The sequence below is a fragment of the Oncorhynchus clarkii genome, chromosome 33, assembly GCF_045791955.1.
Source record: "Oncorhynchus clarkii lewisi isolate Uvic-CL-2024 chromosome 33, UVic_Ocla_1.0, whole genome shotgun sequence".
Taxonomy (NCBI): Eukaryota; Metazoa; Chordata; class Actinopteri; order Salmoniformes; family Salmonidae; genus Oncorhynchus; species Oncorhynchus clarkii.
In genome coordinates, this window is record NC_092179.1 from 1,978,358 (window position 1) to 2,266,715 (window position 288,358).

General features: G+C 43.2%; 5 protein-coding genes and 1 pseudogene across 12 annotated transcripts; 3 read left to right on the top strand and 3 right to left on the bottom strand.

Annotated features, from left to right (window-relative positions):
• Window positions 1-11,136: 11,136 nt before the first annotated feature.
• On the bottom strand, window positions 11,137-66,650 carry LOC139393059 (segment polarity protein dishevelled homolog DVL-3-like). 2 transcript variants are annotated; one of them, XM_071141396.1, is made up of 15 exons: window positions 66,167-66,650; window positions 40,731-40,800; window positions 38,361-38,476; window positions 37,453-37,592; window positions 28,072-28,216; window positions 25,997-26,090; window positions 25,812-25,881; window positions 24,612-24,751; window positions 22,755-22,831; window positions 22,241-22,308; window positions 21,889-22,038; window positions 21,221-21,352; window positions 20,933-21,100; window positions 19,974-20,189; window positions 11,137-12,363 (listed from the first exon to the last, which is right to left on the bottom strand). In XM_071141396.1, exons 1-15 carry the CDS (start codon window positions 66,325-66,327, stop codon window positions 11,936-11,938), a joined length of 2,175 nt encoding a protein of 724 aa, XP_070997497.1. In that variant the 5' UTR covers window positions 66,328-66,650; the 3' UTR covers window positions 11,137-11,935. The 2 variants fall into 2 exon arrangements, with proteins under 2 accessions (XP_070997497.1, XP_070997498.1); XM_071141397.1 differs by having other exon boundaries at window positions 11,803-12,363; window positions 21,961-22,038; window positions 66,167-66,501.
• Window positions 66,651-96,724: 30,074 nt separating this feature from the next.
• LOC139392903 (large ribosomal subunit protein eL33) lies at window positions 96,725-101,267 on the bottom strand. Its single transcript, XM_071141228.1, has 5 exons — window positions 101,238-101,267; window positions 100,702-100,741; window positions 100,240-100,392; window positions 97,756-97,900; window positions 96,725-96,791 (listed from the first exon to the last, which is right to left on the bottom strand). The coding sequence occupies exons 2-5, from the start codon at window positions 100,710-100,712 to the stop codon at window positions 96,768-96,770; spliced, it is 333 nt and encodes a 110-aa protein (XP_070997329.1). The 5' UTR covers window positions 100,713-100,741; window positions 101,238-101,267; the 3' UTR covers window positions 96,725-96,767.
• A 419-nt stretch (window positions 101,268-101,686) lies between these two features.
• LOC139393306 (IQ motif containing G) lies at window positions 101,687-117,994 on the top strand. Of its 2 annotated transcripts, none has more exons than XM_071141836.1 (9): window positions 101,687-101,884; window positions 102,032-102,234; window positions 102,550-102,678; window positions 113,068-113,149; window positions 113,406-113,567; window positions 114,424-114,498; window positions 115,892-116,023; window positions 117,374-117,475; window positions 117,636-117,994. In XM_071141836.1, exons 1-9 carry the CDS (start codon window positions 101,756-101,758, stop codon window positions 117,735-117,737), a joined length of 1,116 nt encoding a protein of 371 aa, XP_070997937.1. In that variant the 5' UTR covers window positions 101,687-101,755; the 3' UTR covers window positions 117,738-117,994. The 2 variants fall into 2 exon arrangements, with proteins under 2 accessions (XP_070997937.1, XP_070997938.1); XM_071141837.1 differs by having other exon boundaries at window positions 114,430-114,498.
• Window positions 117,995-120,542: 2,548 nt separating this feature from the next.
• LOC139393304 (DISP complex protein LRCH3-like) lies at window positions 120,543-202,138 on the bottom strand. Of its 6 annotated transcripts, XM_071141830.1 has the most exons (22): window positions 201,863-202,138; window positions 178,085-178,229; window positions 173,992-174,118; window positions 173,706-173,811; window positions 172,132-172,268; window positions 171,835-171,944; window positions 170,217-170,310; window positions 158,806-158,926; window positions 157,633-157,775; window positions 155,445-155,521; window positions 147,138-147,177; window positions 146,732-146,890; window positions 146,383-146,430; window positions 141,869-141,922; window positions 140,290-140,370; window positions 137,299-137,352; window positions 135,264-135,300; window positions 134,860-134,973; window positions 132,868-132,968; window positions 132,443-132,580; window positions 132,032-132,109; window positions 123,880-124,239 (listed from the first exon to the last, which is right to left on the bottom strand). In XM_071141830.1, exons 1-22 carry the CDS (start codon window positions 202,104-202,106, stop codon window positions 124,099-124,101), a joined length of 2,349 nt encoding a protein of 782 aa, XP_070997931.1. In that variant the 5' UTR covers window positions 202,107-202,138; the 3' UTR covers window positions 123,880-124,098. The 6 variants fall into 6 exon arrangements, with proteins under 6 accessions (XP_070997932.1, XP_070997933.1, XP_070997931.1 ...); XM_071141831.1 differs by lacking the exon at window positions 140,290-140,370 and having other exon boundaries at window positions 120,543-124,239; XM_071141832.1 differs by lacking the exons at window positions 137,299-137,352; window positions 140,290-140,370 and having other exon boundaries at window positions 122,611-124,239.
• A 5,650-nt stretch (window positions 202,139-207,788) lies between these two features.
• Window positions 207,789-234,324, top strand: LOC139393217 (ATP-binding cassette sub-family F member 3-like). Its single transcript, XM_071141660.1, is given in 22 exon segments — window positions 207,789-207,801; window positions 207,804-207,893; window positions 221,475-221,622; window positions 221,776-221,852; window positions 222,328-222,383; window positions 222,512-222,609; window positions 223,745-223,867; window positions 224,407-224,673; window positions 224,821-224,901; window positions 225,555-225,614; window positions 225,695-225,751; window positions 225,999-226,021; window positions 227,111-227,166; window positions 227,802-228,002; window positions 228,310-228,386; window positions 228,643-228,687; window positions 228,772-228,904; window positions 229,277-229,365; window positions 229,475-229,566; window positions 230,166-230,298; window positions 233,012-233,099; window positions 233,271-234,324. Coding segments are annotated over 22 exon segments (2,166 nt in total). The 3' UTR covers window positions 233,430-234,324.
• Window positions 234,325-269,228: 34,904 nt separating this feature from the next.
• On the top strand, window positions 269,229-277,791 carry LOC139392535 (toll-like receptor 13; annotated as a pseudogene).
• The last annotated feature ends 10,567 nt before the right edge of the window (window positions 277,792-288,358 follow it).

The window sequence follows — 288,358 nt, forward strand, 5'->3', positions numbered from 1 at the left end:
ACCTACCATTTGACATCAAGAAGAGAACAGGCTCACAGCTAGCCATATGCGAAGTCAAAATATGCACGCCTGATGGTGGCGGCAGTGCACTACAACCACTGTTTATCGACATGCCTGTTTGGCCAAAATGTGAAAAGATGACCGCTTTATGAGGATGCAGCGGGCAGACTGGGTCAGGGAAACCCCTGGGCTTCAGACATCTGTGGGGCACACTTTGTACCAAACAATTATGATGGCTACCAACAGTGGAAGAGTGGATTCACCATAAGGCTGAGGCTAAAAACCGGTTCTTTGCCCACAGTCAATGTATGCTCCAAGTCCACTGACACCATCAGTGTTCCCAGCTAACAATTCTAGGGAAAGAGAACATTTTTGTGATGTTAGCCTAATGTTTGAGTGTCCAGTTTTCCATTATTTAGGGGAAGATTCTACACTATCAAATAAGTTAATGTCAAGCAGAACTGAAGTAAAACGTGGTTACAATGTTAATAATAATAATACATGGGACTTATATAGTGCTTTTCAAGGACCCAAAGTTGCTTTACAATTGTAGAAATAAATGGGTAAAAATGTATATACAACATTAATGTTCTAGACGCATTTTATGGGACGTTGCCAGGAACATTCATGTGAGAGTTAGGAGAATATTCAATCAACGTTCCACCAAACATACATAGAACATGCTTGCCATGTTCTCATAATATACACTAATGTTCTAGACACATTTCATGGGACGCTGTTAGAATATTAATGTCTCCAGTTTTCTGAGGGTTAGGAGAATATTCCATCAACATCACACCTAACATTCACAGAACATGGTTGCCATGTTCTCACAATATAATATTCTAGACACGTTTCATGGGAAGTTGCAAGACCATTCCTGTGTCCAGTTTTCTGAGGGTATGTCACGGCTGTCGTAAGAACGGGACCAAGGAGCAGCGGTTGAGTTCCACACAAGTTATTTCAAAGTGAAACTTAAACAAAATATATCCAACAACGAGACAATATCCCACAAACACAGGTGGGAGAAATACCTACTTAAATATGATCCCCAATTAGTGACAACGATTACCAGCTGCCTTGGGAATCATTGGCAATCATACAAAACACCAACATAGAAAATATAAACTAGAACACAACATAGAAATTATAAACTAGAATACCCCCTAGTCACGATCTGAACCTACTACACCATAGAGAAACAAGGGCTCTCTCTGGTCAGGGCATGACAGGGTAGGCATAGCAGTGGGAAGTAAGGGTGCTGAGAATACTTATTTATTTAAAAACATTAATATCTACAGTGGAGCGAAAAAGTATTTAGTCAGCCACCAATTGTGCAAGTTCTCCCACTTAAAAAGATGAGAGAGGCCTGTAATTTTCATCATAGGTACACTTCAACTATGACAGACAAAATGAGAGAAAAAATCCAGAAAATCACACACTCCAGGACCTTGAAATGCTTCTTACGAAGCCACTCCTTCGTTGCCCGGGCGGTGTGTTTGGGATCATTGTCATGCTGAAAGACCCAGCCACGTTTCATCTTCAATGCCCTTGCTGATGGAAGTATGTTTTCACTCAAAATCTCACGATACATGGCCCCATTCATTCTTTCCTTTACACGAATCAGTCATCCTGGTCCCTTTGCAGAAAAACAGCCCCAAAGCATGATGTTTCCACCCCCATGCTTCACAGTAGGTATGGTGTTATTTGGATGCAACTCAGCATTCTTTGTCCTCCAAACACGACGAGTTGAGTTTTTACCAAAAAGTTATATTTTGGTTTCATCTGACCATATGACATTCTCCAATCTTCTTCTGGATCATCCAAATGCTCTCTAGCAAACTTCAGACGGGCCTGGACATGTACTGGCTTAAGCAGGGGAACACGTCTAGCACTGCAGGATATGAGTCCCTGGCGGCATAGTGTGTTATTGATGGTAGGCTTTGTTACTTTGGTCCCAGCTCTCTGCAGGTCATTCACTAGGTCCCCCCGTGTGGTTCTGGGATTTTTGCTCACCGTTCTTGTGATCATTTTGACCCCACGGGGTGAGATCTTGCGTGGAGCCCCAGATCGAGGGAGATTATCGGTGGTCTTGTATGTCTTCCATTTCCTAATAATTGCTCCCACAGTTGATTTCTTCAAACCAAGCTGCTTACCTTTTGCAGATTCAGTCTTCCCAGCCTGGTGCAGGTCTACAATTTTGTTTCTGGTGTCCTTTGACAGCTCTTTGGTCTTGGCCATAGTGGAGTTTGGAGTGTGACTGTTTGAGGTTGTGGACAGGTGTCTTTTATACTGATAACAAGTTCAAACAGGTGCCATTAATACAGGTAACGAGTGGAGGACAGAGGAGTCTCTTAAAGAAGAAGTTACAGGTCTGTGAGAGCCAGAAATCTTGCTTGTTTGTAGGTGACCAAATACTTATTTTCCACCATAATTTGCAAAAAAATTCATTAAAAATCCTACAATGTGATTTTCTGGATTTTCTTTCCTAATTTTGTCTGTCATAGTTGAAGTGTAACTATGATGAAAATTACAGACCTCTCTCATCTTTTAAGTGGGAGAACTTGCACAATTGGTGGCTGACTAAATACTTTTTTGCCCCACTGTACACATGAGAAACCACAGCTAATGAAGTCACTGAAACCCTTAACAAAGAGTTGCAGTCTGTTTTGGAATGGGTGGCCAGTAATAAACTGGTCCTGAACATCTCTAAAACTAAGAGCATTGTATTTGGTACAAATCATTCCCTAAGTTCTAGACCTCCACTGAATCTGGTAATTAATGGTGTGGCTGTTGAACAAGTTGAGGAGACTACATTACTTAGCGTTACCTTAGATTGTAAACTGTCATGGTCAAAACATATAGAATCAATGGTTGTAAATATGGGGAGAGGTCTGTCCGTAATAAAGAGATGCTCTACTTTTTTGACACTACCTTCCAAAGTCCTGCAGGCTCAATTTTTTTCTTATCTTGATTATTGTCCAGTCGTGTGTTCGAGTGCTGCAAGGAAAGACCGAGTTAAGCTGCAGCTGTTCCAGAACAGAACGGGACGTCTTGCTCTTCATTGTAATCGGAGGGCTGATATAAATACTATGTATTCCAGTCCCTCTTGGTTAAGAGTTGAGAATAAAAAACATTAATGTGTTGAAAATTCCAAATTGGTTGCATAGTCACTTACCCCACCAGGATCTTTACACAGTCCCCAAATCCAGAACGAATTCAAGAAAGCGTACAGTATTATATAGAGCCATTATTGCATGGAACTCCGTTTCCATCTCATATTGCTCAAAGTGAACAGCAAACCTGGTTTTTAAAAAACAGATAAAGCAACACCTCACTCCACAACGACTCTCCCCCAGTTGACCTAGATAGTTTGTGTGTATGTATTGATATGTAGGTTACATGTGCCTTTTGTATTTATTTTTATTTATTTATGTAGTTCTATCCTTGAGCTGTTGTCTATTAATGTTCTGTATTATGTCATGTTTCATGTTTTGTGTGGACCCCAGGAAGAGTAGCTTCTGCTTTTGCAACAGCTAATGGGGATCCAAATAAAATACTAAATACAAATAAAATAATAAAGTACCAAAAATGGCAACCTCGTTCTCTGTATGTTTGGTGGGATGTCGCCGGAATATTCTCACAGAAAACTGGACAAATGAATGTTCTTGCAATGTTCCCATGAAGCATATCTATAACATGGTAATCAGGTGTGGGTAAGTTATTTTTGACATTAAGGAAATGATCTCTTAAAAACAGTCCTTGCACATCACAGGAACATTCCTACTAAAACGTTGGTTAATGACCTAATGAGACGCTTAAGGGATGTTGTGGGAACGTTTGTTGCTAGCTGGGTTACTACAGCAGGACTGTAGGCAGCTTTGGTGATGGAGGTGAATCGGGTAGTAAGTAGGTACTGAAGTGCCCAAAGAGATAGTTTTGTCATGTTGTGTTGGTAGCAGACAATCATAAAGAAAGATAGCCAGCTATCTAAGTGCACCAGGCCATGTAAAACAAACTGGCTCACTCGGATCTAGCATGGTGTTTTGGAAAGGAATAAGCTAGCTAGAAATTAAGCTGCAACAACCCCAAGATGTAGGGGAGAGCCATGATGAAAGTAACATGGGCGAAAGTAACACATACATAACACACTCAGATAACACATAAGCTAGAATGACGTAGTGAACGAAAAGATGGAGTAGATGGTATGGGCTTGCAGGAGATGTGGTAAAATGTTTTCAAGGTGAAGGAAGCATGGAGAGGTCAGAGATAGCCAGACTTGTAAAATGGGCTAAGGAAAAGATGGAGTAGAAGGTAGGGGCTGGCAGGAGATGTGGTAAATGTTTTCAAGGTGAAGGAAGCATGGAGAGGTCCGAGATAGCCAGACATGTGAAATGGGCTAAGGAAAAGATGGAGTAGAACAGGGGTGTCAAAGTCAAATGGACGGAGGGCCAAATAAAAAAATCAGCTACAAGACGAGGGCCGGACTGTTCGAATGTTCATTGAAAAATTTTTAAATGACGCATATAGTCTAGTGAACCTAATTGAACCTACTGAAAACCTAACAAATATATTACAATATGATCAGATAAATAAAGCAATATTTTCTTATGGCTCTGTCAGTAATCTTTAATTTTCAACAGACACAAAAGACAAATTTCCTTTATATAAATATCCCCATAACATGAACATTAAATGAAAGAAACCGGTATTCAAGGCACCATCAGTAGACTATATTTTCTATTTTAGCAAAAGTGGGCTAAATTTACTTCAAAGAAAAAACAATAATAGCAATTTTCTATCATCCACTCAACTGAAATATTTTTAAAATATAATTGGATTGAAATACAAAAAAATAAAGTGCAAAAATCTATTAATCAAAAACAACACTTTGTTTAAGGAGAAGTAACATGCAGTGAAAACAAATATTAAATTTTAACTTTTAAACTTGAACTGAGTAAAAACTCTAAATATGTGATTGCACAGTAATGTTCACTTGTTTGAGGTTGAGGGTGATACTTGGTGGTGTCCCATCTTTTCCACAAGTTCATCAATGTTCGGGGTAAGGCTCTGAGCTGAAGAAATCCTCAGAATTGAGTGGAGGTGTTCAGCAGTAAGTCGACTTCTGTGTGATGTTTTGTTCAGGTTCATCAAAGAAAACAGTTGTTCACACAGGTATGTGCTGCCAAACATAGACAACGTTTGAGCAGCCTGGATGCGCAGCTGGGGCATTGTGCCGGGGAGGAAACGGGCGAACTCCGCAGCACCCACTGCCGCATATTTTGCCCTCAGTGCATCATTGCATTGGAGGTCAATCAACTCCATTTGGAGGTTTGGTGGTGAGCTTTCCACGTCAACAGCAAATGGGTTACCGAGCAGTTCCAACCTGCTTTTTTGTGCTTCAAAGTCAGCAAATCGGCGTCGAAAGTCAGCGGCAAGCATACCTATTTTATCAGCCAACTGTGTGCTCGGGAACGCACTGGTAGAGAGCTTCTCTTTCATGGTCTGGCAGCTGGGAAAGTGGCTCAAATTTTCTTTCCGCATCTGCGTCTCCCACAGAGTCAGTTTGGTTTTAAATGCCTTCACTGTACTGTACATATCAGAGATGACACGATCCCGACCCTGCAGCTGCAAGTTTATTGCATTCAGATGACTCGTAATGTCACACAGAAAAGCCATTTCACACAGAAACATTTCGTCTCGGAGTTGTGTTGTGTCTTTCCCTTTGCTGTCCAAGAACAGACAAATCTCCTCACGAAGCTCGAAACATCTTTGAAGCACCTTTCCCTGGCTTAGCCATCGCACCTCTGTGTGATAAGGCAAATCACCATGCTCCGTTTCTAACTCCGTCAGAAATGCCTTGAACTGGCGGTGATTCAAACCTTTGGCTCTGATAAAGTTAACTGTGCGCGTGATGATGCTCATTACATGCTCCATTTTCAAGGCTTTACCGCACAACGCTTCCTGGTGTATGATACAATGATAAGCTGTCAGCTCACCTGTCGCGTTTTCCTCTTGCATCTTTTCCCGTATCTTCGCCACCAGTCCGCTCCTGTGTCCACACATCGCAGGTGCTCCGTCGGTTGTCAAACCCACGAGTTTTTCCCAAGGCAGCTCCATCTCATTTACACATCTTGACACCTCTTCATACAAATCATGCCCCGTAGTTGTGCCATGCATAGGACGTAAAGCCAAAAACTCCTCTGTCACGCTTAGGTTGGAGTCCACTCCGCGGATGAAAATTGACAACTGGGCAATGTCAGAAATGTCGGTGCTCTCATCCACAGCCAAGGAATATGCAATAAAATCTTTTCCCTTTTTCACAAGCTGCTCTTTTAGATTGATGGACAACTGGTCTACTCTCTCGGCAATGGTGTTTCTGCTCAGACTCACATTTAAAAAGAGTTGCCTTTTTTCTGGGCAAACTTCGTCACAAACTTTAATCATGCAGTTTTTGATGAAATCCCCCTCCGTAAATGGCCGGGCTGATTTAGCGATCTCTTCTGCCAAAATAAAACTGGCCTTGACAGTTGCGTCCGCGTGTGTGTCCGCGTGTTTCGTTTCATAATGTCGTCTCAGATTATACTCTTTCAGTACCGCCACACTTTCTCCACACAGAAGACACACAGGTTTTCCAGCTACCTTCGTGAACATATACTCCGACTCCCACCTTGTTTGAAACCCCCGGTTCTCAGTATCCACCTTCCGTTTTGCCATTTTTGATGGGTATCTGAAAGTTAATTTTACTGTGATGCTGACGACTGCTGTGCCAATAAATATTGAAATGAAGCAGCCTACTGCTCGGTGCGTCACCTTTGCATTGTGGGAAATGTAGTATTGGTGCGTGTAAAAGATCTGCGGGCTGCCGGCTTGCTGCGGGCCGGTTCTAATAATAAATCAAGATCATCCCAGGGGCCGTAAAAAACCTTCTTGCGGGCCGGATGTGGCCCGCGGGCCTTGACTCTGACATATGTGGAGTAGAAGGTAGGGGCTGGCAGGAGATGTGGTAAATGTTTTCAAGGTGAAGAAAGCATGGAGAGGTCCGAGATAGCCAGACATGTGAAATGGGCGAAGGAAAATATGGAGTAGAAGGTAGGGGCTGGCAGGAGATGTGGTAAATGTTTTCAAGGTGAAGGAAGCATGGAGAGGTCCGAGATAGCCAGACATGTGAAATGGGCTAAGGAACAGAAGTTGGGCTTTGGAGAAACGACATCAGTGCGTGCTCTGGAAGCAATGCAGCAGATGAAGTGTGGCAGGAGCGTGGTGAACTGATAGATGATATTATGGACAGCGAGGAAGGAGAAGAGCTGTGTGTAGTGGGAAGATGTGTGTTGAGGAAGAATGGCGTCAAACATAAATAAGAATCTGGACCAGTAGGAGTGACTTTTTTGGAGAAAGTGGACCCTTAACTTTTGGCGGATCCATTTGTGGTTTCAAGGTGGGTGAGAAAGTGGTTGGGGGCAGTTGAATCAGTGAAGGTAACCTTTAGTGTACTTGTGGTATTTGTTTGTGTTTCTTCTGACAATAGGGAGCAGGCACTCCATGTCACACAACTTGGGTCAAGATCTGTTTCTTGCTCTTAGGAGGAGGGCACCATTGAAAGGAGGAATTTCTGGGGTAGCGTTGTGTGGAGCAATTGAAGTTGAAAATTCTTGCCGTTTGTGACGCCCACCGTTTGGTGCGATGCAGACCCGGTGGGTAGCGAGTCATTGTCAGCCCTTTTGAGTTTTGAGTCATGTTAGGATATATCAGTTATCCTGTTAGAGCTTTGGTACAGAATCCACTACACTGTTTCAGGTGCAACATTTATGGTCATGTTGCATTAGTGTGTAGGAGGGAGATTCCAAGATGTGGGAAGCGTGCAGGAGGGCCTGGGACAGAGGATTGTGTAGTTTCGGTGGATACAGTTGTGTGTGTCAACTGTATGGGTACTCATGTTGCTAGGGATTAGAAGTGTCCGGTGTGAGAGAGGCAGGTTGATGTGGCTAGAGTCAGAATAGTGCAGAGGGTGTCATGCTGAGGCAGTGAAGAAAGTGGAGGTGGATGGGTCAAGGGTGAGGAATCCTGAGATGATCCCAGTGAGTAGTAGATTTGTGCCAGCACAGAGGGATAGGGCAACGAGTGAGTTATGCTTCATCTTAGCGTTCATAGCAATGGTTATCAACTGTACTGCACAAATAGAACGTAAATCCCAGCAAATAGATTTAGTTGTGGCGGCAGCAGAGATGTATTTGGGTGTACGAGATTTGACTTCAGAAGAGTTATAGGGTGAGTTGAGTGACGGTGTCCCGTCCTCCCAGACCGTTGGCATGGGCCAGGAGCAGATAGGGTCAAGCTAGTAGAATGGGGTAGTGTGTTTTTAATGAGTGTAGGTTCCAGCTGCAGAGAAGTACTGTACCTGAGTGTATGAGATTTTACTGCAGAAGAGTTAATGGGGCGGTGATATTATTTGTATGAAATAGTGATAAATAGGTGTAGGGTTAATTGTTGGTGCAAGTTTTTCTTTTTAGGAACAGGACAGGCCTACCTAGTACAGTAGGTGGCGGTGTACCCAATCCCAAAGAAGAAGAAGAAGACATAAGTTGTGTTCGAATACCCATACTAACATACTGTGTACTACATACTTAATGAGTATATACTACATACTATATACTATTAGTTCATTTTAGTATACTGTAAATGAACAGTATGCTTTCAGTTGAGCGTACTAGCTCTTCGCATGTCTACCGGAAGTTGATGCTGTTGCTATGCAACCTCTTGCTAGCTAGTTAGCATAACACATTACTAGTTAGACATTTTACGACTTTGGGTGTGATCTTAAATACAATCTGGAGTGCCAGAGAGCATTGTCAGATTGTCCGTTTGTAAATTCAGAGTGTTTCGCAATGTCCATTGAGAATGCACAATGACTATACCATATAGCTAAGCTAAGAATGACGGGAATAATCAAGTCAATAAACATTGTGTAGTTAGTTAGCCTATAGTCCATATACTGGCAATTTGATGTATAAGTAGCCAACTAACATTAGGTAGCTAACTAACAACATACCGGTACATACTACTGTAATGATATGCTATACGGTTCGTAAGGACAGCGTAGCTAACAAATTGTCAGCCAATATAACGTGTAAGGTAACTTATTTGAAAAGTTATTACTTTATTACATTGCTCAACATTTTCTTAACATTTGTCATAGTTAGTTAATGCAATGAATCTGTAGCTGCTCTCATTGTACTCCGACTGCATATTTTCCACCATTTTCTTCAAATCTGGAAACGATGTGAAGCCACGCCCATTTTCTGAAGAATTGCATTACAGGCCCTAAAGTATGGGAATAGTGTCCATGTCCCGCCCTGGCCTTATTATTCTTTGTTTTCTTTATTATTTTGGTTAGTTCAGGGTGTGACATGGGTGATGTATGTGTTTTTCCCCCTGTCTAGGGGTTTTGTATGTCTATGGGTGTTTACTAGTCTAGGTGTTATGTATGTCTATGGTTGCCTAGATTGGTTCTCAATTAGAGGCAGCTGTTTATCGTTGTCTCTGATTGGGAACCATATTTAGTCAGCCATATTCCTAGGGTATTTCATGGGTTATTGTCTATGGTTAGTTGCCTGTGTCTGCACTTGTTTATATACAGTGCCTTGCGAAAGTATTCGGCCCCCTTGAACTTTGCGACCTTTTGCCACATTTCAGGCTTCAAACATAAAGATATAAAACTGTATTTTTTTGTGAAGAATCAACAACAAGTGGGACACAATCATGAAGTGGAACGACATTTATTGGATATTTCAAACTTTTTTAACAAATCAAAAACTGAAAAATTGGGCGTAGTTTGATGCATATGTTATATAAATCCAACATATGCACCACACAGAATGCACTGCGACTGCCTTGGCAATGCAATGCTGCAAGGCCAACTCATAATGTACTTCTGGTGGACCAAAATGCAAAGACAGTGATGGTGTGACCTAGGTGTTATATTTTGACACGAGGCATTAGTTCTATTTTTGAAGCGTGACGTGCTGCTAGTCCCGTCTCTCCCATCTCCTCATTGGTTTTTAGTTGCATATACCCACGTGGGTGATTGAAAGATGAACTGAGATCCACACTCCAGTCCAGTTGGTGGTGGTATGCACCTTAAAGTTTCGCCATATAAAGTCCACAGAAGAAGAAGACTGAAGGAGGAGTGATCAAGATTAAAAAAAAAATTATAATAATAATTACTAGAAACTAACTAGGATTCCCCTTTCATCTGTGGATTACTTGAGAACACATGATTTTGTGACTCAAAATGGGTCAAAATTCTACAAAGATCCAGGAAAAAGGACATTGTATATTTCAGTTAAAATAACCCAATGTTTATATCTCAGGACAAATTAGCTAGCAACAGAAGGCTAGCTAGCTAAATGGCCATCAACTTTTCATGTATTTCGACCTGTCCCCAAATTAATATAGTTTGGTCAGAGTTTGTTTTGATATTTCAACCTGCGTGTCCTGATCGCATCTGGTGTGGCGGGACAAAATGATGGCGCACGCATGCACCCGTACGATGGCGCACGCATGCGCGTGCCTGGTCTAGTCAGCATGTAAGAATAGGGCTCGAAATGGATGTTGATGATGAAAAAGACAATAACATATCGCAATATACCAAGAGAGATATGGAGAAAGAGATGGAAAGAGATTGGGGCAACATGCTTCTCAAATTTCCTTTACTAAAATGCTGGATGTCACAAAATGCCCCTGTGTCATGCAGGGTTGGGGTGATGGGGTCAAGTCAGGAAGTAAATTGAAATTCCCATTCCCATTTTTTTCCTCAGAGGAGCTTTGATTTCAGTTTACTTTCAGAATTGAAAAGGAATTGACTCCAACCCTGGTGTCGTGTAATATATTGGTGCAAGGTTCAGCTCGTATACTCTTCATCTTCCAGTATTAATTGCACTGATTGGTTAGAGCGTTATCTGAGATTATGATCACAATTAACATGACTGCTACTGAGTGTAAAGCAATGATAAGTAATTTACTCCCTCTTAATACCTTTTCATCTATGCTCTCTAACCTTCTCCATCTCTCTCCCTGTCTACATATAACTTTTGTGGAGAAACTCAACATAGAAAGATACAAAAATACCTGAGACAGTTTCATTTTCTATGTTTTATTTCGGACGTTAATTTGAGTCAGCTCAGAGAACACTCAGAAAGAGTAACACCAACATCCTTAACACATTCATGGGACCTGGGACATGTTCATTAGGCACCAAATGGAAGAAAATAGACAAACAGGGAGGGACTACCTTAACCTATTTCTCCAATAAGAAAGGCAAATGTTTGTTTTCTGTTGCTAAATGTTTTTTAACCGTTGCATGCCCTAATGAACACAACCCTGTCCACAGTATAAAATTAGGAATTATAATACCATTTTTTCAGAATAGTAATTTAATAGGATCTCTATGGTCCACAGTCTCTCTCTATCGCTCTCTCTCTTTCTGAGCCTTCTCCCATCTAGTATGGACTGTGTTGATTTTTAAAGAGGGTTTGCAATGGAGGGTCCACAGAGATTTGAACACAGTTGAATGGGACACATGTAGAGGAAAAATTCAATTCCAACAACATATTCACTCACTCATATACACACACAGGCACACACACTCAAACTGATGTGGAAAAAAACATATGAACAAAATTGTCTATTTAATGGGCATCAAGAGGAGAGAGAGCTGCATCCACACCGATTTTCTTCACTGAAGAAAGTGCAGGCGCCACAACACTGGCGACAGACAGACAGAAGGAGAGCTATGCAGTTACAACCATATCCCTCTCAGCACCACCGGTCTTTCTCTTAGCCTCTACCTCCTTTCCTCCTACTCCACCACCTCCTTCCTCTCCGTACCAGGACGTCCAGAACACCTGCAGTGAGGATCAGCCCTCTGGATAACACATCACATGACATCAACGAAGAACTCACTGGGGTTGCCCATGGCCATGCGGAATGATTGTCGTGAGGCGGTGAGTTCAGGGGGCACGGAGGCTAGGTCTCGGCCTGGGGGCAACCCAGGGGGGGCCGTGATGGGGAGGGAGGGCGGCGGCTGGGCTGGCAGGCCGGGGGGTCCGTACACCAGGCTACCGCTGTGGGAATGGGTGCTGTGGACACTGTGGGCCAAGCTGATCAGGCTGTGCATGCTGTGCTCGTTAGGGGGCACCGCCACTGAGCGATCACTGGGGGCATTTTCCTTCCTCAGCTCTGATTCGCTGCCACTCCCTGTGTGGCCTGTGGACTTGGACTCGCCACCACCAGCACCACCGCCTGCCCCCCCAGCAGCCTCTTCCTTCTTACTGCCACTGCAGTTGGACCCGCTGCTACGACTCTCTGCAAAGGAGAGAGAGAAAGGTTGAGAGTTAAAGGTGTATAGTCTACACAGAGTATTAAGGTGTGTACCCTGCATTCGGAAAGTATTCAGACCTGGTAACTTTTTCTTCATCAATGTACACACAGTACCCCATAATGACAAAGCGAAAAACGTTTTTTAGAAATGTTTGCAAATTAAAAAAACAGAAATACCTTATTTACATAAGTATTCAGACCCTTTGCTATGAGACTCGATATTGAGCTCAGATGCATCCGCTTTCCATTGATCGATATTGAGCTCAGATGCATCCTTTTTCCATTGATCATACTTGAGATGTTTCTACAACTTGGAGTCCACCTGTGGTAAATTCAATTGATTGGACATGATTTGGAATGGCCAAACTGAGCAGTCGGGGGCGAAGGGCCTTGGTCAGGGAGGTGACCAAGAAACCAGTGGTCACTGACAGAGCTCCAGAGTTCCTCTGTGGAGATGGAAGGACAACCATCTCTGCAGTACTTCACCATTCAGGCCTTTATGGTAGAGTGGCCAGCCGGAAGCAACTCCTCAGCAAAAGTGATTAATCGGATGACTGTTATTTATTTGATCAACTAACTATGTTTAATTGTTATCTGATTAAATTAATCATGTAACAATTTATTCCTTATGAGTTTGGGGCACCACGGGAAAAGTTGTTTAATGAGTTACTATCTCCTGACTTAAACTCTAAAGATATCTGTATATCTCTTACATCAATAACAGTCACTTATTAATCATTATTACCTCATATCAGTCTCATTTTGAACGTAGCATAGTCCTTGATATCTGCAAGAACCCTAACCTTATTGATGAATCAGCAATACACAAATGATTTATTTACTAACTAACTCAATAATAACACAGAATACATAAACACACACACGGTATCGGTTATTGATTACTAACGTAATACAATGAAAACAGGTCCCTAGTGGACTAACAAAAGCATGGTCGTTTGGTTATAAAAGATGGAGGGATGGAAAGAGAGAGACAAAGAGAGTCAACAATCGTTGTTACATTTGGAAGCTACGCTCACGGAAATACGAATACTTAGCACCCTAACCACCGCTCATTCGGATTAGAAATGCAATATATATATGGGTCCTATGGTGAAGTTGTTGAGGGATGTAAGACTCTGGTTTATCCACTAGAGGTCACAATGTCCTTTGTAGAGCTTATCTGGTAGTGGAGTGTTTTTTAGACAGATACATCAGATGTACCAATGGTTGTCATAGAGCCGTGGTTCCCAAACTTTTTATAGTCCCGTACCCCAAACATTCAACTTCCAGCTGCGTACCCCCTCTAGCACCAGGGTCAGCCACACACACAGTTTATTGCCATCAGTGTAAGCCTGCCACACACACTGTATACAATACAGTTATTAAACATAAGAATGAGTGTGATTTTTTGTCACAACCCGGCTCATGGGAAGTGAAAAAGAGCTCTTATAGGACCAGGGCACAAATAATATTAATAATATAATAATAATAATAATAATGAATAATTTTGCTCTTTATTTAACCATCTTATGTATAAAATCTTATTTGTTCATCGAAAATTATGAATAACTCACCACAGGTTATGAGAAGGGTGTGCTTAATAGGATGCACATAACTCTGTAATGTTGGGTTGTATTGGAGAGAGTCTGTCTTGAATCATTTCCCACACACAGTCTGTGCCTGTATTTAATTTTCATGCTAGTGAGGGCCGAGAATCCACTCTCACATAGGTACGTGGATGCAAAGTGCATCAGTGTCTTAACAGCGCGATTTGTCAAGGCAAAGATACTCTGAGCACAGCCCTATCCAAATATCTAGCAGTGGCTTCTGTACTTCTTAAGGCTAGGTAGCAGTATTTTGACGTCCGGATGAAAAGCACGCCCAAAGTAAACTGCCTGTTACTCAGGCCCAGAAGCTAGGATATGGGATATAATTGGTAGATTTGGATTGAAAACACTCTAAAGTTTCTAAAACTGTTAAGATAATGTGTGAGTATAACATAACTGATTTGGCAGGCGAAACCCCGAGGACAAACCAGCCAGGGAAAATGAAATTTGAGGTCATAGGATTTCCCAATTGTTTTCTATGGGAAGCCCTATTTATGAGGAACCGGTTGCAGTTCCTTTGGCTTCCACTAGATGTCAACAATCTTTAGAAATTGGTCAATGTTTTTCTTTTGAGAAATGAAGAAGTAGTGCTATTCATTCCATGTGTCACTCTGAAGGTCCCTACTATTTTGGTTCGCGTGAACAGGAATTGGAAACAGATTATCCCGTCTTAAATTGTATTGATTATTTACATTTTAGGATACCTGAGGTTGGATTAGGAACGTTGTTTGAAATGTTTGGACCAAGTTTACAGGTAACTTATTAGATAATTTGTAGTCATGTTGGGCGAGTTGGAACCAGTGTATTTCTGAATCAAACACTCCAAATAAATGGACATTTTGGGAATATAAAGAAGGAATTTATCGAACAAAACAACCATTCATTGAGTCAACGAGACATTTGGGATTGCAAAAAGATCTTCAAAGGTAAGGCATTTATTATATCGTTATTTCTGACTATTGTGTCGCAATTCAACCTGCCTGGTTGAAAAAGCCTTTTTGAAATCTAACACAGCGGCTGGATTAACAAGAAGTTAAGCTTTATTTTGATGTATTACACAGATATTTTCGTGAATGTTGAATATTAATATTCTTGTTGTTTGAATTTGGTGCTCTGCAATTTCACTGGATGTTGTCAAATCGATCCCGCTAAAGGGATTGGCGCGTGAAGGGATCACTAAGAGGTTTTAACAAAGTTAACCATTTTCACTGTAGTGTCCAAAACGTCTTTCAAGCTGTCTGGCATTCCCTTGGCAGCAAGACCCTCTCGGTGGATGCTGCAGTGTACCCAAGTGGCATCGGGAGCAACTGCTTGTAAGCGCGTTACCACTCTACCATGTCTCCCTGTCATGGCGTTTGCGCCATCAGTACAGAAAACAACACATCTTGACCACTAAAGTCCATTTGATGTCACAAAGCTGCCCAGTACTTTAAAAATATCCTCTCATGTTGTCCTAGTTTCCAGTGGTTCGCAGAAGTGGATGTCTTTCTTAATTGACCCCCCATAAACCTAACGGACATTTACCAGGAGCTGTGCCAGGCCCGCCCTGTCTGTTGACTCATCCAGCTGTAATGCATATAATTCACTGGCTTGTATGTGAAGCAGTAATTTACATTTACATACAGTGCCTTGCGAAAGTATTCGGCCCCCTTGAACTTTGCGACCTTTTGCCACATTTCAGGCTTCAAACATAAAGATATAAAACTGTATTTTTTTGTGAAGAATCAACAACAAGTGGGACACAATCATGAAGTGGAATGACATTTATTGGATATTTCAAACTTTTTTAACAAATCAAAAACTGAAAAATTGGGCGTGCAAATTATTCAGCCCCTTTACTTTCAGTGCAGCAAACTCTCTCCAGAAGTTCAGTGAGGATCTCTGAATGATCCAATGTTGACCTAAATGACTAATGATGATAAATACAATCCACCTGTGTGTAATCAAGTCTCCGTATAAATGCACCTGCACTGTGATAGTCTCAGAGGTCCGTTAAAAGCGCAGAGAGCATCATGAAGAACAAGGAACACACCAAGCAGGTCCGAGATACTGTTGTGAAGAAGTTTAAAACCTGTTGAGGACATGGCAGATTTACGCCCCCTTTGGAGAAATTGGGTACCCCTAGAAAACTGAAAAAAAAATTGTAAAAAATTGCTAATATATGCATATAATAATTATTATTGGATAGAAAACACTCTAAAGCTTCTAAAACCGTTGGAATTATGTCTGTAAGTATAGCAGAACTCACAGGGCATGCATTCTTCCAAACTAGTTTTGTGGTCATGAAAGTTGGAGCAACTTTGACGTCATCGCCCCCACCCTTCCCAGCCACTTATGGATCTGGGGACACTTTCCATCTCTTCCACTAGATGTCCTCATTCTGTAGAGCGTCTAATCGTTCAAATCGCGCGAGAATTGACCCTATGGGAGTGATTTGAGTAAGTGCCGCGAGAAAAAACCTGTGCGTTAGGGCGCGAATTGGTCACAGCCATTCCTTTGTTCCAGCACTCCTGGGAAGAGCAAACGATGCCCGGTTGAATTGAAATTTGTTTTGTGTGTTAAAAACATCATAAAGCTTGCTTCTGCACTTAGTTTGACCTGTTTAGTCGACATATAATATGTAATTTTGAAGTTTTGATGCGCAATTTTTCCGGACCAGAGGACATTTTGGGTGCATTTCAGCTGATGTTATTAGCAGTAGCCCATACAAAGACGCAAGACTTGAAACCAAACGATGTATTGGGTAAGTATGAACCCTTCCAGAACATTCTGAACGAAGACCATCGAAGGTAAGGGAATATTTATGCTTAAATCTGTGTTTCTGTTGACTCCAACATTACGGAGAAATGTAGCTTATATCTGAGCGCCGTCTCAGCATATTGAATAGTGTGCGATTTCTGTAACGTTAAAAAGAAATGTAACAGAGCGGTTGCATAAAGAAGCAGTGTATCTTTCTAAAGCCGGATTTGGATACAAAAAGATTTCCCAAGCTTTAAACATCCCAAGGAGGATAATATTGAAATGGAAGGAGTATCAGACCACTGCAAATCTACCAAGACCTGGTCGTCCCTCTAAACTTTCAGCTCATACAAGGAGAAGACTGATCAGAGATGCAGCCAAGAGGCCCATGATCACTCTGGATGAACTGCAGAGATCTACAGCTGAGGTGGGAGACTCTGTCCATAGGACAACAATCAGTCGTATATTGCACAAATCTGGCCTTTATGGAAGAGTGGCAAGAAGAAAGCCATTTCTTAAAGATATCCATAAAAAGTGTTGTTTAAAGTTTGCCACAAGCCACCTGGGAGACACACCAAACATGTGGAAGAAGGTGCTCTGGTCAGATGAAACTAAAAATTGAACTTTTTGGCAACAATGCAAAACGTTATGTTTGGCGTAAAAGCAACACAGCTGAACACACCATCCCCACTGTCAAACATGGTGGTGGCAGCATCATGGTTTGGGCCTGCTTTTCTTCAGCAGGGACAGGGGAGATGGTTAAAATTGATGGGAAGATGGATGGAGCCAAATACAGGACCATTCTGGAAGAAAACCTGATGGAGTCTGCAAAAGACCTGAGACTGGGACGGAGATTTGGCTTCCAACAAGACAATGATCCAAAACATAAAGCAAAATCTACAATGGAATGGTTCAAAAATAAACATATCCAGGTGTTAGAATGGCCAAGTCAAAGTCCAGACCTGAATCCAATCGAGAATCTGTGGAAAGAACTGAAAACTGCTGTTCACAAATGCTCTCCATCCAACCTCACTGAGCTCGAGCTGTTTTGCAAGGAGGAATGGGAAAAAATGTCAGTCTCTCGATGTGCAAAACTGATAGAGACATACCCCAAGCGACTTACAGCTGTAATCGCAGCAAAAGGTGGCGCTACAAAGTATTAACTTAAGGGGGCTGAATAATTTTGCACGCCCAATTTTTCAGTTTTTGATTTGTTAAAAAAGTTTGAAATATCCAATAAATGTCGTTCCACTTCATGATTGTGTCCCACTTGTTGTTGATTCTTCACAAAAAAATACAGTTTTATATCTTTATGTTTGAAGCCTGAAATGTGGCAAAAGGTCGCAAAGTTCAAGGGGGCCGAATACTTTCGCAAGGCACTGTATATTTAAGATATTGACATATATGTAATTCATTAACAGGGGTCTGACTTTATAGTAAGTACAGCATCCTATGATACAAGGCATTTATGTAATAAATTACAATGGGTCTGACTCCAAGGAATGAGTGTTACACTGAGGCCTGTACTCTGGAGCGGGATCGATTTGGAGGTGGAGGGTCCGTCATGGTCTGGGGCGGTGTGTCACAGCATCATCGGACTGAGCTTGTCGTCATTGCAGGCAATCTCAACGCTGTGCGTTACAGGGAAGGCATCCTCTTCCCTCATGTGGTACCCTTCCTGCAGGCTCATCCTGACATGAACTCCCAGCATGATAATGCCACCAGCCATACTGCTCGTTTTGTGCGTGATTTCCTGTAAGACAGGAATGTCAGTGTTCTGCCATGGCCAGTGAAGAGAACGGATCTCAATCCCATTGAGCACGTCTGGGACCTGTTGGATCGGAGGGTGAGGGTTAGGGCCATTCCCCTTAGAAATGTCCGGGAAATGGCAGGTGTCTTGGTGGAAGAGTGGGGTAACATCTCACAGCAAGAACTGGCAAATCTGGTGCACTGCAGTACTTAATGCAGCTGGTGGCCACACCAGATACTGACTGTTACTTTTGATTTTCAGCCCCCTCCCCCTTTGTTCAGGGAAACATTCCATTCCTGTTAGTCACATGTCAGTGGAACTTGTTCAGTTTATGTCTCAGTTGCTGAATCTTGTTATGTTCATACAAATAATGTATGGACTAACATCCCACGTTTTCTGGCCTGTAGAGTTTAAACCATTTGTCATGTTCAGCCCGTGCTGTACATTGGCTGGTCCCGTAGTGGTCTCAAGGTTTATTATTCAGGTTCAGGTTCCCGACAACTATACACACCATCATAAAAAAAAGTAGATCTGTAACAAAGAGGTTTCAGTCTGCCCATACTGGAGAGTTTCTGCAAACTATTTATGACTGGCTGTTAAGTCATAAAACCGGCCCAACAACTGCCTCTCTCCTAACCTGTGGGAGAGAGGGGGGTCTGACAATCTGTCAGCCACTGCCAGGTGATCTGGCACCTTTGATCATCACCAAGGAAAGAGAGTCATGAAACCGCTTGGAGTTTGCCAAAAGGCCCCTAAAGACTCTCAGACCAGGAAACCTGGCACAATCCTTACGGTGAAGCATGGTGGTGGCAGCATCATGCTGTGGGAATGTTTTTCAGCGGAAGGGATTGAGGGAAAGAAACTGAGCAAAGTACAGAGATATCCTTGATGAAAACCTGCTTAGGACCTCAGACTGGGGTGAAGGTGAACCTTCTAGTAGGACAACGACCCTAAGTACACAGCCAAGAAAACGCACCAGTGGCTTCCGGACAAGTCTCTGAATATCCTTGAGTGGCCTAGCCAGAGCATAGACTTGAACCCGATCGAACATCTCTGGAGAGACCTGAAAATAGCTGTGCAGCAAGCTCACCATCCAACCTGACAGAGCTTGAGAGGATCTGCAGAGAAAAATGGGGGAAACTCCCAAATACAGGTGTGCCAAGCTTGTAGCGTCCAATCCAAAAAGACTCGAGGCTGTAATCACTGCCAAAGGTGCTTCTACAATGTACAGAGTAAAGGGTCTGAAAACGTATGTAAATGTGATGTTTCCGTTTTTCTATTTTTTGTATTATACATTTGCAAAGAATTTGAGAAACCTCTTTTTCTTTGTACTTATGGGGTCCTTATTGTGTGTAGATTGATGAGGAAAAACAATGAATCCATTTTAGAATAAGGCTGTAATGTAACAAAATGTGGAAAAAGTCAGTCCAGTCATTTGGTTTGCCTTTCTGTGTGTGTCTCTCTGTTAGTTTGCGTGTATGTGTAGCGGAGCATCTCACCTTCGCTGTGCTGGCTGCCTGCACTCCCCCCCCTTCCAGGTTGGCTTTGGGGAGGCTCGTGCAGAGGGTGTGGGTTGTAGGGCTGTGGGATGGGGTACTGGTAAGGGAAGGCCAGGGGCCAGGGGGCAGCCCCAGGGCGGGGCAGGGGAGCAAGGGTGTCTTGGTCGGACGCCCCACTCGACCAATCGTGGTCTCCCAGTGAGAGGTTAGCCATATCTGAGAGAGAGGAGAGGAGAGAAAATGGGAGGAGGGGAAGGGAGAGAGTGGAGGAGAAGGGGAAGGAGTGGAAAGGGACAAACGTGTTAAAGAAGAAAGAGTAAAGGAGAGGTGAAGAGTCATAAAGCAAGCTTTCTTGTGGAAGACAAAGAGATAATAAGACTCATTGCCACAGAGGTCTCCGAATATGGAGAGGTGAAGAGTCATAAAGAAAGCTTTCTTGTGGAAGACAAAGGGATAATAAGACTCATTGCCACAGAGGTCTCCGAATATGGAGAGGTGAAGAGTCATAAAGAAAGCTTTCTTGTGGAAGACAAAGAGATAATAAGACTCATTGCCACAGAGGTCTCCGAAGATGGAGAGGTGAAGAGTCATAAAGAAAGCTATCTTGTGGAAGACAAAGAGATAATAAGACTCATTGCCACAGAGGTCTCCGAAGATGGAGAGGTGAAGAGTCATAAAGAAAGCTATCTTGTGGAAGACAAAGAGATAATAAGACTCATTGCCACAGAGGTCTCCGAATATGGAGAGGTGAAGAGTCATAAAGAAAGCTATCTTGTGGAAGACAAAGAGAAAATAAGACTCATTGCCACAGAGGTCTCCGAAGATGGAGAGGTGAAGAGTCATAAAGAAAGCTATCTTGTGGAAGAGATAATAAGACTCACTGCCACAGAGGTATCTGAAGATGGCGAGGTGAAGAGTCATAAAGAAAGCTATCTTGTGGAAGAGATAATAAGACTCACTGCCACAGAGGTCTCCGAAGATGTAGTAGCACTGCTCAGAGAAGGTGATCTTGTTGACGGTGTGCCGGATGTAGCCGGCCTTCAGCAGGTTGCTGGCGTACTTCCTGGCCTCACGGCGGTCAGTGAAGCCCTCTATGTGATGGTAGAGCCAGTCCACCACGTCCGAGCCTGGGACAGAGACAGACAGATGGAGAGGGTGAGAGAGACCTTAACAATAGTCCCTATGAAAGCGAGACAATACAGACAGAAGAGCGAGTGAAGAGAGCAAAGTAAAGAGAGAAAGAATACCTATGAAGGCGGAGGGGATTGTGATCTTGAGCCACATCCTGTCTCGCACCTCCAGGCCAGACTCTGGATTGGCCATCGCTTTGGCAATTGCTGCCATGTCGCTGTGAATGGATAAATGAAAGTCATCGAGCCCTGGGAGGGAAAGAAGGAAAGAGCAACAGTCAGATAGCTGCAGCAGTGAAACAACCCAGCAGGCAAAACTGTAAAAAACTGGTTGAAATGACATCCTAACAACATTATTTCAACCAGTTTCTGGTTGTAATAATAATTTCACCCAGTCTTGCCCACTGGGAAACACCAAGGGAGCCATTCATTCATTCATTCAGCAGCAAGCGGGAAATGAAGTAAGCAGAAGTGACAGTCGTGCAACAACCCACTAGGGAAAATGTATTGACAAGATGGCAGGATTGACTTTTCTGTCATCAGGGTCAAGTTATACGGACTAAAATAGGACACATTTTTCTACACGTCTTTTTAGAGACCAGAAAAATACGTGTTTGCCTGGTTGTAATCTGGGACGTTGCTTCGACCAGAATACAAACCCAAATTATGTTATTTTCTATCAGATGTCTTGATGTCGTCACAACCAGATTTCGACCACAAACGTTTGTCATTGGGTTGTCCCATGCCAACTTTTGCCCGCTGGGGATGGTGGAGGGGTGACTTACGCTCAGTCTCAGGGATGGAGCTTGTGATGGAGGAGCTGGTGGAGGTGATGGTGGTCAAAGAAGGGCTCATACCATACACTGGGTACGCCCCCGTCATTGCTGCGGTGTGGGACACCCAGGCAGCAGGGTCTATGGGACGGATCGGCTCACCTACACAGAGAAAGAGTTGTTTTGTCTCTGTGGAACATGGTAAAACACATTTACATCGATTTCCCCCCCCCCCATAAAAGCAAATGAAATGTCAAATCTTAGAGGTGACATTTGATCCTCCCAAGAGGAAAATATATCCATCTGAGGAAGTTTTTACGAAGTCATTACGTCTAATTACATGATGCTGTGTGTGAGTACTCACTTCTCGGCAGTGTGAAGCATCCTCGAGGGTTAGGATCCCAGCACTTAGCCACAGTCAGAGTAATAGGGCTGTCAACAATTACACACAGCAAACACTCAGTTTACACACAGTTTATACACACACAAACCAGCAGCAATGTGTGATACTCAGCACGTATCAGTGTGTAGGTTTCAGTGTGTGTGAGACTGCTCCTTACCCTGGCTTATGCACAATCTCCCTCAGTACTCTTACTGCATCATCACTGTGTGATACTCAGCACGTATCAGTGTGTAGGTATCAGTGTGTAGGTTTCAGTGTGTGTGAGACTGCTCCTTACCCTGGTTTATGCACAATCTCCCTCAGTACTCTTACTGCATCATCACTGTGTGATACTCAGTAGGTTTCAGTGTGAGAGAGACTGCTCCTTACCCTGGCTTATTCACAATCTCCCTCAGTACTCTTACTGCATCATCACTGTGTGATACTCAGTAGGTTTCAGTGTGTAGGCTTCAGTGTGTGAGAGACTGCTCCTTACCCTGGTTTATGGACAATCTCCCTCAGGACTCTGACTGCATCATCATTGCTCATGTTTTCAAAGTTAATGTCGTTCACCTGGAGAAGAGGGGATGAGAGATGGGGTGATGTAGAAAAGGGAGAGAAAGAAACCAGGAAATCCTACCAACCAAGTCCAATTAAAGACCCCAAAACCATTCCTCTTATTCTCACTTTCTTTGCCACTTAAAAATACTTTAAAGCACGACTTAAGTCATTTTTTGGGGTATCTGTATTTCACTATTTATATTTTTAGAACATTTTACTTTTTACTCCATACATTTTCCCTGACACCCAAAAGTACCCAAAATATTTTGAATTCTTAGCAGGACAGGAAAATGGTACAATTCACACACTTATCAAGAGAACATCCCTCAAAATCCCTACTGCCACTGATCTGGCGGACTCACTTAATTTGTAAATTATGTCTGAGTTCTGGAGTGTGCCTCAGAAATTACAGCCCAAATAAATGCTTCACAGAGTTCAAGCAACAGACACATCTCAACATCAATTGTTCAGAGGAGACTGCGTGAATCAGGCCTTCATGATCAAATTGCTGCAAAGAAACCACTACTAAAGGACACCAATAAGAAGAAGAGACTTGGGGGCTACTGAGTGGCGCAGTGGTCTAAGACCCATGGGGTGGTGCACAATTGGCCCAGCGTCATCTGGGTTAGGAGAGGGTTTGGCTGACAGTGATGTCCTTGTCCCATCGTGTACTTGCGACTCCTGTGGCTGGCTGGGCGCAGATGCACGCTGAAACGGTCACCAGGTGCACGGTGTTTCCTCCGACACATTGGTGCGGCTGGCTTCCGGATTAAGTGGCCATCATGTCAAGATGCAGTGCAGCTTGGTTGGGTTGTGTTTCGGAGGATGCACAGCTCTCGACCTTCGCCTCTCCATACGGGAGTTGCAGCAATGAGACAAGACTGTAACTACCAATTGGATACCACGAAATTGGGGAGAAAAAGGGGTAAAAGTTAAAAAAAGACAACAAAAAAAGAATAAGACTTGCGTGGGCCAAGAAACACGAGCAATAGACATTAGACCGGTGGAAATGTTTCCTTTGGTCTGGAGTCCAAATTGGAGATTTTTTGTTCCAACCGCCGTGTCTTTGTGAGATGCGGTGTGGGTGAACGGACGATCTCTGCATGTGTATTTCCCACCATAAAGCATGGAGGAGGAGGTGTTATGGTGTGATGGTGCTTTGCTGTTGACACTGTCTGTGATTTATTTAGAATTCAAGGCACACTTAACCAGCATGGCTACCACAGCATTCTGCAGAAATACGCCATCCCATCTGGTTTGGGCTTATTGGGACTATCATTTGTTTTTCAACAGGACAATGAGTGATAACGTGCTGCATCAGATGACCTGGCTCCACAATCCCCCGAGCTCAAGCAAATTGAGATGGTTTGGGATGAGTCGGACCGCAGAGTGAAGGAAAAGCAGCCAACATGTGTTCGGCATATGTAGGAACTCCTTCAAGACTGTTGGAAAATCATTCCAGGTGAAGCTGGTTGAGAGAATGCCAAGAGTGTGCAAAGCTGTCAACAAGACAAAGGGTGGCAATTTGAAGAATATCAAATATAAAATATATTTGGATTTGTTTAACACTTTTTTGGTAACTACATGATTCCATATGTTATTTAAATATAATTTCAGCAATTACATTAACTTTTGATACTTATGTATATTGAAATCAAATACTTTTAGTATTTTACATGATCACTTTCAATTTTAAGTAAGTCATTTTCTATTAAGGTATCTATACTTTTACTCAAGTATGACAATTGGGTACTTTTTCCACCACTGTTAAACACAAACGCTCAACAAACACCTGCAACAGCATGTCTCCAGGCTCGATGCGTCCGTCGGCGGCCACCGCCCCTCCCTTCATGATAGAGCCAATGTAGATTCCTCCATCTCCTTTCTCGTTACTCTGACCCACAATACTGATGCCCAGGAAGTTATACTTCTCTGCATGAAGGGAGGGAGGAGGAGGAGAGGAGGAAGGAAGAGTAATGACAAGAGAAAGAAAGCGTGTTGAACAAAACAAAGGATATCTTCCCTACAGATGTAAACCAATAGCCAGAGTGAAGGATACATATGAATCCCTCTGAAAGGGGAGTCTTTGGCCTCTGATGTAAACCAATAGCCAAAGTGAAGGATACATATGAATCCCTCTTTGAAAAGGGAGTCTTTGGCCTCTGATGTAAACCAATAGCCAGAGTGAAGGATACATATGAATCCCTCTTTGAAAAGGGAGTCTTTGGCCTCTGATGTAAACCAATAGCCAGAGTGAAGGATACATATGAATCCCTCTTTGAAAAGGGAGTCTTTGGCCTCTGATGTAAACCAATAGCCAGAGTGAAGGATACATATGAATCCCTCTTTGAAAAGGGAGTCTTTGGCCTCTGATGTAAACCAATAGCCAGAGTGAAGGATACATATGAATCCCTCTTTGAAAAGGGAGTCTTTGGCCTCTGATGTAAACCAATAGCCAGAGTGAAGGATACATATGAATCCCTCTTTGAAAAGGGAGTCTTTGGCCTCTGATGTAAACCAATAGCCAGAGTGAAGGATACATATGAATGAATACCTCTTTGAAAAGGGAGTCTTTGGCCTCTGGGCTCGTATACACAAAGCGTCTCAGAGAAGTTCCGATCTACTGGTTGAATCAACATTGTTTCCACATCATTTCAACCCCAAAAAACAATGTGATAGCGTTGAAGCAAAGGGGGAAACTAACTGGATTTGCAAAAAGTCATCAACGTAAGGGCATTTCATATTTTTTTCACCAAACTTTTAACCTAAATCCAATGGCATGGTGAAATGTTTTGTTGATTTCAGGTGGAATTCACGTTAGTTGACAACTCAACCAAATGTAAATCCAAATTAGACGTTGAACTGACTTCTGTGCCCAGTGGGTGGTCTCTGAATCTTGAAGTCAATCCATAAATCACCAATGATATATAAAATATCATATAGACGTAAAGTTATATACATTACACAGATATAGATGAACAGTACTACTCACCCATATTTAAAGTGACAGTGATGATGTTCAGTGACATGGTGGAATCTGTGACGCTGCTGAAAGAGGACGACTGGACAGGAGGAGAGGGAGGAGTAGAGGAATGACTGAAAGAGATAGAGGTGAGGACATGCACAAGGACCACTGAACACAAAGCAAACTGGCATCTGTGTGTGTGTGTGTCTTACCCTCTCCATCCGTGGCGCTTTGGGTTTCCGCCGCCGCCGCCGATGTCGTCTCATGAGCCTCGACGAAGTGCTCTGCTCCGTGGAGCCACTGAACCTGCGGGTGATGACATCTCAGCGGTGATACAACTCACTGTGGTGTCATGACACACAATGCACACTCATCTGCCAGTGGTTGATTGGCCACATGTGACTCCATCCATTTGAGCCAATCTTAGACGTGGCCATTGAGCTCAAAGGGAAAAGCAACAGTCTTTTGTATGGCTTTTCTAGAGCATATGATTTGTGGGCACTTGAATAAGAGTAGATAGCGATCACGTAGAGTGTATACATCAAATGGATTATGTCATGTTTTCATGTGATAGGACACCTTTTTAGTTGTCTTGGGTAAATGTACACACTACATGACCAAAGTATTCGGCCACATGCTCATCAAACATCTCATTCCAAAAATCATGGCCATTAATATGGAGTTGGTCCCCCCTTTGCTGCTATAAACAGCCTCCACTCTTCTAAGAAGGCTTTCCACTAGAAGTTGGAACATTGTTGCGGGGACTTTCTTCCATTCAGCCACAAGAGCTTTAGTGAGGTCAGGCACTGATGTTGGGCGATTAGGCCTGGCTCGCAGTCGGTGTTCGCATTTCATCCCAAAGTTGTTAGGTGGGGTTGAGGTGCAGGCGAGTCAAGTTCTTCCACACCGATCTCGACAAACCATTTCTGTACGGACCTCGCTTTATGCACAGGGCCATTGTCATGCTGAAACAGGAAAGGGCTTTCCACAAATTGTGACCACAAAGTTGAAAGCACAGAATCGTCTAGAATGTCAGTGTACGCTGTAGTGTTAATATTTCCCTTCACTGGAACTAAGGGGCCTAGCCCAAACCATTATTTATCATCCACCAAACTTTACAGTTGGCAATATGCATTGAGGCAGGTAGTGTTCTCCTGGTATCCGCCAAACCCAGATTCATCCGTCGGACTGCCAGATGGTGAAGCGCCACTCATCACTCCAGAGAACGTGTTTCTACTGCTCCAAAGGCGGCGAGCTTTACACCACTCCAGTCGATGCTTGGCATTGCACATGGTGATCCCAATGAACCCATTTCATGAAGCTCCCAATGAAAACCATTTCATGAAGCTCCCGATAAACAGTTATTGTGCTGACGTTGCTTTCAGAGGCAGTTTGGAATTCGGTAGTGAGTGTTGCAACCGAGGACAGACGATTTATTTACACGCTACGCGCTTCAGCACTCGCTGGTCCTGTTCTGTGAGATTGTGTGGCCTACCAATTCACGGCTGAACCGTTGTTGCTCCTAGACGTTTCCATTTCACAATAACAGCACCTACATTTGACCGGGGCAGCTCTAGCAAGGCAGAAATTTGACGAGCTGACTAGTTGGAAAGGTGGCATCCTATGACGGTGCCACGTTGAAAGTCACTGAGCTCTTCAGTAAGGCCATTCTACTGCCAATGTTTGTCTATGGAGATCACATGGCTGTGTGCTCGATTTTATACCTGTCAGCAATGGGTGTGGCTGAAATAGACAAATCCCCTAATTTGAAGGGGTGTCCACATACTTGTATATACAGTGTACGTGAGTGTGAGTGTAATTAGTCCTAACCCGTCAAGGCCTATTACAACCAACACTGGCAGCAATGAATGAGGTGATCTCTTCGTATTTAAGGGATGTTCCACTCAAATTACAACTTAACCCGATTTTTCCATTTATCATACTGGCTGTAGTTGTTTTGGGATATTTAGTCCCCTCACTGAGATAATTAAAAGCCATTTTTCTGTTGATCCGTGTGTGTGTGTGTGTGTGTGTGTGTGTGTGTGCGCGTTTGTTTGTTTGTTTGTTTGTTTGTTTGTTTGTTTGTTTGTTTGTTTGTTTGTTTGTTTGTTTGTTTGTTTGTTTGTTTGTTTGTGTGTGTGTGTGTGTGTGTGTGTGTGTGTGTGTGTGTGTGTGTGTGTGTGTGTGTGTGTGTGTGTGTGTGTGTGTGTGTGTGTGTGTGCGCGCGTTTGATTGTGTGTGTGTGTGTGTGTGTGTGTGTGTGTGTGTGTGTGTGTGTGGTGCTCACCGACTAGATGCATCATCGTCTTCAGAGTTGAAAAAGCTTGTTGTCTCCAGCTCAGAACTCATCAGCGTGGATGAGCTCTCGTACCCCGCCAGCTCCGGTCGCCGCGTCTCCCGCTCTGGACGCGTGTGACCATTCAGCCTGCCACCTGAGGAGGACGCCAGGCAAGCGGAAGAGAGGAAAAGTCAACCGAATAGTGTTCAGTAGAAACAAATCGGAAGAACAGAGACATGGGAAGGGAATACCTGAATGCAAATTTTCATTTTCAAAACACCATTTTTTTGTAAGCAAAATGTTTTGCTATGGTATGCTCTAATAAGAGTATGAATACTAATCATTATGAATACTACTACCTTTTCATACTATGTGCCAACCCAACCGAACTGTGCTGGTTCCGATATTTTCTTTTCAGCACGGTTCAACTACGGTCTAACCAGGCAATCTCAGTATAGCTTGGCTTCGCTTGGCCCAGCTAGGTTTAGAATATACAGTGCATTCAGAAAGTATTCAGACCTCTTGACTTTTTTCACATTTTGTTACATTGCAGCCTTATTCTAAAATGGATTAAAAAAAACAAATTTTTTCTCATCAATCGACACACAATACCCCATAATGACAAAGCGAAAACAGGTTTTTAGAAATTCCTTATTTACATAATTATTCAGACCCTTTGCTATGAGACTCGAAATTGAGCTGCGGTGCATCCTGTTTCCATTGATCATCCTTGAGATGTTTCAACAACTTGATTGGAGTCCACCTGGAGAAAATTCAATTGTTCGGACATGATTTGGAAAGGTACACACCTGTCTATATAAGGTCCCACAGTTAACAATGCATGTCAGAGCAAAAACCAAGCCATGAGGTCAAATTAATTGTCCGTAGAGCTCAGAGACAGGATTGTGTTGATGCACAGATCTGGGGAAGGGTACCAAAACATTTCTGGAGCATTGAAGGTCCCCAAGAACACAGCAGCCTCCATCTTTCTTAAATTGAAGAGGTTTGGAACCACCAAGACTCTTCTTAGAGCTGGCCGTCCGGCCAAACTGAGCAATCAGGGAAGAAGGGCCTTGGTCAGGGAGGTGACCAAGAACCCGATGGTCACTCTGACAGAGCTCCAGGGTTCCTCTGTGGAGATGGGAGAACCTTCCAAAAGGACAACCATCTCTGCAGCACTCCACCAATCAGGCCTTTATGGTAGTGGCCAGATGGAAGCCACTCCTCAGTAAAATGCACATGAGAGCCCAAATTGAGTTTGCCAAAAGGCACCTAAAGGACACACAGACCATGAGAAACAAGATGATCTGGTGTGATGAAACCAAGATTGAACTCTTTGGTCTGAATGCCAAGCATCACGTCTGGAGGAAACCTGGCACCATCCCTACGTTGAAGCATGGTGGTGGCAGCATCATGCTGTGGGGATGTTTGTCAGCGGCAGGGACTGGGAGACTTGTCAGAATCGAGGGAAAGATGAACGGAGCAAAGTACAGTGAGATCCTTCATGAAACACTGCTCTAGAACGCTCAAGACCTGGCGTGAAGGTTCACCATCCAACAGGACAACGACAGGTGTGCCAAGCTTGTAGCATCATACCCAAGAAGACTCGAGGCTGTAATCGCTGCCAAAGGTGCTTCAACAAAGTACTGAGTAAAGGGTCTGAATACTTATGTAAATGTGATATTTCAGTGTTTTATTTGAATGCATTTGCAAACATTTCTAAAAACCTGTTTTTGCTTTGTCATTAAGGGGTATTGTGTGTTAATTGATGAGGGAAAAAAACAATTGAATTCATTTTAGCTGTAACGTAACAAAAGGTGGAAAGGGTCAAGGGGTCTGAATACTTTCCCACTGTAGTGTACATATTTTTTATTCCTAACATCCTCTCTCTTCGACTCCTTCTCAGTGTCAGAGAGAATGATACAGGGCATTGGAGGAGAAGACCCCCCCCCTGACATTTTGATAAGGAATCAAGGTGATTTTGAGGTTCACCCATTGACTCTTTGGGGTTGGGTGGACTGGACCGTCGGCATCAAATGAACACACATGGGCACCCATGATTCAAACCCTGCCATTAGGCACAGATCTAGGATCAGGTTACTCCCCCTACGTCCTTTAAGGGAGAATGCAAAAAATGACTAGATCAGCATCCATGGGCAACTTCCTCCTATTCCTCCAATAATGGCTAAATGTGGTTATCACTGCATTATATGTTATGACTCCTATGCAGTTAGTCAATTTATATATCATTAACTTCATAATACAAAACAAAGTAAGGTGTGAATCAATTGAATTCTTAATGACATCTCTATGGACCCACCTTGGTGGTTCAAAGGTAATACATGTATGCATTTCGGGGTACATCGAGACAGAATAGGCAGTATTGGGATGCACTCTTGTCACATGGTACCCTACATGTTAACGACACCACATTTCACACAGAACAAGGCACTCACTGGGCAAGTTTCTTTTGCCATATAGTCATCCCAGCAGCCTATTTTCAAGATGGCCGCCATTAACTTCAATGGGGAGGAACTGTATTGATTTTGCATGACCATAACTGAATAAGTAATTGGTGTAATAAGACAGAAAATGTCTTCAAATATTTGTTACAATGAGGGTAACACAAAATCGGCCCAGGTATGTAACTTTCTAGCAAAATATTACCAGAATAGTAGTAAAAATCTGCCAAAAAAGCAGTCTGAATTGCAGAATTTTGCAGCCATTTCAAATATTTGACATTAAAACACTTAGAAAATGTTTTAGAAGCATTCACTGATGTCTATTTATAAAAATTATATATGATTCTATAAATTGTGTTAACATCAAGAAATGCGATGTGAAACCTGCCCAGTACATGGCACCCTGTAGCGCCGGAGAGGCGGGAGACTCCGGCAGCGCTGGAGAGGAGGAAGGCTCTGGACGGATGGGCCGGAGAGACAGCCTGGTACGGGGAGCTGCCACCGGAGGGCTGGGGTGTGGAGGTGGTGACGGATAGACCGGGCCGTGCAGGCGCACTGGAGCTCTTGAGCACCGAGCCTGCCCAACCTTACCCGGTTGAATGGTCCCGGTCGCCCTGCCAGTGCGGCGAGGTGGAATAGCCCGCACTGGGCTATGCAGGCGAACCGGGGACACCGTGCGCAAGGCTGGTGCCATGTAAGCCGGCCCAAGGAGACGCACTGGAGACCAGATGCGTAGAGCCGGCTTCATGGCACTTGGCTCGATGCCCACTCTAGCCCGGCCGATACGCGGAGCTGGAATGTACCGCACCGGGCTGTGCACCCGCACTGGGGACACCGTGCGCTCCACAGCATAACACGGTGCCTGCCCGGTCTCTCTAGCCCCCCGGTAACCACAGGAAGTTGGCTCAGGTCTCCTACCTGGCGTAGCCATACTCCCTGTTAGCCCCCCCCCAAGAAATTTTTGGGGCTGACTCCCGGGCTTCCATCCACGACGCCGCGCTGCCTCCTCATACCAGCGCCTCTCCGCTTTCGCCGCCTCCCGTTCTTCCTTGGGGCGGCGATATTCTCCTGGCTGAGCCCAAGGTCCTTTACCGTCTAATTCGTCCTCCCATGTCCATAACTCCTCGCGCTGCTCCTGCTGCTGCTTTCTCCTTTGCCCATTACCACACCGCTTGGTCCTGTTGTGGTGGGTGATTCTGTAACGATTCTCTTCTTGTGAAGTAGAGGCGGACCAAAGCGCAGCGTGGTGGTTGTTCATTGTATTTATTGACGACACTATACATGAACAAACTAACGAAAAAAAACAAGAAACGTGAGAACTCAAAACCTAATACAGCCTATCTGGTGAACACTACACAAAGACAGGAACAATCACCCACAAACAAACAGTGAAACCCAGGCTACCTAAGTATGATTCTCAAAACCATACTAGGCCGAAAACATAGAACTGCCCCAAAACATAGAAAAACAAACATCCCAGCAAAGAGGTACAGGTAACCCATTTTTGCAAAATGCCTTCATAATGAGTGCACCAAACTTTACATGAAGCTGGGAAATGTCTAAACAATGATGCCTAGCTATTGGTTATTTATTCATTGGGTACACATTTTCCAATATGGCCATCAACAGGCTCTATTGGTTTTAATTGGATTGGTCTGACATGGAATACTCCCTAATGATAATACCAAAAATATTATAGTTATGGAGATAATGCAACCAATTTAGCCAGGTTTGCAAAATACTGTATATAATCTTTGTAAAATTACGATCATACTTTTCCCCCAAAATATGCCAAAAACACTATTCATATAACTGTTTATGATCAGTATTTGGATCTCTTATTTCTATATTTTATTTTCAAACAATTAAAAATTTATCTATAATATTCCTAAAGGGATCTTTCACTCATTTGAAGTGATTTTAATGAGAGACAATATTGAATCCATATACACTAGATTCCAACATAACATTCTAACAAACTGCCTTACGATGAGGGCATCAACTTACATAGCTGGTAAAGTATTAAAGCCTTCGGTTTACAACCTTTATAGATTGTGTCTAGTTACACTATTTATTTTTTTTTTTAAGCAATAAGGCCCGAAGTGGTGTGGTATATAGCCAATATACCATAGCTAAGGGCTGTTCTTACGCACAACGCAATGCGGAGCGCCTGGAAACAGCCCTTAGCTTTGGTATATTGGCAATATACCACAAACCCCCAAGGTGCATTATTGCTATTAGAAATGGATTACCAACTTAAATAGAGCAGTAAAAATAAATGTCTTGTCATACCCGTGGTATACGGTCTGATATACCACGGCTGTCAGACAATCAGCATTCAGGGCTCGAACCAACCAGTTTTAGGTTGGTTTAGGCAATCACTGAACTGATCAATTACAAAGATTATGGATATACTGACAAGATTCATGTCTCTCCGCTGTAACAATGGGAGTCGTTGTCCACAAAGCGGCATGGCGGTCTGTCTAGCTCCCGCTTATCCTTTCTTTGGATTGGTGGATACATCTCATCAGGGGTGCAACTTTCACTGGGGACGGGGAGGTGCCCACAACATTCTGAATTTGCATTTTTTTGTCCCTGCAGTTTTATCATCGGAATATGATGCAAAACAAGGCAACGGTTTGCTTTAGGACCATGCCCCCGAGTGGATGCCCCCGAGTGGTCGAGTAGGCTGTTTGAAGTGTTTATCTGACTGGATTAAAACTAAAATGCCCCTCCCCCCACCACACACTTCTTAAACAAAAGTTGCGCCTCTGCATCTCATTATTGTAATCCTTTTTAAAATATTCGATGAGGGTTGTTGACGTCAACCACCTGTATTCAATGGAGAGAGATGCTTTGCTACTCGCCTCAGGCCATGAATATGCCTAGCCATCTCGAGACAACTCCAATATGAAATGTTTTTTTTCTCAAAGTTGCCGGGATGTCATGTGTCCTACTTATATCAGGGCACTCGTGTCAACTTAAGCATCACAAAACTTCCATTTGATCAAATAAACATCACATAGCAAATAAGCCATTCATTTTTACCTCCACACAAAAACTCCTTGAAAGAAACACCAAATGCTGGAGGGAGACAGATTTTCTATCGAGTTTGGGCCTCTTCCTCTTCCTCTCTGTCAATTAGCTCAGCTGGTCAGGTGTAGTGCCTAGTTGGAACAAAATGCAGCAGTACCTGTGGTACTCCAGGAACAGAGTTGCTTAACATTGGTATAGGGCCTACTGAATTGTATTGGTTAGTGGCTGCTGAGGGTTGTCGAGGGCATCAGCAATAGCTCAATTGCTAAAATATTGGATTTTTTCTAATCACCAATTGCATAATTTCAATAAAATGGGACTGAGTCACTGGCTTACTGGTGTTCTTCCATGCCGTCCATAGGAGGGGTGCGTCACTTGAGTGGGTTGAGTCACTGACGTGATCTTCCTGTCCGGGTTGGCGCCCCCCCCCTTGGGTTGTGCCGTGGTGGAGATCTTTGTGGGCTATACTCAGCCTTGTCTCAGGATGGTAAGTTGGTGATTGAAGATATCCCTATAGTGGTGTGGGGGCTATGCTTTGGCAAAGTGGGTGGGGTTATTTCCTGCCTGTTTGTCCCTGTCCGGGGGTATCGTCGGACGGGGCCAGACTGTCTCCCGACCCCTCCTGTCTCAGCCTCCAGTATTTATGCTGCAGTAGTTTATGTGTCGGGGGGCTAGGGTCAGTTTGTTATATCTGGAGTACTTCTCTTGTCCTATCCGGTGTCCTGTGTGAATTTAAGTATGCGTTCTCTAATTCTCTCTTTCTCTCTTTCTTTCTCTCTCTCGGAGGACCTGAGCCCTAGGACATGCCTCAGGACTACCTGACATGATGACTCCGTGCTGTCCCCACTCCACCTGGCCATGCTACTGCTCCAGTTTCAACCCTGACCTGTTCACCGGACGTGCTACCTGTTCCAGACCTGTTGTTTTCAACTCTCTAGAGACAGCCGGAGCGGTAGAGATACTGACATTTCCTCCTGAGGTGCTGACCTGTTGCACCCTCGACAACCACTGTGATTATTCATATTTGACCCTGCTGGTCATCTATGAACATTTGAACATCTTGGCCATGTTCTGTTATCTCCACCCGGCACAGCAAGAAGAGGACTGGCCACCTGTCACGGGTGAGCGCTACTGGAGGAGAAGTCAGGTGCAGGAGAGCAGAGAGTTGTGAACAGGCGCACACTTTATTTAGACAGGAGCAAACAGCAGACGGATGCTACTGCGTCAAAACCTCCAGCAAAAATGGCAAATGTGCAAAGCGCGAAAACAGTCACAAAAGCTATAGTTTACCAAATAAACATACTTCGTGAAATAAACACGAAACATGGAAACCCAGCCTGGCGCAACACATAAAACACGTAACACAAAACAATTCCACACAAAGACATGGGGGGGGGGACAGAAGAATATACAGCAATGTAATTAAGGAATGTAAACCAGGTATGTAGGGAACAAGACAAAACAAATGGAACAATGATAAATGGAGTGGCGATGGCTAGAAGGCCGGTGACGCCGAACGTGGAAGTCGTGACACCACCCCTCATAGCCTGGTTCCTCTCTTGGTTTATTCCTAGGTTCTGGCCTTTCTAGGGAGTTTTTCCTAGCCACCGTGCTTCTACACCTGCATTGCTTGCTGTTTGGGGTTTTAGGCTGGGTTTCTGTACAGCACTTTGTGACTTCAGCTGATGTAAGAAGGGCTTTATAAATACATTTGATTGATTTGTAGGTCATTCTCCCTGACCTCCATAACAGGTAGATTTATTACATTATTTCAATAAAGAGTGGGAGCATGCTTTTGGTGTCTTATGGTAGGTACCCTGTAGGTTTTCTACGGTCTGAGAGAAGAACCAGGGAGAAAATACGACTCTTTCAGATCTTGAAAGGAACGAAGCCCTTGCAGGTTGAAAATATCCTTAAAAATAGACCAATGAGCAAATGTAAAGGACATAGAGGCCAGATAAAATAAAATTGTTATTCCAAATAGGAGATAACTCGTGAAAATTACAGGTTTTGCCCAGATAATTATTGACTTGGAAACAAACCGTCAATAAATATTTTCCCCCAGTAGATCCCATAAAAAGATTAGGCAGTTTTTGCTTTATCCCAGAAGGAAGGTCCTGAATTCTAATTGAGTGGGACTTGCCCTCCTCTATTATTTCCCAGTACGACCAATATCCCGAAAACAAATACAGTTGAAGTCGGAAGTTTACATCCACTTAGGTTGGAGTCATTAAAACTTGTATATCAACCACTCCACAAATTTCTTGTTAACAAACTATAGTTTTAGCAAGTTGGTTAGGACATCTACTTTGTGCATGACACAAGTAATTCTTCCAACAATTGTTTACAGACAGATCATTTCACTTATAATTCACTGTATCACAATTCCAGTGGGTCAGAAGTTTACATACACTAAGTTGACTGTGCCTTTAAAACAGCTTGGAAAATTCCAGACAATGATGTCATGGCTTTAGAAGCTTCTGATTGACATAATTTGAGTCAATTGAAGGTGCACCTGTGGATGTATTTGAAGGCCTACCTTCAAACTCAGTGCCTCTTTGCTTGACATCATGGGAAAATCAAAAGAAATCAGCCAAGACCTCAGAAAAAACATTGTAGTCTGGTCTATCTTTGGGAGCAATTTCCAAATGCCTTAAGATACCACGTTCATCTGTACAAACAATAGTGCGCAGGTATAAACACCGTGGTACCACGCTGCTGCCATACCGCTCAGGAAGGAGACGCGTTCTGTCTCCTAGAGATTAATGTACTTTGGTGCAAAAAGTGAAAATCAATCCCAGAACAACAGCAAAGAACCATATGAAGATGCTGGAGGAAACAGGTACAAAGGTATCTATATCCACAGTAAAACAAGTCCTATATCGACATAACCTGAAAGGCCACTCAGCAAGAAGAAGCCACTGCTCCAAAACCACCATAAAAAAGCCAGACTACGGTTTGCAACTGCACATGGGGACAAAGATCGTACTTTTTGGAGAAATGCCTCCTGGTCTGATGAAACAAAAATAGAACTGTTTGGCCATAATGACCGTTGTTATGTTTGGAGGAAAAAGGGGGAGGCCTGCAAGCCGAAGAACACCATCCCAACTGTGAAGCACGGGGGTGGCAGGATCATGTTGTGGGGGTGCTTTGCTGCAGGAGGGACTAGTGCACTTCACAAAATAGATGGCATCATTGGGCAGGAAAATGATGTTGATATATTGAAGAAACATCTCAAGACATCAGTCTGGAAGTTAAAGCTTGGTCGCAAATGAGTCTTCCAAATGGACAATGACGCCAAGCATACTTCCAAAGTTGTGGACAAGCCCTGACCTCAATTCGACAGAAAATTTGTGGGGAGATCTGAAGAAGCCTGTGCGAGCAAGGAGGCCTACAACTCTGACTCAGTTACACCAGTCCTGCCAGGAGGAATAGGCCAAAATTCACCCAACTTATTGTGGGAAGCTTTTGGAAGGCTACCCATAACGTTTGACCCAAGTTAAACAATTTAAAGACAATTCTACCAAATACTAATTGAGTGTATGTAAACTTCTGACCCACTGGGAATGTGATGAAAGAAATAAAAGCTGAAATAAATCATTCTCTCGACTATTATTCTGACATTTCACATTCTCTAAATAAAGTGGTGATCCTAACTGACCTAAGACAGGGAATTTTTACTAGGATTAAATGTCAACAACAAGATATATAAAAGGTGTTAAAAACATAGAAAGCGGTTATCATATATCAATTTGATCAGGGGCTTGTGGGGAACAATTTAATACCATCAAACCTTTGCCACACCAAATTGGACACATGTTTCTGCTGGCCCATGGACTATAAGTGGGATAGGCTGTGACATGAAGGCAGATGGACAGACACTAAGACTTACCATGGTCATGAGTGTCTTTCTCTTTCCTTCGTGGCCTCTCCCTCTCCCTGCCCCGGTCTCTCTCCCGCTCCCTCTCTCTCTCTAGCAACACGACTGACTCAGTCTCTGTCTCGTTGTCCTGAATGCCGGCAGCGTTCGCACTGATGGGCAGGTTAAATAAAAGGGGGAGTAAAAGAGACGAAAGAGAAAGAAAATAAATGAATTCAAAGAGATAATTATATTTATTTTCCCTTCTCCTACACACAACTGTCTGACAGACACACAAAGGCAAGTCTTTGTTGCAGACCCATGCCGTTTAAGTGTCAAGTGCTGCTATCAGAATGTCAGTATGTTTTAGTGTCAGCCTCACCAGAGAGGAGCTAGCTACAAAGAGAACGTGAGCGCCTGTCTGTCTGTAACTGCTGCATGCATGTGCACACCATGTATGTGTGGTTATGTACATGCATACACGGACACACACGCGCATATGTGTGTATTATGCATGAGGATGAGCATATGGGTGTGTACATTTGAGCGCTGCAGTGGGCAAAATGGCATTAACCAGTTCTGACCAGCAGAGGGAAAGGGGTGTTCTCTCTGTGTGTGTGTGTGTGTGTGTGTATATTGTGGGTGTCTGATTAAGACCTTCCCAGCTGGCTGATTTAATATTGACCCCAAGCTCCCAGGGGGTAGGCAGAGAGAGACACAGACATACAGATAATATATATGATTTCAATAAAATACAAAAAATCACACACAGAGACACAGAAACACACACACACACACAGTATTTAGCTCTACACCTCACCATAGCTAAGTCAAGGCCACTTCCACACCACACGAGAGGGAGGGGGGGGGGGGGGGGGGTTAGGTTAGATGGTCAACTAGAGTCACACGCATACACAGACACACACTTTGCAGATACTGACTGAAAAGAGGGGGGTCTTGAGTCTCCGATGCCACCGGTCCTCTCCAAAGGGGGTGGGAGCTCTGCCTGACTATCTGCACACACAGAACCCCCATCGGAACAATCTGCTGACACCAACTGGGGGAGAGAGAGAGAGAATGACAGAGAAAGTATTATTATTGCTTGTGCTTACTTTGGCACTGTAAGTGATTTCACTTTCCATGTCCAAAAAGTATGTTGAGATGAGTGAGTGAGATAATGATGGCGAGAGAGGTGAAGGGGGCTTAGACAAACCTCAAGGAAAACCCTATTCCCTATTATATTGCACTACTTTATACCAGAGTCCTATGTTTGTCATTATACTACTAACTTCATTCTCTGTCTAGGGCTTTATTGAAAAGTAGTGCTCTATAAGAGGAACCGGGGAATCCTTCGAGACACAGACACAGTGAGACACATACAGATAGTGAGTAACAAACTCAGTCATGATTTTGAGTATAAGTGTGTATGCGTGACAGTCTGTCGGAATTGTAAATGTGCTTATTGACTAGGTGGACACAAGACAGACACACATACAGTCCTCCATTGACAAACACACACACACACACATGCCCCCTTTTCTCAGATTCAATCAGTAAGGCCCAGGATATTTCAGGAGCGTTGTGGAGCATCCTGTGATTCCAGTTAGCTAATCTAATCAGCTGGGGAAGTAGGGAGAAGTGTTCTGGACTGCCTCCTAAGCATCCACCAACATAGTGCAGGACGAAAGCACTGGGGAGCAGCTTTATACTATGTGCGGGGCTAATTATTATTTTATTTTTTATATATACACTACCAGTCAAACGTTTGGACACACCTACTCATTCATTTTTACTATTTTCTACATTGCAGAATAATAGTGAAGACATCAAAACTATGAAATAACACATATGGAATCATGTATTGTAGTAACCAAAAAAGTGTTAAATCAAAAATATATTTTAGATTTTGGATTCTTCAAAGTAGCCACCCTTTGCCTTGATGACAGATTTGCACACTCTTGACATTCTCTCAACCAGCTTCATGAGGTAGTCACCTGGAATGCATTTCAATTAACAGGTGTGCCTTGTTAAAAGTTCATTTGTGGAATTTCTTTCCTTAATGCATTTGAGCCAAACAGTTGTGTTGTGACAAGGTAGGGGTGGTATACAGGAGATTGCCTATTTGGTAAAAGACCAAGTCCATATTATTGCAAGAACAGCTCAAATAAGTAAAGAGAAATTACAGTACATTAATAAGACATGAAGGTCAGTCAATCCGGAAAATGTCAAGAACTTTGAAACTTCAAGTACTGTCGCAAAAACCATTAAGCGCTATGATGAAACTGGCTCTCATAAGGACCGCCACAGGAAAGGAAGACTCAAATGTACTTCTGCTGCAGAGCATAAGTTAGTTTCCAGCCTGTAAAGAAGGTATCTGTTTTTTAATTTTTAATACATTTGCAAACATTTCGAAAAACCTGTTTTTGATTTGTCATTATGGGGTATGGTGTATAGATTGATTGCTGAGGAGGGAAAAATGGATTTAATCCATTTTAGAAGAAGGCTGTAACGTAACAAAATGTGGAAAAAGTCAAGAGGTCTGAATACTTTCTGAATGCACTGTAGCTGGTCTTGGCTGAGTCATTCCATCTCAGACAGCGATGGACTTTGGTTTCTAGAGCACAACCGAGAGTACACAAATGAATGACAAAAACCAACCAACTACACACACAGCTCTCAAATGCACACACAAAAGCATCATCACACACAGTTGCAAACACACAGCAGGACAGACACACAGACACACAGCTCCCAAATGAGCGAACCATCTGAAGCCAAAACAGATACCACCAAAACCCAATTAAACAAGTGTGTTAACTGTTGCCTAGCTAGTAAACAGTCACACACACACACATACACACATATATACACACACACACATATACACACACACACACACACATACACACACACACACACACACACACACTGTTCATCTCATTCCATAATTCCACACATGCATCCTATCAAGTAGTGTTTTACAGCTGAATTCTGATAATAATTGTGAGTTATACCGTCATGTAACCTTTACATAGAGTAACACCACGGTGTGATGCATTTCAAAAGTGTTAGGAGTGTTAACATACACAGGCCTCTCTCTTCCAGACCTCCTGATGAGGGACGCCTGCATACAGAGGGTTCATGCAGACATACGGAGAGAGAGAGGGAGCAAGAGAGACCGAGAGACCGATGGAGAGAGAACGAAGAACCGGGCTGTGGTTGAAATGAGTGAGAGAGAAACACGGAACTGCGGTGGAATTGAGAGAGGGCATAGGTGATGACGGTGATAAACATGAAGAACAGTTGCTCACCCATGACACGACCCGGCCGTTGAAACAGGGAAGTTTGGCATTGTCGTCTGAGATCTCCTCCTTCACCACCCTGAGGGGAGAAAGGAGGGAGTCAAAAATCCACCGGGTTACAAACATCACAACATTAAAGGCAACCTATACAGTGCCTTGCGAAAGTATTCGGCCCCCTTGAACTTTGCAACCTTTTGCCACATTTCAGGATTCAAACATAAAGATATAAAACTGTATTTTTTTGTGAAGAATCAACAACAAGTGGGACACAATCATGAAGTGGAACGACATTTATTGGATATTTCAAACTTTTTTAACAAATCAAAAACTGAAAAATTGGGCGTGCAAAATTATTCAGCCCCTTTACTTTCAGTGCAGCAAACTCTCTCCAGAAGTTCAATAAGGATCTCTGAATGATCCAATGTTGACCTAAATGACTAATGATGATAAATACAATCCACCTGTGTGTAATCAAGTCTCCGTATAAATGCACCTGCACTGTGATAGTCTCAGAGGTCCGTTAAAAGCGCAGGGAGCATCATGAAGAACAAGGAACACACCAGGCAGGTCCGAGATACTGTTGTGAAAAAGTTTAAAGCCGGATTTGGATACAAAAAGATTTCCCAAGCTTTAAACATCCCAAGGAGCACTGTGCAAGCGATAATATTGAAATGGAAGGAGTATCAGAACACTGCAAATCTACCAAGACCTGGCCGTCCCTCTAAACTTTCAGCTCATACAAGGAGAAGACTGATCAGAGATGCAGCCAAGAGGCCCATGATCACTCTGGATGAACTGCAGAGATCTACAGCTGAGGTGGGAGACTCTGTCCATAGGACAACAATCAGTCGTATATTGCACAAATCTGGCCTTTATGGAAGAGTGGCAAGAAGAAAGCCATTTCTTAAAGATATCCATAAAAAGTGTCGTTTAAAGTTTGCCACAAGCCAACTGGGAGACACACCAAACATGTGGAAGAAGGTGCTCTGGTCAGATGAAACCAAAATTGAACTTTTTGGCAACAATGCAAAACGTTATGTTTGGCGTAAAAGCAACACAGCTCATCACCCTGAACACACCATCCCCACTGTCAAACATGGTGGTGGCAGCATCATGGTTTGGGCCTGCTTTTCTTCAGCAGGGACAGGGAAGATGGTTAAAATTGATGGGAAGATGGATGGAGCCAAATACAGGACCATTCTGGAAGAAAACCTGATGGAGTCTGCAAAAGACCTGAGACTGGGACGGAGATTTGTCTTCCAACAAGACAATGATCCAAAACATAAAGCAAAATCTACAATGTAATGGTTCAAAAATAAACATATCCAGGTGTTAGAATGGCCAAGTCAAAGTCCAGACCTGAATCCAATCGAGAATCTGTGGAAAGAACTGAAAACTGCTGTTCACAAATGCTCTCCATCCAACCTCACTGAGCTCGAGCTGTTTTGCAAGGAGGAATGGGAAAAAATGTCAGTCTCTCGATGTGCAAAACTGATAGAGACATACCCCAAGCGACTTACAGCTGTAATCGCAGCAAAAGGTGGCGCTACAAAGTATTAACTTAAGGGGGCTGAATAATTTTGCACGCCCAATTTTTCAGTTTTTGATTTGTTAAAAAAGTTTGAAATATCCAATAAATGTCGTTCCACTTCATGATTGTGTCCCACTTGTTGTTGATTCTTCACAAAAAAATACAGTTTTATATCTTCATGTTTGAAGCCTGAAATGTGGCAAAAGGTCGCAAAGTTCAAGGGGGCCGAATACTTTCGCAAGGCACTGTATATAAACTATACAGTGGGTTCCGAAATTTTTTACACATTTGATAAAGATGAGCAAAAAGGAATGTATACCTAATAAACTGGCCACTGAGTGAGTGAGTGTGTGTGTGTGTGTGTATATATATACATACACTGCTCAAAAAAATAAAGGGAACACTTAAACAACACAATGTAACTCCAAGTCAATCACACTTCTGTGAAATCAAACTGTCCACTTAGGAAGCAACACTGATTGACAATAAATGTCACATGCTGTTGTGCAAATGGAATAGACAACAGGTGGAAATTATAGGCATTTAGCAAGACACCCCCAATAAAGGAGTGGTTCTGCAGGTGGGCACCACAGACCACTTCTCAGTTCCTATGCTTCCTGGCTGATGTTTTGGTCACTTTTGAATGCTGGCGGTGCTTTCACTCTAGTGGTAGCATGAGACGGAGTCTACAACCCAGCTCAGGTAATGCAGCTCATCCAGGATGGAACATCAATGCGAGATGTGGCAAGAAGGTTTGCTGTGTCTGTCAGCGTAGTGTCCAGAGCATGGAGGCGCTACCAGGAGACAGGCCAGTACATCAGGAGACGTGGAGGGCAACAACCCAGCAGCAGGACCGCTACGTCCGCCTTTGTGCAAGGAGGAGCACTGCCAGAGCCCTGCAAAATGACCTCCAGCAGGCCACAAATGTGCATGTGTCTGCTCAAACGGTCAGAAACAGACTCCATGAGGGTGGTATGAGGGTCCGACGTCCACAGGTGGGGGCTGTGCTTACAGCCCAACACCGTGCAGGACGTTTGGCATTTGCCAGAGAACACCAAGATTGGCAAATTCGCCACTGGCGCCCTGTGCTCTTCACAGATGAAAGCAGGTTCACACTGAGCACGTGACAGACGTGACAGTCTGGAGACGCCGTGGAGAACATTCTGCTGCCTGCAACATCCTCCAGCATGACCGGTTTGGCAGTGGGTCAGTCATGGTGTGGGGTGGCATTTCTTTGGGGGGCCGCACAGCCCTCCATGTGCTCGCCAGAGGCAGCCTGACTGCCATTAGGTACCGAGATGAGATCCTCAGACACCTTGTGAGACCATATGCTGTTGTGGTTGGCCCTGGGATCCTCCTAATGCACAATGCTAGACCTCATGTGGCTGGAGTGTGTCAGCAGTTCCTGCAAGAGGAAGGCATTGATGCTATGGACTGACCTGCCCGTTCCCCAGACCAGAATCCAATTGAGCAAATCTGGGACATCATGTCTCGCTCCATCCACCAACGCCACGTTGCACCACAGACTGTCCAGGAGTTGGCGGATGCTTTAGTCCAGGTCTGGGAGGAGATCCCTCAGGAGACCATCCACCACCTCATCAGGAGCATGCCCAGGCGTTGTAGGGAGGTCATACAGGCACGTGGAGGCCACACACACTACTGAGCCTCATTTTGACTTGTTTTAAGGACATTACATCAAAGTTGGATCAGCCTGTAGTGTGGTTTTCCACTTTAATTTTGAGTGTGACTCCAAATCCAGACCTCCATGGGTTGATAAATTTGATTTCCATTGATCATTTTTGTGTGATTTTGTTGTCAGCACATTCAACTATGTAAAGAAAAAGGTATTTAATAAGATTATTTCATTCATTCAGATCTAGGATGTGTTATTTTAGTCTTTATTTTTGTGAGCAGTATATATATATATATATATATATATATATATATATACACAGTGCCTTGCGAAAGTATTCGGCCCCCTTGAACTTTGCGACCTTTTGCCACATTTCAGGCTTCAAACATAAAGATATAAAACTGTATTTTTTTGTGAAGAATCAACAACAAGTGGGACACAATCATGAAGTGGAACGACATTTATTGGATATTTCAAACTTTTTTAACAAATCAAAAACTGAAAAATTGGGCGTGCAAAATTATTCAGCCCCTTTACTTTCAGTGCAGCAAACTCTCTCCAGAAGTTCAATAAGGATCTCTGAATGATCCAATGTTGACCTAAATGACTAATGATGATAAATACAATCCACCTGTGTGTAATCAAGTCTCCGTATAAATGCACCTGCACTGTGATAGTCTCAGAGGTCCGTTAAAAGCGCATCATGAAGAACAAGGAATTAATTATACACACACACACACACACACACACACACAGTGGCCAGTTTATTAGGTACACAACCTTGTTCACAAAAATGGTTCACTCCTACAGAGAGTGAGTCACGTGGCCGTGGCTTGATATATAAAGCAGGCAGACAGGCGTTGAGGAATTTAGTTACTGTTCAACTGAACGTTACAAATGGGCAAAACGAGTGACCTAAGCAACTTTGAGCGTGGCATGATCGCCGGTGCCAGGCGCGCCGGATCCAATATCTCAGAAATGGCCGGCCTGCTGGGATTTTTATGCACGACTGTGTCTATGGTTTACCGAGAAAGCTTCGGCAAACAAAAAGCATTCAGTCAGCGACAGTGTATGGGCAACAACAGCTCATTGATGCTAGAGGTCGAAGAAGAATGGCAAGAATCGTGCAAGCTGACAGGAAGGCCACAGACAGACAAATAACAGTGCAGTACAACAGTGGTGTGCAGAGCAGCATTTCGGAACACACAACTCGTCAGTCCTTGTTACAGACGGGCTGTTGCAGCAGACGACCACACCGGGTTCCTATCAGCTAAAAACAAGAAGAAGCGGCTCCAGTGGCACCCGATCACCAGCACTGGACAATTGAGGAGTGGAAAACATTGCCTGGTACATGACGAGTTCAATTTTCTTGAGTGGCCTACGCAGTCCCCAGACCTCAACCCAATAGAGCATCTTTGGGATGAAATGGAACGGGCTGTGGAATGTTTCCGACACCTTGAAGAATGCCCAGAGAATTCAGACTGTTCTGGAGTCAAAGGGGGGGGGGGGGGTTCGGCCCAATACTAGATGGGTTTACTTAATAAACTATACAGTGGGTTCCAAAATTATTGACACATTTGATAAAGATGAGCAAAAAGGAATGTATAAAATTAACTATTCAAATACTGAGCTATATTGGTAAATTATATTATTGCTCAGAGAAAGAGACTTTGTTTAACAAGTGATACAAATATTTTTCCTATCAAAAAGGAAGGAGTCAAAATTATTGACACCTGTAGTCAATACCTGACCTTGCGAGGATAATGGCACAGACTTTTTCAGTGACATTATCCTCGCAAGGTGTCATATTGAAAGGTATTGAAAACAGAACTTCCGGTTCCGGTGGCATGCAACATAACTATGAGTTAACTGACATATTTTCAAATAATTGTCAACATATAACACCACATTAAGGTTTGGGACGTTCACTGTATTACAAGGAGCAACAGTAGCTCTATTTCACTCCAGCAGGTAGCATAATCTGTCCATTCACAGTTCACCTGTGGGAAACATGTCAGCTATCAACAACAGACAACAGAAAGAGTTTGCCGCTACTATCAGGAAATTACCTCTGCCCTCGACTCGCAATTATATCCGGTAAATTAATATCTTGCACTGCTTACTTCTAAAGTGGATAACGACTCAACTAAAGCGAAAAGTTTAGAGACAGCGGTCAATGTGACAGAGGGGGACTCCATGACCTGCAAACAACACAAACTAACCCTTTACAGCCTGAGCGAAATGATCCATTTCTTGCTGGATCATGAGCCCTGCGTGCATTAATGAGCTCTGCGTGCATAATTTGTTGGTGTAAAACCATATATGAAAACATGATACATAATTTGAAAGCTGAGAAACAGCCCTTTCAACTGATATGACATCCCCATCAATAAAATTGTAATCAGTCAAGAAATAACACCTGTGAAAATATGTATCTTATATGAAAATCAATACTTTCCCCCCCCCAACCAACTGCCATTTACACAACTGTCTAATGAAGATAGAGAAAACCTTATTGAGTCTTCCTTGTTTTGTAATGATTGAACATCTGCAATCAGAATAGAAATACCTTTTACTGTGAACACGTTACAGCTGTTTTAGTGACCGATCACATTTTCTATGTAATGTTCCTTGATCAGACACTTTATCTGGATAGTATATTAAACAAAAATCTGCACCAAAAATAATTACAAATAGCATTTAGTCTTACATTTGACAAAGACAAACAAGTACTATAATATTAATAAAATATGAACTTTATTGAAATAACAAGGTTAGGGGAATACATTGTCTCATTCACACCTGTAAAAAAAAAAAAAGGTACAAGTTATCTCCATCATAGCCATAACGTTACAGTATATACAACATTCATCTCAGGGATATTGCAATCAACATTGATCTGACCGAGGAGCGACGCTGGGCAGCATCTTAGACCTGGAGGGTGGGGGAGGGGGACAGGCATCAGTTGGCATGGAATAAAGCATTTCTAGAACTTCCCTAAACCAGTGTGAGCACAGTGGTCAATCTATTTTATTCAACATCAATATGGAGTATAATATTTAATATTTGCATCATGTGTCTGGACATACTGAGCCATCTGCTCGTGGGATGCCTTCCTCAAGTTCTCAGTCTGTTTGACAGCCAGACCTCTGCCACGACCCAGCTCCTGTAGTAGAGAGACTTATTCCTAAGGTAACAAAGAGGGAATTCTTGCATGAAATTGATGAGTACCTTCGGGGGCTGCCCTACACTCCTCTGTCAGCTTAGTGTAGGCCAATGCCAGGTTCAGCCTGAACAGAAGGAACAATAGTTTATCATCTTTCAATGCTAGGGATGCGTTCCAAATGGTATCCTATTTCTTAGATGGGGCATCAGTGTAGACATCTCTAATAGTAACCGGATTCAAACTACCTGGAGTGCCTCAAACTAAAACAATTTTGGTCCTCTGCTATGCATAACCACTTGCCCTCGCATTCAGGTGCTACTCAAACAAACCACATCCTATTCTCCTTTCTATCTATCCTGTAACAACACCAACATATTCTAAAGTAGTCCTCCAGTACATTGAAGTTTCATTCTTTCTGTTCAGCCAAATGTTAGTGTGGTGCCATTTAGCCAACTCCTATGTATAGCCAACTTCGATGGTAACATGGCATGACAACATTCATACATTAGGATAAACAGATCTTAGTCAAGGCTAGCCAAATGTTGATTCTCTGCCAGTCAATGTTCAACTTTTTCTGTCCTGTGTGTGTGTTCTGTTACCCTGGCTTATTGTATTGTGCTCACTTGGGCAGTGAGGGTGTGTCCTGTGAGGGTGTGTCCTGTGAGGGTGTGATTGTCCCTCAGCCCTTTCTTCAGGATCAGCATGTTGTCCAGTCTCTGCCTGTCCTTGTCACCGTGGGGACAGCTTCTACAGTGTCCTCCTCACAAAGGTCTGAGAGCTGACAGTGCACCACACTGTCCTACAGAAAGAGAGAGAGAATTTAAAAATCATAGACCTGCAATAGAGAGATAGGAGAGAGATATATAGAGAGAAGTACCAGTCAAAAGTTGAGACACCTACTCATTCAAGGGTTTTTCTATATTTTTACTATATAGAATAATAGTGAATACATCAAACTATGAAATAACACATATTTCAATCATGTAGTAAGCAAAAAAGTATTAAACAAATCAAAATATATTTTAGATTCTTCAAAGTAGCCACCCTTCGCCTTGATGACAGCTTTGCACACACTTGGCATTCTCTCAACCAGCTTCAACTGGAATGCTTTTCCAACAGTCTTGAAGGAGTTCCCACATATACTGAGCACTTGTTGGCTGCTTTTCCTTCACTCTGCGGTCCAACTCATCCCAAACCATCTCAATTGGGTTGAGGTCAGGTGATTGTGGAGGCCAGGTCATCTGATGCAGCACTCCATCACTCTCATTCTTGGTCAAATAGCCCTTACACAGCCTGGAGGTGTGTTGGGTCATTGTCCTGTTGAAAAACAAATGATAGTCCCACTAAGCACAAACCAGATGGGATGGCGTATCGCTGCAGAATGCTGTGGTAGCCATGCTGGTTAAGTGTGCCTTGAATTCTAAATAAAATCACAGACAGTGTCACCAGCAAAGCACCCCAACACCATCACATCTCCTCCTCCATGCTTCATGGTGGGAACCACACATGCGGAGACACGGCGGTTGTAACCAAAAATCTCAATGTCCATTGCTCGTGTTTCTTGGCCCAAGCAAGTCTCTTCTTCTCATTGGTGTCCTTTAGTAGGGATTTCTTAGCAGCAATTCGACCATGAAGGCCTGATTCACGCAGTCTCCTCTGTTGATGTTGAGATGTATATTTTTCTTTGAACTTTGTGAAGCATTTATTTGGGCTGCAATTTCTGAGGCTGGTAACTCTAATGAACTTATTCCTTTCCTGTGGCGGTCCTCATGACAGACAGTTTCATCATAACGCTTGATGGTTTTTGTGACTGCACTTGAAGAAACTTTCAAAGTTCTTGAAATGTTCCGTATTGACTGACCTTAATGTCGTAAGGTAATGATGGACTGCTGCCCCCCCCCCCCCCACCCACCTTGTCACAACACAACTGATATGCTCAAATGCATTAAGAAGGAAAGAAATTCCAAAAATGCACTTTTAACAAGGCACACCTGTTAATTGAAATGCATTCCAGGTGAATACCTCATGAAGCTGGTTAAGAAAATGCCAAGAGTGTGCAAAGCTGTCATCAAGGCAAGGGGTATATATTATATACATACATACATACATACATACGCACGCACACACGAGAAGTATTCAGATCCCTTCCCCTTTTCCACATTTTGTTACGTAACAGACTTTTCTAAAATTTATTAAATTTAAAAACTCCTCATCAATCTACACACAGTGCTCCATAATGACAAAGCAGAAACATGTTTAAAGATTTTATGGCAAATACCTTATTTACATCAGTATTCAGACCCTTTGCTATGAGCCTCAATTGAGCTCATGTGCATCCTGTTTCCCAGGAAAGGAAATCCATTGATTGGACATGATTTTGAAAGGCACACACCTAATCTACAGTTGAAGTCAGAAGTTTACATACACTTGGAGTCATTAAAACTCATTAATAACCTGTTGGGGCTAGGGGGTACAAGGATTTCACCCCCCCCCCCCCCCCCCCCCCTAAAGGGAACACCCCCCCCCCCCCCCATTCAGCTGAAAAAAATATTTAGAAATATTTAACTTTCACACATTAACAAGTCCAATACAGCAAATGAAAGATAAACATCTTGTTAATCTACCCATCATGTCCGATTTTTTAAATGTTTTACAGCGAAAACACCACATATATTTATGTTAGATGACCACCAAATTCAAAAACACAGCGATTTTATAGTCACAAAAGCATAAATGTAGATAAAATGAATCACTAACCTTTGATTATCGCCATCAGATGACACATCATGTTATACATGTATTGTGTGTTTTGTTCGATAATGTGCATATATATATATATATATATATATATATATAAAAATCTCAGTTTACATTGGCGTGTTAAGTGCAGTAATGTTTTGATTCCAAAACATCCGGTGATTTTGCAGAAATACTCACAATAAACATTGATAAAATATGCAAGTGTTATTCACAGAATTAAAGATAAACGTATTCTCTATGCAACCGCTGTGTCAGATTTCAAAAAAACTTTATGGAAAAATAATAATCTGAGAACGGCGCTCAGAACCCAAAGAAATAGCCGCCATTTTGGCGTCAACAGAAGCTACAAAAAACAATATAAATATTCACTTACCTTTGAATATCTTCATCAAAAGGCAGTTCCAGGAATCCCTGTTCGACAATAAATTACTGATTTGTTCCATAAAGTTCCAAAAAGCCCATCATTTAGCCACTTGTTGTTAGCTTGTTCAGCACGGAATTCATTCCTCAAAGAGCACGAGCAATTCCTCCAGACAAAAACTTAAAAAGTTATGTTACAGGTCGTAGAAACAAGTCAAATGATGTATGCAATCCATATTTAGGATGTTTTAAACCTTAATCAGCAATAAGGTTCCAACCGGAGAATTTCATTGTCTGAAGAAAGGCATTTGAATGCAAGAACACTCTCTCATGACCGCGCGCAATGAGACCACCGACTCAGATCTATTTGAGCCCCTCCTTTATAGTAGAATCATACAACCAGAATCTAAAGACGGTGACATCTTGTGGAAGCCCTAGGAAGTGCATGCTCATCCATATCTAAGATGGACATCAAATGGCAGTGTTTTCAAAATTGAGTGCACACTTCCTGTTTGGATTTCTTCTCAGGTTTTTGTCTGCCATATGAGTTATTTTATACTCACAGACATAATTCAAACAGTTTTAGAAACTTCAGAGTGTTTTCTATCCACCAATAATAATAATATGCATATATTCCCATCTGGGAAAGAGTAGGAGGCAGTTTATTCTGGGCACGCCTTTCATCCAAAAGTGAAAATGCTGCCCCCTAGCCCCAACAGGTTTTAAAGTCATTAAAACTTTTCAACCACTACACAAATTCCTTGTTATCAAACTATAGTTCTGGTTCTCAAGTAAACTGGTTCTCTAGTAAATTGGTAGGAATGTCTCATCTTATGTTCAAGAAGGGCCTTTTTCCCTTTATTCAGATTACACCGGCCCAATTTCGATTGTTTGAAAAGGAACAAATGTTTTAAAAAAGCCTCAGAAAGTTGGTTGCAATTTCAGTTTAATCCACCTGAAAAGACAGAACAAATAATACAACAAATATTGTGGTTAAATTCCAATATACTTATTGATAAAAAAAAATGTATTTTTTGAAGAAATTTAAAAAAAAAAGTATACTTTTTGTGAATGATATCATAAATAGGACTGGTGGAGTTATGTCACACATGAAGCTAACACAGACATATGGAAATGTCTGCTCTACCCAAAATTACAACCAATTAATTGCAGCATTACCACAAAAATGGAAGAGGCAAGTAGAAGGGGAAAAAAGTAAGGAACTTGTATGTCGGCCCTGTATTAAAGAACATAAATGGTTAAAGAAAAATAAATGATCTAATGACTCTGCCTCCTCACAGCAGAATCTGCAGAGCTGGGAAGATTGTATCTCCCATATACAGTGGGGCAAAAAAGTATTTAGTCAGCCACCAATTGTGCAAGTTCTCCCACTTAAAAAGATGAGAGGCCTGTAATTTTCATTGTTATGTTTAGAAAAAAGGGCCTGCAAGCAGAAGAATACCATCCCCAACCGTGAAGCACAGGGGTGGCAGCATCATGTTGTGGGGGTGCTTTGCTGCAGAAGGGACTGGTGCACTACACAAAATAGATGGCATCAGGTGGTAGGAAAATTATGTGGATATATTGAAGCAACATCTCAAGACATCAGTCAGGAAGTTAAAGCTTGGTCGCATATGGGTCTTCCAAATGGACAATGACCCCAAACATACTTCCAAAGTTGTGGCAAAATGGCTTAAGGACAACAAACTCAAAGTATTGGAATGTCCATCACAAAGCCCTGACTTCAATCCTATAGAAAATTTGCGGGCAGAACTGAAAAAGCGTGTGTGAGCAAGGAGGCCTACAAACCTGACTCAGTTACACCAGCTCTGTCAGGAGGAATGGTCCAAAATTCACCCAACTTATTGTGGGAAGCTTATGGAAGGATACCCGAAACAATTAAAAGGCAATGCTACCAAATACTGTGTATGTAAACTTCTGACCCACTGGGAATATGATGAAAGAAATAAAAGCTGGAAAAAAAATCACTCTCTAGTATTATTCTGACATTATTCTCACATTGTTAAAATAAAGTGGTGATCCTAACTGACCTAAGACAGCAACTTTTTTACTAGGATTAAATGTCAGGAATTGTACAAAAATGTATTTGGCTAATGTTTATGTAAACTTCCGACTTCAACTGTATATGATGTCCTACAGCTGAAAGTGCATGTCAGAGCAAAAACCAAGCCATGAGGTCTAAGGAATTGTCCATATAGCTCCAAGACAGGAATGTGTCAAGGCACAGCTCTGGGGAAAGGTACAAAACATTTCTGCAGCATTGAAGCCAAGAACACAGTGGCCTCCATCATTCTTAAATGGAAGAAGTTTGGAACCACCAAGACCCTTCCTAGAGCTGGCCGCCCGGCCAAACTGAGCAATCAGGGGAGAAGGGCCTTGGTCAGGGAGGTGACTGAGAACCCGATGGTCACTCTGACAGAGCTCTAGAGTTCCTTTGTGGAGATGGAAGAATCTTCCAGAAGGACAACCATCTCTGCAATACTCCACGAATCAGGCCTTTATGGTAGAGTGGCCAGACAGGAGCCACTCCTCAGTAAAAGGCACATGACAGCCCGCTTGGAGTTTGCTAAAAAGGCACCCAAAGGACTCTTAGACCATGAGAAACAAGATTCTCTGGTCTGATGAAACCAAGATTGAACTCTTTGGCCTGAATGCCAAGCGTCATGTCTGGAGGAAACCTGGCATCATCCCTATAGTGAAGCATGGTGGTGGCAGCATCATGCTGTGGGGATAGTTTTCAGCGGCAGAGACTGGGAGACTAGTCAGGATCAAGGGAAAGATTAACAGAGCAAAGTACAGAGAGATCCTTGCTCCAGAGTGCTAAGGACCTCAGACTGGGGCAAAGGTTCACCATCCAACAGGACAATGACCCTAAGCACACAGCCAAGACAACGCAGGAGTGGTTTCAGGACATGTCTTTGAATGTCCTTGAGTAGCCCAGCCAGAGCCCGAACTTGAATCCGAATGAACATCTCTGGAGAGACCTGAAAATAGCTGTGCAGCGACACTCCTCACCCAACCTGACAGAGCTTGAGTGGATCGGCAGAGAAGAATGGGAGAAACTCCCCAAATACAGGTTTGCCAAGCTTGTAGTGTCATACCCAAGAAGATTCGAGGCTGTAATCTCTGCCAAATGTGCTTCAACAAAGTACTGAGTAAAGGGTCTGAATACTTATGTAAATGTGATCTTTAATTATTTATTTGCAAAATAATTGTTATTGCTGTGTCATTACGGGGTATTGGGTAGATTGATGAAAAAATACACTACCGGTCAAAAGTTTTAGAACACCTCATTCAAGGGTTTTTCTTTATTTTTACTATTTTCTACATTGTATAATAATAGTGAAGACATCAAAACTATTAACACATATGGAATCATGTAGTAAGCAAAAAAGTGTTAAACAAATCAAAATATATTTCTTCAAATAGCCATCCTTTGCCTTGATGACAGCTTTGCACACACTTGGCATTCTCTCAACCAGCTTCACCTGGAATTATTTAATCCATTTTAGAATGGCTGTAACGTAAACATTTTTGGAAAAAGTCAAGGGGTTTGAATATTTTCCGAATGCACTCAATGTTAAAAAAAGTGTGTGTGAGTATCCCTAACCTTTCCAACAGACAAAGAGCTATGAATGGATCAGAAGTTCACCAATCAGGGTCTTGATTGGCTCGGCAACAGTAACAAGAGGTGATGTGTAATTAATTTTTCTTTGTACACATGTTCTGTGTATGTTTGGTGGGACGTTGATGGAAAATTCTGCTAACCCACAGAAAACTTAAATGTTTTTTCAACGTTCCGATGAAACAGGCACAATGTGTGAAATAATGAATTTAAATTATATGAGAGGAATATTAATTGATATGAATTAAAATATTGTATCTGAAACTAAAAAATAAAAAATAAACTAACTAGTGCAGTTGCCCTCGCAAGGTGAGGTAAATTAGATGTTTCTTTGTGTTTTTTTATTTATTTTTTACATACATAATTTTTTTTATTTCACCTTCATTTAGCCAGGTAGGCTAGTTGAGAAAAAGTTCTCATTTACATCTGCGACCTGGCCAAAATAAAGCAAAGCAGTGCGACACAAACAACAACACAGAGTTACACATGGAGTAAACAAACATACAGTGTGTGAAAATGGCGTGAGGAGGTAAAGCAATAAATAGGCCATAGTAGCAAGTACAGTCCCTTGCAAAAGTATTCGGCCCCCTTGAACTTTGCGACCTTTTGCCACATTTCAGGCGTCAAACATAAAGATATAAAACTGTATTTTTTTGTGAAGAATCAACAACAAGTGGGACACAATCATGAAGTGGAACGACATTTATTGGATATTTCAAACTTTTTTAACAAATCAAAAACTGAAAAATTGGGCGTGCAAAATTATTCAGCCCCCTTAAGTTAATACTTTGTAGCGCCACCTTTTGCTGCGATTACAGCTGTAAGTCGCTTGGGGTATGTCTCTATCAGTTTTGCACATTGAGAGACCAAATTTTTTTCCCATTCCTCCTTACAAAACAGCTTGAGCTCAGTGAGGTTGGATGGAGAGCATTTGTGAACAGCAGTTTTCAGTTCTTTCCACAGATTCTCGATTGGATTCAGGTCTGGACTTTGACTTGGCCATTCTAACACCTGGATATGTTTATTTTTGAACCATTCCATTGTAGGTTTTGCTTTATGTTTTGGATCATTGTCTTGTTGGAAGACAAATCTCCGTCCCAGTCTCAGGTCTTTTGCAGACTCCATCAGGTTTTCTTCCAGAATGGTCCTGTATTTGGCTCCATCCATCTTCCCATCAATTTTAACCATCTTCCCTGTCCCTGCTGAAGAAAAGCAGGCCCAAACCATGATGCTGCCACCACCATGTTTGACAGTGGGGATGGTGTGTTCAGGGTGATGAGCTGTGTTGCTTTTACGCCAAACATAACGTTTTGCATTGTTGCCAAAAAGTTCAATTTTGGTTTCATCTGACCAGAGCACCTTCTTCCACATGTTTAGTGTGTCTCCCAGTTGGCTTGTGGCAAACTTTAAACGACACTTTTTATGGATATCTTTAAGAAATGGCTTTCTTCTTGCCACTCTTCCATAAAGGCCAGATTTGTGCAATATACGACTGATTGTTGTCCTATGGACAGAGTCTCCCACCTCAGCTGTAGATCTCTGCAGTTCATCCAGAGTGATCATGGGCCTCTTGGCTGCATCTCTGATCAGTCTTCTCCTTGTATGAGCTGAAAGTTTAGAGGGACGGCCAGGTCTTGGTAGATTTGCAGTGGTCTGATACTCCTTCCATTTCAATATTATCGCTTGCACAGTGGTCCTTGGGATGTTTAAAGCTTGGGAAATCTTTTTGTATCCAAATCCGGCTTTAAACTTCTTCACGACAGTATCTCGGACCTGCCTGGTGTGTTCCTTGTTCTTCATGATGCTCTCTGCGCTTTTGACGGACCTCTGAGACTATCACAGTGCAGGTGCATTTATACGGAGACTTGATTACACACAGGTGGATTGTATTTATCATCATTAGTCATTTAGGTCAACATTGGATCATTCAGAGATCCTCACTGAACTTCTGGAGAGAGTTTGCTGCACTGAAAGTAAAGGGGCTGTTTTATATCTTTATGTTTGAAGCCTGAAATGTGGCAAAAGGTCGCAAAGTTCAAGAGGGCCGAATACTTTCGCAAGGCACTGTAATTACAATTCAAAAAGGTATTGAAAAAAGGGACGTCAACAATTTAGACAGAGCTGGTCATGGGTGCACCTCAGCCACGCTCAAGGTCCTAAACGATATCATAACCGCCATCGACAAGAGACATTACTGTGCAGCTCTATTCATCGACCTGGCCAAGGCTTTTGACTCTGTCAATCACCACATTCTTATCGGGGAAACTCAACAACCTTGGTTTCTCAAAAGACTGTCTCGCCTGGTTCACCAACTACTTCTCAGACAGAGTTCAGTGTGTCAAATCGGAGGGCCTGTTGTCCGGACCTCTGGCAGTCTCCTAGGCGGGTGCCACAGGGTTCAATTCTCGGGCCGACTCTTTTCTCTTTATATATCAATGACGTCGCTCTTGCTGCTGGTGATTCTCTGATCCACCTCTACGCAGACGACACCATTCTGTATACTTCTGGTCCTTCTTTGGACACTGTGCTAAGAAACCTCCAGATAAGCTTCAATGCCATACAACTCTCCTTCCGTGGCCTCCAACTGCTCTGAAATGCTAGTAAAACTAAGTGTATGCTTTTCAACCGATCACTGCTCGCCCATCCAGCATCACTACTCTGGACGGTTCTGACATGTGGACAACTACAAATATCTAGGTGTCTGGCTAGACTGTAAACTCTCCTTCCAGACTCACATTAAGCATCTCCAATCCAAAATTAAATCTAGAATCGGCTTCCTCTTTCGCAACAAAGCATCCTTCACTCATGCTGCCAAACATACCCTCGTAAAACTGACTATCCTACCGATCCTCGACTTCGGCAATGTCATCTACAAAATAGCCTCCAAAACTGTACTCAACAAATTGGATGCCATCCGTTTCGTCACCAAAGCCCCATATACTATCCACCACTCCGACCTGTACACTCTCGTTGGCTGGCCCTCGCTTCATACTTGTCGTCAAACCCACTGGCTCCAGGTCATCTACAAGTCTCTGCTAGGTAAAGCCCCACCTTATCTCAGCTCACTGGTCACCATAGCAGCACCCACCCGTAGCACGCGCTCCAGCAGGTATATTTCACTGGTCACCGCCAAAGCCAATTCCTCTTTTGGCTGCCTTTCGTTCCAGTTCTCTGCTGCCAATGACTGGAATGAACTGCAAAAATCACTGAAGCTGGAGACTCATATCTCCCTCACTAACTTTAAGCACCAACTGTCAGAGCAGCTCACAGATCACTGCACCTGTACATAGATGGGCTGTTTACAGATGGGCTATCTACCTCATCCCCATACTGTATCTATTTATTTATCTTGCTCCTTTGCACCCCAGTATCTCTACTTGCACATTCATCTTCTGCACATCTATCAGCAGTTTTTAATTGCTATATTGTAATTACTTTGCCACTATGGCCTATTTATTGCCTTACCTCCCTTATCTTACCTCATTTTCACACACTGTATATAGACTTTTCCTACTGTATTATTGACTGTATGTGTGTTTATTCCATGTGTAACTCTGTGTTGTTATATGTGTCAAACTGCTTTGCTTTATCTCTGAATGGCACACATACACAATCCATGTCTGAATTCTTTCAAATCTTAAAAAGTATTCTTTAACCTGCCTCCTCCCCTTCATCTACACTGACTGAAGTGGATTTAACAAGTGACATCAATATGGGATCATAACTTTCACCTGGTCAGTCTGTCATGTTTTATCCTCAGTGAATATTTCCACACTATGAGGTTGGAATAGTAGTGCGAAAATGAGAATGCCCTTTTAGTGTAAGAGCTTTTCGAAAAGACTGAAATTTCAGCCTCTTTTGATGGGATGGAGTTTTGGCCTGCCTGGTGACACACCAGACGTTAAAGGAGTTAATAGACCAATAAGAAAGAGAGTTCCAAATCTCTCTGCAAATAACAGATAGTTTTCCCCTCTCAACTAGTTTTCCCCTCCTTGCTCTTTGCTAAGAAGCTATTTTTGTTTATTTTTTAGCATTTTAATTGAAAAACAAATATTTGACAGAAAGGTACTTAACTGTTACAAAGAAATGATTTGATATTGAGATAAAAACATCTGCATTGGACCTTTAATACCAACAAATGTGCCTGTATAATAATAAAATAAAGGCATAAAGTAAAGAGTGGATGTGTGGGGCAATTTTTTATTTTTTTTAAGTGGTTGTGTGGGGCAAATAAATACATGAAATGACAACAGCCAGATGAAAACAATACACTACAGGCTCTACAATATCACACATTTTTCTCAGTGCGTCTCTCTCAAACATTAACACAAAAACTTGCTCACGCCACTAGCCCCTCCACAGCTGCTCCCTGAAAAAGTGCTGACCTCAAGTGAACCCTGTTGCCATAGAAACCAGACAGACAGACAGACAGACAGACAGACAGACAGACAGACAGACAGACAGACAGTGTTGTTAAAGGTGAAGAGCATAACATATATGGAAAATAAAAAATAAGCATAGAAAGAAATATGGCTGGTTTAATACATCACTTAAAATGTCTTTTACACAAACATTTACCCATGAGTACAAAAACGAGCAGACAATCATGAGCAGTGAGTAGACATTTACCTTATGTATTTACCTGACCTAGTTTTGTCCTGCTCCTGAGCCACGTTTGGATGTGTGTAAAGATACTGGACATATTTTTAATTTGATGACTGTTGTGCCGCAGCGAATTTTTCTGCGCAGCATGAAATGCTAACTTCTACTGTATTCAAGGTTTAAAAAGGATTCTGTAGTTTGTAATTTCCACTTAAAAATGTCAGACTTGATTTTCCCTAACGAAAAATGTATTAGCCCCTAGACAAATGTCCATTAATTATTATCCGCGTAATAACTAATCAAATTCACATTGGTTGTTGCTGCAGGATTACTTTCCTGCTGTGAGAACCTGTTCAAATGAAGATAGCACATCTGTATTTTCTTTTCATGAGTAAGAGAAGTCACGCACACACAAAGACACACTAGAAATCTGTCAGGAACTCTCCTCTATCATACACACACACCTGGCGATGCATTCAGACACATAGATGCTTTGAATAATGACTTTACCATTTGTCCTGGCGAACGAAGAGCCAGAGAGAAGAGGAGGAGTCTCCTGTTCCCTGTCGCTGTGTGTGTGTGTGTGTGTGTGTGTAATGTGGAAACTCAGGGGTTGAGTCCTAAATGGCACCCTATTCCCTACATAGTTCACTACTTTTGAGGGCTCTTGTCAAATGTAGTGCACTATGAAAGGAATACGGTGCCATTTAGGATGCATAGTGTGGCAGTCCCAAGCCCTGCGGCTGATTTTATTAAGCACATTAAAAACAATAATAATCTCTCTCACTCTCTCTTTCTGCATCTCAATCCATCCCTCCCTCTACTTCTCTTACTCTTCTAAGCATCAAATCAAATGTATTTATACAGCCCTTCTTACATCAGCTGATATCTCAAAGTGCTGTACTGAAACCCAGCCTAAAACTCCAGTAAGTTTCGATTGCGGGGCAAGTCCAAAAGATATGAGAGTGGTCCTCCCTCAATAGACCGCATTCTCTCCAACAAGGGTATAGGGAGCAAGTCTGTTTTGATTTCAGTTTAGGTGTTATGAAGAAACGTATAACATTCTTCCAACAGAATTCTCTCCATGACCTTGAGTTGGTGGAGCTTTGTTGAGTCTCTAATATGTTCAACCATGTTTCATCAGTTATTTCAATGTTAAGTTCCTCCTCCCATTTATGTTTAATATAGTTTGTAGAATGTTTCTTTGAGGCTTGAATACCCAAGTAGAGATTTGAAATAGTTTTTGTTACTCCCCAAGTATGCGTTAGTGAATACTTGGATTAATATTGGAGGTGCTCGAGGGTTAGTCACTTTTATCTCCCTTAAGAAATAGTGTCGAACTTGTAGGTATCTGTAAAAATCTTGTTTATCTAAGCCATGTTTTTTTACTTGGGTCCTGGAAATTATCTAGGTTCCCATTCCTTATAATTGTACTGAATGATGTGATGCCTTTCTGCGTCCATTGTTTAAGCTCATACATCCTTGTTCCAAAGACACCTACAGTACTATCCTTGTTCCAAAGACACCTACAGTAGCTCATGCATCCTTGTTCCAAAGACACCTACAGTAGCTCATGCATCCTTGTTCCAAAGACACCAACAGTAGCTCATGCATCCTTGTTCCAAGGACACCTACAGTAGCTCATGCATCCTTGTTCCAAAGACACCTACAGTAGCTCATGCATCCTTGTTCCAAAGACACCTACAGTACATGCATCCTTGTTCCAAGGACACCTACAGTAGCTCATTCATCCTTGTTCCAAAGACACCTACAGTAGCATCCTTGTTCCAAGGACACCTACTGTAGCTCATGCATCCTTGTTCCAAAGACACCTACAGTAGCTCATGCATCCTTGTTCCAAAGACACCTACAGTAGCTAATTCATCCTTGTTCCAAGGACACCTACAGTAGCTCATGCATCCTTGTTCCAAGGACACCTACAGTAGCTCATGCATCCTTGTTCCAAAGACACCTACAGTAGCTCATGCATCCTTGTTCCAAAGACACCTACAGTAGCTCATTCATCCTTGTTCCAAGGACACCTACAGTAGCTCATGCATCCTTGTTCCAAGGACACCTACAGTAGCTCATTCATCCTTGTTCCAATGACACCTACAGTAGCTCATGCATCCTTGTTCCAAAGACACCTACAGTAGCTCATGCATCCTTGTTCCAAAGACACCTACAGTAGCTCATGCATCCTTGTTCCAAGGACACCTACAGTAGCTCATTCATCCTTGTTCCAAAGACACCTACAGTAGCTCATTTATCCTTGTTCCAAGGACACCTACTGTAGCTCATGCATCCTTGTTCCAAAGACACCTACAGTAGCTCATGCATCCTTGTTCCAAAGACACCTACAGTAGCTAATTCATCCTTGTTCCAAGGACACCTACAGTAGCTCATGCATCCTTGTTCCAAGGACACCTACAGTAGCTCATCCTTGTTCCAAAGACACCTACAGTAGCTCATTCATCCTTGTTCCAAGGACACCTACAGTAGCTCATTCATCCTTGTTCCAAGGACACCTACAGTAGCTCATGCATCCTTGTTCCAAAGACACCTACAGTAGCTCATGCATCCTTGTTCCAAAGACACCTACAGTAGCTCATGCATCCTTGTTCCAAAGACAAATACAGTAGCTCATGCATCCTTGTTCCAAAGACACCTACAGTAGCTCATGCATCCCTGTTCCAAAGACATCTACAGTAGCTCATGCATCCTTGTTTCAAAGACAAATACAGTAGCTCATGCATCCCTGTTCCAAAGACAAATACAGTAGCTCATTCATCCTTGTTCCAAAGACAAATACAGTAGCTCATTCATCCTTGTTCCAAAGACAAATACAGTAGCTCATGCATCCTTGTTCCAAAGACAAATACAGTAGCTCATTCATCCTTGTTCCAAAGACAAATACAGTAGCTCATGCATCCTTGTTCCAAAGACACCTACAGTAGCTCATGCTTCCCTGTTCCAAAGACAAATACAGTAGCTCATGCTTCCCTGTTCCAAAGACAAATACAGTAGCTCATTCATCCTTGTTCCAAAGACAAATACAGTAGCTCATGCTTCCCTGTTCCAAAGACAAATACAGTAGCTCATTCATCCTTGTTCCAAAGACAAATACAGTAGCTCATGCTTCCCTGTTCCAAAGACAAATACAGTAGCTCATTCATCCTTGTTCCAAAGACAAATACAGTAGCTCATGCTTCCCTGTTCCAAAGACAAATACAGTAGCTCATGCTTCCCTGTTCCAAAGACAAATACAGTAGCTCATGCTTCCCTGTTCCAAAGACAAATACAGTAGCTCATGCTTCCCTGTTCCAAAGACAAATACAGTAGCTCATGCATCCTCTTTTGTATTGGGTGGCCCCAGCAGGAATCGAAAATACGATCCTGGCTTTGCAAGCGCCATGTTTTACCAACTGAGCCTCACAGGACAGCATGATATGGGTTGTTGGACTGGTTAATATATCCAGGCCTGCAGGTGCAGACTACTCCACTGATGTGGAAAAGCAGTGAAGCACTCCCTGATCAGATTTACTACGGACAAATAAGACGGATGCTGCTCTGGACACACACGGATGGAGGGAGGGAGGAGGGAAGAGCTATGAAAAAGAGGGAGGATGAAAAAGAGGGACAGGAGGGATGGAAAAGAGAGCAGGGGGGAAGGGACAGAGGTGAAAGGGGGGGAGGGAGGGTAATAATCTCTGAGGTTCAGAGTCGGCATCCTTTTTTCTTCCCAGCCATAAACAACACAAATAGGACAGAGAGACCGATTAAAAAACCACAGGAGGCCAGACACAAACACAGAGACAAAGACAGCTAATCTATTCCCCAGTACATGCACACACATCTAATATGCAAATAGTCTCAAGTCGACAGAGAAGAGGGGAAGACAGGAAAATAAAACAGGAAGAAGGGAGGAAAGTAGGTCAGCTTCCTAAGAGACAGAGCGAGCACTCTGCTCCACTACACACACACACACAGTATCCACTACTATAGAAACAGATGTACCCGGTTGGGGGTCTAGAGCAGTAGGGTGAGGTTCTAGTGGTCCACACCAGGCTTTTGCTTACATACATTTTTGTATTTATTTAGCGTAACATCCTCCAATGCATCCTTCAGTCCTTCCTCACTATTCTAACACCATTGGATAGGTGAGCGCAAGGATATCACTCCATAGCATCCACCAATCCGCCCATGCCCGTAAGGTCAGTGATAACTGCAAGGAAGGGAGGAATAGCACATCAAATAATTCTGACTGATCAGCTACAGGTCTGCAGCAGAAGCAGCACCAAACTTGAAATGTGTTGTTTCAAATGTGAAATGGCTGTTTTCACATGTTGAGCTTTAATTTCACGTGAAACCATATTTTCACATGTATTAAATAGAATTGACACCACCTTTTCTCATGTGAGGAGAATAACATGTTGTTTTCACCTCACACGTGAATTGTAGTTTGACACGTGAAATCACAAGTTCACATGTGAAAATCTAACTTTCAAATGTGGAATTGTATGTTCACATGTGGGGGTGAAATAGTGTTATTCCCCTCACATGTGAAAAGGTGGTGTTAACATGTTGCAGTAGCAATGTTCCCACATGTGGAACTGCAATTCTTTAATGCCGTTCTGTAAAAAGGTTATCTGAGTAATAATTCAAGTGCATTATTTTGATTTCTGAGCCACTTCATTATTATTGTATTCCTCCATGGTGTTACATTGATATACATGTACAGTGCATTTGGAAAGTATTCAGACCCCTTGACTTTTTACACATTTTGTTATGTTACAGCCTTATTCTAGAATGGATTAAATTGTTTTTTTCCCCTCATCAATCTACACACAATACCCCATAATGACAAAGCAAATTTATTTAAAAAAATAAAAAACAGAAATATAACACTTACATAAGTATTCAGACCCTTTACTCAGTTCTTTGCTGAAGCACCTTTGCCAGTGATTACAGCCTTGAGTCTACTTGGGTATGATGTTACAAGCTTGGCACACATATATTTGGGGAGTTTCTCCCATTCTTCTCTGCAGATCCTCTCAAGCTCTGTCAGGTTGGACGGGGAGTGTCGCTGCACAGCTATTTTCAGGTCTCTCCAGAGATGTTCGATCAGGTTCAAGTCCAGGCTCTGGCTGGGCCCCTGAAGGACATTCAAAGACTTGTCCCGAAGCCACTCCTGCGTTGTCTTGGCTGTGTGCTTAGGGTTGTTGTCCTGTTGAAGGTGAACCTTCACCCCAGTCTGAGGTCCTGAGTGCTCGGGAGCAGGTTTTCATCAAGGATCTCTCTGTACTCTGCTCCATTCATCTTTCCCTCGATCCTAACTAGTCTCCCAGTTCCTGCCGCTGAAAAACATCCCCACAGCATGATGCTGCCACCACCATGCTTCATCGTAGGGATGGTGCCAGGTTTCCTTCAGACGTGACGCTTGGCATTTCAGGTCAAAGAGTTCAATCTTGTTTCTCATGGTCTGAGTACTTTAGGTGTCTTTTGGCAAACTCCAAGCGGGCTGTCATGTGCCTTTTACTGAGGAATGGCTTCCGTCTGGCCACTCTACCATAAAGGCCTGATTGGTGGAGTGCTGCAGAGATGGTTGTCCTTCTGGAAGGTTATCCCATCTCCACAGAGGAACTCTGGAGCTCTGTCAGAGTGACCACTGGGTTCTTGGTCACCTCCCTGACCAAGGCCCTTCTACCCTTGTTGCTCAGTTTGGCCAGATGGCCAGCTCTAGGAAGAGTCTTGGTGGTTCCAAACTTCTTCCATTTAAGAATGATGGAGGCCACTGTGTTCTTGGGGACCTTCAATGCTGCAGAAACGTTTACCCTTCCCCAGATCTGTGCCTCGACACAATCCGTTCTCGGAGCTCTAAGGACAATTCCTTCGACCTCATGGCTTGGTTTTTGCTCTGACATGCACTGTCAACTGTGGGACATTATATAGACAGGTGTGTGCCTTTCCAAATCATGTCCAATCAAATTAACTTACCACAAGAGGACTACAATCAAGCTGTAGAAACATCTGAATGATGATCAATGGAAACAGGATGCACCTGAGCTCAATTTTGTGCCTCAGAGCAAAGGATCGGAAAACGTATGTAAGAAAGGTATCTGTTTTACATTTTTAATACATTTCCAAAAAGTCTAAAAACCTTTTTTTGCTTTGTCATTATGGGGTATTGTGTGTAGATTGATGAGGATTTTTATTTTATTTCATCCATTTTATTTCATCCATTAAGGCTGTAACGTAACAAAATGTGGAAAAAGTCAAGGGGTCTGAACACTTTCCGAATGCAGTGTACACTGCTGGGCAGAAGGAGGATGAAACCATACCACTTGCAGACCACACTTTGTGTGTATGTTTGGTATCAACCATGAATAGGGTATTCCCAATCCCTGTCCACAATATTTCAAGTCCAGCTTTCTAGATAGCCATAAGCACAGAACACAAAATTTATTTTATCTTTCTCCAACACATTCAAGCTAAGCTCTCTCTCTCTCTCTCACACACACACACACACACACACACACACACACACTAATGACGGTTGAATTTATGAGGGCAAGGAGATTAACCTAATTTTCTATTGATCACAAAAGAGAAACCTTCTCCATGGTCCCTTTCCAGTCTCCATTTTCAAGAATGGAGCCTCCATTTTCAAGAAAAACTAAGGCATTGGGAATGGACATTATCAAGTTCATCCTCTTCCAAGCATTTTGTTTTGACAACTGTTAAATCAGTCTCTACAGAGCACGAACAGTAAAATCCACCAGCTCAGACACAGACAATACCCTCAGTAAATCAGAGTATGGAGAGAACTAGGATTTCCACTAGATAGCACAGTCAAGGTCAAAATTCTTAAAACTTAATGAAAACAAAAATCTGCTTTTTAGTATTAAGGTTAGGCTTAGGCATACGGTTAGCACTGTGGTTAAGGTTAGGTTTACAATCACATTTGAAGAAAATTGTAGAATAGGCGGAGTTTATGACTTTGTGGCTGTGGTAACTAGTGACCACCGAGGACTACTGTCTAGTGCGCATGATGGAGTTGCCCTGTAAACTATCGAATTTAGGGAAATTCCAAGCACAAAGTTTCGTTATTTCGTCAAATCCTTTTTACGCTCGAAAATGATCACAACGGACGGCCGCTCTTCTGAGAAGACGCAAAGCCGTGCGCTTTAGTAACTCACCATTAAAAGCTGTCGATTGACCCGTTTTTCCCTCTAGCCTCCCCAAAGCATAGTGTGTTTTTTAGGGGGTGGGAGGGGAGACTTGGAAACCATCAACACTTCTTTTGTGGCATTAACAGAAAAGCAAGCGTTTGGAACAACTCCGTCCCTCATAAAAACATCTGACTTCCAACAGCACCCCCCACCCAGTATCCTCAGTGATGCCAATAACCGGAGTCCTCCATTTCCAAAATGGACGCTCTTGATATATGAAATAAACTACAATCTATCCCAATTGATCAGATCGGATTACACATGTGTAGTCTATTCAAAACACTGATGGGGAAACCTATTTACTGTATTTTAGCAATGCGTAAAGGCGCTCTAAAAGTCCTAGGCTATCAAGTGACATTGACAGGAGAGGCGGGGCGCAGAGAATGCGTACGGGAATGTCAAATCTCCGTGTCTATCCAACAGTATCAATAACAGGAACAATAAATACACCACTTCTACACCCCATATTTATATGGAAGAGCAGCAAAGTAAGTTACTTTGCACAATGGTCTTACCCGAAATCATCGTCCAGAGATTTAAAGAAAAATGTATAGTTGGGTTTATTGAGGGCATTTTTGAAGTCGGCAAGAGTAACCCTGTCGGCAGCGATGGGCAACTTGACCAGGTAGGGAGTTTCCTGGTCGTCCAGATGATAGATAATTTTGGTCTCCCCCATGGCGAACCGCTGGGGAGGGTAAATCCGGTTACATCCAGCCCGGTTTCCGCTTTCTCCCTCCCTGGCGCTGGATATTCCAGTGTCTCCTCTAGCCTGTTTTCCCGGCTGTTGTCAACTCTTCGCTCCACTTCGTGAGACGGACCCTGCACGACGCCAAATCCGGACAGATGTGTCCAAATAAAACACGTGAAAACGTGGTATTATTTTTGTCCGTTGCAGTCACTCATCACAAAATAACGTAATTGGGTTCATTTGCCCCTGTCATGAGCCTCGGATTGCGCTCCACATCGGTGGACACCGACACCCTGCTCATTGTAACATCTGTCCGCCGATGTGGGACAATAGCCCCTCCTATCGACATTCCAATGAAACTCCCTCTAGGGGACTGGGAATGAAATGAACAAGACATTTCATTTGAACTCTTGAAGAGGTAGGAAAATACGGACAGATTTGTATCACGTAGACTATAAGGAAACACGTCTTAGCCTACAAGTAATGGCCATTCGTCTGTCTGTTGTTAGATCATATGCAATGCGTTTGGTGTCAATGCTTAGTTTAGGTTGGCATCCCTCTCATCATTATAGACCAGGGCCCTTTCCCGATAGCACGGAACATGCTTACGAGTGTTTTAAACACACGGTTCCAACAACAGCCGAGGATGTAACGTTCGTTTCCCAAAACACCACGGAGAGAGAGCGTTTGCTAAGTGCGTCTTTGGAGCATGTGTCGATACTGAAAAGGATCGAAAGAAATTCAGCGCTGCTCTCAGATAAATGTTCTATATTAAAATCTTTCTATATAAAAAATATATATTTCACAATACTGACGACGGATCAGTTACTATAGAGCAGTAGGGATGCGTGGGTAAAATCACTGGGGAAGCCAAGCCCCCCCAAAAAGCCATATTACATCAACCTATGTGTTGTGATAATTGCCTCGTTTGCTCTATAACCCTATGTCTTGTGACCGTGATATATACACTACATGCTCTTCGAACATCTCGTTCCAAAATCATAGGCATTAATATGGAGTTGCCCCCCCCCCCCACCCCCACCTATATAACAGCCTCCACTCTTCTGGGAAGGCTTTCTACTAGAAGTTGGAACATTGTTGCGGGGACTTTCTTCTGTTCAGCCACAAGAGCATTAGTGAGGTCAGGCACTGATGTTGGCCGATTACGCCTGGCTCGCAGTCGGCATTCCAATTCATTCCAAAGGTGTCATATGTGGTTGAGGTCAGGGCGCTGGCCAATCAATTTCTTCCACACCGACCTCGACAAACCATGTCTGTTTGGACCTCGCTTTGTGCACAGAGGCAATGTCATGCTGAAACCATGAAAAACAGCCCCAGACCATTATTCCTCCTCCACCAAACTTTACAGTTGGCACTTTGCATTGGGGCAGGTAGCGTTCTCCTGGCGTCCGCCAAACCCAGAGTCATCTATCGGACTGCCAGATGGTGAAGCGTGATTCATCACTCCAGAGAACGCGTTTCCACGGGACACACCTGTTAGCAACGGGTGTGGCTGAAATAGCGAAATCTACTAATTTGAAGGGGTGTCCACATACTTTTGTATATATAGGATGGGCCTAAGGCCGAGACAATATGAAGACACAGTGAAGAATAAAATCAACCACACCTTTGTTTCATCACAAAACTGGAGAGCAACCTCTGTCTGGTGAAGTCAAACAGTTACATGACCTACAGCATGGTCAAGGAAGTTAATGCTTCTGACATTTTCGGACCACTAAACAATTATTGATTTAGAACCAGAAAGTTACCGCAAGACGCAAAGAAAACAGGAGCTGCCTCCACTATTCCAGCACCATTTCAACTTCAACATCATCAACTCACCAATGCTTAGTCTAATACATTGACACCAAAAAGATAACAAAAACTATTTAGTCCAATCAGCATAAGCTAAATATGATGTGGCTGTCCATGGGTCTGATTTATGTGTGTGTGTGTCTCCCTATCCCAGTCTGCTGTCCCCACATGCTTCAAGATGTCCACCAGTCTTCCTGTACCCAAGAAGTCAAAGGTAACTGAACTTAATGACTATCGCCCTGTAGCACTCACCTCTGTCATCATTAAGTGCTTTGAGAGACTAGTCAAGGATCATATCACCTCTACCTTACCTGATACCCTAGACCCACTCCAATTTTCTTACCGCCCCAATAGATCCACAGACGATGCAATCGCCATCACACTGCACACTGCCCTGTCCCATCTGGAGAAGAGGAATACCTATGTAAGAATGCTGTTGATTGACTATAGCTCAGCATTCAACACCATAGTAATCTCCAAGCTCATCATTAAGCTCGAGGCCCTGGGTCTGAACCCCGCCCTGTACAACTGGGTCCTGGACTCCCTTACGGGTCGCTCCCAGATGGTGAAGGTAGGAAACATCACCTTCACTCCGCTGATCCACAACACTGGGGCCCCACAAGGGTGCGCGCCCAGCCCCCTCCTGTACTCCCTGTTCACCCATGACTGCGTGGCCATGCACGCCTCCAACTCAGTCATCAAGTTTGCAGACGACACAACAGTAGTAGGCTTGATAGTAGTAGTAGGCTTGATTACCAATGATGACGAGACAGCGTACAGGGAGGAGGTGAGGCCACTCGGAGTGTGGTGTCTGGAAAACAACCTCTCACTCAACGTCAACAAAATAAAGGAGATGATCGTGGACTTCAGGAAACAGCAGAGGGTGCACCCCCCTATCTACATCGACGGGACCACAGTGGAGAAGGTGGAAAGTTTCAAGTTCCTTGGCGTACACATCACTGACAAACTGAAATGGACCACACAGACAGTGTGGTGAAGAAGGTGCAACAGAGCCTCTTCATTCTCAGCAGGCTAAATACATTTGTCTTGTCACCTAAAACCCTCAAACTTTTACAGAAGCACAATTGAAAGCATCCATTCGGAATGTATCACCACCTGGTACGGCAACTACACAGCCCGCAACCGCAGGGCTCTCCAGAGGGTGGTGCGGTCTGCATAACGCATTACCGGGGGCAAATTACATGTAATAATGTTTACATATCTGGCATTACTCATCTCATATGTATATACTGTTTTCTATACTATTCTACGGTATCTTAGTCACCTAATAATGTTTACATATCTGGCATTACTCATCTCATATGTATATACTGTATTCTATACTATTCTACTGTATCTTAGTCTATGTATTACTCATCTCATATGTATATACTGTTTTCTATACTATTCTACTGTATCTTAGTCTATGTATTACTCATCTCATTTGTATATATAGTATTCTATACTATCCTACTGTATCTTAGTCACTTAATAATGTTTACATATCTGGCATTTCTCATTTGTATATATAGTATTCTACTGTATCTTAGTCTATGTATTACTCATCTCATTTGTATATATAGTATTCTATACTATTCTACTGTATCTTAGTCAGTTCCGCTCTGACATCGCTCTTCCATGTGTATATAGTCTTAATTCATTCCTACGTGTATGTAACCAATAACATCTTACTTTATGTGTGTGTATGTAACCAATAACATCTTACTTGATGTGTGTGTATGTAACCAATAACATCTTACTTTATGTGTGTGTATGTAACCAATAACATCTGACTTTATGTGTGTGTATGTAACCAATAACATCTTACTTTGTGTGTGTGTATGTATGTAACCAATAACATCTTACTTTATGTGTGTGTATGTAACCAATAACATCTTACTTTATGTGTGTGTATGTAACCAATAACATTTGACTTTATGTGTGTATGTAACCAATAACATTTTACTTTATGTGTGTGTATGTAACCAATAACATCTTACCTCTGTCTAGGAGCGGTAACACACACTAACCCTCTACCTGTAGACCCCCTCTGTCTAGGAGCAGTAACACACATTAACCCACTACCTTTAGACCCCCTTTGTCTAGGAGCAGTAACATACTAACCCACTACCTGTAGACCCCCTCTGTCTAGGAGCAGTAACACACACTAACCCATTACCTGTAGACCCCCTCTGTCTAGGAGCAGTAACACACACTAACCCACTACCTGTAGACCCCCTCTGTCTAGGAGCAGTAGCACACACTAACCCACTACCTGTAGACCCCCTCTGTCTAGGAGCAGTAACACACACTAACCCATTACCTGTAGACCCCCTCTGTCTAGGAGCAGTAACACACACTAACCCACTACCTGTAGACCCCCTCTGCCTAGGAGCAGTAGCACACACTAACCCACTACCTGTAGACCCCCTCTGTCTAGGAGCAGTAACACACACTAACCCTCTACCTGTAGACCCCCTCTGTCTAGGAGCATTAACACACACTAACCCATTACCTGTAGACCCCCTCTGTCTAGGAGCAGTAACACACACTAAGGCATGTTAAGAACCCAGGCATGTTAAGAACCCAGGCATGTCAACAACCCAGATGGGGCAGGCATGTTAAGAACCCAGGCATGTCAACAACCCAGATGGGACAGGCATGTTAAGAACCCAGGCATATCAACAACCCAGATGGGGCAGGCATGTTAAGAACCCAGATGGGGCAGGCATGTTAAGAACCCAGGCATATCAACAACCCAGATGGGGCAGGCATGTTAAGAACCCAGATGGGGCAGGCATGTTAAGAACCCAGGCATATCAACAACCCAGATGGGGCAGGCATGTTAAGAACCCAGGCATATCAACAACCCAGATGGGGCAGGCATGTTAAGAACCCAGATGGGGCAGGCATGTTAAGAACCCAGATGGGGCAGGCATGTTAAGAACCCAGGCATATCAACAACCCAGATGGGACAGGCATGTTAAGAACCCAGGCATATCAACAACCCAGATGGGGCAGGCATGTTAAGAACCCAGATGGGGCAGGCATGTTAAGAACCCAGATGGGGCAGGCATGTTAAGAACCCAGGCATGTTAAGAACCCAGGCATAACTAATATCCACTTTTACCCAGCGATGACTTGCACTTAAATCTACCTTAAATCTATTGACATGGAACTGCCATGGTCTAGGTCATGCAATAAAACGGAAAAAGATACTATGTGCTCTAAAAAAGGAAAAAGCAGACATTGCGCTATTACAAGAGACACACCTCTGTGATGCTGAACATGCCAAACTCCGCAGAGCTTGGGTGGGACAGATGTATTTCTCATCTTTCAAATCAAACAGTAGAGGCACAGCCATACTTATCCATAAGAACGTTCCATTCATAATTGACAAAAACATATCTGATCCGGAGGGGAGATTTATTTTGATAACTGGGTCACTATAGGTCAACCAATTACTATCTTAAACATATACGCCCCTAACACAGATACTCCTGCCTTCATGTCAAAAATGATAACCCTGTTCAATGAGCATTGTGTTTCCTTTGGCGTTGTGGCCGGAGATTTTAATTGTACCCATAACCCAACCCTAGACAAATCATCTCAAGTCCCCACCACAAATCCTAGATCTGCAAAGATGTTGAACTCTCTTACAAAAGAGATGGGACTGATAGATATCTGGAGAGAGACTAATAGCTCATCTATGGACTATACATACTATTCTAATGTCCATAACACCTACTCCCGTATAGATTACATTTTTATCCCAAAGAGTTTAGTAAATTCAGCCACATGTACAATCTGACCCATAGCACTTTCCGATCACGCCTTTGTCCACCTCCGCTTTGACCTCTGCAAAAACATCCCGAGGTCAAAGAGCTGGAAATTCAACACCTCCATGCTATCAAACGAAGCGTTCCATACATTGGGAACTACATGGATAGACAACTACACACAAGACAACAAAGATTGTCCTGTTTCTCCGGCCACAATGTGGGACGCTGCTAAAGCCACACTAAGAGGCCATCTAATCGCATATGCTTCCTCTAAGAAAAAAGCAATGGAAGCACACAGGCTAGATCTTGAGAGGGAGCTGGAATGCTGTGAAACAATACATAAACAATCCCCAGACAGCACCTCCTGGAGTCAACTTAAAGCAGCCAAAGCCAAACTGAATTTGGACTACACTCGGGAGATAAAAAAAAGTTTTCTTTACTAAACAGAAATACCATGAGTATAGCAATAGGCCCAGTAGATTGCTTGCTTACCAATTAAAAAATGAGCAGTCAGAGTGTACAATCATGGCTATCTGAACAGCAGAGGACGAGGTCACATATGACCCAAAAAAGATACGTTTAACTTTTCATGATTTTTACTGCAAACTATATACCTCTGAGAGAAAACACACGGAGGCGAGAATCTCACTAGCTAAACTATCAGAGACCGACCAAGAAGATCTCAACTCCCCCTTCACTCCTGAGGAGATGCTGGAGGCAATTACCTCCATGCCACCTAATAAGTCCCCAGGCCCAGATGGATTCCCCAGAGAGTTCTACAGAGCTTTTTGGCCACAGCTCAGCCCTATCTTCATGCCAATGCTGGAGGATTTTTGCAAAAACAGAGTTCTGCCAGGCTCAATGCACACAGTTCCCGTTACAGTGTTGCTCAAAAAGGACAAGGACCCCCTATCCTGCTCGTCCTTCCGGCCCACAAGCTTGTTGGATTTCGACTACTAAACACTCTTCTTCCCAAAACAATAAAAGTGGACCAAACTGGATTTATTAGAGACAGATACTCTTCTGATAACATTCGCTGTCTTTTTGATATTATTGATCGAGTAAACGCACAGAAGACCCCTGTCCTGCTGGCTTCACCGGATGCTGAGAAGGAGTTCGACAGGATGGAGTGGAGCTTTCTGTTCTCAGTCTTATAAAAGTTCAATATGGGCACAAACTTTATTAAATGGATCAAATCACTATACTCTCATCCAAATGCCATGGTGACTACTAATGGACAGATTCCCTTTGGGACGGGGCACAAGACAAGACAAGGGTGCTCGCTGTCCCCCCTGCTCTACTTGTTGGGGGCGGAGCCGCTGGCAGAGTTGATACGGAGCAATCCAAGCGGCCTGCAGCACAAGATTTCGCTCTACGCGGATGATGTCTTGCTCTACATATCCAAACTTGAGAAATCCCTTCCATTTTAGACACAATTGCTTAATATGGCAAGTTTTCTGTCACGATTCTGAACATGTGTTCATGATGATACTTTAATTAAAGAAAGCACTGAATACAAAACAATAACGACCGTGAAGCTATAATAAGAACTGTGCTGACACAAGCAACTAACATAGACAATCACCCACAACCCAAAATGACAAAACAGGCTACCTAAATATGGTTCCCAATCAGAGACAACGACTAACACCTGCCTCTGATTGAGAACCATATCAGGCCGAACACAGAAACAGACAAACTAGACATACAACATAGAATGCCCACTCAGATCACACCCTGACCAAACAAAACCTATAAACATACAAAGCAAACTATGGTCAGGGCGTGACATTTTCAGGATATAAGATACATTTTAACAAATCCACGGTTTTCCCTCTCAATCTTACACTCACCAGCACTATGAAGACACTCTGTCCGTTCCAATGGAAGACACAGGGATACCTTGGGATCTTCGTAACACCAGATCTGAATTGTCTTTTCAAGGAAAATTATCTCCCACTCCTGGAACAAATCAAGAACGATCTCCAAACCTGGATCTCCCTCCCAATTAGCTTAGTAGGAAGAATTAATGTCATCCTTATGAACATCCTCCCTAGACTGAACTATATATTTCAGATGCTCCCATGCTATCTCCCCGTTTCCTTTTTCAAAACAACTGACCAAGCATCACCAAATTTTTATGGGGCAATAAAAAACCCTAGGATCGAAACCTCCTCTTTTACTCCTTTGAAAATAATCTGGGAAAAGGACCTTGGTCTGACTATCAGTGATGAGTTATGGGCGGAGGTTTGTGACAGGGTATACTGCTCCTCTACTAATGTAAAAATTAATTACAAATTTTTGTACACATTTTATTACACCCCAATGAGACTCCATAGAATGAAAACAGACATTTCTCCAAACTGTAAAATATGTACCTCTGAAAGTGGAACCTATATGCATGTATTTTGGAGTTGTAGAGATATACATATTATATACATAATGCTGCACAGAAAATACTAGATGTCCAGTTTGATATGACCCCCTGTATCCATCTTCTTAAATGCCCAGCAGGACTTTGTTCTTGCTCCTGGCAGAGAACATTTGCTTATGACTATTACATACTTTGCTAAGAAATGTATTATTCTAATTGTGGGCCTCTAATACCCCTCCTACATTTAAAATGTGGATTGACCAGATTGTTGACTTTCTTTCCTCTTGAAAAGCTCACTTATGACCTCCGCAAGTGACTGCCCAAATTTGATAGACTCTGGTCTCCACTACTCAACTATATTTCAAATTGGACAGAGTGAATGGGGTGATTAGGGAAATGTTGTGTAAGGTGCTGTAAAAACAAATTATTTGCTCATCATCTCAGCTAAGGCTGTAAATAGCTAATAAGAACCTTGATAGTGCTGCTGCAAGGTTATAATGTTTTTTGTTATTTTTATGTACGGATAGCCAGGTAGGACCACGTGTTCTTCTTGATAAGAGCATGAATTTGACAATGTTCCTGTCCTGCTGAGCATTCAAAATGTAATGAGTACTTTTGGTTGTCAGGGAAAATGTACGGAGTAAAAAGTACCATGTTTGCTTTATGAATGTAGGGAAGTAAAAGTAGTCAAAATTATAAATAGTTAAGTACAGATACCCCAAAAAACTACTTAAGTAGTACTTTAAAGTATGTTTTACTTAAGTACTTTACACCACTGACTATATGATTGCGATGTAACCAATTAAAAAGTTTACATACACTTAGGTTGGAGTCATTAAAACTTGTTTTTCAACCACTCCACAAATTTCTTGTTAACAAACTATAGTTTTGGAAAGTCGGTTAGGACATCTACTTTGCACATGACACAAGTCATTTTTCCAACAATTGTTTACAGACAGATTATTTCACTTATAATCACTTATAACTGTATCACAATTCCAGTGGATCAGAAGTTTACATACACTAAGTTGACTGTGCATTTAAACAGCTGGGAAAATTCCAGAAAATGATGTCATGGCTTTAGAAGCTTCTGATAGGCTAATTGACATCATTTTGAGTCAATTTTAAGGTGTATCTATGGATGTATTTCAAGGCCTACCTTCAAACTCAGTGCCACTTTGCTTGACATCATGGGAAAATCAAAAGAAATCAGCCAAGACCGCAGAAAAAAAATTGTAGACCTCCACAAGTCTGGTTCATCCTTGGGAGCAATTTCCAAATGCCTGAAGGTACCACGTTCATCTATACAAACAATAGTATGCAAGTATAAACACCATGGGCCCACGCAGCCATCATAACACTCAAAGGAGAACACGACTTTGAGAACACACATACATATATATTTTTTAATTGACTGCCTGATTGGTTGGGCCATTATTCAATCTGGCAGGGCCGGTGACCCACCAGACCCAGCTGTGTCTTCGCCTCTGATTGTATAACATGTGTAGGTCACATGTTCTCCTTTGAGAACAATCATAGCCTTCCACCCCCTCTCCCACATCCAACCTTTTTTCACTGTCATTGCCAAGATCTTCTGTTTGTGTTTAAGTTAGTATTGCCAATTGTAATATTCAAACGTTAGTTGTTCTTCCAATTAAGCAGGTTGCTGCCACTTGAAAAACATTTTTTTCTCCCTTTCTCATCAACAACACTGACAAAGAACACACAGGTAAAGCTGAAATAGTTTTATGACAGAATATTTCAAAGCGATCCCTTTCCACCTCATCCTACCCTGCTAGCAAGGCAATAGTTACGTCACGCTAAGGCTATAAAAAGTAATAGGGAAAGACACAGCCTGACATTCTGCAAGACTTGCCGAGGTGATTCCTAATTACAGTATTATAGCATCACCTCCATACTGAAAAGACAGGACACAGAGGTTCCCTACTTACTACAACTAGTGCAGGAGTGTTATAATCTGTGTGGTTCTGGTGCAAACAGTGTCAATGAGTGGACCGACGACACACATTTAAGCACACACATAAAGATTCACTGGGTCAGGGCAAAGAGAATGCAATCTTGTTCAAATTACAAAGACCTAGTGCTCCACAAGCATCTTTTGTGTCGCCATAATAATAACGTACAGTGAGGGAAAAAAGTATTTGATCCCCTGCTGATTTTGTACGTTTGCCCACGGACAAAGAAATGATCAGTCTATAGTTTTAATGGTAGGGTTATTTGAACAGTGAGAGACAGAATAACAACAGCAAAAATCCAGAAAAACACATGACAAAAATGTTATAAATTGATTTGCATGAGGGAAATAAGTATTTGACCCCCTCTCAATCAGAAAGATTTCTGGCCCCCGGGTGTCTTTTATACAGGTAACGAGCTGAGATTAGGAGCACACTCTTAAAGGGAGTGCTCCTAATCTCAGTGTGTTACCTATATAAAAGACACCTGTCCACAGAAGCAATCAATCAGTCAGATTCTAAACTCTCCACCATAGCCAAGACCAAAGAGCTCTCCAAGGATGTCAGGGACAAGATTTTAGACCTACACAAGGCTAGCATGGGCTACAAGACCATCGCCAAGCAGCTTGGTGACAAGGTGACAAGGTGCGATTATTCACAAATGGAAGAGAAACAAAATAACTGTCAATCTCCCTCGGCCTGGGGCTTCATGCAAGATCTCACCTCGTGGAGTTGCAATGATCATGAGAACGGTGAGGAATCAGCCCAGAACTACACGGGAGGATCTTGTCAATGATCTCAAGGCAGCTGGGAATATAGTCACCAAGAAAACAATTGGTAACGCACTACGCTGTGAAGGACTGAAATCCTGCAGCACCCGCAAGGTCCCCCTGCTCAAGAAAGCACATATACATGCCCTTCTGAAGTTTGCCAATGAACATCTGAATGATTCAGAGGACAACTGGGTGAAAGTGTTGTGGTCAGATGAGAACAAAATGGAGCTCTTTGGCATCAACTCAACTGCCGTGTTTGGAGGAGGAGTAATGCTGCCTATGACCCCAAGAACACCATCCCCACCGTCAAACATGGAGGTGGAAACATTATGCTTTGGGGGTGTTTTTCTGCTAAGGAGACAGGACAACTTCACCGCATCAAAGGTACGATGGACGGGGCCATGAACCGTCAAATCTTGGGTGAGAACCTCCTTCCCTCAGCCAGGTGGCCAACTACAAGAAACGTCTGACCTCTGTGATTGTCAACAAGGGTTTTGCCACCAAGTACTAAGTCATGTATTGCAGAGGGGTCAAATACTTATTTCCCTCATAAAAATGCAAATCAATTTATAGCATTTTTGACATGCGTTTTTCTGGATTTTTTTGTTGTTATTCTGTCTCTAACTGTTCAAATAAACCTACCATTAAAATTATAGACCGATAATTTCTTTGTCAGTGGGCAAACATACAAAATCAGCAGGGGATCAAATACTTTTTTTCCTCACTGTATGTAGAACGGTTGCAGGACCTCCCCACCAGCAGATGGCACTAGCTTAACCATCAGTGTAAAGGAGCTGTGACAAACAGCAACAACAAACTGAAGTTAACGGCAATCAAAAGAATCATGGTAATAAAGTCTGAAATGTACTACAGGAAGTGAGTTAAGAGGGACTATTAGGCTGTAGACATGAGGCCTTTAAGCAGGTGTGATACCCTCTACCTTTAAGCAGGGTTCTTTCTACCTTTAAGCTGGCGTGATACCCTCTACCTTTAAGCAGGTGTGATACCCTCTACCTTTAATGCAGGGTTCTTTCTACCATTAAGCAGGCGTGATACCCTCTACCTTTAAGCAGGGTTCTTTCTACCTTTAAGCAGGCGTGATACCCTCTACCTTTAAGCAGGGTTCTTTCTACCATTAAGCAGGCGTGATACCCTCTACCTTTAAGCAGGGTTCTTTCTACCTTTAAGCAGGCGTGATACCCTCTACCTTTAAGCAGGGTTCTTTCTACCTTTAAGCAGGCGTGATACCCTCTACCTTTAAGCAGGGTTCTTTCTACCTTTAAGCAGGGTTCTTTCTACCTTTAAGCAGGGTTCTTTTTTTTTTTTTACCTTTAAGCAGGTGTGATACCCTCTACCTTTAAGCAGGGTTCTTTCTACCTTTAAGCAGGTGTGATACCCTCTACCTTTAAGCAGGGTTCTTTCTACCTTTAAGCAGGGTTCTTTCTACCTTTAAGCAGGTGTGATACCCTCTACCTTTAAGCAGGGTTCTTTCTACCTTTAATGGACAAATTTCTAAGTGACCCCAAACTTTTGATTGGTAGTGTATATCTAATAGGCCTGGAAGCAGATTATACAATTGAGAAAGACTGAGCAAAGCGTATAGGAAAAAAAAGTCTGGATTCCACACACACATACTGACGATGTACCAACAATCAATTCTACATTCAAGTTAATCAGTCCACAACCAGGGAGTGTCAGCAAACCTCAATTGTTGATAAATGCATATTTTATTGAAATAGGCAAATGGAAACCGTGAAACCATTTGTGTAAATGATTTTTTTAAAATTGGACAAACAGCACACATGTAATTCAATCATAAACAGGCCAACAACAAAAAAAACACCTTTAAATACCTTTAAGCAGGGTTCTTTCTACCTTTAAGCAGGTGTGATACCCTCTACCTTTAAGCAGAGTTCTTTCTACCTTTAAGCAGGTGTGATACCCTCTACCTTTAAGCAGGGTTCTTTCTACCTTTAAGCAGGTGTGATACCCTCTACCTTTAAGCAGGGTTCTTTCTACCTTTAAGCAGGCGTGATACCCTCTACCTTTAAGCAGGTGTGATACCCTCTACCTTTAAGCAGGGTTCTTTTTACCTTTAAGCAGGTGTGATACCCTCTACCTTTAAGCAGGGTTCTTTCTACCTTTAAGCAGGTGTGATACCCTCTACCTTTAAGCAGGGTTCTTTCTACCTTTAAGCAGGCATGATACCCTCTGCCTTTAAACAGGTGTGATACCCTCTACCTTTAAGCAGGGTTATTTTTACCTTTAAGCAGGTGTGATACCCTCTACCTTTAAGCAGGGTTCTTTCTACCTTTAAGCAGGTGTGGTACCCTCTACCTTTAAGCAGGGTTCTTTCTACCTTTAAGCAGGCATGATACCCTCTGCCTTTAAGCAGGTGTGATACCCTCTACCTTTAAGCAGGGTTCTTTTTACCTTTAAGCAGGTGTGATACCCTCTACCTTTAAGCAGGGTTCTTTCTACCTTTAAGCAGGTGTGATACCCTCTACCTTTAAGCAGGGTTCTTTCTACCTTTAAGCAGGTGTGATACCCTCTACCTTTAAGCAGGTTCTTTCTACCTTTAAGCAGGTGTGATACCCTCTACCTTTAAGCAGGGTTCTTTCTACCTTTAAGCAGGTGTGATACCCTCTACCTTTAAGCAGGGTTCTTTCTACCTTTAAGCAGGTGTGATACCCTCTACCTTTAAGCAGGTTCTTTCTACCTTTAAGCAGGCGTGATACCCTTTACCTTTAAGCAGGTGTGATAGCCTCTACCTTTAAGCAGGGTTCTTTTTACCTTTAAGCAGGTGTGATACCCTCTACCTTTAAGCAGGGTTCTTTCTACCTTTAAGCAGGTGTGATACCCTCTACCTTTAAGCAGGGTTCTTTCTACCATTAAGCAGGCGTGATACCCTCTACCTTTAAGCAGGGTTCTTTCTACCTTTAAGCAGGCGTGATACCCTCTACCTTTAAGCAGGGTTCTTTCTACCTTTAAGCAGGCGTGATACCCTCTACCTTTAAGCAGGGTTCTTTCTACCTTTAAGCAGGGTTCTTTCTACCTTTAAGCAGGGTTCTTTTTTTTTTTTTACCTTTAAGCAGGTGTGATACCCTCTACCTTTAAGCAGGGTTCTTTCTACCTTTAAGCAGGTGTGATACCCTCTACCTTTAAGCAGGGTTCTTTCTACCTTTAAGCAGGGTTCTTTCTACCTTTAAGCAGGTGTGATACCCTCTACCTTTAAGCAGGGTTCTTTCTACCTTTAATGGACAAATTTCTAAGTGACCCCAAACTTTTGATTGGTAGTGTATATCTAATAGGCCTGGAAGCAGATTATACAATTGAGAAAGACTGAGCAAAGCGTATAGGAAAAAAAAGTCTGGATTCCACACACACATACTGACGATGTACCAACAATCAATTCTACATTCAAGTTAATCAGTCCACAACCAGGGAGTGTCAGCAAACCTCAATTGTTGATAAATGCATATTTTATTGAAATAGGCAAATGGAAACCGTGAAACCATTTGTGTAAATGATTTTTTTAAAATTGGACAAACAGCACACATGTAATTCAATCATAAACAGGCCAACAACAAAAAAAACTGCTAATCAGATCGAGCAGGAAAGAGTAACAAATGCATTTCACATCACAGGCAAAAGATCATGTCAACAGAGTTTGGAAAGGTTTAGCCTCAGTCTTTCAGTTTGTTTTGTTTACGTTTCTAGTCCTCTTGGTTGAGATATGTGACATCTCGTATTAGGTCATTGTCCAAAGATCCAAAGAGGGGGAAGAGGGGGAAGAGGGTGGGCAATAATAAAAATAGACCCGAAGCCCCTTTGCCCTGCCACACTGGCACTGATCCTACAGAAAGGGTGTTCCACCAGCAGACCAGGTCAACCTGGCTTTTAGTGGGGGGGGGGGGGGGGGGGGGGGGATTATGAGGCCCCAAAAAGGTAGAGTCTGTAGATACAAGCCTAGTATCTCCCCCTCTAGCCTTTTGGGTGGAAGTTTGTTTATAACAGCAGATCGTTATCACTGTTAAATCAAGAAAAACTAAACAGCATTGAACATTGCACACAAACATAAAAATAAAAACAATGTTAACGACATCGAACAGCATTTTACAGTGCTTTGTGGTAACCCATCAGTTATTTTTATGAAGAGATTTTTTATATGAGAGAGAGAGAGAGAGACAGAGAGAGAGAGAGAGAGAGAGAGAGACAGAGAGAGAGAGACAGAGAGAGACAGAGAGAGAAGAGAGAGAGAGAGAGAGAGAAACATTTCAGAGAAAGAACTTTGATCCATTCCTGCATGAGAAACATGCCCTTACCTCTCCGGCTTTCTTCCCCCAGGGTCTCTGCCCGCTTCATTCTCTATTTCTCGCCGAGGGGTTTAAAAGGACACCCTGTGGAATCTGAAGAACAGCCTTTGTCACACGCCACCTTGCATGGGGGGCAGTGAGCACAAACACTTGTATGCCATGCCCTCACCCCGTCCCAAACTGCCCATCTGTAATAATGGGGGTGATACAATAATCTCCCCAGCTAACACATTTTGGTTAACGTTCTGGGAAAAAAACATTAGGTTGTGGGAAGGTTCCTGAACCAATGTTATGTTCACTGCTCACTGCTCACTGCTTCTCAGAACAATGTAGGCAAATTATTTTTCAAATTCCCAAAGAAGAACCACTAGGAAACATTACAGGAACATTCTGTGCTAGCTGGGTTGCTTTAACCTGGGTGAGAGACACAGGTGTGTTGCTGTGCTGCTATACTAAGAGCAGATGAGACAGTAGTTGGAGAACCACTAGGAAACATTACAGGAACATTCTGTGCTAGCTGGGTTGCTTTAACCTGGGTGTGAGACACAGGTGTGTTGTTGTGCTGCAATACTAAGAGCAGATGACACAGTACTTGGGTTGCAAAATTACTAAAACTTTCCCAAAGTTTCTGGGTTTTCCTGAAAATTCACAAAACCTGACAATTGTGGAAAGGTTTCGGGAATTTTGCAACCCTTCACAGCACAGAGGTAGAGACGGCTCACTGTGGTCCCTGTGGAAGAGAGGAGGATGGCAGAGGCTATCCTAGGAAAAATGGGAATGATTAACCCTAACACCTGGGTCGTGCTCATTAGGACACGCAACAGAAAACGCTTTGCATTGCATAACAAAAATGTGTCCAGGTAGTTCCTCCCTTTTTCAGACCGTTTTTTTTTCCATTTGGTGTCTAACGAACACAACCCTTCCCTCTAACGCACCTGTTTTCACCTTGGAGGCATACAAACACCTGAATAGCATAAAGAACAGCTGTAGGATGGACAATTGCAACCGGTGTCATTTATCTAGTCACAGAGACCATCTAGGGGGTGATAGACAGGAGTATGGTTTCTGACTAGGTGTTGTTAACTAAAGAACGAGGATTCACAATTTCCATAACCCATAACATTGTAGTCTCCTCAAAAAAGCCAGACACAATGGATCCAAGATGACACCATTGAATCGAAAAGAAACAGATTTGAGTTGGACTGGTAAAAACCCCAAAACAACCCATTCCATAACCCTCCTGTAGTATCCAGTTCATTGGTTCAGAATGAGTGGTCAGTAAGGCATGTTTCAGACCACAATGTAGCCCTTTACACTCGTACCCGTAAACGGGTTAAAAATGTCAGATTTGGGCACTGGTAAGCACCTAAATTGGAACACAGTGGCTGTACTGTAACATGCTATAAATTACATCAGAGCTCAGGCTCTGCGCTTCATAGCACTGTATCGGTTTTCACTCACAGCCGTCCTGAACTTGATTAGAAGTTGCGCTCATCCCTCCTGCCTATTGGGCAACTTTGTTGTCTGAGGGGAAATGCTGTAAAGTAAGAGGACTCGATGCATTTTGAAAGATGAGACGTTAATGATTATCATAAATACCACATTGATGTCATTACAAGCAAGCCAAAACACCTGTGAGTCCAAATGTGCACTTCACATTTCCATATCATAAAACTCATATTTAGTGTCAACGTTTTTGATCCACAGTTAAATGACATGGCGTCATAGGCTCATTCTGTTCAAAAATTCACTGCAGAATACTCACCTGAATGCACTCACGCACCCAAACCTCTTTCTATGCAAAGCAAAATTACCATCTGTTTCTCTGAACTGCCTAGTGAAGCCTAACACTAATATCATATTTTAAAAGTTAGCTGGTCATGTTGGCAATGGAACACGCTTTCAAATGATTCCCACCTGAACCAGATCACCATTTATAATGGGTCCTTTTTGGATTGAGTAAACAACAGTAATTGTGTGATGGCAGAGATGCAGGGTTGTGTTCCAAACAAAACAAATACAATTGTGCTTGCTCTAGTTCCTCAATGGCACAGCTAGGAAAACTAAAAAAAGACTAGTTGAGTCATAAAAGTGCATTGAAATGACCTAGGAACTGCACACTTTGGAGAGGTGTGTAGCCACTTGGAGACACCAGTTAGACCCTTCACTCAAACCCTTGTCCTTTTTTTGTCTTATGTTGCACCTACCCCACATTTACCGTGAAATTTCGTATCATGTTACTGAATGAATCCAGAGTTTTTTCAGATTTTGTTGTAAACAAATGCAACGAAAAGTACAGTAAATGTAAAATGCACATAAAATCAACAGTGTAATGTTTGGATTCAGTCTTGTGTCAGGTGAACGGTTGTGTCCTCAATTTAGGTCTAATCATTTTCCCATAATCTCCAAACTTTCCTCTTTCAATTGCTACCATGGTTATGCTTTTCATATTTCTTCTGTAAGAAACATTTCAATTTAGCCCTATCCATACAGGCCAATTCCCACGAGTGTAAAGGGTTAACATTGAGACATCTTAACACATGTAACACTCACCTGTAGGCCTCAGCCTTGATGGAGGGAAGGGGACAGAGGCAGGGGGAAAGAGCGCTACTGAAAGAAAGCCTCCACAGGGGAAGGATGAGATGGCGTTACTTACTGGGCCACTGAAGCCGGCTAGCTGGGTGACCATGAGTCAGAGGATGGAGAGAAGCAGGCGCGTCCGACAGAAGGCCCAGACCACACCGCACAGGGACGCCTCGTCCCCTTTCACCCTGCGCTCCTCCTCCCACAGCCCGGCCAACCTGCGCACACACAGGCGATCAAACCACAGTCGACCAACAATCACTCACTCTATTCTCCCTCTACTAAGGGTCAAGACTGAAACTGTCGTGCCAGAGTCAGGCACCACATATGGGTACAAATCCCATCTCAGCCTTTTCTCTGTCTTCCTCTGAAACTGCCCCCCCCCCCCCCTCTACATTTTGATTATCACAGTCCATAAAACAATAAAACACGTTTTCTTAAGGGGGAAAAACTACAACTGTTGAGAACTCCGACCCAAACCTCTTGAGACCCAGACCAAGACCAAAGGGTATCGAGACCAAGACCAGTTAAAATGTTGACAAATAAGACAAAGGCCGAGACCCAGGCCAAGCGGGTTCTTGGCATCATTCCATTACCTATCCTTGGAAGGGTGACCTTCGTGACCCCATATGTGCAGCAATCAGTACTGACCTGTGGCGGTTGACCTTGCAGCTTTCAAACTGGGACACGACCCACACATCCTCCAGCTGTAGCTGGCCTTTGCGGTGGGCGTGAACGGCCAACGGGGTCAGCCAGTTGAAGGTCATGAAGGAGAAGAAGAGGCCCGCACGAGTGGGGTGGAGTTGTGGGGGACAGAAGTTAGAGGAACTTCTACTCGTGTACAGCAAGAGGAGTCTCTCTCTCAAGAGTTCCTCCTTAGTTATTCCTTGCCACCATGTTGCCACTTGCTCTTTGGTGGTCTAGGCCAGGTTACTGTAAAATATATTATTCTAAAAAAGGGCCATACCAATAGAGGTGAGAGAGCACCTACAGTTAAAGTTGGAAGTTTACATACACCTTAGCCAAATACATTTAAACTCACTTTTTCACAATTCCTGACATTTAATCCTAGTAAAAATTCCCTGTCTTAGGTCAGTTAGGATCACCACTTTATTTTAAGAATGTGAAATGTCTGAATAATAGTAGAGAGAATGATTTATTTCAGATTTTATTTATTTCATCACATTCCCGGTGGGTAAGAAGTTAACATACTCAATTCTTGGTATGTCTTGTGTTGGTTGTTGCTCAGAGAGAGCTTCTTGTTATGTCTTGTGATTCGTTGTTGGTCTGTATTAATTTGTATTGTGTAGCTGGTCCTGCTGACATTTGTGTACGCCATAGGACTGTGTTTTTGATAAGTGAAATTGTTCATTGATGAACCAGACTTGTGGAGGATTGGATGAACCAGACTTGCGGAGGTCTACAATGTTTTTCTGAGGTCTTGGTTGATTTCTTTTGATTTTCCCATGATGTCAAGCAAAGAGGCACTGAGTTTGAAGGTAGGTCTTGAAATACAGCCCCAGATACAGCTCCAATTGACTCAAATGATGTCAATTAGCCTATCAGAAGCTTCCAAAGACATAACATAATTTTCTGGAATTTTCCAAGCTGTCTATAGGCACAGTCAATTTAGTGTATGTAAACTTCTGACCCACTGGAATTGTGATGGTGAAATAATCTGTCTGTAAACAGTTGGAAAAATGACTTGTGTGTGTATGTGTATATATATATATATATATATATGCACACACACACGCACAGTATTCAGACCCCTTCACTTTTGAAACATTTTCTTATGTTACACCCTTATTCTAAAATTGATTTTTTTCCCTCATCAATCTACACAATACCCCCACAATGACAAAGCAAAAACAGGTTTTTAGAAATGTTAGCAGATTTTTTTTTTAAAACATTTGCTATCACATTTACTTAAGTATTCAGACCCTTTACTCTGTACTTTGTTGAACCTTTGGCAGCAATTACAGCCTTGAGTCTTCTTGAATATGATGCTACAAGCTTGGGGAGAAACTCCCCAAATACAGGTGTGCCAAGCTTTTAGTGCCATTCCCAAGATGACTCCAGGCTGTAATTGCTGCCAAAGGTTCTTGAACAAAGTAAAGGGTCTGAATACTTATGTGATATTTCTGTATTTGTAAGAAATTATCAACATTTTCTAAACCTGTTTTTGCTTTGTCTGTGTGTGTGTGTGTGTGTGTGTGTGTGTGTGTGTGTGTGTGTGTGTGTGTGTGTGTGTGTGTGTGTGTGTGTGTGTGTGTGTGTGTGTGTGTGTGTTTGTATTGTGTGTGTGTGTGTATTTGTGTGTGTTTAACCAGGCAAGTCAGTTAAGAACAAATTCCATTTCAATGACGGCCTGGGAACAGTGGGTTAACTGCCTGTTCAGGGGCAGAACGACAGATTTGTAAGGCTAACCTAACAAAATGTGGACAGAGCCAAGGGGTCTGAATACTTGAGCTCCCCCTACTTTGTGCAATTTCCGCCTGAAGACAAACCCAAATCTAACAGCCTGTAGCTCAGGCACAGAACCAAGGATATGCATATTCTTGGTACCATTTGAAAGAAAACACTCTGAAGTTTGTAAATGTGAATTGAATGTTGGAGAATAACACAATAGATCTGGTTTAGATAAAAATAAAAAACGCATGGTTTATTTGTTTTATCATCTTTAAAATGAACAAGATAAAACAAACATTCAGATAGGATGATGGGGACAATTTCAGTGAAAATTATAAGAGGGCAACAGTACTTGTGCAAAGTTTCAGAATGATAACTTCCAAAATGAGTGTGCTACATGATATGTATCATATAGTCCCCCAGGTGTCGCACACAAGTAGCCCAAATGTACCCAAATTGGTGAAGGTATACATTTTGAAACAAATAACTATATACAAAATACCAAAATGGTATTCTAACACCCCCTCAAATCAATTTATATACAGTGCCTTGCGAAAGTATTCGGCCCCCTTGAACTTTGCGACCTTTTGACACATTTCAGGCTTCAAACATAAAGATATAAAACTGTATTTTTTTGTGAAGAATCAACAACAAGTGGGACACAATCATAAAGTGGAACGACATTTATTGGATATTTCAAACTTTTTTAACAAATCAAAAACTGAAAAATTGGGCGTGCAAAATTATTCAGCCCCTTTACTTTCAGTGCAGCAAACTCTCTCCAGAAGTTCAGTGAGGATCTCTGAATGATCCAATGTTGACCTAAATTACTAATGATGATAAATACAATCCACCTGTGTGTAATCAAGTCTCTGTATAAATGCACCTGCACTGTGATAGTCTCAGAGGTCCGTTAAAAGCGCAGAGAGCATCATGAAGAACAAGGAACACACCAGGCAGGTCCGAGATACTGTTGTGAAGAAGTTTAAAGCCGGATTTGGATACAAAAAGATTTCCCAAGCTTTAAACATCCCAAGGAGCACTGTGCAAGCGATAATATTGAAATGGAAGGAGTATCAGACCACTGCAAATCTACCAAGACCTGGCAGTCCCTCTAAACTTTCAGCTCATACAAGGAGAAGACTGATCAGAGATGCAGCCAAGAGGCCCATGATCACTCTGGATGAACTGCAGAGATCTACAGCTGAGGTGGGAGACTCTGTCCATAGGACAACAATTAGTCGTATATTGCACAAATCTGGCCTTTATGGAAGAGTGGCAAGAAGAAAGCCATTTCTTAAAGATATCCATAAAAAGTGTAGTTTAAAGTTTGCCACAAGCCACCTGGGAGACACACCAAACATGTGGAAGAAGGTGCATCTTGTCAGATGAAACCAAAATTGAACTTTTTGGCAACAATGCAAAACGTTATGTTTGGCGTAAAAGCAACACAGCTGAACACACCATCCCCACTGTCAAACATGGTGGTGGCAGCATCATGGTTTGGGCCTGCTTTTCTTCAGCAGGGACAGGGAAAATGGTTAAAATTGATGGGAAGATGGATGGAGCCAAATACAGGACCATTCTGGAAGAAAACCTGATGGAGTCTGCAAAAGACCTGAGACTGGGACGGAGATTTGTCTTCCAACAAGACAATGATCCAAAACATAAAGCAAAATCTACAATGGAATGGTTCAAAAATAAACATATCCAGGTGTTAGAATGGCCAAGTCAAAGTCCAGACCTGAATCCAATCGAGAATCTGTGGAAAGAACTGAAAACTGCAGTTCACAAATGCTCTCCATCCAACCTCACTGAGCTCGAGCTGTTTTGCAAGGAGGAATGGGAAAAAATGTCAGTCTCTCGATGTGCAAAACTGATAGAGACATACCCCAAGCGACTTACAGCTGTAATCGCAGCAAAAGGTGGCGCTACAAAGTATTAACTTAAGGGGGCTGAATAATTTTGCACGCCCAATTTTTCAGTTTTTGATTTGTTAAAAAAGTTTGAAATATCCAATAAATGTCGTTTCACTTCATGATTGTGTCCCACTTGTTGTTGATTCTTCACAAAAATATACAGTTTTATATCTTTATGTTTGAAGCCTGAAATGTAGCAAAAGATCGCAAAGTTCAAGGGGGCCGAATACTTTCGCAAGGCACTGTACCAGCATAGGACCTAATGAGAAGGAAACTGAACATGTCATTCAACCTGGCCATTATGATAATAGATAATCACAAACATTAAAATACCACACCACACAGACTCACCTGGACCTTGGCGAGATCGTATGGGGTGACCTCTGAGCCTGGTAAAGTGTCTCTGCTCTGCACGGCCGGGTACACAGGCCCAGGTACCAGGTAGTCCTTTCCCAAATCATGCTCTTTCATCTTCTTTCACCAACATAGGAGCTGACTGGCGTTTCCTCGCTGTGCTTTGTTTTCAACTAATTGATATGGAACAACAGGACAAGGTGTCATATATGAAAACATGGACGACTATAGAAAATCAGCATTGTTATTAACACTAAAAGTTCAGTTTGGTTGCTTGGAGGCACTTGTCAGGTTTTTGTTGAAATGGTCAGCACCTCCTCAAATAAGGTATTTTCCAATTAAGAACAGGAACAATGCTATACATTAGCCTTTTAGGCTGCCTGGTATGTGGTGAGGGAGTGGAGAAGGATGACTCAGAAATGCTCAAATGTATTGGATAGCACAGTAATGATACTGGTGATGCAGGGTGCATTTGAGGCAGTGGCAATACCCGTTACCAGTGATACTGTCCCAAAGACATACAGATGTTGCAGAGGGGCCAATTGTAAACTCAGAGAAGGGGGAATTATTTTTCAATGGGTTATCTATTTCCAAACCTTTTTGCAGCGCATGTGCCAGATTCCCTGCTGCTTCCTCTTCCAAAATATTACAAAAACAGAAGGGTACAGGGAGTTGTGGATTCTTTTTTAAATTTTTTATATATAGGGTTGGGGGGATACTGAACATCATCGGAGGATTCAATATTATGGTGATGTGGCCATTTTAATTGAAACATTATTTGAGGACATTATGAAGGCCAACTTCATGGTGACGTCACACGATGTATCAATTTGTCCTACTCTGCATTTATATGGAAACTCGACAAGCCTGTTATAAACGGGAAAACAACCATTTCATCACGAGCCCCGTGCCATAGTACACTGCTCCGGGCTGAGAGCTATACCGCCTGAGCATCGTTGCACAACAAGTATCCTCACATATCTTAAATCATAGAATAGTGTACGGCCGCTTTGGCGAAATCCGATTAATGCAATTAACAAATCAACCTTTCAGTACTAGGCGCAAAACGTGTAGGTTTTCTAAAACGTCAGTATGCAAAATGTCGATCTATAAAATATGAACATAGTCCCCCGATTATAAAATATTGTAGTGAGAAAGAGAAAAAATGATAATCTCGTTGACAAATACCTGCGTCTCCTTGTCAGCCAGCCGAGCCCGATCAGTGGCCACAAAAAAAACAATTTACTTATAAAGCTGCTCTTCGAGGAAGCCGCTGTGTTGCTGGAATGTAGTTCAAGAAAAATAACTATTCATTTACGGGAAGCGGTGGCTACAACGCATGAGACTAGGGTTCCCAAGCGCGCCTAATGGCGAGAGCAGATATTTTAGGTAGAGTTTATGCGTTCTCATTCTGCCACTGTGGTCTGGATGCTGCATTGGCACATTAAAGAAGCATATTCATTCAAGAAATGTTTTTATTTTTTTGTCCGGGATTGCCAATTCATTTCTATCGGTTGGTCGCCTTGACACAAAATGTGGATCCTTGTGCGCTGCATAATTACGCAGTGGTTCGCGCGTATTTGGCCTTGACCACAAAATGTGTGTGCGCAACACACACCAAGCAGCATATTCCAATTTAATAGTCATGGGAATCCATTGAAACATTTATATTAGCTCTCTAGGTAGCCATTGTATATCATTGTTGCATGTTCCTTTTGATTCCCCTTATGTCCTACCAACTCCGAGCATTTAATATTGTTATGTAGGTAAATCACACTGCTGCGCTCTCATTCAGCTATTTGCCCCTTGCGGATTGTGGTTGTTGTGGATGGCTGTTCACAAATCTAAAATGTGGTTTTAATCCCATTAATAGTTGAATTCAAGAAGTTTAAGCTGCGTATCAGTCATTGTTTTTGAAACCAGTGAAAAATGAAAAATACGCTTTTGCAACAGCTGCATAGTGCGGATCCCAGCCTACGGAATAAAATTGGGGCTTTTATTATCGCTCAATCTAATTGATGCTGATATATAATATATATATATATATATATATACATACATTGATTCTTGAAGAATATTGAATAATATAACTTATAAATGCCTCATGAGCTTAGTTCAACTGTCACACTCCATGAGAACCCAAAATATGTGTTTTTCTCCAATGTTTGTAAATGTAAACAAACACTGTATAGCCTCATAACATGGTTAAAACAATAATGTTTATCATGGATGGTCAGTCCTGGCATCCATAGCTCTGTCTATTCGTCTGAGAGTGGTGACATTTCTCCAGGCCCATCCCTCAGCTTTTTACCAAAACAGATGCAAGTGACAATTTTGTTATTATTTCAATCTGTGGATTTGCCCTTTAAACAGCTGCAAATGATCCAGATGTCAAAGTGTCAACAACAAAAAGGTAAACAATAGGCCTGTAGCAAATGAAGCATAGGGTCCTCATTTTTCAAATGTAAATTGCGTTTATTTTTCAACTTGAATCAATGATTCCAATCAGTCCTCCATGACAATAAAATCAAACAAAAGATTAGGGCTGACTAATAAATCCTTAGATTTGGGGTTATGCTCAGCTAAAACAGTTCACCTATCCATATTTCCAAGTCATATTATTGACGATAAAGGGGTATAACATTTATTGGAATGACAGGAATTCTGTAAGACTTTGGTTTTTAATATAAACATATAATTTAATCATATTAGAAGCCAACCCATAAAGTAACATGTAACACAAACGTTTGTATATACACTGCTGTTTGTATATACACTAAAATAAAACATCCTAGATCTGAATGAATGAAATATTCTTATTGAATACTTTTTTCTTTACATAGTTGAATGTTGCTGACAACAAAATCACACAAAAATGATCAATGGAAATCAAATTTATCAACCCATGGAGGTCTGGATTTGGAGTCACACTCAAAATTAAAGTGGAAAACCACACTACAGACTGATCCAACTTCGATGTAATGTCCTTTTAAAACAAGTCAAAATGAGGCTCAGTAGTGTGTATGACCTCCCGACAACGCCTGGGCATGCTCCTGATGAGGTGGCGGATGGTCTCCTGAGGGATCTCCTCCCAGACCTGGACTAAAGCATCCGCCAACTCCTGGACAGTCTGTGGTGCAACGTGATGTTGATGACAGATACAGCAAACCTTCTTGCCACAGCTCGCATTGATGTTCCATCCTGGATTAGCTGCACTACTTGAGCCACTTGTGTGGGTTGTAGACTCTGTCTCATGCTACCACTAGAGTGAATGCACCGCCAGCATCCAAAAGTGACCAAAACATCAGCCAGGAAGCATAGGAACTGAGAAGTGGTCTGTGGTCACCACCTGCAGAACCACTCCTTTATTGGGGGTGTCTTGCTAAATGCCTATAATTTCCAGCTGTTGTCTATTCCATTTGCACAACAGCATGTGAAATTTGTCAATCAGTGTTGCTTCCAAAGTTGACAGTTTGATTTCACAGAAGTGTGATTGACTTGGAGTTACATTGTGTTGTTTAAGTGTTCCCTTTATTTTTTTGAGCAGTATGTGTGTGTGTGTATATATATATATATATGGCCAGCTATGTAAACTAACAATAGATGTCATTAAATTGGTAACCTACAGTACCAGTTAAGTTTGGACACACCTACTAATTAAAGGGTTTTTCTTTATTTCTATTTTCTGAATTGTTGAATAATAGTGGATAGCAAAACTATGAACACATTTGGAATCATGTAGCAATCAAACAAAGTGTTAAACAAATCTAAATATATTTTATGAGATTCTTCAAAGTAGCCACCAGAAAAGCACCATCACACCAACTCCATGCTTCACGGTGGGAACTACACACAGAGATAATTAATTCACCTACTCTGCATCTCACAAAGACAAGGCAGTTGAAACCAAACATTTCAAATTTGAACTAATCAGACCAAAGGACAGATTTCCTCCGGTCTAATGTTCATTGCTCGTGTTTCTTGGCCCAAGGAAGTCTATTCTTGTCGTCCTTTAGTTGTGGTTTCTTTGCAGCAATTCGACCATGAAGGCCTGATTCAGTCTACTCTGAACAGTTGATGTTGAGATGTCTGTTAATTGAACTCTGAAGCATTTATTTGGGCTGCAATTTCTGAGGATGGAAACTAACTTATGCTCTGCAGCGGAAGTACATTCGAGTCTTCCTTTCCTGTGGCGGTCCTTATGAGAGCCAGTTTCATCATAGCGCTTAATGGTTTTTGCGACAGCACTTGAAGAAACTTTCAAAGTTCTTGACATTTTCCGGATTGACTGACCTTCATGTCTTATTAATGTACTGTCATTTCTCTTTACTTATTTGAGCTGTTCTTGCCATAATATGGACTTGGTCTTTTACCAAATAGGCAATCTCCTGTATACCACCCCTACCTTGTCACAACACAACTCTTTGGCTCAAAGGCATTAAGGAAAGAAATTCCAAAAATTAACTTAAGGCACACCTGTTAATTGAAATGCATTCTAGGTGACTACCTCATGAAGCTGGTTGAGAGAATGCAAAGACTGTGCAAAGCAGTCATCAAGACAAAGGGTGGCTACATTGAAGATTTCAGCAAATTCTAAAAAGCTGTTTTTGCTTTGTCATTATGGGGTAGTGTGTAGATTGATGGGAGAGAAAAAACAATTTAATCCATTTTAGAATAAGGCTGTAAAGTACCAACATGTGGAAAAAGTAAAGTGGTCTGAATACTTTCTGAATGCACTGTAGCCTAGGCAGGCTGGGCTGAAACTCAAGGAACATGATTTCAAGGGAACACTTACGTAGAAAGAACAAGACAAGCTAAAGTCTTTATAAACCGCTAGAATGTATCTACTCCTCTCACATTCATGAGCACATACACATACAGTGCATTGGGGAAGTATTCAGACCGCTTGACTTTTTACATTACAGCCTTATTCTAAAATTAAATATTTCTCTCAAATCTACACATGATATGACAAAGCAAAAGTTGAAGATAAAAAAATTAAAGTAAAAAAAAGAAATACCTTATTTACATAAGTATTCAGACCCTTTGCAATGAGTTCCAATGCATCCTGTTTCCATTGATCTCCTTGATATTTCCACAACTTGATTTACCACCTGTGGTAAATTCAATTGATTGGACATGATTTGGAAAGGCACACACCTGTCTATATAAGGTCCCACAGTTGACAGTGCATGTCAGAGCAAAAGCCAAGCCACGAGTTTGGTTACTACATGATTCCATGTGTTATTTCATCATTTGTCTTCACTAAATAGTAAAAAAAAAATAAAAACCTTGAATGAGTAGGTGTCCAAACTTTTGACTGGTACTGTATATTTTTGTATTCTAAAAGTAACAATCAGATCGTTACTATTTACCTGTCAAATGAACAGTAACTAATGGATTACATTTAGAAAGTAAACTACCCAACCCTGGCTAGGGGTAAGTTTAGCATGTTAGCTAACCCTAACCTAAGTAGTTACAAAGTCTCTAACAAGTAGTTGAAAAATTGCAAAAAGTAGTCAGATTCAAACTTATCCTTTGGGTTGCTAGAGCTTTGCGCTATACGCCCACCCATCGAACCCGACCTTACACACGTCCTGACCAACCACCCTCCTTTTGTTTTTTTTTGGCCAAATGTAACATACTAAAAGGAGTTACTTGGATTTACTAACAGAATACGAAATGCTGAGACCAGGTTGGCCCTATGGTAGTCACAGTGCCTGCCTGCACTAAACAATTAATGTATTCAGACCTAGACTTTATCCACATTTTGTTATGTTACAGCCTTATTCTTTAATGGATTAAAAAGTTTTTTTCCCATCAATCTACACACAAACAATACCCCAAAATGACAATGCAAAAACAGGTTTAAAAATGTTTGCTAACTGAAATATCACATTTACTTAAGTATTCAGACCCTTTATTCAGTACTTTGTTGAAGCACATTTGGCAGCAACTACAGCCTCGAGTCTTCTTGGGTATGATGCTACAAGCTTGGCAAACCTGTATTTGGAGACTTTCTCCCATTATTTTCTAAATATCCTCTCAAGCTCTGTCAGATTGCATGGGGACCATTGCTGCACAGCTATTTTCAGGTCACACCAGAGATGTTCGATCGGGTTCAAGTCTGGGCTCTGGCTGGGCCACAAGGACATTCAGAGACTTATCCTAACTAAGCCACTCCTGTGTTGTCTTGGCTGCGTGCTTAGGGTCGTTGTCCTGTTGGAAGGTGAACCTTCACTCCAGTCTGAGGTCCTGAGTGCTTGGCAGCAGGCTTTCATCAAGGATCTGAGTACTTTGCTCTGTTAATCTTTCCCTTGATCATTATTGGTCTTCCAGTCCCTTCCACTGAAAAACATCCCAAGAGTCCTTTAGATGCCAAGCGGGCTGTCATGTGCCTTTTACGGAGGAGTGTCTTCCGTCTGGCCACTACCATAAAGGCCTGATTGGTAGAGTGCTGCAAAGATGGTTGTCCTTCTGGAAGGTTCTCCTATCTCCACAGAGGAACTCGGGAGTGACCATCGGGTTCTTTGTCACCTCCCTTGTCCCCCGATTGCTCAGTTTAGCTGGGCGGCCAGCTCAAGGAAGAGTCTTGGTGGTTCCAAGCTTCTTCCATTTAAGAATGATGGAGGCCACTGTGTTCTTGGGGACCTTCAATGCTGCAGAAATGTTTTGGTACCCTTCCCCAGATCTGTGCCTCAACACAATCCGGTCTCCGAGCTCGACAGAAAATTCCTTCAACCTCATAGCTTGGATTTTGCTCTCACATGCACTCAACTGTTGGACCTTATATAGGGGCGGCAGGGTAGCCTAGTGGTTAGAGCTTTGGACTAGTAACTGGAAGGTTGCAAATTCAAACCCCCGAACTGACAAGGTACAAATCTGTCCTTCTAGGCCGTCATTGAAAATAAGAATTTGTTCTTAACTGACTTACCTAGTTAAATAAAGGTAAAAATATATAGACAGGTGTGTACTTTCCTAAATCATGTCCAATCATTGAATTTACTACAGGTGTACTCCAATCAAGTTGTAGAAACATCAAGGATGAGCAATGGAAACAGGATTCACCTGAGCCTCATACAGTAGCAATGGGTCTGAATAATTACGTTTTTTAAAAATAATTTTGCAAACATTGACAAAAACATGTTTTCGCTTTCTCATTATTGGTTGTGTTCAGATGAGGAAAATGTTTTAATCCATTTTAGAATAAGGCTAGAACGTAACAGAACGTGGAAAAAGGGGTCTGAATACACAATCAAAAACAGGTAGGGTGCAATTGTTTAACGTATAGCCTATTTGACTGAAACCTTAGTTTCAGACCAATACATTTTAAACTACATATTTAGATAGCATAAGATCAGACTAAGTAATCTCAAACGACTCACGCCATTTATAAGCTTATTTTATAGGCATTGCGCCGCATACTTACCTAGTTTGACGCATTAAGCTGTTGATGCTCGCTGCAAGTCATCTCTTGGGTCACTTCCATGCATTCTAATTCCAGTGTTCACACACATGGAAATACACTTGTAGTTTGATTTGGACTTTACGCACTGGTTCTCCTCCTCACCCTTTGAACATGTCGCTGGACTTTTTTTGCTAAGAACGCCATCATAAAGCTGGTCAGCGCATCTGGATTGCAGTAGTACATGCCAAGTCAATTGTAGGAGTGAGGATAAGTTAAAAATTGTAATGTAGGCAGTGAAAAGTCATATTGAAACAATTAAGCACAGGGGCCAATTGCAAACTAGAGGTTTGAGTTAGGCACCCCCATGTGGACATCCATGTTTTTGTAATAAAGAGTTCATCAGGCTTAACATTTGAGGGTTTAAATTAACTGTGAAGCAGCAATCCCAAAGGTTAAGAAATTAGATCCTTTTACCTAACTGTACATAGGAATAATTTATTTGCAATATAAAATTATTTCCCTTGCTTAAAAACAAGGAGTTACACCATCACAATCCAGAAAGCACAATAGTATTATAACACTTCACTGGTCAAGAAAAGTTAAGACAAATATGGTAAATTCCTGAAAATAACACTGATTCCCACCCTCTGACTGCCAAGAAAACACAAAACACTAATTGTGGAACTGAGTTGTTTAATGTATGTACACAAACATGTAAATTACACACGAGACGGGTACAGCATCTGAAAGACAAAAAGCAGCGAGGTGAGTTCATAGGCACCAAATCAATACAAACATACATTGAGTGGGGAATTGGCACACTTCCAGATGTTTTTCCATATGCGCACTTGCCCAATATGTAGTGGTCATGAGGGGGATGTTTAGTACTAAAATAGAGCCTACAATCCATTGAAAAGGTTTGATTTTTTAGCATCAACTTATAAAGAAAAACAAATCCTTTGTAGCTTCACCCCACAACCCAGATGAACAGCAACAATAAGTGGTGTAACACTGCCAGATAAATATTTAAGGAAACCGACATGCCTGAAGGCAAAGCACTGCCCCAACATCTGACAATGGTGGGTTTATTTTTCTCACAGCTTGCCTCATACACAACCAGTCACTGGAAATGGCTGAAAACCACTTCAAAAGGTGGTAAGTGTTGAAATTAAGCATTTTGCTGTTCAAGTTATCCGTTAAGGGTGTTGCATACAGCACAATTTCTTGGATTTTCCATCCAAAGATCAAACCACCGAACAAGAATGCCTTTTCCCTCTCACAAAATCAGTTTCAAGAGGTGATCACACAGAATTACATGGATGTTTCCTGAACTAACAAAAGTTCAAGTTATTCCAAATTCAGGCAACCTCCTTCCTAAAGTATCTCTGATATTAGACATTGCTGTACAAGCCCTACAAAATCACACTTGAATCAACTAATCAAAAGTCTTTGGAGTTGCTGTGTAAGTTAATCAGGTGCGCTTGTGCAGGGATAAAACAATGTTCTATACGGTTGGGTTGCAGCAAATTCCTTTGAGTTGTATTCGCTTTGGCTCAAACCCTACACAGAGCAAAAAAGCAGTGCTGCCCAAACCACCCATGGGGGACCACCACTAGACAGTGAAGGGCTAGAACAGACTGGACTGCCTGTAGGTCCAGGAAGAAACGTATTGCTAATCAGAGAAGAGCAGCTGAAGGTACTACTCACCACTCTGACTCTGTGTCCCATGGCCTTTGCGGGGAGGTTACTGCTGAACTTGGCCCGCACCATTCCACTGTTGCCATGAGCGCGCATGACTTTGCCCCAGATTACCCGCGTCTTGTTGGGCTTGCCACCAGGCGTCACTGTGTTCCTGATAAGATTGAAGACAGTGAGCAGAATTAGACGTCTGTCACAGAACTAAATTAAAACAAGGACAAAGTTCCACCAAAAAAGTGGCTCTATAAAAACAGCATAATAACATCATTTGAAATTGGACCAGACAAGGGAGAAGCATCTTAGAGTAAGGCATAAAAAACATTTTATAATACAGTAATGGGAAGAATACGCTGTCCTACAAATCCCTAAAAGCCTGACACAGCACAAGACTATGTTTACAGACGGGTGATGTCAACAACAAAAAATGTGTGTTGGTAAACACCTCACTTGTCTATATGGTGAACTGGCAACACTAGTCTAGGTTAAAAGAATATAACCCACACATTTAACATCCACTATCAAAAAGGTCAGATGAGACTATAGATTACTACCCTAGCAGTGTTAAATCAAAATATATTTTATATTTGAGATTCTTTAAAGCCACCCTTTGCCTTGACAGCTTTGCACACTCTTGGCATTCTCTCATCCAGCTTCACGAGGTAGTCACCAGCAATCCATTTCAATTAACCGGTGTGCCTTGTTAACACAACCGATTGGTTCAAATTAACTTGTGTCAAGGTAGGGGTGGTATACAGAAGATGGTCTTTTAACATGTAGGTTTTATTTATTTATATATATATATATATATATATGCTAAGTCCATATTACAGCAAGAACAGCTCAAATAAGCAGAGAAACAGCAACCTATGAAGGTCAGTCAATGTGGAAAATTAAGAACTTTGAAAGTTTCTTCAAGTGCAGTCGCAAAAGCCATCAAGCGCTATGATGAAACTGGCTCTCATGAGGACCGCCACAGTAAAGGAAGACCCAGAGTTACCTCTGCTTCAGAGGATAAGTTTATTCGAGTTACCAGCCTCAGAAATTGCACTGCAAATAAATGCTTCAGTTCAAGTAACAGACATCAACATCAACTGTTCAGAGACGGCGCAAATTAGGCCTTAATGGTCGAATTGCTGGAAAGATACCACTACTAAAGGGCTCCAATAAGAAGAGACTTTCTTGGGCCAAGAAACACGAGCAATATACATTAGACAGGTGAAAATATGTCCTTTGGGTTGATGAGCCCAAATTTGAGATTTTAGGTTCCAACCGCCGTGTCTCTGTGAGATGCAGAGTAGGTGAACAAATAATTTCCGAATGAGCGCATTGCGCTGAGTGGGACTATCATTTGTTTTTCAACAGAACAATGACCCAACACACCTCCAGGCTGTGTGAGGGCTATTTGACCAAGGAGGAACCCAGTGGTTACAACATGATTCCATATGTGTTATTTCATAGTTTATGTATTCAGTATTATTCGACAATGTAGAAAATAAAGATAAACCCTTGAATGAGTAGGTGTGAACCGGGGGGGTACCAGTACCGAGCCAATGTGCAGGGGTACAGGTTAGTCAAGGTAATTTGTACATGCAGGTCTGTGGGGTGAATTCTGATACAGCCTGGAACCGAACCAGGGTCTGTAGTGACGCCACTAGCACAGAGATGCAGTGCCTTAGACCGATGCACCAGTTCTGAGCCCAACAGGGTATGCTGTCATTAGGAGGGGAAAAAAGCTCACTTAATTACTCAAAATGACAGCGCCGAAGCGGTCAGGACTTTTCACTGTGAGAGGCAGTACCTCTGTTGGTTGGAGAGAAGGATTCGGACATGTTTAGTGTTGTCGATGTGTGATGCTGTGAAACAGCTGATATTAGCAGGTCCTGTCATGATAACTTGGTTGGTACAGGTGAGCACATCTGCGGTGGAGATCGAATGATTGCTCTCTCTCATGGAAATAATCTTCTGGTCACATTTATATGTAATTATAAACTGGGTGGTTTCAAGCCCTGAATGCTGATTGGCTAACAGCTATAGTATATCAGACCGTACACCATGGGTATGACAAAACATTTATTTGTATTGCTCTAATGACATTGGTAACCAGTTTACAATAGAATTAAGGCAACACGGGGCTTTATGGTATGTGGCGAAGAGTCGTGCCTATTGGCCATAACCAACACCTCCTTTGGCTTTACTGCTTAAATAATAATCATAAGTATAATATATTATACTTGGTACATTTTGAGTGAGTAATTAAGTCAAATTTACAACTGTCATTAAAGAGGTAATGCTCTTCAAAACTAAGTTCCCTTGTAATTTCTTAATTGTTCTTGAGCCATGTATGTTTGAAATGTGTAAGAAAACAAGCTCTTACATTTTAAGTAATCTACAGCAGAACTCTAGAATTGTATTGGAGTCTAATGGGTTAATATAAAATCCTGTGGTAAATACTTATTGTAAATTAGCCATGAAACAGAAGATGGGTTAACTTACTTCTTAGCCTTGTAGACATAAGCACAGCGCTTGCCCAGGTAGAAGTCAACTTCCTCCCTTGTGTAAACTCCCTCCACCTTGAGCAGGGCGGTGTGCTCCCGCTGGTTCCTCAGGCCACGCTTGTACCCGGCAAAGATAGCCTTGCTCCACAGTCTGCGAAAATGAAAAGACTGCATAAACCAGAGCACTCAACCTGTGCATCATGCTGGTGCCAGAGTAATCCAGTCAGCAGTCGATCAACTGCATACCCTAAATACTCACCAGAATCAACCAATGCACAATAGTACTTCCTACTTTGTACAAACACATATCAAATTCAGTATTAACTACCTCCCAAAAATGACCATACTAAAGAAAGTTAAGTAAAGCCTTGCAAATGTGTCTAGTAGCTCAAACAAAACAGTTGCAGTGGCAGATGGCAACAACGCCAACTAAGTTAGCTGGCTATCATTGGCTACTCACCTTCCTGGCATCTCGAGTCTTCTTCCAGCCACGGAAAAACCTGATGAGAAACAATTTAATACATTATGTTCTCGATATGAACGTGCCTGTAGGTTTGACTTGCCATGTTGTCGGTCTGGTGTATGAGTTAGAAGATGACAACTTACAACACTAACGTTAGCTAGATACACACAAATTCAGGACATTGACGAGATAGCCATGTAGATCCAATGAGAACGCTAACTAGCCACTGTGGTAGGGTTTGTCCGTTTAGCCACTAACACACAAAATAAGGGAATGCTGTTGTATCCTAGGCTAAATAGAGATGCATTTTGGTGTATGCATCAGAACGGCCTCAACCCTGCAGTCCGGCGCTTGTCAACTTTGTAAAACTATCCAAGTGATATTTTTCTCATCACAGCCTCTCGGACACAAAATATAGACTGTATGGCAACCTTAACTACAGTTCTCTTTGAAACCATGTGTATTTATGCCAAATGTAGACTTAATAACATAGAAATTTAGATTTTATAAAAGTAGCCTTTTGTACTTCTCACCTTCGCTGTCTGAAAAATGGCGGAAAAGGAAGTTGGAATGGAATGCTGGGAAATTTACGTAGTCGGTTACGACAAACGCATAACCAAAACATTTATTTTTATTTAACTATTCAGTTGTCATTTTATTGCATTCTCGTACGTTTCACACAAAATAATAATCGAAGTAGATAAGAATGTCATTTTTTAAAAACAATAATCAAATGTTGTGCGTTACCAGGGTGACCGGGGTAAACTACCAAGTGTGCTGCTAAGCTAGCTAAACTATGCTCGAGTTAAACTACTGGCCTTTTATTGTCCATAAATACAGCTAGTAAACTTCAACGCGTTCCGTTAAGGCACGTAAGAAATATACCTAGCTACGAATCTGTTGATTGTGTTATTGAGCATTTTGCCCAGGATATTTTCTAACACAAAAATGTCACAGTTAGAAAACGGTAGCGTTAGTAGCTAGCTAGATAGGTGATATTGTAAATTGCTTGGCTAATTTCGCTCGAATTCAGTGTTCACAGACCACCAGGATGCCGGTTCCTTTGTCTGGGGTAGAGCTGCTCAGACTGTGTACAGTGCTCCAGGACTGTGCTGCACAGCTGTCAGTGCTGGGTCACATCATGCCCGACACCTACAGGGGTCGTCCAGAAGCTGATAAGGTATTATCTGATTATCCTCAGTTATACGCGGAGCTAATGTCAGTTGGCTTTTTCAAGCGAATTAATGGTATGGTACTAATGCTATGCTTGCTATCTAAAGCTGTAATTTTCTCCTATTCAGCCCGTATTCATCTGTTTTTCTGGAAGTTTGTGTCAGCTGACATTGGACAGGTCCTTGAACAGCAGAAAGGGGCAGAGCAGAACCTGAAAGCAGCCCGTCAGTTTGAGAGAGAGTCTGGGAGACTGTCAGATGCCACCCGTGAGCTGCAGAGATCCCAGAAGCAACTGAACCGCACACTAGAGGAGAACCCACTGTCCCCTGACAACCTGGCCAAGGTGCAGAGAGACCGGTGGGTTCCAGATAGCTCTTGTTCGGGGCTTGAGTGCACATTCCTACTTGGACCAGAGCTAGGTTCCAGACAATTTAATAAAATAGAAGCCCCCAACTCAACTGTGCTTCAAACAGAGATTAATTATGCACACGAGACAACTTTTCATTGGGATCTTTTTCAAGTCAACCACTGAGTTAAACACATTGTTTACAATTGTCAAACATTTACAAGGTGCAGAGCAGACTGTATTAACTGTGAATCCAAAAAGTACCCTGTATGCCATCTGCCTCATACATGATGATCGATCTCTCTCTCTCTCTCTCTCATATACAGTCAGTTTGTGGCTCACGTGATTGCTGATGTGTTGGCAGAGCTGCAAGAGAGAGGGACCTTTCACAGCTTGCTTTTCGCTGTGGGAGAAGAGAAAAGAAGGAAGGCCAACCTCCTGGACATAATAATCAGGTCAGGTTATGGTCAATATGAACATGTAGGCTAATAATTCATTGTCTGTGCAGGCAATAGTGAAATTCTTTCAAAACCCACACAAAGAGGAGACTGCTGAGGGGAGGATGGCTTGTAATAATATCTGGAATGTTGTAAATGGAACGGAGCCACTATGAGCCTGTTTTATTTTGATTGAAAACAGAGCTATAATTTGTCTTTGCTTATTATAGGACTTGCATACAGTGCCTGCCTTAATGCTATCTAAAGAGGGATTACATTTGATGTTTTTTCTATCAAACACATGGATGTACATCCAGTTTGCTGAGTAGAGTGTTTGTAAATGACATTGCTGAAGTCGAGGATTGGTAGGATAGTTAGTTTTACGAGGGTATGTTTGGCAGCATAAGTGAAGGAGGCTTTGTTGTGAAATAGGAAGACGAAGTATGATAATGTTCCAGCCATTTCTATGAGCCTTAAGAAATGTATTCGACAAATATTACAACAACAAGCAACACCAAACATGAGAGTAAACAAGGAGAACCAATCTCCAAAAGAAAATGAGACTCCGACGGACACAGACGATTTATGCTTTTCACCACCGGGAAATGGTAAGGGTGGAAACCAATCTGTTGAAATCGATCGATGACAAACTGCATACTTGAATTAGTTAGGAAAGATATAAAGGAGTTGAAGGCGAGCCTCGAGATGAGTGACGAAAAAGCTGCGACATTGGAGAAAGATACAAACAAGCTAAAAGGGACAGTCAATAAGATTGAAATGGACGTTAATGAACTTAAAGGAGAACATCTTTCTGAGAGAAGCCTTACTTGACATACAAAATAGATCTATGAGAGAAAATATGGTACCTTACTGCTATCAAAGAAAAAAGGAGAAGTTCCTGAAAATGTGGTGAAGGAATTCCTTCTTACAGCGCTTCAGAACCCACGCGAAGCTGTCGACAAAATCCAACTTGAACGTGTACACTGTTTTAGACAGAGAGGACCGAGATCTGAGTGCCCAATCTTTGCCAAATTTGCTTTCTTTAAAGATAAAATAATGGTTAAAAGCCGGGGTAAAAGACTCGCTGGCACGAAAATAGGCATGAATGATCAGTTTCGAAGGAAATTGCAGAACGGCGCAAAGTTATGTACCCAATCTTCAATGAGAAGATATTAAAAAGGGAAAAGTGTATCTCTCATAGTCGATAAACTGTATATTGACAACCAAATGTTCCGAGACACAAAGACTACACTCTCTCATGGCTATTCTAAATATTACAAAGTTCCTATAGAGGTGTCAAATTAATGGAAGACCCAACACTAGCCATGGTTGGGATTGTAATAAAAAAATATCTAGAAAAGCAATGAAATACAACAATTTAAATAAACTACACTATACCATTCTAGGTCGGGAATGTTGGAAAATAATTACTGTTAGACTTTCCATTTATAGTATTATGAATTGATAAGACAGCATTAGAAGAAAAGATAATGAACTAAATTATACATCTTCAAATACAAGGAACTGGAACACAAAAGTACTGAATAAACATGGAAGAGATAAAACACAGAGGACATCGAAGACACAGTATGTGAGTATGTGCAGGGGTATTGTGATGGAAGGTGGGGTGAGTGTTTTTGTGTTTGGAAAAGTGTGGAGTTGAGTGAGTGAAAAGGGATAGTGGTTGCAAATCCCAGAGCCCATGTGTGTTTGTGAGCAGGGGTTATGAGAGCTATCAATTGTGTGCAGATGTGGGATATACATTTTAAAATATATTGTAAATGTAGTTGATTTATTTATTGGCCTATCATGATGGAACGGTCCCCAACCCTATACCTGAGAGATCCATACGCTAAGGAGAAGTCCTTATCTGTTTTATGGGCCTACTGTAAGTAGCCTATACGCAGCCAAATCAGAATGATGAATGTGTCAGACCTAAAGCAGTACCGTCCCCTCAAGATTCTGATTCTGCCTGGCAGGGTTGGTCCTACAAAGCCAAATCCCCCTGATGGGAGAGCATAATATACAAGGAAATTCTCAAAGCTGCTAATGAGAACCTTGAAGACCTTATACCTAGCTGGTTGGGGATTCCAGTGGGGTGTCCCCACCCAGGCAGTGGCAGTTCTGGCAACACTAGCTGCAGTAACCAATGGGGAGGGGTCACACTCGGACATTCAGAGATGGCACAAAATCAAAGGTCTGACAACACAGAGATGCTTGGGAGTATGGTCACAACAGGGGACCGTTGGGGTGTAGCTGAGCGCCATCAGCTAGGACGTGACAATGGTTAATCAAATCTCCCCATTATTGTTACATTTTGCATGCCTTCTCAAACAGCTTCAACTATATCAAGTCCTTTCTTGAGTTGGGCTCAGGGATGGAACAACCGGGGAACAATTGGAGGTTTACTTAGTAGCAATGCAAATATAATGGTATATGGTATATATAATGGTATATAATGGTATATGGACACTCAATCACTATGGTAATTTTAAATGGTAAGTTTACAAACACATATTATTATAAATAGATTTGAAACTTGTATTTCAGTATGGTAAATGGTGAAATAAGTATAGCCAGTTATAATTAATGGCTTAGCAGATAATTAGAAAAGACGATCAGTATTTACCTGGCTAAAAGAGAAGAAATATAATATCTATTGTTTACAGGAAACTCATTCAACTATTTTAGATGAAGTTGTGTGGAAAAAGGACTAGGGAGGCGAAATATATTTCTCCTATGGGCAAAGAAACTCAAAAGGGGTAATGATATTAATGAACAGTAATTTTGATCCGAATGTGCAAACTGTCCACAAACAGATCCTCAAGGTAGATGGGTGAATGTAAATGATATTGGACCATAAACAGATATGTCTCATTAACCTTTACGGACCAAATTATGATGATCTACTCTTCTTTGACAATATATATATAATAATTTTATCAACCATACAAGCAATACAAGACTGTATTATCATGCTGGGAGATTATATTACGGTTTTAAATACCGCTATGGACCGTAAAGGAAATCACACTACAAACTATCCCCTTCAGACACTTAAGGAAATCCCGAATGCCATGGATATATTGGAACTAGTGGATATATGGAGGCTTAAATATCCTGACCTAGTGAGATATACATGGCAGTGGCTCAATCAACCTAGTCGTCTTGACTACTTTCTCTCTGGCACCAAAAGTTAGTGTTGATAAGGGACATTGCAGTAGTAGCATCAAATAATTGGCATATATATTACTCTTACAGAATTTCCACGTGGGCGAGGATATTGAAAATGTAGTTAAAGCCTAATGGATGACAACTTGTTTTTAACTAGGACAGAAGAATTTATAACTGACTATTTCCGACAAAACATAGGTATTAGAGGTCGACGGATTATGATTTTTCAACGCTGATAACGATTATTGGAGGACCGATTGAAAATCGGCCAATTTTTATATATATGTATGTAATAATGACAATTACAACAATACTAAATTAACACTTATTTTAACTGAATATAATACGTAACTAAAATCTATGTAGTCTCAAATAAATAATGAAACATGCTCAATTTGGTTTAAATAATGCAAAAACACTGTTGGAGAAAAAAGTAAAAGTGCAATATGTGCCATGTTCCTTGCTCAGAACATATGAAAGCTGGTGGTTCAGTATTCCCAGTTAAGAAGTTTTAGGTTGTAGTTATTATAGGAATTATGACACGGACTTTCTCTCTATACCATTTGTATTTAATATACCTTTGGCTATTGGGTGTTCTAATAGGCACTTTAGTATTGCCAGCCTAATCTCAGGAGTTGATAGGCTTGAAGTCAAACAGCGATTTGAATCAAGCATTGCTAAGAGCTGCTGGCAAATGCAGTAAAGTTTGAATGAATGCTTACGAACCTGCTGCTGCCTACCACCGCTCAGTCAGACTGCTCCATCAAATCATAGACTTAATTATAACATAATAACACACAGAAATACGAGCCTTAGGTCATTAATATGGTCAAATCCGAAAACAATTATTTTGAAAGCAAAACGTTTATTCTTTCAGTGAAATACGGAACCGTTCCGTATTTTATCGAACCGGTGGCACCCATAAGTCTAAATATTGCTTTTAAATTGCACAACCTTCAGTGTTATGTCATCATTATGTAAAATTCAGGCAAATTAGTTTGCACCGAGCCAGGCGGCCCAAACTGTTGCATATACCCTGACAATGCGTGCAATAAACGCAAGAGAAGTGACAATTTCCCTAGTTAATATTGCCTGCTAACATTGAATTTATTTTAAACTAAATATGCAGGTTTAAAAAAATATATACTTGTGTATTGATTTTAAGAAAGGCATTGATGTTGATAGTTAGGTACATTCGTGCAACGATTGCGAATGCGCTTTTGTTATATCATCCCGTTTGGTGAAGTCGGCTGTGATTTGATGATAAATTAACAGGCATCGCATTGATTGAGGACAAGCTAGTTAACCTAGTAATATCATCAACCATGTGTAGTTAAGTGATTATGTGAAGATTGATTGTTTTTTTTATAAGATAAGTTTAATGCCAGCAGCATACCACCCTGCATACCACTGCTGGTTTGCTTCTGAAGCTAAGCAGGGTTGGTCCTGGTCAGTCCCTGGATGGGAGACTAGATGCTGCTGGAAGTGGTGTTGGAAGTGGTGTTGGAGGGCCAGTAGGAGGCACTCTATCCTATGGTATAAAAGAAAGACATAGCCCACTGCCCTGTGTAGGGTGCTGTCTTTCGGATGGGAAGTTAAACAGGTGTCCTGACTCTCTGAGGTCATTAAAGATCCCATGGCACTTATTGTAAGAGTAGGGGTGTTAACCCCTCCTGGCTAAATTCCCAATCTGGCCCTCGAACCATCACGATCCCCAGTTTACAATTGGCTCATCCCCCTCTCCCCTGTAACTATTCCCCAGGTTGTTGCTGCAAATGAGAACGTGTTCTCAGTCAACTTACCTGGTAAAATAACGGATAAATAAAATAAAAATGCTAGCCAGCAACTTACCTTGGCTCCTTGCTGCACTCACATAACAGGTGGTCAGCCTGCCACGCAGTTTCCTCGTGGAATGTAATATAATCGCCGTCCAAAAATACCAATTACCGATTGTTATGTATAGAAGATCCCCTTATTGTATGGGACACTTTTAAATGCAATTCAGTACTCATCTCTAAAACAAAAGCAATTTAGGTCAAAATCATAATTTTTTATTTTACCTTTATTTAACTAGGCAAGTCAGTTAAGAACAAATTCCTATTTTCAATGACAGCCTAGGAACAGTGGGTTAACTGCCTTGTTCAGGACAACAACATATTTTTACCTTGTCAGCTCGGGGATTCGAACTTGAAACCTTTCAGTTACTAGTCCAACGCTCTAACCACTAGGCTATCTGCCACCCGGGCTTAGTGGGACTATCAAGAATGAGAGTGATGGAGTGCTGCATCAGATGACCTGGCCTCCACAATCACCTGACCTCAACCCAATTGAGATGGCTTGGGTTGAGTTGGACCGCAGAGTGAAGGAAAAGCAGCCAACAAGTGCTCAGTATATGTGGGAACTCCTTCAAGACTGTTGGAAAAGCATTCCAGGTGAAGCTGGTTGAGAGAATGCCAAGTGTGCGCAAAGCTGTCATCAAGGCAAAGGGTGGCTATTTGAAGAATCTCAAATGATTTGTTTAACACTTCTTTGGTTACAACATGATTCCATATGTGTTATTTCATAGTTGATGTCTTCAAAATGATTCGACAATGTAGAAAATAGTAAAAACAAAGAAAAACCCTTGAATGAGTAGGTGTTCTAAAACTTTTGACCAGTAGTGTATTTACAAAAAAATATGAGGGATTGGAAATGATGCAGAGAATTACATTGATGGAAGCTACAATCTATCCACAATATTAAAGCTGATCTACCACCTAAAAAAAAAAAAATGCTGCACGGCCAATGCAGATTGACCATGTACTGCCTTTAACCCTTCTGTCTTGTGATACGTGTTATGTTCGTCACTGTTTTTACAATCGGGTAGGACACATTTTGAATACAGTTGTTCCATATGCTAGCTAGTTTGCAACATTGCAGAAAATGTAAGAAAAGATGGAGAAATGGAATTCTGTTTTGCCAGAAGTGTGCTCTAAACACAAAATCGAGTCGATGAAGTCATTACAACACCACTGCTTTAACACAACATTGCTGTAAGGTACTTAATTAAAAATACTTTAAAGTACTACTTAAGTCATTTTTGGAGGGTATCTGTACTCAACTTTACTATTTATATTTTTGACAACTTACTTTTACTTAACTTTATTCCTAAAGAAAATATTGTACTTTTTACTCCATACATTTGCCCTGGCAACCCAAAGTACTCGTTACATTTTGAACGCTTAGCAGGACAGGGAAATTGTGAAATTCTGAGTGTTAGAGTGTGCCCCTGGCTATCCGTACATTTTAAAACCCCAAACAATTGCCATCTGCTTTGCTTAATAATAGGAATTATAAATGATTTATACTTTTACTTTTGATACAAAAGTACATTTTAGCATTTGATACTTAAGTACATTTAAAACCAAGTACTTTTAGACTTTTACTTAAGTAGTATTTTACTGGCTGACTCGCATTTACTTATTTGGGTACTTTTTCCACCACTGTAACACACTAACTTACTAAAGAAAATAGACATTTTGGCTTGTCTCCCTACAGGATTTGGTTAAAGTTTAGTGCATCAAGTGTGGCAAACAGTCGGCGATGTATTGAAAATGAAAGTGGAGAAATCGATGGTAATAGTCGTTTATAATTGTATTTTATTAACTGAGGATCAGATTCGTGTTCTGAACTCTCAAGGAATCGCTACCGCATACGCTGATCAAAGTGAGATGGAGGACAAGAAAATTGCAAAGGGTGAATACACAATTGTTTTCGGGACTGCTGAAACTTTTGTTGGCTCAGAGAAATGACGATGCCTACTTTAAACGTCATTGTTCCGCGAGTGTCTCATTTGAATGGCTGTCGATGAGGTCGACAACGTGGTACAATGGTCAGGTACACTATATATACAAAGGTATGTGGACACCCCTTCAAATTAGTGTATTCAGCTATTTCAGCCACACCATGTGTTTACAATCGAGTACACAGCCAGGCAATATCCATAGCCAAACATTAGCAGTAGAATGGTCTTACTAAAAAGCGCAGTGAATTTCAACGAGGCACCGTCATAGGATGCAACCTTTCCAACAAGTCAGTTCGTCAAATTTCTACCCTGCTAGAGCTGCCACGGTCAACTAAGTGCTGTTATTGTTTAGTGGAAACGTCTAGGAGCAACAACAGCTCAGCCGCAAAGTGGTAGGCCACACAAGCTTACAGAATGGGACAGCCGAGTGCTGAAGCGCATAAAAATTGTCTGTCCTCCGTTGTAACACTCAGTACAGAGTTCCAAACTGCCTCTGGAAGCAACGTCAGCACAAGAACTGTTTATCGGGAGCTTCATGAATTGGGTTTCGGTGGCCGACCAGCTGCACACAAGTGTTGGCTGGAATGGGGTAAAGCTTGCTGCCATTGGACTCTGGAGTCATGAATCACACTTCACCATCTGCAGTCTGACGGACAAATTTGGGTTTGGTGGATGCCAGGAGAATGCGCTACCTGCCCGAATGCATTGTGCCAACTTTAAAGTTTGATGAAGAGGAATAATTGTCGGAGGCCGCTTTTCATGGTTCGGGCTATTCTAAACGATTCTGTGCTTACAACTGTGTAAATTAGATTCCTGTATTTAATTTGAAATACATTTGCCAACATTTCTAGAAAAAAAATGGTTTTCATTGTCATTATAGGGTATTGTGTGTACATCGTGAGAATTATTATTTATTTAATATTTTGAATTCAGGTAGTAACACAAAAAAGAAAATATTCAGACCCCTTGACTTTTCCCACATTTTGTTACGTTCAACTTATTCTAATTAAAAAAATTCCTCAATCTACACGCAATACCCCATACCCCATAATGACGTGAACAATTTTTGTATTTTGTTTATCTTTTTTTAAACATACCTTATTTACATAAGTATTCAGACCCTTTGACATGAGACTTGAAATTGAGCTCAGGTACAGTGGGGGGAAAAAATAATTTAGTCAGCCACCAATTGTGCAAGTTCTCCCACTTAAAAAGATGAGAGGCCTGTAATTTTCATCATAGGTACACTTCAACTATGACAGACAAAATGAGAAAAAAAAAATCCAGAAAATCATTGTAGGATTTTTAATGAATTTATTTGCAAATTATGGTGGAAAATAAGTGTTGAGGCACAGATCTGGGGAAGGGTACCAAAGAAAATTCTGCAGCATTGAAGGTCTCCAAGAACACAGTGGCCTCCATCATTCTTAAATGGAAGATGTTTAGATCCACCAATAATCTTCCTAGAGCTGGCCGCCCGGCCAAACTGAGCAATCTGGGGAGAAGGGCCTTGTTCAGGGAGGTGACCAAGAACCCGATGGTCACTCGGTCAGAGCTCCAGAGTTCCTCTGTGGAGGTTGGAGAACCTTCCAGAAGGACGGCCATCTCTGCAGCACTCCACCAATCAGGCCTTTATGGTAGTGGCCAGACGGAAGCCACTCCTCCGTAAAAGGCACATCACAGCCCGTTTGCCAAAAGGCACCTAAAGGACTGAGCATGAGAAACAAGATTCTCTGCTCTGATGAAACCAAATTGAATTCTTTGGCCTGAATGCCAAGTGTCACGTCTGGAAGAAACCTGGCACCAACCCTACAGTGAAGCATGGTGGTGGCAGCGTCATGCTGTGGGGATGTATTTCAGAGGCAGGGACGGGAAGACTAGTCAGGATTGAGGGAAAGATGAGCAGAGCAAAGTACAGAGAGATCCTTGATGAAAACCAGCTCCAGAGGGCTCAGGACCCTAGAATTGGGCCAACGTTCACCTTCCAACAGGACAACGACTCTAAGCAGACAGCCACGACAATGCAGGATTGGCTTTGGGACAAGTCCTTGAGTGGCCCAGCCGGAGCCTGGACTTGAACCCGATCGAACATCTCTGGAAAGACCTGAAAAATAGCTGAGCAGCGACACTCCCCATCCAACCTGACAGAGCAGATCTGCAGATAATGGGAGAAACTCCCCAAATACAAATGTGCCAAGCTTGTAGCGTCATACCCAAGAATACTCGAGGCTATAATCGCAGCCAAAGGCACTTCAACAAAGTATTGAGTCAAAAGTTTGGACACACCTACTCATTCAAGGGTTTTTCTTTATTTTTGTTATTTTCTACATTGTAGAATAATAGTGAATATATCAAAACTATGAAATAATGCATATGGAATCATGTAGTAACCACGGGGTTGAGATTGGGTGATTGCGGAGGCCAGGTCATCTGATGCAGCATTTCATTACTCTCTTTCTTGGTCAAATAGCCAATACCCAGCCTGGAAGTGTGTCGGGTCATTGTCCTGTTGAAAAACAAATGATAGTGGGACTAAGCGCAAACCAGATGGGATGGGGTTTCGCTGCAGAATGCTGTGATAGCCATGCTGGTTAAGTGTGCCTTGAATTCTAAATAAATCACTGACAGTGTCACCAGCAAAGCACCCCCACACCATAACACCTCCTCCTCCATGCTTCACGGTGGGAACCAGACATGTGGAGGTCATCCGTTCACCTACTCTGCATCTCACAAAGACAGCGGTTGTAACCAAAAATCTCAAATTTGGACTCAGACCAAAAAGGACAGATTTCCACCGGTCTAATGTCCATTGCTCGTGTTTCTTGGCCCAAGCAAGTCTCTTCTTCTTATTGGTGTTCATTAGTAGTGGTTTCTTTTCAGCAATTCGACCATGAAGACCTGATTCACACAGTCTCCTCTGAACAGTTGATGTTGAGATGTCTGTTACTTGAACACTGAAGCATTTATTTGGGCTGCAATTTCTGAGGCTGGTAACTCTAATGAACTTATCCTCTGCAGCAGAGGTAACTCTGGGTCTTCCTTTCCTGTGGCGGTCCTCATGAGAGACAGTTTCATAGCGCGTGATCGTTTTTGCGACTGCTCGAAGAAACTTTCAATGTTCTTAAAAATGTCCACATTGACTGACCTTCATGTCTTAAAGTAATGTTGGACTGTCGTTTCTCTTTGCTTATTTGAGCTGTTCTTGCTATAATATGGACTTGGTCTTTTACCAAATAGGGCTATCATCTGTATACCACCCCTGCCTTGAAACAACAACTGATTGGCTCAAATGCAATAAGGAAAGAAATTCAACAAATTAACTTTTAACAAGGCACGCCTGTTAGTTGAAATACATTCCAGATGACTACCGCATGAAGCTGGTTGAGAGAATGCCAAGAGTCGACTCACACTTACACATTGGGCCTGATTGCTGTCTGTGTGTATTGCAGGGAGGAGGGCGGCCGGCGGAAGACCAAAGCTCTTCAGAGACAGCTGCTTGACATCCGCAAGGAAAAAACTCTGGAGCTGCAGGTACCATAACTGAGGAAAACAACGGGGAGACACTCCTTCACATCGCCAATATGATTTTCAATCTAGTAATGGGCAAGGTTAGAATTAGGCTACACATTCACTGACTCTTGGTGGTGCTCCAAGCTCTTCGAGGGTGTCAGACGTCAATGTCTTTGAAAATCGGGGTGCCTGTTTTTCATTCTCAGGTAAATACATTAGACAGTACTGGCAACTTATGTAATACTTTGCGCAAACTGTCTTAATGTTGTCCCTTTAGCGACGCGAGGAGATGACTGCCCACCTGAAAGACCAACTACAGGAGATGAAGGCTAAGACTGGCCTGGAGAGGAAGTATGTGAAGAGCAGTGCGGAGCTGCTGGTGTACCAGGGACAGAAGATCAACACACACTCTGAGAAGCAGCTGGAGGATGAGATCAGGGTGTGTGTCTTTGTGGCCCTGTCTAGAATCATCCCCTAAAGCTGTGTTTACACAGGCAGCCCAAATCTGATTAGCCCAATTAGATTGGTCAAAAGACCAATTAGTGGTAAAAAGATCAGAATTGGGCTGCCTGTGTAAACAATCTAAGTGCCTCATGCATTGGCGGGCGGATTGGCCATCTGGCAATTCTGGCATTTGCTAGATGGGCTGGACCATTTTTGTTGTTGGGTAGGATTGATTGAAATTCACACACACACAAATATATTTTTTTATATAAAGACATGGCGGGCGGCCCATGGGCCTGTTAAGATTTGTTGTACAGAGTTTTGCACAGTTTCTATGTTCTACTAATCTATAATGAGCCTGGCTGATCAGTGGGCAACGGCAACGGTTAATGTGTATTGAGTTTCCACTTCCTCTGATGTTGAACCTCAAGTTAATTAGCCTATGATATTACTTAGTGCACATATGTATTTAAATGTCATGTCAGCACTGCTCCCAGTGTCTAATTAGGGTGTGTAGGGTCACGGTGTATGTGTGTGTGGGGGGTGAGTTGGCGGCGCACAGAGTGATGTGGGCTCGTGTGGATGAAATGCCAGGGCTGAATTCTTGTTCCAGTCTACCATGTAGATCTCATAGAATTGGGTAGGTATTGCTTTTTGCTAATACCTACACATTTCTTCTGGCTATCCCATCCTTTCAGATCTACACAAGTGGCTAGGGGCCTGGGGCTGTTTCTGGACAGAGCCTTTGGTGTGACTTGGCTACAGACTTTGTAGCAACTGTGAGGTTTGGCTGTACAGAGATGGTCACCACTACATGTACATCTGTGTAATCATTGTTCCTCTGTCCTCAGCTACAGCAGGAGAGGTTGGAGGAGGAGAGGAGAGTTCATATGGAGATGGAGACTTTCCTCAAGGAACATCAGACAGTATGTGTGCAGTGGTGGTTGGAAAATGACATGACTCGTGTATTGGAGCATAATTTAACTTTTGTGTGATATATACAGTACCGGTCAAAAGTTTTAAAAACCTACTCATTCCAGGGTTTTTCTTTATTTTTACTAATGATCTACATTGTAGAATAATAGTGAACACATCAAAACAATGAAATAACACATATGGAATCATGTCGTAACCAAAACAAGTGTAAAAAAATATATATATATATATTTGAGATTCTTCAAAGTAGCCACCCTTTGCCTTGTTGACAGCTTTGCACACTCTTGGCATTCTCTCAACCAGCTTCACCTGCAATGCTTTTCCAACAGTCTTGAGGAAGTTCCCACATATGCTGAGCACTTGTTGGCTGCTTTTCCTTCACTCTGCGGTCCGACTCATACCAAACCATCTCAATTGGGTTGAGGATGGGTGATTGTGGAGGCCAGGTCATCTGATGCAGCACTCCATCACTCTCCTTCTTGGTCAAATAACCCTTACACAGCCTGGAGTCAGCAATTTGACCACAGCAATTTGACCATGAAGGCCTCAAATCTAAAATACATTGATTTGTTTAACACTTGTAGAAAATAGTAAAAAATAAAAAACTCAAATGAGTAGGTGTCCAAACTTTTGACTGGTACTGTATGTAAATTCAGTCTTTAAGTAATGGACTGTCATTTCTCTTTGCTTACTTGAGCTGTTCTCACAACACAACTGATTGGCTCAAACGCATTAAGAATGAAAGAAATTCCACAAATGAACTTTTAAGGCACACACGTTAATTGAAATGCATTCCAGGTGACTACCTCATGAAGCTAGTTGAGAGAATGCCAAGAGTGTGCAAAGCACTCATCAAGGCAAAGGGTGGCTATTTAAAGTATAAAATATAGATTTTTTTTAACAATACATGATTCCATATGTGTTATTTCATAGTTTTGATGTCTTCACTATTATTCTACAATGTAGATAATAGTAAAAATAAAGAAAAACCCTTGGATGAGTAGGTGTTGTAAAACTTTTGACTGGTAGTGTGTATTGGGTGTAGTAGGATGACTTGGTACGTTATTTTAGCTGCCATCTAAAACATCTAATGCTGTTATTTTATTGCAATAGTAGAATCCCAAATCAATCCCTAGTCCCCATTCAGGGTTCGGCAACCTTTACGACAGCAATAGCAATTTTTTTAAATCACAAAACATTAGTTGGGGGAGCTGTACACGAAATCGATGAGCCCTTGTCTCTAGAGCAATAGTGGCCATAGCTGGGATTTAGCACCACGGATAGCTGCAGATCAAATCACTGCAAAATCTGACTTTCAGAACCACAAAACAGGTTGTCTGTCAGGTGACGCTGCAACAATGTGTGTTTGTGTGCACCTCTCAGAGTCTGGGGGAGAAGCTGGAGGTGTGGATGGAGCGCTATGAGAGAGACATGGAGGATAAGCAGCAGGAGCTTAACAGCCTGAGGAACAACAAAGCTAACAATCTCTCCGGGCTCCAGGAGCTGGCCAAGAAGGTGAGGACATAGCCTGGGTTGATTTCATTCGGCACCAAACAGGGAAAAAACGGACTGAAACAGGGAGGGACCACCTGGACTTTTCTAAAAAATAAACAGTAGTTTTTATTTTCCGTTGCATAATGTTTTGCTTCGGTGTGCCCTAATGAATACAACCCATTTTTTTCTGTAGTATACAGGTTAGCGCTAGGTAATGAATAGGATAGTAGGCCTGATATACACTAAGTATACCAAATATTAGGAACACAGTCCTATTATTGAGTTGCACATCCCACTTGCAAATAAACTGTTATTACAAGTCCTCAGATCATTAAAGGGGCAATCTGCAGTTGCTACATACGTTTTTTAAAACTTTGAAATTAATTGTACACTACATAGCCAAAAGTATGTGGACACCCCTTCAAAGTAGTGGATTTTATAAGTAAACAAAGATTGAAAACGACAGGCTGTGGTCTATGGGAACAAATTAGTCATAGTGGGCAGAGCAAGCAAGGAGGGGACAGAGCCAAACACGAGCTAGTGAGATTCTATATTGGCGCGTTCTAGCATGCATCTGCATATTGCACCTGTGCAATAACTCAATTCACCCTTGCACTCCTAAACAACGCAATTTAAAAAAAACTTGTACCCTTGCAAAGTCTACAAAACATAGTCCACTCTGTTCATAACAGATTGTAGTTTTGGGAACAGAAAACTGTATTGAGATCAAATGTTTCATTGATGAGAAAATTTGCAGAATGTCGGCCAAAATCCACCTTCTCCCACTGCAGGCCAGTGGGCTTCCTCTCACTACCATATTTGGTAGTGAGTGGAAAAGCCAAGCAGATGCTTCACATTTGTCTTATTGTTCTGTGACACAGCCATGCAATCTTCATAGACAAACATTGGCAGTAGAATGGCCCTTACTGAAGAGTTCAGTGACTTTCAACGTGGAACCGTCATAGGATGCCACTTTTCCAACAAGTTAGTTTGTCAAATTTCTGCCCTGCTAGAGCTGCCCCGGTCAAATGCAGGTGCTGTTATTGAAGTGGAAACCTCTAAGAGCAACAACGGCTCAGCCGGGAAGTGGTAGGCCACACAAGCTCACAAAATGGGACCGCCAAGTGCTGAAGCGCGTAAAAAATGTCTGTCCTCGGTTGCAACACTCACTACCGAGTTCCAAACTGCCTCTGGAAGCAACGTCAGCACAATAACTGTTTGTCAGGAGCTCCATGTAATAGGTTTCCATACATAGCTTTTTACAAAAAACTAAAATAGACTGCAAATTGTCGCTTTTAGAAAGTATACCTGTATGGAACAGAAATTATACTCTGCATATTGACTCCGTCTTTGTACTTTCTTCTGTTCCAGTATAGAGACAGTGAGCAGGTGGTCATCGAGGACAGGATGGAGAAAGAGGCCCTACGCAGGAAGCTGGAGAAGGAACACATGGAGCGAGACGCAGCCACCAAGGTAATCATTAAACACTCTAATAAATCACCTCCACCTGCCCAGCAAGGAAACCAATCACATCCAGTGGCAGTGCAGTGTTTAATGCCATGCATCTTGTTCACAACTGTACTACCCTGTTCATTACACTAAATCATGTTGTTGTTCCCTGTGTCACTTGCAGATCCAGTCGTGGTGGAGGGGAACGTTAGTGCGACGCGGCCTGGGCCCCTATAAGAAAGGCAAGAAGCCCAAGGAGGGCAAGAAGGGAAAGAAGAAAAAGTGAGGTGTCCCTTCAAGGGCTCCAAAAAGTCTCAATACAGACGTGTTACTTTTCATCAATGTTCAATTCCTGATTACAGACAATCTAAGTCGACACTTGGCCTGTAGGCAAATATATATTCAATGAGAAAAGCTTTTTTCCCCTCTTTAACAGAGTAAAGTTGGCATGGTCATTTTGAATACTACTACCACCATTGCAAGGTTCTTACTTATATGCAGTCTAACACAAGGGCAAGAATGGTAATAAACAAGCGTACTCATGAGACTGATATGGGTCACTTTTATTAAAGCCAAATATTAATTCCAGAAAATAATAATTCAATTTTGTACATGTTTTCAGGGACAATTTCTCAGCAAACGGTGTAAAAATGTAAAGTTAAAAAGACCCATGTTGCGGTCATGAAAGAAGGTCCTCTCTTTGTGGTACCTACTTGTAAACACATGGAATGTATCTATTTTACTGTACATATGTCACAGGGTCCAGACCCAGCAGTAGGGGCACATGATTCCTGCTAGAGAAAGCCCAAGTCAGTAAGGGTGAAAATATCAAAACAAAACATTTATAATATATTTAAAATCACCTTTAACTTCCCTTTTGAGAACTCTGAGTCTATCTAAAACAAAGTTAAAATGGTAAAAACATACCTCTGATATATTTTTTCACTTCAGAAGCTACGTAGGCTGATTCCCAGTTTACATCGCTTTTACTGTAGGGATGTGCATCTATGTAGGCAGATTCCCAGTCTACATCACTTTTTCTGTATGGATGTGCATCTAAGTAGGCAGCCTACGTAGCTTTTACTGTAGAGATGTGCATCTCTGTAGGCAGCCTACATAGCCTTTACTATAGGGATGTGCATCTCTGTAGGCAGATTCCCAGTCTACATCACTTTTTCTGTAGGGATGTGCATCTAAGTAGGCAGCCTACGTAGCTTTTACTGTAGGGATGTGCATCTCTGTAGGCAGCCTACATAGCTTTTGAAGGGAAAAATATATATCAGAGGTATGTTTTTACCATTTTAACTTTCTTTTAGATAGAGTTCTGAAAAGGGAGGCTGGGAATCTGCCTACAAGATCCCAGAGCCCATCAATCAGTGGTCCTCGGGTCAGTCTTCACCAAAGTATTATTGCCAGCTCTGTGGCTAGCACTCCCTCATCCCTCTCCCTGGGAACGAGAGGTTGTGTCTGCCTCAGAACTAAGAGTCAGTCCGTTAACCTGACTTTCTGTGGGTAACACTGCTCTAAGTAGAGCTGGGCCATGTTCATTAGGGCATGCAACTGAACTGCAATGTTTCTTATTGGACAAGTACAGGTAATTCCTGTTTCAGTGCGTTTTCTTCTGTTTGGTGCCTAATGAACACGGCCTTCAATGGGGTTTCACTAAGGACAGCGCTAGTGACAAATAAATACTGTTCCGGTCTGGCAGATTACTGTAACCGCTGCCAAACCAAATTAGCAATATGCACACCTGTGTGTAGCAAGAGCCACATTTGTGTCTATAAGGTGTGGTTGAACAATTCACCAAAAACAACTTGATCATGAGAATTGGAAAGGTGTCTTGAACACTATCAATAGTTCAATCTGTAGATCCATTTGAATGTCATACAAGCTTAGCAACATGTAGTGATAAAAGATGAGTTCTGTGCATGAGGGAGACACTATGTCATATTCACTACTACTTGTCTACGGTCTCAACTCTCCATGTTGAACTCAACTGTGAAAGTGATGAGGTGGTTTGTAGAGAATAAAAAAGGTAGTGTATGTTTAGCCCAGAACCTGGCCAGCCCCAACAGCTCGTCAGTAGTGGACTACAATAAGAAATAACCGTTACTGCAAGATAAAAGCACAGATACTAATGCAAAGTTGCAGGCCATGATGTCATGCTGTCAGTCAACCTGCCCATACATACGCCTTTGATTAGAGACTTGACTGAGCTGTGCTCAAGGAAGAAGGTGCCTGGAAACACTGGTCGAGGATCAGCTTGAACCAATCCCACTCGTAACACTAACCCTTTAAGAGGCCTGTTTTCTTTTCTTATAGTACTTTTTATTTTACTTCCCTGGCCCAGCGCTTAGGGACATCGTCCAATCCATGTAGCTACACGAGAACACAACTCCTTGTGGAAAAACACATGAATTACAGCTTTATACATGGGTGATTCTACACAAGTGGCGCAAATTGCAATCCCACCCCGAAAAAAAACGATATTTAAAAAAGGTAAGTCTCCAAACTTAGGACATCTATATACATCATGATATGTTCTAATTCAATCCAAGGCAATACCAAATATATTGTTAAATGAATATAGTAAAAAGTAATTGTTTATACACTTATTTCTATTGAGAGGTGTTTTATTATTATATTGAAAGATACTGATCTAATTAGCAGTTGATTTTTAAACATCTTTCTGAAAAAAAAATGCTGTCCCACATTGACGTCACTAACTATACATACACAATAAAAGACTGTGCCTTAAGCAACTCCTACAAATATCACCAGGTGATGGGATTGCACCCCTCTCCAGCATGACCACATGGTGAGTAGTCTATCTGGAAACATTTCAGATCAAATTTTTGAGTTGGTAAATCTTCATCTATTTTTAAATAGTGTCAGTACCGAACATTTCATATATCAAGATATGTGTAAAGTTCTCTTTTGGGATGTACATACAGTGCATTCGGAAAGTATTCAGACCCCTTGACTTTTTCCACATTTTGTTACGTTACAGCTTATTCTAAAATGTATTCAATTGTTTTTTCCCCTCATCACAATACCCAATAATGACGAAGAAAATATATTTATATATATATTTTTTTTGCACATGTATAAAAAAAAATAAAAAACGGAAATATCACATTTACATAAGTATTCAGGCCCTCTATTTCGTACTTTGTTGAAGCACCTTTTGCAGCGATTACAACCTTGACTCTACAAGCTTGGCACACATGTATTTGGGGAGTTTCTCCCATTCTTCTCTGCAGATCCTCTCAAGCTCTGTCAGGTTGGATGGGGAGCGCCGCTGCACAGCTATTTTCAAGTCTCTCCAGAGATTCCGGGCTCTGGCTGGGCCCCTCAAGGACATTCAGAGGCGTGTCCTGAAGCCAGTCCTGCGTTGTCTTGGTTGTGTGCTTAGGGTTGTTGTCCTGTTGAAAGGTGAACCTTTCTCCCAGTCTGAGGTCCTGAGCACTCTGGAGCAGGTTTTCATCAAGGATCTCTGTACTTTGCTCTGTTCATCTTTCCTTCGATCCTGACTAGTCTCCCAGTCCCTGCCACTGAAAAACAGACCCACAGCATGATGCTGCCACCACCATGCTTCACTGTAGGGATGGTGCCAGGTTTCCTCCAGACGTGACACTTGGGATTCAGACTAAAGAGTTCCATCTTGGTTTCATCAGAGCAGAGAATCTTGTTTCTCATGGTCTGAGAATCCTTTGGGTGCATTTTGGGAAACTCAAAGTGGGCTGTCATGTGCTTTTACTGAGGAGTAGCTTCCGTCTGGCCACTCTACCATAAAGGCCTGATTTAGTGGAGAGCTGCAGAGATGGTTGTCCTTCTGGAAGGTTCTCCCATCTCCACAGAGGAACTCAGGAGCCCTGTCAGAATGACCATCGAGTTCTTGGTCACCTCCCTTAAGAATAATGGAGGCCACTATGTTTTTGGGGACCTTCAATGCTGCAGACATTTTTTGGTACTCTTCCCCAGATCTGTGAGTCAACACAATCCTGTCTCGGAGCTCTACGGACAATTTCTTCGACCTCATGGTTTGGTTTTTGCTTTAACATGCACTGTCAACTGTGGGACCTTATATAGACAGGTGTGTGCCTTTCCAAATCATGTCCTATCAAGTTGTAGAAACATCTCAAGGATGATCAATGGAAACAGGATGCACCTGAGCTCAATTTCGAGTCTCATAGCAAAAGATCTGAAAAGTTATGTAAATAAGATATTTAATTTAAAAAACTGCTTCCTCTTGGTTAATATGGGATATTGTGTGTAGATTGATGAGGTGAAAAAAAATATTGTATGTTTTAGAATAAGGCTGTGGATATTAAAGATAGCTAGCAATATGTTAGCCAGTGGAGGCTGCTGAGGGGAGGACGGCTCATAATAATGGCTGGAATGGAGCAAATGGAATGGCAACAAATCATGTGTTTCATACCATTCCATGTATTCCGCTCCAGCCATTACAACAAGCCTGTCCTCCCAAATTAAGGCGCCACCAACCTCATTTGATGTTCAAAATAAGTCAAACTGAAAAAGTCACAACCGAAACAATTGATACCATGGAGAGATAGAGGTTTCATTTTTGACTCTATGCCATTATGGCGTCTGTGACAGCACCGGCAGTGCCATTGAGGCCATCTTCATTTAAAGTTGCATGCGCCATGATCTACCAACTGAGCTACAGAGGACCACCATGTGCCCACTCAAAAAGTGTGCATTATACAACATTTAGGAGTAAATTGAAAGCCTGACTGAGTCCCCCTCAAGACCACATTTGGTCTTTAACTTGTCATGGTCTCAACTCACTGGGTCTGGATCTTGGGACCAAAGTCCTAGTATAAATCTTGGCCTTGGCTTCTGGATATTACCTTACTCGTGGGTTTACAAACAAAAGGCAACCCAATTTGAGGAAGCCCTCTGATCATTGGCTGATCACTTCCAAACCCATAGGAATCCCCACACAGTTGACTACTTTTAAATAGTGGAAGCCCTCTATGGCAATGTCTATACTGAAACGAGTTATATCTTTCGGAGTCCTCCATTTATGTCTATGATTGACACCCTTGCCACCGAAACGCCTGTTATTTTGTCAATTTTGTTTGCAAATGATTTCTCCGATGAATCTATAATAGAAGGTTAATCAAAATGATCACTATTGTGCATGGTTCTTCCTTTATTGCAACTTTTTCACTATGTTTCGGAATAACACTTTTTTTTTGGGGGGGGGGGGGGGGGGGGGGTGTAAGGTAAATTCAGATAAATATTTCAAATATGCAATACAAACAAAGTGTGTGAGTCGTATATATGTCTACCTGAAATATGTTGGAAGACGTGTGCTGAAAGTTGGGGGAAAATAGGATACAAATGTGATTTATTTTTTTGTCCCAGTTTACACCACTTCTGTATAATGACCCTGAGGGTACAAAACATTAAGAAAACCTGCTTTTTCCATGACCAACTGACCAGGTGAAAGCTGATCCTTTATTAAATCCACTTCAATCAGTGTAGATGAAGGCGAGGAGACAGGTTAAAGAAGGAGTTTTAAGACAATTGAGACATGGATTGTGTATGTGTGCCATTCAGAGGGTGAATGGGCAAGAAGATATTTAAGTGCCTTTGAACGGGGTATGGTAGTAGGTGCCAGGCTCACCGGTTTATGTCAAGAACTGCAACTATGCTGGGTTTTTTACACTACAGTTTCCAGTGTGTATCAAGAATGGTTCATCCAGCCAACTTGACAACTGTGGGAAGCATTGGAGTCAACATGGGCCAGCATCCCTGTAGAATGCTTTCGACACCTTGTCGAGTCCAGGCCCTGACGAATTGAGGCTGTTCTAAGGGCAAAAAGGGGTGCAACTGAATATTAGGAAGGTGTTCGTAATGTTTTGTACACATTTTGAGAAAGTATAAAGCGTAGAGATTCCCAGAGCGCCCTCTCCCTCTCTAATCCAGCATTGGTTTTGATTCAGCCAGCTCGTGATTTGACCACATAACAACAATAAAAAAAGACACGTTCATTTAATAACAGCCATTTTAAGTGTTGGCAGCATCAATGTTCCCATGACGACAGACCACCACCGTTATTGTTGCTCTTTGTAGCACATGACCTTAAAAGGTTACTTAGGCAACCGACAACTTGCTAGTCTCCTAACCCTTCCCCATACACCCACCCAACCCCTCTGACATGCAAGGATCTAACATGTGAAAGTAAAAGGAATATGAAAAATAAGATGAAATAATAATAATAGAAAATAAAACAACCCCTACTGAACATAGATAAGAGGATGGAGAGAGAATGACTAATAATAGAAAATAAAAAACCCTCTTACTCGCCGTCCAACTGACCGTTTGGGACAATCTCGGTTGTTCATCTGTTCGTCCGTCAGTCTTTAGAGGCTGCAAGTCGTAAGCAGTCTGTGTGAGGACACAGTGGAAAAGACAGTCATCCCTTTCTTTGACATACTCGTGCTCCCTCATCTCTCTTCATTGGGGAAGACCTGTCTGGGAAGGCTGGGTGACCCTGTATGGTTGAGGGGGCGGGGGAGGGGGTCGAGAGGGAAAGCCATATAATGTACATTCAGAGAGCGAGCGGGTGGGTCCTGTGTCTGTCCATCCATGAGTGAGTGTGGAACTCTGCTGCCCTACATGGCCAGAGGGTTAGTGGTGGTGGCAGGGGAGGTTGTGTATTTGGGCGGGGCCAGCTCCAGGAGCGCACGCACCGTCCCGGCCACCAGGGTGAGCCCTCTCTCCTCCAGGATGTGGAGGGGCAGGCACAGCTGGGTCTAAGGCCAGATGAAGAGCACACGCACACAGACGACAAAGGGAGGAGGGAAAACGGGAGAACAAAAAAGGGTATGTCAATGGATGGGCAAATAATAACAAAAACTACCAAAAGATAACAGAAATCAACACAAATGGAAAGAAACTCAACATAAGATGGAAAAGGAGGTGAACGGGATCCAAACGGCATGACCTTGAGGAGAGCAGGGAAGCGGAGCAGGGAAGCGGAGCAGGGAGCAGGTGTGCAAACACAGGCACAGGGTTACAATAAGTAGAGACTTGTGCACTGAGACACCCACTGAACAACATATCCCACAGGAGAGAGAGAACAAGCTGAAGACAAGCAGAAGTAGCGAGGAGAGAAGACAGGCGGCAAAGAGGAGGGAAGTCACACCAAATATTTGGTTCATTTTATTGTGAAAGGAGGAGCTCTGGGAAAGAGTTGAAAGGTCAACAGAAGACACAGGAGAGATAGGCACGTTGTTACACACACTGGAAGCAAACAGACCACTGACAGAGAACATTCACACCGCTCTTCAGAGCCAGAGGAGACATAACTCCTTGTCATTCAGCATAGACCAACAACAAACTACACACACAGCCTGCGTCCCCCGAATGTCACCCTATTCCCCATTGAGTGCACTACTTTTAACCAGGGGGCACATAGGAATCTGATTAAAAGTAGTGCACTATAAAGAATAGGGTTTCATTTGGAACAAACTAGATTCACTCGCTCTGTCTCACAAAATATGTGCTTCGTCTTTGTATAGAACGGTATAAGAGCACTCATTGCTAAATACAGTGCCTTCAGAAAGTATTCACACCCCTTGACTTTTTCCACATTTTGTTGTGTTATCGCCAGAATGTAAAATTGATAACATTTTTTCCCCACTGGAACACACACACAATACCCCACAATGTTACAGTGGAATTATGTTTTTAATTAAAAATGAAACACTGAAATCAATAAGCAAGTATTCAACCCCGTTGTTATGGCACCTAAATAAGTTCAGGAGAAAAAATGTACTTAAAACAAGTCACAGAGACTCAATCTATGTGCAATAATAGTGTTTAACATGATTTTTTAATCACTACCTCATCTCTGTACCCCACACATACAATCATCAGTCTCTATGTAGAGCAGTGATTTCAAACCGATTCGACCACAAAAACCAGGGAGATTTTCCAATGCCTCAAAAGGACACCTTTTGGTAGATGGGTAAAAAAAACAACACAAAAACCCCCGCAGACATTGGATATCCCTTTGAGTATGGTAAAGGTAAACTTAGGACTGTGTATTCAATAAACCCAGTCACTACAAAGATACAGGCTTTCTTCATAAAAACTGAAACATCACATTTACATAAGTATTCAGACCCTTTACTCAGTACTTTGTTGAAACACCTTTGGCAGCGATTACAGCCTCAAGTCTTCTTTGATATGATGCTAAAAGCTTGGCACATCTGTATTTGGGGAGTTTCTCAACCATTCCTCTCTGCATATCCTCTCAAGCTCTGTCAGGTTAGATGGGGAGCGTTTCTACACAGCTATTTTCAGGTCTCTCCAGAGATGTTCGATCGGGTTCAAGTCTATGCTCTGGCTGGGCCACTCAAGGACATTCAGAGACTTGTCCCTTCCCCAGATCTGTGCCTCGACACAATCCTGTCTCGGAGCTCTATGGACAATTCCTTCGACCTTAATACTTTGTTTTTGCTCTGATATGCACTGTCAACTGTGAGACCTTAATATAGACAGGCGTGTGCCTTTCCAAATAATGTCCAATCAATTGAATTTACCACAGTTGGACTCCAATCAAGTTGTAGAAACATCTAAAAGACAATCCATGGAAACAGGATGCACCTAAACTCAGGTTCTGAATACTTACGTAAATAAGGTTTATGTAAAAAACATTTCTAAAAACTGGTTTTCGCTTTGTCATTATGGGGTATTGTGTGTAGATTGATGAGAGAAAAAAAAATGTCATCATTTTTAGAATAAGGCTGCACGTAACACCTGGAAACAGCCAAGGGGTCTGAATACTTTCCGAATGCACTGTATTAGGGTTTTATTTTTCAGATTTTTGTTCTCCCACTTTGACAGTGTATTTTGTGTAGATTGTAGACAAAAAAATTACAATTAAAGCCATTTTAATCCCACTTTGTGACAAAATGTGGAAAAAGTCAAGGGGTGTGAAAACTTTCGGAAGGCACTGTAGTCCTGCCATATCCTGGGGCTGATTGTTACCACAGCTTGTGCCTACATAGACTGGTCCCAGGTGTGTTTGTGCCATCTTACCGCACAAACAGATCTGGAACCAGGCTAGTGTTAACCCCATTCATCACACACCACAGAGACACAAAATGGGGGTAGAGTGACGTTGCCCCTAGACACTGATCTTGGGTCAGTTTAGCATTTGACCTAATAAAGGTTAAAGACAAAGTGAAACATTGTAGTAAGTTAAAAGGGATTTTGATAACCAAACGTGATAAAGCAAGTTCAAACCCTTAAACCAGTAACAAAAAAAATACATAGAAAATTGCCTCATTGACTACTGCGTGCCGCCATCTTCATAACGTGTCATCAATGACATCACTTGAATGTTTCGTCTGACAGGCATGCCAGATTACAATGCATAAAAATGTTTTCATTTTGACAAGAAAAATTAGAAGAAAATAAGTGCCTCTTAGAAGGCTATCCGGTTAGAAATTAGCCAGGTAACATGGCTTGAACAATTGTACTTGGGAATATGGCTAGACAGTACACTGTCATTCTCTCAGCACATATCCAAGCTGCAGGCTAAGGTAAAATCTAGAGTTGTGGTTTCCTCTATCGTAATCGCTCCTCTTTCACCCAAACTAACCTGATTCAGATGACCATCCTACCCATGCTAGACAACGGGGACGTAATGTATAGATCGGCAGGTAAGGGTGCTCTCAAGCGGCTAGATGTTCTTTACCATTCGGCCATCAGATTTGCCACCAAAGCTCCTTATAGGACACATCCCTACACTCTATACTCCTCTGTAAACTGGTCATCTCTCTATACCTGTCGCAAGACCCACTGGTTGATTCTTATTTATTAAACCTTCTCAGGCCTCACTCCCTCCTATCTGAGATACTCCTGCAGCCCTCATCCTCCACGTACAACACCCATTCTGTTAAAGGTCCCCAAAGCACACACATCCCTGGGTCGCTCATCTTTTCAGTTCGCTGCAGCTAGCGACTGGAACGAGCTGCAACAAACACTCAAACTGGACAGTTTTATCTCCATCTATTCATTCAAAGACTCAATCATGGACACTCTTACTGACACTTGTGGTTGCTTAACATGATGCATTGTTGTCTACCGTGTTTGTGCAGGTACCATGGGGTGATGTTGTCATGATGTGTTGCTACTATGTTGTGCTGTCATGTGTTTCTGCCATGTTGTGTAGTTGTCTCTTTCGTCGTGATGTGTGTTTTGTCCTACATTATTATTTTGAATCCCCCGTTCTCACAGGATGTCTTTTGCCTCTTGGTAGGCAGTCATTGTAAATAAGAACTTGTTCTTAACGGACTTGCGTAGTTAAATAATATACTTATACACTGTGCAAGTTGGGCTATCATAGCTAGGTAGCTACCAAAACCACGCCAAGCTCAGCTATCATTGATGAATATTTTGTTAGTTAGCTAGCGATGTTATAAGAACAGCTTGCGACAGTGCAGGATTTTACGATGGATACTGGCAGCATCATATGGTAAGTCTGACAACTAGATGCTGGACATTTAACAACCTACATGTCTGTAGCTAACGTTAGCTTCCATGAACTGAATACTTGTTTTACTAGTCAGCTGTTTCTAGCCCAGCTAGCCTCGCTCAGGTTTGGCACATCGTAAGTCCCTCACTGCAAACCATATTGAATACTGTTTTATGCATTGTGTACACCATGTGCCTACAAAAGTGACTATTGTTGTGGGCACTACCATGCGGTTAGCTAAGCTTTTTGCTCTTAGCTAGCTTGATGGCTAACAGTACGATCGATCTAAACTACTGTAATGTTTAACACAGCTAGACCTTGCTCGCTGAATGAACATAAAAACGTGCAATTGGTTTATTGACTGGACTATACAAGTTTATTCAATACTAGCTAACTGCTTTGCTATTGTGGGCATCATGTATTTAGCTCCGATGTCCCTTGCCCATGTGAAAATCACTTATGTAGCCGACAACTGACTGAGCTCAAAAACTTATGCAAGTGGATTTTTTTGACAGGACTATACAGGCTTGTCAACATGATTGTTAATATTTTATTGTTGTTCCATCTTAAATTGGTAGTTGTAGCTTTTCGTTTATTCACTTCACATCAGTCTTGATCAAAAAGCCATGCGGTACAGTTCGGCAGCGGACGCTCTACCATTCCCATGACGTTTTCTCAATATGGCTGTGGCCACATCTTTTCCAAGCTTGTGCTGGGTGCTCTAAAACCTATCATATGCTTTAAAAGCATTTTCATAACATCATGTTCAACAACGTTACCTAATGTCGACATGTAAAATGTAGGTTGATTTGAGCATTTCAGTTCCACTAAGGTTAGGATTGGGGAAGGGGAAGCTGATCCTAGATCTGTACCTAGGGGTAACATCACCCCGAAGCCACAAAATGAGCGTTAGGACAGAGGGGGGCTCGATCACAGACAGTCAAGGAGAAAAAGGTACCTGTAGGATACTTGATTGTGCGTCAGCAAGGACTCAAAGGCTTACAAATGACCCTCGGCTACCTGCTCTCTTCTTGATTAGGCAAAAACGTCCGTCTGACTTTGCAGCTAAGGCCATGTTCGAGTCAGGCGTTGATTGGTCAGATTACTCGTGATTGGTTCTTCTCAGGGGCAGTCGGGGAGGAGGAAGCACGGAGGCTACATATGACAAGCCCCCCGACTTTGATGTTATCTGTGCAATGGAAGTGGCTTTTGGGTGGGAAGGTTCCATCTAAAAAACACACGCACACACGTCGGCAGGCGGACAAACTTAAGGCACAGAAGGAGGTTCAGTAGGTAGGTCCAGTAGCAGACAGCTCATTGACAACCCAGCAACCTCCAGGGTCTCGCTGTGTCAGTATATGACAGATTGGTAACAAGGGAGCATTGAAGGTCCACCTTGCCACTCCTTGATTGGAAGCAAGTAACCTTCCCCAACAAACAACTGGAACAACAAAAGATAAAACCTACTATATGGTATTTGGCATATGGAGTTGTTCCCTTTTCAGTGGATGGCAAACCAGGCAGTGGCGAGCGCTCCTCTTTGTTATGGTAAAGTGGGACAGAGAGGTCCACTCTCATTCTTGTGTTTTTCCCTTGTCGAGTTCTGCTGCATCTGAATGGATACCGCTGTGGTGATGGGAGTCGGCGCAATATGAAATGAGAAGCGCGTTGGAGTGCAAGTGGTGTGTGAGCCAGCATGTGTGTGTACGAGTGGTGGAGAGCCAGCATGTGTGTGTACGAGTGGTGGAGAGCCAGCATGTGTGTGTACGAGTGGTGGAGAGCCAGCATGTGTGTGTACGAGTGGTGGAGAGCCAGCATGTGTGTGTACGAGTGGTGGAGAGCCAGCATGTGTGTGTATGAGTGGTGGAGAGCCAGCATGTGTGTGTACGAGTGGTGGAGAGCCAGCATGTGTGTGTACGAGTGGTGGAGAGCCAGCATGTGTGTGTACGAGTGGTGTGTGAGCCAGCATGTGTGTGTACGAGTGGTGTGTGAGCCAGCATGTGTGTGTATGAGTGGTGGAGAGCCAGCATGTGTGTGTATGAGTGGTGGAGAGCCAGCATGTGTGTGTACGAGTGGTGGAGAGCCAGCATGTGTGTGTACGAGTGGTGTGTGAGCCAGCATGTGTGTGTACGAGTGGTGTGTGAGCGAGCATGTGTGTGTACTAGTGGTGGAGAGCCAGCATGTGTGTGTACGAGTGGTGGAGAGCCAGCATGTGTGTGTACGAGTGGTGTGTGAGCGAGCATGTGTGTGTACGAGTGGTGTGTGAGCGAGCATGTGTGTGTACTAGTGGTGGAGAGCCAGCATGTGTGTGTATGTGTGGTGTGTGAGCCAGCATGTGTGTGTATGAGTGGTGGAGAGCCAGCATGTGTGTGTATGAGTGGTGGAGAGCCAGCATGTGTGTGTATGAGTGGTGGAGAGCCAGCATGTGTGTGTACGAGTGGTGGAGAGCCAGCATGTGTGTGTATGTGTGGTGTGTGAGCGAGCATGTGTGTGTACGAGTGGTGGAGAGCCAGCATGTGTGTGTATGAGTGGTGGAGAGCCAGCATGTGTGTGCACTAGTGGTGGAGAGCCAGCATGTGTGTGTACTAGTGGTGGAGAGCCAGCATGTGTGTGTATGTGTGGTGTGTGAGCGAGCATGTGTGTGTACGAGTGGTGGAGAGCCAGCATGTGTGTGTATGAGTGGTGGAGAGCCAGCATGTGTGTGTACGAGTGGTGTGTGAGCCAGCATGTGTGTGTACGAGTGGTGTGTGAGCGAGCATGTGTGTGTACTAGTGGTGGAGAGCCAGCATGTGTGTGTATGTGTGGTGTGTGAGCGAGCATGTGTGTGTACGAGTGGTGGAGAGCCAGCATGTGTGTGTACGAGTGGTGGAGAGCCAACATGTGTGTGGTGGAGAGCCAGCATGTGTGTGTACGAGTGGTGGAGAGCCAGCATGTGTGTGTATGAGTGGTGGAGAGCCAGCATGTGTGTGTGTGTATGAGTGGTGGAGAGCCAGCATGTGTGTGTACGAGTGGTGTGTGAGCCAGCATGTGTGTGTACGAGTGGTGGAGAGCCAGCATGTGTGTGTACGAGTGGTGGAGAGCCAGCATGTGTGTGTATGAGTGGTGGAGAGCCAGCATGTGTGTGTACGAGTGGTGGAGAGCCAGCATGTGTGTGTACGAGTGGTGTGTGTACGAGTGGTGGAGAGCCAGCATGTGTGTGTACGAGTGGTGGAGAGCCAGCATGTGTGTGTACGAGTGGTGGAGAGCCAGCATGTGTGTGTACGAGTGGTGGAGAGCGAGTTGGTAAAGTGAGAAAGGGGTTGTGCGTCCAGACAGACAGTTCAGAGGTGGGGCACCAGGTGGCAGTACAGGGCACACAGTACAGACATGATGGACAGATAGAAGAGGGCGAAGCCTGCCAGCTGGGCCGGGGGAGAAGGCATTAGGAGGGTGGGAGGAGCCATGGAGAGCAGGACCCCCAGCGTCCCGTAAACACAGCCTCCCCGGCCATCCAGAACCTCCTCCACTGTGCACAGCCTCTCCTGTCCCATGGGACATGAAGTAGGGGAGAGAATCGGCAGGCAAAGGATACAATTAAATAGAAAGGGGAGATGTGTGTTTGGACGGACAGATGGAAGATGAGTTTGAGGGGGAAGTGTTACGGTTAAAAGAAAGAAGAGCGGAGGAGCAGAAAGAGAAAGTTACTGTTAGGAACAGGCAAGCGGCTCTCCAAGTCAAGTTTACAAAAGCTCTGCAGGTTGCCAGTATGTCAGTTGAGTTAGCTGGAGTCAACTGATAAAAAGAGCAAGGACAGAACTATGCTAAACTTTAGTGTTGATACAAAAAGCACGAAATCTTATGACCGAAGAGAAAAACCTGCACTGAAAGTAGCCTTTAGGTATTTAACTAAATTGGTGAGGTCACCGTCTGCTGCTAGCAAATTAAAATCTGAAGAACAGTCAGTCAGTACAGGTTCTCTTGTATCATATGCTTTACCCATAACAAACACACAGACGTTTTAGCATGAATACTAGTGAGTTGTATGCCATTCCTTTATTCAACTAGTGTGAAGGTCTTACCTGTGGAACCCCGATCCTGCGACACGCCTCCAGAAAGTTCTCCACGTTCCGCCGACACTTGGCCATCGTCAGTTTGGGCTTGATGGACAGAGACAGAACGGGGACAATGGTAAGCACAACGACAGCGGCTTGTCTCAAATGGCGCCCTATTACCTGTATAGTGCACTACTTTTGACCAGGGCCTACGGTCACAGTGGTGCACTATGTAGGGAATAGGGTGCCATTTGGGACAAAAGCAGTGTCTGATCATAACCCCAATGCAAATGTATGGCAAAGTAAAAAGGACCATTGTTGTATTGATATGCTTGAAGTGTAGTGTTCCTGACTGACTAAATTAATTCTGAAACTGACATCACTAATGCACATATGGTATGCACGCACAGCACACGCATAGTGCACACACAAACTCACCACAGCAGGGGAGGGCACATGGATGCTGGGTACGGATCGCGGCCGCACGTGATTAGCCAGATGGCAGAGGACGACCCCGTCGGTCAGTGCTGTACCCAGGTCGCTGGGCAAGGACACTTTCAGACGCGACTCTATGTTCTACAAAATAGAGCAGGACACAATTACAGGGGGATCAGCACATGTAGGGACAGGAGCTTTTCCTGACCTTGTGATCCGACCAGGGCTCATAAAGCATCTCAGAGTAGGAGTACTGATCTAGGATCAGGTAATTGTACTCATTATGATCTGAAAGGAACGACTGTTTCTAGTTCAGCACTTCTACTCTGAAATGCTTTATGAATACGGACCAAGGAACCCAGTAGAAACTCCAGCCTCTAATGGCTTGGTCAAAAGGGGGGAGAATCTGTTTGTCGGGTGTTGTTCACCTTCCGCAGTTGCTCCACCAGAGCAGCCTCCTCTCCCATGGGGACTTGAGGCTGGGTAGGGGTCACCTCTTCAGGCTCTGGCCTGGGGGCGGCACCATCACCTGGTGGGGAAGGCAGAACCAGACAGGCTCAAACATTCACATACAAGATCAAAAGCTGGTGAAAGCAGAATGGGTGCTAATCATTTATCCTGAAGAGGGTGAAGTCCAGTTCTCTACAGATACAATGGCATGATCAGACACATGGCAAACAATTCAGAAGACAAACTACAGCAGACAGGCGGGCGGAACTCTACAGCAGACAGGCGGGCGGAACTCTACAGCAGACAGGCGGGCGGAACTCTACAGCAGACAGGCGGGCGGAACTCTACAGCAGACAGGCGGGCGGAACTCTACAGCAGACAGGCGGGCGGAACTCTACAGCAGACAGGCGGGCGGAACTCTACAGCAGACAGGCGGGCGGAACTCTACAGCAGACAGGCGGGCGGAACTCTACAGCAGACAGGCGGGCGGAACTCTACAGCAGACAGGCGGGCGGAACTCTACAGCAGACAGGCGGGCGGAACTCTACAGCAGACAGGCGGGCGGAACTCTACAGCAACAGGCGGGCGGAACTCTACAGCAACAGGCGGGCGGAACTCTACAGCAGACAGGCGGGCGGAACTCTACAGCAGACAGGCGGGCGGAACTCTACAGCAGACAGGCGGGCGGAACTCTACAGCAGACAGGCGGGCGGAACTCTACAGCAACAGGCGGGCGGAACTCTACAGCAACAGGCGGGCGGAACTCTACAGCAACAGGCGGGCGGAACTCTACAGCAACAGGCGGGCGGAACTCTACAGCAACAGGCGGGCGGAACTCTACAGCAGACAGGCGGGCGGAACTCTACAGCAACAGGCGGGCGGAACTCTACAGCAACAGGCGGGCGGAACTCTACAGCAACAGGCGGGCGGAACTCTACAGCAGACAGGCGGGCGGAACTCTACAGCAGACAGGCGGGCGGAACTCTACAGCAGACAGGCGGGCGGAACTCTACAGCAACAGGCGGGCGGAACTCTACAGCAACAGGCGGGCGGAACTCTACAGCAACAGGCGGGCGGAACTCTACAGCAGACAGGCGGGCGGAACTCTACAGCAGACAGGCGGGCGGAACTCTACAGCAGACAGGCGGGCGGAACTCTACAGCAGACAGGCGGGCGGAACTCTACAGCAGACAGGCGGGCGGAACTCTACAGCAGACAGGCGGGCGGAACTCTACAGCAGACAGGCGGGCGGAACTCTACAGCAACAGGCGGGCGGAACTCTACAGCAGACAGGCGGGCGGAACTCTACAGCAGACAGGCGGGCGGAACTCTACAGCAGACAGGCGGGCGGAACTCTACAGCAGACAGGCGGGCGGAACTCTACAGCAGACAGGCGGGCGGAACTCTACAGCAACAGGCGGGCGGAACTCTACAGCAGACAGGCGGGCGGAACTCTACAGCAACAGACGGGCGGAACTCTACAGCAACAGACGGGCGGAACTCTACAGCAACAGACGGGCGGAACTCTACAGCAACAGACGGGCGGAACTCTACAGCAACAGACGGGCGGAACTCTACAGCAACAGACGGGCGGAACTCTACAGCAAGACGGAAGTCTGACAGCACTCAAACAGATGGGATCAGAAAACCAACAGAGCTGAACATCATACATAAGTCAAAAAGCAGACAATTTCCCCTCCCCCATTTAAAACATAGAAATCTGTCCATATTGAAAATGATTACCCACCACCCCCCTTCAATTTTGTTCAACTATCTACAGTGTCTCTCAGTGACTTTGCAGGATCCCATCCAGACATGTCTATCAGCCCAGACACAGTTACCAGAACAATGTCACATACGACACTCAATTGTGACATGCGCATTGCACGCTCAAGAGGAACCAACACTCTCTTCTGAAAGCTCGCAAGGCCATGCAGCCAAGATCCAGAGGTTGTGATCCGGTGACATACCTCTCCTCTGCTCTTCCTTCTGGCTGAGGCGAAACAAGAAGCTGTCTGGCCGCTGGGCGGGCCCCTGGCAGGAGGGCGGGGCAACAGGGCCGGGGTAAGAAGGTGAATGGAGGGCTGCAAGCAGAACAGGATGTGAGCAGGTGGGAGAGTGGCAGAGTGAATAGACCGTGGAGTAAAATCCTTTCAGATCCACAGGAACGTCTAGGGGGTAGTGGTCAATTTGGAATACAGAAATTAGTAAATTAGTAAGGAGAGGGAGGAGTGTGTTGGAAGCCGCTCAAGTTCACAGCCATTTATAATCTGGTTTCCCTGGAAGCCAGTGGGATAAGCTGCACCGAACAGTGTATGGCAGCCGTGATGTAACCGTAGAGGGAAATGGAGGAATAGTGTGACTGGTGTCTTACCCGTGGGAGACAGGGAGGAGCAGCGATCCTCGCCCTGCTGAGTGGCCAGTCGAGTCCCAGCGGAGGGCAAACAGAGGGAGAGAGAGAGAGAGTTCATTTCATTTGAGTCAAGACAAAAACACCAGCATTCATGCATATACAGTTCCCTCAACAATACTCCGGTCTCACACCTCCTTTGACACCAGAGATGTAATGGGGGAGGGAAAAGGCCTGTAAACATCACTCGACTGTTTGGTGTTTACAGACCTATCTTTTAGCGCGACAACAAAGATGGGCAACTGTTACATAAGAGAGGGTGGACTGTGGGCATAGAGCCATGAAGCTCTCTGGCTGCAGGTAGGTAGAGTGGCCCTTAGTTATTATAAGCTGACTATTATATTCATGGATTGTAGAGGTCGACCGATTAATTAGGGCCAATTTCAAGTTTTCATAACAATCGGTTGGTTATACGGCATTTTTGGACGCAGATTATGGCCGATTACATTGCGCTCCATGAGGAGACTGGGTGGCAGGCTTACTACCTAGTTGCTAGCTAGCAATAAACTTACCTTATAAAATCAATCTTAAAATAATCACTAGTTATCTATACATGGTTGATGATATTACTAGCTTGTCCTGCATTGCATATAATCAATGTGGTGCCTGTTCATTTATCATTGAATCACAGCCTACTTCACCAAACGGGTGATGATTTAAGAGCATTCGCGAAAAAATCACTGCCGTCGCACCAATGTATCTAACCATAAACATCAATGCCTTTCTTAAAATCAACACACAAGTATATAGTTTGAAATCTACATATTTAGTTAATATTGCCTGCTAACATTAATTTATTTTAACTAGGGAAATTGTGTCACTTCTCTTGCGTTCTGTGCAAGCAGAGTCAGGGTATGTGCAGCAGTTTGGGTCGCCTGGCTCGTTGCAAACTGTGTGAAGACCATTTCTTCCTAACAAAGACCATAATTAATTTGCCAGAATTTTACATAATTATGCAATGTAACAGCAATATTTAGACTTAGGGATGCCACCCTTTCAATAAAATACAGAACGGTTCCGTATTTCACTGAAAGAATAAACGTTTTGTTTTTGAAATGATACGTTTCCGGATTTGACCATATTAATGACCAAAGGCTCGTATTTCTGTGTTTATTATATTTAGTAGCGAAGTCTGACTGAGTGGTGGTAGGCAGCAGCAGGCTCGTAAGCATTCATTCAAACAGCACTTTCCTGCGTTTGCCGGCAGCATTGCGCTGTTTATGACTTCAAGCCTATCAACTCCCGAGATTAGGCTGGCAATACTAAAGTACCTATAAGAACATCCAATAGTCAAAGGTATATGAAGTAAAAATGGTAGAGAGAGAAATAGTCCTATAATTCCTATAATAACTACAACCTAAAACTTCTTACCTGGGAATATTGAAGACTTATGTTAAGAGGAACCACCAGCTTTCATATGTTCTCATGTTCTGAGCAAGGAACTAAAACGTTAGCTTTCTCACATGGCACATATTGCACTTTTACTTTCTTCTCCAACACTTTGTTTTTGCATTATCTAAACCAAATTGAACATGTTTCATTATTTATTTGAGACTAAATTAATTTTATTTTTGTATTATATTAAATTTAAATAAAATTGTTAATTCAGTATTGTTGTAATTGTCATCATTACAAATATATATATAAAAATCGTCATCGGATTTTTTTGGTCCTCCAATATTCGGTATCGACGATGAAAAATAATAAAATCGGTCGATCTCTAATGGATTGGACTCATATACACCTAGTGTTTTGCTACTAGGTGCTCAAAGTGCTTTACATTGTACAGGGGAAACACCTCAGCTCACACCTGGGTGATGCCACGGCAGCCATTTTTCAAGGGAGAGCGCACCACACATGCGCGAGCCAAACCCTAACAATCACCTAACTGGCCCTGGGCCAGTGTTTTGCAACATGCTCTAACACCCAAAGTATAAGGAAATAAAGAGAAAGAGACGGAGAAGGGAGGTTGAAAAGAAGACGTGCAAGTTCGCAGTACCTGCAGTAGACACGTGGGGACGATATCTATGGACATCCCAGACCCGGAAAGAGACTGGGGTGGGGGGCACAAAAATATAAAGGAGAGAGACAAGAAAGTCAAGCCAAAAGGTGGATTGAAGGATTTTTTAAAATAACATAAAATGTAACTCAAGAAAAATAAGATAAAGAGACTATTAAATGCTGAGAAAGGTCAAGAGAACATTGAGTACTATTCTGCTAATTGAGTAAGCACAGTGGAAACAGCATGCTGCACAGATAAGGGCAACAAAACAACAACCGTGTGTGTGGGTGTTTGCGTTTGTGTGGTGGTACACTACATGACAAAAATGATGTGGACACCTGATACAACAGCCTCCACTCTTCTGGTTAGGCTTTCCACTAGATGTTGGAACATTGCTACGGGGACTTCAGCCACAAGAGCATGAGTGAGGTCGGGCACTGACGTTAGGTGTTTAGGCCGGGCTCGCAGTCGGCGTTCCACTTCATCTCAAAGGTGTTCGATGGTGTTGAGGTCAGGGCTCTATGCAGGCCAGTCAAGTTCTTCCACACCGATCGACAAACCATTTCGGTATGGACCTCACTTTGTGCATAGGGGCACTGTCATGCTGAAAAAGGAAAGGGCCTTCCCAAACTGTTGCCACAAAGTTTGAAGCACCAAATAGTCTAGAATGTCATTGTATGCTGTAGTGTTAAGATTTCCCTTCACTGGAACTAAGGGGCCTAGTCCGAACCATGAAAAACAGCCGCAGACCATTATTCCTCCTCCACCAAACTTTACAGTTGTCACTACGCATTGGGGCATTCCTCCTGGCATCCGCCAAACCCAGATACATCACTCCGGAGAATCCGTTTCCACTGCTCCAGAGTCCAATGGCAGCGAGCTTTACACCACTCTAGCCGACGCTTGGCATTGCACATGCTGATCTTAAGGCTTGTGTGCGGCTGCTCGGCTATGGAAACCCATTTCATGAAGATCCCAACTAACAGTTATTGTGCTGACGTTGCTTCCAGAGGCAGTTTAGAACTTGGTAGTGAGTGTTGCGCTTCAGCACTAGGCTGCCCCGTTCTGTGAGCTCGTGTGGCCTAACACTTCGCGGCTAACAGCATTTACAGTTGACTGGGGCAGCTCTAGCAGGGAAGAAATTTGTCGAATGGACTTATTGGAAAGGTGGCATCCTATGACGGTGCCATGTTGAAAGTCACTGAGCTCTTCAGTGAGCTATTCCACTGCCAACAATTGTCTATGGAGATTACATGGCTGTTTGCTAGGTTTTATTCACCTGTCAGCAGCAGGTGTGGGTGAAATAGCCAGATACACTCATTTGAAGGGGTGTACACATACTTTTATATATATTTATACACAGTGCATTTGGAAGTATCCAGACCCCTGGACTTTTTCCACATTAGTACGCTTCAGCCTTGTTCTAAAATTGATTTATTTTTTTAAAATCATCAATTCACACACAATAACACACAATGGCAGAGCAAAAACAGGTTTTTAGAATTATTTGCAAAGGTATTAAAAATAAAAAACTGAAATATCACATTTACATAAGTTTTCATACCCTTTACTCAGCGATTACAGCCTCAAGTCTTCTAGGGCATGACGCTACAAGCTTGGCACACCTGTATTTGGGGAGTTTCTCCCATTCTTCTCTGCAGATCCTCTGAAGCTCTGTCAGGTTGGACGGGGAGTGCGCTGCACAGCTATTTTCAGGTCTCTCCAGAGATGTTCGATGGGATTTAAGTCTATGCTCTGGCTGGACCCCTCAAGGACATTCAGAGATTTGTCCCGAAGCCAGTCCTGCATTGTCTTGGCTGTGTGCTTAGGGTCGTTGGAAGGTGAACCTTCGCCCCCCAGTCTGAGGTCCTGAGCGGTCTGGAGCAGGTTTTCATCAAGGATCTCTCAGGTTTCCCTTGATCCTGACTCCCAGTCCCTGCTGCTGAACAACATCCCAACAGCATGATGCTGCCATGCTTCACCGTAGGGATGGTGCCAGGTGTCCTCCAGACGTGACACTTGGTATTCAGGCCAGAGTGTTCAATCTTGGTTTCATCAGACCAGACAATATTGTTTCTCATAGTCAGAGTCCTTTAGGTGCTTTTTGGCAAACTCCAAGCGGGCTGTCATGTGCCTTTTACTGAGTGGCTGCCGTCTTGCCACTCTAACGTAAAGGCCTGATTGGTGGAGTGCTGCAGAGATGGTTGTCCTTCTGGAAGGTTCTCCCATTTCCACAGAGGAACTCTGGAGCTCTGTCAGAGTGACCATCGGGTAATTGATCATCTCCCTGACCAAGGCCCTTCTCCCACGATTGCTCAATATGGCCGGGCGGCCAGCTCTAGGAAGAGTCTTGAATGATGGAGGCCGCTGTGTTCTTGGGGACCTTCAATGCGGCAGACATTTTTTGGTACCCTTCCCTAGATCTGTGCCTCAACACAATCCTGTCTCTGAGCTCTACAGACAATTCCTTCGACCTCATGGCTTGATATTTGCTATGATGTGCACAGTGGAAACATCACGGATGATCAATGGAAACAGGATGCATATGAGCTCAATTTAGAGTTTCATAGCAAATGGTCTGAATACTTTGGTAAATATTTTGAATAAATATGTGCCTATGTCATTATGGGGTACTGTGTGTTGCTGGATGAAATTAACATTTTAGAATAAGGCTGTAACATAACAAAATGTGGAAAAAGTTTAGGGGTCTGAATACTTTCCGAATGCACTGTAGTGTATGTTTGCAGACAGCGCATGTACACCATTTTACATTTTAGTCATTTAGCAGATGCTCTTATCCAGAGCAACTTACAGAAGCAATTAGGATTAAATGCCTATGACTTGGCTTGTTTGTATGTATTGCGGTGTATCATTAATCCAACAATGTGTGAGTATGTATGCTGTGTACACATAGTTGCTCCCTAAATGTGCGTGTGAAACAAGTCAAATGTTTGTGCGTGTGTAGGACTGTAACCAAAAGTGTTTCACCTGCTTGTGAGTGCCAGGCCTCCTCTTTATAGTGTTGGTGTCAGTGTCTACCTCAAACACCATGCGAGGCTGGGACTCGCTCTAACAGTGACCCAGCCGGAGATGGAAGAGAGAGACAGAAAAGAAACACATACAGAAAGAGGGGAATCAGAAGGGAAAGAAGTGGAGGGGTTAAGCCAGGACAGGTGTAGGCCGGTTACAATGTGCCAGGAAGACGAAGGGACCTATTTGCTGCGCCCCATGGGCTCTCCATACAACATTTGTGAACTATATAGGGAACAGGGTGCCATTTGGGATATGACCATTGTCTCTTGAACAGGTGAATGCAAGAAGGGGACAGGCAAGGAATCCAATAGCAGCGGGTCATCTAATAACTATACTAACAGCATTTTCACACTTTCGTGCCGACCCAAACCATACCGTGCGGTTATTTACATTTCCTTAAGTGAGCCGTGGGACATGGTTAGCTCGCCATGTCCCGCCCAAACCAGGCATTAAATAAGCTGTGTGTAACAAAGCAGGCTGATCCTTGGGTTAGACCATACTGTGCTCAGAGAAAAGTGAGCCAGAGGAGTACAGTTTGGGTCAGAGGAACATTTGTGTGAAAAATGTATAATAGCCAGAGTTGTGTTCATTAGGCACTTGACAGATATCGAAAATGAGCGTTTCATCTTAGTCCCACTTGGCAGTTGTGCGTTATGAAAACGTTACAGTTAGATATTCTACACGTGTCTTGAACTCTATTGGGAGGGATGAAACACCATTCTTCCATGAGAAATTCCATAATTTGGTGTTTTGTTGATGTCTCAGGCACCGCTCCAGAATCTACCATATGTGTTCAATTGGGTTGAGATCTGGTGACTGAGACACACACACACACTTTAAACCCCATATGCTCATTTGAGACCCCTCTTTCAAAGTCACTGAGATCTCTTCTTCTAGACATGGTAGCCAAAATAATGGTTAACTGGGCATTTTTATACATGACCCTAAGCATGATGGGATGTTAATTGCTTAATTAACTCAGGAACCAGAACTGTGTGGAAGCACCTGCTTTCAATATACTTTGAATCCCTCATTTACTCAAGTGCTACCTTTATTTTGTCAGTTACCTGTAAGTCTATAGATTGTGTGTAGCTATATAACCATCCACACTATAAATCAGACGAGAGTGTCAATCCAACCCTGGAAGACTAGTTGGAGAAGGAGGGAGAGGACTATGAAAGGTTATTGGGTGTTGACGGGTGGGTAGAGGACAGAAAGAGAGCAGGTAACACCCCATGTGCGAGCGACCGGGAATTGAAGGGGGGGGGGGGGTTTGCCAATTATAAACATTTTTTTATTTAGAGTACAGATTATTGTATGGAATGATATACAAATGTTTGAGAACGATTACTTGAAAAATAACATTGTATTGAGTAAATGTATTCATTGGTTTCTTTGCACTTTAATAAGAGATGTACATGCAATGAATCGAAGGTTATTTGTCAATGTAAAATCTAAATTGACCACTGTTTTAAAATCAGTGGAGCAGGAGTGAAGGGAAGAAGAGAATGGGTGCACAGCCCCGGGGCCTTACCATGAAGAGGGCCGAGTCGTCCGTGTGGGTAGAACGCCTGGAGGGGTACGTGTTCTGGCAGGGAGGAGTGGAAGAGAGGGAATGAGGACAGAACATACAGGGAAGACAGGAGGTGAAGATGGAGAGGAGGGGGAGATAGCTAGGATATATAGCCAGGGCTCCAGACTAACAATTTTTAGTTGGTGGCACCAGCCCAATAATGTGGGCCGCGTCACACAATGGAATATATTTGAGTCAGCAACTTATAAAGTCATTCACAATGCTTTATTAAATAAGTGACCGTGCTAACAACTTTTCAGCCGAATCTCAGAGTTCTAAAACCGGAGCAAAGCACTTGGGTTACGCAGAAACAGTGCCAGTAGTAGATGGCTCACTCCAGTCGGATGAGAGAAAGGAAGCTAAATATATTTAGCTATGGAAGGTTTTTCCAAATGACTGAAGTCATCTGTGGAAACTGTTGGTCTTGACACTTGCATGCAATAAGCACAATTATAAACTGTGTGGTTCGAGTCCTGAATGCTGATTGGCTGACAGCGTGGTATATCAGACCGTATACCACAGGTATGACAAAACATTTATTTGCACTGTTCTAATTACATTGGTAACCAGTTTATACTAGCAATAAGGCACCTTGGGGGTTTGTGATATATGGCCAATATACCATGGCTAAGGGCTGCGTCCAGGCACTCCGCTTGACGTCATGCCTAAGAACAGCCCTTAGCCGTGGTATATTGGCCATATTCCACACCTCCTTGTGCCTTATTGCTTAAGGGATCGGACCCTTTTAAAACTTTTTTTTAGCCTAAAATGACAAAAAAATAATTAAAGATGAGTTCTCAAAAAAAATGTTTTTCCATCATCTTTAAAATACAAGAAAAAGGCCATTCTATGACTTAGGACCCTAGGCACAATTTAGATTTTGGCCACTAGATGGCAGCAGTGTATGTCCAAAGTTTTAGACTGATCCAATGAACCATTGCATTACTTTTCAAAATGTATTAAGTCTGCCCAAATGTGCCTAAATGGTTTATTGACACATTTTCAAGTTCATAATTGTGCACTCTCCTCAAAAAAAATAGCATGGCATTATTTCACACACACACGGTGTGTGCTTAATTTCCATTATTAGTGGGCTCTTACAGATAGCATCATTGAGTGACAATGGACAGGGACTATGCGAGCATCTTGCTAATAGTGTGTCATTGTGACCACCCCACGCACGCCATCTTCATGCTTTTGTGACCCTTGATATTTGAGATTTAACCCAATTGTCTATGCAATTAAATGTGAGTCAAAAGAAAAGAGAAATACAAATATTTTCTGAGTTTTTTGGGGGCGAAGGACACAGTCTACCGGTGTCCTAGCTAGCTACTGGTGTCACCCTCGCCTCCCGCCTACTGTGTACCCAAGTACTCCAAGCTACCTATCTAATTAGCTTTGATTCTGTCTGCCGAACACCTGCCCTCACCGTAGTAACATAACTGTGGGAAAGCAGTGCTCGACAGGCAGGGGGGGGGGGGGTGGCGAGTACACTGTCTACCGGTGTGCGAGCTAGCTAGCTATCCCACCTGCTGTGTACCGGAGTCCTAGTTAGATAGCTAACTAGCACCTAGTGCTTTTTGCTAAGACCTGCTGAACACCTTGCCCTCGGAACTGTGGGAAAACGGTGTTCGACAAGCCGGGGCGAAGGACACTGTCAATCTAGGTTTCACCAGACCAGAGAATTGCGTTTCTAATGGTCAGAGTCCTTTGGATGCCTTTTTGGTACATTCCAAGTGGGCTGTCATGTGCCTTTTACTGAAGAGTGGCTTCCATCTGGCCACTACCACAAAGGCCTGATTGGTAGAGTGCAGCAGAGACGGTTGTCCTTATGGAAGGTTCTCCCATCTCTACAGAGGAACTCGAGAGCTCTGTCAGAGTGACCATCGGGTTCTTGGTCACCCTCCTGACCAAGGCCCTTCTCCCCCGATTGCTCAGTTTGGCCAGGCGGAAGAGTCTTGGTGGTTCCAAACTTCTTCCATTTAAGAATGATGGAGTCCACTGTGTTCTTGGGGACCTTCAAAGCTGCAGAAATGTTTTGGTACTCTTGCCCAGATCTGTGCCTTGACACAATCCTGTCTCGGAGCTCTACAGACAATTCCATCGACCTCATGGCTTGTTTTTTTGCTCTGACATTCACTGTCAACTGTGGGACCTTATATTAGACAGGTGTGTGCCTTTCCAAATCATGTCCAATCAATGCAAAGAGGATGCCCCCGAGTTCAATTTCGAGTCTCATAGCAAAAGGTCTGAATATTTACATAAATATTTAAATTTTTAATCAATGTGCAAAAATGTCTAAAAACCTATTCTCACTTTGTCATTATGGGGTATTGTGTGTAGATTGATGAGGGGAAAAAAGTATTTAATCTATTTTAGAATAAGACTAATATAACAAAATGTGGTAATAGTCAAGGGGTCTGAATACTTTCCCAGTGCACTGTATATGCATATTAGAGCTTATGATTACACGTCGGCCTATATATGAGCCCAAGCCCCTAACAAAAATCCTGAATTAAAATGATTGTGCCATTATACAAAATATAGCCTACCTGACATGAGTGAAATGAACCGGCGGAAAAGTGGCAAGCTTTTTTTTGTGACTTTCTCAAATCATTAATAGCCTATTGTCACATCATGCAGCCCATATATATTTTGACTTCTAAGGCATTCTATGGTTTATATCATTCACAACTAAAGTTGCCAAATAACTATAAATCTAGTGTATGGGACCTGTTTCAAATGATCACTTTTAAGCTCAACATAACCATAGCATCCTATGACGGTGCCACATTGAAAGTGACTGAGCTCTTCAGAAAGGCCATTCTACTGACAATATTTGTCTATGGAGATTGCATGGCTATGTGCTCCATTTCACACAAATGTCAGCAACGGGTGTGGCAGAAATAGCCAAATCCACTTATTTGAAGGGGTGTCCAATGGATTTATTGTGGTGGTGTATATTGAATTGATTTATTAGACTTTTTTTAAATGTAGATGTTCCAAAAGGTGCGCATCAGCGTCTTGTTTGGATACCTGGAAACTTTAAACGTGTTGATGTGAATTAACAGCAAATTACCGTGAGACAGGCAGCTTTTGCATGACAACCAGCTGATAGGATTTTATGATCGCCACCGCCCTAGATGCGGTGCAAATCACATTATTGTGGGAGCACCTCCTCTTAGAGTGTGAATTAGGCTGTTTGAGAAGGTTTGAATCCTAAGCAACCTGCATACACATTGTTTGAAGTATAATAGACCAACATAGCTGCTGTGTGCATGGGTGTAGCGCATGTGAATTTACTTTCATTTTCCGCTTAAGACCAATGCCTACATCTATCTCACTTATAATTAAAAATGAAGTTGTATTATAGGCCTAATTCAACTGGGGATTATTCACCACGAGGAAGTGGAAACACATAAGCTTGGTCGCCAACTCTACAAATAACACCTACTGCTTATAGCCATGTATTAATATAACAGTAAAAGTTCCCCAGAAAACTCCCCCAATGAGGAGTAGTGCACTTGTGATGGCCGATGTGCAACTTCACGTGCTCTGTATTTCAAAGCCATATCAGATATCGTGATTGTAAAACAGTGTGCTTTGAGCGCAATAATAAAAATTACACCTACAGAAATCTGAGACCCTCCTCTCATTAATTACAACTAGATGTTTCCAAAGTTGTTTGTCCGCGCAATTGCATTTTGAAATGTTATACAATCACAAGGGGCCCACACGAGGGGGTAGAGCGAGTGTGAAGCTCGCTCATTACAGCAACCGGCAACAACAAAACAGGCAGGCACAGCAGCAGGGCAGATATTTTTATTATGAATCATGAGGATAATGCACTTTGCTATTTAACAAGTTCATGGTTTTATCCACCCCAAAAATAGGACGTTTTGATTGAGGTAACCAGCTAGAATGTGCAGCTCGAACCAGTGCGACCAATAAAAAAATGAAACTGGCACAGCGAAGTTAAAGGGTCGCAAAATGTGACTGAATGGTGGTAGTCTGAAGCCCAGCATTTAGCACAGATGTTTTAGAGTAGGGACAAAAAGACAACACATTGCTGGGGTCGTAGATATTTTGTCTTCACCCTGAAGAATCAGTGATGATATAACTAGAGAGGGGAGGGAGGGTGAAGGAAGGCACTTGACCACAATAGGAGCAAAAGAGAAGGATGATGCGTGTGTGGGGTGAGGTGGAGGGTTAATGGAGGACAATTGAAAGGGAGATGAGATAGAATGCATGGGAGGAATGGACACAGGGAGGAATGGACACTGGACATGACTCTGAAAGACTATGCGTGGTCATGTTTACAGAGAGCCCCTGTGAAATTGTATTAAATCCTAGTTATACCTTGAACCTTTCGTGCCAAAACACATTAACTCACCATGGAGAACCCTTCAGAGATGGAAAACAAAGCCGAAGAGGAAAGAGAGGGAGGGAGAGAAGAGAACAGTGTGCGGACTCACCTCGTTCTCTGTGGGACTCAGCTTGGTAGGGCTTTGAGATGCTTTGTGCTGTAGAAACCGAGAAGAGTCTCAGTAACACAGAACTCTCCAAAAGTCGAAATGTTTTTTTTAAAGCTCACTACTCAAGCTACTTGGATTTGAGATCGGTAAATGAAGCGCTAGAGAATGTAACTTTCATTTGAGGCCATTCATATTTATCTTTTACATTTTAAAACATGAAGACTGCTATAGATACATACACAGCATGTGTCAGCACTTTCTATGATCAAGTCCAAACTAACTCACTGCACACAGAGATAGAAGAGCAAGACATAAATCAATAAGAAAACTGAATAGTAGTCAGAGGAACCTTGACGTAGGTCATGACAGCATCCCGCTGCACTGAGCGTGACTTCTGCCTCTCCTCCTCGTACCGCAGGGCGGCCAACTGGGCCATCCTCCGCACGCGCTCCACGCCCCCACCCGGTGCCCCGCTCGGACCCGCACCAACCCCAGCCCCCGACCCTCTCTGAACACAGGGAGAGAGAGGAAGAGGGAGGAAACAAAACAAAGAGAGGAGTGAAAGGTAGGAAGATAGCAGAGGGAAACAGAAAGACGGAGAGGAGGCGGCATGAGGAAGAGAGGAGAGGAGTTGAAAAGAGGCGGTGTCGACATTTAGACTCAATAAATCACGTTTTAAAACATGAAAGTAGTAATTGACGTAGTAATAATGAGTACTGGAAGCTGTACACAGCATTTAGACACACTTGGGTTACCTGATTATGAGAGGCAGAAGAGTCTGGATCATGGGCAGTCCTGAGGGAGGGGGTGGGTGGGAGACAGATGGGGGAAGGGGGTTAGATGTGTGATCTAACTCAACACAGATTATACATCTTTATTTAGACTGGAGATTTTATGGTCTGTTGGGGACAGTAATTTCTTGAGTCCAAAAACATTTGTGAAAAACTGAACAGAGACACGACAACACAGACTGAGAATCTGCCAAAGAGCTGGACTCGTGTTTGTGCGAGTTATACATCAGTAAATGTCCCCCATAAAACTCACCCAATGAGTAGTAGTGCACTTGTGATGGCCAATGTGCAATTTCATGTGCTCTGTATTTCAAAGCCATATCAGATATCGTGATTGTAAGACAGTGTGCTTTGAGCGCAATAATACAAATTACACCTACAGAAATCTGAGACCCTCTTCTCATTAATGGGCAATGTTCCCTCAAAACATTTTCGGCACTGACTGAGCAAATTTCAGGTCTGCTGAGCGCAAACTTGAACTTGTGAAAATTCTGTGCAACTTCCAGTGTGCATTTACTGTGAACACTGAAGGTGTACCCACTTTTAAGTTACAGTTTTAACACTGGCCATGCACAGCTCCGTTTTCCTATTTTGTTGCATTACAACATGTAATTTAAATGGAATTTTACTTGGATTTCATGTAAATGGACATACACAAAATAGTCCAAATTGGTGAAGTGGAATGAAAAAAATCATTTGTTTCAAAAAATTATAAAAAATAAAAAACAGAAAAGTGGTGTGTACATATGTATTCACCCCCTTTCCTATGAAACCTCTAAATAAGATCTGGTGCAACTAATTACCTTCAGAAGTCACATAATTAGTTAAATAAAGTCCACCTGTGAGCAATCTAAGTGTCACATGCATCTGTCACGTGATCTCAGTATATATACAGCCGTGGCCAAAAGTTGAGAATGACACAAATTTTCATTTTCACAAAGTCTGCTGCCTCAGTTTGTATGATGGCAATTTGCATGTACTCCAGAATGTTATGAAGAGTGATCAGATGAATTGCAATTAATTGAAAAGTCCCTCTGCCATGCAAATGAACTGAATCCTCAAAAACATTTCCATTTCAGCCCTGCCACAAAAGGACCAGCTGACATCATGTCAGTGATTCTCTCGTTAACACAGGTGTGAGTGTTGATGAGGACAAGGCTGGAGATCACTCTGTCATGCTGATTGAGTTCGAATAACAGACTGGAAGCTTCAAAAGGAGGGTGGGTGCTTGGAATCATTGTTCTTCCTCTGTCAATCATGATTACCTGCAAGGAAACACGTGACGTCATCATTGCTTTGCACAAAAAGGGCTTCACAGACAAGGATATTGCTGCCAGTAAGATTGCACCTAAATCAAACATTTATCATCAAGAACTTCAAGGAGAGCGGTTAAATTGTTGTGAAGAAGGCTTCACGGCGCCCAAGAAAGTCCAGCAAGCGCCAGGACCGTCTCCTAAAGTTGATTTAGCTGCAGGATCGGGGCACCACCAGTACAGAGCTTGCTCAGGAATGGAAGCAGGCAGGTGTGAGTGCATCTGCACACACAGTGAGGCAAAGACTTTTGGAAGATGGCCTGGAGTCAAGAAGGGCAGCAAAGAAGCCACTTCTCTGCAGGAAAAACATCAGGGACAGACTGATATTCCGCACAAGGTACAGGGATAGGACTGCTGAGGACTGGGGTAAAGTCATTTTCTCTGATGAATCCCCTTTCCGATTGTTTAGGGCATCCGGAAAAAAAGCTTGTCCGGAGAAGACAAGTTGAGCGCTACCATCAGTCCTGTGTCATGCCAACAGTGAAGCATCCTGAGACCATTCATGTGTGGGGTTGCTTCTCAGCCAAAGAGTGGGCTCACTCACAACTTTGCCTAAGAGCACAGCCATGAATAAAGAATGGTACCAACACATCCTCCGAGAGCAACTTCTCCCAACCATCCAGGAACAGTTTGGTGATGAACAATGCCTTTTCCAACATGATGGAGCATCTTGCCATAAGGCAAAAGTGATAACCAAGTGGCTTGGGGAACAAAACATTGATATTTTGGGTCCATGGCCAGGAAACTCCCCAGACCTTAATCCCATTGAGAACTTGTGGTCAATCCTCAAGAGGTGGGTGGACAAACAAAAACCCACAAATTCTGACAAACTCCAAGCATTGATTATGCAAGAACGACCTGCCATCAGTCATAACACTGCAAATATTGACTCTTTGCATCATCCTCATGTAATTGTCAATAAAAGCCTTTGGCACTTATGAAATGCTTGTAATTATACTTCAGTATTCCATAGTAACACCTGACAAAAATATCTAAAGACACTGCAAACTTTGTGGAAATTCATATTTGTGTCATTCTCAAAACGTTTGGCCACAACTGTACACCTGTCCTGAAAGGCAGGTCTGCAACACCACAAAGCAAGGAGCACCACCAAACAAGCAGCACCATGAAGACCAAGGAGCTCTCCAAACATGTCAGGGACAAAGTTGTGGAGAAGTACAGATCAGGGTTGGGTTATAAAAAAACAGAGCACCATTAAATCCATTATTAAAAAATAGAAAGAATATGGCAGCACAACAAACCTGCCAAGAGGGCCGCCCACCAAAACTCACAGACCAGGCAAGGAGGGAATAAATCAGAGGCAAACAAGGAGACCAATGATAACCTTGAAGGAGCAGCAAAGCTCCACAGCGGAGATTGGAGTATCTGTCCATAGGACCACTTTAAGACATATACTCCACAGAGCTGGGCTTTATGGAAGGGTGACCAGAAAAAAGCCATTGCTTAAAGAAAAAAATAAGCAAACACGTTTGTTGTTTGCCAAAAGGCATGTGGGAGACTCCCCAAACAAATGGAAGAAGGTACTCTGGTTAGATGAGACTAAAATGTAGCTTTTTGGCCATCAAGAAAAACACTATATCTGGCGCAAACCCAACACCTCTCATCACCTCGAGAACTACATCCCCACAGTGAAGCATGGTTGTGGCAGCATCATGCTGTGGGTATGTTTTTACACCAGCAGGGACTGGGAAACTAGTCAGAATTGAAGGAATGGTGGATGGAGCTAAATACAGGGAAATTCTTGAGGGAAACCGGTTTCAGTCTTCCACAGATGAGAGACTGGGACGGAGGTTCACCTTCCAGCAGGACAATGACCCTAAGCATGCTGATAAAGCAACACTCGAGTGGTTTAAGGGGAAACATTTAAATGTCTTGGAATGGTCTAGTCAAAGCCCAGACCTCAATCCAATTGAGTATCTGTGGTATGACTTGAACGATTGCTGTTACAAGCGGAACCCATCCAACTTGAAGGAGCTGGAGCAGTTTTGCCATGAAAAATGGGCAAAGATCCCAGTGGCTAGATGTGTCAAGTTTATAGAGACATATCCCAAGAGACTTGCAGCTGAAATTGCTGCAAAAGGTGGCTCTACAAAGTATTGACTTTGGGGGTGTGAATAGTTACGCATGTGTTATTTCTTGTTTGTTTCACAATTTAAAAATATTTTGCATCTTCAAAGTGGTAGGCATGTTGTGTAAATCAAATGATACAATCCCCCAAAAATCTATTTTAATGACAGGTTATAAGCTAACAAAATGTCTTGCATGGTTTATTCTGTTTCGGTACGTTGCGTTGAAAGTGTAATATTGCGTTGAATCGATCACAACTACCACAGTAAAGGGAAACGTTGATAGTGTTAACAGGGAAAACTCTAGAACAGTGGTCACCAACCTTTTCTGAGTCAAGATCACAGAGTCAAAATGCAAGCAGAAATCCACCGCTCACATTTTTTTTTGCGTGACTTAAAAAGCGTAAGCCTACGCAACATTAACCAATTAAAAACAGTTCTGTAGCAATGAGGTTTGTACAGTAAACTAAATGGCCCAATACATTATCACTGCATATTATCTTTGCTTGAATTGCCCTGGCAATGAATGCATTCCTGTTCGGGGTAAAAAAATATATATATATTTCAAAATTTAAGGTAGGCGAAATGATCACACCAGTGATAGATCCGTTGTTGTTTTACTTGTGAAGCCCAAGTGAGTGAGCATACATTTAAATAATAATTAGCTTTTTATTTTACTGTGCTGATGGTGCCTGCATCTGATGGTCAGTCTCAGTGGAGGGAGAGAGCAGCAGACTGAGGGGTCAGTCTCTCAACATCCCTCCACTCTCCCTTTCCTCCACTGACACAGACCAAAAAGGGACACCGTCTTCCAGCTGGCAGCGAAACTCTACTCGCAACCACATTATTTCTGCCTCGTGCACAAATTCATGTTATTCTTCCTATGAACAGAGAAAGTGAAATATTCCTCGATATTATAAAAGACCCAACGCAAGCCTATAGTTACACTTTCCTACTCCATTACTGCTGCTGTTCTGGTTGTAGATCTGAGTGGAAATAGGAAGAATGTGCATTTTATGGCTTATAAAAGTGTTGAATACAAAGTGTTGACAGTGCTGAAAAAGAACAAACATTAACACACTCATAAAACAGCAGCTCTTTGCTGCATTCGTTGAGTCTCTCTCTAGTCATGGTTTTAAACGTTTTGAAATCTCACAGTATCAACTTTACTGTAGCTTTCGTTCATGCTTTACTGCAGACACGGTCATCTGAGCCATCCGATTGGCCAGCGGTAGGACTATAGTGCACTTGACTTGCTCTCCGGGCCCACCGGGAAGGCAGAGATTGTAATGTCAGACACATGAAATGGTTCAAAATGGCAACAGTTTGCCTACACGCGCGTAGGGCAGGTGAATCGGGTGCACCTACCGCCAACAGCCCGTGTCAAAAAATAAATAGGAACACTGACGAATAAAACTAAAATAATCGTCCGATGGCATTGAGTAGTGCACCACATCAGTCACTGGCTTCATCAATAAGTGCATTAATGACGTCGTCCCCACAGTGACTGTACGCACATACCCCAACCAAAAGCCATGGATTACAGGCAGCATCCGCACTGAGCTATAGGGTAGAGTTGCTGCTTCCAAGGAGCGGGGCTCTAACCAAGAAGCTTATAAGAAATCCCGCTATGCCCTCCGACGAACGATCAAACAGGCAAAGCGTCAATACAGGACTAAGATTGAATTGTACTACACTGGCTCCGACGCTCGTCGGATGTGGCAGGGCTTGCAAACTATTACAGACTACAAAGTCTGATCTGCCCAGTGACACAAGCCTACCAGATGAGCTTAAATAACATGCTACAAGATGTGCTTGTAGCACATTATTTAATTCTCAGCCATTTCTTGTTAATGCAAGTTATTGCTAGTTTGACCACCAGAGGGCATCTTTGAGAAGCATTTGATCGTCTTCCATATTGGTATTACCAGAGAACTTAAAACCTTTCTTGTAATAACATAGTATATGTTCTTCTTGTAATAACATAGTATATGGGATTGATGTGATTAACCTCTTTATCCTACCCCCTCCTTTTTCGAACATTCTGTTAAAAATCGCGCAACATTTCAGCGTCCTGCTACTCATGCCAGGAATATAGTATATGCATATGATTAGTATGTGTGGATAGAAAACACTTTGAAGTTTCTAAAACTGGTTAAATCACGGCTGTGACTATAACAGAGCGTGTGTTTCATCGAAAAGCGCAAGAAAAACTGGTCACTGAAATCTGAAAAAAATATCCATGCGCCCCTTTCATGGATTATTTAAAGGAAACCAAATTTAATATGGAGACGGATGCAATTCCTACAGCTTCCACACGATGTCGCCAAAAACGTCATTTTCATTGACAAAAATCCTTTGAGACATTACAAATAGATCCTTGATTCCATCCAGCCTACCTCAATCGATTTTGGAAGATTGAAAAATGGACACTGTTTTCTTTTGTAGCTGCTATTGAATACAGATCGCCCAGTGATCAATTTGATCGCTTATTAACGTTTACAAATATCTAAAGTTGGTTTATAAAAGTAGGTTGAAGTGTTTTGTCAAAGAATATAGGCAACTTATATAATTTTTAAACATGACGTTGCGTGTTGGAAGAGAGCTTTTTTCGTGATGCAGGCAGGCTATACAAATGGATATTTTGGGCATTCATGGACGGATTTAATCGGGAAAAAGACCAATTTGTGATGTTTATGGGACATATAGGAGTGCCAACAAAGAATATCATCAAAGGTAATGAATGTTTTATATTTTATTTCTGCGTTTTTGTGTAGCGCCGGCTACGCTAATTATTTTGTTTACGTCGCCTTCAGGCATTTTGGGGTGTTGCATGCTATCAGATAATAGCTTCTCATGCTTTCGCCGAAAAGCATTTTAAAAATCTGACTTGTTGGCTAGATTCACAACGAGTGTAGCTTTAATTCAATACCCTGTATGTGTGTTTTAATGAACGTTTGAGTTTTAACGAGTACATTTAGCATTTAGCGTAGCGCATTTGCATTTCCAGGTGCCTACTTGAGACGTCTGCGTCTCAAGTAGGAGCAAGAAGTTAATACCATGGTGCTTCTATTCAGAGAAAAACGAAACCCTCAGGACGGAATGGAAAATATGGCACTGTACAACGTGACGGCCGGGAGTAGGCTACAGCATGAGGATTGGAGGATTCTAAATGGTTTGCCTTCATTAGACAACTTTGTTACAATATTTCTGTAAATCAGTTATATTTAGTACCATAGTAATTCATTATGGATCCAAAACTAAATCAACATCTGCATTTTGAAAGAGTATTTTTATCATTATTTTATTAACGAAAGCATAAAGATGCTGATGAAGAAATACAGTACTGTACAGTATATGCTTTTACATTTGGATAATAAAGCATTCGAAGCATTTTGAAGATAGAAGCCACCTGCATTTGTTTATTAGGCTACTGTGCAGTCTGACAAGTAAACATAGCCTACAACATATACTGCAGTAAACATGGGCAAGTGCCTAATTCCTTACATAAAGGAGAGCAGACCATGTCCACACTTTCTAGGTGACCTCAAGTACTCATTAACTGTCTTTAATGCTTGTTTGTGTTGCATCAGTCATGGACAGAAACTTCTGGGAGACCGTATTAATGATAAACACCCGGATACCCTTGCGGTGCCTGGTGAGCAGTTGGTCAAGTTCTGTTGCCAGAAGAGGAATAGAAATGTCAGGGTGAACCGACGACCTGATGAACCCGCCAGGTATGTTGACTCTGCCTGTCGGAGGTGGAGTTCCAGAGCTCACAGGTGTGCCTGGCACGGATTGTGACTCCATCTCGTTCTTCGCCCTCTTCAACGACTCTGCCAATGCCACCTGACTCTCCACAAATGTATATTTCTATTATTCTACCTCATGTTGGCCGTTAGGCTAAATGTTTTTTTTTGTGGAGAAGGTTGAGATCACATCACCAACAAACTATCACGGTCCAAATACACCAAGACAGTCGTGAAGAGGGTACGACAAAACCTATTCCCCATCAGGAGACTGAAAAGATTTGGCATGGGTCCTCAGATCCTCAAAACGTTCGACAGCTGCACCATCGAGAGCCTGACTGGTTGCATCACTGCCTGGTATGGCAACTGCTCGGCCTCTGACGACAAGGCACTACAGAGGGTAGTGTGAACGGCCCAGTACATCACTGGGGCCAAGCTTCCTGCCATCCAGGACATCTATACCAGGTGGTGTCAGAGGAAGGCCCTAAAAATTGTCAAAATACTCCAGCCAACCTAATCATAGACTGTTCTCTCTGGTACAGCACGGCAAGCGGTGCCGGAGCGCCAAGTCTAGGACCAAAAGGCTTCTTAACAGCTTCTTCCCCTAAGCCATAAGACTCCTGAACAGCTAATCAAATGGCTACCCAGACTATTTGCATTGTTCCTCCCTCTTTTACGCCGCTGATACTGTCTGTTATCATCTATGCATAGTCACTTTAACTCTACCTATATATACATATTACCTCAATTACCTCGACTAACCGGTGCCCCCGCACATTGACTCTGTACCGGTACCTATGTATAGCCTCGCTACTGTTATTTTACTGCTGCTCTTTAATTGTTATTTAAATTTTGTACTTATTTATTAACACTTACTTTTCTTAAAACTGCATTGTTGGTTAAGGGCTTGTAAGTAAGTATTTCACTGTTGTATTCTGCGCATGTGACAAAAATGTTGATCTGAAGTTCAAATCTCGTGCTTCTCTCTGTGGGCTGATATTTCTGTGCAGCAGTCTTGGGAGTATTGTTTGTGTGCGCAGCTTAGAGGGAACATTGGTTATAGGTCAAGTTACTAGATAGATAGGGTGTTTGTGTGTGTGTGTGTGGTGTAGGTCTTCCTACCGGTTCTGCAGAGAATTGTGTCGCCTCGGGTCGTCTGTCCTCGAGTCTCTGGAGGAGTTGGACTTGACTGGAGAGCCCTACAAAGAAACAGTCATCAACACACTTACACCACAAACACACCAGGGGTGGGTTCAGTTCGGTTCAATGTTTGCTATGTTGCGTGAAGATTTGCACTGACAGACGATTCCCTAAAATGGTGCAAACCATTGGTTCAACAGCCTTTGAGGTACGTTTGCTCCCGTTTGGCAAGTGTGGCCTAATCAATATGGATGTGACCATTTCAAATTGCAAAACTCAAGGACACCATACACAATCGCTTACTGGGTCACCATAATCAGGTTCTTTAACTGGTCATTCAGAACAGTAGTCTCTGTTGAATTAAATGTTGCATACCCTTCTGTTGTGATGAACTCCAGCCTTCTACATACAGTCCTGTGCACACTGGCCAGTCGTACACACACACATTCTCACTGGGGCCACAAAATGTATGACTAACTCCCTTTGGACAAGTGTCTGCTGAATGGCATTTATATCACACACACACACACACATATATAAAATGTACACTGCTCAAAAAAATAAAGGGAACACTTAAACAACACAATGTAACTCCAAGTCAATCACACTTCTGTGAAATCAAACTGTCCACTTAGGAAGCAACACTGATTGACAATACATTTCACATGCTGTTGTGCAATGGAATAGACAACAGGTGGAATAGACAACAGGTGGAAATTATAAGCAATTAGCAAGACACCCCCAATAAAGGAGTGGTTCTGCAGGTGGTGACTACGGACCACTTCTCAGTTCCTATGCTTCCTGGCTGATGTTTTGGTCACTTTTGAATGCTGGCGGTGCTTTCACTCTAGTGGTAGCATGAGACGGAGTCTACAATCCACACAACTGGCTCAGGTAGTGCAGCTCATCCAGGATGGCACATCAATGCGAGCTGTGGCAAGAAGGTTTGCTGTGTCTGTCAGCGTAGTGTCCAGAGCATGGAGGCGCTACCAGGAGACAGGCCAGTACATCAGGAGATGTGGAGGAGGCCGTAGGAGGGCAACAATCCAGCAGCAGGACTACTACCCCTGCCTTTGTGCAAGGAGGAGTACTGCCAGAGCCCTGCAAAATGACCTCCAGCAGGCCACAAATGTGCATGTGTCTGCTCAAACGGTCAGACACAGACTCCATGAGGGTGGTATGAGGGCCCGACGTCCACAGGTGGGGGTTGTGCTTACAGCCCAACACCGTGCAGGACGTTTGGCATTTGCCAGAGAACACCAAGATTGGCAAATACGCCACTGGCGCCCTGTGCTCTCCACAGATGAAATCAGGTTCACACTGAGCACATGTGACAGACGTGACAGTCTGGAGACGCCGTGGAGAACGTTCTGCTGCCTGCAACATCCTCCAGCATGACCGGTTTGGCGGTGGGTCAGTCATGGTGTGGGGTGGCATTTCTTTGGGTGGCCGCACAGCCCTCCATGTGCTCGCAAGAGGTAGCCGGACTGCCATTAGGTACCGAGATGAGATCCTCAGACCCCTTGTGAGACCATATGCTGGTGCGGTTGGCCCTGGGTTCCTCCTAATGCAAGACAGTTCCTGCAAGAGGAAGGCATTGATGCTATGGACTGGCCCGCCCGTTCCCCAGACCTGAATCCAATTGAGCACATCTGGGACATCATGTCTCGCTCCATCCACCACAGACTGTCCAGGAGTTGGCGAATGCTTTAGTCCAGGTCTGGGAGGAGATCCCTCAGGAGACCATCCACCACCTCATCAGGAGCATGCCCAGGCGTTGTAGGGAGGTCAATAGAGGCACGTGGAGGCCACACACACTACTGAGCCTCATTTTGACTTGTTTTAAGGACATTACATCAAAGTTGGATCAGCCTGTAGTGTGGTTTTCCAATTAAATTTTGAGTGTGACTCCAAATCCAGACCTCCATGGGTTGATAAATTTGATTTCCATTGATAATTGTGTGATTTTGTTGTCAGCACATTCAACTATGTAAAGAAAAAAGTATTTAATAAGATTATTTCATTCATTCAGATCTAGGATGTGTTATTTTAATGTTCCCTTTATTTTTTTGAGCAGTGTATGTACGCATGACTAACTTCCTTTGGACAAGTGTCTGCTGAATGGCATTTATTTCACACACACACACACAAATACATGTAACACACTTACCTCTCTGGTGACACGGCGCTCAATGTAAGCCATGAACTGGGAACTGAGGCTGATTGTTTCTGCTACTTCTCCTCTCCTACCCTCCTCCTCCTCCTCTCCTGTACAACTGTCTATAAAGTCAATCTGCTCCAGCTCTGCCTCTACTACAGACAGACAGATGGATAGACAGACAAGACAGAAAGGCAGATTACACACAAGTTCAGAGTAAAAAGAAGCAAGATATAGAATATACACTGAACAAAAATATAAATGCAACAAAGATTTGAGTTACAGTTCTTCAGTCAATTGAAATAAATTATTTAGGCCCTGATTTGTGGATTTCACGACTGGGAAGGCAGATATGCATCTGTTGGTCACAGATAGCTTACAAAAAAAAAGGTAGGGGCGTGGATCAGAAAACCAGTCAGTATCTGGTGTGACCACCATTTTCCTCATGCAGCGTAACACATCTCCTTCACATAGAGTGGATCAGTCTGTTGATTGTGGCCTGTGGAATGTTGTCCCACTCCTATTCAGTTGCTGTGTGCAGTTGCTGGATGTTGGCGGGAACTGGAACACGCTGTCGTACACGTTGATCCAGAGCATAACATGTCTGGTGAGTATGCATTCCATGGAAGAACTGGGACATTTTCAGTTTCCAGGAATTGTGTACAGACCCTTGCAACATGTGGCCATGCAATATCATGCTGAAACATGAGCTGAATGGGCCTCAGGATTTCGTCATGGTACCTCTGTGCATTCAAATTGCCATCGATAAAATGCAATTGTGTTCGTTGTCCGTAGCTTATGCCTGCCCATTCCATAACCCCACCGCCACCATGGGGCACTCTGTTCACAACGTTGACATCAGCAAACAGCTCGCCCACAAGACACCATACACATATGCCACTCGTACAGTTGAAACCGGGATTCTAACTGCCTGTTCAGGGGCAGAATGACAGATTGTTACCTAATCAGCTCATGGATTCGATCGTGTAACCTTTCGGTTACTTGTCCAACGCTCTAACCACTAGGCTACCTGCCGCCTTTTACGCCGTGTCATATGCCAAACAGTCTGGCATGAGAAGGAGTCTCAGGGAGAGAAATGCTAACACAAACAGAATGAATAAAACTCTAAATACAGTACATGACACTACAGATCACACACACAAACAGACATGCGTTGATTCTCACATGTGCCGTTGGTAACAGGATGGGAGCAAGACGTCCTGTGCTCCTCCCTCTCCCTCCGCTGTCTCTGTTCTTTGGTGATCTCTGCCACACGCAGTGGCAGGTCTGACAACTCATCCGTGGGCTGTAGGGATGAAAGAGAAAATAGTTAGGAGTGAAAGAAACACATGGAGATTAGCTTCTACATAAGTGTGAAATATGGCACTAACTTGCAATCATAGAACCTGTGCGACTGCCCTTTATTGACATTAGGAATGTCCCCGACTAACAAAAATCATCTGTTCTTTCGACCAATCGATTGGTCAACATTTGTAAACGTGTATTTGTTCATACATAGACACACCCTATGTGTTTTAATAAAATAAACTATACAGTGGCTCTTCCTTTAAAAAGTTGCGTCACACTGCAGCACAGCTTGCAGGATGCTGCGGTATGGTAGAGCACGTTACAGTGCATAATGTCATAGTTTTATACTGTCCGCCATTGTTGCCGTTAATACCGTTAATGCTCATAGAAACCACCAGAGGGCATCTGAGGGAGTCTTTATGAAGCTTGCTTACGTTCCTAAATAATCCTACAGAGGTCCATGCAGGCCAGACGTTTTGATCGCTGTACCCTATCTGAAAGAGCATAACAAGTTAATTCATTTTGTTGACATGAAGCAACCATAGCCTAAGCTACTATAGCACAGAGAACTACATCTTAAAACATGCCATTCTGTTATAGTTTTGAAAAAAATTGTCTTAGTATCATGTACATTTTTATGACCTTCCTAAACAAAATATGAACGGATTTCTTTGTGATTGTGTATATTAAACTGATTTATTAGACTGGCGGCTATTGGCAGGCTACTCGTTGAGTCCCAACTATTCTACTATTCTACTGCATACCGCATGTTTTTCCTTCATGGAGCTTTGAGGATGAAATGCTCACTACGTTTTTGTCTTTTATGATGTTTCTCTTAATGTAGGCCTACTGCTAGAGTGTAAAATTCAGGGCCAGGCGGTTTCAAGATTTTTATTGAAATGACATGGAGCTGTCGGACTAAGAGACCTGTTTTTATTGATCATATATTTAACAAGGCAAGTCAGTTAAGAACAAATGCTTATTTTTACAAAGATGGCCTAGGAACAGTGGGTTAACTACCTTGTTCAGGGGCAGAATGACAGATGTTTTACCTTGTCAGCTGAGTGATTCGATCTTGTAATCTGTCATTTTAACCGGTACATAAGTTACCTTCAGACGAGTCCCGTGACACTTGTGGGGGTCGTAGAGCAAAAATGAGAACAGATCTTGTAATCTTTCAGTTACTAGTCCAACGCTCTAACCACTAGGCTACCTGCCGCCTCAGGTAGCCTAGTTTACATAAGTAGTCAGACCCTTTGCTATGAGATTTGAAATTGAGCTCAGGTGCATCCTGTTTCCATTGATCATCCTTGAGATATTTCTACAACTTGGAGTCCACCTGTGGTAAATTAAATTAAATTGGACATGGTTTGGAAAGGCACACACCTGTCTATATAATGTCCCACAGTTGACAGTGCATGTCAGAGCAAAAACAAGCCATGAGATCGAAGTAATTGTCAGGATTGTGTCGAGGCATAGATCTGGGGAAGGGTACAAAAACATTTCTGCAGCATTGAAGGTTCCCAAGAACACAGTGGACTCCATCATTCTTAAATGGAATAAGTTTGGAACCACCAAGACTCTTTCTAGAGGTGGCTGCCCTGCCAAACCGAGCAATCTGGGGAAAAGGGTGGAAGGGAGGTGAAGAAGAAGCCAATGGTCACTCTGACAGAGCTCCAGGGTTCCTCTGTGGAGATGGGAGAACCTTCCAGAAGGACAACCATCTCTGCAGCACTCCACCAATCAGGCCGTTATGGTAGAGTGGCCAGACGGCAGCCACTCCTCAGTAAAAGGCACATGACAGCCCGCTTGGAGTTTGCCAAAAGGCACCTAAAGACTCTCAGACCACGAGAAATAAGATTATCTGGTCCGATGAAACCAAGATTTATCTTTTTGGCCTGAATGCCAACCGTCACATCTGGAGGAAACCTGGCACCCTCCCTACAGTGAAGCAAGGTGGTAACAGCATCATGCTGTTGGGATGTCTTTCAGCGGCAGGGACTGGGAGACTAATCACGATCGAGAGAAAGATGAACGGAGCAAAGTACATGGAGATCCTAGATGAAAACCTGCTCCAGAACACTCAGGACCGCGGCGAAGGTTCACCTTCCAACAGGACAACAACCCTAAGCACACAGCCAAGACAACACAGGAGTGGCTTCTGGACAAGTACCTGAATGTCCTTGATTGGCCGGAGCCTGGACTTAAACCTGATAGTTTAAGAGAGACCTGAAAATAGCTGTGCAGCGACGCTCCCCATCCAAGTTTTGCAATTGCCTTTATTAGGGATCCCTATTAGCTGCTGCCAAGGCTCCTCTTCCTCTTCTCTTCTCTTCCTCTTTTAACTGTTTTTAGTGTGCTGGTGTGTGTGTCTTTTTACAGAGTGTGCTGTTCCATAAGGTGTAGTTTGAACTGTTTTTAAATCTGATTCTACTGCTTGCATCAGTAACTTGATGTGAAATAGAGTTCCATGTAGTCATGGCTCTATGTAGTACTGGGTGCCTCCCATAGTCTGTTCTGGACTTGGGGACTGTGAAGAGACCTCTGGTGGCATGTCTTGTGGGGTATGCATGGGTGCATGGGTGTGAGCTGTGTGCTAGTTGTTTAAAACAGACAGCTCGGTACATTCAGCTTCAACACCGCTCACAAAAAACAAGTAGTGATGAAGTCAATCTCTTCCACTTTGAGCCAGGAGAGATTGACATGCAGGTCATTGATGTTAGCTCCCCGTGTACATTTAAGGGCCAGCCATGTTGCTCTTTTCTAGACCAACTGTACTTTCGGCAAATTATGTCCCTCTTTGTGGCACTTGACCATATGTCTGGTACAGTTGTGACAAAGCTAGGGCCTGTAGGACTTGTTTTGTTGATGCAATATCAAGAAAACAACGCAGTGCTTTATTACGGACATACCTTTCCCCATCTTAGCTTCCGTTGCATCAATATGTTTTGACCATGACAGTTTACAATCCAGGGTTATTCCAAGCAGTTTAGTCACCTCAACTTGCTCAATTGCCACATTATCCAATTAGTTGAGGTTTCTGGTTTAGTGAATGGTTTGTCACAAATACAATACTTTTAGTTTTTGAAATATTTAGTACTAGCTTATTAATTGCCACCCATTCTAAAACTGAATGCAGCTCTTTAAGTGTGGCAGTGGTAGCTGATGTGTAAAATGTTGAGTCATCAGCATACATAGACACAGGCTTTACTCAGTGCCATCATTGTAAGGCCCTAGTTATTTTCTTGCTTTGACAAAGTAATTTCTTAAGATAATTATTGATTTGATGTGATTAGTTATTCATTTACATCCGTCCCTTATATTAAAGCGGAACTGACAGCGTTTTAATCACATTGCAGAAATAAAAACAGACAATCACAATATCTGTCAAAAATATAAAATCCCCAGTTTATGCTACAAAACCAACTTGAGGTTTTAAAAATAACCTATTTGACTCAACGTTCCATGACGTACACTAAAGCATTATTGTGAGAATAGATGGATGCAGTTCAATGCATGAATAATATAATTCAACAATACATTTCATGGTAGTCCAAATAATATTTCTATCAGGTTGTAATTCACAGCTGGCCTGGTACATTGTTTGCTGCCTCCATTCTGGATGCACTATTTCAGTTTCAATGACTCAATATTCTGACAAAAACACACACGTGACTAAGGCTGGGAATGTCAATACAATCAGCATAGCAATGATCACAAGTCAGTCATAACGTGACTAATAGGCTAGCATATCTATTTATATAACAAGCTAAAAACACAGAGCCTAACGTTAGATGCACTACATACAGTAGTAAGTATTTGGTCAATAATGACAGAGGTCAAAGTTTTCTGTAAGTCTTCACAAGGTTTTCACACACTATTGCTGGTATTTTGGCCCATTCCTCCATGCAGATCTCCTCTAGAGCAGTGATGTTTTGGGGCTGATGCTGGGCAACACAGACTTTCAACTCCCTCCAAAGATTGTCTATGGGGTTGAGATCTGGAGACTGGCTAGGCCACTCCAGGACCTTGAAATGCTTCTTACGAAGCCACTCCTTCATTGCCCGGGCGGTGTGTTTGGGATCATTGTCATGCTGAAAGACCCAGCCACATTTCATTTTCAATGCCCTTGCTGATGGAGGTTTTCACTCAAAATCTCACGATACATGGCCCCATTCATTCTTTCCTTTACACGGATCAGTCGTCCTGGTCCCTTTGCAGAAAAACAGCCCCAAAGCATGATGTTTCCACCCCCATGCTTCACAGTAGGTATGGTGTTCTTTGGATGCAACTCGGCATTCTTTGTCCTCCAAACACGACGAGGTGAGTTTTTACCAAAAGGTTATATTTTGGTTTCATCTGACCATATGACATTCTCCCAATCTTTTTCTGGATCATCCAAATGCTCTCTAGCAAACTTCAGACGGGCCTGGACATGTACTGGCTTAAGCAGGGGGACAAGTCTGGCACTGCAGGATTTGAGTCCCTGGCGGCGTAGTGTGCTACTGATGGTAGGCTTTGTTACTTTGGTCCCAGCTCTCTGCAGGTCATTCACTAGGTCCCCCCGTGTGGTTCTGGGATTTTTGCTCACCGTTCTTGTGATCATTTTGACCCCACGGGGTGAGATCTTGCGTGGAGCCCCAGATCGAGGGAGATTATCAGTGGTCTTGTATATCTTCCATTTCCTAATAATTGCTCCCACAGTTGATTTCTTCAAACCAAGCTGCTTACCTATTGCAGATTTTGTCTTCCTAGCCTGGTACAGGTCTACAATTTTGTTTCTGGTGTCCATTGACAGCTCTTTGGTCTTGGCCATAATGGAGTTTGAAGTGTGACTGTTTGAGGTTGTGGACAGGTGTATTTTATACTGATAAGTTCAAACAGGTGTCATTAATAAAGGTAACGAGTGGAGGACAGAGGAGCCTCTTAAAGAAGAAGTTACAGGTCTGTGAGAGCCAGAAATCTTGCTTGTTTGTAGGTGACCAAATACTTATTTTCCACCATCATTTGCAAATAAATTCATTAAAAATCCTACAATGTGATTTTCTGGATTTTTTTTCTCATTTTGTCTGTCATAGTTGAAGTGTACCTATGATGAAAATTACAGGCCTCTCATCTTTTTAAGTGGGAGAACTTGCACAATTGGTGGCTGATTAAATACTTTTTTGCCCCACTGTATACACAAATGGTATGTGGACACCCTTTCAAATGAGAGTTTGGGTTTTTCAGCCACACTTGTGGCACACAACAATGCAATCTCCATAGTCAAACATAGGCAGTAGAACGGCCTTACTGAAGAGCTCAGTGACGCAACGTGGCACCGTCATAGGATGCCACTTTTCCAACAAGTCAGTTGGTCAACTTTCTACCCTGCTGGAGCTGCCCAGGTCAACTGTAAGTGCTGTTATTGTGAAGTGGAAGAGTATAGGAGCAACAACGGCTCAGCCGCGAAGTGGTAGGCCACACAAGCTCACAGAACGGGACTGCCGAGTCCCTGCAGTGATTGCAGTGATTTAAGTAATTAATTTCTCTCACAGACCTGTTAGTTTTTCTTTAAGAACCCCTCCTGTTCTCCACTCATTATCTGTATTACCTGCACCTGTTTGAACTCGTTACCTGTATAAAAGACACCTGTCCACACACTCAATCAAACAGACTCCAACCTCTCCACAATGGCCAAGACCAGAGAGCTGTGTAAGGACATCAGGGATCAAATTGTAGACCTGCACAAGGCTGGGATGGGCTACAGGACAATAGGCAAGCAGCTTGTTGAGAAGGCAACAACTGTTGGCACAATTATTAGAAAATGGAAGAAGTTCAAGATGACGGTCAATCACCCTCGGTCTGGGGCTCCATGCAAGATCTCACCTCGTGGGGCATCAATGATCATGAGGAAGGTGAGGGATCAGCCCAGAACTACACGGCAGGACCTGGTCAATGACCTGAAGAGAGCTGGGACCACAGTCTCAAAGAAAACCATTAGTAACACGCTACGCCGTCATGGATTAAAATCCTGCAGCGCGCGCAAGGTCCCCCTGCTCAAGCCAGCGCATGTCCAGGCCAGTCTCAAGTTTGCCAATGACCATCTGGATGATCCAGAGGAGGAATGGGAGAAGGTCATGTGGTCTGATGAGACAAAAATATAGTTTTTTGGTCTAAACTCCACTCGCCGTGTTTGGAGGAAGAAGAAGAAGGATGAGTACAACCCCAAGAACACCATCTCAACAGTGAAGCATGGAGGTGGAAACATCATTCTTTGGGGATGCTTTTCTGCAAAGGGGACAGGATGACTGCACCGTATTGAGGGGAGGATGGATGGGGCCATGTATTCCTTCCCTCAGCATCTCAAGGTCCTGGAATGGCCTAGCCAATCTCCAGACAGTCTCCAGACCTGAACCCAATAGAAAATCTTTGGAGGGAGCTGAAAGTCCGTATTGCCCAGCGACAGCCCCGAAACCTGAAGGATCTGGAGAAGGTCTGTATGGAGGAGTGGGCCAAAATCCCTGCTGCAGTGTGTGCAAACCTGGTCAAGAACTACAGGAAACGTATGATCTCTGTAATTGTAAACAAAGGTTTCTGTACCAAATATTAGGTTCTGCTTTTCTGATGTATCAAATACTTATGTCATGCAACAAAATGCAAATGAATTACTTGAAATTCATGCAATGTGATTTTCTGGATTTTTGTTTTAGATTTCGTCTCTCACAGTTGAAGTGTACCTATGATAAGAATTACAGACCTCTACATGCTTTGTAAGTAGGAAAGCCTGCAAAATCGGCAGTGTATCAAATACTTGTTCTCCCCACTGTATATTTTAAGAAAATCATGGAATATAATTTAATATTTTCGTTTCTCCATGCTTGTCTCAGAGTAGCACGAAACAGTGCCGAAATAGAAGTCCAGACTTTTTCGTTTTCAAAAAAACGACTGAGTGACTGTAATCTGAATAAAGGCCAAAACAATATTCAAAATAAAACATAACCCAGCTAATAGCCATAATGATGCTGTACAACATGACCATGTGTGTTTGAAAGAGAACTTTCCAGTAAGCAACCACTTGTCATGACAACTTTGTTACAATATTTCTGCAATTCACTGATATTTATTCCCATAGTAATTCGTTATGGATCCATAACTAAAACATCGACATTTTGAAAGAGTATTTTTATCATTCATTTATTAATGAAAGCATAAAGATGCCATTATTAGTTACATTGTTTTAGTTTGACCGTGCACACTGGCACTAAGAACAGAACAGCGGGAACGTTTCCCTAGTCTGCGCCATTATTAGTGCAATGCCCCTTAAATATTTTGGAGATGATTTCGTATTTCAAAGAATGTAAAATGAGCGAGAATAAGGCCATTCTTGAACATGGGGTAAGATATGGTTACTAATTTGTAAATCAAGCCAGTTTGTTAGTGATTTTTTTATTTCTGTTTTTAGAGGGAGAGAAACCAGAAACCCACAGTCCTCTCATGGGTCTCCCAGTCAAGGCCAGCACAGTATTGAACCAGCACAGTATTGAACCAGCATCTGTAGCAACACAGCTTGCACTGCTATCCAGTGTTTTAGACCGTTGCGCCACTCAGGCGCTGTACAACGTGACCTGTCGAGAGTGGCCTACAGTACCACAGTAAGAGCAAAATAATAATACTGTCGTGCACAAATATAAGTTTCAATTTCGGTTTATGTCGCCCATTCATTGTCAGTTAGAGACACAGCAGGACCCAAAAGCATAATCAGTGCTCTAACTCCCCCTTGCGGTGGTCTGGAGCAATGAAGTGGTGATGCAGGGTACCGTACTAAACCACAAGTTATCTCTAAATACTGCGGCGTAAGCTTGCAACTTTTAAAGGAGGAAACACTAACTGCTTGTAGAAGTAACGTCAGCACAAGAACTGATTGTCAGGAGCTTCATGTAGGAAAAGCCAGCCTTTTCATGTTTGTTTCATCAATAGGACTGTACAGTTCCCAAATGGAAGAGGAGTCCGGTGGTATTTGCAGAAATCCATTCAGGTGTATTTTGGCGAATGCGTTCTAATGATCTAAAGTCTCGCTGTTGCTACTGCCTGAAAACACACAGTCCAGTTCAAAGTGTATGAGGGCAGGCCTTACTGCCTGTAAACACACAGTCCAGTTCAAAGTGTATGAGGGCAGGCCTTACTGCCTGTAAACACACAGTCCAGTTCAAAGTGTATGAGGGCAGGCCTTACTGCCTGTAAACACACAGTCCAGTTCAAAGTGAATGATGGCAGGCCTTACTGCCTGTAAACGCACAGTCAAGTTCAAAGTGAATGATGGCAGGCCTTACTGCCTGTAAACACACAGTCAAGTTCAAAGTGAATGATGGCAGGCCTTACTGCCTGTACATACAGTGCCTTGCGAAAGTATTCGGCCCCCTTGAACTTTGCGACATTTTGCCACATTTCAGGCTTCAAACATAAAGATATAAAACTGTATTTTTTTGTGAAGAATCAACAACAAGTGGGACACAATCATGAAGTGGAACGACATTTATTGGATATTTCAAACATTTAACAAATCAAAAACTGAAAAATTGGGCGTGCAAAATTATTCAGCCCCTTTACTTTCAGTGCAGCAAACTCTCTCCAGAAGTTCAGTGAGGATCTCTGAATGATCCAATGTTGACCTAAATGACTAATGATGATAAATACAATCCACCTGTGTGTAATCAAGTCTCCGTATAAATGCACCTGCACTGTGATAGTCTCAGAGGTCCGTCAAAAGCGCAGAGAGCATCATGAAGAACAAGGAACACACCAGGCAGGTCCGAGATACTGTTGTGAAGAAGTTTAAAGCCGGATTTGGATACAAAAAGATTTCCCAAGCTTTAAACATCCCAAGGAGCACTGTGCAAGCAATAATATTGAAATGGAAGGAGTATCAGACCACTGCAAATCTACCAAGACCTGGCCGTCCCTCTAAACTTTCAGCTCATACAAGGAGAAGACTGATCAGAGATGCAGCCAAGAGGCCCATGATCACTCTGGATGAACTGCAGAGATCTACAGCTGAGGTGGGAGACTCTGTCCATAGGACAACAATCAGTCGTATATTGCACAAATCTGGCCTTTATGAAAGAGTGGCAAGAAGAAAGCCATTTCTTAAAGATATCCATAAAAAGTGTCATTTAAAGTTTGCCACAAGCCACCTGGGAGACACACCAAACATGTGGAAGAAGGTGCTCTGGTCAGATGAAACCAAAATTGAACTTTTTGGCAACAATGCAAAACGTTATGTTTGGCGTAAAAGCAACACAGCTCATCACCCTGAACACACCATCCCCACTGTCAAACATGGTGGTGGCAGCATCATGGTTTGGGCCTGCTTTTCTTCAGCAGGGACAGGGAAGATGGTTAAAATTGATGGGAAGATGGATGGAGCCAAATACAGGACCATTCTGGAAGAAAACCTGATGGAGTCTGCAAAAGACCTGAGACTGGGACGGAGATTTGTCTTCCAACAAGACAATGATCCAAAACATAAAGCAAAATCTACAATGGAATGGTTCAAAAATAAACATATCCAGGTGTTAGAATGGCCAAGTCAAAGTCCAGACCTGAATCCAATCGAGAATCTGTGGAAAGAACTGAAAACTGCTGTTCACAAATGCTCTCCATCCAACCTCACTGAGCTCGAGCTGTTTTGCAAGGAGGAATGGGAAAAAATTTCAGTCTCTCGATGTGCAAAACTGATAGAGACATACCCCAAGCGACTTACAGCTGTAATCGCAGCAAAAGGTGGCGGTACAAAGTATTAACTTAAGGGGCTGAATAATTTTGCACGCCCAATTTTTCAGTTTTTGATTTGTTAAAAAAGTTTGAAATATCCAATAAATGTCGTTCCACTTCATGATTGTATCCCACTTGTTGTTGATTCTTCACAAAAAAATACAGTTTTATATCTTTATGTTTGAAGCCTGAAATGTGGCAAAAGGTCGCAAAGTTCAAGGGGGCCGAATACTTTCGCAAGGCACTGTACACAGTCCAGTTCAAAGTGAATGACGGCAGGCCTTAGTGGAAAATGGCTTGTTTGCATGAAGGCCTACTGAAGCCCTGATGGGCTATGGCACACCAGTCTGCGTAGACTCCGCTCCTGTACGAGATAAATGTCATCTACTGCAGTGTCTATAAATTGTCAAAACGCACGGCCGCTTTCCCTCTCTATATTGCTATAGAATTTTCACAAATGCCTTAGTATATGTAATTCCCAAATATTCTAAGAATTTATGAAAACATCTAAGTGATCGCTAGCCAGGGAAAAAAATGAATAAAATGTATATATACTACCGGTAAGTATCATTCTTCCTGGGAGTGGATATGAACAGATTATTTGTCATGTTGCTAAAACGCTATCAGTTACACTTTAACGTCAACCCTGAACTGAATTCTCATTTTAATATGTTGAAACTACTCCATTTAAAAGATTTTTATCTCAAGAAACATTGAACATATAATATTCAAATCATAGTGCAAAAGCAGGTGAGCTGGTTCTACTCTACAATTTTCTGTTTTTTATTGTGGTAGAAAACTGAGCGTGTCAAGCATTACACATCAACCCTGTTAACCATAGAATGATAGGATGGAAATGTTAACAATTTAAATTTTTAAGTGACGCTGGAATTTAAATGGTCCCTCCCTGTTGCAGACAATAAGCTTCCATTTCCCCTCTCACAAGGGGATTTATGTATGATTTTAGATGAAAAAATGAATCCTGTTAAGTTCAACCCTGTTACTTTAATGGAACTTAATACTGTACGTTTTATTAAAGGATGTGAAATGATATACAGTACCAGTCAAAAGTCTGGACACACCCACTCATTCCAGAGTTTTTATTTTCTTTATTTTTTACTATTATCTACATTGTAGAATAATAATGAAGATATCAAACCTATGAAATAACACATATGGAATCATGTAGTTAAGGAAAAGAAGCCAAGTGCTCAGCATATGTGAGAACTCCACATATGTGGTTAAGAGAATGCCAAGAGTGTGCCAAGCTGTCATCAAAGCAAAGGGTGGCTACTTTGAAGAATCTCAAATATAAAAATGTTGAAAAATGTTTGTTTTTTTAATTATAAAAACCCTTGAATATGTAGGTATCCAACATTGACTGGTACTGTATTTACATTTTGTTTTTGCTAAGTTACACAGTCCAAAATATACTCTTTCGTGAAATGACTCAATTACTAGGAGGACCCAGAGTTATTTGTAATCTTACCTCAGTGACTGACCATCTTGTGTGTGTGTGTGTGTGTGCGTCTCACCTCGTTGCCTGACCATCTCTTGTCTCCACTGTCCACGCTGTTGAAGCCAGAGTCCAACGCTCCGTACGGCCGGCCAGGGTACAGCTCCTCCACACTAAGAGTACAGAAGACCAACTTTAAGACAAAGACCTGGGTCAAAACACAATGTCAAATGCATTCAAACAGTTGAGTTGTGCTTGGTTTAATTATTTAAGCCCTGCATAAAACACATCAAACTATACATATCTACAGTATACACATATCAATTACACAATACGAAAAGCAAACACACCACAACACAAGCGTATGAAAACAAAGCAATTTAGTGAATTGAAGAACAACGTGTCACAAGTGTAAACGCCAAGCTAAATGAAGGAAGAACTTGACCCAGTTCCGGAGTGTGTCTAGGAGGAGTGGACATGTCTCTCTGTAATAGTATGGGGACGGGGCCTGCATCTATATGTGAGGAAGGGTGTGTGTCTAGGAGGAGTGGATATGTCTCTCTGTAACAGTATGGGGACGGGGCCTGCATCTATATGTGAGGAAGGGTGTGTGTCTAGGAGGAGTGGATATGTCTCTCTGTAACAGTATGGGGACGGGGCCAGCATCTATATGTGAGGAAGGGTGTGTGTCTAGGAGGAGTGGATATGTCTCTCTGTAATAGTATGGGGACGGGGCCTGCATCTATATGTGAGGAAGGGTGTGTGTCTAGGAGGAGTGGATATGTCTCTCTGTAACAGTATGGGGACGGGGCCTGCATCTATATGTGAGGAAGGGTGTGTGTCTAGGAGGAGTGGATATGTCTCTCTGTAACAGTATGGGGACGGGGCCTGCATCTATATGTGAGGAAGGGTGTGTGTCTAGGAGGAGTGGATATGTCTCTCTGTAACAGTATGGGGACGGGGCCTGCATCTATATGTGAGGAAGGGTGTGTGTCTAGGAGGAGTGGATATGTCTCTCTGTATTAGTATGGGAATAGTATCATGTGACTGTGGAGGAGGAAAGGTATGTAAAACTGTATGATAGTAGCAATGCAGGTCTGGATGAATAGAAACCTGTGAGTTGCGTGGTAAGCCTACCTGTAGAAAACCGTAGTGAAATGCTTTGCAAAAGAAAATTATATGCAAGGAAATTGAGAGTTTGTCATTAGACAAATTCACGTTGGGCCATCCCTGTTTTGCCCAGCTTGGTTTCTAGTAAATACACCACTGGGATCCAATGAGGATGTTTTGTACATCTGGGTGGTGTGAGCAAGGTTATGGTACATCCCCTTCTCAACTCAATGGATGAACTCCCTTTATCAGCTGCTCTCCTTCCGTAAACTCCACCCAACCGCTCCTTCTTTCTACCTCTAGTTCTTACCACTCCCTCACTTCCTCTGTATCTCAAAACTCTACGTGTCCAGTAGAGTACCTTTGAACATTTACAGAGGGCTCAGAGAGCAAGAGACATTGTAGAGCAGAACAGACCCATATATAAATATAAATTGATGCAAGCAGAGAGGCTGACAGAAAAAGACAGGAGCAGGGAGATGCAGAGGAGAGAGTGCCCCCTCTTTCTGCCTCCCTCCAGCTGCACCTCTGCACACAGCTGCTTCCAGGGCATTATTAATGGCAGTGGCAGCGTGTGTATGTCTCACCAGGATCCGAAGGCAAGGGGTCTCCTGTCGTAGTCTGGGAGCTCAGGTGTAGTCTTGCTGGCCTCATTGTTCAGATACTTAAATATATGGATCATCCCCTTTATACAAATCTGGGAATGACAGGGAAAGAAACACATGGTAGACAATAGAAGGAAGAGTTTGACTAAGATATATTAACACGTGTGGTGCAGGTCATAATTCTATAATCAGGCTGAGAGGTTAAGTGTTTACTAGTCACTGGCGAGGAGCAAAAGGTGTATTTGTATCGTGGTGAATGGATAGTTAAGTGTGTGTTACCTGTGCGGGTGGGTTCTGTAGGGGGTTGTTGTCCAGCACGATGCTCTGTAGGTGACGCAGGTTGCGGTAACACACAGGGATGGATGTCACCTTGTTACAAGAAAAGTCCAGACGCACCAATGGCAACGCAGCCAGCTCTGTATGGACATAAAACACAGCTTAACGATAAACCCTTATAGCTGATGTTATCGCCCAGCAAAAATCTGATTAGTAAAATAAAACATCCGTCTGTTTAAGCAAGAGAGATGTTTTTTTGCACAACCAACTTCTGTCTATAGCGTCTGAACAGTTTGTGCTACACACTAATATGACCCCTCTAAGGAAAGGTGTTTTCCTCTAGGATGCCCACAACTCGTCTGAAGGGAGCCAGGTACCAGTTTGTGCTACACACTAATATGACCCCTCTAATGAAAGGTGTTTTCCTCTAGGATGCCCACAACTCGTCTGAAGGGAGCCAGGTACCAGGTGTGTGTTGACCAGAGTGGACACGACGTCAGGCCAGGCGGTTGAGTGTGTGTTGACCAGAGTGGACACGACGTCAGGCCAGGCGGTTGAGTGTGTGTTGACCAGAGTGGACACGACGTCAGGCCAGGCGGTTGAGTGTGTGTTGACCAGAGTGGACACGACGTCAGGCCAGGCGGTTGAGTGTGTGTTGACCAGAGTGGACACGACGTCAGGCCAGGCGGTTGAGTGTGTGTTGACCAGAGTGGACACGACGTCAGGCCAGGCGGTTGAGTGTGTGTTGACCAGAGTGGACACGACGTCAGGCCAGGCGGTTGAGTGTGTGTTGACCAGAGTGGACACGACGTCAGGCCAGGCGGTTGAGTGTGTGTTGACCAGAGTGGACACGACGTCAGGCCAGGCGGTTGAGTGTGTGTTGACCAGAGTGGACACGACGTCAGGCCCGGCGGTTGAGTGTGTGTTGACCAGAGTGGACACGACGTCAGGCCCGGCGGTTGAGTGTGTGTTGACCAGAGTGGACACGACGTCAGGCCCGGCGGTTGAGTGTGTGTTGACCAGAGTGGACACGACGTCAGGCCCGGCGGTTGAGTGTGTGTTGACCAGAGTGGACACGACGTCAGGCCAGGCGGTTGAGTGTGTGTTGACCAGAGTGGACACGACGTCAGGCCAGGCGGTTGAGTGGGTGTTGACCAGAGTGGACACGACGTCAGGCCAGGCGGTTGAGTGTGTGTTGACCAGAGTGGACACGACGTCAGGCCAGGTGGTTGAGTGTGTGTTGACCAGAGTGGACACGACGTCAGGCCAGGTGGATGAGTGTGTGTTGACCAGAGTGGACACGACGTCAGGCCAGGTGGTTGAGTGTGTGTGTTTATTGTATTCTTTTGTTTTTTTACCTTTATTTTACCGGGCAAGTCAGTTAAGAACAAATTCTTGTTTTCAATGACGGACTAGGAACAGTGGGTTAACTGCCAACTTCAAGGGCAGAATGACAGATTTTCACCTTGTCAGCTCGGGGATTTGATCTTGCAAACTTTCGGTTACTAGTCCAACGGTCTACCCACAAGGCTACCTGCCGCCCGTGTGTGTGTGTGTGTGTGTGTGTGTGTGTTGACCTGGGGGCAAGCGGGCCAGGTGGTTGCGGCGGATGTTGAGGTCTCGCAGCGAGTCCAGTCGACCAACCTGAGGAGGGAGTGTCTGGATATCATTACAACTCACGTCCTGGAGAGAGGGATGAGGAGAGAAAAGGAGAGGAAAAGGATGGCCTGGTTAAACGGTAATCAAACCACAGGGAAAAAAACGGGCAATTCAACATGGTGGTTTTGACATTGGAAAACATCACACGACCAGATACCCACAGCCAATTAAGCCGTGTGTGTGTGTGTGTGTATCTGTACTGACCAGTTCTGTGAGCTGTCGTAGTTGGCCCAGCTCTTCGGGAAGGGAGACCAGCTTGTTGTTACAAGCGATCAGGACCTTCAACGGCAGACTGCACACCGGGCTGGGCAGGGTCGACAACTGGTTCCGACTGGAATCCGGATTAAAGAGAAAGAAAGACACAGAGAAAGACAGGAGAGAAAATTGAAGTGGTGTTTTTGACTAAAGCCTTGGTAAATTCATGTCTCCATTCAAATTCAAATAATTGTGATGGTGGATGTTTTTATGTGTCCTGGAAAGACGGTGAATGTTACTGAATATCATCAAAACAAAGGAAGTCACTCTGTTCAACAATGCTCTCGACATTCTGTTGCCACTGTCTGGGAAACAGGTTACTGTTACAGACCAAGAAGCCTCTCGTCTCAATCCTGTTCATCTGATACGCTGTGGCTTTTCTCTATGCCCAAAACAGATCAGCGCTTTCATTTGATGAATGAACATGGGTGTCTTCCCAAATGGCACCCTATTCCCTATTTAGTGCACTACTTTTGACCAGGGCCGATAGGGGTCAAATATAGTGTATGATATAAGGAATAGGATGCCTTTGGGATGTTGAGCATCTGTTTTAGGCATCACACATTTTTACATGGGTGAACGTAGCATGCATGCATGGGCCGTCTTTCTATGGTTTGACTTCAAGTGGCATGTCAAATTTGTAAATAGATATGTACATCTGTATTTACTCTACTGTGTGCGTGTATCACCATATGCTCAAGTGTGTGACGGCCTGTGTGTGTGTGTGTGTGTGTGTGTGTGTCAGAGGTAGAAAAAAGTACTCAAAAGTACTCTCACATACTTGAGTAAAAGTAAAAGCTATACAACATCAAATTCCTTATATTAAGCGAACCAGACAGCACAATTTTTTTATTTCACGTTTTAAAATCACCCATGTCTCTACTCAATTCTAATTTGTCTATTTCGTTGTGCGTTGATTGTTGGGGAAAAACTGGTCTACTGTAGGCTACACTACTTTCTTCAACGTCAACATTCCTTCAGAATACTTACAGTGCCTTGCGAAAGTATTCGGCCCCCTTGAACTTTACGACCTTTTGCCACATTTCAGGATTCAAACATAAAGATATAAAACTGTATTTTTTTGTGAAGAATCAACAACAAGTGGGACACAATCATGAAGTGGAACGACATTTATTGGATATTTCAAACTTTTTTAACAAATCAAAAACTGAAAAATTGGGCGTGCAAAATGATTCAGCCCCTTTACTTTCAGTGTAGCAAACTCTCTCCAGAAGTTCAGTGAGGATCTCTGAATGATCCAATGTTGACCTAAATGACTAATGATAAATGATGATAAAAGTCTCCGTATAAATGCACCTGCACTGTGATAGTCTCAGAGGTCCGTCAAAAGCGCAGAGAGCATCATGAAGAACAAGAAACACACCAGGCAGGTCCGAGATACTGTTGTGAAGAAGTTTAAAGCCGGATTTGGATACAAAAAGATTTCCCAAGCTTTAAACATCCCAAGGAGCACTGTGCAAGCGATAATATTGAAATGGAAGGAGTATCAGACCACTGCAAATCTACCAAGACCTGGCCGTCCCTCTAAACTTTCAGCTCATACAAGGAGAAGACTGATCAGAGATGCAGCCAAGAGGCCCATGATCACTCTGGATGAACTGCAGAGATCTACAGCTGAGGTGGGAGATTCTGTCCATAGGACAACAATCAGTCGTATATTGCACAAATCTGGCCTTTATGGAAGCATGGCAAGAAGAAAGCCATTTCTTAAAGATATCCATAAAAAGTGTTGTTTGTAGTTTGCCACAAGCCACCTGGGAGACACACCAAACATGTGGAAGAAGGTGTTCTGGTCAGATGAAACCAAAATTGAACTTTTTGGCAACAATGCAAAACGTTATGTTTGGCGTAAAAGCAACACAGCTCATCACCCTGAACATACCATCCCCACTGTCAAACATGGTGGTGGCAGCATCATGGTTTGGGCCTGCTTTTCTTCAGCAGGGACAGGGAAGATGGTTAAAATTGATGGGAAGATGGATGGAGCCAAATACAGAACCATTCTGGAAGAAAACCTGATGGAGTCTGCAAAAGACCTGAGACTGGGACGGAGATTTGTCTTCCAACAAGACAATGATCCAAAACATAAAGCAAAATCTACAATGGAATGGTTCAAAAATAAACATATCCAGGTGTTAGAATGGCCAAGTCAAAGTCCAGACCTGAATCCAATCGAGAATCTGTGGAAAGAACTGAAAACTGCTGTTCACAAATGCTCTCCATCCAACCTCACTGAGCTCGAGCTGTTTTGCAAGGAGGAATGGGAAAAAATGTCAGTCTCTCGATGTGCAAAACTGATAGAGACATACCCCAAGCGACTTACAGCTGTAATCGCAGGAAAAGGTGGCGCTACAAAGTATTAACTTAAGGGGGCTGAATAATTTTGCACGCCCAATTTTTCAGTTTTTGATTTGTTAAAAAAGTTTGAAATATCCAATAAATGTTGTTCCACTTCATGATTGTGTCCCACTTGTTGTTGATTCTTCACAAAAAAATACAGTTTCATATCTTTATGTTTGAAGCCTGAAATGTGGCAAAAGGTCGCAAAGTTCAAGGGGGCCGAATACTTTCGCAAGGCACTGTAGCTTGCTAGCAAGGCCATCAGACTGTTAAACAGCCATCACGAGCACAGAGAGGCTGCTGCCTACATGCAGACTTGAAATCACTGGCCACTTTAATCATGTTTACATATCTTGAATTACTCACCTCATATGTATATACTGAATTGTATACTATCTATTGCATCTTAGCCTATCCTTCTCTGAAATTGCTCATCCATATATTTATATATTATTATTCCATTCCTTTACTTAGATGTCTGTGTACTAGGTTGTTGTTGTGAAACTGTTAGATATTTCTTTTTAGATATTACTGCATTGTCGGAACTAGAAGCACAAGCATTTCGCTACACTCGCATTAACATCTGCTAACCATGTGTACGTGACCAATAACATCCGATATGATTTGAAGAGAATATGTCACTCAAAAAGTATCAAAAAAGGTGGATAATAAAAATGGAAGTTTCAGGGAAGAATGGACAGAAAAAGCATTAATCTTACCATCTTTCTCCAATGCCAAGCCAGTGTGTCTAATTTGCAATTAAAATGTTGCTGTATGCAAAGAATTCAATCTCAGACGTTAGAATGAATCTAAGCATGGTCCTTTCAAAGTGGTCTTCCCGCGCTAGACAGAGGCCCGACGCGGAAGCATTGAAGTGTTAACTTCACGCTACAAACACAGCAGCAGAATTCTCCTTCGTGGCCTGACCCAACAGGAGGTCACAAGTGCCTTCCTAAAAGCGTCCTGGGTTCTAACCAAACACAACATGCCCTTCACAGACGCGGAGGTATTTAAACAGTGCATAGCGACAGTTTGAGGAAATGGCTAACCACACGTCTATGGACAGCATAATTGCGCCTGTCAAACAGATGGCCGTCGGTGTCAACTGCCGGCCTCCTCGTCCATGCACAGGCGGATAATGTGTACAGGATTGTTTTGGAGGGGCTGTCAGGCTGAGCATTTTTCCCTGGCTATTGATGAGAGTACTGACAACACCAATTTAGCACAGTTGTGTGTGTGTGTGTGTGTGTGTTAACGCAGCATAGCCTGTCATTCAAAAAAAGTACCGTTTGTGGTCACCGATGGGGCTCTGCTATGGTGGGCAGACACAGGGGCCTGGTCAAGGCTGAAGGAAATCAACACTTGCATAACAAGCTAGCTATATGTTCAGCACCAGGCGCTGTTCACCCATTGATTGCAGCTTTACGTTTCAGCACAAAATTGTATGCTGCCTGCTTTATTACTTGACTGTCTGCATTCTCTCTTCTCATGAATGAAGCGTAAACGTAACTTTTGCATTATTTAGGGATACTCTGCTCCACACTATACTAGCTTATTTTGTCATGAACTGAAATTAGGCGAACTGTTCCAAGTTTTAGCAACCAGGAAATGGCGGAGCAATTTCTACATCGTGCAACTAAGTATTTTACACCACTGGTGTGTGTGTGTGCACGCCCATTACCTTATGTTCAGGTAGGTGAGGGCCTGGAGATTGAGAAGACTCTCAGGCAGCGAGCGCAGGCAGTTCTGGTAGAGCTGCAGGTGTTCCAAAGAGACAAACATACACACCTCCACGGGCAGCTCTGGCAGACGGTTACGGGACAGGTCTAAACAAGGAGAGAGAGACGTAGATGTCATGCCACAGTTTTTCATTCATTTATTTCACCCTTTATTTAATCACATGAGTTGTTTTGTGTTCAAACCTTTAGGTGTCCTCACGTTGGGGCAGTTTGACAGACATTTTCTATTGCGACTCTTATTTTACCAAGTTGGTTGAGACATTCTAAATGTACTGCCATCTTGGGGGCAGGCAAGGATGGCTTCTGGCCAGGATGGCAAGAAAGGCTGTGTTGGGGATGTGGCCAGGGTTGTATTCACTAGGTACCAAATGGAAGAAAGCGTACTGAAATGGAGTGATTACTTGAACTAATGAATAAAACCCAGGACATCAGGGCCCAACCCCTACGACATGTGCCAAGGGATATGTAAGAACATTGGTTGTATTCTGAACTGAAGGATGGCACCATTTACAGGGCAGTATTCCCAGTGACTGTCTTGGGGAAACCCTAAACAGCACCTACATTATTACCATGTGTTCTGTAGGCCTAAATGGTCCCTAATGAAGTGTTTTTCCCTCAACAACCTACACACAAATATATATTTAGATAAAAACAATTATAAAAATATCACATTTATGTAAGTATTCAGACCCTTTACTCAGTACTTTGTTGAAGCACCCTTGGTAGCGATTACAGCATCGAGTCTTTTTGGATATGACACTACAAGCCTGGCACACCTGTATTTGGGGGGTTTCTCCCTTTGTTCTCTGCAGATCCTCTTAAGCTCTGTCAGATTCGACGGGGAGCATCGCTGCACAGATATTTTCAGGTCTCTCCAGAGATGTTGGATCGGGTTCAAATCAGGGCTCTGGCTGGGCCCCTCAAGGACATTCAGAGACGTGTCCTGAAGCCAGTCCTGCGTTCTCTTGGTTGTGTGCTTAGGGTTGTTGTCCTGTTGAAAGGTGAACTTTTCTCACAGTCTGAGGTCCTAAGCACTCTGGAGCAGGTTTTCATCAAGGATCTCTATACTTTGCTCCGTTCATCTTTCCCTCGATCCTGACTCGTCTCCCAGTCACTGCCACTGAAAAACATCCCCACAGCATGATGCCACCACCACAATGCTTCACCGTAGAGATGGTGCCAGGTTTCCTCCAGACGTGACGCTTGGTATTCAGACTAAAGAGTTCAATCTTGGTTTCATCAGAGCAGAGAATCTTGTTTCTCATGGTCAGAGTCCTTTGGCAAACTCAAAGCGGGCTGTCATGTGCCTTTTATTGAGGGGTGTCTTCCGTCTGGCCACGCTACCATAAAGGCCTGATTGGTGGAGTGCTGCAGAGATGGTTGTCCTTCTGGAAGGTCCTTCCATCTCCACAGAGGAACTCAAGAGCTCTGTCAGAGTGACCATCAGGCTCTTGGTAACCTCCCTGACCAAGGCCCTTCACCGATTGCTCAGTTTGGCGAGGCGGTCAGCTCTAGGAAGAGTCTTGGTGGTTCCAAACTTCTTCCATTTAAGAACAATAGAGGCCACTGTGTTCTTGGGGACCTTCAATGCGGCAGACATTATTTGGTACCCTTCTCTAGATCTGTGCCTCGACACAATCCTGTCTCGGAGCTCTACGGACAATTCCCTCAACCTCATGGTTTGGTTTTTGCTCTGACATGTACTGTCAACTGTGGGACTTATATAGACTATAAGTCAGACGATTAATTGGAATGGCCGATTAATTAGGGCCAATTTCAAGTTTTCATAACAAATCGGCGACTACATTGCATTCCACGAGACTGCGTGGCAGGCTGACTACCTGTTATGCGAGTGTAGCAAGGAGCCAAGGTAAGTTGCTGGCTAGCATTAAACTTATCTTATAAAAAACAATCAATCTTCACATAATCACTAGTTAACTACACGTGGTTGATGATATTACTAGGTTAACTAGCTTGTCCTGCGTTGCATATAATCAATGCGGTGCCTGTTAATTTATCATCAAATCACAGCAGACCTCACCAAACGGGGGATGATATAACAAAAGCGCATTCGCAATCGTTGCACGAATGTACCTAACTATCAACATTAATGCCTTTCTTAAAATCAATACACAGAAGTGTATTTGAAACTTTCAAAGTTCTTGAAATGCTCCACATTGATTGACCTTCATGTCTTAAAGTAATGATGGACTGTCGTTTGCTCTTTGCTTATTTGAGTTATACGGCTATATACCACCCCTACCTTATCACAACACAACTGATTGGCTCAAATGCATTAAAAGGAGGGGGGGGGGGGGGTCTTCCTGGAGCATACATACATGTTTTTTTTTTTTTTTTTGCAGTGGCAGCTTCGATGTCACCGCCGGTAAATGCATATAGGGGAAACACACGGTTATTGTGACCACTTCACCATATTATCATGCAGTTTATACATAAACGGTTCCAAGAATTGGCTTGCATCTAGTCACTAGCTTAGCCAACAGAGTGGAACTGTAGGGGGTAGGCCAGCTATTGTTTTGGCGATTGAGGGTGGGAAATAGGGAATGGGGATTTTGCTTTCCCATTCCCAAGCATATGCCTTTATTTTCTCCACTGCTAATTGTGAAGTAATGCTGTGATAAGATCTCCAGCATTCACCTCTAGTTCTCATCGACAGCAGTAGTTATTACAGTTCTTTTAATAAACCACTCATTCTGACAATGTGTTTTATTTGGTGTGCAAAATATCTGTGTGACCAGGACTTTCATTTTAGGAGCATATTGCGCCTAGGAAAGAAATCTCCCAGATAATAATTGTTGTAATGATAAGGCTTCACTGTACTGTTGTGTCCCAGTGCACTAGAGAAAAAGCGAGTGCAGATTTGTTAGCGTCATTACTACATATGACTGCTTTTAATAATCAAATGTATTTACAGGGTTACATATTAGTTTCCAGGGCACAACATGTGCTTCAGAAGTATCTAGAATTCAGATAGGCCAAATATAGGCTGTATCACAAACCCCCAAAAAATATGGTGCTCCTAAATTTCATGTGGTGGTCCTAACTGTGTGTCAGACATTCCTGCCTAATAATAACATAACTAAAAATAAATGCAAACGCTAATACAAAAACAGTCTGATGTCACCCAGCCTGCAAATATAAGGAACTCCTTTGAAGCTATTGGTGCTGTAAGCTGAAGCATATAGCATGCTAGCCGCTAAAAACCATGAGGCCTAAATCAGTCATGTGCATCTTGTTGTTTTCTGGTTGTAGGCCTAAACGTTGTTTTGGATAGGTCATCTGACTTTGCTAAGTGCGTACCGTCATGCGTGTCATCGGTTTTCTGTATAACATCTCTCGTGTCTCAATGGAGCATTCAATGAATCATCATTCAAAAATGTAGTTTTGGGCCTCATTGTGCTTTGTTATTGTACAACTTTGTGGTCGACTTCTTAACTGTAGGATATATCTGACTCCAGTCAACTCCTGGGATGCTGGCCTTCTAGGTAGAGTTCCTCCATCCATTGGCTGTGTTCTTTATCCCATCTTAATCTTTTATTTTTATTGGCCAGTCTGAGATATGGCTTTTTCTTTGCAACTCTGCCTAGAAGGCCAGCATCCCGGAGTCGCCTCTTCACTGTTGATGTTGAGACTGGTGTTTTGTGGGTACTATTTAATGAAGCTGCCAGTTGAGGACTTGCAAGGAGTCTGTTTCTCAAACTAGACACTAATGTACTTGTCCTCTTGCTCAGTTGTGCACCGGGGCCTCCCACTCCTCTTTCTATTATGGTTAGAGCCAATTTGCACCGTTCTCTGAAGGGAGAAGTACCCAGCGTTGTACGAGATCTTCAATTTCTTGGCAATTTCTCGCATGGAATAGCCTTCCTTTCTCAGAACAAGAATAGACTGACGAGTTTCAGAAGAAAGTACTTTGTTTCTGGCCATTTTGAGCCTGTAATCAAACCCACAAATGCTGATGCTCCAGATACTCAACTAGTCTAAAGAAGGCCAGTTGTATTGCTTCTTTAATCAGAACAACAGTTTTCAGCTGTGCTAACATAATTGCAAAAGGGTTTTCTAATGATCAATTAGCCTTTTAAAATTATAAACTTGGATTAGCAAACAACGTGCCATTGGAACACAGGAGTGATGGTTGCTGATAATGGGCCTCTGTACGCCTATTTAGATATTCCATTAAAAATCAGCAGTTTCCAGCTATAATAGTTATTTACAACATCTGCACTTTATTTCTGATCAATTTGCAAAAAAAGTGCTTTTCTTTCAAAACAAGAACATTTCTAAGTGACTCCAAACTTTTGAACGGTAGTATATAGATATACACATACACACACAGTACATTAGGAAAGTATTCAGGTCCTTTATCCACATTTTGTTACCTTATAGCCTTTTTCTAAAAGTGGATAAAAATAACAAATCATTCTCAATCTACACACAATACCCCATAATGACGAAGCAAAAACAGGCTAGAAATTCTTGCAAATGTAAAAAATAAAATAAAAACTTATGTAAATGTGATATTTCCAGGTTAAGTCCCTTTACTCAGTGCTTTGTTGAAGCACTTTTGGCAGCGACTAAAGCCTCGAGATTGATGAGGAAAAAATGTAATTTAATACATTTTAGATCAAGGCTGTAACGTAACAAAATGTGGAAAAAGTCAAGGGGTCTGAATACTTTCCAAATGCACTGTATTGATGAAGCCGGTGACTGAGGTGGTATACTCAGGGCCATTGGATGAATACCAGAACATATTCCATTCTGTGCTCGCAGAACAGTCATGTAGCATGGCATCCGCATCATCAGACCACTTCCATATTGAGCAAGTCACTGGTACTTCCTGCTTCAGTTTTTGCTTGTAAGCAAGAACCAGGAGAACGGCCAGATTTGCCAAATGGAGGGCAAGGGAGAGCTTTGTACGAGTGCGTCTCTGTGTATGGAGTAAAGGTGGTCTAGATTTTTTTCCACTCTGGTTGCAGGTGACATGCTGGAAGAAATGAGATGAAACAGAAGTGACGCTTCTGGATGAGCATTGTCTTGTTTGCCTTATTCAGCTTGTTGAGTTTCGGTCTTACTGCCAGCATCGATTTGTGGAGGTAAATAGACAGCTACGAATAATATAAATAAAAAGTCTGTTAGATAGTGTGGTCTTCAGCTTATCATGAGGTACTCTCCCTCAGGCGAGCAATACCACCCTGATCTCCGCCCCCTGTATTAAGGTATTTTTCTTCACTAGAATGACTGGGATTTGGGCCTGGGCTTGAGGAAGCAGTATATGCTTCGCGTCGGACTCATAAAAAAAAAAAATCTGTCCAGTTCGAGGTGAATAGTCGCTGTACTGATATCCAGAAGCTCTCTTTGGTCATAAGCTACGGTAGGAGCAACATTATGTACAAAACCAAATCAAATTGTATTGTCACATGCACCGAATACAACAGGTGCAGTGAAAACTTAGTGAAATGCTTACTTAAAAGCCCCTAACCACCAATGCAGTTTAAAATAAAAAGATAAAGATGGATAAGAATAAGAAATAAAAGTAAAAAGTAATTAAAGAGCAGCAGTAAAATAACAATAGTGAGACTATATACGGGGGGGTACCGGGAAAAGAGTCAGTGTCCAGGGGCACCGGTTAGTTGAGGTAATATGTACGTGTAGGTAGAGTTATTAAAGTGACTATGCATAGATGATAACAGAGAGTAGCAGCGGTGCAAAAGAGGCGGAGAATGCAAATAGTCTGGGTAGCCATTTGATTAGGTGTTCAGGGGTCTTATGGCCTCTTGGACCTAGATTTGGCGCTCCGGTACCGCTTGCCGTGCGGTAGCGAATAGTCTATGACTAGGGTGGCTGGTGTCTGACAATTTTTAGGGCCTTCCTCTGACATCGCCTGGTATAGAGGTTCTGGATGGCAGGAAGAAAGGACCAGTAATGCTAGTGCGAACGGCAAGGTACCTCTGTGGTGCCTTGGGGTCGGAGGCCGAGCAGGTACCATACCAGGGAGTGATGCAACCCATCAGGAGGCTCTCAATGGTGCAGCTGTAGAACCTTTTGAGGATCTGAGGACCCATGCCAAATCTTTTCAGTCTCCTGAGGGGGAATAGGCTTTGTCGAGCCCGCTTCACGACTGTCGTGGTGTGCTTGTACCATGTTAGTTTATTGGTGATGTGGACACCAAAGGAACTTGAAGCGCTTACCTGCTCCACTGCAGCTCCATCGTTGAGAATGGGGTCGTGCTCGGTCCTCTTTTTCCTGTAGACCACAATCATCTCCTTTGTCTTGATCACGTTGAGGGAAAGGTTGTTGTCCTGGTACCACACGGCTAGGTCTCTGACCCCCTTCCTATAGGCTATCAGGCTTACCACTGCTGAATACTCGGAAGACTTAACAATGGTGTTGGAGTCGTGCATGGCCATGCAATCAGGAGTGAACGGGGAGTACAGGAGGTGACTGAGCACGCACACCTGAGGAGCCCCTGTGTTGAGGAGCAGTGTGGCAGATGTGTTGTTACCTACCCTTACCATCTGGGGGCGGCCCGTCAGGAAGTCCAGGATCCAGTTGCAGAGGGAGGTGTTTAGTCCCAGGGTCCTTAGATTATTGATGAGCTATGAGGGCACTATGGTGTTGAACGCTGAGCTGTAGTCAATGAATAGCATTCTCACACAGCTATTCCTTTTGTCCAGGTGGGAAAGGGCAGTGTGGAGTGCAATATAGATTGCAGATTGGATCTGTTGGGGCGGTATGCAAATTGGAGTGGGTCTAGGGTTTCTGGGAAATGGTGTTAATGTGAGCCATGACCAGCCTTTCAAAGCAGTTCATGGCTACAGACGTGAGTGCTACGGGTCGGTAGTCATTTTGGCAGGTTACCTTAGTGTTCTTGGGCACAGGCACTACGGTGGTCTGCTTAAAACATTTGGGTATAACAGACAGTCAGAGACCAGTTGAAAATGTCAGTGAAGACACTTGCTAGTTGGTCAGCACATTCTTGCAGTACATGTCCTGGTAATCTGTCTGGCCCTGCGGCCTTGTGAATGTTGCCCTGTCTAAAAGGTCTTACATCAGCTGCGGAGAGCATGATCACACAGTCTTCCAGAACAGCTGGAGCTCTCATGCATGTTTCAGTGTTATTTGCCTCAGTGAGCATTGAACTAGTTTAGCTCGCCTGGTAGGCTCGTTTCACTGGGCAGCTCTCGGCTGTGCTTCCCTGTATAGTCTGTAATGGTTTGCAAGCCCTGCCACATCAGACGAGCATCAGAAACGGTGTAGTATGACTCGATCTTAGTCCTGTATTGAAGCTTTGCCTGTTTGATCGTTCATCGGAAGGCATAGCGGGATTTCTTATAAGCTTCCGAGTCCCGCTCCTTAAAAGCGGCAGCTCGAGCCTTTAGCTCAGTGCAGATGTTGCCTGTAATCCATGGCTTCTGGTTGGGGTATGTATGGTCAATGTGGGGACTACGTCATCGATGCACTTATTGATGAAGCCAATGACTGATGTGTACTCCTCAATGCCATCTGCTGAGGAATCTAGGAACATATTCCAGTCTGTGCTAGCAACAGTCCTGTAGCTTAGCATTTGCTTCATCTGACACCTTTTTTTATTGATCTAGTCACTGGTGCTTCCAGCTTTAATTTTAGCTTGTAAGCAGGAATCAGGAGGATATAATTATGGTCAGATTTGCCAAATGGAGGGCGAGGGAGAGCTTTGTATGTATGTATGTGTGTGGAGTATAGGTGGTAGTTTTTTCCTCTGGTTGCACATTTAACATGCTGTTTGAAATTTGGTCAAGCAGATTTAAGTTTCCCTGCATTAAAGTGCCCGGCTACTAGGAGTGCAGCCTCTGGGTGAGCATTTTTTTGTTTGCTTATGGAGGAATACAGCTCTTTCAATGCCGTCTCAGTGCCAGCCTCTGACTGTGATGGTATGCAAACAGCGATGACAAATACAGAAACTCTCTAGGTAGGTAGTGTGGTCTACAGTAGAGGTCGACCAATTAAATCGGTATGGCCGATTAATTAGGGCAGATTTCAAGTTATCATTACAAATCGGTAAATCGGTATTTTTGGACACCATTTTCAATGACGGCCTAGAAACGGTGGGTTAACTGCCTCGTTCAGGGGCAGAAAGAGATTTTTACCTTGTCAGCTCGGGGATTCGTTTTTGCAACCTTCCGGTTACTAGTCCAATGCTCTAACAACCTGTACTCCACGAGGAGCCTGCGTGTCAGGCTGACTACATGTTAAGCGAGGGCAGCAAGAAGCCAAGGTAAGTTGCTAGCCAGCATTAAACTTATCTTATAAAAAACAATCAATCTTAACATAATCACTAGTTAACTACACATGGTTGATGATATTACTAGTTTATCTAGCTTGTCCTGCGTTGCATATAATCAATGCGGTGTTTGTTAATTTCTCATCGTATCACAGCCAACTTCGACAAACGGGTGATGATTTAACAAGCACATTTGTGGAAAAAAAGCACTGTCATTGCACCAATGTACCTAACCATAAACATCAATGCCTTTCTTTAAAATCAATACACAAGTTTATATTTTTAAACCTGCATATTTAGTTAATATCGCCTGCTAACATGAATTTCTTATAATTAGGGAAATTGTGTCACTTCTCTTGCGTTCAAGCAGTCAGGGTAAATGCAGCAGTTTGGGCAGCCTAGCTCGTTGTGAACTGTGTGAAGTCCATTTATTCCTAACAAAGGCCGTAATTAATTTGACAGAATTGTACATAATTATGACATAACATTGAAGGTTGTGCAATGTAACAGCAATATTTAGACTTAGGGATGCCACCCTAAAGATAAAATAAGGAACGGTTCCGTATTTCACTGAAAGAATAAACGTTTTGTTTTCGAAATTATAGTTTCCAGATTCGACCATATTAATGACCAAAGGCTCATATTTGTGTGTTATTATGTTAGAATTAAGTCTATGATTTGATATTTGATAGAGCAGTCTGACTGAGCGGTGGTAGGCTGCAGCAGGCTCGTAAGCATTCATTCAAACAGAACTTTCGTGCATTTGCCAGCGGCTCTTCACAATTCTTCAAGCATTGAGCTGTTTATGACTTCAAGCATATCAACTCCCGAGATTAGGCTGGTGTAACCGATGTGAAATGGCCAGCTAGTTAGCAGGGTACGCGCTAATAGCGTTTCAAATGTCACTCGCTCTGAGACTTGGAGTGGTTGTTCCCCTTGCTCTGCATGGGTAACGCTGCTTCGAGGGTGGCTGTTGTCGATGTGTTCCTGGTTCGAGCCCAGGTAGGAGCGAGGAGAGGGACAGAAGCTATACCGTTACACTGGCAATACTAAAGTACCTATAAGAACATCCAATAGTCAAAGGTATATGAAGTAAAAATGGTAGAGAGAGAAATAGTCCTATAATTCCTATAATAACTACAACCTAAAACTTCTTACCTGGGAATATCGAAGACTCATGTTAAGAGGAACCACCAACTTTCATATGTTCTCATGTTCTGAGCAAGGAACTAAAGCGTTAGCTTTTTTACATGGCACATATTGCACTTTTACTTTCTTCTCCACCACTTTGTTTTTGCATTATTTAAACCAAATTGAACATGTTTCATTATTTATTTGAGGCTAAATTGATATTATTGATGTATTATATTAAGTTAAAATAAGTGTCCATTCAGTATTGTTGTAATTGTCATTATTACAAATAAATAAAAAATGTAAGAATTTGTCCGATTAATCGGTATGGGCTTCTTTTGGTCCTCCAATAAATCGATATCAGTGAAAATAATCATAAATCGGTCAACTTCTAGTCTACAGCTTCTCATGAGATACTATACCTCAGGACTTCCTTAGACATCGTGCACCAGCAGTTTTTTTTTATATTTTTTTATACAAAAACACATAGTCCGCCGCCCCTCGTCTTACCAGACGCCGCTGTCCTGCGGATACAGCGTATAACCAGCCAGCTGTATGTTGATAGTGTCGTCTTTCAGCCACGTCTCAGTGAAGCATAAGATGTTAAAGTTTTGAATGTCCCGTTGATAGTTTAATCTTCCGCGTAGGCCATCTATTTTATTGTCCAAAGATTGCACGTATGCTTGCAGAATGGAAGGAAGTGTGGGTTCTTTCAATCGCCTACAAATTCTCAGAAGGCAATCCAAGGAAAACATGGATTCTGCCAGTCTGTGGATAGTAATCGCAGTCCTGATGTCCAGAAGTTATTTTTGGTCATAAGAGACGGTAGCGGCAACATTATGTTCAAAATAAGATAAAAATAAGTCACAATGTGAAAAAACAAACAAAATAGCACAGTTGGTTTGGAGCCCTTAAAATGGCAGCCATCCCCTCCTGCGCCATTATCCTGCCAGTGCGCCTGGGCCAGATTAATTGAATAGAACGGGTGTTCCCATTCAAGACAATGATGGCATAATGGGTGGCCTGCCGGTCATTGAATGTACCCATAGAAGAAAAGCAGGAAGTAACAGCAGGAAGAGTACCCATCAATCTGTTCCGTGAATTGTTGAATGAACTCAAATTACATTACAAAAAATACATTCCATTGAATCAGTTAGCATCATTTGAATGAAACTTCTACATTACCATGGAAATGACTGCATCACGCACAGCAAGCGGCACCAAGTCTGAAAACAACAGGACCCTGAACAGCTTCTACCTTCAAGCCATAAGCCTGCTAATTAGTAGTTTTTTTCTTCTTTTTTTTAAATAGCTACTCGGACTATCTGCATTGACCCTTTTTGCACCAACTTTTTTGATTCATCACATACGCAGCTGTTACTGTTAACAATTTAAAAGGGAGGTATATATTGTGAATCACTAATAAGTTAGAAAATAATTTTAAAAATTAAAAAATGTAGATACGTAGGCCATATCGCCCTGCATATAGCTCTGGGCTCCCGGGTGACGCAGCAGTCTAACCATCACGTGCATGATGATGTTGTACCCACCCCCACACCAGACACGATCAGGACACGCAGCTTGAAATATCAAAAACAAACTGAGCCATTTATATTAATTTGAAGAAAGGTCGAAAAGCATTAAACATTTATGGTAAGTTTTTAAAACATTAATGGTAATTTAGCTAGCTAGCTGTTGCTAGGTCATTTGTCCTGGGCTATAAACATAGGGTTATTATTTATCCTGAAATGCACTAGGTCCTCTACTCCGACGATAAAACAGTAAACCAAATTAGTTCTCGACTGGAGTGTGGACCTAAATTCACCACCCACGTGGGTATATACTCCTAAAAACCAATGCTGGCAAAGGCCGGATTTGCAACGTGTTGAGTGTCACAAATATAATCAATTTCTATTTTAGAGCCTGGCCACACAGACGCTCGCTGACGTGGGCGAGCAGTGTGGGTGCAATGATTGAATAACATTTATACATTTATTTTGCAACGCTTGTGGACGCGATGTGTCCGATCTGGTCAGCATGTTAGGTACTGCATCTCAGTTTGAGGCTTTACTACAGACCCTGGTTCGATTCCAGGCTGTATCAGAACCGGCCGTAAATTGGGAGTCCCATAGGGCAGCGCACAATTGGCCCAGCGTTGTCTGGGTTAGGGTTTGGTCACGGTAGGCAGTCATTGTAAATAATATTTTTTTCTTAACCGACTAGCTAAGTTTAAAAAATAAATAAATACATTTATAAAAACAGTACATATTAAGCTGAAAAAAAATCTTGGTCTACCGAGTCTTTTCTTCTGACCAATCAATTGTCCGACATTTTTCCATTTATAGGACACACCCTATGCTTTTTAATACAATTCTCTATACTGAAAAAAAACTATAAAACAGAAAACGTAACCATTAAAGATTTTGCTGAGTTACAGCTCATATAAAGAAATGAGTCAATTAAAATTCATTCATTAGGCCCAAATCTATGGATTTCACATGACTGGGCAGTGGCACAGTGTGAGGGAGTAGGGCCCAGCCACTGAATAAGTTTGTATCCACAAAAGGGCTTTATTACAGACAGAAATATACCTCCACACCCCAACTTTCCTCCCTCTGATGATTCCACAGGTGAGGAAGCCAGATTTGGAGGTCCTGGGCTGGTATGGTTACACATGGTCAGCGGTTGTGAGCCTGGTTGGATGTACTGCCAAATTCACTAAAACGAAGTTGGAGGCTGCTTGTGATAGAGAAAGTAACATTAAATTATCTGGCAACAGCTCTGGAGGACATTCCTGCAGTCAGCATGCCAATTGCACACACCCTCAAAAACATGAGACATCTGTGGCACTGGGTTGTGACAAAACTGCACATTTTAGAGTGGATTTTGTCCCCAGCACCTGTGTAATGATCATGCTGTTTAATCAGGTTCTTGATAAACCACACCTGCCAGATGGATGGATTATATTGGCAAAGGAGAAATGCTCATTAACAGCGATGTAAACAAATTTTAGCAAAAAATTTAAAGAAATAAGCTTTTGATGCATATGGAACATTTCTGGGATCTTTTATTTCAGCTCATGAAACATGGGATGAGCACTTTACATGTTGTGTTTATATTTTTGTTCAGTGTAGATGTACAGAGCTTGTCTAATGTTTTAAGCAAACTGTTTGATTAAATAATTAAAAGACAAATGTCTCAAGAGGGAGCCAGAGATCAATCTAGCCTAACCAGAAGAAGAAAAACATGTGCCCGAGCCTCCTCCCGCTACTGCTGGCCTTCACAGATTCTGCCGTTACGCTCCAGAAGTTGCCGGGAATAGGCTATGCCAAGGGTCTGCAACCTTGTCCGTTTTGGAGCACCAATTTATTTTACCATTTCAAATGATCTGCATGCCAGTTATGATTTTCATATCAGTTATGATTTTCATATGCACATTTCGTGGAATAATAATAGTCTTTGTATGTCAAAATCATTGTCATGTGGTTAATATAATTGAATCTAAAAAAAAATGACACATCTAAAAAGTTACTTCTGTTGCCATTGCAACTACAGTTGAAGTCGGAAGTTGACATACACATTAGCCAAATACATTTAGATTTTGTTTCACAATTCCTGACATTTAAACCTAGCAGAAACTCCCTGTCTAAGGTCAGTTAGGATCACCACTATTTTAAGAACGTGAAATGTCAGAATAATAGTAGTGAGAATGATTTTTCAGATTTCATTTCTTTCATCACATTCCCAGTGGGTCAGAAGTTAACATACACTCAAGTTGTATTTGGTTGCATTGCCTTAAAATGGTTTAACTTGGGTCAAACATTTCAGGTAACCTTCCACAAGCTTCCCACAATAAATTGGGTGAATTTTGGCCCATTCCTCCTGACAGAGCTGGTGTAACTGAGTCAGGTTTGTAGGCCTCCAAGCTCACACACGCATTTTCAGTTCTGCCCACACTTTTTCTACAGGAGTGAGGTCAGGGCTTTGTGATGCCCACTCCAATACCTTGACTTTGTTGTCCTTAAGCCATTTTGCCACAATTTTGGAAGAACGCGTCAGGTCATTGTCCATTTGGAAGACCCATTTGCGACCAAGCTTTAACTTCCTGACTGATGTCTTGAGATGTTGCTTCAATATATCCACAATTTCCCTACCTCATGCAGCAAAGCACCCCCCCCCCCCCCCAAACTGAATGCTGCCACCCCTGGGCTTCACGGTTGGGATGGTGTTCTTCAGCTTCCAAGCCTCACCACTTTCCTTTAACATAACGATGGTCATTACAGCCAAGCAGTTTTATTTTTGTTTCACCAGACCAGACGACATTTCTCCAGAAAGTACGATCTTTGTCCCCATGTGCAGTTGCAAACCGTAGACTGTTTTTTATGGCGGTTTTGGAGCAGTGGCTTTTTAATGTCGATATAGGACTCATTTTACTATCAATATAGATACTTTTTTACCGGGTTCCTACAGCATCTTCACACGGTTCTTTGCTGCTGTTCTGGGATTGATTTGCACTTTTCGCACAAAAGTACATTAATCTCTAGGAGACAGAACGCGTCTCCTTCCTGAGCGGTATCACGGCTGCGTGGTCCCATGGTGTTTATACTTGCGTACTATTGTTTGTATAGATTAACGTGGTACCTTCAGGCATTTGGAAATTGCTCCCAAGGATGAACCAGACTTGGAGGTTTAAAATGTTTTTCCCCTAGGTCTTGGCTGATTTATTTTGATTTTCCCATGATGTCAAGCAAAGAGGCATTGAGTTTGAAGGTAGGCCTTGAAATACATCCACAGGTACACCTCCAATTGACTCAAATGGCTTCTAAAGCCATGACATAATTTTCTAGAATTTTCCAAGCTGTTTAAAGGCACAGTCAATTTAGAGTATGTAAACTTCTGACCCACTGGAAATGTGATACAGTAAATTATAAGTGAAATAATCTGCCTGTAAAACAATCGATGGAAAAATGACTTGTGTCATGAATAAAGTAGATGTCCTAACCGACTTGTCAAAACTATAGTTTGTAAACAAGAAATTTGTGGAGTGGTTGAAAAACGAGTTTTAATGACTCCAACCTAAGTGTATGTAAACTTCCGACTTCAATTGTATGAAAAAAATTGCCTACATAAAGCCAACAAATAAAAACAGTGCAGCCTGCAGGAAGAACATTTCTTGATAATAAAAAAAAATATATATATATATATATATATATATATATATATATATATATATATATATCCCAGTCTACTTATGGCATGTCTGCAACAATCTTGAAACATTGTATCAACTGTGTCCAGCTGAAGCTTGTGCTAGCAAACTTGCAACAGTTTATAAAATATTCTGGGCCCTCAGTTTCATGAGCTCGGGACAGTCACAGCTGTAGGCTATTTGTGCAAGAGATAACAAGTAAATCAGGTATTTTATGAAGTTTCCACTGTATCAGAGTATTACATTTCTCCCTTTCATGCCGAGTGGTTATCGAAAGGGAGAGCTGGAAATATTTTTCAAATACATTAAGGAACTGTCATTCTCAAATGGATGTAAAAACAGACATTCTTTACTTGCTGTTTGAGGTGAAATATGTTTTTGAGAAGCGCCACAGCACATTAGTGGTGGTGACAGAAATACTAATCAGACATCCCCAAATGGTAACATTTATAGGCCTACATTTGCATGCAGGACAGGTAGCCTAGGCCTACTTTGATAGGTCTACTTCGATATGCGTAATCAGGTGTACGTCCTGATTCAACATTGACAAGAGCGCTCCAAACAAAAGACAATGAATCAATTGACAAAACTCATAAATGTAATAAAATAACCAAAACCTGTAGCATATAGGTTTGTGAGCTCTGCAAACAATGCGTGAACTCCAATAATGAGAACAGTAAACAACTGTAATAAGAATAATAGTAATAATAACAACAGAACTAACAAAAATTACCATAACCAAACAAACATGGCTGATTAGAAATTATGGGAATTAACAGTAAATGCAGGCTACTAATGGAAATATGTAGTGGTGGTTCCAGGGATCCCCAAACTTTTTATAGACCCGTACCCCTTTAAACACTCAACCTCCAGCTGCGTACCCCCTCTAGCACCAGGATGAGCGCAATCTCAAATGTTGTTTTTTGACATCATTGTAAGCCTGCCACACACACCCTTTATTAAACATAAGAGTGAGTTGTCGTCACAACCAGAGCTCTTATAGGACCAGGGCACAAATAATATAATAATCAATCAATTTGCTCTTTATTTAACCATCTTACATATAGAACCTTATTTGTTCATAAAAAATGGTGAATAACTCACCACAGGTTAATGAGAAGGGTGTGCTTGAAAGGATGCACATAACTGCAATGTTGGGTTGTGCTTTTTACTATAAGAAACTCGTCATCATGCAAGCGGTCAGACAAGTGAAAATTACAGTCAGTAAAGAAAACTTTAAGCTCGTCTCTCAATTTAAAAAAAAACATGTCAATACTTTGCCCCTTGATAACCAGCGTACTTCTGTATGTTGTAAAAGTGTTACATGGTCGCTGCCCATATCATTGCATAGTGCAGAAAATACACGAGAGTTCAGGGGCCTTGCTTTAACAAAGTTAACAATTTTCACTGTAGTGTCCAAAACGTCTTTCAAGCTGTCAGGCATTCCCTTGGCAGCAAGAGCCTCTCGGTGGATGCTGCAGTGTACCCAAGTGGCGTCGGGAGCAACTGCTTGCAAGCGCATTACCACTCTACCATGTCTCCCTGTCATGGCATTTGCGCCATCAGTACAGATACCAACACATCTTGACCACTGAAGTCCATTTGATGTCACAAAGCTGCCCAGTACTTAAAAAAGATCCTCTCATGTTGTCCTGGTTTCCGGTGGTTCGCAGAAGAGGATGTCTTTCTTAATTGACCCCCCATAAACCTAACGGACATTTACCAGAAGCTGTGCCAGGCCCCCCCATGTCTGTTGACTCATCCAGCTGTAATGCATAGAATTCACTGGCTTGTATGCGAAGCAGTAATTATTTCAAAACACTGCCTGCCATGTCACTGATGCATCATGAAACAGTGTTGTTTGATTAAGGCATTGTCTGTATAGTTTTTTGGGGCCTTTCCCCCCCCATCATTGTTCACCATATAAGATGCTTCTAGCCCCTTCTTATTAAATGGCATTTGCTGCTTTTATACATTACCGTTCAAAGTTTGGGGTTACTTATATATGTCCTTGATTTTGAAAGGAAAATCACATTTTTTGTCCATTAAAATAACATCAAACTGACCCGAAATACAGTGTAGACATTGTTAATGTTGTAAATGACTATCGTACCTGGAAACAGCTGATATTTAATGGAACATCTACATAGGCGTGCAGAGGCCCATTATCAGCAACCACCACTCCTGTGTTCCAATAGCACGTTGTGTTAGCTAATCATTTTAAAAGGATAATTGATCATTATTAAAGCCTTTTGCAATTATGTTAGCACAGCTGAAAACTGTTGTTCTGATTAAAGAAGCAATAAAACTGGCCTTCTTTAGAGTAGTTGAGTATCTAGAGCATCAGCATGTGTGGGTTCGATTACCGGCTCAAAATGTCCAGAAACAAATAACTTTATTTTGAAACTCATCAGTCTATTCTTGTTCTGAGAAAGGAAGGCTATTCCATGTGAGGAATTGCCAAGAAACTGAAGATTTCGTACAACGCTGTGTACTACTCCCTTCACAGCACAGCGCAAACTGTCTCTAACCAGAATAGAAAGAGTGGGAGGCCCCGGTGCACAACTGAGCAAGATAACAAGTACTTTAGTGTGTCTAGTTTGAGAACCAGACACCTCACAAGTCCTCAACTGGCAGCTTCATTAAACAGTACCCACAAAACACCAGTCTCCCAGAGACGCCTCTTCACTGTTGACATTGAGACTGGTGTTTTGCGGGTACTATTTGCATCCTCATGTTTCAGAGGACGCATGACTCAAACTTTGCCTTTCCTGAGCCCGTTGGGGAGTTGCAGCGATGAGACAAGATCGTAATTGGTTGACAAAATAGGGGAGACGAAGGGGTTAAAAAAATTGTACAATTAAAAATTACCTAAAAAATATTTAATTGGTTGGGATTTCGGTAAAAGCAATGAGTTTTATACCCAAAGCTAAAGAAAATGTGATCCATTTAAGAAACAAGAGACATTAAATTCATAAAAAGGGTGTGGTGGTAGTAGGAACAGCAGCATCTAGTGAGCAAAACTTGGCACTTTCACACTAACTTATGGTAAAGAGTGACTTCAATGTCTAATTTGTCTGAACAGGGGAAAATAACCATCACCAGATTCACAGAGAGAACATTACATTAGGTTGTCAGACAGAACTAATATCGTATACTGGTAGTTGGGATGGGATGTGTGTGGAGGGCCTGTAGGTGGCTATTGACCATTTTATTTGATTCCTCATGTCTAATACATTATTAGGAAGAATTATGCTCAAAATCGTGTTATGGTACAAATCAGATGTTAGGTACTATATTTATTGAAGACATGAATCCTATAAATTAAAAATGGCCAATTTGGGTGCAATCAATTAGCTTAATTTCTCAGAGATCAAATTATATTTCAACAAAATAATGTTTCAGGAATGCTAATCTCAAGGGATTCTAACTCCAGAAAATGTTAAAACAATCTGAGATGGTGCGTGTCTAAATCCTCTTCCTTGTGCACTTTGAGGTGGAATGACTCATACAGAAATGGATAGCCAAACTATAACAGAACATCTATGTCAAAGTATTGACTATCAGTCTTAGGTAAATTCCCCATTCCCCCAGTGTTTTGTTAACCTATAAATTGTTGCTGTGCATGTGGGTTTTTGCTGTATGGGGCTCAACAGCTTGCAGCTGTGTGTGTTCTGCCAGGCCGGCCAAACAAGTTGGCTCTGTTGTTGTTTGGCCCAGAATTGATGGGATTACTCAATCTCTTCATGTGACAAACAGGAGGAAGAGGTATCGTAACAACACTGGCCCTGTCAGTCTTCCTCTCCCTGCCCTATCATCCTCCTCCTCCCAAGCATCACACTTCCACTAAGAGAGCCATCAGTTATTCTTCTATAGGTCCCTGCTCGGGAGAAAAGAGTGGCCCTTGCCTCCCAAACATCTCTTTACTCTTCATAATTTAACATCCCTTTTCAGACCTCACATCAGTCTGTCTACCATTGCCCCTGATTCCATCTCCCAAAATCCCCCCCCCCCCCAGACTGTTACCGATTGGTAATTAAACCCAGGTTGTCTGCCAAAATACTATTTTAGTTTGCCTGCTGAACTATGGCTTAGGCATTAGAAAAAAGGAGCAAGCCACGTGAGCCTTCAGGTTTTATGAAAGGTAACTTATTATGAAGATGGTTGTCTGAACAACATACAGCACACCTCCACTGGTCACTCTTGACTTCTCCATGGCCATGCCACTAATTGGTACCCAGTAGAGCAGAAGAGAAACAATTTAACTTAGGTCACTTCCACCCATCCAGACAATCGATATTGACCCAGATACATCCCAACACACTCAGTGTGAGACTGAGTGTGTGTTAGTTGTGCAAGGGTCACCCGCACCCGCCCGCAATTGCTAATAACCTATTAGCAACAGCCTGACTATAAGTAAAAATCTGAGGCCTGCACAGAACCCTAACCAGCTAATACAGAGAATGCGCTGTAGGCTACCGTCAGCAATGGCAAAAATTGTAACAGGGGTGCCGGATTTTTGTTAGTCCACTTGTCTGTAATATATACTGAACAAAAATATGAAACAACATATGAAAGGTGGGACCAGCACTTTACGAGTTGAAATAAAAGACAACAGAAATGTTCCATATGCACAAAAAACTTTATTTCTTTAAAATGTTGTGCACAAATGTGTATACATCTGTTAGTGAGCGTTTATTTATCCTTTGTCAAGACAATCCATCCACCTGACAGGTGTGGTATATCAAGATGCTGATTAAACAGCACGATCATTACACAGGTGCACCTTGTGCTGGAGGGCAATAAAAGGTCACTGTGCAGTTTGTCACACAACACAATGCTACATGTCTCAAGTTGAGGGAGCGCGCATGCTGACTGCAGGAATGTCCACCAGAGCTGCTGCCATATAATTTAATGTTAATTTCTGTACCATACTTGGCAGTACATCCAACCGACCGGACCTCCACATCTGGCTTCTTTAATTGCGGGATAGTCAAAAAGGCGAGATGTGTGGGGGTACACAGGAGTATTGTTGGTATGGCTCCCAAGTGGGTGGGCCTAGAGTGCATTCTGAGAGTTTTCAGACCCCTAACCCCTTTTCACATAAAATCAAATTGTATTTGTCACATACACGTGTTTAGCAGATGTTATTGCGGATGTAGCGAAACGCTTGAGTTTCTATCTCTAACAGTGTCGTATAATATTAAACATATTTCACAACACACACACAAATCTAAAGTAAAGGGATGAATTATGAATATATAAATATTTGGGCAAGCAATGTCAGAGCAGCAGACTAAGATACAGTAGAATAGGATAGAATACAGTATATACATATGAGATGAGTAATACATAGACTAAGATACAGTAGAATAGTATAGAAAACAGTATATACATATGAGATGAGTAATGCCAGATATGTAAATATTATTAAAGTGACTAGTGTTCCATTCCTTAAAGTGGCCAGTGATTTCTAGTCTATGACTATAGGGAGCAGCCTCTATTATGTTAGTGATGGCTGTTTAACAGTCCGATGGCCTTGACATAGAAGCTGTTTTTCAGACTCTCGGTCCCAGCTTTGATGCACCTGTACTGACCTCGCCTTCTGGACGATAGCGGGGTTAACAGGCAGTGGCTCGGTTAGTTGTTGTCCTTTTCCACATTTTGTTACAGACTTATTCTAAAACGGATTAAAAATATATATAATCCTCAATCTACACACAACAAATACCCCATAGTTAAAGTTAAAATGTTTTTAGAAATGTTTTGCAAATGTATTACAAATAAAAAACAGAAATACCTTTACATAAGTATTCAGACCCTTTGCTATGAGATTAAATTGAGCACAGGTGCATCCTGTTTCCATTGATCATCCTTGAGATGTTTCTACAACTTGATTGGAGTCCACCTGTGAGAATTTCAAATGATTGGACATGATTTGGATAGACACACACTTGTCTATTTAAGGTGCATGTCCGAGCAAAATCCAAGCCATGAGGCCCAAAGGAATTGTCCGTAAAGCTTGGAGACCGGATTGGGTCGAGGCACAGATCTGGGGAAGTGTACCAAAAAAATGTATGCCGCATTGAGTGTCCCCAAGAACACAGTGGCCTCCATCATTCTTAAATGGAAGAAGCTTGGAACCACCAAGACTCATCCTAGAGCTGGCCATTTGGCCAAATTGAGCAACAGGGGGAGAAAGGCCTTGGTCAGGGAGGTGACCAAGAACCCAATGGTCACTCTGACCAAGCTCCAGAGTTCCTCTGTGGGGATGGGAGAACCATCCAAAAGGACAACCATCTCTGCAGCTCTCCATCAATCAGGCCTTTATGGTAGAGTGCCCAGACAGAAGCCTCTCCTCAATAAAAGGCACATGATTGTTTGGTCTTTAGGCTATTCAATCAACCCAGCCGCCACACACCTGCCCTTCATCCACACAATATTTAAAGTGGAACTGACAGCATTAACTACTTCGCAGATATTTAACAGACAAAAATAATATCAGCCAAAAATATAAAATTCCTAGTTTATGCTCCAAAACCAACTTCACAAATTATAACTGACTCAACATTCCATGACCTACACTAAAGGCATTATTGTCAGAAAAGATGGATGCAGTTCAATGCATGAATAATATAATTCACCAATACATTTCTGGGTAGTCCAAAAAATATTGCTATCAGGTTGTAAATCACAGCTGGCCTAGGCTAGTGTATCTATTCATGTAGCAAGCTAAAAACATGGAGCCTAATGCTCGCTAGATAGCTAGCTGCTAGGAGGATGTCATGTCATTGGAGGAGTGGGTGAGTGACTGACTTTTTCCCCTCATATCGTTTTTCAGTGGCTATACACAGCTAGAGATGCTGCAGGTGTCATTTGGTTAGCTAGCAATAACTTGAACGACTGCTATCCAGTTCGCTAGCATATCTCGTTGTTTTGCAAATTTACAAACACATAACACCCACTTAATATGACCAGTGTCAATAAAGTAGGCAAAAAAAGTAAGTTCACGAATGCTCTAGATAACATGTAAAGAGCCTAACCAACTCTCATAGTGCGAGTAAGATGGTCAGTGAGGTGTTCTCTCATTTGTGTCAGGAAAAAGCTAGCCAAGTTTAGCCAGTTAGCTTGGATGCTTGGTTGAGACAAGCATGGATTGGCAGGCCAGCTGCAGAAGGACGAGTAGGATACAATTCCCCAACATTTACCAGTGTAATTTTCATGGTCAACTAGCTGAAAAAGTTTGAGGGGGTTCATCTAATGGTCCTTCATTAGATTTTAGCACATCTTGCTCTGGCTAGCATTAGTTGTTGATCTTGATCTTGTTGATGTGCATAACTCAGGGAGAAAGAGCCAGCCTTTTCATGTTTGTTTAATCAATAGGACTGTACAGTTCCCAAATGGAAGAGGACTCCGGTGGTATTTGTAGAAATCCATTCAGGTGTATTTTGTGGCTTTTGGCGAATGCCTTCTAATGATCTAAAGTCACGCTGTTGCTACTGACTGTAAACACACAGTCCAGTTCAAAGTGAATGAGGGCAGGCCTTACTGCCTGTAAACACACAGTCCAGTTCAAAGTGAATGATGACAGGCCCATGTGGCAATTGGCTTGTTTTCATAAAGGCCTACTGTGGCTCTGATTACGCAGACTGGTGCGCCATAGCCAGATTCCGCTCCTGTACGAGATAAAAACATTTATCTACTGCAGTGCCTATAAATTGTTAAAACGCACAGCTGCATTCCCACTCTATATTGCTATAGAATTTTCACAAATCCCTTAGAATATTTGGGAATTACACATACTAAGAATTTATGAAAATGTAAAATGGCCATTATTGTTCGCTTGTCAGAATTTGCAGTTTTTTTTTTAAAGGTGTCATATTCTTCCTGGGGTGTATATGAATAGATTAGAATAAGATTTCATGTTGCTTAATGACCCTAAACCCACCTGCCCTGCAGATATAACTGCAGGTTATGAGTCAACCCGCCCTAGGGGGTCAGGGTCCAGGGGGGAAAAAACTCATAAGAGGTTAATTCCTGCATTCAATAGGCCTATAGGAGACTGAGAAGAAACGTGAAATTGGTGAAAGAAGGGGAAAACTATAGAAGAGAGAAGTACTGTTATGTCATGAGCCATCCAAACAATACGTGTGTTTAGTGGCCGTTTGTGACCGTCTGGAGCAGGGTTCATGAAAGTGCCACATGGTGTCAAAGCCCAACCCCCCAGGCAACCACAATCCCTCAACATCTGCACTGACTGTCCACCGCACATAAGCAGTGACGACGGTGCAGCGTACCATGCCTAAAAATGAGCATCGCATCAAACAAAAATAAATTCCCGTACAGTATTCCCTCCCTCATTTTCAGAGCCACAAGTTGACCGCAAAAACAGGTAATGGCGACAACACTGGTTGTTGATTCTAATCCTTACACATCCAATAGGCGTCCCGATCTGCCAGTTCTCGCTCAACGTATTATAACGTTTTGAGTGTCTGGGAATGTACTTGCAGCAGACACATGTAAAATATTATAACTAGCTAGCTACATCCCTATGAAAATATTAACTGACGAAAGTTGGGCGTAGCTAGATAGCGTCAACAAGCCACCAGTCAAATAAACGTTGCGTTTAAGCTAGTCAGTTAACTATAACCTCATACGTTAGCTAACGCTACAAATAAACAGGAACATTGCCACATAGCTAACTTATTTAACATGGCGCTAGTTGAGCGGTAATTTGCTCACTTCCCAAAGCAAATAGTTAACTGTAACTAAATTAGCTAGTTAGTTTGCTAGTAGCCAAACCGTAATTATCGTTCAGTCACACCCGTGTCTACTGTCTCTGGAAACGTCTGGACGCTCGCTAGCTGGCTAACCTTAGTTCGCTTGCTAATGTTGTTGGCCAGGCAGTGTCCTGGCGTTAGCTAGCAGGCTAATTTGGTACTCCAAGTCAAAACAAGTTTATTTTTCGAGCAGGTGGCTGGCTGGCTAGTTACCCACCCGCCGTCGAGGTGTCTTTTTGGGGTTGTTCCATGTAATTGTATTATCAACATTTTAAAGACAAGTTCCATCTATTCTGCTGCGCGAGTCTCGATCCCCACTCACCGGCCCGAGTTGTGTCTGTGAGGTCGTGGTTTGCGGCGCTCCTCGGGAACTCCTTCAGTTTCCTGCCGCTGAGGTTGAGGCAACCAGTTGCCGAGGCTTCGTCTAATGCCCTGTCCAGTGACCGATTCCAAGGTACAGGAACCGGTACCCCTACTCCATTCCCGGGAGCCCCTGCAGTTCCAGAATTGCCGACCGCAAAAGTAAGTCCGGTGTTCTCCGCAGACAGCAACACCGAGGCCGCCATTACACAGCTTGCTAACTCCCACCGATTCTCCCTATTCTGGAGCCCCTAGATAGTAGTACGCAGGCGCATAATGTGAGGGCAGACTGAAAGCGTTGAGGAAGGGAGAGGCTAGTTTGGGAATTCGTCATGCGCAGTGATGATAAGGAAGAAAGGTTTCCATACCCGAGCCGTACATACTTTCAAAGCAACGAGATATGAATGACGTCATCCATCTGCTGGTGTGACGTTCCTGGCTGTTTTGGATTTTCTTCTCAAAATCATTTTGTGTTACTTTGAACTTTGTCACAATCATTAGGCATTTTAAAGCCTAAAAACGACAGATAGTGGTCCTCAATAGGGGGCATAGGAGCCCCAGGAAGTTGATTACAGGGGTCCCTGAAAAAGCAGAGATGAAACAGAAGAACCATAATATAAAACGAACGAACTGGTGGGTCTCAGAAAGGAAACGTTTGAGAACCCCAACAATAGTACTTAGGTAGTGGCCTATAATGATACTATAGCCCAAGAATGCAAGTGTGTCTGCCTGACCACTATTGAAAACAGCTTGATTGGTTTAAACTTTTTTAATCCCAAAGGTAACTAGATCAAATCAAATTGAAGAATAATACAAACAAATTGGCCCAATTGAAATATTGTGTGTATTACATACCAGTTAACTAGTATAGCTCCTGCCAATCAGGGTAATTTTGTAAATGCCAGATCTCCATGGCAAAACGCATACTTCACCAAAGTTTTCGCCAGTGCCGTCTGAGATGTTGCGTGTGACTAACCTACTAACGGACCAGGATAGATCCACAGTCCCTCCCCAATTTCATTGTGGGGGAAAATAATGTCTTAAACATCAAATTCAAATGCTTACCATAGCTTGATGTCAGTCCATTGAGAGGACAGAAATGTTATGTTATTCAAATTATATTACATAGAATCATCTGCTATAGCAGTGATTAACTGATCAACTGAACATTTGAGTGACAGTGGACTGTCAGTGCCGAGAAGAAGCCAGTGAAACAAAAACATCCTCCACTGGACTGTCCACTATCCTACCACAGTACTAATTAATTGTATTGCAACAATACCGAATTTACTCAACAGGTATCAGTCAGTGTTAAAACAAATGGTGAGAATAACCAAAATAAGACAAAGTTTACTGAGTTAATAAAAAACAAGGCAAGAGTAAACATGTCCCACATGAATGATGCAGCGCCCCCCTTGGGCCAATCAGTGTAATTTTGTAAACAATGTTATGACAAGACTCATCATTAACCCAAGTTTAATCAAAATCAGGCCAGTGGTGTCTGAGATATTGTGTAGGTTATCTAGACTCATCCCTGAGCATGTTAGCCAAATTTCAACACTCTTGAGTCAAACAGATCAAGAGATATAAACATGTGCCCGTTATAGCACCACCGTTTGGGGTTCGATATGAATGTTCAAATCAAATCGTAATAGTCACATGTGCCGAATACAACAGGTGTAGTAGACCTTACTGTGAATTGCTTACTTACACGCTCCTAACCAACAATGCAGTTTAAAAAAAATACAGATAAGAATAAGAGTGAAAGTAAAAAGTAATTCAAGAGCAGCAGTAAAATAACAATAGTGAGACTATATACAAGGGGACACCAGTACAGTGTCAATGTGCGGGGGCACTGGTTAGTTGAGGTAATATATACATGTTGGTAGAGTTATTAAAGTGACTATGCATAGATGATAACAACAGGCGGTGTAAAAGAGGGAGGGGAGGGAGGGGGCTCAATGCAAATAGCCCGGGTAGCCCTTTCATTAGGTGTTCAGGAATCTTATGGCTTGGGGGCTAGAAGCTGTTTAGAAGCCTCTTGGACCTAGACTCGGCGCTCCGCTACTGCTTGCCATGCTGTAGCAGAGAGAACAGTCTATGACTAGGGTGGCTGGAGTCTGACAATTTTAGGGCCTTCCTTTGACACCACCTGTTATAGAGGTCCTGGATGGCAGGAAGCTTGGCCCCAGTGATGTACTGGGCCGTTCGCACTACCCTCTGTAGTGCCTTGCGGTCGGAGGCCGAGCAGTTGCCATACCAGGCAGTGATGCAACCAGTGATGCTCTCGATGGTGCAGCTGTAGAACCTTTTGAGGATCTGAGGACCCATGCCAAATCTTTTCAGTCTCCTGATGGGGAATAGGTTTTGTCGTACCCTCTTCACGACTGTCTTGGTGTGCTTGGACCATGTTAGTTTATTGGTGATGTGGACACCAAGGAACTTGAAGCTCTCAACCTGATCAAATGCAGCCCCGTCAATGAGAATGGGGGTGTGCTCGGTCATATTTTTCCTGTAGTCCACAATCATCGCTTTTGTCTTGATCACGTTTTTGGGAGATGTTGTTGTCCTGGCACCACACGGCCAGGTCTCTGACCTCCTCCCTATAGGCTGTCTCATTGTTGCCAGTGGTCAGGCTTACCACTTTTGTGTCATCTGCAAACTTAATGATGGTGTTGGAGTCGTGCCTGGCCGTGCAGTCATGAGTGTACAGGGAGTACAGGAGGGGACTGAGCACGCACCCGAGGGGCCCCTGTGTTGATGATCAGCGTGGCGGATGTGTTGTTACCTACCCTTACCACTTGGGGACGGCCCATCAGGAAGTCCATGATCCAGTTGCAGGGGGAGGTGTTTAGTCAGTATATCGTTCGCATTGGCCTCGTCAGACTCGTTAAAGGGAAAAAAGGATTCTGCCAGTCCGTGGTGAGTAATCACAGTTCTGATGTCCAGAAGTTATTTTCGGTCATAAGAGACGGTAGCCGCAACATTATGTACAAAATAAGTACAAAAATAAGTCACAAACAACGCAAATAAACACACACAAAAAAAAAAAAGAGTCTTGACAGTGTTTGTAACGTGTACCAAATGTTGTTATGTATCTATGTGGCAGACCATGCCCATATGTATTTGTATTGGTCGGTATGTTGTTTTAGGTACAAGTCTGGAAATGATTGTGTTCAGAGATCTTTGTCCATAGATGCCACATACAGTGCCTTCAGAAAGTATTAATTCATACGTCTTGACTTATTCCACATTTGTGTGTTACAGCCTGAATTCAAAATTGATTAAATAGATGTTTTTCCTCACCCATCAACATACAATACCCATAATAAAAAAGTGAAAACATGTTTAGACATTTTTTGAAATGTATTGAAAATGAAATACAGAAATATCTGATTTACATAAGTATTCACACCCCTGAGTCAATACTTTGTAAAAGTACCTTTAGTAGCGATACGGCTGTGAGTTTCCACACCTGGATTGTGCAATATTTGCCAATTCTTCTTCTTAAATACTTCAAGTTCTGTCAAATGTGCTGTTGATCATTGCTGGACAACCATTTTCAGGAATGGCCACAAATTTTCCTGTAAATCTATGAAAACTGTAACTCTGTCACTCAGGATCATTCTTCTTGGTAAGCAACTCCAGTGGATTATTTATTAGATTAGGCCTTGTGTTTTAGGTTATTGTCCTGCTGAAAGGTGAATTCCTCCCAGTGTCTGGTGGAACGCAGACAAAAATATTTTCCTCTAGGATTTTGCCTGTGCTTAGCACCATTCCGTTAATTTTTTATCCTGATAAACTCCCGAGTCCTTAATGATTACAAGCATACCCATAACATGATGCAGCCACCACTATGCTTGAAAAAATGGAAAGTGGTACAAAGTAATGTGTTGTATTGAATTTGCCCCAAACATAACACGTTGTATTCAGGGGGGGAAAAAAGTGAATTGCTTTGCCACATTTTTTGCAGTATTAATTTAGTGCCTTGTTGCAAATGTGATGTATGTTTTGGAATATTTTTATTCTGTACGAGCTTCCTTCTTTTCACTGTCCAATTAGGTTAGTATTGTGGAGTAACGAACAATGTTGTTGATCCATCCTCAGTTTTCTCCTATCACAGCCTGTTTTAAAGTCACCTCATGGTGAAATCCCTGAGCGGTTTCCTTCCTCTCCGTCAACTGAGTTAGGAAGGACGCCTGTATGTTTGTAGGGACTGGGTTTATTGGGAAAGGGAAGGGAATACCTAGTCAGTTGCACAACTGAATACATTCAACCGAAATGTTTCTTCTGCCAAAACGTTAATGTTATCGGCACCCGGGAAGCAGCTGTTTTTGGGGCTTAACTGCCTTGCTCAAGAGCAGAATGCCAGATTTTTCCACCTTGGCTAGGGAATTTTGTTACTGGCCCAATGCTTTTAACGGCTAGACTACACCATCCACAGTGTAATTGATATCCTTTTGAACATGGTGAAGTTATTCATGTCTGCTTGTTTTATTTTTACCCATCTACAAATAAAAAAAAAGTATTTAGTCAGCCACCAATTGTGCAAGTTTTCCCACTTAAAAAGATGACAGAGGCCTGTAATTTTCATCAAAGGTACACTTCAGCTATGACAGACAAAATTAGAAAAAAAATCCAGAAAATCACATTGTAGGATTTTTAATGAATTTATTTGCAAATTATGGTGTATACAGAGAAATTATCATCAATGATGTCGCTCTTGCTGCTGGTGATTATCTGATCCACCTCTACGCAGACACCATTCTGTATACTTCTGGCCCTTCTTTGGACACTGTGTTAACTATCCTCCAGACGAGCTTCAATGCCATAGAACACTCCTTCCGTGGCCTCCAACTGTTCTTAAATGCAAGTAAAACTAAATGCATGCTCTTCAACCAATCGCTGCCCACACCTGCCTGCCCATCCAGCATCACTACTCTGGACGGTTTTGACATGTGGACAACTACAAACACGTAGGTGTCTGGCTAGACTGTAAACTTTCCTTCCAGATTCACATTAAGCATCTCCAATCCAAAATTAAATCTAGAATTGGCTTCCTATTTCACAACAAAGCACTCTTCACTCATGCTGCCAAACATACCCTCGTAAAACTGACTATCCTACCGATCCTTGACTTCGGCGATGTCATTTAAAAAATAGCCTCCAACAATCTACACAGCAAATTTGATGCAGTCTATCACAGTGCCATCTGTTTTGTCACCAAAGCCCCATATACTACCCACCACTGCGACCTGTATGCTCTCGTTGGCTGGCCCTTGTTTCATATTCGTCACCAAACCCACTGGCTCAAGGTAACCTATAAGTCTTTGCTAGGTAAAGCCCCATCTTATGTCAGCTCACTGGTCACCATAGCAGCACCCAACCTGTAGCACGCGCTCCAGCAGGTATATTTCCCTGGTCACCTCCAAAGCCAATTCCTCCGCTTTAAGTCATAAGTCATAACCATATATTAAATAAAGGGGTATATAAGCAGACAATGAAAGCTCTTACAATATTTGATGATGACATTTCTCTAAAACAGGCTACACCAAGTTAGAACAGTAGGCTAAGTTATGAGGGGGAATGGGACCAAATGATTAAGGTGAGGCACATGGGATACTAACAGCTTACTACACAACATACTTCTTAACTACAGTATACATATCTCCCTGGCATATTACATAATTTAAAACAAATAATGATCCCACAGTCCCTTCCCAGATTTAATCGTGGGATGCAATAACAGCCCAAAACAACTCTTATTTGGGGGAATGTAATGTGAATACACAAGAGATATAAAAATGGAAGCAAAATATCACATAGAAAATACTACAATACCCATAATGCATAGTTTGAGGACATACCTTGTCGCATATTGTGGGCACATGCGCTGTTCTTGTGGATGAGCCGGTGTATCATGGCGACATACGTGGATATTCTGAAGAGCGAGTTTCCCGAAATTGACACCGAAGTGTTCGAATATATCACGGGTAAGAGACTGTAAATGAATGGAGAGGATGTGTGGATCTCGTACACTTTAAAATGCAACCGGCTAGATGAGTGACGGACTGCTTCTCCACGTGAAGTAACGTTAGCTAGCATAGCCGTCCCACAGCGTTGACGCTCAGTCAAGCCAAGTTAGGGGAGACTAGCTAACGTTAGCTTGTAGCTAACAAGTAACATGCCATTAGTTATCTTATCGGCCCGGTTGAACAACTAACTATAACCGGGTGAGCTAGACTAGCTAATTTATTGCCTTGAATCACTAGCCAATTAGCTGCTTCTGTGTGGATTTACCGGCATGTACATGGGAATTAGTTATATAGCGCTTTAAGGACCCAAAGTCACAAAACATCAACCTAAACATGAACAAAGAGTGGGATGGGCTTAAGGGAAAGCGTAATCTTATCTATTTATGGGAAGTTTGGGTTTTTGGGTATGAATCCGGCTTACATAGAGTTTTCACTACTTCCGAATTCGTCAGACGAAGTGCCTCCCGTATTCATTTTGGGGGCACGCGGTGCTGGGGATTGTGGGAAGGTGTGCGGCGAGAACCCTACAAACCAAGCACTATAAAAAAGTTACGCCTCGATCACACCGGAAGTGCATTCATTTCCAATGGCACGCTGCGTTTGCCTTGAAGCGTTACAGAGGGTTCGTATAAACTGCATGACATAAATGGTCGCAGAAGGTGAATGTTTAACTTTTGTCGTACACACATTTAGATGATGCTGCGTGACCATTTTGCGCTATCAATTCAATAGCTTTATTGGCATGGGAAACATATGTTCACATTACCAAAGCAAGTGAAGTAGATAATAAACAAAAGTTAAACAAACAATATCACTGTCGGTGTGGTGAAGGCCTTAAGCTCTGCTCTACTTTATGCAAATTGCACGCTGCCACTGCTGCCGTTAACCAATCATGTGAGGAGCGAATGTTTGCTTGAATATCTTCAGTTCATGAAACCGTTTCCAGCCTGTTATTTGTTCTGGGCAAGCAAAACTAAAAAAGATGGAGGACGGCCAATCATCGCAGTGTCTGGTTTTTCAATTCTATGTTATGTCACTTTGCTAGATAGAATACAGAGACAAAATCAGAAGGTAAGTGGCATGGAGGAGGATTGTGAGTGAAGAGAGATTTGCACAACAATTAGTGATGAGTGATTACCCTAAATTCTGGTTATTTTTAGATTTTTTAAATAACTAATTGACCAATGTTGGTTCAATTATTTGAATTCCATTTCGTAAATGTTTTTTTCTGTGATTTCAATGTGCAAATTGCACAGTTTCTCTTGAGAAATCAGATCCAGCCAAACTGCGCATCGTAGTAGGGAGTTGAAGTTTCCAACAGGCCAATATTCTACAAAGTTTAAGTGCATCATTTCCTACAATGACCATAATCCATTGCGCATCTACTTGTCTGGTCAGTGTTTCTTTTAGGCCTGCTATTGAAGAGACAAAATAATGCGTGATTGTGAGGGGATATAGAGAGCAGCTTTTACATCACACGGTATCTCTACCTGAAAATACCTGCTCAAAGTGATTGATAGTTGGTATTCAGCAGTCATAAAAGGTTGCTTTATTTACGAACTATTAAAATAGTTTTTTCCCAGACAACATAGGTAGTAGCTCTGAGATGGGATGATGACTTGGAATGAAGTAATAGTCATCAAATAAAACTAATATAATATACACAACTGAAATATTTTATTAAAGTCATGTGAATAAATTATGGTTGATAAGCAGTAATGGGCAGTCACTACCATAATGTGACTTTTGTATTAGTTGTTTTATTCTGTGTTACAGTATTCAACCTAAATTTAAAAAAATAATTGACCTGAAACCAACCTGACCTCAAAACACTAATCGCTGAACACTAACAACAATGTTTGCTTGTGCTGCTAGCTAGCTATGAACATTGATCAACCTAAACCTCAAAATTGTGATCAAAGCCACCATTTATGACTGTATTGACAATTACATTTGCCCACCAAAGGATAGAAATCACAAGTAACACACACATTGTAAATGATACACAAAGCATTAATTTCCCATGTATAATGCTACCTAGTGGATGAGGGCATCTTAAGTTAACATTATGATTCTCATATACTGAACAGAAATATGAACGCAACATGCAAAGTGTTGGTCCCATGTTTAATGAGCTGAAATAAAGATCCCATACATACACACAAAAAGCTTATTTCTCTAAAATGTTGTGCACAAATTTGTTTACGTCCCTGTAAATGAGCATTTCTCCTTTGCCAAGATAATCTATCCATTTGACACAAGTGGCAAATCAAGAAGCTGATTAAACAACATGATCATTACACAGGTGCACCTTGTGCTCGGGACAATTTTATTTTGATTTTAGGTAGGCCAGTTGAGAACAAGTTCTCATTTACAACTGCGACCTGGCCAAGATAAAGCAAAGCAGTGCGACACAAAGAACAAAGTTACACCTGGGATAAACAAACGTACAGTCAATAACACAATACAAAAATCTATATACAGTGTGTGCAAATGTAGTAAGATTAGGGAGGTAAGGCAATAAATAGGCCATAGTGGTGAAATAATTACAATTTAGCAATTAAATACTGGAGTGATAGATGTGCAGAAGATGAATGTGCAAGTAGAGATACCGATGTGCAAAGGAGCAAAAAAATAAATAACAATATGGGGATGAGGTAGTTGGGTGGGCTATTTACGCATGGGTCAAATACAATTTGATTTGATTGCTGACCTATACTTATTACTTATTACTTACTGGACTAATAACTCGGTAACTAGCAAAGAATGTCAACAAATGTGCACATGCGACTCTGCGCTCTGAACTGATCTGAAAAGTGCATTCACTCTTGGGTGATGGAAAGGCTGCTCACGGGCTACCCCACCAATAGAATTATGAATTATTAAATTAATGGGGCAAACTCAGTGAAGTTCAGTCTTGAGTCTGCATTTCTGTTGCACAGCAGTCCCGGAGGAGGTGCGCAGTTTAGCGTGAACATTGCTGAGTATCCCATATATCCAGTGAAAACATTCTAAATCACTTTTCCCTTGCACAGAAAACTCTGGGGGCGGAATAGGCTAGTTGATAGAGATGGCTTCAGGCCTGATCCAGTTGATTGATTTGATAAAATGTTGCACTTCACTAGCAATAGGTCAGGGCAGACGGGCTGTAGAGAGATGAATATGATTGAAAGAAATTGAATTTTCATCCTTTTATTTTCTACCTTTTTTATTTGTCGGCTTTATGTATTTTAACTTAGTTGACAATGGACGTTATAGGCCAATGGCTGCATTGTCCGTCTCCGAGTGCTCATTTAAGATATTTAGCATCCAATGATCACGGTTTAACAGTGTCCATATGGCAGAGGCTGGTGCTCCTGCAGTTAGTTGAATTTTTACTTTGATTTTTATATAATTCTAATTAAGATTTTTATGATTAACCATGTGATAATGATTTTGAGAAACAAAGACATTTGAAAAACTGTTCCACGAAAATGCGCATATGAAAATCATAACTGGTACGCAGATTGGTAGAAATGGTAGGATAAATTGTATGCATTCCCAAACTGGAAACTCATGCACATCCTATGAAGTCTATAAAATAATTGCCTCTGTTTCTATTTTCAAGCAAGGTAAGACCTGAGGGTAATAAAAGTGTGTGTAGGTGAAAACAAGTAAAAATTAACATAAAGGTTTGCTGTGTGCCTTCACTCTGTCTTCTTCCTCCTTTGGGCCTGCTGTTTCAACATAGACAGGGAGACCGCACCAAGAACCTGTCTGTCTCCCGCTTTTCTCTTTATCCTTTGTAGTGTGTGAAACTACACAATGTCTTGCGGGAGGGAACCTGCACAATGTTATTGCAATACATTATTTCGATACATTGTAAAGAATTCAGTTTTCTCACACTACCCCAGCTAGGTGCAAATTGGGGGAGGGACACAACAAATAAATAGCTTTGCCTGTCTGGCTCCTTACACAATCAATCATATCAATCGTATGGCAATAATTATCTCTGCTCAGAGGGCCTTATAAATAATTTTTGCAGAGAGAGAAGCTAGTGTGGAAAGAGCGTCTTCCACTTTGGAAGATGAATAATTTTCTGAATATGAGGATAATGTCTCAGTGAGTTGTAAGAAGAGGATGAGATTGACCCTCAGCCAGCCCTAGGACCAGCATGTCAGCAATCTCCTGCAGGCTGCTGATGAGCTGGATAAATATGGATGGAAAAACTTATTTCCCAAGGAATGAGCCACCCCGCTTGGCTGCCAATGTGATAAGGATGCAACCAGGGCCAACTACTAGGATGGCGGTTACTCATCTGCAGGACATAGTCTTCCTTTGAACTGTTTATCCCAGACACCATCCAGAAAATCATTCTGGACGGCATTCATTTGGAGGGAAGGCGTGTTTTTGGAGGGAGATGGACCAAACTTGTTTGCATGCATACTTTGGGGTTCTTATCATTGCTGGTGTTTTCAGATCCACAGAATCCTTGTGGGATGCAGAGAACTTTTCAGTGCAACAATGTCTCTGGGAAAACTTCCACATTTATTTCCAGGATTATCCGCTTCGATAAGCAAGACACCAGACCAGCTCTGCGGCAGATAGACAAGCTAGCTACAATCAGGTCAATGTGAGACATGTGGGTGGACCGCCTTCCCCTGTTTTACAAACCTGTGCACAACGTTACTGTTGATGAACAGCTTAGGCCATTTAGGGGCCGGTCCCCCTTCAGGCAGTACATACTAGAGGTCGACCGATTAATGATTTTTCAACACCAATACCAATTATTGGAGAACCAAAAAATGCTGATACCAATTAATCGGCTGATTTTTATTTATTTGTAATAATAACAATTACAACAATACTGAATATTTATATATTTTAACTTAATATAATACATCAATAATATCAATTTAGCCTCAAATAAATAATGAAACAAGTTCAATTTGGTTAAAATCATGTAAAAACAAAGTGTTGGAGAAGAAAGTAAAAGTGCAATATGTGCCATGTAAGAAAGCTAACGTTTCAGTTCCTTGCTCAGAACATGAGAACATATGAAAGCTGGTGGTTCCTTTTAACATGAGTCTTCACTATTCCCAGGTAAGAAGTTTTAGGTTGTTGTTATTCTAGGAATTTAAGGACTATTTCCCTCTATACCATTTGTATTTCATTAACCTTTTGATTATTGGATGTTCTTATAGGCACTTTAGTATTGCCAGTGTAACAGTATAGCTTCTGTCCCTCTCCTCACTCCTGCCTGGGCTCGAACCAGGAACACAACGACAACAGCCACTTACCTTGGCTTACTGCATTCGCGTAACAGGCAGTCTCCTTGTGGAGTGCAACAAAAGGCAGTTGGTTATAGCGTTGGACTAGTTACCTGTACGGTTGCAAGATTGGATCCCCCGAGCTCACAAGGTCTTTCTGCCCCTGAACGAGGCAGTTAACCCACCGTTCTAGGCCATCATTGAAAATAAGAATGTGTTCTTAACTGACTTGCCTAGTTAAATAAAGGTGCGAAGGGGCGAAAATCGGCCAAATCGGTGTCCAAAAATACAGATTTCCGATTGTTATGAAAACTTGAAATTGGCCCTAATTGATCGGCCATTCCGATTAATCGGTCGACCTCTAGTACATACCGTCAAAACGTGAAATATGGAATCAAGATCTGGGCTGCCTGTGATGCTGCTTCATCATATGCGTGGAACTTTCAAGTGTATATGGAGAAGCCAGATGGAGCCCCTAAGAAGAACCAAGGGATGCGGGATGTCCTGGATGTGACACAAGGATTCCGTGGCTACATCATATGCAATACTTTTTTTTACGAAGCACAAGCTGGGACAGGAGATCCACAAGGAAGCTGACGGTGGTAGGAACTGTACAAAAAAAACAAGCCCGAGCTCCCACCTCAGGCCTATTCCTCTACGTTTGTGTTCCCAGCCCACGTGTCCCTAGTGTCCTACGTGCCAAACAAAGGCAAAAATGTGATACTCGTGAGTATGCTGCATAGGGATGGGAGAATATGTGGCCAGGAACATCAAAAAACAGAAATCATCATAATGCCACAAAAGGAGGGGTGGACAATTTAGACAAGCTGGTGACTGGCTACAGCTGCAAAAGAAGAACCCTATGCCGGCCACTTGTGATATTCTTCCACATCTTGGACATCTCAACATACAACGCATTTGTCATCTGGACGGTGTTGAACCCAGATTGGAACAGTGGGAAGCTTCAGAGGAGACGGCTCTTTCTCGAGGAGCTGGGCAAGATATTGGTAAGACCTCAAGTCCAGAGGCGGCAACATATCCCAAGCACCCCAGCTTCTGCAGCCATCGTGAGGAGGATGCTGTATCACCACCCGCCAGACCCACAGAACCAACAACTCCAATACTGGAAGTAAGTGCGATGTTGCATTTGTGTGTGTGGCTGACTCTCCTACCTTGGCCTGCTGTAACTGTGTATGTGTGTACACTACTGTTTAAAAGTTTGTGGTCACTTAAAAATGTTCTTGTTTTTTAAAGAAAAGCACATTTTTGTCCATTAAAATAATATCAAATTGATCAGAAGTGCAGTGTAGACATTGTTAATGTTGTAAATGACCATTGTAGCTGGAAACTGATATTTTTTTAATGGAATATCTACATAGGCGTTGAGGCCCATTATCAGCATCCATCACTCCTGTGTTCCAATGTCACGTTGTGTTAGCTATTCCAAGTTTATAATTTTAAAAGGCTAATTGATCATTAGAAAACCCTTTTGTAATTATGTTAGCATAGCTGAAAACTGTTGTTCTGATTAAAGAAGCAATAAAACTTGCCTTCTTTAGACTGAAGACAGTCTCAATGTCAACAGTAAAGAGGTGACTCCGGGATGCTGGCCTTCTAGGGAGAGTTGCAAAGTAAAAGCCATATCTCAGACTGGCCAACAAAAATAAAATATTATGATGGGCAAAAGAGCACAGACTCTGGATAGTGGAACTCTGCCACGAAGGCCAGCATCCCGGAGTCACTTCTTCATTGTTGACATTGAGACTGGTGTTTTACAGGTACTATTTAATGAAGCTGCCAGTTGAGGACTTGTGAGGCGTCTGTTTCTCAAACGAGACACTCTAATGTACTTGTTCTCTTGCTCAGTTGTGCACTGGGGCCTACCACTCCTCTTTCTATTCTGGTTAGAGCCTGTTTGCACTGTTCTGTGAAGGGAGTAGTACACAACGTTGTACGTGATCTTCAGTTTCTTGGCAATTTCTCGCATGGAATAGCCTTCCTTTCTCAGAACAAGAATAGACTGATGAATTTCAGAAGAAAGTTCTTTGTTTCTGGCCATTTTGAGTCTGTAATCAAACCCACAAATGTTGATGCTCCAGATACTCAACTAGTCTAAAGAAGGCCCGTTTTATTGCTTCTTTAATCAGAACAACAGTTTTCAGCTATGCTAACATAATTACAAAAGGGTTTTCTAATGATCAATTAGCCTTTTAAAATGATTAGCTAACACAACGTGCTATTGGAACACAGGAGTGATGGTTGCTGATAATGGGCCTCGGTACACCTATGTAGATATTCCATTAAATATCAGCCATTTCCTGGTACGATAGTCATTTACAACATTAACAATGTCTACACTGTATTTCTGAAAAATTTGATGTCGTTTTAATGGACAAAAAATGTGATTTCTCTTTCAAAAACAAGGAAATTCCTAAGTGACCCTAAACTTTTGAACGGTAGTGTGTGTGAGACGTTAGTAAAATTCCTGAATGAATTGTTTTCATCATTCTAGATTGCAGCCGGTAGCAACGAAGAAGCGCTGCCGTGTGTGTGGACTCAAGAACAGGAAGACACAGAACACATGCATCAAGTGCAGGAATTACATTTGCAAAACACAGTAAAACTCTTTCCCTCATGAAGTGTGAAGACTGAACTTAATTTGTGTTCAATGGGACTCATTTATCATTTTCATAAAATACTGGGTGTAAAATTAGTCCTTCCAATTTGTTCAGTTCAAAGCAATAAACATCAATAGTGATAACCTTGTTTCGTTTATATTTCTTCAAGATTAACATGATTTTTTTCCACCCATGTCTTGGTACTTTTTTAAATCAAAAAACAAATGACGCTTTTATTGATGAATGTGATCTAGCAGAGGAAAATGGCAAATATTAACCATGTATGCTGTCTATATTGCTTGTCATTTATATAAGTCAACATCTGCAGTTGAAGTTGGAAGTTTACATACACTTAGGTTGGAGTCATTGAAACTAGTTTTTCAAACACTCCATAAATTTCTTGTTAACAAACTATAGTTTTGGCAAGTTGGTTAGGACATCTACTTTGTGCATGACACATGTAATTTTTCTAACAATTGTTTACAGACAGATTCTTTCACTTATAATTCACTGTATCACAATTCCAGTGGGTGAGAAGTTTACATACACTAAGTTGACTGTGCCTTTAAACAACTTGGGAAATTCCAGAATAATGTCATTACTTTAGAAGCTTCTGATAGGCTAATTGACATAATTTGAGTCAATTGGAGGTGTACCTGTGGATGTATTTCAAGGCCTTCCATCAAACTCAGTGCCTCTTTGCTTCATGCCTGAAGGCACCACTTTCATCTGTACAAACAATATTACGCAAGTATAAACACCATGCGACCACGCAGCCTTCATACCGCTCAGGAAGGAGATGCATTCTGTCTCCTAGAGATGAACGTACTTTGGTGCGAAAAGTGCAAATCAATCCCAGAACAGCAGCAAAGAACCATGTGAAGATGGTGGAGGAAACAGGTACAAAAGTATCTATATCCACAGTAAAACGAGTCCTATATCGACATAACCTGAAAGGCCGCTCAGCAAGGAAGAGGCCACTGCTCCAAAACCACCATTTAAAAAAGCCAGACTAAGGTTTTCAACTGCACATGGGGACAAAGATCGTACATTTTTTGAGAAATGTCCTCTGGTCTGATGAAACAAAAATCGAACTGATTGGCCATAATGACCGTTGTTATGTTTGGAGGAAAAGGGGGAGGCTTGCAAAGCAGAAGAACACCATCCCAACCGTGAATCACGGGGGTGGCAGCATCATGTTGTGGGGGTGCTTTGCTTCAGGAGGGTCTGGTTCACTTCACAAAATAGATGTCTTCATGAGGCAGGAAAATTCTGTGGATATATTGAAGCAACATCTCAAGACATCAGTCAGGAAGTTAAAGCTTGGTCGCAAATGGGTCTTCCAAATGGACAATGACGCCAAGCATACTTCCAAAGTTGTGGCAAAATGGCTTAAGGACAACAAAGTCAAGGTATTGGAGTGGCCATCACAAAGCCCTGACCTCACTCCTATAGAAAATTGAAAAAGCGTATGCGAGCAAGGAGGCCTACAAACCTGACTCAGTTACACCAGCTGTCAGGAGGAATGGGCCAAAATTCACCCAACTTATTGTGGGAAGCTTGTGGAAGGCTACCTGAAACATTTGACCCAAGTTAAACAATTTAAAGGCAATGCTACCAAATACTAATTGAGTGTATGTAAGTAAACTTCTTGACCCACTGGGAATGTGATGGAAGCTGAAATAAATCCTTCTCTACTATTATTCTGACATTTCACATTCTTAAAATAAAGTGGTGATCCTAATTGACCTAAGACAGGGAATTTTTTACTATGATTAAATGTCAGAAATTGTGGAAAAACTGAGTTTAAATGTATTTGGTTAAGGTGTATGTGAACTTCGGCTTCAACTGTAATTCTTAAGTATTTTTGCGTCACTTGTTATGTTTGTATTGTTTTAAAATCCCAATAATGTTGTGGGTCCATCAGACCCACAAACATTGGGTGAATAACAAAAACATGAACACTACACAAGGGTTAAGTATGTTTTCAAAATGTATACTGCCTCCAGCTCAAATTGTAAAGTGGTGGGTGACGTGCAGGTAGCCTGCCTTTTTTTCTTCTCCCGAAAAAATAGTATATATTGTTTTTTTGTGTTTTTTGTTTTACAAAAGCCATCAGAAACCCTGATGTGCAGTCTCTTGGGACATTCACTGGGCCCTCTTCATCTGCAGACAGGCTTTCGCAGCTTTATTTATGAGGACAGACAATGGTTTTCCTTTCTAGGGACTTGAACTGGAGAATCTTTTCATAATGTCCTCCCACAACCCGCCCTATCTAACTAGTACTGATGGCTGGAGCAGCAAATCCTTTCAACCTCTTCCATTGCTGTTATCTACAAATGCATTTGGAGCATGAGTTTTTAATTAATAGGCTTACATCAAGCTAATGTCAATATGAACTTAGCTAGCTGTAGTATGTGGAGTTGGCTAGCTAGCAGCTTATTAGCCTGCACAGAGTGGCCTGTTGTAGCTAGCTAATAATACATACATTTTGAAAAATTTATTTATTTACTTACTTGAATAGGTTCAAGCTTACGACGCGGCCAATCTTGGCAAGAGGAGGTGCTGGTTCTGGTCAAAACGTACCATTGGGGTAATAAGGGCAGGGCTGCTCTACCACATTTTGGGCCCCTGGGCACCGACCTTCAGGGGCCCACCACCCCCCCCCCCCCCCCCCATCAATTAACTTATTGTATTTCAACACATTTTGCCTGGTGCATAAAGAGACATTTGCAGTTTTATAATGGTATTCTACACATTTTGTCATGAGGGTAAGAGAAAATGTAGCAGGTTCTTTGTGGGACTTTTTACCCCTTTTTCGTGATATCCAATTGTGTGTGACTCGTTTCAGGAAACTAGGGGTATGTTTTGTGTTACTACTTTACAGGAGAGGCATTTGAACGTAAACTTTTTGTTGTTGTTGATCAAAAGGTGTTTTTTGGCAGAAATGCCTTCTGGAACATGTGAACTTTCATTTGCCTTAATAACAAACTTGTATGCCATCTGTAAATATAAATACAGTTGTTGAATTACTAGCCTAGTTGGTTTAGCCAAGGAAAAAGACGTTAATGTTCCCGCTAGCCATGATTGGCTGAGTTAATGAGTGTGATGGACATGCCGAGAGATGAGGTCGGATTGGTCTGCCATGTAGCATGCTTCTGTCTATAATATGAGCTGTCAGTATGTGTAGATAATCCTTTCTAACGTGGCTTTTATGAAAGATATCAGGTAGTTGAACTGCAAAAGAGTTACTCTCCACTTTCTGGAGGACCGAGTTTTGAAATCAGTGGGATTAGAGAATGATAGCTAAGGAGATGGAGAAAATTCTGCCGTTTGATTGCAAATATGCAGACGTAGTCGGAAAGAGAACAGAAGGCTGATGTATAAAACATCTCTCCGGATTACATCTTAAAACTAAGGGCGACCATGACATCCGTGACAGAGAGGGAGAAAGCTTCCATCCATGTCTATGGGTAAAAGAGTCTAGCTAGCTACATTTTCAGATATTACACATTTCTAATGTTGTCAAAGTCGTTTTCATTTTAAGTTGAAGTGTACTGCTAGCTAGCTAACGTTAGCTGGCTAGCTAGTTAATGTTACATGTTTGATCTGTGTAGTAATAATATTAGTATCTCAGAGCTATTTGCATTGCCAGTTAAATAACATTAGGCTAACTAGCTAACATTGAACCTGGTTGGTTAGCTACCTGCAGATTCATGCAGGGTAGTAACGTTATGAGCTGGGATTATGGTTCATTGTTTAGCTAGCTACATGTCTAAACAAAAGACTACACAATGCAAGTAACTATTTCAATAGAATGTCTATGATGTCATTGTGACAATTGTCAATAGACGTAGCTGGTAAATTCATTCTGGCTATCTACTCTGATTTCAGAAACATTTGTTTGAGTGTGCCAGAGAGCAGAATAATTTATGATTTTTCGAATGCTCAACACTCGTTGAACATGGCAGGTGTCAGTAAACTTTGGAAAAAAAGCGTAATTACATTTTTGCCAGCAGCACAGTTGCAGTCACCAACGCTCTGGATAACATAAAAACAGCCTAACCATCTCTGCTAGGGAGAGTAAAATGGTCAGTGAGCTGTCATTTGTGTCTGGAAGTAGCTAGCATAAATTAACCAGTTAGCTTGGGTGCTTGCCTGCTGCTGTTAGGTCAGAACGCTCGGATCAACCCTACTCCTCGGCCAGAGCGTACAGTGTACGCGCTGAAAGCTCCGAGAGCAAAACACTGAATTTACAAACAGACAATCTGACCGCTCTGAGTTTACAAACGCCCTGAGCACATTCTGGCACTCCAGATTAAATGTTCGAACACACCTGTAGTATAAGCCAGCCTTTAGTATTTAAATCTTTGGTTGTTTAGTACATAGACTCACATGTGAATCCTTAAAGAGATGGTTGGGGCTAAAGCTTAGGAGGGTGTGAACGATGCTCAATGGGGAGAGAGAGAGAGAGATCCCGCCGCACTGCTTCTTGACACACTGCTCGTTTAACCCGTAATCCAACCACACCAATGTGTCGGAGGAAACACAGTACAGCTGGCGACCGAAATCAGCGTCCTTGGTTGCACACGTAAAGCTCTGGAGCAGTGGAAACGCGTTCTCTGGTGTGATGAATCATGCTTCAACATGTGGCAGACCAACGGATGAATCTTGTTTTGGCGAATGCCTGCCCCAATGCAGAGTGCCAACTGTAAAGTTTGGTGGAGGGGGAATAATGGTCTGGGGCTGTTCATAGTTCCACCTTATTGAACACCTTTGGGATGAATTGGAATGCCTAATTGCCCAATATCAGTGCCCGACCTCACTGATGCTCTTGTATCTGAATGGAAGCAAGTCCTCGCAGCAATGTTCCCAACATCTAGTGGAAAGCCTTCCCAGAAAAGTAAAGGCTGTTATAGCAGCAAGGGGGCGGACTAACTCTGTATTAATGCCCATGATTTTGGAATGAGATGTTCAATTAGCAGGTGCCCACATACTTTTGGTCATGTCGCACTTCTGCATGATGACAGCGCTAGAGAGGTGTCTGTCAGTCCATGAGATGTCCCGAAATTAGGTTTATTCACAAAATATGCCACTCACGAACACAAGCGTCTTGGGACGCGTCTAATGTCGGCACAGCCAATCTGGGAACTTCTGTCTGAAACGTCCAAACAGTTTTGGCAACACACTAATATGACCCATCTGTGCAAAAGTGAAACTGTGTTTTACTCTAGGACTCCAACAGGCCTCACAAGACTCTTCTGGAGGTCCCCTGGAACCAGCTGAAAACATTTTATGGAAATATTGTATATAAGTAGACTGTTTAGTGACAAATACTTGTTAGAATATCAGGAAACATTATATTTTTTATTTTATCTCTCAGATATAGGATAGACACTTGAGAACAAGCTTTGTTTAATTTTTTTGTGGGGGGGACTATCTGTTGTTCCATGTAGTGAATCTGTTTGTGTGGGCGTATAGCACTCAGTCCCAAAATATTTTTTTTCGTCAAATAATGTTTGCATATATTTTTTGATACTTCAAGGGATACCCAACCCCCCACCCCGCAAAAACATGAATTGAATATCTTTCTGAATTTTCTATGGTTTCTGTAGAACCACCTGCAACTGGAAATGGACATTTCTAAGCTATATTTCTATCCTGTGTGATAGGTGTGTTGGACTGTGGAGGGGCGGAGTTTGAGGATGGAGAGGAGGTGTATGATGCGATTGGTGGGCTGCTGCAGGGGTCATCGGCTGACTATAAAAACGAGGATGACATCCGGGACATCTGTCAGCAGATGTTCAACACTCTTAAACTGTAAGTGCAACAAACACACAAAACCTTAACACCCACCTCTTTTAGAACCAGCGTCGAACACACACATTAACTAACTGCCACACACCAAAGGCTAATAATTTATGTAATTCGCTTGCTGATTCATCAAAAATATACTCATGTCTTCTCCATCAGGAGTAACGGCCATGCCGCTTCAAAGCAAGTGCTGCTCGACACTCCGGTGCAGTTGTCTCAGATATCTGCAGAGTGTGGTAAGTCTGCAGGGGACTTAGGTCTTGCTCTTTGTTGTCAGCTTTACGGTCCAGTATACAGATATGTATATGTATATGTATACGTTTGATATTCATTCTGGTAGCCTGTAATTTTCTATCTACTGTTTTTAGCCTTTCTTCTGATTTTCTCTACCCTTCCTACCACCTCTCCCATGTCTTTTTAATATCCTCCCTGACTTATTGTTGCGTCTCATTCCACTCCTTCTGTCTTTCCCGTCCTCTACTGCTCGTACTTCCTATTTTCGCTACCCTTCCTACCACCTCTCCCATGTCTTTTTAATATCCTCCCTGACTTATTGTTGCGTGTCATTCCACTCCTTCTGTCTTTCCCGTCCTCTACTGATCGTACTTCCTATTTTCTCTACCCTTCCTACCACCTCTCTCATGTCTTTTTAATATCCTCCCTGACTTATTGTTTCGTCTCATTCCACTCCTTCTGTCTTTCTTGTCTCAGTATCTGTCACTAACGATGTCCAAGGGATCTGGATGATGAAGAGGGGCCAGAATACAGTAAAGTATTTTTTGTTGCATCGTATCTTCTTGTGTATTATGTTCTTTGTCTAAGCTACAGGCCTGACTTGGACCTATGTTTTTCTCCTGTCAACTTCATCCACTTTTTCTTCCACACACCACCTCAGACGGTGGACGCGAGGAAGCTAGAGAAGGCCGAAGCCAAGCTGAAGCAAAAACAAGGGAGGAGGAATGAACGGGATTCGCAAAAAACAACTAGTCCACTGTGAGTTTCATATGCTTTTCATCTACTCCCGAAGACCATGCAAACAGTTTATCATTGGCAGTGGTGGAAAAAGTACCCAATTGTCATACTTAAGTAAAAGTAAAGATACGTTAATTGAAAATGAATCAAGTAAAATTGAAAACCACCCCGTAAAATGCTACTTGAACTCTGTGAAGCATTTATTTGGGCTGCAATTTCTGAGGCTGATAACTCTAATGAACTTATCCTCTACAGCAGAGGTAACTCTTCCTTTCCTGTGGTGGTCCTCATGAGAGACAGTTTCATCATAGCGCTTGATGGTTTTTGCGACAGTACTTGAAGAAATGTTCAAAGTTCTTGAAATGTTCCGTATTGACTGACCTTCATGTCTTATTGATGGACTATTGTGTCTCTTTACTTATTTGAGCTGTTCTTGCCATAATATGGACGTGGTCTTTTACCCAATAGGGCTATCTTCTGTATACCACCCCTACCTTGTCACAACACAACTGATTTGCTCAAATGCATTAAGAAGGAAAGAAATTCCACAAATTCACTTTTAACAAGGCACACCTGTTAATTGAAATAGATTCCAGGTGACTGCCTCATGAAGCTGGTTGAGAGAATGCCAAGAGTGAAGAATCTCAAATATAAAATATATTTTGATTTCTTTAACATTTTTTTGGTTACTACATGATTCCTTATGTGTTATTTCATAGTTTTGATGTTATTCTACAATTTAGAAAATAGTACAAATAAAGAAAAACCCTGCAATGAGTAGGTGTCCAAACTTTTTACTGGTAGTACAAAAGTACAAAATACCCCCCCCCAAAAACAACTTAAGTAGTACTTAAAAGTATGTTTTCTTCAGTACTTTACACCACTGATCATTGGTTTGGTATTGTGACAGCAAAAATACAGATTTCTATTCACCGATATATGATGAAGTTCAGTTACAGTGTCAGAGTGATATGATTTGGACTGATGTTTCACCTCTGCCTGTCTGTCATTCCTCTGTCTCTTCCACTGTCTTTCTTCCTGTACTCATTCTCTCTGCTTATATCTAATTTGTCTCCTTCTGGTTCCCTCTGTCTATTTCTCCCTCTGTGTCTCTCACTCTGTCCTCGTCCGCTCTGCCTACCGCTGTTTGTCTCAGGGTACTGGAGGAGGCATCAGCCAGCCAGGCCAGTAGCAAAAAGGACAGTCGCGTCGACTTGTCCGGGAAGAATCGCACCTACGACATCCGCATCGAGAACTTTGACGTGTCGTTTGGCGAGCGGTGAGGGGTTCACTCTTAATCTGCGTCCCAAATGGCACCACGTCTCTATTAAGTGCAGTACTTCTGACCAGGGCCAATAGGGATCGGGTCCAAAGTACCGCGCTATATAGGGAATACAGTTCCATTTGGGATGAAGCCATACCCACTCATTCTCCTTCTATATCCAGCACTGGAGCAGGTGGTTCATTCTAATCAGCATCATTCAATGCTGTGTTAGCTAGACACCGTTTCCACCAGTATTTACCTGCTATTTCAAATGAGTTGATGTGGTTATGATAGTTACTTTCTGCAAATTACTTTAAAGAATTTCAACACAACTACCTGATATTAAATGGTGCGAAGGAGTGCTTGTTAAATGAATGGCAAACAACTAAATGAGTAAATCAGAGGTTATTCCTGTGTAATTACCCTCTTATTGTTATTTCTTATTTAATACCAGAAAGCGAGAGAGCGACAAAGAGAGTAGGAGAGCGACAGAGACATTTAAGTCAGAACCGTAATGCAATATGCAAGCAAATTGTCTCTTTCTGATTTTCTAGGTCCTTGCTGCAGGGGGCGGAGCTGTCGCTGTCGACAGGTCGCCGCTACGGCCTGATTGGCCGCAACGGCCTTGGGAAGACCACGCTACTGAAGATGCTGGCGAGCCGCAGCCTGCGCGTCCCCGCCCACATCACGATCCTGCACGTTGAGCAGGAGGTCGCTGGCGACGACACAGGGGCACTGCAGAGCGTGCTTGAGAGCGACACGGTCCGGGAGGGGCTCCTGACGGAGGAACGCCTGCTGAATGCGCGCATAGCCAACGGAACGTATGTCAGTCTTACTTACTCCTTTACATTGGAAGGAGTCAATACTGGCAGCCTTGGCAGATTTAAATGTTTTTGCAGGGTTTTTACACTTTTGGGTTTGAAACTGCAACAGTCACTAAACCTGCAGTTTATTCTATTCCATGTTAGTGCTGAAGGAATGGAGACTGTTCGACTGTCGGAGATCTATGCTAAACTGGAGGAGATTGAAGCAGATAAGGCACCTGCCCGGTAAAGAGCCACACTAAACATGTCTGTACATAATGTCATATCTGTGTGTTCCTTACATTAGCAGTGTATTTAGATATGTACATAATGTCATATCTGTGTGTTCCTTACATTAGCATAATCTGTGTGTACCTTACATTAGCAGTGTATTTAGGTATGTACATAATGTGTGTACCTTACATTAGCAGTGTATTTAGGTATGTCCATAATGTCATATCTGTGTGTACCTTACATTAGCAGTGTATTTAGATATGTACATAATGTCATATCTGTGTGTTCCTTACATTAGCATGCACATGTCATATCTGTGTGTTCCTTACATTAGCAGTATATTTAGATATGTACATAATGTCATATCTGTGTGTACCTTACATTAGCAGTGTATTTAGGTATGTCCATAATGTCATATCTGTGTGTTCCTTACATTAGCAGTGTATTTAGATATGTACATAATGTCATATCTGTGTCTTCCTTACATTAACAGTGTATTTATATATGTACATAATGTCATATCTGTGTGTATCTTACATTAGTAGTGTATTTAGATGTGTACATAATGTCATGTCTGTGTGTATACTGTACAACAGATGCATGTTCTGGTTTGATAATTGTTTTCTGTTTCTCCTCCCCCCTCTCTTTTCCTCTCTTTTATACAGTGCTTCAATCATCCTATGTGGTTTAGGTTTTTCTCCCAAAATGCAAACGCTGACAACCAAGTAAGTTGCTGTGTGTGTGTGTGTGTGTGTGTCTGTGTGTGTGCACGATTAACTGATCTCTCCCTGTGTTCTCTTCACAGGGAGTTTTCTGGAGGGTGGCGAATGAGATTAGCTCTGGCTAGAGCTCTCTTCGCCAAGTGAGTCTCTGCTTGTCACTTTTATCCTGAGGACAGTCTTCCCAATTAAAATACAAGGACAGAGATTATATTAGAACATTTCTATGCATTTTATAAATCTCCAGTGAGCTATTTCCTGAATCTCAATGTATTATAGACCATCAATCCCATAGACAGATTATCAAGACATAAATGTGGCTCTGCTAAATATTCTAAAGCTAGCTTCAAATCTCTAAGTAATGTGTATATTTGTATTGTCTCTTTTTAGGCCTGATCTTTTGTTACTTGATGGTGAGTGATTAAACCACATTAAGTATTTTTGTTTGATCAGTTCAATGGTGTCCAGCAGTCAGCGCAAAGGCCCTCTGACTGACTGTTGGTCTGTCTGTTTGTTTCTCAGAGCCCTCTGACTGACTGTTGGTCTGTCTGTTTGTTTCTCAGAGCCCTCTGACTGACTGTTGGTCTGTCTGTTTGTTTCTCAGAGCCCTCTGACTGACTGTTGGTCTGTCTGTTTGTTTCTCAGAGCCCTCTGACTGACTGTTGGTCTGTCTGTTTGTTTCTCAGAGCCCTCTGACTGACTGTTGGTCTGTCTGTTTGTTTCTCAGAGCCCTCTGACTGACTGTTGGTCTGTCTGTTTGTTTCTCAGAGCTCTCTGACTGACTGTTGGTCTGTCTGTTTGTTTCTCAGAGCCCTCTGACTGACTGTTGGTCTGTCTGTTTGTTTCTCAGAGCCCTCTGACTGACTGTTGGTCTGTCTGTTTGTTTCTCAGAGCCCTCTGACTGACTGTTGGTCTGTCTGTTTGTTTCTCAGAGCCCTCTGACTGACTGTTGGTCTGTCTGTTTGTTTCTCAGAGCCCTCTGACTGACTGTTGGTCTGTCTGTTTGTTTCTCAGAGCCCTCTGACTGACTGTTGGTCTGTCTGTTTCTCAGAGCCCTCTGACTGACTGTTGGTCTGTCTGTTTGTTTCTCAGAGCCCTCTGACTGACTGTTGGTCTGTCTGTTTGTTTCTCAGAGCTCTCTGACTGACTGTTGGTCTGTCTGTTTGTTTCTCAGAGCCCTCTGACTGACTGTTGGTCTGTCTGTTTGTTTCTCAGAGCCCTCTGACTGACTGTTGGTCTGTCTGTTTGTTTCTCAGAGCCCTCTGACTGACTGTTGGTCTGTCTGTTTGTTTCTCAGAGCCCTCTGACTGACTGTTGGTCTGTCTGTTTGCTTCTCAGAGCTCTCTGACTGACTGTTGGTCTGTCTGTTTGTTTCTCAGAGCCCTCTGACTGACTGTTGGTCTGTCTGTTTGTTTCTCAGAGCCCTCTGACTGACTGTTGGTCTGTCTGTTTGTTTCTCAGAGCCCTCTGACTGACTGTTGGTCTGTCTGTTTGTTTCTCAGAGCCCACCAACATGTTGGATGTCCGAGCCATTCTTTGGCTGGAGAATTACCTGCAGGTAGGTTACTCCTGCTTACCGAATCAAATTCAGTCCCCGATTGGTGAAAGCACAGGCAAGCGTGGACAATAGGGACTTTCTACCATATTCCTTACCCGAGTCCAGGTCAAGGGGTGTGAATGAGTGTACATTTCAGGGAGAAGGGTAGAAAATAGGAGCATACGTTAAATTGTTTTAATTTCCAGAACGTGCTGGGTAATTCAAATTTTGCCTCTGGGTGTCCTTGAGACAAAAGGGGTCCTCTACATTGGCAAGGGACACACCTGCTCACGCTCATGAGCCAAGCATACATGGTTAGCCTCAAATGGATTGTGTTGTATCACAAGTTAGGAAATTGCGAACAACACTCAAGCCAAAATGTGACTAATGTGACTATGTCCCAATAATATTTCCCTTCTCCTGAAGTGTGCACTCATTTAGTACTTCTACAAGTCTAAAGACATTGGATTAATGTAGGCATGGGCTAGCTGGAGTTACCACCATATTTATTCTACCACTTATTTCCATCTAAATCACTGAATGGAAGTGAATGAATGCACACTTTGGGTGGAAGAAGAGATAATTGTGACATAACTAAATCAAGAGCAACACGTTCAACTTCCATATGGCCTGTTTAACTCCTCCGCCCCCCACAGACCTGGCAGACCACCATCCTGGTGGTGTCCCACGACCGGAACTTCCTCAACGCCGTGGTGACTGACATCATCCACCTGCACTCGCAGCGGCTGGAGAGTTACCGCGGCGACTACGAGAACTTTGTCAAGACCAAAGAGGACCGCCTGAAGAACCAGCAGAGGGAGTACGAGGCCCAGTTTCAGTACAGAGAGCACATCCAGGTTAGGAGCCCACACACACACTGGCCTACACACACACACACTGGCCTACACACACACACACACACACTGTCCTGCACACACACATTTTCTCTCACATTGAGGTATGCACATACAAACTAAAAAGCCTATGGCAAGTGTAATAACAATGCACTCTCTAAGCATTTGTCTTTGCTGATTAGTATGTTTATTTTATATGATCTTGAAATGCCAAACGTATCAACATCCTGCTAAATACTAGATGATATATTATAGTATCTTATTACTATACATTATAATCGTGGATTGATCCCCTCCCTCTGTGTGCCAGGTGTTTATCGACCGGTTCAGATACAACGCCAACAGAGCGGCACAGGTGCAGAGCAAACTGAAGCTCTTAGAAAAACTGTGAGTAACCATCTATTTCAAAATGTTACACGCACCCCACCCTGCTTTCTCTCATGTAGGGCTCCCTGGGAATTACAGCCTGAAAGTCCAATTCATTGTAAAGGATAACTTCCGTCTTGCACATGCATGATGACCTCTGTGTGTTTGTTTGCCTGTGCAAACAGAACAGGTGCACAGGGAATGAATGGTCAGTGTAAAGAATATCTATTGTCATCCGTCGTCCATTCCCCCGCTGCTCTTCTCTTGTCTCCTGCAGGCCTGAACTCAAACCTCTGGAGAAGGAAACCGAAGTCACCTTAAAGTAAGAGACCGCTCCTCCTGTCCCGAATGAAGTCAGGTTTCAATTCTCATATTGATCTGAGCGCTAACGTGCATCTGTCCACAGGTTCCCTGATAACTTTGAGAAGCTGTCTCCCCCGGTGCTCCAGTTGGATGAGGTGGAGTTCTACTATAACACTGACCAGCGCCTCTTCACACAGCTGTCTGTGTCTGCAGACCTGGAGTCTCGCATCTGCATCGTACGTATTAATCACACTGCTCTCAATCCTGATGACTAGTTCTAAATCACATGCACTGCTAATAGTTAGGGGTGCACCGATGTGATCATTCTGGGCTGATGCCAATATTTTCTTTGCGATATCGACTGATTCAGATATTTTTTTCATTTTATGGCCCTTTTAAATGTCCTAGCACAGATAGGAAGTGCAACAACGGTTCTATGTTCATAAGGCTAGTAAGAACATATCTTCGCCCCCACATCGTCACTAATATATTGTGCCTCCATTAATATTGTACTTTAAACCTGTGAAACACTTCCACAGACAACGCTCTGTGCAACCTTCCAACTGCTAAAGTAGTACCTACAGTCTCTCTCTCTCTCTCTCTCTCAGGTGGGTGAGAACGGGGCGGGTAAATCCACCATGCTCAAGCTACTGATGGGAGAGTTAACGCCTGTCAACGGCATCAGACACGCCCATCGGTGAGGTTCCATGCTTGACGTCAGCCATGTTCCTCTGCTGCTAGTGTGTGTCTCGGTGGGTGTGCGTGCAGGGAAGTAAACGACAGCTTTATTTCCCTTTCTCGCTCAGGAACCTGAAGATCGGTTATTTCAGTCAGCACCACGTGGATCAACTGGACCTCAACGTGTGTTCAATTGAGCTGCTACTCAACAAATTCCCAGGTGACCACCCACCACCAAAACATACCAATACTGATCATTATCAAAGCCTGGGCTGTGTTCATTAGGCACCAAATGCAAAGGAAACTGATTGGAACAGCACTACCTGGACTTATACGGCCCAATACCCGTTGCGTGCACTAATGAACACGACCCAGGTGGTTGTTACGAATCCCTATGGCGGGTTAGATGACAACGTCACGAAAACAATGCGCTCGCTTCAATGGGGCAAAAGGCAGTGTGTTGTGATTCTGGATGACCAGATGGCTAGCAACAATGACAAGAAAGTTGCCATGTGAGGAATCGTTGGTGAATCGTTTCAGCTAGTTTTTTATCTTGTTCTTGATACCATGTCTTGTTTTGAGGTGTTTTAACTGATGCTGATGTGGCTAAGATTCGCTAGCTAGCTAACCAAGAACTGTAAAGATGTATTTGAGAGACAAGTGCTATTTAGGTTTTCAATAAACGTTGGGGACGAATTATAATTTACATTCTGGCAACCGTCTAAGCCAACCCTGTCTGTTTTGGCCCATGTTGCTTAACAACCAACCCATCTATAGCCTGCAGTCTTTGTCATCTGTAACCCTTTTTGTCCCTCCCAGGTCGTAACGAGGAGGAGTACAGACACCAGCTGGGCGGCTATGGAATAACAGGGGAGCTGGCAACTCGGCCTGTGGCCAGTTTGTCAGGAGGGCAGAAGAGCCGGGTTGCCTTCGCTCAGATGACAATGCCTTGGTAATGCCTTTTATTACACTCCATGGCCGCAAAATTGTACACAGGATTGTCATATTGTAGTAGTAAACTGGTTTTTAGTTCAGTTGGAAAAACGTCCTTGTACGAGCAGTGTATAGCCTCCAGACCATGACGTTTAATAATGGCATTGTGACCAGCTTAGCCCGCTGGGTTACATTTCTCTATCCTTCAGAGGTTAAACCGACTCTGGTCACTTAACAACCCATGGTAGTTGTTGCAAGAGTAGGGATGTTAACCCCAGTGTCCGGGCTAAATTCCCTGATGGCCCCTCTTACCACCACAGCCACCAACCGTAATTTCCGGACTATAAACCGCTACTTTATTCCCACACTTTGAACCTCGCGGTTTATACAATGACGCGGCTAATTTATGGATTTTTCCCGCTTTCACAAGATTCATGCCGCAAAAAAACTGAGCACCGTTACATAATGTGACGTAAATCGAGCGCGCTCAAACTTCCCATCATTCTGATTACGGTAGTAATTTTGTCACCCTCATCATGGCAAAGACACGGAGAAATGCATATGATGCAGCTTTCAAGTTGAAGGCGATCGATTTGGCTGTTGGAAAAGGAAATAGAGCTGCTGCATGGGAGCTTGGCCTTAATGAGTCGATGATAAGACGTTGGAAACAGCAGCGTGAGGAACTGACTCAGTGCAAAAAGACAACAAAAGCTTTCAGAGGGAAGAAAAGCAGATGGCCCAAAGTATTTGCAGCCACTCGACATCAGTGTAAATCGTGCATTTAAGGTGGCGCTCCTTGTTCAGTGGGAGGCTTGGATGACAAGTGGGGAGAAATCCTTCACTAAAACGGGCCGCAGGCGAAGAGCATCTTATGGTCAAGTCTGCCAGTGGGTCCTGACAGCGTGGAGCATTGTCAAAAAATCCACTATCATCAACGGGTTTCGAAAGGCTGGACTGCTGCGTGTTGAAGGGGCAGCATGAGCTCAGCGGGGTATTTGCCTCCGGATGAAAGTGATGAGAGCGACAATGAAAACGATCCAACATCGGATGAAGCAATTCTGAGGCTATTCAACTCCGACACCGAAGGAGATGACTTCAGTGGTTTCAGTGCACAGGAGGAGGAAGATAGTGACCAATGACTTTCTTGGTAGGCTACTGTTTTAATTTTTGTTACAAGCCGTGTTTCGTTAAAGCCTATTTATTTTTGTTACAAGCCGTGTTTCGTTTAAAGGCTGTGTACAGTTCATTTGTTTCAATGTACCGGTAGGCACCTGCGGCTTATAGACATGTGCGGCTTATTTATGTACAAAATACATATTTTTTTATAATTCAGTGGGTGCGGTTTATATTCAGGTACGCTTAATAGTCCAGCAATTACGGTAATCGTCATCCCCAGCCTACAATTGGCTTGTTCAACCTCTCCTCTCCCTGTAACTCATCCCCAGGTTGTTGCTGTAAAAATGAGAATTTGTCATCAACCAACTTACCTTGTAAATAAGAAACATATTGTACATCTGTCAAACTGCCTTGATAACACTGGGAACAGAACTGGAGAGAGAGGACATGAGAACACTTCATTTAGAGAAGTGATAACACTGGGAACAGAACTGGAGAGAGAGGACATGAGAACACTTCATTTAGAGAAGTGATAACACTAGGAACAGAACTGGAGAGAGAGGACATGAGAACACTATTCATTTAGAGAAGTGATAACACTAGGAACAGAACTGGAGAGAGAGGACATGAGAACACTATTCATTTAGAGAAGTGATAACACTAGGAACAGAACTGGAGAGAGAGGACATGAGAACGCTATTCATTTAGAGAAGTGTCAAGATCCTATTGATGAGATGGTTTTAATCGGTCTCGAAATGTGTTATTATTAGGATTGCCGGCATCAAAGCACCCCTAATAAAATGGTTGGAATAGCTCAATGCCCGGTTGGTAACAAGATGTATAGTTTGGCAACATCAAAGTATATCAACATCACTACTCGAACACCAACAACTGCACCAATTGGCCTATAGGTGGTGCTGTATTACGTTTTTAAGTCTCCGCCCCTACTGCCCCGTTTGACGTACAACCACAAAATCTGTGTTTCTCGTCACAAGGAACACATTTTCCTCAAGGACCCATGAGGTCTGCCATATTGAAATGTTTGCCATATTGGATTTTTTAAATTAAATCTTAAAATCTTGACATGAACCAGTATACTTGTCTCAACTCAGAATGTATGCTCATCATATCAGTCTCTAAGTTTGAGAAAAGTGGTACGTGAAGATGGAAGAGAAAATGGCCTACTTTGTAAAAAATCTTATCTTCGCTCTATCACCTTATAACTGATTAAGGGTCTTGACCGACACTAGTCGGAAGGTGTATTTAAAAACAGGTGTTGATATATATTTAAAAAATGGAAGCAGCATGCAATTCAGTTGTGAACCTCAAACGGCTAGCATTTATGCTAACGCTAAAACGATTTTACAAATCTTCACACTAAGTCTAGAGATTTGGCGACTACAGTGTTTGTTCGTCCCAACAAATCTGCAAGGGAATAATTGCTACGTCAAACAGCCACTGCATGGCGCTATAAATAATGTACTGTTATATTTTGTGAACACTTGCATATAGTACATGTATAATGCTTCAATGCGTTCATCTCTTTCAGCCTGCTCATAAGCCAGCAACAGCCCTACAGTTGTATCTCTTACTCACTTTTTCTCTTTCTCTCTCAGCCCCAACTTCTATATCCTTGACGAGCCAACCAATCACCTGGACATGGAAACGATCGAGGCTCTAGCGAAAGCGCTCAACAAATTCAAAGTAAGCTTGTTAATCTGGAAGAGAAAATGTCCTTTATCAGTAGAGTAAATCATGGATGGCTTTTCTTTATAAGCTCACTCTGGCCTCTAGCTAACAATCATTGGAAATTATAGCTCTTGAACACAGTTTTAATGTGCGTTCATACCCTTAACAACTCTATCCTCTCCTCAGGGTGGAGTGGTCCTCGTCTCTCACGACGAGCGTCTGATCCGGCTCGTGTGCAGAGAGTTGTGGGTCTGTGAGCACGGGAACGTGCGGCGAGTGGAGGGGGGCTTCGACGAGTACCGGGATATCTTGCAAGAACAGTTCCGCAAGGAGGGCTACCTGTGAGTGGTAACTCACCCATTACGCCAACTATGACAGTCATGCCAAGTTGCCAATTGACTTCAATAACCTAAAGCCCCCCCCCCACTCTTCACTCTCTGACTGCCAATCATCATCCCCGGGGGGAGAACTGAGTTTAACTGTCCCGGCATCCTCTCTGCTCCCCTACACTACCGTTTTTGTTTTGTTTGTGATTTAGTTCGGCCCGGCAGTTCAAAGTGGCGTACTCTTGTCCATTGTCCTGATGCAGACACGTTTTAGGGTACATGGAGGGTACAAAATCTGTCCACGTGGAATGTTGATTGTGTGCGTACTCCGAAACTGCTCCGGCCTCGCCACTCCCAACCTTTCTGATCATAATAGTTGGAGCTGGTTTGGTTCACTTCAACATCAAGGAGGATATTCCATCCTGTGAAGGTGGGGGTGCTGTACCCTCTAACTGTTAACCCCATGTGGGCAGCCATCTTGGAATAACGCTACATCCTTTTAGCTCATTAATATCAGTGAAGGGATGAATGTCTCCATTTCTTCATCCATGTTGAATATGTGTGCGATTGAGGATACATTTCAAGTGATATGGGATGATGTTTCTCCTGAACGTGTGCTCGTGATGGAGAGGGATCATCTCTTAATCAGTGGAACCTGGGGCTGAGCTGAAATGGCACCCTGTTCCCTACATAGTGCAGTATTTTGGGAACAAGCCAAAAGTGCACCATTTCAGACACCCCTGGTCGTGTTCACTGGGCACCAAACAGAAGAAAACAGTCTGAAACGGAGGGACTACGTGGACTTGTTCAATAAGAAACGCTCCTTTTCTGTTCCAAATGTTTTCTGTTGCGTACCCTAATGAACACGATCCTGGAAACATCCATATGTGTTAGCATGGGAACCCAACAGCACAACAGCAGCAGCTGGCTCCAGCACAACAACAACTTGTACAACAGCAGCAGCTAGCTCCAGGTCTCTTGGGAAGAAGCAGCAGTATCTCCAAGTAAAGAGGGGTATTATATATATATATATATATATATATATATATATACACACATCTTAAAGACAATTATCAGAATAAAAGACGAAATTCCTTCTGCTTCAACGTTATATCACTAACTTATAAATAGCTGTTGAAAGAACTATTCAATCATAACACCATGCTAAATAAAAAGCTTTAATCATCCATTCGCCAGGTCTGATGTTCGTGACTTTATTATTTTGACAAAGTGGACCCCGTTTCATAACAATCTAGAGAAGATCTATGGATGGAGTCCATATACAAGCGACAGAAAACACTCAAATTATATAAATGTTTTGTGAAAATTGTAAATGGATGCTTAATCATTCACAGGTTGAGTTCATAAAGGAGTGGACTGTGCGTGTGTATATGGTGCCATACAGACTTGTCAATTACTTCAGAGCTCTCTACAGATTGGCGTACCTATAGAAAGTAGAGCTAGTCAGCTCTCTACAGATTGGCGTACCTATAGAAAGTAGAGCTAGTCAGCTCTCTACAGATTGGCGTACCTATAGAAAGTAGAGCTAGTCAGCTCTCTACAGATTGGCGTACCTATAGAAAGTAGAGCTAGTCAGCTCTCTACAGATTGGCGTACCTATAGAAAGTAGAGCTAGTCAGCTCTCTACAGATTAGCGTACCTATAGAAAGTAGAGCTAGTCAGCTCTACAGATTGGTGTACCTATAGAAAGTAGAGCTAGTCAGCTCTCTACAGATTGGCGTACCTATAGAAAGTAGAGCTAGTCAGCTCTCTACAGATTGGCGTACCTATAGAAAGTAGAGCTAGTCAGCTCTCTACAGATTGGCGTACCTATAGAAAGTAGAGCTAGTCAGCTCTCTACAGATTGGTGTACCTATAGAAAGTAGAGCTAGTCAGCTCTCTACAGATTGGCGTACCTATAGAAAGTAGAGCTAGTCAGCTCTACAGATTGGCGTACCTATAGAAAGTAGAGCTAGTCAGCTCTCTACAGATTGGCGTACCTATGTGGAGCAGCACACTGGGGGGGTTGTTTATCTGGCCCGGGTTACCCCGGTGGGAGGAGTTTGAATTGGGTGAGCCCCCCGGGCTTGAGTCAGGTACCCCGCTATGGCCAATGGCAAAGTCAGCTCAAAACAAAAGTGACGTAATTAAGCAAATGGAGTGATGCGATTGTTTTCTTAATGCTTTATCAGAATTAAAACTAGTTCATTTTCTGGCAAAGAGATGTATGTTTCTGGACGATGCACCATGCTGCCTTGTTGACAACATGACCGAGCTGCGCAGATTACTGTTAGATCTGAGAAGGGTGCTCCTCCCTCCTAGCTTTCGCCCGGTGATGTGACGGGCCGTTGCCCAGTTCAACCCGGGCCAGCGTAATAAAACTCCCTCAATGTAAAGAACAGTAGCCCTGGTGCTGAACTGTTTCTGCGTTCAACTGCACTGTTGCCTATTAAAGTGAGACAAAAGTGATCTAAATCCAAAACACTAACTAACCAAATGGAAGGTAAACAACACAATGATGCACAGCTTTGAGTGACATGAGAAAAACATGAGACTATTTCAATGCAACAGTCAGTGAAAATAAATGGGTGGGATAGGATGTTTGAGAGCATTGCATTACAATATAAATATAGTCATTCTGCATACAGTACATTCTGCTGTCCGCAATACTGTCAACACACATTGCCAGGGATGTACTTTACCCTCAATTACGATGCAAACACCTGCATGAATAAAATCAAACTCATTCCCTGGCACAGCTCTTACAATGAAACAATCTTTACCATAGTTCTTGTACATTTTCAAATCCATTTTCTTTTCATGACCTGTCATATGATCTCCTCCAGATCGCTTTGCCTGTCCCAGTCAGGTGGTTGTTCCATTGGCAGCCCTGCTATGTCCTCAAACACTGGGGCGTAGGTGTGGAAACACACACACATGTTCAGGAGCTGCTCCCAGTGTTGAAGGGAATCTCCAGAGTCGGCCGTCCTAGTCCTGTACTGGGCCTGAGAGGGGGGCACAGGCAGGCTCTCCACTGGTTCTCTGGGGGTGGTGATCAGTGTCCGCTCCTGTAACAAGCCCTGGGCGCTTAGTAGAGCGAAGTCCCTGTCAAAGTCGACCTCTGAGCAGGTAAAGGAGCTGTGGGTGTTGCTGTCCATCCCTCTGTTTATCCCTCTGGTAGGTCTGCCAGGCCTGGGCCATTGAGCCAGCTGATGTAACTGAACACCCACAGGGCTGTTCAGCTTCCTCACCTCCTCCACAGAGAGACAGTGAGGAGGACCCCTCAGCCCTGGCACTACCAACCTCCCGGGGAAGCGCTGCTCTTCATCAGCTACCTGGCTCAGCGGCCCACTGGCCATACCACATCCTCCGTCTCTGGAGACTCTTTGGTCTGGGTGTGTCAGGGGCCTCTGCCACAGCTCCACTGGCCTCTCTCGGTCATCTGGATTTGGGGAATCTGGCGTTTTCTTCTGACATCCCCTCAATCCTCCCCTCACTCCAGTCTCTGTCCTCTCCCAATCTGTGTTGTGGAGAGACCCAGTGAGCCTTAGAGAGCCAGTGTCAGATTGGAACACACTGTAGACACTGTCTATCTCGTAGTATTCCAGCTCCTCACTGTGTCCACCAGCCTCCACACCTGGCCTGGCTGTACTGTAGCCGTCCTGGACAGCCTCCCTCGGTTTGTCCGCCCGGATCCCGTCAGGTGGCTTCCCTCTCACCGCAGGTACAGAACTAGTGGTCCTCGGGCCTTCAAAACAAAACGCTCCGTTGTCTGTCCCTTCCTCTCCACGTTGCGGTGAGCCACTTTCAGCCTGACGCTTCTGTGGCCGGTGGCAGCAGGCATTAGCATTGCGTCTCCCCAGGCAGAGGAACACACCCAGGCCCAGGCAGAGGAGGAAGGAGGTGATAGGGAGAACCACGCTGATGACCCACAGAGGAGCGGAGGGGCCCCTGAGGGCCTCCTTATCAGAACACACTCCTGCTCCTCCCCGGAAGTCCTCTGGTGGAGGGGAGGAGCAGAGCTCACAGGAGCCAGCCGTGAGGCAGATACAGGAGCTGTTCCTAGTGCCAGCCGAGCCACCGCAGGCTGGAGCAGTGGGACAGGGCAGAGAGAGGCAAGGTAGTATGGCGTTGGTGGGGACATCCTCAGGGCAAGTGGTGGAAACACAGGAGCCTGGATGTACCAGAGGAAATGTGTGTTACAGTATGGACAGGTAAGAGGAGGAGCCTATCTGTTAGATTTAATGCGTGTGTGTCAGTGACTCACATGAGGAAACACAGGAGCCTGGGGACTCACAGCTGGACTGAAGCAGGGTAGAACTGGGCCAAACCTCCACTATCAGACTGTAGCCGCTGACTGGCAGGAAATGGCCATTGTATCGGACATACTCCACACAACCAGAGAACCCTACTGAGGGGAGACAGAGGAAACATACTTGCCTGATCCCAAAACATGCCCCTAACTGCTAACCCCCTAGGTAGCTGTGTAGATGTTTTTTAAACTGGACATAAATCAATATGGTATGATTGCTCCACTTTGCCTTCAAAGAGGTCAAGTGTATTTCTGAGATGGGAGTTAATCACTTAATTTATTTTTGACAAGACCGATATAAGTAAAGATTGCACTTCACTCAGACAGTTGGCAGACCCGGGGCTTGGACCCCCGTCGCTAAGGGGGAAACGAGTTCAGAGTCGGGAGCTTAGACTGCTACACCAGACACTCCAGCACAATAATGTGCATTTTTGACCATATTGCAACACCTATCCAATCCACTCGGATCTATGAAACTACATAGGAGGTAGGATTTGGGATTGGCTGTACATCTTCACACTGCAGGTCAAGACACATGAACACTTAATATCCTGAGAACACGATTACAGTAATACACTGTTAATGAATACACAGCTCAGCATTATGTCATTGACTGACAAACTGAAAGGTATTCCAATTCTAACCTTAACCATTAGTTGTGAAAATGCTAAACTGACCGAAGATCAGCATCTAAGGGCAACTTCATCCTACACCATTTCTTCCAACCTGGGCGCTTGATTCTCGTGTCTCGGGGTGGTGGTGGAGTCGCTCCAAGGACGATCTTCTCCACATTGACAGCACTTAGGTCCAGAGCTCCGTCATTGCTGGTGTTCGTGACTGTCTGTCCGTCCATCAGAAGGACAGTGCTCTGTCCAACTGTAGAAAGATGGAGGACATGCCAGTCCCCGTCTGCCATGCTGGTCTCTGAGGCTACCTAGCATGATAAATAATGATATTTAGGTTAAAGCACCGACAGCTAACACATATATTGAAAAAGAGGCCCATGCAGGAATTGAACCCCAACTCTGGTGTTGTCAGCAGCACCATGCTCCAACGCTGGTGGTTACCTCTGAGAGGACGTCTGACCTTCTGTCTCTGGAGACGTACAGAAGGTTTCCATCCATCACCTGAACGTGTCAACGGAAACTTGGTTTAGAATACGGACAGCTAAGAGTTAACACTTGAGAATCCAACAGAACTCTGAATGTACAGTACATTTGGAAAGTATTCAGACCCCTTGACTTTTTACACATTTTGTTATGTTACAGCCTTATTCTAGAATGGATTAAATAGTTTTTTTCCCTCAATCAACACACAATACCCCACAATGACAAAGCAAAAACAGTTTTTTAGAAATGTTTGCAATTTTATTAAACATAAACAAATACCTTATTTACATAAGTATTTAGACTATTTGCTATGAGACTCAAAATTGAGCTCAGGTGCATCCTGTTTCCATTGATCATGTTTCTACAACTTGATTGAAGTCCAGCTGTGGTCAATTCAATTGATTGGACATGATTTGGAAAGGCACACACCTGTCTATATAAGGCCCCCATTTGACAGTGCATGTCAGAGCAAAAACCATAAGGTCAAAGAAATTGTCTGTAGAGCTTCGAGACCAGATCTGGGGAAGGGTACCAAAACATTTCTGCAGCATTGAAGGTCCCCAAGAACGCAGTGACCTCCATCATTCTTAAATGGAAGAAGTTTGGAAGCACCAAGGCTCTTCCTAGAGCTAGGCAAACTGAGCATTCGGGGGAGCAGAGCCTTTGTCAGGGAGGTGACCAAGAAGGTGACAGATGGTAACTCTGACAGAGCTCCAGAGTTCCTCTGTGGATATGGTTGTCCTTCTGGAAGGTTCTCCCATCTCTGCAGCACTCCACCAATTAGGCCTTTATGGTAGAGTAGCCAGACGGAAGCCACTCCTCAATAAAAGGCACATGACAGCCCTCCTGGAGTTTGCCAAAAGGCACCTAAAGGACTCTGACCATGAGAAACAAGATTCTCTGCTCTGATGAAGCATTTTGGTGGCAGCATCATGCTGTGGGTGTGTATTTCAGCGGCAGGGACTGGGAGACTAGTCAGGATCGAGGGAAAGATAAATGTAGCAAAGTACAGAAAGATCCTTGATGAAAACCTGCTCCAGAGCACTCAGGCCCTCTGACTGGGGAAAATAAAGTTGATGACCTACTATTAAGATTATCCTACCAACGGGACATTAAAAACTGTAACAGAGACGTGGCTGAACGAAGAAACAGACAATATAGAGCTGGCGGGATTTTCTATGCACCGGCAGAACCGAGATGCTACCTCTGGTAAGATGAGGGGTGGGGGTGTGTGTCTTTTTGTCAATAACAGCTGGTGCCCGATGTCTAATATTAAAGAAGTCTCAAGGTATTGCTCGTCTGAGGTAAAGTACCTTATGATAAGCTGTAGACCACACTATCTACCAAGAGAGTTCTCATCTGTATTATTCGTAGCCGTCTTTTTACCACCACAAAGCGAAGCTGGCACTAAGACCGCTCTCTCCCTCAATGTGAGCAAGACAAAGGAGCTGATCGTGGACTACAGGAAAAGGTGGGTGTAACAGGCCCTCATTAATATCGACGAGGCTGTCGTGGAACGTCAGGAGTCAGCTAACCTGGAGTCCAACCAATGAGACGAGATTGGAGATGTTGGATAGCGCTGCCTTGCCCTATAAAAAAACACTCACAAAATTTGAGTTTGCTATTCACAAGAAGCATTGCCTGATGTGAGAGTGTCTGGAAAGGGTTACAAAAGTATCTCTAAAGTTCCATCCTGCAAAGATTGGTGTCTAAAGACTTACAGAAACATCAAGAACCAATTCTGTAGACAGATGAACTATCATGGTCCAAACACACCAAGACAGTCATGACTGTTCAACCAGTTATTGAATCCAAGGGTTCACATACTTTTTCCACCCTGCACTGTGAATGTTTACACGGTGTGTTCAATAAAGACATGAAAACATATAATTTTGTGTGTTATTTATTTAAGCAGACTGTGTTTATCTATTGTTGTGACCTAGATGAAGATCGGATCAAATTTGATGAAATCCAGGTATTTCCAAAGGGTTCACATACTTTTTCTTGCCCCTGCACATTCAAAATCTCTGAACACATACCGGTGTTAACATTATCGGTATTTCACTGAGAAATATCTCTAATCTCACATGAAAGTCTCTCATGTGCGGCAGGTAGCCTAGTGGTTAGACCGTTGGACTAGTAACCGAACGGTTGCAAGATCGAATCCCCCAGCTGACAAGGTAAAAAAAATCTGTCGTTCTGCCGCTGAAGAAGGCAGTTAATCCACTAGGCCGTCATTGAAAATAAGAATTTGTTCTTAACTGACTTGCCGTGTTAAATAAAGGTAAAAAAAATTATAATAAATGTGCAGCTCACCCTGAGCTCAAAGTGTCCTTTCCTTCCCAAAACGAACAGCAACACTGCGTCTCTCTCCACAGTCTTCACCTTGACTTCTATCTCAGAGAGATCTCTGCTGGTCTCTGTCTGTCCTCTGTCTTCGTCCAGCAGGTCTCTCAGCTGCTGCTCTCTCCTGTAGCTCTCTCTGACCACATATTCTATGTAGCCGCTACTGCCCAGCCGTAACACATGCTTCTCTGAAATCTCTGTCCGAAATAAAATACTTAGTCAGTGGAGCTGCGAGTCATTGAACAGGTTGGTCACACCATGAACAGAAGCACAGTCAGGTTTAGTGGTACTGTCGTACCAGGAAGGCTGGGGTTAATTTGTTTTTTAATTCAGTCAATTTTAATTCAGTCAATTCAGGGAGTAAATTGTGTAAATTGCCCATTGTTTTTGATAAATGTTTTCTTGAATTGAAAGCGTAATTGTCCCCATGTGTGTAGGCCAGTACCTGTGTTACAGGTGGTTCCAGTGTAGTGGTGTGTACACTGACAGATGTAGTGAGACCAGAGGTCCTGGCACACTCCTCCGTTCAGACACGGACCACTGAGACACGGAGACACTGCTGCTCGAGGACACCTAGTGACCATACCATCCATTGGTTATACTGTATGTTAACTGTCAATAGGACTATACCATCTACAGTGCCTTGCGAAAGTATTCGGCCCCCTTGAACTTTGCGACCTTTTGCCACATTTCAGGCTTCAAACATAAAGATATAAAACTGTATTTTTTTGTGAAGAATCAACAACAAGTGGGACACAATCATAAAGTGGAACAACATTTATTGGATATTTCAAACTTTTTTAACAAATCAAAAACTGAAAAATTGGGCGTGCAAAATTATTCAGCCCCTTTACTTTCAGTGCAGCAAACTCTCTCCAGAAGTTCAGTGAGGATCTCTGAATGATCCAATGTTGACCTAAATGACTAATGATGATAAATACAATCCACCTGTGTGTAATCAAGTCTCCGTATAAATGCACCTGCACTGTGATAGTCTCAGAGGTCCGTTAAAAGCGCAGAGAGCATCATGAAGAACAAGGGACACACCAGGCAGGTCCGAGATACTGTTGTGAAGAAGTTTAAAGCCGGATTTGGATACAAAAAGATTTCCCAAGCTTTAAACATCCCAAGGAGCACTGTGCAAGCGATAATATTGAAATGGAAGGAGTATCAGACCACTGCAAATCTACCAAGACCTGGCCGTCCCTCTAAACTTTCAGCTCATACAAGGAGAAGACTGATCAGAGATGCAGCCAAGAGGCCCATGATCACTCTGGATGAACTGCAGAGATCTACAGCTGAGGTGGGAGACTCTGTCCATAGGACAACAATCAGTCGTATATTGCACAAATCTGGCCTTTATGGAAGAGTGGCAAGAAGAAAGCCATTTCTTAAAGATATCCATAAAAAGTGTCGTTTAAAGTTTGCCACAAGCCACCTGGGAGACACACCAAACATGTGGAAGAAGGTGCTCTGGTCAGATGAAACCAAAATTGAACTTTTTGGCAACAATGCAAAACGTTATGTTTGGCGTAAAAGCAACACAGCTCATCACCCTGAACACACCATCCCCACTGTCAAACATGGTGGTGGCAGCATCATGGTTTGGGCCTGCTTTTCTTCAGCAGGGACAGGGAAGATGGTTAAAATTGATGGGAAGATGAATGGAGCCAAATACAGGACCATTCTGGAAGAAAACCTGATGGAGTCTGCAAAAGACCTGAGACTGGGACAGAGATTTGTCTTCCAACAAGACAATGATCCAAAACATAAAGCAAAATCTACAATGGAATGGTTCAAAAATAAACATATCCAGGTGTTAGAATGGCCAAGTCAAAGTCCAGACCTGAATCCAATCGAGAATCTGTGGAAAGAACTGAAAACTGCTGTTCACAAATGCTCTCCATCCAACCTCACTGAGCTCGAGCTGTTTTGCAAGGAGGAATGGGAAAAAATGTCAGTCTCTCGATGTGCAAAACTGATAGAGACATACCCCAAGCGACTTACAGCTGTAATCGCAGCAAAAGGTGGCGCTACAAAGTATTAACTTAAGGGGGCTGAATAATTTTGCACGCCCAATTTTTCAGTTTTTGATTTGTTAAAAAAGTTTGAAATATCCAATAAATGTCGTTCCACTTCATGATTGTGTCCCACTTGTTGTTGATTCTTCACAAAAAAATAAAGTTTTATATCTTTATGTTTGAAGCCTGAAATGTGGCAATAGGTCGCAAAGTTCAATTGGGCCGAATACTTTCGCAAGGCACTGTATCTGTTGTACTGTATGGATTCCCTCATCTGACTTAAGATTTTGACAACAACCGGTGGCTTCTCTACAGCTACGACAACTGTTACATCCCACCATTTTAGGCTAAATCCTGAATGGCACCCTTTTACCTATATAGTACACTTATTTTGGTCCCACAGAGGATGTAAATCTGAGCTCATACCTCTCCAAGAAGTTGTAGGCCGCCAGAGCTTTGGTAAGCCCTAAAGGTATACCATTTACTTTCATGTTTCTCACACAGCCAACAAAGTCATGAGTCTGGACTTGACCAGGATGCAGCAGAACAGACTCAATAGACCTGACTCCCCCAAACGTCATGTTACTGCCGCCAACGTCCAGGGTCCTGGGAGGGACAGCAGGGACCAAGAACACAATGTTGTAAGTGAGAATGAATAAAACACATTGATATGACATTAAATTAAACACAACCCACATAAATTCGGCAAAAATAGAAATGTCCCTTTTTCAGGACCCTGTCTTTCAAAGATAATTCTTAAACATCCAAATAACTTCACAGATCTTCATTGTAAAGGGTTTAAACACTGTTTCCCATGCTTGTTCAATGAAAATGCACCTGTGGAATGGTCGTTAAGACACTAACAGCTTACAGACAGTAGGCAATTAAGGTCACAGTTATGAAAACTTAGGACACTAAAGAGGCCTTTCTACTGACTCTGAAAAACACCAAAAGAAAGATGCCCAGGGGTCCCTGCTCATCTGTGTGAATGTGCCTTAGGCATGCTGCAAGGAGGCATGAGGACTGCAGATGTGGCTAGGGAAATAAATTGCAATGTCCGTACTGTGAGACGCCTAAGACAGCTCTACAGGGAGACAGGACGGACAGCTGATCGTCCTCGCAGTGGCAGACCACGTGTAACAACACCTGCACAGGATAGGTACATCCGAACATCACACCTGTGGGACAGGTACAGGATGGCAACAACAACTGCCCGAGTTACACCAAGAACGCACAATCCCTCCATCAGTGCTCAGACTGTCCGCAATAGGCTGAGAGAGGCTGGACTGAGGGATTGTAGGCCTGTTGTAAGGCAGGTCCTCACCAGACATCAACGTCGCAACAACGTCGCCTATGGGCCCACCGTTGCTGGACCAGACAGGACTGGCAAAAAGTGCTCTTCTTTTTTTTAAAATTATTATTATTATTATTATTTTTTAATTTTACCCCTTTTTTCTCCCCAATTTCGTGGTATCCAATTGTTGTAGTAGCTACTATCTTGTCTCATTGCTACAACTCCCGTACGGGCTCGGGAGAGACGAAGGCTGAATGTCATGCGTCCTCCGATACACAACCCAACCAGCCGTACTGATTCTTAACACAGCGCGCATCCAACCCGGAAGCCAGCCGCACCAATGTGTCGGAGGCTACACCGTGCACTGCGCCCGGCCCGCCACAGGAGTCGCTGGTGCGCGATGAGACAAGGAGATCTCTACCGACCAATCCCTCCCTAACCCGGACGACGCTAGGCCAATTGTGCGTCGCCCCACGGACCTCCCGGTCGCGGCCGGTTATGACAGAGCCTGGGCGCGAACCCAGGGACTCTGATGGCACAGCTGGCGCTGCAGTACAGCGCCCTTAACCACTGCGCCACCCGGGAGGCCAAAAAAAAAAAAAGAAAAGTGCTCTTCACTGACGAGTTGTGGTTTTGTCTAACCAGGGGTGATGATCAGATTTGCGTTTATTGTCGAAGGAATGAGCGTTACACCGAGGCCTGTACTCTGGAGCGGGATCGATTTGGAGGTGGAGGGTCCGTCATGGTCTGGGGCGGTATGTTCACAGCATCATCGGACTGAGCTTGTTGTCATTGCAGGCAATCTCAACGCTGTGCGTTACAGGGAAGACATCCTCCTCCCTCATGTGGTACCCTTCCTACAGGCTCATCCTGACATGACCCTCCAGCATGACAATACCACCAGCCATACTGCTTGTTCTGTGCGTGATTTCCTGCAAGACAGGAATATCAGTGTTCTGCCATGGTCAGCGAAGAGCCCGGATCTCAATCCCATTGAGCATGTCTGGGACCTGTTGGATCAGAGGGTGAGGGCTAGGGAGGTGGGTTTAATATCTCACAGCAAGAACTGGCAAATCTGGTGCAGTCCATGAGGTGGAGATGCACTGCAGTACTTAATGCAGCTGGTGGCCACACCAGATACTGACTTTTTTTAAATTTTGACCCCCTCTTTGTTCAGGGACACATTATTAAATTCCTGTTAGTCACATGTCCGTGGAACTTGTTCAGTGTATGTCTCAGTTGTTGAATCTTGTTATGTTCATACAAATATTTACACAATGTTAAGTTTGCTGAAAATAAACGCAGTTGACAGTGAGAGGAAGTTTCTTTTTTTTTCCTGAGTTTATAATTTAATAATGAGTAGACGAGTACCTTTTGGAGCCAATGCCATTACTTTGAGAGAGACAAAATCCAGTAGCCTTCACATCAGGACAGTGGTCCACTTGTAGAGAGCCTATCTGTAAGATGAAAACAAAAATAAGTGTGTGCGTGCATCTGTGTGTGTGTTTATGTCTGCATGTACTATTAACGTGTGTGTGCGTGTGTGGGCCGCGCACACGCATGCCCTTGGGACTTACATTTCCTATCCTCCTGACGGTGATGCTGTGAAAGCGTCCATCAGCCACCTGCCTTTCCGTCTGCAGACGGACAGCTCCAGAGCCCAGGTCGTATGAGAGACGGACCCTCCCCTTCACAACCTCCAGTGCCAGGTACTCTACACTGCCCGAGCCTGATACCATGGTCAAGGACCATAAAGGAACAATGAACATTTATTTTTGTTGGTGTTATCCTCAAGAATTTTACAACAATACAACGTTATTGTCCATTAATTACACCAAACAACAAAAATGTGTTTTCTGCTCCATTCTCAATCCCCCCCAGACAGCACACATCAAACACAGAGTTTTTAAATGCAGTGTTTCACTGTGTAGTTTTTACACTTAGTTTTTTATTCATAGAAAATAAGTCAAACCAATCCATCTACCTGCAGGGTTATACAGCAGCAGGCTGTTCTGCTGCAACGTGGCCAGCTCCAGGGAGATGAAGTTACTTCTGGGATCTAGAGGAGGAAACTCCATATAGGACAACTCCTCAAAGCCATAGCTGTCCTCTTCGCAGTGGATGCCACTCACACCTGAGGGAGAAGACAAAGGCAAATCTAGAACTAACAAGAATCCTGAAAATCATTGTGAGAGGAGGATCAGGACTGAAATTTTGTAGGGATTCAAAGAAATCCTTTCAGCATTCTGATGACACATTTTAAGGACTGAGCACCCATTCAGTAGCCTCGCAAGCCGCCTGATCTCACGAGTTTACATTAATGGTTCGCTACACAGTGTAGCACAACAATTAAGTCAAGTGTATGTATCTTGGTGTGACAAGCGTTTACAGCTAGTTTAACGCCAGGTCGACATAATAACCACAAATACAATCATATGAGTGACTTAACCAATGTGCTGCCCAGCCTGGACAAGAAGTGTGTACGTTAACAGCTTGTATCATTTCTCACCAAAAGGGCAATGACATGTGTATCCTGTCAGACCATTGGTGCAGTTGCCTTGGAAACAAGGTGCTGATGCGCAGTGGTTAACGGAATGCTCACAAAAGTCTCCTGAAAAGAACAACGGGTCAAAGAGTTCACACTCCAAATCCTCTCTCTATCTCTGTTTTCAGACAAATGTCAAAAATTATTCCGTACAGTATTTGGAATTGCTACAGTACCGTTTGTGTGTAAAGCCATTGTAGAATGCCGGTGTTCATCTGACATCTTAGTGTTGTGGTAACAATTAGTCTATTAGTAAGTTGATCTGAGAATTGGAACCTCCAATTCCCAAACCCTCAGTTTTAACATGAATTTGTCGTGACTGGATTACATGCATTATAGAGTCAATGTTGAGATTCAGGTTCAATATGACTTACCCTCATATCCAGGACTACAGTCACAGTGAACCCCATCCTCCGTGTTCAGGCACGTCCCTCCGTGTTGACAGTGGACCCCCAGGCAAACATCCAGGGCAGCTGAGCAGTACAGGCCAGAGAAGCCCCTCCTACAGTGGCAACGGAACCCCCCTGGGTTATTAACACACACGCTTTGTTTCTCGCAGGGTCTCTCGTCACACTCATCCACGTCTAGTTCACACAGGGTGCCGGCGAAGCCCGCTGAACACAAACAATTAAAGATCTCATTCTGCGGCGACACAAAGATGACCGACGGGCTCTCCAGGACGAAAACCTCTGGGCCGATGTGGACATTTTTGTTGCAGGTGGCGCCGTTCAGACAGGGGTTGACGAGGCAGGGGTCGCTGGTGATGTAGGACAGAGTGATGTTGCTCTGAGCCTCCAGGAGTTTCTGGTGGGCAGCAGAGATACTGCTGGCGACCTCTCCATTCAGGTACTGACCGTTGTAACTCTTCACCGCAGCCAGGAGCAGGACTTTATCACCTGTAGACTTAATCCCAAACATGTGAGTCTTGGAGGCCTGCAGGTTGAACAGGATGTCCAGGGCTTTGACAAACTTCAAATAATTGAGAGACAAGAAGTCTTCGACCGAGGTGGACGCCACATAGAACAGTATACAGCTGTCCATGGAAGCGTTGGTGAAGCCTTTGTAGTTCACGTAGATACTGTTGTTAACGGGAGGGTGGAGGTGGTCGGTGGCCTCAATTGTGATGTTGTACGTAGCTTCTCCCTGGTATGGAGAAGACCAGATATCGCAGGTGCCGTCAGGGATCGTGAACATGTTAAGAGGTCCGTTTCTGATGCTGCAGTTAAACGTGTCCACCACATCCTGGTCCTCGGGTCTGACGTCGCCGATGAAGCCGCCGGGGAAGGCACTGCCATAGTACTTCACCTCGATGTAGACGTTCCTCGGGACCGATGGGTTATCGTTCTCATCCTCGACTCTGACGTTAAACATCGTGGTGGAGGACAGCGGAGGAGTCCCTGCGTCAGTAATTACCACCGACAGATGAAACACAGAGTTGACCTCCCGGTCCAGAGGTCTGGAGGTGGAAAGGACTCCATCAGAAGTTAGGGTGAAGCTCCTCCCTGAGGCAGGCTGGACGATCCAGTAGGAGAATGGCCCCTGGTTGGGAGGTAGATCAGCATCAGAGGTGTTGAGCCTGGCCACTATGGTACCAGCAGGCTGGTTCTCCTTCACCTGTCCATGTATGTTGACTAATGTGGGAGCGTTGTCATTAACGTCAGTAATGGTCACCACAATTTGAGCAGTCCCAGTGGCTGGCGGAGAACCCTGGTCTGTGGCTGTCACAGTCAGGTTGTATAGGGGCCACAGTTCTCTGTCCAGGGGGGCACTGACAGACACAAGTCCACTGACAGGGTCTACAAAGAAGGATGAGTTGACATTTCCATCCGGGATGCTGTAGGAGAAGCGGCTCCACTCTGGGACAGAGTCCTGGTCCAGGGCAACCACTCTGATAACAGAATTCCCCACAAGGCTGTCCTCCCTGATCTCCGCACTGTAGAGCCCCGAGGAGAACTCTGGTGGGTCGTTAGTGTCCACTATATTGATGTGGACCAAGGCTTCGTCCACGTCTAGCCCTGTGATGACGCCTCGGTTCTTAGCTAGGATTCTCAGGGTGACATGGCTGTAGCCCTGCTTCCTCAGATCAGTGGTGATGTAGATCTCTCCGCTCTGTTCATCTACGTCGAAGCCTGTCCATCGGCTTTGTCCAATGAGCAGGTAGAAGACCAGTCCGTCCAGGCCTTCGTCAGAGTCAGTGGCGGTTACCTTGCCAACTCTAGTTCCAATAGATACATTCTCGGAGACGGACAGGTTGAACTTGTGCTGCAGGAACGCTGGGCTGAACTCGTTGACTCCTAAGACTTGGATATTAACGTGCGCAACGCTGAATGAATGGCGGTTTTCTGCGTCTGAGGCCTTGACAGTTATTTCGAAGGACCGCTTGAGCTCAAAGTCAAAGATATCCAGAGTGGTGACAGTGCCGTTCCTGGAGTCGATGGCAAACTGGCCAGAGTGTCCACTGGCCATCAGTGAGTAGGTGATATATGCATTGGAGTCTGCATCGGTAGCACCGACCTGGAGGACCGGTGTCCCAACCGCAGAGTTCTCCAGCACTGAGGCTGTATACTGTGACAATGTGAAGACCGGAGGGTTGTCATTCACGTCACTGACATTCACGGTCATGATTACCGTCCCAGTCTTAGAGATCCAGCCTCCGTCTTTGGCGGTGATCTGAATACGATAAACTCCTTGTTTCTCATAGTCCAGCCTTTCGACTAGGGTAATCAACCCTGACCTCTGTCCTAAAGAGAACGGTGAATATTTGTTTCCTGACGTTATAGAGTATGAGAGCACACCATTGACACCATCGTCTCCATCTTCGGCCTGGACTTTCCCAATGACTGACCCCACTAGCAGATCCTCAGGGACGGAGAAGGTAACATACGTCTCTGAAAACTGCGGGGAAAACTGATTCTCTCCTGTAACCTCAAATTGAACAACAGCCTGTGATGAGAGAGGAGGGAACCCCTGGTCCTTTGCAGTAACTATGAGCATCAACAGTGAGTTAATGCTTTGCCTCAATGTCCTATTAAGCATCAGTCTCCCATCGTCCATGTTTATTACAAAAAAATCTGATGCGTTACCTCCGGCGAGACTGTATTCTATAGTAGTGTTGCTTTTGCTGCGATTGGAGTCCCGGTCCACGGCTGTTAGCCGCACCACCTCGGTTCCCATGGTGATGTTAAAGGGGATGGACAGGAGAGGCGGGAAAGGCAGGAAGCTGGGAGGGAAGTGGTTATACTGAACAACGGTTACAATGACCATGGAGTTACTGTATGAACGAACATTGCCACAGTCAGAGGCTACAACCGTAATACTAAAGCTCAGAGAGGCAGACTGAGGTAGTAAAGATATGGGTTGCTTGGTGAGAATATCCCCAGTAGACGCATTGACCCAGAAGTGCTCACTGGGAGGGTCGATCAGATACACAATCTGACTGTTTTGTCCCAGGTCAGCATCCATAGCGAGAACTCGCATAACAAATACTTCCTGGGCCCTGGTCTCAGTGACAGTAGCGGTGTAGACCTGTTTAGTAAAGACAGGTTTGTTGTCATTAACATCGGTTACGTCTATTGTCACGTCTGTACTAATGGTCCAAGCTGAGTCGTTGGCATTGACTTTCACCACATAATGGTCCTGGGTCTCCCTGTCCAGGGGCAGCAACACTGTTATACACCCACTAGTCTTATCAATACTGAAGGGAAGAACGACATCCCTCTGGTCAATTATGGAATAAGTCATCACAGCATTGGCACCGATGTCGTCATCTGTTGAGACGATCTGTAAAATGGTGTGTCCGATAGGAGAATCCTCAGTTACCTCAGTGAAGAAGATCTGTGTAAACCGAGGTGCGTGGTCGTTTGTGTCCACAACCACCACTAGCATGACTGCAATGTCTTTATAGAAACTGTTGTTTTTGTCTGCCGCTACGATGGTTAAATTGTACTCAGGTATTTCTTCGCGGTCTAAACTCGTTGTTGTGCTCAGCATGCCATTTTCTGAGTCGATGGTAAAAACATGGTCAATGTTGTTCCGCTCTAAAATGCTGTACTGCACCTTTCCATAACTCCCAGAGTCTGCGTCGATGGCGAGCACGTCACACACCCACGTCGCTGGAGAGTTCTCCAGTACCTCACACCTATATTCACGCTGAGTGAATTGCGGTGCGTTATCGTTCACATCAGTGACATTCACGTGAATCTCTGCATAAGAAGAGAACGGTGGGGAGCCTGTATCTCTGGCCTCCACCAGCAGTAGAAACTCTTTGTTGGTCTCATAGTCCAGAGGGTGGTGGATGGTCAACTGGCCAGTGACTTGGTGGAGGCGAAACAGGTGGTCAGAGTCTCCAGACACCAGGTAGAAGGAGACTGGACCTGCTCTGTAAGTCCCGGCTGAGACCAGAGCTACCAAGGTTCCCTCTGGGTCCTCTTCAGAGAGAGATGGTCTGAGAACATCTACACCAACTGTGGGGAACTCTGAGGCATTCTGGAATCTGGTAAGGAGAGAAAAAGAAGAAGAGGAAAATGCAGAGATGAGTTGGTGATGTGCCGGCTGGCAGGTCATCACCACAGTTAAAGAGCAACCCCCCCTTTATACAGACCTTCCCCACAACTCCCAAAGCAGACAAATACAGATTAGAACTTTGAACCTGATGGTAACAGTTGTTGTGTCAAATTTAGCATGGTCTCCCCCGTCTTCCACGTGCACGTTGATAGTGAAGTCGTTTGTCCCTGCGAGGGCACCAGTGGTGAAAATGGTTCCCCTGTGTGGGCTGATGAAGAACTGGCCAGTGTTCTGCCCATATAAGAAGAAGTGAAGCTGTGCATTGATCCCTGAGTCCCCATCCACTGCTCTCACAGCACACACAACAGACCCTGCAGAACACGGGCACAAACAGCATTGAAACAAATCATAAACACATTGTACACCTATCATAATCGCATTAATAAAGGGCATTTGTAATAATATGACTAACTTCGTTTTCCTTGTTTATCTATGATATCTAAAATGGCTGCTGTTACTAAACCCTCTCACCTGGAGCAGATCCAGCCGGCATGTTAGCCACATAGGGGCTGTGGAGGAACTGAGGCCAGTGGTCATTGACATCCGCAACCAGGACAGACACCTGTACAGAGCTGGACAGCTGCTGTGTGGGGTGTGTGTCCCTGGCCACCACAGTCAGTCTGTAGATTGCCACCGCCTCCCTGTCCAGCACGCCAGTGGTCAACAGCTCCCCAGACGTGTCCTCAATAGAGAAGGGTCCATCAGCACTCTCCATGGAGTACCTGGAATATAGGTAACCATCACATTACAGCAGTGAATCAAACAGGATCTGACCATATATTCTTTCTCAACTCCAGTGATGAGGATCCACAGGACTTCAGTCAAAGGAACTGTACCTTATTTGTCCATTGACACCTTCATCCGCATCATAGGCAGTGACCATGGCAAACACTGTGCCTGCAGGGCTATCCTCATGGACAATGGTGGTGTAGACCTCCTCACTAAACACTGGCCGGTTGTCATTCATATCGTCCACTACAACATGGACTGTCACAGTCCCTGTCAGAGGCGGCAAACCTGAAGAGACCAAACAAAAGAACAATATCAACAGCAACAAAAAGATAAACAGCCTGCAGGTATTATGCTTTATTACTTGCTATAAGCATGTATGAGTTTTTATTTTGCGATGTCTCGACAAACATAACATAACATCTTATTCCATATTCATTACTGCTCAGAGATAGCTTAGCTAAATCCTACATCACACACAAATCACTGCAGCCGGATTTCACAATGTGATATACAGTGTACAATTTAGGTACAGCTCTCATGTGTATACATTATACTTGTAAAGCAGAAAAAACTGAGTTCTGATATTTCTTAAAGGAACAACATGTTTTTGTCGTACGGAAGCAGAGATCCTGATCACCTGAGTCGACAGCCATGATGTCGAACTTGTATAGAGATGTCACCTCCCTGTCCAGGCTCTGTAGTATGTGAAAGGTGCCGTTTGGCGACAGAGAGAAGAGACCCTCCCAGTCTCTATCTATGAAGTACCTCATCTGGCTGTTCACCCCTAGATCATCATCCCTAGCTGACACCTGGTCACAATTGGGGGGAGGAGGGGGGCGTTAAGATATTACTGAAAGGCAACAGGTATAATATATTACTAATGTATTACTTGTATTGTATTCAACTCATGATACTACTGTATGTCATGTCATACTGTATGTCATGTGGCAATTGTTTAACAGACTCAAAATGGCTAATAATAACTCAATCATCATTATGAGATTACACCAAATGACAAATCTTACAATGCATTATGGCCGCATCAAAATTATATTGGTAACATGATGTGATTGTCTCCTGTCATAACATCAATCATAGCCTCTCGTGACAGACATATCGAGGAGCTGGCCAATGCATGATGGAAGATTTGGTTCTGTGTTCTGAGATGAGCTGCCACATCATCTGTTTGTTCATATGAAGCTGGAGGGTAGTTCAGTCAGATTACTCCAGGTCCTAACCAGGTCCTTATTATAATGACTTACCTAACTAAATAAGGGTTTAATAATAAACCAATAACCCTACCACAGCAGTTACCTGGTGGGTGAGCTGAGACGGGTCTCCGCCGTTCTCCAACACATGGAGCGTCAGTGTGTCTGGAGAGAACAGCGGGCTGCAGTCATTGACATCTAGGACAGTGATGTTGACCACAGCAGTGGCTGACCTGGGCATGCTGCCCTGGTCCATGGCTGTGACGGCTAGCAGGTGAAAGGAGTCTCTCTCTCTGTCCAGCCTGTCTATCAGGGAGATGACACCTCGGACTGAGTCCACCAGGAACGGACTCCCCTGAGACAGCTGATAGCGCACCTGTCCATTTAGAGTTTAGAGTTCTTATTGGTCATGTTTGCAAAAACAGACAGACCTTTCAGAACATTAAAAACAAATACATGACCAGAAGTATGTGGACACCTGCAGGTCGAACATCTCATTCCAAAATCATAGGCATTAATATGGAGTTGATCCGCCCCCTATACAACAGCCTCCACTCTTCTGGGAAGGCTTTCCACTAGCATTAGGAACATTGTTGCGGGGACTTGCTAATGTTCAGCCACAAGAGCATTAGTGAGGTCAGGCACTGATGACGAGCGATTAGGCCTGGCTCGCAGTCAGCGTTCCAATTCATCCCAAAGGTGTTCAATGTGGTTGAGGTCAGGGCTCTGTGCAGGCCAGTCAAGTTATTCCACACCGATCTCGACAAAGCATTTCTGTATGGACCTCGCTTTGTGCCTGGGGGCATCGGCATGCTGAAACTGGAAAGGGCCTTCCCAAACGGTTTCCACAAAGTTGGAAGCACAGAATCTCCCTTCACTGGAGCCAAGAGGCATAGACTGGAACCATGAAAAACAGCCCCAGTCCATTATTCCTCCTCCACCAAACTTTACAGTTGGCACTATGCATTCGGGCAGGTAGTGTTCTACTGGCATTCGCCAAACCCAGATTCGTCCGTCGGACTGCAAGATGGTGAAGCTTGATTCCTCACTCCAGAGAATGCGTTTCCACTGCTAGAGTCTAATAGTGGTGATCTTTACACCACTACAGCTTGGCATTGCACATGGTGATCTTAGGCTTGTGTGCGGCTGCTCGACCATGGAAACCCATTTCATGAAGCTCCCGACGAACAGTTCCTGTGCTGACGTTGCTTCCAGAGACAGTTTGGAACTGAAGACAGACGATTTTCAGGCTCTACGCGCTTCAGCACTCGGCGGTCCCGTTCTGTGAGCTTGTGTGGCCTACTACTTTGCGGCTTCCACTTGCCAATAGCAGCACTTACGAATTGACTTGTTGGAAAGGTGGTATCCTATGACGGTGTCACGTTATTTTCAAAAAAAATTGTACCCCCTTTCTCTCCCCAATTTCATGATTACAATCTTGTCTCACCTCTGCAACATGACCCACCAAGCCGCGCTTCTAAACACCTGCTTTCTTAATTTAGAAGCACCAATGTGTCGATGGAAACACTGTTCAACTGATGACCGAAGTCAGCCTGCAGGCGTCCGGCCTGCCACAAGGAGTCGATCGAGCACGATGAGCCAAGTAAAGCCCTCCCGGCCAAACCCCTATGGGACTCCTGGTCACGGTCGGCAATGAGACAGCCTGGGATCGAACTCCAGGCTGTAGTGACGCCGCAACACTTCAATGCAGTGCCTTAGTCCACTGCGCCACTCGGGAGGCCTCAGTGAGGCCATTCTACTGCCAATGTTTGTCTATGGAGATTGCAGGGCTGTGTGCTCGATTTCATACACTTGTCAGCAACAGGTGTTGCTGAAAGAGCCAAATCCACTAATTTGAAGGGGTGTCCACATACTTTTGTATACATAGTGTACATTAAATGTAATCCCAATATCTATTGTCTGACTCTGGGACAGCTCATTGCTGCACCTGTCCATTAGACCCATTGTCTTTCTTGTGACCCTGGGACAGCTCATTGTACCACACCTGTCCATTAAAGCCAATGTCCCCATCCAGAGCACGGAGCTGCAACAGGCTGGTTCCTCTGGGGGTATCCTCTCGGACTGCCAGGCTGTAGTAGTTGTGTGTGAACTCTGGGTTGTGATCGTTGACGTCCTCTACATGCACTGCTAGGTTCATAGAGGAGGCCAGCGGAGGAGAGCCTCTGTCTGTGGCTGTCACAGTGACAGTCAGCGTATCCAACTGAATGTACATGACATTTACATTTCAGTCATTTAGCAGATCATTACGTTAAAGGGGAAGTTTACTATTTTACTATATAATGTTAGATGGTTGGTTTACTTTAAATAGCCAGTTTAAACTTCAGCTAACTTTAACTAGCAAAAAATCTGTGGGAGTGATAGGGGCATGGGGCACACAGGTGACAAGTAACAACAAACCAAGTAATTGCGTTGATTTTAGTAGGTTTCAGTGCCTGACCCTATCACTTCCATAGATTTTTAGTTAGTGATGGCTAAAGTTAACTGAAGTTTGTAATGGATTTTTAAAGAAAACCAAACCATGGATTACGGTTTCTCCTGACCCATAAACAATTTTTGGGGTGAGGAAAATATAAAGTGAGTTCAGTTTATTAGCAGATATTCAACTAAAAGAGGTATGGGGTCTAGTCTAGTGGTAGTGTTGCCAACCCTGTACTATGCATGGCCTCTAGCAGTGGGGGTTTGATCCCCAGGTCTACCTGTATGTCCTCTATCTGTCTCAGATGTATCACATCCCCTATCCCAATAAATAGATTCTAAATAGAAAGAAACCTACTTAAATAGGTAACACTACCACATAATAATGATCAATGAAAGTGAAACCATGCCACTATCAGCAAAATCAGTGGTAGAAAGAGTAAAAAATTGAAAAGTAGTCAATTTACCTGCTCTCTGTCCAGAGGCTGCTGCAGGTACAGACGACCATTAGTACTGTTGATACTGAACATACTGACTGACGTGTCCTCCAGGGTGTAGACGACGTCCCCGTTGGATCCTGAGTCCACATCCACTGCCTGTATCACCATGACAACAGCCTGGAGAGCAGTGTCTTCTGGGATGGTGACACTACCGGCTGACGTGAAAGACGGCATGTTGTCGTTTATATCGTCTACATTGACGACAACACGTGCTGTGGCAGTCAGGCGTCTAGAAATGGACAGAGCTCGATCGGTAGCCTGGACTGTCAGACGGTGGTCTGAGCTGCTCTCTCTGTCTAACTCTATGTTTAGGCAGAGAGCACCGTCTGGATTGACTGAGAATGTAGTGTCGCCATCTTCGCCTGTCACTTCTATGTCCACCTCTCCGTTCATACCTGAAAGACAACATCAAGGAGGATTATTCAATATTAGGATAGGATATCTGAAAGATATATCATGTAGTCTACCAATAAAATGGATGGATGGATAACTATCATAATTTGAATACAAATGTGTAAAGTACAGTGTATTCGCAAAGTATTCAGACCCCATCTTCAGACTTTTTTTCCCACATTTTGTTACATTACAGACTTATTCTAAAATATAAAAATGTTAAAAAAAATCTTCAATCTACACACAATAATCCATAATGACAAAGCAAAAACTGTTTTTTTAAAATTTTTGCAAAGGTATTAAAAAACAAAAAACATAACATTTACACAAGTATTTAGACCCTTCACTCAGTACTTTGTTGACGCACCTTTGGCAGCGAGTACAGCCTCAAGGCTTCTAGGGTATGACACTACAAGCTTGACACACCTATATTTGGGGAGTTTCTCCCATTTTTCTCTGCAGATCTTCTCAAGCTCTGTCAGGTTGGATGGGGAGCATCACCGCACAGCTATTTTCAGGTCTCTTTTACCTGTTGTTGTTGTTTTAGCTGATTAGCTGTTGTTGTCTCACCCGTTGTCTTAGATAGCTCTCCCAATCAACACCTGTGATCACTTTATGCCTCCCTGTATGTCTCTCTCAAATGTCAATATGCCTCGTATACTGCTGTTTAGGTTAGTTATCATTGTTTTAGTTTACAATGGAGCCCATAGTTCCACTCATCATGCCTCAGATTCCTCCTTTGTCCCACCTCCCACACATACGGTGACCTCACCCATTATAACCAGCATGTCCAGAGATACAACCTCTCTTATCATCACTCAGTGCCTGGGCTTACCTCCGCTGTACCCGCACCCCACCATACCCGTCTGCACATTATGCCCTGAATCTATTCTACCACACCCAGAAATCTGCTCCTTTTATTCTTTGTCCCCAAAGCTCTGGGCGACCAGTTTTGATAGCCTTTAGCCATACCCTCATCCTACTCCTCCTCTGTTCCTCTGGTGATGTAGAGGTAAATCCAGGCCCTGCGTGTCCCCAGCCACCCTCATTTGTTGACTTCTGTGATCGAAAAAGCCTTGGTTTCATGCATGTCAACATCAGAGGCCTCCTCCCTATGTTTGTTTTACTCACTGCTTTGGCACACTCCGCCAACCCTGATGTCCTTGCTGTGTCTAAATCCTGGCTTAGGAAAGCCACCAAAAATTCTGAGATTTCCATACCCATTTTCCGTCAAGATAGAACTGCCAAAGGGGGAAGAGTTGCAATCTACTGCAGAGATAGCCTGCAAAGTTCTATCATACTTTCCAGGTCTATACCCAAACAGTTTGAACTTCTAATTTAAAAAATTAATCTCTCCAGAAATAAGTCTCTCACTGTTGACGCCTGCTCATCCCGTCAGTCGAGGATGCCTGGTCATTCTTTGAAAGTAATTTCCTCACCATCTTAGATAAGCATGCCCCGTTCAAAAAATGCAGAACTAAGAACAGATATAGCCCTTGGTTCACTCCAGACCTGCCTGCCCTTGACCAGCACAAAAACATCCTGTGGCGGACTGAAATAGCATCGAATAGTCCTCGCCATATGCAACTGTTCAGGGAAGTCAGGAACCAATACACGCAGTCAGTCTGGAAAGTAAAAGCTAGCTTTTTCAAGCAGAAATTTGCATCCTGAAGCTCTAACTCACCGATAAATCCATGATAATCGAAAATTTCAATAAGCATTTCTCAACGGCTGGCCATGCCTTCCTCCTGGCTACTCTAACCCTGGCCAACAGCTCCGCCCCCCCGCAGCTACTCGCCCAAGCCTTCCCAGCTTCTCCTTCACCCAAATCCAGATAGCACATATTCTGAAAGAGCAGCAAAACCTGGACCCATACACATCAGCTGGGCTAGACAATCTGGACCCTCTCTTTCTAAAACTATCCGCCGCCATTGTTGCAACCCCTATTACCTGTTCAACCTCTCTTTCGTATCGTCCGGGATCCCTAAAGATTGGAAAGCTGCCGCGGTCATCCCCCTCTTCAAAGGGGGTGACACCCTAGACCCAAACTGTTACAGACCTATATCCATCATGCCATGCCTATCTAAAGTCTTCGAAAGCCAAGTTAATAAACAGATCACTGACCACTTCGAATCCCACCGTACCTTCTCCGCTGTGCAATCCGATTTCCGAGCCGGTCATGGGTGCACCTCAGCCACGCTCAAGGTACTAAACGATATCATAGCCACCATCGATAAAAGACAGTACTGTGCAGCCGTCTTCATCGACCTGGCCAAGGCTTTCGACTCTGTCAATCACCGTATTCTTATCGGCAGACTCAACAGTAACCTTGATTTTTCTAATGACTGCCTCACCTGGTTCACCAACTACTTTGCAGACAGAGTTCAGTGTGTCAAATCGGAGGGCATGTTGTCCGGACCTCTGGCAGTCTCTATGGGGGTACCACAGGGTTCAATTCTCGGGCCGACTCTTTCCTCTATATATATCAATGATGTCGCTCTTGCTGCGGGCGATACCCTGATCCACCTCTACGCAGACAACAACATTCGGTATACTTCTGGCCCTTCCTTGGACACTGTGCTAACTAACCTCCAAAAGAGCTTCAATGCCATACAACACTCCTTCTGTGGCCTCCAACTGCTCTTAAACACTAATAAAACCAAAGGCATGCTTTTCAACCGTTCGCTGCCCGCACCCGCCTGCCCGACTAGCATCACCACCCTGGACGTTCCGACCTAGAAAATGTGGACAACTATAAATACCTAGGTGTCTGGTTAAACTGTAAACTCTCCTTCCAGACTCATATTAATCATCTCCAATCCAAAATCAAATCTAGAATCGTCTTTCTATTTCGCAATAAAGCCTCCTTCACTCATGCCGCCAAACTTACCCTAGTAAAACTGACTATCCTACCGATCCTCAAATTCGGCGATGTCATCTACAAAATAGCTTCCAATACTCTACTCAGCAAACTGGATCCAGTCTATCACAGTGCCATCCGTTTTGTTACCAAATCACCTTATACCACCCACCACTGCGACCTGTATGCTCTAGTCGGCTGGCCCTCGCTACATATTCATCGCCAGACCCACTGGCTCCAGGTCATCTATAAGTCTATGCTAGGTAAATCTCCGCCTTACCTCAGTTCACTGGTCACGATAACAACACCCACCCGTAGCACACGTTCCAGAAGGTAAATCTCACTGATCATCCCCAAAGCCAACACCTCATTTGGCCGCCTTTCCTTCCAGTTCTCTGCTACCAGTGACTGGAACGAATTGCAAAAATCGCTGAAGTTGGAGACTTTTATTTCCCTCACCAACTTTAAACATCAGCTATCTGAGCAACTCACTGATCGCTGCAGCTGTACATAGTCCCATCTGTAATTAGCCTACCCAATCTACCTACCTTATCTCCATACTGTTTTTATTTGATTTACTTTTCTGCTCTTTTGCACACCAGTATCTCTACTTGCACATCATCATCTGCTCATTTATCACTCCAGGGTTAATCTTCTAAATTGTAATTATTCGCTCCTATGGCCTATTTATTGCCTACCTCCTCATGCCTTTTGCACACACTGTATATAGACTTTCTTTTTTTCTACTGTGTCATTGACTTGTTTATTGTGTTATTGGCTTGTTTATTGTTTACTAGATGTGTAACTCTGTGTTGTCTGTGTCACACTGCTTTGCTTTATGTTGGCCAGGTCGCAGTTGTGAATGAGAACTTGTTCTCAACTAGCCTACCTGGTTAAATAAAGGTGAAATAAAAAAATAAATAAAAAATGTCCATTTGGTGATGTTTTTTCAATGTTGAATCTTATTGCAAATGTACTGTCCATTTGCAATATGTTTCAATGAGCATTTATCATCACAAATTTGACATGCTCAAAATACTGCAGAATTGCAAAATTGACTGGCCCGATGAACTCGGGATGGCCGGGCAGTTATAGTGGTTCCTCTTCATCGCTCGATGGTGACATGAGAGAAGTGGGACGATTTTTTGACAAACATCCAAAATGACCAGGGGCACGGGCGGGGGTTGCTCCCTACCCAACCATGGACCCCTTGCACCCCCCTAAAGGCATTTTTTTAAAGCTATTAAAAAATGTGCTCCTGGTAACCCGTTCCAATTACCAGGTGCCCGGCTGTCCATTTGCAAAATGTTTCAATGGGCATTTACCATCACGAATTTGACATGCTCAAAAAAACTGCAGGAATGCGAAATTGACTGGCCCGATGAACTCGGGATGGCCGGGGAGTGATTCTGGTTCCTCTCCATCGCTCGTTGGTGTTGATTTCAGAATGTCATTTTGGTGATGGTTCATCACTGTTTAACCTTTTGCGTGTAGGGGGCAGTATTTTTGTTTTTCGCTAAAAAACGTACCCATTTGAAACGGCCTATTTCTCAGCCCCAGAAACAAGAATATGTATATAATTGTCAGATTAGGATAGAAAACACCTTAAAGTTTCCAAAACTGTAAAAATATTGTCTGTGAGTATAACAGAACTGATATTGCAGGCGAAAACCTGAGGAAAATCCAATCAGGAAGTGCCTCTTATTTTGAAACCCTTCTGTTCGTTTTGCATGCCTATCCTCCATTTTTCTATGGCTTCCCTAAGGTGTCAACAGTCTTTAGACAGTTTCAGGCTTTTATTTTGAAAAATGAGCGTGAAAGATCACATTGCGTAAGTGGATAGGTGGAAGCTCTCAGAGTGAGTTTTGCGCTACAGAGTAAAGCGACCATTGTTTCTCCCGGTGTTATTGAAAAACCTACACACCCAGTTGATATATCATCGAAAATATATTTTCAAAACAACCTGAGGATTGATTATAAAAAACTTTGACATGTTTCTGTGGACATTATGGATACTATTTGGAATTTCCTGTGGATTTCTGAACATGACGCGACAAACAAACTGAGGTATTTGGTGTATAAAAATAATCTTTAAGGAACAAAAGGAACATTTGTTGTGTAACTGGGAGTCTCGTGAGTGAAAACATCCGAAGATCATCAAAGGTAAACGGTTCATTTGATTGCTTTTCTGATTTTCGTGACCAAGCTTCCTGATGCTAAGTGTACATAATGTTATGTTTGCTATCGATAAACTTACACAAACGCTTGGATTGCTTTCGCTGTAAAGCATAATTTCAAAATCTAAGATATTGTGTTTTGCAATATTGCACCTGTGATTTCATGAATATTTTTGTAGTAATATTATTTGACTACGGCGCTATGCTATTCAGCGGTTGCTGACGAAAATGATCCCGCTAACGGGATGGGTAGCGCCAAGAATTTTTAAACATATTGGAAATGGACAAAAGTCAGCCAGCAAGTCACAATCCATCAGTCAATTAGATATCATTCTGACACCAAACTGACACCACACCCACTTTTTCCAACTTGTTTAGGAGCCAACTATCAAATATTTCAGAGCAGGCCCAAAATTCACAACGCCTTCTGTTTAAACCATAATAAAAACATAAAACACTTAGTTACATTCTAGCTGCGGGTTCAGTTCTGACATAATGTGATATCAAATAAGAGTATCAGTAGGCCTAGCTGAGGCGACCTCGAATCCCAAGTTTCGGCTCGATAGGTCATTTGGAACCCGAGCAGCGACCTTAATTGGTGCTGAAAATCCATATTTTCCGGGCGTTACTATGGGGTCCTTGAATGAGCTATCCGACAGAAACGTTGGGGTCCGTCTCTGTGGGCCGAGGCGGTTTCAATGCACCTAGTCTTGCGACTCTGGGACATTTCTAAATGTCGTCATTTTCGTGATGGTCAAAATGAATTGAAGCTATTGCAAATGTACGAGGCTGTTTCTCGGTCTGAGAACCTTCTAGAGCCACATAACTCACCGTGCACTATTGACTTGAACTCTAGAACAGGTTTCTAAAGTTTCAGAGCTCTAGGTCTGACGGTTCTTTGATAGTTCAAACTATTGCAGGCTCTGTGTGGCCGTAAGCCCCACACTGTGTCACTCCATCCTAGCTGTGTGTGTGAGATTTTCTTGGAAATCTGATGGGAGAAATGACTGATTTACAGTTCATGAGGGTTGCCTAATCACACACATGAAGTTTTGGAAAGATCTGACCTTTTTAACTCTTCGAAACAGCCCCTATGACCCCAATTTAAGGCACTTCCGGTTGACACAGGAAGCTGAAAGTGAATAAATATCCTCCTTGGCATAGGCTCTTATAGAATATTGAGTTTTAAGTCTTTACATTAAGAACTGACTGATTTACAGAGGGTTGAATGAGTGTGTGTGATTTTAAAAAATCACAGAAATTTCGCAGAGCTCCGAAACCCACCTTAACAGATTCGTCTGAACACGCTGCAACTGGATCTGTAATTTTTTGTGGAAAAAACACATTTCTTTGAGCATCACCAATTGTACATTGTACGATTCCTCTTAAATTACGATAGATAAATGGCTGTGACTTTTTTTCCTGACACTGTAGGTTCAAGTACTTTGATGTGAAGTGGTCAAATTAGTGCTCTATTTTCGTTTTTGACCTTTAATCCCAGAAAAATGGCCTTAACTCAAAAAGCGTTGAGACCTTGACGCCATCTCGTCTTCGAAGTCTTATCTGTTTAGGAGAAATGGCCATGTCGTGATTGGTGATGTTTTGTACATTTGCAATAAGATTCCATTCGCCATCTGGTGGAATTTACCGGGACAGCAGAAAAATGACAACAATTTGAACATTTTATAAAACGGAAACCGAATGTCAGAGAGACTTTGTTCGATGACTTCCCGGAAGATCTGGCCCCGGTGCACGGCCAGCCGCCATTGGCTTATTTTACAAACAGTCGCGGACATCTAGTAATGGACCGTACATTTGCAATATGGAGTTTCTCATTGATCATTCAGCAAATGCCAAAATGTGCCCTTCATGTATAGAAGGGATTACACATATAGTAAAATATGTAACCATACTAAAAGAAGCTGTACACAGACAACACAGTTCACAGAGAAAGCAGTGGAACTACTCCAGGAATTCAATCCACTGGACAAGTAATCCCACCAACATCTTGGATAGTGCATCATTCTGCTTCTCAATCCTTTATCTCATTGGATCAATTAACGTTCACTGGATAAAACAGAACTCAACTGGACAAGACTGAACGTAATTCCCTTGGACAAACTCCAGGACCAGCATCACCATTACCTTCTAACTGGTCAGTGTCTCTATTTCACAATAAAAATGAGGCTGGTCTTTGTTCAATTGGGACTATTCGCGGTTTGTTTGGATCTTTGGATCCTGGGGTTGGTTGAATAAAAAAGCATCCTCTAGGATCAGTCCATCCGGTACTGGAAGTGCATTCCTCAAACTCAACTACTCGATTGTTCCCTCAAACTCTGTCTCGAGATTAGGAATGGATCTAAAATTATATCAAATTGTATTTGTCACATGATGCGAATACAACAGGTGTCGACCAGAACGGCTTACTTACAAGTCCTTAATTAACCAACAATGCAGTTTTAAGATTTTTTTGAAATAACAAATAATTAAGGAGCAACAATAAAATAACAGTAGCGAGGCTATAAACAGGGGGTACCAGTACAGAGGGAATGTGTGGGGGCACCGGTTAGTTGAGGTAATTGAGGTAATATATACATGTAGGTAGAGGTAAATTGACAATGCATGGGTACTAAACAGAGAGTGGCAGCAGTGTAAAAATGGGGTGGTGGGGACAATGCAAATAGCCCGGGTAGCCATTTGATTAACTGTTCAGGGGGTAGAAGCTGTTAAGAAGGGTCTTCCTCTGTCTGTTTAGGGTCTTCCTCTGACACCGCCTGGTATAGATGTCCTGGATGGCTGGAAGCTTGGCCTCTATGATGTACGGAACAGTACGCACTACCCTCTGTAGTGTATTGCGGTCGGAGGCCGAGCATGTATCATACCAGGCAGTGATGTAACCAGTCAGGATGCTCTCGATGGTGCAGCTGTAGAACTTTTAGAGGATCTGAGGACCCATGACAAATCTTTTCAGTCCCCTGAGGGGGAATAGGCATTGTAGTTCCCTCTTCACGACTGTCTTGGTGTGTTTGGACCATGATAGGTAGTTGATGATGTGGACACCAAGGAACTTGAAGCTCTCAACCTGTTCCACTACAGCCTCGTCGATGAGAATAGGGCCGTGCTCGATTCTCCTTTTCCTGTAGTCCACAATCATCTCCTTTGTCTTGATCACATTGAGGGAAAGGTTGTTGTCCTGGCACCACACTGCCAGGTCTCTGACCTCATCCCTACAGACTGTCTCATCATTGTCAGTGATCAGGCTTACCACTGCTGTGTCGTCTGTAAATTTAATGATGGTGTTGGGAGTCGTGCTTGGCCTTGCAGTCATGGGTGAATAGGGAGTACAGGAGGGGTCTGAGCACGCACCCCTTAGGGGCCCCTGAGTTGAGCGTGGCAGATGTGTTGTTACCTACCCTTACCACCTGGGGGCTGCCCATCAGGAAGCCTTGGATCCAGTTGCAAAGTCGGAAGTTTACATACACCTTGGCCAAATACATTTAAAATCAGTTTGCACAATTCCTGACATTTAATCCTAATAAAAACTCACTGTCTTAGGTCAGTTAGGATCACCACTTTATTTTAAGAATGTGAAATATCAGAATAATAGTAGAGAAAATTATTTATTTCATCACATTCCCAGTTGGTCAGAAGTTTACATACAATATAATTTGTATTTGGCAGCATTGCCTTTAAATTGTTTAACTTGGGTCAAACGTTTTGGGTAGCCTTCCACAAGCTTCCCACAATAAGCTGGGTGAATTTTGGCCCATTCCGCCTGACAGAGCTGGTGTAACGGAGTCAGGTTTGAAGGCCTCCTTGCTCGCATATGCTTTTTCAGTTCTGCCCACAAATGTTCTATAGGATTGAATTCATAGCTTTGTGATGGCCACTCCAATACCTTGACTTTGTTGTCCTTAAGCCATTTTGCCACATCTTTGGAAGTATGCTTGGGGTCATTGTCCATTTGGAAGACCCATTCGCGACCAAGCCTTAATTTCCTGACTGATGTCTTGAGATGTTGCTTCAATATATCCACAGAATTTTTCATCCTCATGATGCCATAATGTTTTTGGAGAAATGCACCAGGCCCTCCTGCAGCAAAGCACCCCCACAACATGAGGCTGCCACCCCCATGCTTCACGGTTGGGATGGTGTTCTCCGGCTTGCAAGTCTCCCCGTTTGTCCTCCAAACATAATGATTGTCATTATGGCCAAACAGTTCTATTTTTGTTTCATCAGACCAGAGGACATTTCTCAAAAAATTACGATCTTTGTCCCCATGTGCAGTTGCTAAGTGTAATCTGTTTTTTATGGCAATTTTGGAGCAGTGGCTTCTTCCTTGCTGAGCCGCCTTTCAGGTTATGTCTGTAGGACTCGTTTTACTGTGGATATAGATACTTTTGTACCTGTTTCCTCCAGCATCTTCACAAGGTCCTTTGCTGTTGTTCTGGGATTGATTTGCACTTTTCGCACCAAAGTACGATTATCTCTAGGAGACAGAGCGCATCTTCTTCCTGAGCGGTATGACGGCTGCGTGGTCCCAGGGTGTTTATTCTTGCGTACTATTGTTTGTACAGAAGAATGTGGTACCTTCAGGCGTTTGGAAATTGCTCCAAAGGATGAACCAGACTTGTTGAGGTCTACAATTTTTTTCTGAGGTCTTGGCTGATTTATTTTGATTTTCCCATGATGTCAAGCAAAGAGACACTGAGTTTGAAGGCAGGCCTTGAAATAAATCCACAGGTACACCTACAATTGACTCAAATTATGTCAATTAGCCTATCAGAAGCTTCTAAAGCCATGACATCATTTTCTGGAATTTTCCAAGCTGTTTAAAGGCACAGTCAACTTAGTGTATGTAAACTTCTGACCCACTGGAATTGTGATACAGTGAATTATAAGTGAAATGATCTGTCTGCAAACAATTGTTGGAAAAATGACTTGTGTCATGTACAAAGTAAATATCCTAACTGACTTGCCAAAACTATAGTTTGTTAACAAGGAATTTGCAGAGTGGTTGAAAAACAAGTTTTAATGACTCCAACATAAGTGTATGTAAACTTCCGACTTCAACTGTAGGTGTTTAGTCCCAGGGTCCTCCCGAGTGGTGCAGCGGTCTAAGGCACTGCATCTCCGTGCAAGAACGTCACATTGCAAGAGGTGTCACTATAGACCCTGGTTCAATTCCATGCTGTATCACAACCGCTCGTAATTGGGAGTCCCATAGGGCAGCGCACAATTGGCCCAGCGTCGTTAGGGTTTGGCCGGGGTAGGCCTTCATTGCAAATAAGAAATTGTTCTTAACTGACTTGCCTCGTTAAATAAAAAAGTAGTGATGAGTTTTGAGGGCACTATGGTGTTGAACTGAGCTGTAGTCAATGAATAGCATTCTCATGTAATTGTTATTTTTGTTCAGGTGGGAAAGGGCAGTGTGGAGTGCAATAGAGATTGCATCATCTGTGGATCTGTTACTGAGGTATTCAAATTGCAGTCGGTCAAGGGTCTCTGGGATAATGGTATTGATGTGAGCCATGACCAGCCTTTCAAAGCACTTCATGGCTACAGATGTCATTGTGCCGGGTCAGTAGTCATTTAGGCAGGTTACCTTAGGGTTCTTGAAAACAGCGACTATGGTGGTCTGCTTGAAACATGTTGGTATTTGTCACACCCTGACCATAGTTTGCTTTGTATGTTTCTATGTTTTGGTTGGTCAGGGTGTGAGCTGGGTGGGCATTCTATGTTACATGTCTAGTTTGTCTAGTTCTATGTTTGGCCTGATATGGTTCTCAATCAGAGGCAGGTGTTCGTCATTGTCTCTGATTGGGAACCATATTTAGGTAGCCTGTTTGGTGTTGGGTTTTGTGGGTGATTGTCCTTAGTGTCCTTATGTCCTTTTTCTGTCGTGTGTATGTGCACCAGTATTAGGCTGTTTCGATTTTCATTACGTTTATTGTTTTGTAGTTTTTGTATTGGATTCGTGTTGCTTCAGTTTCATTAAACATGGATCGCAATAGCCACGCCGCATTTTGGTCTGACTCTCTTTCACATACAGAAAACCGTGACAGTATTACAGACTCAGTCAGGGACAGGTTGAAAATGTCAGTGAAGACGCTTGCCAGTTGGTCATCACATGCTCTGAGTTACACGTCCTGGTAATCCGTCTGGCCCTGCGGCCTTGTGAATGTTGACCTGTTTAAAGGTCTTTACATTGGCTACGGAGAGCGTGATCACAGTCATCGGGAACAGCAATTAGGATCTGTGCCGCTCTCTCTCAATTGTACGCTGTATAGCAACTTGACCTAAAGGGCTGTCCCTGGCACCTTCAAGTGGCTGTCCAGTATGAGGAAACACTCTCTGTCCTGCTATATGTGTTACAATTCATCACTTCTATCTAACACCTTCAATGACCAGACTAATCTGGAGGAACTGTCCATTATGAACTATAGGCTTTCAGTCATGGCACGCGGCGCATTGGGAGTGATCCCTCTTTTAAAGAAACACAAAGTTGACAGCTGTACACAGGATTTGCTTTGTAGGATAGTAAATATGTCAGTCATTGATGACCCTGGACTTTGAATCAGGGGGTATAGGCATTTTGAAACACCAAAACTGCTCTGACACAAATGGAACTGTTCTTGTCTCCAAGGTGTTTCTTTACTTCCCTAATGCATGTTGTTTGGATAATGATGGATTTAAATGCTTTGATAACATATCACTTCTCTATTTGGCTGGTATTGATGAGCCAGAGACACAGCTGCTGCAATATGGTATCAGCAGATTGGATCATTTCTCTCGAGTCTGTGAAATTATAGTTGACCTATTGATCACACAACTTGATGTAAGTCACCATAAAAACATAACTACTCAACGTCGTTATTGAGAAACTGTCAGGGGGTCACTGGCAAGTTTGTCCTGGTGTTAATTCCAGCATTAATCCTAGCTTGATTCAGTTGTAGGATCTCACAGACATCAGTTTCTGTTCATTCCGATGTTTACCCAGAGTTCCATTTGCTTTCTGACTTTCTAAAGAGTCATGTCACGTGGCTGAAGAGACTTCCTATGACTATTCTATTGCTTGATTAATCTGGAACAGATGGAATTAGATGTGAATGATATCCCCACTATTGTAAACTTCCCATTTAAAGGGATAATTCGGGATTCTGATCCCTTAGGCTTCATGCCCCAATCGTGATCTTTCAGGACTGCTGGAAGCCATTCCTCCAGTCGGTCATCAGCCTCACAGTCATAACGGCGCGTTTCCTGTCTGGGTCTGACTTTGCCACCAAGAAATTCTCCTCGCCGGAGTATTTTGACTTCCAGTCATGGTTCTCAGCAGAGTTGTGGATATGACTGACCTGAACAGTGCAGCTGAGGCAGGTATATATTGATTGATCTGTTTGTTAAAACATGAACAACAGAACAATGACTTACCTAATACTTTACTAGTAAATACCAGCTATCAATGGGTACTTACTTTCTGGTCCTTCGACAATTGGTAACTCTCTGTTAACTCTCCATTATTCCTGGACTTTTATTGTATAATTACCAGGGCCCTGACCAGCCTGAGGTACACTATACAGTGCATTCCAGACACCTGGACTTTTCCACATTTTGTTAGATTTGTTATTTATTTAATCCATTTGAGAATAAGACTATCAGTCTACACACAATAACCCATAATGACAAAATGAAAACAGGTTTAATTTATTTGAGCTAATTAAAAAAAATACAAAGCATATATACCTTTATTACATAAGTATTCAGACCCTTTGCTATGAGACTTGAAATTGACCTCAGGTGTCACGTTCGCTGGAATAATTATTGGACCAAGCTGCAGCGCGATATGGTTTCCACATATTATTTATTAGAAACATACAAAGAAAGAACGAAACAAACAACGAACCGTAACTAAGAGGTGTAACATACACTAACTCAAAACAATATCCCATAAAACACAGGTGGAAAAAATGCTACTTAAATATGATCCCCAATCAGAGACAATGATAGCCAGCTGCCTCTAATTGGGAATCATACCAAACACCAACATAGAAAAACTAAACTAGAACCCCACATAGAAAATAATAACTAGAAAACCCCCCAGTCACGCCCTGACCTACTCTACCATAGAAAATAAGGGCTCTCTATGGTCAGGACGTGACAGTACCCCCCCCCCCCCCCCCCCCCCCCCCAAAGGTGCGAACTCCGGCCGCAAAACCTGAAACCAAAAGGGAGGGTTGGTGGGGGGGGGGGTGTTGAGTGTCGGGTCTGGTACGGGGCGAAGTACCCGCTCATCCCGCTAGCATCGGGGGCGGCTCTGGTGTGGGACGAAGAACCTGCTCAGCTCGCGAATCCACCATATTTGGTGGCGGCTCTGGTGCGGGCCGAAGAACCTGCTTATCCAGCCATGGACCCAGGCTGAACACTGTGCTTGGACCTAGATGCAGAGGAAGGCTCCTGTCTTGGAGCTGGACTGGACGCCGTGTTTGGACTGGACATCGGCGCAGAGGAAGGCTCCTGCCTTGGAGCTGGACTGGACGCTGTGTTTGAACAGGACATCGGCGCAGAGGAAGGCTCCTGCCTTGGAGATGGACTTCAGGGCGAGTGCGTGGAGCAGGCACAGGTCGACCTGGTGCGTATAGCCAGCATCAATGGTACCGGTAAGATTACACATCTCGCACGGCAAGTGTGAGGAGCTGGCACAGGTCGTACTGGGCAGTGAAGGCACACTGAAGACCTACTGCGTATAGCCGCCATCAATTGTACCGGACCTTTTACACACTTCGCACGGTGAGTACGAGGAGTTGGCACCGGTCGTACTGGGCAGTGAAGGCGCACTGGAGACTTGGTGCGTAGAGCTGGCACAGATGGTGCTTTTCAACGTGCCTGCGCTGCAGCATACTCCTTTCCACAACCTCTCTCCGGTATCTCTCATTACCTTCTTCTATCGACTCCCACACAGGCTCTGGCTCACTTCCCGGCTCTGCCGACCACCCCATGTGCCCCCCCCCCCCCAGAAATCAGGCTGTCTTTTGGGCTTTCTCTTTGACCGCGAACCCCGGCGTCATCGCTGTCCTCCCTTCTCTCCTGTCGTCTGTTTCCACAGCAGGCTTTTGTGTCTTGCCAAGGCTTCCTACCAAGTCCAGGATATTCTCTCCTCGATCTCCTCCAAAGACCAGGATGTCATCTCCTCCCGGGCATGCTGCTTGGTCCCGTTGTGATGGGATATTCTGTCACGTTCGCTGATAATTATCGGACCAAGCTGTAGCGCGATATGGTTTCCACATATTATTTATTAGAAACGCACAAAACAACAAAGAAAGAACAAAACAAACAATGAACCGTAACAAAGAGGTGTAACATACACTAACTCAAAACAATATCCCATAAAACATAGGTGGAAACAATGCTACTTAAAAATTATCCCCGATTAGAGACAACGATAGCAAACACCAACATAGAAAAACTAAACTAGAACCCCACATAGAAAATAATAACTAGAAAACCCCCCAGTCATGCCCTGACCTACTCTACCATAGAAAATAAGGGCTCTCTATGGTCAGGACGTGACATTAGGTACATCCTGTTTCCATTGATCATCCTTGATGTTTCTACATCTTGATTGGAGTCCATCTGTGGTAAATTCAATTGATTGGACATATTTTGGAAGGCACAGATCTGGTGAAGGGTACCAAAACATTTCTGCAGCATTGAAGGTCCCCAAAGAACACAGTGGCCTCCATCATTCTTAAAACTTGGAAGAAGTTTGGAACAACCAAGAGTCTTCCTAGAACTGGCCCCCAGGCCAAACGGGGCAATTGGGGGAGAAAGGCCTTAGTGAGGGAGGTGACCAAGCATCTGAAGGTCACTCTGATAGAGCTCCAGTGTTGCTCTGTGGAGATGGGAGAACCTTCCAGAAGGACAACCATCTCTGCAACACTCTACTAAATCAGGCCTTTATGGTAGAGTGGCCAGACGGAAGCCACTCCTCAGTAAAAGGCACTTGCCAGCCCATTTTGAGTTCACCGAAAGGCACCTAAAGGACTCTCAGACCATGAGAAACAAGATTTGCTGGTCTGATGAAACCAATATTGACCTCTTTTTGGCCTGAATACCAAGCGTCACGTCTGGAGGAAACCTGGTAGCATCTTGCTGTGGGGATGTATTTCAGCGGCAGGGACTGGGAGACAAGTCAGGGTCGAGGGAAAGATGAACGGAGCAAACTACAGAGAGATCCTTGATGAAAACCTGTTCCGGAGTGCTCAGGACCTCAGACTGGGGTGAAGGTTCACCTTGCACTAGGACAACAACCCCAAGCACACAGCCAAGACAATGCAGGAGTGGCTTCTGGACAGCTCTCTGAATGTCCTTGAGTGGCCCAGCCAGAGCCCGGACTTGAACGCGATTTTACATCTCTGGAGAGACCTGAAAATAGCTGTGTAGCGACACTCCCCATCCAACCTTGAGAGGAATGGGAGAAACTCTCCAAATACAGATGTACCAAGCTTGCAGCGTCATACTCAAGAAGACTCGAGGATGTAATCGATGCCAAAGGTGTTTCAATAAAGTACTGAGAAAAGGGTCTGAATACTTAAGTAAATGTGATCGTTTTGTATTTTTAATACATTTGCTAAAAATATATATTTTTATTTAACCAGGTAGGCCAGTTGAGAACAAGGTCTCATTTACAACTGCTACCTGGCCAAGATAAAGCAAAGCAGTGCGACAAAAACAACAACAGAGTTACACAAACAAACGTACAGTCAATAACACAATAGAAAAGAAAACAAATCTTTGTACAGTGTGTGCAAATGAAAAAGAGTAGGGAGGTAGGTAATAAATAGGCCATAGAGGCAAAAAATTACAATTTAGCATTAACACTGGAGTGATAGATGTGCAGATGATGTGCAAGTAGAGATACTGGGGTGCAAAAGAGCAATAGGGTAAGTAATAATATGGGGATGAGGTAGTTGGGTGTGCTATTTACAGATGGGCTGTGTACAGGTACAGTGATTGGTAAGCTGCTCTGACAGCTGATGCTTAAAGTTAGAGGGAGAAAAGACTCCAGCTTCAGTGATTTTTGCAATTCGTTCCAGTCATTGGCAGCAGAGAACTGGAAGGAAAGGCGGCCAAAGTAAGTGTCGGCTTTGGGGATGACGAGTGAAATATACCTGCTGGAGCGGTTGCTACGGGTGGGTGTTGCTATGGTGACCATTGAGCTGAGATAAGATGGGGCTTTACCTCGCAAAGACATATACATGACCTGGAGCCAGTGGGTTTGGCGACTAATATGTTGTGAGGGCCAGCCAACGAGAGCATACAGGATGCAGTGGTGGGTAGTGTATGGGGCTTTGGTAACAAAACGATTGGCACTGTGATCGACTACATCCAATTTGCTGAGTAGAGTGTTGGAGGCTATTTTGTAAATTACATCATCGAAGTCAAGGATCGGTAGGATAGTCAGTTTTATGAGGGTATGTTTGGCAGCATGAGTGAAGGAGGCTTTGTTGCGAAATAGGAAGCCGATTATAGATTTAATTTTGGATTGGAGATGCTTAATGTGAGTCTGGAAGGAGAGTTTACAGTCTAACCAGACACCTAAATATTTGTAGTTGTCCACATATTCTAGGTCAGAACCGTCCAGAGTAATGATGCTAGTTGGGCGGGAGGATGCGGGCAGCAATCGGTTGAAGAGCATGTACTTAGTTTTACTAGCATTGAAAAGCAGTTGGAGGCCAAGGAAGGAGTGTTATGGCGTTGAAGCTCGTCTGGAGGTTTGTTAGCACAGTGTCCAAAGAAGGGCCAGAAGTTTACAGAGTGGTGTCATCTGCGTAGAGGTGGAGCGACATCATTGATATATACAGAGAAAAGAGTCGGCCCGAGAAGTGAACCCTGTGGCACCCATATAGAGACTGCCAGAGGTCCGGACAACAGGCACTCCGATTTGACATACTGAACTCTGTCTGAGAGTAGTTGGTGAACCAGGCGAGGCAGTCATTTGAGAAGGCTTCTTTTAGGACCTTGAGCATGGCTGAGGTGCACCCATGACCAGTTCGGAAACAAGATTGCATAGTGGAGAAGGTACGGTGTGATTCGAAATGGTCAGTGATCTGTTTGTTAACTTTGCTTTCGAAGATTTTAGAAAGGCAGGGCAGGATGGATATAGGTCTATAACAGTTTGGGTCTAGAGTGTCTCCCCCTTTGAAGAGGGGGATGACCTTGGCAGCTTTTACATTTTTGGGGATCTCAGACGATACGAAAGAGAGGTTGAATAGGTTAGTAATAAGGGTTGCAACATTTTCGGCTGATCATTTTAGAAAGGGAGGGTCCAGATTGTCTAGCTCAGCTGATTTGTAGGGATCCAGATTTTGCAGCTCTTTCAGAACATCAGCTGTCTGGATTTGGGTGAAGGAAAAGCGGGGTCCTTGGACAAGCTGCTGCAGGGGGTGCTGAGATGTTGGCCGGGTTAGAGGTAGCCAAATGCAAAGCTTGGTCAGCAGTAGAAAAATGCTTATTGAAATGATTGATTATCGTAGATTTATCGGTGGTGACAGTGTCTCCCATCCTCAGTGCAGTGGGCAGCTAGGAGGTGGTGCTCTTATTCTCCATGGACTTTACAGTGTCCCAAAACATTTTGTTATTAGTGTTACACAATGCAAATTTCTGCTTGAAAAAGCTAGCCTTAGCTTTCCTGACTGACTTGGTATATTGGTTCCTGACTTCCCTGAAAAGTTGCATATCGCGGGGGCTATTCAATGCTAATGCAGAATGCCACATGATGTTTTTGTGCTGGTCAAGGGCAGTCAACTCTGGGGTGAACCAAGGGCTATATCTGTTCTTAGTTCTACTTTTTTTATTTTTTTATTTATGGGGCATGCTTATTTAAGGTGGTGAGGAAAACACTTTTGAAGAGCAACCAGGCATCCTCTACTGACGGGATGAGGTCAATATCCTTCCAGGATACCCAGGCCAGGTCGATTAGGCCTGCTCGCTGAAGTGTTTTAGGGAGCGTTTGACAGTGATGAGGAGTGGTCGTTTGACCACGGACCCATTATGCACGCAGGAAATGAGGCAGTGATCGCTGAGATCCTGGTTGAAGACAGCAGAGGTGTATTTAGAGGGCAAGTTGGTCAGGATGATATCTAAGAGGGTGCCCATGGTTACGGATTTAGGGTTGTACCTGGTAGGTTCCTTGATCATTTGTGTGTGATTAAGGGCGTCTATCTTAGATTGTAGGTCGGCCGGGTTGACAAGCATGTCCAAGTTTAGGTCACCTAACAGTACGAACTCTGAAGATAGATCAGGGGCGATCAATTCACATATGGTGTCCAGGGCACAGCTGGGGGCTGAAGGGGGTCTATAACAAGTGGCAATGGTGAAAGATTGTTTGGGCACAGAAATGGATAGTATGACAGAACTCTGCAGGCTAACTCCGCCCCCTTTGGCAGTTCTATCTTGTCGGAAAATGTAGTTAGGGATGGAAATTTCAGGATTTTTGGTGGCCTTCCTAAGCCAGGATTCAGACACTGCTAGGACATCCGGGTTGGCGGAGTGTGCTAAAGTAGTGTATAAAACAAACTTAGAGAGGATGCTTCTAATGTTAACATGCATGAAACCAAGGCTTTTACGGTTACAGAAGTCAACAAATAAAAATGCCTGGGGAATGGGAGTGATGCTGGGGGCTGCAGGGCCTGGGTTAACCTCTACATCACCAGAGGAACAGAGGAGGAGTTGGATAAGATTACGGCTAAAGGCTATAAGGACTGGTTGTGTAGTGCGTCCGGAACAGAGAGTAAAAGGAGCAGTTTTCTGGACGTGGAAGAATAGATTCAAGGCATAATGTACAGACAAGGGTATGGTAGGATGTGAGTACAGTGGAGGTAATCCTAGGCATTAAGTGACGATGAGAGAGGTTTTGTCTCTAGAGGCACCATTTAAGCCAGGTGAGGTCACCGCATGTGTGGGGGGGTGGAACAAATGGGCTAAGGCATATTGAGCAGGGCTGGTGGCTCTTCAGTGAAATAAGACAAATCACTAACCAAAAAGGCAATAGACAAGGTATATTGACATTAGGGAGAGGCATGTGTAGCTGAGTGATCATAGGGTGCAGTGAGTAGCTAGGCGAGCTGGAGACACAGCGATGAGCTAGCAGGTCGAGGCTAGCAGATAGGCCTCGGATATGTCGCAACAGAAGAGCCTGTTGAAACCCCCTCGGACGGTTACGTCGGCAGACCAGTCGCGATGGATCAACGGGAATTGACCTGGCTGAGGCTAACGGCTAGGTTAACGGTAATGATCGCTAGCAGTGGCTAACTGAGTAGTCGCTAGTTAGCTTCTGATGGGGGTTCTGGTTCTAAAGTATAAAAATAGATCCATACCACATTGGGTGAGGCGGGTTGCAGGAGAGTATATTCAGTCCGTAGATGGAAAATGTATACGATATATACACGGGACGGGACAAACAAAAGACTACTATGCCATCTTGGACTAAATTGAGATCCATATCACATTGGGTATTCCCGCCGAGGGGGTTTCAACAGATTGATGAAGAAAAAAGACATTTTAGAATAAGGCTGTAACGTAACAAAATGTGTTAAAAGTCAAGGGGTCCCAATGCACTGTATATGCAAAAGTATGTGGACACCCTTTCAAATGAGTGGATTCGACTATTTCAGCCACATCCGTTGCTTACAGGTGTATCAAATTGAGCACACAGCCATGCAATCTCTATAGACAAACATTGGCAGTAGAACAACCTTACTGAAGAGCTCAATGACTCAATGTGGCACCATTATAGGATGCCACCTTTCCAAGTCAGTTCATCAAATTTCTGTCCTGCTAAAGCTCCCCTGGTCAACTGTAAGTGCTGTAATTGTGAAGTGGAATTGTCTAGGAACAACAACGGCTCAGCTGAGAAGTGGTAGGCCACACAAGCTGAAGCGTGTAGCGTGTAAAAATTGCCTGTCCTGCAAAACTGACTACTGAGTTCCAAACTACCTCTGGAAGCAACGTCATCATAAGAACTGTTCATCAGGAGCTTCATGAAATGGGTTTCCAAGGTGGAATCACGCTTCACAATCTGGCAGTCCGACGAAAACAACTCTGGAAATGCTACCTGCCCGAATCCAGCATGACAGCATGACCTCTAACACTGAGATGCAGTGCCTTAGACCACTGCGCCACTCGGGAGACCAAAGCCTGGCTGGACAACTAGGTCAGAGGACAGAGACATGTCCAGGTCTTTTTATGGAATGATGGAGAACCAGAGATTACATGTAAAAATTAAAATGGCATCCCCAGGTACTTGGAGACCAACTGTTCCCTGGACGTGGGCTTTGTCCTGTTCCTCTGCTTATCCCTGGGCCTGCTCCTCTTCATGCTGTTGGCGCCGCTCCATCAGCTGGCCGGGGACTACCTGCTGGCCTTCTGCCACATCATCCATGGCTACCTGGAGGAGGTTGTGTGGAGGCTGTGAGGAGTGGCAACCCCAGGGGGTGCTACCGCTACGATGGCTTTGCGTTGTACAGTGGGAGAAACGAGCGCTTGGTGATGGAGCAGCTGCTGCCGGTCCTCCATTCCTGTGTCTCTGTCTGCGGCACCCACCAAACCCTGTGTGTGCGGAGTCGTCACTACCTGCACAGTAACTGGTGTTCCCTGGAGCTGCGACTGGCCACCCTCCTCCGTCTGTTGGTGGAGCACAGGGACATTCTCATCCTGGTCTTCCTGGAGGACATCCCATTTTGCCAGCTGTCTGCCTACTACTGGCTGACCAGGCTAGTTAGGACCTACCTGAACTGGCCCCAGGACCCAGGCCTGCAGCCTGCCTTCTGGGACTGCCTGAACCAGACAGTGACAGAACACACCCATATACTGATGCACTACCTGTAGGCCTACTGTATCATAACAGGGGCTATTTAGAATTTACAGACATGTTGCTTTTTACATTCTGTTCAGCATTACCTGTATCGTGTACTTTCTTTTTAAATCAACATTGTGTATACAGTATAGCAATGGATTTTTAAAATGTTGTGTTGTTTTTGTTCTCTCTCACTCAAGAGATAGTTGTTTTATTAGTCATTTGCAATGAGCTCAACTACCGTTGAAATGATCATAGATCCGTGATCAAATGCCCAGGTTAATACTAATTGTGATTGATTTAATGTATAGAGTAGCGCCTGTTTTCAGCAGACAAACCTTGATGCGGCTTTGATCGTGTGATGGGGCTGACTAGTAAATAAATAAATAGGACTGAAACGGGTAATGCCTTGTCTGTTTGATACCTAATAAACACAACCTTGGTCTATACAGCACCTGTCTGTGTCAGGTGGTATGTTAAACATGTTGTTCCACACTCACCGTCATCCGCATCAGAGACATTGAGATCGAGGAAACAGGTTCCAACAGGGCTGTCCTCTGGTACAGAGACGGAGTAAGGGTCCAGTCTGAACACTGGAAGGTTATCGTTGACATCCAGCACATTAACATAGACCCGGACTCTGCTGGCCCCTAAGTCCCCGTGCTTCACTACCACTGTCAGGATGTAGAGTCTCTGGGTTTCGTAGTCCAGGGAGCGTGACAACAGAAAGTCACCGGAGAGACGGCTGAGCAGGAACAGGCCCTCCCCGTCGTCCTCCAACACAGAGAAGATGGTGTTTGTCGACCCTTTGCTAGGCTCTCCTGCTTCCACGTTCCCCACTATCGTTCCTGTCAACACATGGAATTAGACAGTACAGTCAGGATGACATTCTCTGAATGGTCTGATGGTTTGGTAACTTACTATTTCCAATGCTGGTTCCAATGGCTCAGTGGGGTTAAAGTATGGTGCTGGCAACACCAGTGTTGTGCGTTCATTCCCCACAATGTTTCATCATCACCATTTTCTAACATGAGGAAGGTGGAGCACCCCAGGAGGTATTTAATCCTCGAACTGAAGTAGGCAGGGTAGTTGGTGGAATTTCATTTAGAGCCATGAGGTTTAAAATAAATACTGAGCATTAACATCTACCAACAACTTCCTAAGCCGATCAGTCAGTAGGAGTCAGCCTGAAGACTTCGTAACTGAGGCATGTGACTCTGGATTTAAGAACAAACATGTATGAACAAGCTTAACTAATCAACATTTAAATATCTGACAGAAGGAAAGGGGTAAACACTGCTCTACCTGGTTGTGTGTCCTCTTTCACTTGAAAAGAATAGACAAGTTTGGAGAAGAACAGTGGTGTGAGGCGTCTTTGTGGAGAATGTGTAGCGCCTGGCTTGCTGTTGCCATGCCAATGAGATCTCTGATACCAGGAGGACAGAGAGTGCCGCTTCACCAAGGTCATATTGGACCACTTCTCCTGGTTGCTAGCAGCTTGGCTAGCATCGGCCATATTGGAAAATGGCACTCCATATAAAAACATGAAGTTGACAACCTGTTAAAACAGACAAAGCACACCCCAATGGAGGCATTAGAGCGGTAACATTCGTGGCAATACAAAAAAAGTTCATTGCAAACAGTGTGTGACTTTATAAAAATAAAAAAAAATTGTACAAAATATATTATATTAATGTCCAATATGTGTGGTTCAGTATTTTATATAGAAGCAAAAGAATAACTACTCCAGTGTGGATACCACTATATAATTAATGTTGATATTGAGTAACATTTTGAAGGACAAAACATCTATGGTAAACTGAAACCTACATCAACCGGAACAGACACTTCTTAGTCCCTCAGTCTGACACAAAGAGGAGAAAACAGCCTTTGTGGCATACCTTTTCTGAAGGCAGTAACATTATACTTTGAATTGGAGGCGCTGCACTTTAGCTGCTCCACTTCTTTCTCTATTTCTCGTTCACAGCACCAGAGACCAGTCTTGAATGTTTCATTCGTCCCCTCCCCCGGGATCCTGCCTTTGACAGTCCCTATAATGCCAACCTGTTCTATTACTTCAGACAGAGTGAGAGGACTCTATAACTGTTTCTGTCTGCTGCTTTCCCAGTCTTTCAATTGGAAAACTTTTCTGTTTGAACAGGAGTTCATAGCCAGCCAACTTTTTAAAAAGTCCAACACAGCAGTTTTTATCTCAATATCAAATGACTTCTGGGTAACAATGAAGTACCTTACTGTAATTGTTTTCAATTCAAATGGTAAAAAATAAATGTGGAAATATATAAAGTACAGGAAATCACATTTTAGACTGCACTGCCCCTTTAGGGTACATGGTTTCTTTTTTCCTCGTGAGAAATACACATACATTGAAGAATAAAAAGACAAAACAATTGAAAAATTGTGGCACACTATTGGTCACTGACTGGAATTTGGAACCGACTCCAAAGCTACAGTGGACTACAACTAGGCAATACAAGACTAGACTAGACTTTCAGGACCTCAGGTGAAGAATAGAGATCATATGAAAGCAGGTTGATTAAAACAGAAGATGTTATAGAATGCAAAATAACATGTAGGTCTAATGGAGCTCTTGAAAGTCCTGAATGATTGTCGTAATTCGAGGAAACTTACCATTAGATAAAAAATAAACGTTTTCCATTTGATTAATGATCCAGCAGTGTCCATTTTCGTGATCAAAGACACAATCTTAACCATTTGAGCGCAGTTACCTCTCCATTGGTGTTTTCACACAAGTGATGATAGTGAGAAAACCGCATGCATTTAGATCACATAAATGTTTCCAGGGGGTACGGTCCGTGCTGGCGGCACTCATGTAGCCTAGTCAAATAGTTGGTCGCAGCACAGGCAAGGGGAAACTTGTTGGAGCCTATGGCGGGTGAAAAGAGCTAACAATGAGCCACTGTCACCTACAATTGAACGTCTGCCTGAACATGCTGACCACACCGGTCGCGTTACGTGCAAAGCGTTGCCAAATCAATTTACACATACATGTTAAGCTTCGAACACACCGACAGCTTCATTGCATTTTGGTACAACATAATTACATTAATTTCCAATGAAACGCTGCGTTTCAAATCATACCAAATCAAATTGTATTAGTCACATGCACCTAATACAACAGATATTCACCAAACAGTGAAATGCCTACTTAGGAGCCCCTAACCGACAGTGCAGTTTCAAAAAATATATGGATAAGAATAAGAGATAAAAGTAACACGTAATTAAAGAGCAGCAGTAAAAAATAACAATATATACAGGGGGGTACCGGTACACAGTCAGTGTGCGGGGGCACCGGTTAGTTGAGGTAGTATGTACATGTAGGTAGAGTTATTAAAGTGACTATGCATAGATAACAACAGACAGTGACAGAGGTGTGGGGAGGGGGGCAATGCAAATAGTCTGGGTAGCCATTTGATTAGATGTTCAGGAGTCTTATGGATTGGGGGTAGAAGCTGTTAAGAAGCCTCTTAGACCTAGACTTGGCGCTCAGGTACCGCTTGTCATGCGGTTGCAGAGATAACAGTCTATGACTAGGGTGGCTGGAGTCTTTGACCATTTTTAGGGCCTTCCTCTGACACCACCTGGTATAGAGGTCTTGGATGGCAGGAAGCTTGGCCCCAGTGATGTACTGGGCCGTTCACACTACCCTCTGTAGTGCCTTGTCGTCGGAGGCCGAGCAGTTGCCATACCAGGCAGTGATGCAACCAGTCAGGATGCTCTCGATGGTGCAGCTGTAGAACCTTTTGAGGATCTGAGGACCCATGCTAAATCTTTTCAGTCTCCTGAGGGGGAATAGGTTTTGTCGTGCCCGCTTCACGAATGTCTTGGTGTGCTTGGACCATGTTAGTTTGTTGGTGATGTGGACACCAAGGAACTTGAAGCTGTCAACCTGCTCCACTGCAGCCCAGTTGATGAGAATGGGGCGTGCTCGGTCCTCTTTTTCCTGTAGTCCACAATCATCTCCTTTGTCTTGATCACGTTGAGGGAGAGGTTGTTGTCCTACCACCACACGGCCAGGTCTCAGACCTCCTCTCTATAGGCTGTCTCGTTGTTGCCGGTGGTCAGGCCTACCACTGTTGTGTCATCTGCAAATGTAATGATGGTGTTGGAGTCGTGCCTGGACGTGCAGTCATGAGTGAACAGGGAGTACAGGAGCGGGCTGAGCACGCACCCCTGAGGGGGTCCTGTGTTGAGGATCAGCGTGGCGGATGTGTTGTTACCTACCATTACGGGGCGGGCTATCAGGAAGTCCAGAATCCAGTTGCAGAGGGAGGTGTTCAGTCCCAGGGTCCTTAGCTTATTAATGAGCTTTGAGGGCACTATGGTGTTGAACGCTGAGCTGTAGTCAATGAACAGCATTCTCACATAGGTATTCCTTTTGTCCAGGTAGGAAAGGGCAGTGTGGATTGCAATAGAGATTACATCATCTATGGATCTGTTGGGGTGGTAAGCAAATTGGAGTGGGTCAATGGTTTCTGGTATAATGGTGTTGATATGAGCCATGACCAGCCTTTCAAAGCACTTCATGGCTACAGATGTGAGTGCTACGGGTCGGTAGTCATTTAGGCAGGTTACCTTTGTGTTCTTGGGCACAGGGACTATCGTAATATGCTTGAAACATTTTTGGTATTACAGATTCAGTCAGGGACAGGTTGAAAATGTCAGTGAAGACACTTGCCAGTTGGTCAGCGCAAGCTCTGAGTACATGTCCTGGTAATCCGTCTGGCCCTGCGGCCTTGTGAATGTTGACCTGTTTAAAAGGTCTTACTCACATCAGCTACGGAGAACGTGATCACACAGTTGTCCGGAACAGCTGATGCTCTGCTCTCATGCATGCTTCAGTGTTGTTTGCCTCGAAACGAGTTTAGAAGTAATTTAGCTCGTCTGGTAGGCTCGTGTCACTGGGCAGCTCTCGGCTGTGCTTCCCTTTGAAGTCTGTAATAGTTTGCAAGCCCTGCCACATCTGACAAGCGTCGGAGCCGGTGTAGTACAATTCAATCTTACTCCTGTATTGACGCTTTGCCTGTTTGATGGTTCGTCGGAGGGCATAGCAGGATTTCTTATAAGTGTCCGGATAAGAGTGCCACTCCTTGAAAGCAGCAACTCTACCCTTTAGCTCAGTGCGGATGTTGCTTGTAATCCATGGTTTCTGGTTGGGTTATGTACGTACAGTCACTGTGGGGACGACATCATCTATGCACTTATTGATGAAGCAAGTGACTGATGTGGTGTACTCCTTAATGTGGTGTACTCCTGTGCTTCAACCTGAGGAAAAGAGTAGAGAGTGGGAAGAAATGAACCTCACTGCTCAAATTTCAGAGCTGATTCAAGATGCTGAGTCTTGTCACAACTTCCGGACTTGTCTCTCTGCGCTGCGGTGCAGTTTGTTGCTAATTGGCTACCTCCCAACTTTACGTTTTTTACTTTTCCATTTTTAATAACCGTTTAATTAAAGTTTTTTCCCCTTGCTCAACTTTTTTTCATTCAACTTTTTCACTCCGGATGCTTTATCTGGACATGGTTCTACAGGACCTCCACCAGCCGAAGGTAAGTAGTAACATTAACATGATGCCATCTAATTGCAGTCACTGTACTCATAATACACAGGAAAACTATTGCCTTATGGTGAGGATAGCCGTGCTGCAAGCCCAGCTTCATATGCAATCATTAGACAATGGTCATTTAAGTGTAGGAAACGATGAAACTGTATCTGTGCCACCAGTAAGTACAGATAGTACAGTCCCCGCAGCTGGACAATTTTCTCAAGGCTTCTAGAAAGAAATGTTGTCGGAAATGCTTAACCGGTGTCGCTCATTCAGCTGACAGAAACGTTCAATCGGTTCTCCCCATTAAGCATCGAGTCGGAGTCAGAGGCCGAGCCTTCTCTGGTCTCTGGCCACCGAAGCCTCCCACCATTACCTCTGACAAATTGAAAACCCTAGTCATTGGCGACTCCTTTACCCGCAGTATTAGACTTAAAACGATTCATCCAGCGATCATACACTGTTTACCAGGGGGCAGGGCTACCAACATAAAGGATCATCTGAAGAGGGTGCTGGCTAAGGCTAAAACTGGCGAGTGTAGAGAGTATTTTGTGCGATTTTGTTATCTAAGTCGGCACCAACGATGTTAGGATGAAACAGTCAGAGGTCACCAAGCACAACATAACTTCAGCATGTAAATCAGCTAGAAAGATGTGCCGGCATTGAGTAATTGTCTCTGCCCCCCTCCCAGTTATGGGGAGTGATGAGCTCTACAGCAGTCTCACAACTTAATCGCTGGTTGAAAACAGTTTTATGTCCTTCCCAAAATATAGAATTTGTAGATAACTGGCCTCTTTCTGGGATTCATCCACCAACAGGATCAAGTCTGGCCTGCTGAGGAGTGATGGGACTCCATCCTAGCTGTAGGGGTGCTCTCATCTTAACTATCAACATAGACAGGGCTCTAACTCCCCTAGCTTCACAATGAGATAGGGTGCAGGCCAGGCAGCAGGTTGTAAGCCAGCTTTCTGGTTTCTGACACTAGCATAGTCAGTGTAGTCAGCTCAGCTATCCCCATTGAGATCGTGTCTGTGCCTCAACCTGGGTTAAGCAAAACTAAACATGGTGGTGTTTGCTTTAGCAATCTCACTGGAATAAAGACCTCCATGTGTTGCTAACATTGACGATAGCAAATTAGAATTTACAAAAAAAAGACTGTGTTTTCGTCTTTTGAGCTTCTAGTCATGAAATCTATGCAGCCTACTCAATCCCTTTTTATAGCTACTGTTTACAGGCCTCCTGGGCCATATACAGCGTTCCTCACTGAGTTCCCTGAATTCCTATCGGACCTTGCAGTCATTGCAGATAATATTCTACGTTTTGGGGACTTTAATATTGTCACGAATCGGCTCGAAGTCCGTAACAAAAAGGGGGACAACGTAGAGATAAGAAATAACTCAAATATATTTATTAACTAAAATAACCTAAATACAATTTACAATGGTGTGTGTAATCAGTAGTGTAAGTGAGTGGTTGTGTGCATAGATGTGATAATGAGGGGTGTTGAAAGGTGCCAAAGCAAACAAACAAAGCGGCCACAAAAATGGCTCAACCAAAATCTAACATTGTCTCTGCATGGAGAGAGTCTCCTCAATGACTGGGGAAGATGTGTATTTATCCCGGGACACACCCGGGCCCAGGTGTGTCCCATGTCGCTGACGACCCTCCCAGCTCCGCCCACCGACATCCTAACAAGGAAAGCAAGAGCAAAGAGAAAGAATACTGCAGACAGAGTGGGAGGTTCGTCACAATCTTCACATTTAAAAGTCCACAGACCCACTCCAAAAGGCTTTCGGAGCCATCATCGACTCAATGGGTTTTGTCCAACAAGTCTCCGAACCTACTCACTGCTACAGTCATACCTTGGACCTAGTTTTGTCCTGTGGAATAAATATTGTGCATCTAAATGTTTTTCCTCATAATCCTGGACTATCGGACCACCATCTTATTATGTTTGCAATCGCAACAAATAATCTGTTTAGACCCCAACCACGGATCATCAAAATCTGTGCTATAAATTCTCAGACAACCCAAAGATTCCTAGATGCCCTTCCAGACTCCATCCGCCTACCAAGGATGTCAGAGTACAAAAATCAGTTAACCACCTAACTGAGAAACTAAATTTAACCTTGCTTCATACCCTAGATGCAGTTGCACCCCTAAAAACAAAAAGCATGTGTCACAAGAAACCAGCTCCCTGGTGTACAGAAAATACCAGAGCCCTGAAGTAAGCTTCCAGAAAATTGGAACGGAAATGGCGCTCCACCAAACTGGAAGTCTTCCGACTAGCTTGGAAAGACATTACCGTGCAGTATCGAAGAGCCCTCACTGCTGCTCGATCATCCTATTTTTCCAACCTAATTGAGGAGAATAAAAACAATCCAAAATTGATTTTCGATCCTGTCGCAAAGTTAACTAAAAAGCAGCATTCCCCAGGAGAGGATGGCTTTCACTTCAGCAGTGATGAATTCATGAACTTCTTTGACGAAAATATCAAAACACTGCCAGGACCTAGGATCAATGGAGACATTCAAGTTTTTTAATCCTATATCCCTTGACGCTTTCACGAAATTATTCATCACCTCTAAACCTTCAAGCTGCATACTGGACCCTATTCCAATCAAACTACTGAAAGAGCTGCTTCCTGTGCTTGGTCCTCCTATGTTGAACATAATACACGTCTCTCTATCCACCGGATTTGTACTAAACTCCCTAAAAGTGGCAGTAATAAAGCATCTTGAAAAAGCCAAACCTTGACCCATAAAATATAAAAAACTTTCGGCCTCGAATCTCCCATTCCTTTCAAATGTTTTTGAAAAAGCTGTTGTGCAGTAACTCACTGCCTTCCTGAAGACAAATACTATATCCGAAACGCTTCAGTCTGGTCTTAGACCCAATCATAGCGCTGAGACTACACTCGTGAAGGTAGTAAATGGCCTTTTAATGGTCGGGAGTCCGCACCTTGGGGGGGGGGGTTCTGTCACGCCCTGGTCTTAGTATTTTGTGTTTTCTTTATTATTTTGGTCAGGCCAGGGTATGACATGGGTTTATTTATGTGGTGTGTTTTGTCTTGGGGTTTTCGTAGGTATTGGGATTGTGGCTTAGTGGGGTTATCTAGCATAGTCTATGGCTGTCTAGAGTGGTTCTCAATCAGAGGCAGGTGTTTATCGTTGTCTCTGATTGGGAACCATTTTTAGGCAGCCATATTCTTTGAGTGTTTCGTGGGTGATTGTTCCTGTCTCTGTGTTTGTTGTCACCAGATAGGCTGTATAGGTTTTCACGTTCCGTTTGTTGTTTTTGTATTGTTCGTTTTTTCATCATTATTAAACATGTATGAAAATTACCACGCTGCATTTTGGTCCGACTCTACTTCACCCGAAGAAAACCGTAACAGAATCACCCACCACAACAGGACCAAGCGGCGTGGTGACAGGCAGCGGCAGCAGGAGCAGCGAAAGGAGGAATGGACATGGGAAGACGTTCTGGATGGCAAGGTTTGTTACACTTGGGAGGAGATACTGGCTGGAAGAGATCGCCTCCCATGGGAACAGGTGGAGGCACTTAGGAGAGCAGAGGCAGCCGGAGAGAGGAGCCGGCGATACGAGGGAACACGGTTGGCAAGGAAGCCCGGGAGTCAGCCCCAAAAATGTATTGGGGGGGCTCACAGGGAGTATGGCGACGCCAGTTAGGAGACCTATGCCAACTTCCTGTGCTTACCGGGGGGCTAGAGAGACCGGGCAGGCACCGTGTTATGCTGTGGTGCGCACGGTGTCTCCAGTGCGGGTGCATAGCCCGGTGCGGTACATACCAGCTCCTCGTATCGGCCGGGCTAGAGTGGGCATCGAGCCAGGTAAGGTTGGGCAGGCTCGGTGCTCAAGAGCTCCAGTGCGCCTGCACGGTCCGGTCTATCCAGTACCACCTCCACGCACCAGCCCTCCAGTGGCAGCTCCCCGCACCAGGCTTCCTGTGCGTGTTCTCGGCCCAGTACCACCAGTGCCAGCACCACGCATCAGGCCAACAGTGCGCCTCGCCTGTCCAGCGCTGCCAGAGCCTTCCTCCTCTCCAGCGCTGCCGGAGTCTCCCGCCTATCTAGCGCTGCCAGTGCCTTCCTCCTCTACAGCGCTGCCGGAGTCTCCCGCCTGTTCAGCGCAGTCAGAGCCTTCCTCCTCTCCAGCGCTGTCGGAATCTCCCGCCTGTTTAGCGCTGCCAGAGCCTTCCGCCTCTACAGTGCTGCCGGAGTCTCACGCCTGTTCAGAACTGCCAGTCTGCATAGAACTGCCAGTCTGCATAGAACTGCCAGTCTGCAAGGAGCTGCCAGTCTGCAAGGAGCTGCCAGTCTGCAAGGAGCTGCCTGTCTGCAAGGAGCTGCCAGTCTGCAAGGAGCTGCCAGTCTGCAAGGAGCTGCCAGTCTGCATGGAGCTGCCAGAGCCGCCAGTCTGCATGGAGCAGCCAGAGCCGCCAGTCTGCATGGAGCAGCCAGAGCCGCCAGTCTGCATGGAGCAGCCAGAGCCGCCAGACTGCATGGAGCAGCCAGAGCCGCCAGACTGCATGGAGCAGCCAGAGCCGCCAGACTGCATGGAGCAGCCAGAGCCGCCAGACTGCATGGAGCAGCCAGAGCCGCCAGTCTGCATGGAGCAGCCAGAGCCGCCAGTCTGCATGGAGCAGCCAGAGCCGCCAGTCTGCATGGAGCAGCCAGAGCCGCCAGTCTGCATGGAGCAGCCAGAGCCGCCAGTCTGCATGGAGCAGCCAGAGCCGCCAGTCTGCATGGAGCAGCCAGAGCCGCCAGTCTGCATGGAGCAGCCAGAGCCGCCAGTCTGCATGGAGCAGCCAGAGCCGCCAGTCTGCATGGAGCAGCCAGAGCCGCCAGTCTGCATTGAGCAGCCAGAGCCGCCAGTCTGCATGGAGCAGCCAGAGCCGCCAGTCTGCATGGAGCAGCCAGAGCCGCCAGTCTGCATGGAGCAGCCAGAGCCGCCAGTCTGCATGGAGCAGCCAGAGCCGTCAGTCTGCATGGAGCAGC

Bases quoted from the DNA above. Each gene is read 5' to 3' on its own strand.
- LOC139393059 (XM_071141396.1), bottom strand. From the start codon at position 66,327: ATGGGGGAGACCAAAATTATCTATCATCTGGACGACCAGGAAACTCCC. The intron at 38,477-40,730 runs GTGAGCAACTGT...TCTCTCCCCCAG, and splicing joins ACGGCCGGGTCGTGTCATGG to TTGGTGTCAGCAGATTGTTC. The intron at 21,353-21,888 runs GTAAGTCACCCC...TTTCCCTCCCAG, and splicing joins CTCCATCCCTGAGACTGAGC to GGCTCGATGACTTTCATTTA.
- LOC139392903 (XM_071141228.1), bottom strand. The intron at 97,901-100,239 runs GTAAGTTAACCC...CAATCTTATCAG, and splicing joins TATGTCTACAAGGCTAAGAA to GAACACAGTGACGCCTGGTG. The intron at 96,792-97,755 runs GTGAGTAGTACC...TTTGTCTTTCAG, and splicing joins TGGGACACAGAGTCAGAGTG to ATGCTGTACCCGTCTCGTGT.
- LOC139393306 (XM_071141836.1), top strand. From the start codon at position 101,756: ATGCCGGTTCCTTTGTCTGGGGTAGAGCTGCTCAGACTGTGTACAGTG. The intron at 102,235-102,549 runs GTGGGTTCCAGA...TCTCATATACAG, and splicing joins GCCAAGGTGCAGAGAGACCG to TCAGTTTGTGGCTCACGTGA. The intron at 113,150-113,405 runs GTACCATAACTG...TTGTCCCTTTAG, and splicing joins AAAAAACTCTGGAGCTGCAG to CGACGCGAGGAGATGACTGC.
- LOC139393304 (XM_071141830.1), bottom strand. From the start codon at position 202,106: ATGGCGGCCTCGGTGTTGCTGTCTGCGGAGAACACCGGACTTACTTTT. The intron at 132,110-132,442 runs GTGAGTTTGTGT...CTGTCCATCAAG, and splicing joins ATGTGCCCTCCCCTGCTGTG to CCCAAACTGACGATGGCCAA. The intron at 124,240-132,031 runs GTAAGACCTTCA...ATCTGGCCTTAG, and splicing joins GCAGGATCGGGGTTCCACAG to ACCCAGCTGTGCCTGCCCCT.